Raw genomic sequence first — 288,358 nt, 5'->3', positions numbered from 1 at the left:
GCGCACACGCTGATCAGCTGCCCAGCGCATATGCTCATGCTGGAAAACGAAAGACCAGCTCTTCTGGTTTCCAGCACTGACACATGCATAAGGGCCAGCTGATCAGCACATGTACCTGCACACCAGAAACCCGGACGAGGAACGTTTGAAGCCGCACGTGCCAGGCAAAATGGCTCCGCGTGCCACTTGGGCACATGTGCCATAGGTTTGCCATCATGGATACATAACATCACAGCTTCATCTTGATTCTCACAATCATGCTAACTGAATATTATGGAGATTCCAAATATATATATATATGTTTTTTTTTTATTTGTGCTGATAAATAAATAAAGGGAGACTAGTATAGATCTATTTCAAGCTATTTAGCTCTCATCAGCTAGCCATACCCTTACTGGGATTTGAACCTGGGCTATATTACATACTAGGCAGACTTCTTAGCCATTAGGCCACAGGCTCTTATCCGTTATCAGCGAAGCCAGGGTGAAAGGTATCTATTAGATTTTTACAACCCCTGGTAAGCCCCAATTATGGGAGGAAGCTAACTGCTTCCATCATCTGTCAATCGGCTCGTCACAAGAGTCCATCACGACAGAAACCCAAAATTTTTACTGTTGCCTTTGTTATATTTGTGTTTTTTTTTATTTGTGCTGATAAATAAATAAAGGGAGACTAGTATAGATCTATTTCAAGCTATTTAGCTCTCATCAGCTAGCCATATCCTTACTGGGATTTGAACCTGGGCTATATTACATACTAGGCAGACTTCTTAGCCATTAGGCCACAGGCTCTTATCTGTTATCAGTGAAGCCAGGGTGAAAGGTATCTATTAGATTTTTACAACCCCTGGTAAGCCCCAATTTTGGGAGGAAGCTAACTATATATATTGAAAAACCTGAGAAGAGAATCAAACTTCTTTTGATGTTTACATGTGGACTGGGCTCCCTTAGCTGTTTTACAGCCTTTTCCAAAGTTGGAAGATTTAACTTGTCCACAAAGTGACACCCCCCCCACACACACACACACATCAGTATGCAATAGGTATTCCATCTCAAATCATTTTTTCACCTGGGATCCTAAGAGCCGCAGGTCGGTAGTCCTCAGCCTTCGGTCAAGAGTTGCAAGGCAGTAAGCCTTAGCAGTGCTGAAATCAGATTGGTGTTCAAATTCCACCAAGCAATCCACATCCAGCATTGAGGTTCAAAGGATCAGTCCAGAGATCGTATAGCCAGGAACAAGATAGACAGCTGTAGGGCTAAGGTATCACTGAAGTTGATCCAGTAACACATCTGCCTTCTGAAGCCATTTCAATTTCCCAGGTGTTCTGCAGAACTAGCTGAAGCTATGCAGCTTTAGGATCTTCTTCTGTAAAGCTTTCTCGCCTGGTTGCCCGCCACTACTTTGGCTGGCTGATTCCACACTTCCTATCAGGTGTGCGTTGCTGCCGGTGTTACTGCCAGTTCCCAACCCATGCAATGTGCACATGGTGCGCTGTTCAATGTAAATTGTTCTGCGCACATGCTAAGAACAATTTACAGTGAACTGTACATGCGCAATCACTAAAATCCAAAATGGCAGCAGCCAACCGCCAGTGAGGGAACCGGTTCAGGGGCGTGGTAGGCTTGGGTCGCTGCCAGTTCTGCGACTCAGGCCTTAATTCCACTACTTGGCCACTGTTCCTAAGCATCGGGGGGGAAGGGCCTTGTCCTTGGTCAAAAATGTAAAGTGGGAGTAGTAGAGCTTATATCTAGTCAGTGGGACTCAGTTTCTCAGAATTTAAAGAACCAGACTGATTGATGGATTTATATTCCTCAGTTTGGTCTGCTTCTGAGGAAGATAACATATTTAGATGGGCACTAACAATGTTCCTTTGTTCCTTTTCTTTTTATAAAACATTTCAAACAATTAGAAAGGGAGAAGGGAAAGAAAGCAAATATGAACAAAAAATGGCGCCAGAAGAAAAAATGAGAACTAAAGAACAGGGAGAGAAGGAAAACAAGCGGAGATATCTTTGAAACCATTGCGGAGTAAACAGAGGCTCTAGTATCAACATAAGATTACAGCAAGAAAACAGTTCCCTTTTAATTTTTATCCTTTTTATTCTTCACTCTTTCATGTTTAAAAAGAACCGAGTTCCTTTGTGAATTGTATCTGCCCAGCTGCACAGGACTGAACTTCCTTCTGCACATTTTCCCTCTCTCAAAAAAAAAAATGTGTCCAGCTGCACATTAGAATAAACTCCAATCTGCTTTCAGTGGAATGAATGCTCAGTAAATCCATCTCAAGGCCAGGGGAAATAAAGAGTCGGGCAGTCTCAGAGCAAGGGCCGGTCTTCTCTGTGTCTTGCTCCCCAGAGCAGCCAATCAGATGTTAATGGAAAACCTCAAGCCGGACAGGAGAGTGAAATCATCCACAGCATGTTTTCTTTGGAAAGCAGCACAGTTCACATTGATCACATCAATGCTCAGATGCGCTCCTGGATGGAGTTCTCATTTAACCTGGCAATCTCCGATTCACCTAAATTAGCCTGGAAGGTGCCTCCGGGTCTGGGTTGGATATGTTTATAGCTCTTCATAATTGTGTTACAGCAATTTTCTTTCTAACTTCTCATTAGAAAGAAGAATGGAAGCTAACTGTATTCCCGTGATTGTTAATGTCATATTTCATAGCTTATTAAACTTATTTGTACCTGTTCTCATGTGCTTTTACTGTAAAGAGCCAAGGTGGCGCAGTGGTTAAATGCAGCACTGCAGGCTACTGCTAGATCAGCAGGTCAGCGGTTCAAATCTCACCGGCTCAGGGTTGACTCAGCCTTCCATCCTTCCGAGGTGGGTAAAATGAGGACCCAGATTGTTGGGGGCAATATGCTGACTCTCTGTAAACCGCTTAGAGAGGCCTGAAGGCCTATGAAGCGGTATATAAGTCTACTGCTATTGCTATATTGCTATTGCTAAATGTAAGTTTTATCAAAATTACTCTGGTTTCAGCCTTTGTTCTAGATCTTCCAAACCAGGGGTGTCAAACTCAAGGCCCAGGGGCCGGATCCAACCCATGGGGTGCTTAGATGTGACCCACGGGCCCGCTCTGAAAACAGCAAAGGATTGGCCCATGGTGCCTCTGCCAGCAAAAATGGAGCTCCCAAGTCCTCCTGAGCTTGGTTTTTGCTGGCAGAGGGTTTCAAGAGGCCACCACAGCCAAAAACAGGGGAGCCCATTTTCACTGGAAGAGCATTCAGGCCATCACAGGTGCCCCCAACATGAGTGACATCGAGTTGGCTATACACCCCTGGCTACACACACCCTGACCCACCCACCCCGCCAAGGTCAAACACAACCCTGATACGGCCCTCAATGAAATTGAGTTTGACACTCCTGTTCCAAACACTGTGCTTAACCCAAATATATTACTTGAGCTACATAATATGTGTGTGGGTGCAAACACAAATACAGGTTTGCCCGTAAAAAAATATATGTTTTATTCTCATGCTTGTTGAGGTTGAGATTCTAATACAACAAATTTAGTGTATTTAGTATGTCATGCAGCTTTCTTTACTTATCTGTCATTATCCACTGATCATCTGCAAAGCATAGTCAATTTACTTCCTTCTCATTTTATTGATTTCATTCTCTATAAATATGTTAAATGATGCAGGGAACAGCAAGCACCCTTGACAGACCTCTCTCCTAATTTTGGCTCTTTGTTCAATATAATTTACTCTAATAATAGCTTCCTATTATTAGATTCTTCTGTCTCAGTAATCTGTTTCCATTTCTGCAACATACTGAATATTTTATTCCAGCTGAGTTTATCAATGCATAACATCTGGGCATAGAATGTCAAAAATTAGCAATAGGTCAGAGCAGACTAATTAAGATGCAATCTATCCTTACTTTTTGGGGAGTAGGTCCCACTGAACTCTGTAGGTCTTGATTCTAATTAAGCAAGTCTACAATCAAGCTGGTCATTTTAATCCAGTTTAGGTATTTTTTCTGAGTAAAAATAGCTTTGAAATAAAGTAAATGGCTAAGTTAAGTCCAGGTAAAACACACACACACCACCAAGATCTTTTAGGACTAGAAACTAAAATTAAACAGTTGTATTATTGTCTAAACATGTCAGCTAGGACTTACAACTCACTGTGGGAAGGGGAGTTGTATGGTTACTACAGTATTCTGTACCTCCATTAATGGACAGGCACTCACATACGTACCGGTACTATAAGGGGAATGTGTATATTTTACTGGTAGCAGTTAGCGGAGTGATAGGGATGTTATGTTAATATGCATCAAATTATTATTCAGTCCTTAAGAGTTTTGCCATTTGAGGAACCAAAACATACATGCAGAACAATGATATATGAGCTACATAAAATCCAATTTTTTGCTTTTGCTAAAATCACGGAAGGTATTCTGATTTCATATTTTTTTAAAAAATCATTTTAAGATGAGTTTAATACACTTGCCCTTTTTTATTCACCCTTCAAAAAAATGAAAATTGCAATTTAGCATAGCCATTATAAACCATGTGCCTTGTTAACTGTAAATATGGTGACGGCCTTACAGTATAACCGATGATGCTTTTCAGATTATGATAGAATTATAGTCGAAAGAGGCTATTTCAGCAAATGAGTCCAACCTCTTGCTCAGTAAGGTAAAGGTAAAGGTTCCCCTAACACATATGTGCTAGTCGTTCCTGACTCTAGGGGGCAGTGCTCATCTCTGTTTTAAAGCTGAAGAGCCAGCGTTGTCCGAAGATGTTTCTGTGGTCATGGGCCAGCATAACTAAACATCAAAGGCACACAGAATGCTGTTACCTTCCCACCAAAGGTGGTTCCTATTTTTCTATTTGCATTTTTACATGCTTTCGAACTGCTAGGTTGGCAGAAGCTGGGACAAGTAACAGGAGCTCACTCCGTTACACGGCACTAGGGATTCGAACCACTGAACTGCCAACCTTTCTGATCAACAAGCTCAGCACCTTAGCCACTGAGCCACGACATCCCTATGGTTTTGCTCATACAGGAATCGAAACTAAGACAGCAGATACTGTAGCTATCTAGTCTCTGAACAATAGAGATTCAATAAACTGTTCTTCCTATTACAAAGTTTTTTTTCCTAATATTCAGCTGGAATCTACATTGCTGTAACTTAAAACCATGATTTGGTGTCCTAGAATATGGGATGAAAGAATCAGATTTTGATCTTCTGTGTGACATCTTTTCACTTATTTGAACACTGTTATCATATTCCATCACAGTTGTATTCCCCCCTCTCCAGGACTTTTTTCAATCTTAAGGACTTTGTTTCTAATCTTCTGATCTTCCCATTGCCTTTCTCTGAAGCCATTTTAATTTCTCAGAATTCTTCTTGAAATGTAGTACATTAAATTTAATACAGTGCTCAACATGGAGCCTGATCAAAACAGAATAAAATAGAGGGATTGCTTCCTGTGATTTGGGAAACTTGCATCTGTTGATGCAGCCCCATTTGCCTAACTTGCAGCTACGTCACACTATAGGTTCGTATTCATTTTGCAGACAATTAAAATTTCCTGATTTTTTTAATGTGATGCATAGGGGTTTGGCTAGACCCATGGTGGTGAACCTATGGCATGCATGCCACAGGTGTCACACAGAGCCGTTTCTGTGGGCACGTAAGCCATCGCCCTAGTTCAGCTCCACCGCGCATACACGACCAGCGTATGCCTCCTGCTGGCCTGGTCATTGGGTTTCTGCCACGCATGCAGGGGGCGGGGTCTATGGGGGTGCATGCATGAATGTTCAGGGGTTGGGATGTGCAGGGAGGCATGTGCATGTGCGGGAGGTATGGTGCATTGCATTTTGGGGAGTTGGGCACGCATGTGTATTTACACATGTGCATACACACTTTGGGCACGGAAATGATTAGTCATCACTGGGCTAGACCATCAGCTAATTCCTTGAATATGTTAGAATACAATGAATCCCATCTTGCAGATTTAAAGAGGCATACCATGGCTTCATTTTTATTAGTCTCAAGCTTCAATTCTATTTTCAACATGTTTCATCTGTATCTAATGCTTCAAAGTAGGATTAATTTTACATTAAATGCTGGTAGATCTATAGGCTTTTTATACTAAATAAAACAAACTCAGTCTCCATGTTTCATACCTGTGGATAATGTATTTTCTAGCTGTATTCTATCTTTGACAACTGCACAGACAATTTTCCTGACAATTCTATTTCTTAGCTGTAAACTAGGCCATACTCCAAGAATAGGGTTTTTAAAAAAGAAATTTGTGTCCCTCAATTTTCTTAGCAGGCAAACAGTTCAGAAATATCCAAACCTACTTTTTTTCCTGAAACATAAAAACAAACAAATAAACCTATAGCTAGCTGTATTGGTCCATGCAGAGAACATCAGAAGAGAAATTACAGTTGGGAAACTGTTATTAGGATCTATCAAAGTATCATTAAAGAATGTGTGAGTTTTCTGGTACTCTGTCACTCTTAATTGGGCTAGGTAATGCAAAAGCCAAGCAAAGACAGAAGAAATCAGAAAGACCAAACATTCAAATCAGTCGCTCAGCGGTGAAGACGTTGGACTTGTCAGCTGGAAAGTTGGCAACCCAGGTTTGAGGCCTGAGCACCACACAAGTCCCTGTGGGTTTTACTCTGCTAGTTGCTAACTACAGGGAGGTGGTGCCCACCTCCATTTCAAAGCCATTGAGCCAGCATTGTCCAAAGACATTTCCACAGTCATGATGGCCATGATGATGTTCAGAGAGCTGTTACCTTTCCACAGAAATCTACTTGCACTGAAGTGGTACCTATTTATCTACTTGCATTTGTATACTAGATGGGCAGGAGCAGGGAAAAGGACAGGAGCTCACCAGTGGGTTCCTACCAGTGTTGGTACCAAACCAGTTCGGATTGGTTTGGCCAAGTAGGTAGTAACTCAACTTGCCACGCCCCCAAACTGGATCTATGGGCAGCGCCTACATCATCTTGTTTTTTGCTTCTGCGCATACGCAGAAGCATTTTTTCCAGTACTGTGCATGCACGCACACAAAGCACACATCAAGTGTGCACATGCACACAAAGCACAGACCTGAGCGAACCGGCAGTGGCAGCAGCCAGAACCCACCCCTGGAGCTCACCCTGTCATATGGCGCTCGGGTCTCAAACCTGGGCTGCCAGCTTTCCAGCTGACAAGCCCAATATCTTAACCTCTGAGCCACTGTCCTGCCCCAGAAGGTGGAATCAGTCTTATATACCAAAGCCACTTCTCTTCTCTCCCACATATCTCCCAATACCCATCAGTATCACAGTGCCTTCTTATGCCCTCATCGTACTTTCACCAATCAGCCTTACTTCCCTGCCTTCCTCCTCCCACAAGGCAACGGAATCCTTCTTGACCTTCATTCACAAACAGATAGAGCAGGGGTGTCAAACTTATGTCATCACACCGTTGTCATAGGATGTAACGTGACTTTCCCCCCTTAGCAAAAATGGGGGTGGGCATGGCCAGTGCATGATGCATCTGGCCTGCGGGCGACAAATTTAACATTACATGGGGCAGCCCTTGAAGAGCATTCGGAGACTCCAGCTTGTCCAGAATGCAGCCGCGCAAGCGATCGTGGGTGCACCTCGGTTCACCCACGTAACACCTATCCTCCGCGAGCTGCACTGGCTGCCTATTGGTCTCCGGACATGCTTCAAGGCGCTAGTCGTCACTTATAAAGCCCTTCATGGTATTGGACCTGGGTACTTGAGAGACCGCCTGCTGCCAATTACCTCCCCTAGACCGATTAGATCGCACAGATTAGGCCTCCTCCGAATTCCATCTGCCGGCCAGTGTCAACTGGCGACTACCCGGAGGAGAGCCTTCTCTGTGGCTGCTCCGACCCTCTGGAACGAACTCCCCATGGAGATTCGAACCCTCACCACCCTCCAGGCCTTCCGCAAAGCCCTTAAAACCTGGCTGTTCTGACAGGCCTGGGGCTAAAGAGCTGTTGCCCCCGTCTCGAATGGTATGACTGTTGTGTGTTTTAAATTATGCATTGTTATGTGTCGTTTTTTAATTTTTTGTCTGTATCCCCCTTCCCTGGTTTGAGTTGTGAGCCGCCCTGAGTCCCCTTCGGGGGAAAAGGGCAGCATATAAATATAATAAACAAACAAACAAACAAACAAACAAACATTACTGAGATAGAGAAACATAGACCTGTCAGACGATCTCCCTCCCCATCCCCCAATCCACACTTACCTTCCTAACTCACTCTATTCAACACCCATCTCCAAGCACCTTGTTCTCATCGGGTAACTAGAGAAGGCTCACCTCTTGTGAGCTTTGAAAAGTGGCAGGAAGGCCCATCCTGTTTAGCCCATTCCCACAAATATCAGTCCATAAATTAGCTCTAACCATTACAGGTATTTTCTCACTGGGAACCAGCAGCCACTAACACTGTCCAATCCAACAGCCTTGGGATCTCTTCTCTACCATAAACCCAGCAACCACAATCTAAGGCTCAAATTCTGCTGTACAGCAGAAACGGACAGAGCAAGCAACTCTTCCCTTTTCTTTAACATACTTTTGATTCCCAATGATTCTCAGAGGAATGGTATTATATACAGGTGAAACTTGAAAAATTAGAATATTGTGCAAAAGTTCATTTACTGTAGGATCTATAATGATGGCTTCACCCATGCCTTCGTTGCTCTGCACAATACTTTGAATTCACGTCCAAAAAGGTGTTTCACTCCTGCCCTCTGAAGCACATTTTTTTCTGAATTGTATCTGACGTACTACGCAGTCTCAGTGTACAGTATAAAGCACTGTATCTTAAAAAGATCTAGAAATGGAAATGTTCAACTTGTTGTGGAAGGCAAGGAAATGCTATTGGGGCTCAAGAGAATGACCGGAAGGCCAAGGTCAGTCTCCAGACCAGCAAGAGAGACGAAGCTTACTCTGAACACATGCTGAGGTCACTGGGTTTTTTTAGCAATTCCATCTCTATTAAAAATGATGCTTCAGGCAACAGAGTATTATTGTAACATCAAGAACAACAAAACCTTGCAAGTTATGTCACCAACACAATTTGTGCCTTCTTTTATACAGAAGTCACTGTTTCAGTTAAGAGTGAAATAAGTTTTCTGTGGAGTGTTGGGGGGGGGGTTTGAAGATTTACAAGACTGTAGAAGACCGGGTCCCCAGTGTGATCATTATTATAGCCAGCTGGGAAACATAAGGTAAGAAGGAAAGGTGACCTTTTATTAGATGGTAGCTGCATGATAATATAAACTAGAGCTAGAATTCTGTACACACATTTTTTTAGACTTTTCTCCCCTTTATTATTTTTATAAATAAGTCAGCAAACCAGAGGTGGTATTCAGCAGGTTCTGACCAGTTCTGGAGAACCGGTAGCAGACATTTTGAATAGTTCGGGGAACCAGTAAATACCACCTCTGACTGGCCCCACCCCCATCTCTTCTCTGCCTCCCAAGTCCCAGCTGATCGGGACGAAATGGGGATTTTGCAGTAACCCTCTAGAATGGGAAGGGAATGGAGATTTTACAGTATCCTTCCTCTGCCATGCCCACCAAGCCACGCCCACCAAGCCAGGCCATGCCCACCAAGCCACACCCACAGAACCAGTAGTAAAAAAAATTGAACCACTGCAGCAAACATACAGTACCTAATACTCTTTCCATCCTCCTTCCATTTTTCCCACAACAACCACTCTATGAGGTGAGTTGAGCTGATAGAGTTACTGGCCCAAAATCACCCAGCAAGCCTTCATGCCTAAAGCAGGACTAGAACTTACAGTCTTCTGGCTTGTAGCTTGGAACCTTAGACCAAACTGTCACTCTAGTACCATATCTCTATCTCATATCTATCTCATATCTCTCTACCTCCCAATTCATAGTCATTAAACACACCTAGAATCCAGGTATAAGGCCAATAGTTATACTAAACTAAACAAATAAATTTCACAGTGATGTATGCCGTGTGAGAACCCAGTGAGACCCTTTAGGACCCAGCAATTAGATGGTTCTGAAATCCCCAACAAACAAAGCATAGACTTGGAGATCCAGGAGTGAGTATAGGATAAGATATAAGATAGGAATTGTTGTCTATCAACATCTGGAGAATCTCAAAGATCCCTATGTTCACTAAAGTGTGAAGGGACCAAGAGAAAAACAAGCTGAGAGTAGAGTAGCTAAATTCTGATTGAATACTAAGATGCTCCCATTCCAGTAATTTTCATTAACTGGTTGACTTCACCCATCGCATTGAGCCATAATGTGGGTTGCCTGCATTTTGATTAGCATAGTACGTGAGTTAACAAAATAATCAAGTAGAATGAACACCAGTTCTCAAAGATCAAGTTTATAGCTTAGCCTGTTGTGTGAATTTAGCCAGTGTAGTATCTTCAATAAGCCGTTGTTTACCATCAGGTCTTATGGCCCAACAAATCTTTCTACTTTTAATATTTCAGCCATTTATTTCACTTTCTGAATACAATATTCTGAGTGCAATATTCTATCAAGCTTATTAACCAATAGACCAATGCATTGGTACCTTATTGTTAATATGTGTGTGTGTGTGTGTATGTATGTATGTATGTATGTATGTATGTATGTATGTATGTATGTATGTATGTATGTTGTGGCCCAGCAGGTGCCGTTGGAGCTGCCACCAGACTCCGACAGCGAGGGGCCCTCTGAATCAGCTCTGGAGGATGTGGAGGACCCTGGACAGGGTTCCGACTCCGAGCAGGGTGCAAAGAGGCTGGTTGGCCACCAGGAGGCATCTGAGCTTTGGACCAGGGGGAGGAGACAAGGGAGAGTGAGCCAGAGGCCAGTAGTGAGTTGTTCCTGTATGCATGCCATCGAAGGGTTACTAGGCGTCAGGAACAATTACACAATTATAGGAGGTGATTGCACTCAGCTGGTGGTCATTAGGCTCCTCTCCAGACTATAAAAAGCTATTTGTGCACACGCCCTTCTTTGCAGAAGTCAACGCAGGATTGAATGTCAGAGAACATTACTGTGAGCTTGGCAGGCTCTTATCTGTGTTTATTGCTGCCTGAGTTTGTCTGAGTTGTTGCCAAGGTCCTAATCTGTTTGTTCTGCTTGGCTTTCAGCCACTGAGGCTTTGGTGTCTTGCTATTAAAGTATATTCCAGTTAAGCTTGTCTCGGGATTCATTACTGGACGGAGGAGTGGGTCAGAACACACACAGAGACACATATATATACATACATACATATATACACACATATACATATACATATACATATACATATACAGTACGTACGTACATACATACATATATATATATATATATATATATATACACACACACACACATACAGCTGTGTGTGTGAGTGTGTATGTGCGTGCATATGTTTCAGCATAACTCTGGAACGCCTCAAGGAATTGCAACCGAACTTGGTACACAGATGACTTACTCTCTGGAAACAAATACTGTGGGGGTAAGACTACAGTAAAACCCCTCAGGGTGTGTGTTCTGTTAAGATACAGCCTGTTGTGCATTAAAATGGCTTCTACTGTACTGCTGTAAATTGGCTTCTACTGTACTGCTGTAAAATGGCTTCTACTGTACTGCTGTAAAATGGCTTCTACTGTACTGCTGTAAAATGGCTTCTACTGTACAGCGCAGTGGAGTTGCCATGGTAACAGTTGCACAGTACTCCACAAGGGGCTCCCTCTGTTAAGGGGAAAATCCAACATTAGAAATTATGTTTGATCTGGACATTTCCCCCCTATAAATAAATACCTGGGCAATGCCGGGTTATCAACTAGTTATAAAATATTTCATTTCTTACAGTTACTTTGATTCTTGTTAGGACATGCTGTTTAACAAAGGAGGTAATAATCAATGTAGACATTTAATAGTACAAAATGATGCTGGCTATGTAATAGTATACATGTGATTATATGTTATGAAAATGAAAAAATAATTTTTTTTACTAAAAATACAAACAAACAAAGGAGATAATATACTTGAAAAAAGTGTAACATTTGACCCATCCAAAACTGACTCCCGTTCCAAATACCAAAAAAACTCCAAAGTCTCAGAGTGGGCCAATCCCATTTTTTTTTATTTTCTAAAAGATGTTATGTCAGCTTTATTGGGTATCTCTTAGGACCCTTAGGCCAGTAGGAGCCCTTACTGCTGAGCCTGAAACTTCTCTGCCCTGTTTCTAGTAACTCCCTCAAAGTTAGGTCAGGCACGTTATTTTGCCCTAAAAATGTAATTATTATCAATACATTAAGCCACTAATAATCTGCTGCCTGTCCATCAGCACTAAAATTCAGATCTCAGATTGCAAAGAGTTATTAGATCAGATCAAGAACTACTGTATTACGGAAAGAGTCTATAAATCAATAAAAAAATATCATCCTGAATGGGGATTTTGCAGTATCCTTCCCCTGCCATGTCCACCAAGCCAAGCCCACCAAGCCACGCCCACAGAATCAGTAGTAAAAATGTTTGAATCCCACCACTGATCCTGTTGTGATACAGCAGATATGTTTGTGGGTCAGTAAACAAAGAAAATAATTGGTCTGAGAACTAATGAAAGGGTTAAGTAAAATAAACTGATGTACTTAAAATAAAAGATATTTCATTATTTCAGAAGTTCAGTGTAGCTTTCCTCAAAACATTGGACTAAAACTAAAGATGCTTTAGTTGCTACTTAAAGGAAGTAATCAAAGCAATCTAGCACAAAATACCTAATACAATACAAATTATATCAAGTGTTGAAATAATTACGACAGCAAGAGCGACAACAAAAGCTTTTTAAAATGCTGAAGGAATGGGCAGGTAACTTTGATTTGTAATATGAAGCTATGAGTTCTCAGAGTTGAGGTGAACCTGAGAAAAGAAATGAATACCAAACCAGAGCTGGAAAAGGAGCATCCTTCAAAAAAAGGCCAATTTGAATTTGATAAGGTCTGAAATGGGTTTTCTATAGGTCTGCCAGAGCTCTTCGTAGATTGCAACAGCTGCGTTGCTTAAAATGTAGCATTTTCCACAATAATGATGGAGACTAAAACTAGCTGGATGCTATCAGAGGTCAGCCTAGTGCACTTAAAGGAGCCAACCACATGGTTTGGTAGCCTTACTCATTAGAGTGGCAAACGAGTCTTACGAAAGGAGGAGGGCAATGGGCAGACAAGTCTACATCCGGATGGAGACATTCCAGGGAGAAACAGAAGAGAAAGGCTGTTCAAAGTATAGGGACTCTTGAGGCAGTTATCACCCCCAAGAAGCTTCCTCTCTCATAGGCGAGTATCTTGTTAGGAAATCTAGTGATTCAATCGGCTGTTTCATCTATAAAAAAAACATAGAAATAATTAATGCACTCAGGGTGCATTATCACGCACAAAGGTGAGTCAATAGTTTTTCTGTGCTAGCAATGGTGGAAAATATGGTCCCATTACTCTCCATCTGTGACACTTCTTGGTGTTTCTCCTGGGTTCTCCTGGGTATGAAGATCAGGGGTCTTCATACGCAGAGCATCGCCTCTCTATCCTTTTTCTAACACATACTGGCTGGGGAAACTGTGTAAATGTAATGGCACATAAGCACAAGAAAGCTCAGAAATCCAAGCCTGTTCACTTTAGCAATAGCAATAGCACTTAGACTTATATACCGCTTTGCGGTATATGAGCCAAGGTGGCGCGGTGGTTAAATGCAGCACTGCAGGCTGACTGCTAGATCAGCAGTTCAGCAGTTCAAATCTCACCGGCTCAGGGTTGACTCAGCCTTCCATCCTTCCGAGGTGGGTAAAATGAGGACCCGGATTGTTGTTGGGGGCAATATGCTGACTCTGTAAACCGCTTAGAGAGGGCTGAAAGCCCTATGAAGCGGTATATAAGTCTACTGTTATTATTATTATTGCTATATTATTGCAGTTCTTTACAGCTCTCTCTAAGCGGTTTACAGAGTCAGCCTATTGCCCCCAACAATCTGGGTCCTCATTTCACCCACCTCAGAAGGATAGAAGGCTGAGTCAACCTTGAGCTGGTGAGATCTGAACTGCCAAATTGCAGTCAATCTTGAGCCAGTGAGATTTAAACTGCCGAACTGCAGCTAGCAGTCAGCTGAAGTAGCCTGCAGTACTGTACTCTAACCACTGTGCCACCTCGGCTCTTTATAGCAGATAATCTTTTGGCTTGCCTGAGCCACACTGACTGAAAAAGAATTATCTTGGGCCACATGTAAAACATATATCGTTAATGTATATAAATCACATAATAATGTTAAAAAATTACAGTCTTGTGCATTACTAGCTGTCAAGGATGACATGTGGCCCATAGGTTGGATACATCTGCTTTACAGTGTCAAAGTGGAAGAAGATAACCTAGATTGTCTCCTCTCACAGTATTACGGAAATGTGCCCTTAAAAATGAATATGGCAATGCTTTCAGGTCATGAATTTTCTATTCATACACACATAAACTATGACTAGATTAGAAATCCGTCTTTCATTTTGTGTGTGGGTGTTATTTTGTGGTAGTGCTTTTACTAGAAAAAGATGCGTGTGTGCAACCAAAGCTGGTAATTTTGTCTACACCAGAGCTCAGCAATCTAGGGCTCTGGAGCTGCATGTGGCTCTTTCAAACCTTTGCTGCGGCTCCCTGTCGCAGGTTGGCTCCACAATTGATAGGGCTTTTGGTTAGGCCAGGTAGAGGAAAAAGGTTGCCACGCTAGGAGGAGACTCTATGGTGGGGGAACCGGACTTCCAGTCAGCTCCAGAATTGAACGGGGGCCTTCCAGTTAGGATCTTTGTGGCTCTTTGAGTGTTTAAGGTTGGTCTACACCTCCATCTTGCTAAGATAATTAAGTGAATTAAACAAAACCTACAGTGGGTTGTGATGGTCAATATTTATGACCTTCGTCAATCTGGTGACAATCATTGCAAAATTGCAACAGGAAGTGCAAGAGGAGCCCATCATGAAAAGCATGCCATTAAATAAAATAAGGGGGGTTGGAGTCTTGTATACCTATGAAACTAATAGTAAAGGGAAGGGCACAATACATTTGACTTATGGAGTGAAGTTGATGGATACATGCAAAGAGTGAATGCCTCCTAGGTTTTTAGAGGTGCTGTTGAGAGTAGGTTTACATGGGATGGTGATATGATATATGCCAATAAATAGTACAATGAAGCCATCAGAGATAGTTGAGAGGTAGAGAATGTAATTGGGAGGGGGAAAATCATTAGATGTCATGAATTCATGGCTAGGAATGAGACAAGACGGTATAGGAAAAGTAATTGAATTATTCAGAGACCTAAGAATGAATAAGGATATTGGCTGTTTCAGAGTAACTGCTTAGAAAAAGATCTGTTATTTTCAAATATGTGGTTTAACCATCATATGTTCATTCATATCTACACATGGAAAAGGGATGAATGAAAAGCGTAATTAATGGGATAATTTATTATGAAATGCTGAGATAATTAGTGAGGAATATAACGGCGAAAAGTTCTGAGTATAGAGCAGACCTTAATTTTATAGTGTCAAGAATGGATCTTGGGCAAAAAAATGGACATGGAGAAATAGAAGTGAAAGAAAGTGCATGAATGTAGAACAAAGGCAGGAAGAAAAATTAAAGAGTCCTGTATGAAATAGTATTAGAAGATAGATTAATCTTCCCAACGAATGAATACGAAATTATCTTAAAGAAAAAGGATACGGAAGCTGCTTGGAACTGAATGAAAAGAACTAAATTACAGTGTGTCACAGAAGTATGGGGAGTTCCATGAACAGGAAGTATGAGAAAGAATACTTGGTGGGTTGCTGAAGTAAAACATTGTAGATGAGGGAAAAACATAGATGAATAATGGCTGCTGCAAAATTTAATTTGTATAGAAATAAAAAGAGAGCTTCAAAGAGAGCAAGGAACAGGGCAGTAGACTGAAGATTGCTTAATTTAATATCACTTCCTTCTGCCTTTTTAAAAAAAAAACAGTCATACATATACAGAACACATGTCCTTTGATTCTTCTTCTAGTAAGAAGTAACAACCAAGGTTTGCTTTCCTTATCCCATTACTGTTCTGCTGTACAGAGGCAAAATGGACAAGAGTGAATGCAGAAACTACAGGAGGATTAATTTGTTCCGTGTTCCTGAAAGGATGCTTGGCAGAATCCTGAATGAAAGGATATGAGAGGCATAAATGAACAACATTTGAGAAGTGTGGTTCAGCTCTAGGCCAGGAAGAGGGTGTGCCGATCAGAATTTCGTTCTTTAGTAGCTCATCAAAAAAAATGTCAGATCTTACATACTGTTATGTTGCTTTAGTAAAACACACGATAAAGTGAATAGACTTGGATTATACAATGCATCGAACAAATATGGAGTTGAAGGTTGATTGCTGAAAAAGATAAGCGTAGCGTGGATAATGGAAATGAATTACAGGTGAGAAGAAATGGAACATTCAGGAAATGGTTCAACAGTGAGAAAATGTTGTCCCTTGGATGCTTAATATATTTATGGATAAATGTATAAAGAATGCATGTTGAGGTATTAGAGATGTGGTTTGGAAAAACGAATCAATATGTATTTTAAAATGCGGATAATGTCATGTTGTTGACTAAGAATCTGAACGATTTGCAATATATGTTAGATACATTTTATAATACACCAAGAAGTATAAATAAAAATGATGCTACATGCTGTGTTTTGCTTTGTAGGATGGTAGCTTCCTGTGTTAAAACATATCTCAAGTAAATTGTTTGCACAGGCTCATTAATGAGCTGCTGGTACAGTTCTACAGAGGGATTATTGAGTCTGTCATTTGTACTTCTATAACTGTCTGATTTCGTATAGCAACTAAACAGGACAGGTACAGATTTCAGTGGAAAGTTAGGACTGCAGAAAAACAATTGCAACCAGCTTGTCTTCCACTGAATACCTATACATTGCATGAACTAGAAAGAGGACTGAGAAAATATCTACAGACCCCTCACATCCTGGACATAAACTGATTCAGTTTCTCTACCCAGGACACTGCTATAGGGCATTGCATGCCAAAACAACTGTTTTGACAGTTTTTTCCCCATGCTATAGCTCTGCTAAACACCTAATTCCCAAAGCACTGTCTTATGCTTAAGGGCATTTAACCATGTAGTAGGGCTATATATTATTATTATCCTTCTCATCTTTCCCATTACCCACTCCTATTGGTATCTTATGATTATCACTTTGTTGATTGTACCTTATGATTTATCACTTTGTTGTTTGTGTGTACACTGAGAGCTTATGCACCAAAGACAAATTCCTTGTGTGTCCAATCACACTTGGCCAACAAAGAATTCTGCCAACAAAGAATTCTATTATTTTCTGCTCCGTTCTGTTCCATTCCATTATGTCTACGGTGTTGCCTACCCTAATCTTAAATAAAAGCAGGTTTCAGCACCTTGGACAGTGTTATAAGGGGGGGGAGAAACCCATCTTGGACAGGTTCTCTCTCATGCACAGGGTTTTGTAGTTGACTTAAAATTGGGGTTTTGGCTCAAGTGTTTCATATTCAAGTTATCATGATAAAACATGATCTAGGTTTTAAACTTAGCAATCAAAGTAAACTCTCTTTCATGTTGACATCAACATCTCTTATTGGATGTGGGACCTGAAGTGGCTTTGAAAGCAGGCTGCAGCCCAAAATCATATTGGAACCTTGAGAAAATAGTAGATGGGATCAAGACCATTTTTTTAAAAAAAATTATGACATTTTGAATTAATTTATATGAGTGTTTAAATTAAAGCAAATACTACATTTCCTTCATGTGCAGTTTTACAATTCCACAGCCACTTCGTCCCTTTTAAAATTGTTAATTTAGGGGAAATTTTAGTAGTGCTTTGAGAGCCTCACTCACTAAGGTTTAGAGAGAGGTAAAAATGGCTGGATGGATGGAGATGAACCCGTGTTAAAACTATATAAGATCCCCTTAAAAGGTGACTCCCAGAAAGGCAGAATACAGTTCACATTGGCATAAAATAATTCAGACTAATACATATGCAAATAAATAACTTCCTCTATCTGTTGCCTCTTCCCATCTTGTTTGCTGCAGTTGGTGTGGGATGAGGTTGGTCTGGAAGCCGGTGATTTTTTTCCCTTCCATTTACCTCCAGGATGTGTGTTATAATTGTTTATAAGCTTCCTTGTAGCTGTGAAATGATGTTGGTGTGAGTATGTGTCTTTGTATGCGTACACACACACACACACACACACACACACACACACACACAGACACGGACACACGGACTCTTCATTTTTTTGATGGTCTTGTGATCCAATCTGCAGTCTATTTAAAAGAAAATGTCTGTTTTCTCCACATTTCTGCTAGTAGCCCTTTGGAGTTCTATTTCAGCTTCATTAATATTGATGGCTCTGGTCTCCTGACTTATTTGGCAGTAGATTTGTTGAAATTAATCTTCCGCTGTCGGTCGAGTGATTTGTTTCTGGAGCTTTGCTTCAGCTTCTCTCATTCAACTTCTCTCTGCTTAATTTGTTTTTTTCTGTTTGTGTGGACCTACGATGACTGCTGTCTCTTGTTTGTATTCACAGGGAACGCCGCAGCCTTTAAGGAATCTCTGTTTTGTCTAGGCTTGTCACTGTCATTTTCCATCATTATACACCTCTTGAATAAAAAATGTAGCCCTTGTTTCTGACAAAATCCACGTTTCTTTTTCCTCTCTGTGATTTTCCATCATCTAAGTGCTTAAATTTCTTGAATAATGACATATGTTATGAACAAATGGAGGCAGCAGTAATAGCTTTATCAGTGTTTTCATAGATATAGAAAGAGGGGGGGTACACATACACACCCCAATACCTCCGAATATATAGCACTACAACATTCTGTTCTGTGTATTCCAGAGCAATGCCAAGTAATGCCTATAAAACAATATCACCATTCATAAATAAAATACTTGTAGAATCAATCTTTAGTTATTCAAGTCTCCTTTCTATTACTTTGGATCCCAGTTCCAAAACTGGGACTTGGTTTAGCACAAAAAAAATACAGAAAAATAAAAAATATACATAATAGACCATATCTGCAAAAGTTAATGATCCCAAAAGTGCTTTTTTCAAGAGGCAACTGGACTTTCTGGTTTCTCTTTGAAGACGTTTCACTTCTCATCCAAGAAGTTTCAGAGATGAAGAAGCTCAAAGAAAAAAAAAGAAAGTCCAGTTGCTTCTTGAAAAACATCACCTTTGGGACAACCATGACATGGATAACTGAGAGTTTCTACAGACTTTTAGCTATACGATTTGGAATTAACCCCCCTTTGAATGACGTGGGGGTAGGAATGGATTTCCAGAGAAAATAATTGCAGACTACAGGAACCAGGAGCACTACTCAGGTGACCCTGAAGACACAGATAAAGCTCCAAGTGCTCCAAGGACTTCTAAAAGGATGCAAATAACCAGCTGTCTGCAAGGAATATAAATCCTTCCATTCCCCACTATCCTATCAGAGCTGAAGAAGCTTCTTGGATGAGAAGCTAAATGCCTTCAAAGAAAAAAACAAGAAAGTTCAGTTGCCTCCTGAAAAAGCACCTTTGGGATCTCCACTAAATCAGCAATTTAAAAAGTAGTCTTTAGGGTTACACAACCCTAAAGGGTTATAGGAAGGCTGTCCAGATTTTTAGACATTTTAGCCATGTCTAAAATATTTATCTTAAAATATGCTGCCCATTGATGCAGTTATTGTGGTGGAACAACCAGCTGAAGGGGAGGGCCTTCTGCCAAGGGAAATAAAGAGTCATTCCAGCTTAGACCCAAAGGTGCTTTTTCAAGAAGCAACTGGACTTATTGGTTTTTCTTTGACGATGTTTCACTTCTCATCCAAGAAGCTTCTCCAGCTCTGAGTTCATGCCGGAGAGGGACCATCTGAGATCAAAGGAAGGCAGACAGTCTGGCAAGATTCTTGTAATACAGCCAAACAACAATAACATATCTGGTTGGGCTTATGCATGAGTGGTTCTATTTTCTTGTGCCTGGCATCTATGTGTCAAGATTGTCCAATCTTTTGGGAATCAAGGGTTGTTTGACTTTCCATAGTTTTCTGGAGATTGCCATTCTTGCAGAGTAGCAAACAACAGAACAAAGTAGTGGTTGGTGCTAAGGCAACTATTTATGACTTAAATGTAAATGTAAAATTATGTCGGTTTACATTCAGGTAATCTAATCATTCCCAATACACTCTGGTACCTCGGTACTCATTGTTAATTGGTCCTGGGAGGCACAATGAATACTAAAATGACGGATATCAAACAAAACACAGGAGCCTTTGTTTCGGCTGGAAAGGGGTCATGAGGCACATGACACTGACAAGTTCCAGCTTGTGTGTCAATACCAAAGAAACGAGTACTAGGATACAATTTTCGTGTCAAGTACCAAATTTGATGAATTTCAAAGCAGTCGAGTACCAAGGATTGATTGTATTCGATTGTTTCCCTTTCCTTCCACAATTACAATTTTCTGGCTACTCTGGAAGGGACTCTGGGTATATTATATTTGGGGTTTCAAGTTTTGCTCTGGAGAGTACTGGACTGTATCAATCCAAATATTATTTCTACCTAATCCCACTGATTTATAGAACATTTCAAAAGTTTTAAATCTTTTGGTTTAATCAAAAGCACAGCAGCATTAAAGTCCTTCTGGAAAATTAAGTAGAGCCTGATTCCAACTCTAGAAAGAATCATGAACTTTTAAAATAGCAAATTCAGCTTCTAACCTGATACATTCTCTTAAAACACATTGTTTGCTTTTGAATCTCACCAAAATTGAATGGCAAGCCCAGTATTCTTCGGTTCATGAACTACTTAATCATAGATAAAGCATTTGGTGTGTCTCTATATTCTTCGTTCTGAAAAATTATTAAATCTTGGAACATTATCACAATGGAGAGGAGGGGTCCTATATCTTACTATATCTGCAAAAAGCTAATTTTACATACTGGCTTTGCTTGCTAATCCTACAGATAGTCCTACTTGAGTGATCCTGGTTGGATTGGCAAATTGGTCATTAAGTGGGCACTAAGTGAAACTGTCACTATGCTTATGAGCCTATTTCAGCTTTCCTTTGCTTTACAGACCTGCGATGGTCATAAATGAGAGGAGTGGCAACAAAAATACTGTTTCACCACCATCATAACTACAAATGGATGCTAAAGAAGGCAGCCACTAAAGAAGGATTCCATTGTACAATTATGAAGTTTAAATTATGCCCTGTTTATAATTAATGACCTTCCAGAAACAAGATCATTCATCCTAACTTTAATATATAAAGTGATTTATCTTTATTTTGGCATACAAACAAGATTCTCCTAGTGGTCATAGATTCAACGAGTGTTATTGTTATAATACTTTAAACATGAAAATGTACTAAGGTTTTCTTGCAGTCAGTATTACTTCCATTAAAAAAAAAATCTTTCAATCTAACCCCCAAACCACTGTCCCAGCCAGAGATAATGAACCTCCAGTCAATTTTCCATTTTAAAGCAAACTTTGGGCTTCACTCTTTTTTTTTTCTTTTTTTTTGAGGCAACATAATGGTTCTTTGGCTAGGACTGTTGCAGATCAAAACTTTTAAAATAATGGACGATATACTGTGGATCTTGCAATATTTCATTCAATACAAGATTTCCATTCAGAGAAATTCTATGGAGCTGAACTACCTGACATCTGTTAACAATACTGATTACAGAACATCTGGCAAATCTTCCCACCTGGGGGATGATGAAGAAATGAAAGGGAGCTGAATGGGAACTGCCCTCCCCATTCATTGCAAGTAGTCATTACCCTGGATCCTAGACAGTGTGGCAGGTATGAGGGGAGGGGGAGGACTGCTGGACCAAATTGTCTAATAACTAAGCCAATGCACTGTCCAAATGAGGATGAACTTTATAAGAACTGTTGGCAGAGGAGAATTGTCTTACTTTTATTAGTGATGAATGGCTACTTGCTCCAGTTAGTAATGCACTGCAACATAGAACACCTGAACATGGCATGGTGTTCTGACCTAGGCTTCCCCAAAAAACACAAGGCAGAGTCCTGGTCCTAACAAAACCTCTTTCATTAAATGAATGTGAATTCCTCTCATTCACATTCAGCAAGGTCTAACAAACAGTTTTTCAAAGGAATATTTATGACTACAGACCTTATCTATCTTGGAAAGCTGCCATGTAAATATTTTCCAAATGAGGTGCTGTGCAAGGAAAGACTGGGCACAGAGTCTCTGAGATTCACAGACAGATCTTCACACTCCTGAAACGCATCTAATGAACGAATGAATGAATTGTTTCCTGCAAAAGCCCCCCCCCCCTTTGCTCCTCTTATTTCCTATGGGAGGGGCCAATCACCTTCCACCTGTGACTTTACTCCCAAGTCTACCCTGATTTCTGAGTTGTTCTTGTCTTCTGGCAGCTCTGCGCATACGCACACTGGGAACAGGCTGTAGCTGTTCTTCTGCCTCACTGCTGTCTAGCTACATAGGTGTTCTGACCCCCCTTGTCCCAACCAAAGCACGCCGAGCCAAATACGGAATTTATTAACAGACAGACAGGTCCTTGGCAGCAAACCAGCACAGATAAAACTTGGCAGCAATCCAGCACAGACAAGCCTTGGCCTGCCAAGCTAACATCACAGTTCTCCAACTTTCATAAATGTGTTGACTCCTGCAAAAGGGGCATGTGCACAAGCATTCCTTTTATAGTCTGGAGAGGAGCCTAATTATCACCGGCTGAGTGCAATTATCTCCTGTAACTGCGCAACTGTTCCTTACGCCTATTAGCTCTCCGGTGTCATGCATCCAGGAACAACTCCCTTGGCTCCTCCCCACTGCTGAAGTCCGGATCACACTCTCTTGTCTCCTCCCCACTGGTCCAAGGCTCAGGTGCCTCCTGGTGGCCAACCAGCCTCTCTGTGCCCTGCTCAGAGTCGGAACCCTGTCCAGGGTCCTCCACATCCTCCAGAGCTGACTCAGAAGGCCCCTCGCTGTCGGAGTCTGGTGGCAGCTCCAACGGCTCCTGCTGGGCCACAACACGTAGGCATCTGATCACTGCCAAACAGCCTTGGCCCTGTCTCTGCCTCTGACGCAGAGCCCTCATCCAAGCCTTCCCCAGCCTCCAGGACTGGCCCATGCTTATCCCCAACCACCTCACTGTCCGACTCTGCTGCCAGCTCCAGTGGCCACTGGCGGGCCACAACACATGGAATGAATACAGGTAGTCTTCGAGTTACAACCCCAATTGAGCCCAGAATTTATGTTACCAAGTGAAACATTGGTTAAGTAAGTTTTGCCCCATTGTATGACTTTTCTTGCCATAGTTGTTAATTGAATCATTGCAGTTATTATTAAGTTAGTAACATGGATTCCCCACTGACTTTGCTTGTCAGAAGCAGGTGCAGAAACAGTACCACTGAGCCCACAATAAATAGAGTCCACAGCAAAACCTGAGACTGACAGCAAAGAGGATAACTATGAGCAGCTTGAGGGACTGGGGAATGAAAACAGGTCACGTGGAAGCCCATAATTCCCTATTGCCAGACATCTTATGGAAGTATTTTTAAAAAAAACAACCTCCGCTTATGAATATTCTTTGCTCATGTACATCAGTGGTTCCCAAACTTGGCAACTTTAAGACTTGTGGACTCCAACTCCCAGAATTCTCCAGCCAGCTCAAGTTTGGGAACCACTGATGTACATGAATAATCCAGAGCAAAGATCCACGGTAGTTTGAACAAGCAGCATCTGGTGAAATGATCTCAGTGAAACCAAGACAATACAACTTGTCCTCGAGTTACAACCACAATTGAGACCAGAATTTCAGTTGCAAAGCAAGGCGGTTGTTAAGTGAGTCATATTTTACATCCTATTTTGCCACGCTTGTTAAGCGCACCACTGCAGTTAACTGAATTGTGGGGGGTCCTTAAGCAAATCTGTCTTCCCCCATTGCATTTTCCTTGTTGGAAGCCAGCTGGGAAGGTTGCAAATGATCATCACAGGATGCTGCAACCATCAAAAAATACATGCCGGTTGCCAAACACCCAATTTTTTTTTTAATTTTTATTTTTATTACATAAACCAACACATACACACAACAATGAAAAAACAAAAAGAAAAAAGAAAAAAACACAAAAAAGAAAAAAAACCCATCATCACATACAGCATGTCGTTTGGTTACAGGTGTTTTAACATTTATCATTCTTATACATTTATTATTTCATTTAATAGGTCATAATATACAGTTTGGGTTGCTTTGTTTACCATCCCTTCCTCCTGTTATAACACCACCTTATTTTCCCTTTCAAACACCCAAATTTTGTCCACATGGTAATGGAGATGACAGTCATAACTGTGAGGAATGGTTTGTAAGTCACTTTTCGGATTTCCATCGTAACTCCGAACGCTCACTATACGAATGGTTGCAAGTCGAGAACTATCTGTAGTTGAAATTCAAACTGTGGCATTTGGTAGAGCAAGTTGGATGTGAGCCAATTAATGGGCACAGACTACAGGTGCAAGGCATGTTGGTGTGATCCCATAAGCTGTTTAGTGGAGACAGGGCAGTAGCAGTTGTCAAGCACTGGGGAACTCAAGAGATTCAGGCAGTTCAAATGAGTATCAAGATTTATTGCAAGCTGAAGCTGTTTACAAGACTCTGACCAACTGGCCATTAAGGTGTAGGAAGTTAGCACCCACCCCACTCCTAGAAAAATGAAATATCCTGGAAAATATTGAAAAGGCAGAATATTATATTTCCCTGAATAAGAAATGGAGAAACATGTTTTTAGGCAGGAAACATACTCACTCTAAATAGCCCCCACCTTTGTCAATGGATCATTAAAGGCCTGGCCCAGTCTATTCTACATAACAAAGGCCTCCCCCTTCAGCTCCAGGGTGATGGGATTAAGGCATGATAGTATTAGCCCTTTACCCATCTCACCACAGGGCACCTGGGAAGAAGCAATGCTCCACCAAACCTGGACTCAAAATACAGCCTACAGAATTGCTCCTGCATGGCCCCATGGGAGTCTGACAACCAATCAGAAGACAAGCTCAGGTTCAAAGCCCAAAGAGGGCATAAAACCAGGGACTTTCAGCATCTCTGCCTCTTTTTCTTCTTCCAGTATTTTTTTCCCTACTTGGAACTGAATCCAGAAAGACATTTCTTCCAACAAAGGGAAATGAGTGGGAGATAAGAAAGGCATTCAAAGTGGCTGGACTTAAATCTCTTGCGGGTACGCAAGGACTCTTGACTTATGATGCGTTTGACTCCTCCCTCAGTCTCAGTCTAGTAATCTCCTACAGCACTTCCTGTTAGGGAAAAGAGCAGCTGACTTCCTTTTGTAAGATTCATTCTACGGATCTAGCTGCGTGTTGTTAATCTTAGAAATTCTGTTTCATCCCTAAACTGTTGCATCATCTTACAGAAACAGTTGCCAGCGCTCAGAGGAAGAAATATGTTTTAGCAAAAAGGCATAAAAAGCTACCAGCCGAAAATAAAGCCTATTTCCATGCTGCATGCCTCTCTAAACCATACACATCTGTGTGACCTTATAATTATTTTCAGTCTGTATGCCAACTTCCCATTGATATCAATGACGATTGCCTGCCTGAATGGCTCAAACGCCACATTTCATCCTTTGTGTTGGAATCATTATGTGGTAGCTGGTCAATGGGAGTGCTGCATTTGCACATTTTCAATGACAACATATTGTGCCTTCACAAAGGCCATTTTTGTCAAATGTAATAGCTAGTCAGAATTTGTTTCCATAATAGAAAAAGCAGTTTGATTTGGGGGAGGGGGGGGAATAAACAGAAGAATCTTGTTTTTTAAAAAAGCACAGGTGCGATTTTGTCTTTTTAAAAAGTTTGAAGCTACCGTATTTGTTGAATATGGATATTAAATCACTATTAATTGATTTTTCAGCTAAAATACATACATAAACCGTACTACCAGGAGTACAGCATAAGAAGTTTAGGCCACTGTTTAGGCAGTTGAAATTCCAATCTCTAACAAACTACAATTTCAGTACAGCTGAATTAGGGCATTGCTTAGGTCCCAAACCTGAAGGGAAAGGATGGGGCTGCTCTTCCAGTACATGCTTTGGAAATATCAGATGGATTTTCATTACAAAGAAACAAAACTCCTAAGCAGTTAAATATAATGCTAAATGCCCCTTCATTATTTTAGGTTGCTTCACAAACTCATGCTTAATGCACCATTCTCTTCAATAAAGTTAAAAAAAAACATTGAAGAAGAAAAAGAATGCTATGAAAAGAAAGATGGCCTTGCTTCCTTCTTCACATTTCTTAAACACCCCCCTCCCCAATCCCTTCAATCAGTGAAGGATGGGAAGCTGAGTAATCCTCCGATATACCACCACACGGTATTTCACTCCTGGTCAAGAACTCTGAAGATAGCATGGGGCCATATCACACTGGAATTTTCCTTTATGCCAAATCATGGCAGTAACATGCCATGAAAATATACAGGTAGACCTCGACTTACAATCGGTCCCTTAGCAACAATTCAAATTTGCAACAGTCTTCCCTGGATTACAATCAGGACGGGTGCCCCTCCCCCATGAGATGTTGCAACTGAGTAATTAAGGAATCACCAAGAACACCCCCACCAACATTGACAGGGCAAGCCACTAGGATATAAAATGACAGCAAATCCCACTCCCTTCTAGCACTGATGGTGTTACCTAGTTTGGTAATGAAATGTCTCTAAGAAAGTAACCAACTCAGAAATCACCAAAGACCTTACTGTAGTTGACTTCTGCTTGTGATCCCTGCAACTTAATTGTATCTGCAATGTATATTCTACTCTTTAAATAAATCAACGAGGTGGTTTGCTGTATAGTGACTTGTTGTATCCACAATGTATATTCTATTCTTTAGATCAGAGGTGGGTTGCCACCAGTTCGCACTGGTTTGTGTGAACTGGTAGTGGAAATTGCGACTGGGCCAGTGAACCGGTAGGGACGGCAGGCTGGCCATGCCCCCGGACCAGTCCCTCAGTCGTCCATGCCATTGCCAGCATGTTTTTTGTCATTTTATAATGTTCTGCACATGCACAGAACAATGTATATGCACGAAACAATGCACAGAACAATGCATATGCAGGAAACTGCATATGCACAAGCAATGAGCAGCCGGCACGCATGCAAAGCGCGTGCAAAGCAAACCGGCAGCAACACCAGCAGCAACCCACCCCTGCTTTACATTAATTAACAAGGTGGGTTGCTGTGCAGTGAATTGCTGTATCCACAATGTATATTCTACTCTTTAGATAAATTAACAAGGTGAGTTGCTGTACATAAATAACACAAAAAGAACATATGATTAAACCTGCAGTCTATAACAGCAGCACAAAAATAGTACAAATAAAAGGGGAATACAAATACTTAAAAGTCTGGGAAAAGTAGAATATTTAACAAGATGAAGCATTCTAATTGTGGATGAGATGAGATTCTTTTTATTTTAAAAACAATTAAAAGGACTTGATGCAAAAACAGATTTAAAAAAAAATCTCTTAAGAATTGGTCTTTTATTTTGTTGTTGGAAATAGTTCTGATTCCCTGATTCTCTAACAGAAGATTAACTAGATAAAGGAAGATCAAAGGTATTTACAATTTACTTGAAATAATTGTATCCAGTTTTTAGTTCTGAGACCTTCGGGTTGCATCAAATTATTGAATATCCAGAACAGCTCCTTTTGTTGGAGTAGTGTCTCAATGTTGTTCTAATTAAATCCATGTGTTTATATTTGCTTATGCTAATTTGTTTAAAAAAAATCTTCATAGGATAGTCTTTTTAAAAACACAATTATGTAATAAAAGAGTTTCTCCCTAACTCTCTGCCTAATTACACTAAACCGTTCTCAACTGCAGTTGTGTGTGATTGTGCTGATGCATTGTCTATACACAGCTTGGCACTTGCAAACATTCCTTTTACAGAAACTAGGAATCTTTCTGAAAAATGGTTCCAATTCTTCCAGTAGGTTTCTAGTACACCAATTTTATATAAAATCATAATAACAATAATCCCAATGGCCTCAAATAGGTAGCAGCAACTGACTATAGCGCGATCTATAGAGCAGTGGTGACTAACCTTTTTGGTGCCGAGTGCCCAAAGCACGCTAAAATGCAATGTAAGCGCCCCCGCGCATGCACCCCGCCACCCCTCGCCCATTTTTGGCTTCCAGATTGGTGCAGGAAGCCTTCCAGGCCCAAAACGGGGCGCGGGGGAGTGCGCACTAATGCAAACCCCCAAAATGCAATGCAAACGCACGCCCCTGCACATGCAACCCACCCCCTGTGCATGCGCGCACGCATCCCCGTAGGCGCCCCGGGCCCTGTTTTGTATGGCAGAGACCTGAAAACCAGCTGGCCAGATGGAGGTACGTGTGAATGTGAGTTGGAGCTGGGCCAGGGTGACAGCTGGCGTGCCCGCAGAGAGGGCTCTGTGTGCCACCTGTGGCACGCATGCAATTAGGTTTGCTATCACGGTTAAAGAGGATTGAATTTGATAAGCATTTGGATGATATTAAGATTAGGCAAGAAAGCAGCATAAATGTGTCCATATAAGATCACCAGTTATTGAACTTGACTTGAAGGACGCTTTATTTTTCTTCCCAGCATAGGAAAAAAAGGATCAAAACATTCTTCTCTGAGGTGTGATTTTGTCACTGCCACTGGGCCCAGGTGAAGTAACCAAATAAAAAATATCTATTCCTGGCTGTGAAATGATTTCCTACTCCTGTTTTAAATGGATTTATTCTCAAAGAATCTAGCCCATACTGCGAAAAAAAATATGTCACAATGACCTAATAAATTCTTGAGGTTCTTTGACTTTCATAAACAGAAAACGAGAGAAATGACGGCTGCCTTTGGAAATGCAGGGATTGACGGTACCAAAGCATGCTGGCAAAGATGTATTTCAATTTATACTTTCAAATTATTTGCTTTTGAGTGATCTTGAAAAGCTAAGTGGGAATATCAAGTACTTGAATGGAAAAATCGTATTGGAATCTTTTTTAGGAAACTCCCAGCTTCATTTCTTACTATTTTGGTCAAAATATATTGGTTTTGGTCCGGCTTCAGTTTGGCATTCTTTCATATGCCTGCAGTGGGTTAAAATATAATGTGGTTTGCTTGGTTTGGGTTTAGCACTTTATATGAATGCAATCAGGTATGGCTACCTTTCAACCATAGTTAACCAAATGAGTGCAATGCTTAGACTGGAGCTAGGCAATTTGGTACACTCTAGAAATTTGGACTGCATGTCACACATTCATATTACCACATAGCTGGACAGTTGGGGTGGTTTTTTTTTAGAGAACCTCTCATCCAACCCTTTCCTCAGTGTAGCTCTATCATGATCATCCAGTCTGTTTTGAAGACCTCTAATGAAGGAGATAAGGACGCGGTGGCTCAGTGGCTGAGACGCTGAGCTTGTCGATCAGAAAGGTCGGCAGTTCGAATCCCTAGCGCTGCGTACCTGAGTGAGATTCCATTTCTTGTCCCAACTTCTGCCAACCTAGCAGTTCAAAAGCATGTAAAAATGCAAGTAGAAAAATAAGGACCACCTTTGGTGGGAAGGTAACAGCATTCCATGTGCCTTCGGTGTTTAGTCATGCTGGGCACATGACCATGGAGATGCCTTCAAACAGTGCTGGCTCTACAGATTAGAAATCAAGATGAGCACTGCCCCCTAGAGTCAGGAACAACTAGCACATATGCGCAAAGGAACCTTTATCTTTAATGAAGGAGAACTCAGCATGTCCTAAAGCAGCTCATTCTACTGACTTGGTAGAGTCAGGAAGTTCCCTTGATGAGGGAATCCTTGGTGCTCTCTGAGCTTGCTTGTTTTCTTCCAGAGATTTCATTACCCTAACTAGGTAACATCATCAGTGCTAGTAAGGAGTGCTATTTGCTCTCAGTTTATATTCTGGTGACTTGCCTGTATGGGTGGAGGCCAGTCTTAGAGATTCTTTGGTTGGGCTGTTTACTGATGGCTCTTTGGCAGTTTTTTGATTTGGGGTATTGCTTACTTGATTGTTGGTCTGAAGCTAACCTTGGAGTTAACCTATGCTGATCTGAATGCTGATTGCTGGGTGGAGAGGTGCTTAGGTCTTTTTCTCTTTTGGGCTGGTTGACAGACAATTAACCAGCCTAAAAGAGAAAAAGACTCCAGCAGTAATCAGCACCCAGATCAGCATAGATTAACTCGAAGGTTAACATCATACCAACAATCAAGTAAGCAATACCCCAATCAAGAAACTGCCAAAGAGCTACCAGTAAACAGCCCAACCAAAGACGCTCTAAGACTGATTCCTTCCACACAGACAGACAAACTGACAGCAAACAGCACTCCTTACTAGCACTGATGATGTTACCTAGTTTGGGTAATGAAACGTCTGCAAGAAAACAAGCTCAGAGAGCACCAAGGACTCCTCATTTCAACCCTGAGCTACAAATATTCTCTTTTATTGGTAGTTCCCTTAATGTTTAGCCTTACCCCTCCTTCTAACGTTTTGGTTGTGGCTTAGTAGAAAGTAAGTACACTCCTCCTCTGTAAAACAACCCCTTCATATATTTTTAAGGCTACCAACATACTTTTCCACAGACTTTTCTGTAGACTAAACGCTTTCATATGGTGTAGAGGTCACTATGCAGAGACAATGGTGGTTAGATAAACAAAAACATAGTTAAACCTGTTGTTAGTCTGAACCATCACGACCCCATGAACAATGGTTCTTCCAGGTCTTTCTGTCCTCCACCATCCTCTGGAATCCATTTAAGCTAAGACTTACTGCTTTGGTAACTCCATCCAGCCACCTCATTCTCTGTTGTCCCATTCTTCTTTTGCCCTTAATCTTTCCTAGCATTAGGCACTTTTCCAGTGAGTCCTTCCTTCTCATTAGGTGGCCAAAGTATTTGAGTTTCATCTTCAGGAGCTGGCCTTCGAAAGAGCAGTCAGGGTTGATCTCTCTAGGACTGACTGGTTTGATTGCCTTGCAGTCCAAGGGACTCTCAGGAATCTTCTCCAGAGCAATAGATAAAAGGTCTCAATTCTTTGGCGCTCAGCCTTTCTTATGGTCCAACTTTCACAACCATACATTGCAACTGGGAAAACCATAGCCTTGACTATACGCACTTTTGTTGGCAAGGTGATGTCTCTGCTTTTTAGTATGCTGTCTAAATTTGCCATAGCTTTCCTTCGCAGGAGCAAGCATCTTTTAATGTCTTGACTGCAGTCCTCATCTGCTGCGTTCTTCATTAAGCCTGAGAAATGGTGAAAGGATGAAAAAGCAGCTCATATGTATTCCTTCTTAATTCACTGTAGTATGAGAGGGAGGAACAAATCAGGATTTCAAGATTTTGCTACTAGAGCCTATACCAATAAAGGACAATTCCAGGCAAGTTTAAGAAGTCTATTTTCTGATTTGGACTAGGGACTGATGGAAATTGAAGTCCCAAACATTGAAGAATATCGGAGTGTCAAACCTAGGTGTGAATCCAGTCATTCTGACACTTGTTACATTGCCTTCCTTCCAGCTTGTTTGATCTGTGAGCAATTGATTTGTCTTCCTTATCTGCAGTCAATAGCTTGATTGATCCAAGAAGAATTTCAAACACTATTTAAGCCAGATTTTCCCAGGGAAGAAAGTATGGGTGGAAAACTGAAGATAGCAGTCTGAGTGAGGTGAACCTCTTCATATCCTAATGATGACTATACAGGTTCATAATGACTAGTAATCCTACAAAGATAATCAATGTAGTTATAGAATTTCACCCTTTTCTCCCAGACTGCTATCTAAACCAGTAAATACATCACTCATCTAAGAGCACATACTTGACTGAGTCATTATGTAGCAGCCTCCTCCTGCAACATCACAGCTGCTTATCAAGAGAATATATTTACTTGTTTCTTAGATTTCTATCCCATCTTTCCTTCAGAAATTCAAGATGGCTTAGAAAAGGAACTCTGCTCATTTCATCCTCACATTCCTTCCCTGGGAGATGAGTAGGATGAAGGAGAGTGGCTGTCTCAAGGTCACCCAGAAAATTGCATGGACTTGAACTTGGGCCTTCTCAGCTCTATAATCTGACACCTTAACCACAAGAAGACACCTGGCAAATTGAAAAATGGAGTGTAATCTGAAAATTAAATCCCCTTTTCTTATGGATCAAAGTAAATGTGACCACGCTAATATCAGAATTCTGGTAATAGGATTCCACCAAGTCTGTCTTTCATCTTTAGGATTTGCTTTAAAGTACAACAAGTGCAGGACAGGAGGGAGGGAGGGAGGGAGGGAGGGAGGAAAAAAAAAAGAGAGAGAGAGAGAGAGAGAATATTTTATATTCCCTTTCCCATTTGCATTCTATGCATACAAACACGGGTAATTCCACAGTTGAAAAAAATGTCAAATATAGTTTACTCATTGATATGAAAATTTCATGAACTCTGCTTTCCCCAGTACTACATATTCAACGAACCTAATTACTGAAGCTATTGACATTCATGAGAGTTTCTCTGCATCCCAAAAGGACAGAAATGTTTTCCCCCCAAATGAAAATGTTGATTCTTTTTAAAAAGCCAGGGTGTGTTTGAGCTCCTAAAAAATGGGCTTTTCTCCAATATTGTCCTCTCAAATACACAGGCTTTTTCCTTGCAAAACAATGCTGGTTTGTTCACTCAGTGTGGTGAGTGGAGCTGACTTTTCTGCTATGGAATAAATTCAAATAAACCTGATTTTTTTTTTAATATGGTAACAAAGTTCTGTATCAGGATATCCTCCTTTCCCTGCTTTGGATGGGGAAAAGAGTTAAAAATAAAATGGTAAATAGCTGCAAATGAATTACTGTCAGCATCATGTAGGGTATTTAGTGCCATCTGGGCACCACCAAATAGATTAACTCTATTAGAAGTGAAAGCTCAAAGTTATTATCCACTTTGTGAGATTTATCTATTTATTTTTCCTGTAGGGGCCAACTAACAGAATTGCAGCTGCTGATTTATTTGGGCCAACGCTCAGGCTTCTAGAGATTTCTAAGATTATATACTCTTCATTTTTTGCCTTAGAGTCTGGATTAATATCACCTGTTCCTATCCAGGGCCATTTTAACAGCATTATGGACCCCACCCCAGGCAAAGAAATGCACTGGGGCCCCTATGACAGCTACTGACAGGAGTAAAAATGTAAATGGTCGATAAAATTAAACATTTTATTGGCACTTCCAACAAAAATGGTGTTGGCATGGGCCCCCTATGTTCATGGGGCCCACAGGTAAGTGCCCATCAGGCCCATGCGTTAAGACAACCCTGGTCCTATCTTCAATACTTAGGCATCTATCTTTTCTATGTGAAATACATTCTTTCCTGTTTAATGCAATAGTATGCAGAACTGATATTTCAGGCCTGGGTTTTGTAACACCAGGGAAAAACAGGGTGCAGTTAAAATGGGAAGGTGAAGAAATATCCTGGAAGAAGGAAAAATTAAGCCCCTCCCTCAATCGTTGCCAAGGGTCATGAACGTTGACCTTAACTCAGAGAACGCTTTAGCCTTACAATTCATACTTGCTCACTTTAGCTTTATTTGACCACCAAGATGTGTCAGGATGTATCCAGAACATGTGCGTTAGGCGAGATGGTCCTGCACATCTGATAAAGAATGACTGCTTGCACTGTGAGATACCATAAATTCAGTCTTAGATCAGGTGGGGGATATAAGGGTCACCACCCCAACGTTGACAAAATATGAAATACTTGTGTATGAAGTTAAAACTCACTCCTCTCCTAGAAAAATGAAATATCCTGGGAAATATTAAAAAGGCAGAATATTATATTTCCCTAGTTAAGAAATGGAGAAATGTGTTTTTAGGCAGGAAACAGACTCACTCTTAATAGCCCCCACCTTTGTCAATGGGCCATTAAAGGCCTGACCCAGTCTATTCTACATAACAAAGATCTACCCCCTTCAGGCAGAGCCATCTAGCAAACTCACCATAAGGCACCTGGGGAAATTACATCATCCAGCAAGGCAACCAAACTTGGACTCAAAGCACAGCCTACAGAGTTTCCCCTACATGGCCCCATGGGAGTCTGACAGCCAATCAGAGTGCATTTCTTGCACAGGAGCAGGAAGCCCTGGGACGGGCCCCAGAGAGGGCATAAAACCAGGGACTTTCAACACCTTTTCCCCTTTTTTCTCCTTCACCCAACAACTTGAAGCATGTGACCACCTTTTCCCCAGGTACCTCAAACCATGTGGTCCTGTCCACCATTAAACCATCTTTCCAAGCGGCCTCCATGTTTTCAGAGTCTTTTTCTCCACTTGGAGCTGAACCCAGATGGACATTTATTCCAACAGAGGGCTGGAGAACAACTATCTGGTTCTCCAGTTCAAATGTGGCTGCACAGCTCATTCTAACCTCTCTCTCTCTCTCTCTCTCTCTCTCTCTCTCTCTCTCTCTCTCTCTCTCTCTCTCTCTCCCTCCCTCCCTCCCTCCCTCCCTCCCTCCCTCCCTCCCTTCCTTTTTTAAGTATAATACCATCAGTTTTGCTGAATGTGGAAGATAACAGAAATATTGTGTGTTTCAGAAGATTGTCTCTTGCTTTGCCCGGTCAGGCAAAATGTTCCAGTTTTAATGTCCTGGGTATAGATGGCACATCAGAAAATTAAAAAGAAGGTAAATCTATTTCATAACCACCTTTGCTTGGATGCTAGAAGTGCTGATACGTTTTCACCAATTGTGCCACTGTATGAAAAGTATTATAGTGGAGAGGCTGTTTTAGAAAACAGAAGATGAATTCTGTCTATTCAGTCTTCCCAGCATGGAAACAACCTATCATATGCTTTAGGATATACTGTTGTGGCATTCAAAAGCTTGGGGTTTATCATATGTAGTTAATTTTTTTTTCTCCCTTGCTGTGACTGAAGGAAAACTTCATAATATTAATTTTTCCATCATTTCAAAAAATGACTAAAACAGACCCAGGACAATAGACTGGAAGCTTTTAGAAACATTGATCTGCAGATGAATAACAGCAGGCCAAGAATTACAGTCTACTGGAGTTTCCCCTTCCAGTTCAGCATTGCTGCTGTGAGAAGCTTGATCTAATATTTTCTTCACTTATGTAACTTAGAAATAAAAAAGGAAGATGGTATTTGAGATGGCTGTGATTTGGAAAAATTGATAATATTAAGAACATTTATTTTCCCCTGCTATCCACTAGCTTTTATTTGCGGTTTCACTGTAACAAAGCTCAAGATCTTGCCTTAGTGAAAATCCATCTACAGAAATGCCCAAGCAATCACTTAGTTTCACCATGGGCTTTAGGCAGGAAAACATACCAATGGTGGGCATAAGGATGAATTGAAAGGTTGATGCATTTTTGCCCTCATTCTTCCCGCTTCCATCTTGCAATTAGAATTTTGAGTCAGAGGACAAAGGAGAATAGCGGCTCTTAGATTGGTTATACAAATATTTTGTGAGAGGCAATATTTTTAATTTTTCAAAAAAAAAGTTGTAGTGTTAATTGGTTGTAAACGTATGATATCAACCGTAATTTGGGTTAAATGGAAGAGGGGACTACCACTCAAGAACCAATCAAAAGTTAGCAAGAACAGATCTCTAGACCAGGGATCAGCAACCTGCGGCTCTGGAGCCACATGTGGCTGTTTCATCCCTCTGCTGTGGCTCCCTGTCACTGGTCAGCTCCACAATTGACAGGGCTTTTGGTTAGGATAGGTAGAGGAAAAAGGACATTGCGCTAGAAGGAGACTCTATGGTGGGGGAACCAGACTTCTGGTCAGCTTCAGAATTGAACGGGGAGCTTCCAGTTAGGATCTTTGTGGCTCTTTGAGTTTTTAAAGTTGCCGACCCCTGCTCTAGACAGAACAAATTCACAATGAAGCACTGGTGAATGCCCAGACTGCCTGAGTTCTTTGTTGCATTTCAAGGTGCAAGGTGAGAGAATAGTGGAAGATGGTGACCACACAATTCCTCTTTTCTGTGATAGTATCATTCAGGAGATATTTGTGATATAAAGAGGGCCACTTCATTTTCAATTACCTTCCATATTGCATGGGAGAACAGAGGCAGTCATACCTGTTTAAATAATATCCTGCAAACTTTGGCACAAAGATTGTTTGGGAGTCATTTTAAACAGATCCATTGTGCTATCATTGCGGAAAGGAAGATGGATATTTGTAACCGTAGTAAATATAAAGTAGAATACTTATAAAGATTCCTGGAAGAGAAGGGTTAAAAAAATACTTCCTTCTTTATCAGAAGCCTTGATTATTACTTTGTTGATTGTGCAGTCTATTCAATAATATGGCCTAAACCAGGATTATGGATTTATTAAACAAAGCTATCAGTAAACAGCAGCCTAATCAAGGAACCACCAAGAACACACACCACCAATACATACAGGGCAAGCCACTAGTATATATATATAATGAGAGCAAACCCTACACCCTTCTAGCAGTGATGATGTTACCTAGTTTGGTAATAAAATGTGTGCAAGAAAGCAATCGGGTTCAAAAAGCACCAAAGACCCCATAGTTCAACCATGAACTACAAATATTCATTAGGTTGTCAATCTGTTCCAATAATATTTTAAAAAGCAAAACTGAAATGCAAACAAAAATGTTGTGGCCCCTTTTTTAAAAACCAGCAAACAACCTGGACACACAGAGAATAATCTGTGCCCATGGAAAGAGAAGCCTAGCATTCCCTAGATAAGTGTTGGCGAACCTTTTTGGCACCAAGTGCCAAAACAGGAGCATGTGTGTGTGCACGGGGGAGCAACAAAAACTGGAAGAACAGTTTCACGGTGTGCATGTGTGCGCCAGGAAGCTAACCTTCCAATTACTGACATACATGCACACGCAAAGGCCACTTGGCCAGCATGCTTGTGCGCGCCAGAACCCAGAAGAGCAACGGACGATGGCTGGTGTGCTTGGAGAGATGGCTCTGCATATCATTCTGGCAGGTGTGCCATAGGTTCACCATCACAGCATCTTATTACTTGCTATCTCTTATAAAAAACAAAGGATATCTTTCAACACAAAGTGTTTTCCTTATGTCTAGATACTGAAGCTAAGCAAATCCTGCCTGGGGCAAATATCTCTGGGTAGCTGTCACCCACTCGATCAGAAAGGGCCAAAATCATTTCCTGGTCTATTTTTCTCAAAAAGCCATTTGGCTTCAATCTGCCTTTTTCAAATGCTAAGTTTAATGAGAACTTCAGGCACCTCTCCAGCAAAAAGATGTTGTTGGCTCTCTTCCCTCTCTTTTCTGTGTCTCCCCCCCTTCCCTCCCTGTAAGCCTCAGTATCATCTATGTATTCAATTCAAATGTATTTCAAATAAGCAGCGAGCTTGGACACTATTGAAACACTGCTGGAGAACTGCTGAAATAATAGGTGTATTCGCCAAGGAAACCTGCTTTTCTTTTCAAGTTGACTGTATGCATTATTGCAGCTTCTCCTGATAATGGCTCATTTAATGGTAGGGCCAAGATGCAATCAATCTTTTCTCTCTCTCTCTCTCACTCACTCACTCACTTTTTATCACCACCCTTACTAGGGAGTACACTGCTTGGCTGCAAGTGCTCACCTAGCAAGATTGGAGCTGCTAAAGTTCACCTAGGGTGGAGTAGCTGCTACGTCTTAACCTCGGTGTCCTTGGGGAGGGGGCAAGAAGGCTGGGGGGAAATGGGAGCTTTCCCTAATGCAGTTGAGTGAGATCCTGGGTGAGTCTGAAGAGAGCAGCTTCGCCTTCCTCTGTAATTAGACCCTTGCTGAACTCTTTACAGTTGACTTAAGTTACTTGGAGGAGCCTCTCTGCTGGGGCTCCCTGATTGGCTCCCCACCCTCATTGATGAACCACAGCATCCATTTCCTCTCTACAATAAAGGAGGAGGAGGAGGGGAGGGGGGAGCAAGATTAGTAAAAGTTCACTTGATCACAATGAAAAGGCTGATCATTAAAGGGCAATGCAAGCCAGATGTAAAAGCAATGTCTGGAGAGACATAGGCAGGCAATCTGTAGCTCTGGCCCAGTGGGGGAACGCCCCCTTCTTTCCAGCCAAGTGGGAAGGTGGCTCATAGTTTTCTGTGTGGGAAGATTGGAGAGAGGAAGAGGACAAGAGGAAGATGGCAAAGAGGAAGAGGCCTTACTGTTAGGAAAAGAGAAGTGGCTGTCTCTTGTGTTGGGTGCTAATGAATGGAGGGCATCAATGAGTTGCTGGAGGACAAAATGCTGCCCCCTTCCTAGCCTGCCCAATGGCCACCAAGGTTTTAACAAAGCCAACTCTCCCACCTAACCATAGAGCTTCTCCATCAGCTTTGCTGTGAGCTTGTTCTCACTTGAGGTTTAGCCTTCTTTCAAAATTCTGCAGATTTCAAGCTTGCTATCCAAACCATTTCACCAATAAGCTGGTGCACTGAGTGAGAAAGTTGCCCAAGAAAGCAGAAACATCCTGCTTTGCCAAGGCAGCTGACCCATTCAGTTGCCCAGTCTGTTAGCAAACTTGTTTTAACAGTGAGTTTAACTACTGTGCTAAATTCCTGCTTATAGCAAGTCCCCCCAGACACCTGATTATGGGGGTCCAGGAGCTACTACACTTGAAAGATTCTCGCTCTGCTGCTCCATTGGCCAACCTCTGTCCCTAGTCAACTATTGATGAAGATTAGGCTTGCTTCAACCCTGTTTGTCTTCTAGAAGAGGTGAAAACAGCTTTTCTGGAGGGTCTGTTTAATTGATTAGGATAGTGTCAAAGGAATTGTTTATATCAGAAGTCCTTAAATTCTCTGGCTCATTGATCCCTTGATGAAATTTCAATTTGTTCAATTAACCCCCAAACATTTATTATATGAAAATAATGTAATACTATTGTAATAGTACTATGAATAACAACCATTTGGATAATCCCACTGACCTTTGGGAGTTTGATATTGACTACTTTGGAGAGCCCAGATTGAACAAAAACATGAACATTTTTATTATAAGTATTATAATTATATTGTGGTATGGATGTTTATTCCTTATGAATAGCCAAGAGTCTCCTGGCTACGACAATCTAAAAAGAAACAGACAGCACATCTCAGAAATTTGGGAGTTAAAGTCAAAATGCAACTGGAGGATGTAAAATTGGGAAAAGCTACTTTAAGACAAAGCCATGAGGCATGTAGAGGCAAACACATACTGTATCTGTCATGAAATCAGTGGTTGGTTGCTCACGGTTCTGCCCGGTTCTGCCAAACCAATAGTGGCAGTGGTGGGAGGCTCCGCCTACCTGCCCGGATGCTTCTGCACATGCGCAGAAGCTTCTGCACACTCACAGAAGCATTGTAGATTGTAGATTGTAGAAGTTTATTTATATGCCGCCCTTTTCCCTGGGGGGACTCAGGGCGGCTCACAACCCAAGGGGGAGGGGGAGACAAACTTTTAACATATAAGACAATACATAATTAAAAACACAACATTCATACCATTCGGGCGGGTTACAGTCTTAGCCCCAGGCCTGACGGGATAGCCAGATTCTGAGGGCTGTGCGGAAGGTCTGGAGGGTGGTGAGGGTACGAATCTCCACAGGGAGATCGTTCCATAGGGTCGGAGCTGCCACCGAGAAGGCTCTCCTCCGCGTAGTTGCCAGTCGGCATTGACCGGCAGATGGAACTTGGAGGAGGCCTAATCGATGAGATCTAATAGGTCGCGTGGAGGTAATTGGCAGTAGGCGGTCTCTCAAGTACCCAGATCCACTACCATGTAGGGCTTTATGGGTGACAAGTAGCATCTTGAAGCACACCCGAAGATCGACAGGTAGCCAGTGCAGCTCGTGGAGGATAGGTGTTATGTGGGTGAAGCGAGGTGCACCCACAATCGCTCGGGTGGCCGCATTCTGGACTAGCTGAAGTCGCCGAATACTCTTCAAGGGCAACCCCATGTAGAGCACATTGCAGTACTCCAGCCTAGAGGTCACAAGGGCACGAGTGACTGTTGTGAGAGCCTCCCGGTTCAGGTAGGGGCACAACTGGTGCACCAGGCGAACCTGGGCAAATGCCCCCCTGGTCACAGCTGACAAATGGTGTTCGAAAGTCAGCTGTGGGTCCAGGAGGACTCCCAAGTTGCGGACCCTGTCTGAGGGGTATAATGTTTGACCCCCCCAGCCTGAGAGGTGGAATACTTGCCGAATTGGTGGGAGGGAAACACAACAGCCACTCGGTCTTATCTGGGTTGAGCACGAGTTTGTTAGCCCTCATCCAGTCCCTAACAGCTTCAAGTCCCTGGTTCATCACGTCCACCGCTTCATTGAGTTGGCACGGGGCGGACAGATACAACTGAGTATCGGCTGCATACTGGTGGTATTTTATCCCGTGCCGCCGAATGATCTCGCCCAGCAGTTCATGTAGATGTTGAAAAGTAGGGGGGACAAGACCGAACCCTGCGGCACCCCATATGTTAGGGGCCTAGGGGTCGATCTCTGCCCTCCAACTAACACCGACTGCGACCTGTCCGAGAGGTAAGAGGAGAACCACTGCAAAACAGTGCCTCCCACCCCCACCTCCCGCAGTCGTCGCAGAAGGATACCATGGTCGATGGTATCGAAAGCCGCTGAGAGGTCAAGGAGAACAAGGATGGAGGCGAAGCCTCCATCCCTGGCTCTCCAGAGGTCATCGGTCAATGCGACCAAAGCGGTTTCTGTGCTGTAGCCAGGCCTGAAGCCGGACTGGAATGGGTCAAGATAGCTAGCTTCCTCCAAGGACCGCTGGAGCTGAAAGGCCACCACCTTCTCAACAACCTTCCCCACAAAGGGGAGGTTGGAGACTGGACGATAATTGTTAAGAACGGCTGGATCCAAGGATGGTTTCTTCAGGAGGGGTCTCACCACCGCCGTTTTAAGTGCGGGGGGAAAGACCCCCTCCTGAAGGGAGGCGGTAACAACTGCCTGGATCCAGCCCCGTGTCACCTCCCTGCTGTTAGCAACCAGCCAGGAGGGGCACGGGTCCAGTACACATGCGGAGGCACTCACAGCTCTCATGGCCTTGTCCACGTCCCCAGGGGCAACATCCTGAAACTCAACCCAGGGATGGTCTACCAGATTATCCCCTTGTGCCTCGGCTGGATCTGCAGAATCGGAGTCCAACTCCGACCGAAACCGAGCAACTTTGTCCGCTAAAAACTGGACGTAGTCCTCAGCCCTACCCTGCAGGGGATCCCCCGTGTCCCTCCTGTTTAGGAGGGAACGGGTTATCCTGAACAGAGCGGCTGGGCACGACTCAGTGGAGGCGATCAAGGTGGCAATATAAGCTCTTTTCGCCATCCTAATTGCCCTGATGTATTCCTTGATGCACGATGTTAGAAGTGCTCGGCTCGATTCGGATTTGTTGGACCTCCATAGGTGCTCTAGGCGTCTCTTCCGGCGCTTCCTCTCCCGGAGTTCCTCGGTAAACCAAGGAGGCCTCCTGGATCCACTGCCTCGGAGCGGCAGTAGTGGCGCAATCCGGTCAAGAGACTCCGACGCTGCCGAGTTCCAGGCAGCAACCAGAGTCTCCACCGGACTGTGGGCGAGAGTATCAGGAATAACCCCAAGCTCCGTCTGGAACCTCAAAGGGTCCATAAGTCGCCTGGGGCGGAACCACCTGGTCGGTTCCTCCTCCCTACAGTGGAGGTTTCGTCTCCGAAAGTCAAGCCTCAGTAAGCAGTGGTCTGACCACGACAGGGGTATGATCTCACTACCCCTCAGACCAAGATCACAAGTCCACTGCTCCGAGAGAAATACGAGGTCGAGCGTGTGACCTGCTGAGTGGGTTGGGCCCCGAATTACCTGGGTCAAGCCCATGGCTGTCATGGAAGCCATGAACTCCTGCGCTCCATCAGAGTGTTCACCGAGCGAAGGCAAATTGAAATCCCCCAGAACCATAAGCCTGGGGAACTCAATTGCCAGCTCGGCTACCGACTCGAGGAGCGAGGGGAGGGCTGCTGCAACGCTGTTGGGAGGCAGGTACGTTAACAGCAAACCCACTTGACCCTTGAGGTTCAACTTCACCAGCAGGGACTCACACCCGACAAGCTCCGGAGCAGGGATCCTACGAGGTACTAGAGACTCTCGGATAACAATAGCCACACCTCCACCCCTTCCCTGGGCTCTCGGCTGATGGAGCACCTGAAAACCTTCTGGGCACATCTCTACGAGGGGGACTCCTCCCTCCAGGCCCAGCCAGGTTTCAGTAATACATGCCAGGTCTGCCCTGTCGTCTAAAATTAAGTCCCGGACGAGGGGAGCCTTGTGAACTACAGACCTGGCATTTAGCGACAACAGCCTGAGACCAGGGTCCTGATTACTCACGCCATCTGGCCTTGGAGTGGGACTCATAGGGCCGGAAGGAGGGATCTCTGTGACGTAGCGAGCCCTCCTTCCCCGGTAATGGCCAGCCCTAAAGTCCCCGCCATATCTGCCCCTCCCTGTTACGACCGTAATGCTCCGGCCCACTCCCGTGTCCGTGGTTCCCTCAACCACCCCTATGGCTCCCGCATTCCTCGACAGGCCCTCCGAATCAAACACACTCATTTGTTCACTCAGGCAGTCCCCACGTAGTAATTAAAACACATAAAATACAATAATAATGGGATAATAAAAGTGGGCTCATTCATTCAATCACAAGCAAATCCCATACACTCACCATACCAGTTAAAAATTGCGCAGTCGTGCGAGTTTGTAAATTGTGCACCCGCAAGTAGTAGTAAATTGGCTAGCAACCCAACACTGCATGAAATGCCCACTTTCCCCAGTCAATAGGCAATACCCTAAACTCATTTGCAAACAAAGTTAGCATATATCACCATCTGGCATTTTTAGGTCAAAAGTACTTCAAAGCCATGGAGCAGAAACTCTTTTGAAAGTGTACTAGACCAATATTGTGATACTTGGAACACTCAGCAGCCCCACTCTTGGTCCTGCAGCCATAAGATCCAATATAATTGCCAGTTATATTGTATTTTATGCCTGGATCCTCATCCATTAAAAAAGAAACCATAAACCAGCCAGCCCAGCTTGGAGAATTGAAGTACAGGTAGCCTTCAACTTCAGATAGTGACCGTTCAAAGTTACAACAGCGCTGAACAAAGTGATGTGTCCATTTGTCATACTTATGACGGTTGCAGCATCCCCGTGGTCATTACATTTGGATGCTTGGCAACTGATTCATCTTTATGACAGTTGCAGTATCCTGGGGTCACGTGATCACCTTTTGCAACCTTCTGGCAAGCAAAGTCAATGGGGAATCCAGATTTACTTAACAACCGTGGTACTAATTTAACAACTGTAGTGATTCACTTAGCAACTGTGGCAAGAAAAATAGGGCTCACGTAACAAATTTCTTATGTAGCAATATCAGTTTGGGGATCAATTATGGGATCAATAACTCAGGGACTACCTGTAGTTAGATGTGAAATGGAAGACATTTCTTGTTTCTCTTCTTCAAAGCAACTCTGGAAATTTGGCAGCCAATTGGCAGGAGTCTCTTGAAATTTTCTCCACCTCCCTTCCTTTGAACAGACCAATCTATACCAATATACTCAAAAGTAAACTGCTACCTATCATGTGGTGTGGCAGAGACTTAATGTTTTTTTCTATCAGAAGCCACAGAGTATTGGACTTAAGAGCAGGGAGAACTATTGAACTTTCTACCCTTGCTTACAAGTAAGCACTTAAGTGGATTGCACTATAAGATTCAGTGTAAAGTTGGCAATGCTGCCCAGAAATTATAGGAGCCAAAGTCAACATGTTTGGAGAAAACAGATTGGGTAAAACTGGTTTAAACTGCCCTAGCATGTTGACTTGAACCTTAGGTCCTAGTGAGATGTCCTTTGAATGCAATCATGTATCAGTTCAGAAATAACACACACACCCCCGACATTGTCCATCAATGTGACTTTCCTTGATCAGATGCCCTTCAAATGTTTTGAATTACAGATAGTCCTTGACTTGTGAAGAGCCCTGGTGGCACAGTGGTTAAAGTGCAGTATTACAGGCAAACTCTGCCCACAGCAGGAGTTTGATCCTGTCAGGGCTCAAGGTTGACTCAACCTTCTATCCTTCTGAGGTTGGTAAAATGAGGACCCAGACTGTTTGGGGCAATATGCGAAAAAACGCTTACGCTATAAACCGTCCAGAGTGTGCTATAAAGTGCTAGGGAGCAGTATATAAGCCTAAATGCTATTGCTATTACCATTGCCATGTCTGATCATTTAGTGACTGTTCAAAGGCATGACTGACCTTTCTGGGGGTAGGTTCTTTCCTTTAATGGAGGATGGGACAACCTGAAGCCCTTTACAGATTTCATCACTTCTATCACCATGGCCAACAGCAAGGGACTTGGGGAGCTGCAGTTAGAACGCTTAGTAAGAGTTGTCTGCATTTGCTCTATATCTTCTACCAATGCCCTTCCTATTCATATCTACTATAAGTCTTATTAAAATCTCTAAAATCTCTACTCATAGAGTGATGCTTACTCCTAGATAATTGGGTTTAGGAATGGTGCTAGTAATATAAAAAAATGCTTAAATGACTTATGTTTATTATTCAGATGTTCCATGCTACTTGAATAGAAATTGAATCTTATCAAAGCACCTGGAGGAAGATAAGGGCAGAGCTGCAAGCAGGCAGGAATCTCTCCATAAATCAAACATGCTGGAAGACCTGACTAAGAAGTTGATGCTCTAATAAAGTGCTTCCCAAAACTTGTGTAAATTATCCAAAATTGGATAAAAGTTTTTTTCTTTGGGTAATGACACATGAACCTATTACCCATCACCCATCACAACAGGAACATTTAAATTGCCCTAAAGATTGTGATATGTACTAAGATACATTTGAAAATCTCCCAATTATTAAGATGACAATCAATGAAATTATCAATGATAATTTGTAAAATTGACATAAAGATAATTCGGTGATATTGTTTTTACAGTACAGTTAGTCCTCAAGTTATGACAATTCTTTCAGCCAGTTACGATTCTGAAAGAAGAGACTTACCATGGATCCTCAAAATTTGGTAAGACTTTAAAAGCAGTTTAGAATAATGAAGAAAAAAAATTGAGTAGTAGTACTCTAATAGCTTCCGTGATTTACAGCAGGCTATCTTTTCTTCTCAGTCTGATACATTTTTTTTATTTGACCACCACTTCAAAGAAAGAAAGTTAGGCTCCTAATGTCATTCTTTAAAAAAAAAAGGCCTACTGAATAAAGGAAAAAGTTTCGAAAGTATTGCTGTAAGTGCTTCAGGGACTAAGGGTATACAGGAGAGCACATTTTTGCCTCAATCCAATGCATGTTCTTACTTGACAGCCACTTTGGGTAAAGTTAAGACTCATAATATCACCCTTAACAAACAAAAACTCCACTGAATTGAGTGGGATTTTCTCCCAAATGATGGCAAGGGGTAAGAAATCCTCTCTAGATCAGGAGGAACTGCTGGCCATCCTGACTCGCAGTGCTGAAAAAGGTGTGGATCAACCTATGAAGGGCCGGACCGGGTGGTTTATATTTCTGGATGGTAGGGTGGCGATCCAACAGCCACCACGTACACACACACTTATTCAGGGGCTTCTTTGGAGAACCAGGTGCCCGGAGCCCCTCTCCTTGGCTTCCTCTCCTCGACTGTCGCTCCTTTTTAAGGCCGAAAGCAATACCGAGACAAAAGGTGCAGACGCGATCCGACGACGGGAATGGGCGTGGGATCGAATTAAAGCTCTTCTCTGCAGAAGGGAGACACGCCGCCTTCCCGCCTGCCGGGGCCGGATCCTTCCCTGCAAGTTTCCCGAGCAGCTTTCTCCCGCAGCCGAAAGCTTGATGGATGGGCCCCTCCCGCGCTAGGTTGCTGAAACGTTACCAAGAGCGCGAGGTAAAGGTTGGCGGTGCGGGGCTTGGGGGGCGAGACTCTCGGCGGTATAAATCATTCACGTTGTTTAAGGTACATTGATCCGTCTAATGGCTCGTAATAGACGCCTAATTACCACGAGGAGGAAGCTGCTGCAGAGGAGAAGGGCTGCGGAGCCGGCGGGGAGACTTCACCTGAAGCGTCCAAATGACATCCCCACAAAAGGGAAAGGAAAGGTCGCCCCGCGGGGCCTATACGGTATAACCCGGCCACAGCGTGTCGACTTGAGGGATGCCAAAGGGAAGACATAACGCAACAGCTGAAGCCAAGCCCGCCGAAGCTCCCAGATCTTTTTGAAGCAAGGCTTGACCTTCCCCGTTGAAATTTTGCCTACACTTTCTCCCAAAGGGTTTCCCAAACCGCCTCCCCCCCCCCCCCCGCCTCTCTGAGTACGTTTAGAGAGAGCAAAAGTCTGAGTAAGTTTAGAGGGAGCCAAAAAAGTGATTAGTTCACGAATGAAATGAAATGAGGGATCCCTATGCAGTGAGGTCAGATAGTGGGTAGAGCATCTGGCTTGGCAATGAATAATAATCCGGAGAGATCCTTGGTGCTCTCTGAGCTTGGTTGTTTTCCTGCAGAGGTTTCATTACCCAAACTGGGTAATAGCATCAGCACTGATGATGTTACCTAGTTTGGGTAATAAAACGTCTGCAAGAAAACAACCAAACTCAGAGAGCACCAGGGATCCCTCCTGATTATTCATTGCCAAGCCAGATGCTCTACTCATTATGTCATACTATCTGATCTCACTACATGGTGGCGCCCACACTCTTTTTCTCCACGGAGGAAAGGAACAGGCAGAGGCCTCAGTGGATCGGGCAGCAGCGTCCATGGAGCCAACCTTTTGGGTTCTCTGTTTGATGGAAACCCAAAGGCCCGATTCAATCTAGTCCAACCCTCACACCTGATTTGTTAAAATCAGGCTTTCTTAGGGAAGGCCATTTTGAGGTGGGTCCCCCCCTTCCTCCTCCTCCTCCTCCTCCTCTTTCTCATGGGAAGGTAATTTCAATTCTTTTCTCTGAAAGGTGTGTTTTTCTTTTCCCTTCTTTCTTCTATGCCTCCCCCCCACCCCCAAACCATTGTTGGAAATGCTTGTAATTATAAGTTCCTTTTGGGAAAAGCCCACCAGGAAATCCAGGCAGAGAAAGCCGAGTCTGCCCACTTCTCAGCAGCAGGTTCTTATTTGTAAAAAGATCTCACCACTATTCTGCGAGGTAAGCCGAGTTGAGAACTAGTAAAGGTGAGCAACAGCTTTCAGCTGTTTTAGTAGGACTAAAAGTGGAAATGGAAGAGCCTCCTATTTCCAACCTTGGACATAATCTTCCTCAGTTTGGTGCCTTCCAAATGTATTGAAAGTCCGCAGCCAGGGTGATCAATGGCCTGGCATCGGACTTCAGCTATGCTGGCCAGAGACCGAAAAGACTCATTAATACATGGAAAAGGGGCCATGTTGGGGAAGTCACAAACTAGGCCTTGTTAGCAAAGGGTGAGCGACTAGAAGGCCTCCAGATATTGCTGAAGTAGTTTCCCCGCCTTCCTCCTCAGAGCCCGGATGCAGGGCCTGCTGGGAGTTGTAGGGAAGGCCGCAAGTTGTTTGTGAGGAGGCAATCCCGATATGGCCGGCCTGGCTGGAGGCGTCCTTCCCAACGGCGGAGTAAATAGGCGCCAAAAGCGGCTGCCTGTGAGGGGAAACAATCGGGAGTCTTCAGGCAAGCCGAAGGCGAGAGGGATTATGCCGTCGCGGGGAGTGCCGGCCTGGCTTGGCCTGGCTCCCCGCTTTCTAGGCCGGGCAAAGAAGAGCGTCTCCGACTTGTGGCCTGTTGGGGAGTTTCCGGAAACTCTGTTAAACGACAGCGACGAAGTCTTTCTCCCCGCGCAGTAAACAAGCTTCTTAAAGACGTTTTGTTGAATAATCTCTCGTAATTGTAGTAATTAAAATCATCATCCAGTCACCTTCGTTTGACACAACAGAGCCTTCCCTTGTTAATTGTTCACGTGTCTTCAGCAGACGAGGGAGAGTGGCGCGGGAGGAGGCGCAGCCAGGCCCCCTTCCAATCCAGGCGAGTTGAGTGATCCATTAGTGAAAAAGGGGGCGCCGGGAAGCCCAGGCGTTTCGAAACTGGACCGCCATTTGGCCCAAGCGCCACCCCCACACCCCCCACAGCTTGGCCTCTCCAGGCAACTGAAGTGACCCGTCGCAGCCCGGCGGAGGTGGACGATCTTGCCCGCTGTTGCAGTGGAAGCGCTCCAGGATTCCCAAAAGCAGGAAAGGAAAGGAATGTGTGGGCGCAGGGGAAATATGGAGCGCCCCACCAACCCCTCCTTTAATTTCCAGAGTTTGACTCCCGGGCGGGGGGAGACTCCTTGTCTTTTGTCTCTCTCCTGGTCCAGCATCCCCTCCTTTTTCTTAACCAGAAGGCATTTGCTTTTAAACCCAAACCGCCTCTTCTTCCTCCTCCTCCTCCAAGGGGATCCGTCTTTCCACCAGAAAGAAAGCAAATGTTTCCTCGGGGCTTTCCTAACCCCAGGGGCAGGGCACCTCTCTAGTTTTCCCCTTCGACCCCTTTTGACCATCTCGGTCTTTTGAGAGAATCTAGAGGAAGCCCTCTTTCAACTACACTTCCTGAGACCGTCCTGTTCCGCTGGAGCGACGGTCTCCTCCTGGCATACCTGGCCAGTTTTATCTCGTGGAAACATGCGGAGTAGCCGAGACTGGAGGATACGGTTGGGGGGGGGGAGTGCTGTATTAGGAGAAAAGGGGGCACAATTATTGGTGCAAATGATCGGGGGCTTTCCTCCCGCCCTCCCCCCCCCACCATCTGTTTGGTTGAAGGTGCGCTTGCTCCTTTCAGAAAGGTTGGCACGGGCGCGCCTTCGCCCACCCCCATCTCTGTAGGAAATCTTTCATCCTCGGGTTCTCGGGCATGTTAACAACTGCTCTTCAATCGATTGATTTGCAATAGCTGCCCCCGCCCCGTTTGTGCGAAAAGAGCCGCTTCATCCGAAGGCTCTTGAATACGAACCCGCGTTGTTCCCCTCCTCCCCCAGCTCAATCATCCCTAATGAACCAATTGTTTCGTATTTCTACCTCCTGAAGATTGCAACTTTCAGAGTCGCGGCAGATCGGAAGGCGCAGGGAAAGGGAGAATCTGGAAAAACCAAATTTGCTGAAAGGGAGCAGGGCCGATGTCTTTAATTAGTCCATTCTTCTTTATTAGTATTCATATTGAGATTTGTGGGAAGGGAGGGGGGAAAAGAGAGTTGCATGTTGATTTAGCCACCGTGTTATTTACGATGTAAATATATTCCGAGACAAAAAAAAATCCCGTCACAGATCAATTGTAAAGGACCCGGATACATAATTTTTAAAAAATCAGTTCAGTTTATATGAGGTTCTCACCCCACTTTCGCTTCTTAGTCAGATTTGTTTATGCAGAATCGACATTTAATAGTGCTAATTGCACTCCAGTTAAATTGCCCTGATTGCAGAAAGGGAAGCAATTTTCATGCTCTCTGTCTGGGTTTGGAAGAAATTGTTTTATATTCACCTCTTTATAAAGAAGTAGAGATAAGGCACCGAGCCTCTGCACAAATTGCACTTATGGGCTGACTGGCAGCATTCAGGCGCTATAATAGAGCATTATTTGGCCGTTTTGAATAATGTAAAGCGGCTGCTGAAAGCCATTCTCCTGAAAATTGCTTTAACTTTTAAAAGGGTGATGATTCACTCCAAACCAGGCCCTTTGTTACATTGTCAAACATTGTCCCCCCCTTCGCCAATGTTTTAACAGTCAGCTCAACACTTCAGCATAACACGCTGATCTTTGTTTAAAAACTAGATTTTTTTCGGTATGAAGAAATTTGACAGAAAACGCTTGGAAACCCCCCCCCCCTTAAAAAAGATTTAGGAAGAGGCTTTTTCTTGTTCCTCCAACGCTGGGTGGCTTCCCTTCTTTTCAGACAGGCGCCGCTGCTCCAGTTCTAGTTCATTTCACTCACTTTTACTTAAAGAGAAGAATTTCCCGGCCACTAATTTGCGGAGCCGGCCGGCGCCCTGCGTATTTGAAAATAAGGCGGACGAAAATGTGTAATGAACTTCACGGGACGCAGCGCTTGCTTTTGTTGAGGCAAACGGGTGGTGCCCCAAAAGCTTCGTCTCAAGTCAGTGACTAAAAGATGTGTAACTGCACCGAACAAATATCTCACCTTCTTTTCTCACCTAGTTAGGCAGTAGAGGGTCTTCGTGTATCTCGTTATCAGCCCATCTCCTCCTCTCCAGCAGCCCTCAGTTGGAAAAGACGCCTTAGTGTCATTAGCGCTCCCTTCTTTTAGCAAATGCTGGGGCGAATTCTAACCCTAGACCGGAGAACTGGTCTTCCTCTTCACTAAAAGAGGGGGAGGGGAGGTTATCACTTGTTGGGTGAAGGCTTCTGGACCGAGGTCCCATGGGACTCCCTTCCCCATCCTTCAACGCGTTGTTGAATATCAGTGGCTAACCTACAACACACACACACATACACACACATACACACACACGTCAGCCTTGAGAGAGATTTCACTACTCAATTTTCTTTAAATTATGTTTTGCTTTCCCCTGCTCAGCCCTCTTCCTCCTCCTCTTCCGCCTCCTCCTCCTTCCCCCCACGTGCCCCACTGTCATTGCTAAGTGTAAAAATGATGGCGCACAGGTCTGGGGACAGCCAGAGGGGCATGGATTCCCCTCCCCTCCATTCACATTTGAGCCTTTTGTTTGTCTACTTCTCCAGCCATCAACAAAAGGGAGCAAGCTAGGGCTAAAACGTTACAAAGGAGGTTGCAACAGCCACATTGCCGCTGAGCTATTGAGTTTACTGCGAGCGACAAAATTAGTTTCTTCTTTGAATATCTCCGCGCAGGTCGCCCCCCCCCTTCACCCACCCCCGTCTTCTTTAAATACAGACGAAGGGTTTTCAAGTGGTAGGGTGGGGTGGAGACAAATTGTGATTCTTTGAATCACGTGTATTTTGCATCTGCGAGCTGATGAGGTTTGGACGTAACAGATGTGGCAGTAGAGAAGAATTAACAGGGGGAAAAATAAAGGCACTTTACCTCCGTACGTTCCCTATCTCCGTCCCTCCTAACAGCTGGGAAGATTGGGCAGTTCTATAAACAAAAGCGAACAGCCACAGCATTGCAGTTCAGAGCTCATTCGTTTGTTTTATAGTTAATCTTTCAGTCAGGCATCAAACTGATGGGTTGGTCGCAATTTCCTGGAATAGTCTGCCACTTGCCCTCGTCAAAATTCAGAGCTGGTATGGTTAATTCGACTTCTCACTTGTAAGAAAAAGATGAGACATGTTTTGTTCAACGCTTTGAGGACTGGTTAGCCTAGTGGAAGCTGGTTAGCCTGGATGGTTAGTGGTGGATAGTGGAAAATGTAATGCAGCCAGCAAATTTGACATCGGCTCTGTCTTTTCACAATTTACATACCTGCTCTTCGCAGGTAGAGGAATCTTACAGACACCGTTGGCTAAGATGCGGGAAGTTTCGTCCCATGTCCTTCCATGTAAAGACCACCATAAGTTCTCTCTTGCTTCAATTTTCCAATCGAAGCAAGCAAATACGCTGCACAAGTATTGCCAACAAGCTGCCAATAGTTGAGATAAAGTTGTGTGTAACAGTTCTATCACTTTATGTTCCGCACCATATGTCTTATAGGCGTCTATACCCTTTACAGGCGGCAAGACCAAGGTGAAGGAAAAAGGCTTTATAGAGTGAATGGTTATTCTTTTATTTTGCTTTAATGAATGGAGAATTAATGAGCTGTGCATTATCCGGGATATAAGGGGGAGAAACGAAAGCGGGGAGCGGGGTGTAGGGAAGAGAGAAATAATCTGAACTACAACCATTCCGGCTGCGTTTTGCCACTATATCCTGCCCTTTGTGCTCCCATCGTAGAAATGAACACCGAAAGCAGAGGTAGCATCCCTATTGTTCGTTCCTGTTATGACCTTAGCGGTATTTCAACCTAGGCATATTTATTTTTTTAAAAAAAGAGTTAATTGCAGTATAATGCTTTTAAAAGACTAAAGAACACTAGTAAAGTCTCCCCCCCCCCCTTTCCCGGCACGGCTTTGACTGGCACGCGCTCAGAGCCCTGGTTCTTGCATCTCAAGTTTCTGATTGGCTGCGGGGCAACTCCTGCTTGTCCTTTCTCCTCCCTCATTGGGTAAGAGTCCCAGCCAGCGGTACTTCAAAGCAGGCGCTCTCTGCACTTAGGCTGAGTTTAGCGGTCCAGAGACAGGAGTGTACTTAGTGCACTGGAGTACAGCGGGAAGCTGGGAGGACGTCGCGCACACTCGCCAGCCTCCCTTCAAGGCAGAGCCCTCCTTCCGATCCGCTCATCCAGCCAAGCGACTTGGCTATGGCTACGTCTATCCTTGGGGTAAGTCAGGGCACGCTTCTTATACTCACGGAGGTCGATTTTCGTTGTCGTCTCCATTCCCCTCCCTCCTCCCCCATTTTTGACCCACAGTGTTGATCCAGCAGGAATCAGTTTGTGGTTGCAATCAGGAGACGAGGTTATATAAACTGTAGGATAAAAGAAAGCCAATCATCTGCTTGAGGGCTTATTTGAATTCCCGTTTCAGCTTACGACCCACTATATTCGCTGCTTTGATTTGTCTTGGCACTCACTGCTCCCCCCCCCCAATTTCCATTATCTTAAATTGACCCCGAGCAATTTCTCACAGCCTTAGATTTTACTGGCGGCCTGGTAGGGAAGTCCTGTGGCCGCGTGTGCGGGTTCGTCGCGCTTCCTTTTTTTTTAAGCAAGATGGCCCTCTCTTAATGTCTTTAGAGAAAGCAGAGTGCCGCCGTCGCCCGCTCCAAGGTATCTTTGATTTTGATTTTAAGATCGGTTTGGCCAGCCATTATTATGAGAAAAATGGACAAACCTCAGCCTTCTCTTTAAGAAAAAAAAAATCCGTTATGCGGTTTGCTTGTGTCTGTCTTCATTTCACTTCCGTCTGCCCTAGGGTGTTCTGGAGTTTCCTTCTTAAATTCCTTCTCCTTCCGCTCAGCACCATCCCGGGGAGCAAGTGACTGTCTGGATCGAGCTAGGCGGGACAAGACCGGACTTGGAGTTTTCCCTTTGTTTGCTTTTGTAAAGAGAATCCATTGCGCCCCAACTTTTGCAAAGGACGCCTCTGATTTGGGTGCCTCCGGGGCCTCCTCCTGCGAGCGTCGCGGCGGGTGAAGGAAGCCGGGCTGTGTCCGAGGCGCGCTTAGGGCTAGAGGGCGAGATTGACGGGCTCGTTTTGTGTCTCCCCCCCCCACAGGAAGAGCCGCGCTTTGGAACCACGCCCTTGGCCATGCTGGCCGCCACCTGCAACAAGATCGGGAACACCAGCCCGCTCACTACCTTGCCCGAGTCCAGCGCCTTCGCCAAGGGCAGCTTCCACCCTTGGAAGCGCTCCACCTCCAGCTGCAACCTGGGCTCCAGCCTGTCCGGCTTCACTGTGGCTACCAGTCGGGGCTCCAGCGGGCTGGCCAGCGGCAGCGGCACAGCCAACAGCGCCTTCTGCCTGGCTTCCACCTCGCCCACCTCTTCGGCCTTCAGCAGCGATTACAGCGGCCTTTTTTCCAACTCGGCGGCGACGGGCGTGTCCCCGCAAGAGCCCGGCGGACAGTCGGCCTTCATCTCCAAAGTGCACAGCTCGGCGGCCGATAGCCTGTATCCGCGGGTGGGCATGGCGCACCCCTACGAATCGTGGTACAAGTCGGGCTTTCATTCCACGCTGGCGGCCGGCGAAGTGGCTAACGGGGCGGCCTCGTCGTGGTGGGACGTGCATACCAACCCGAGTTCGTGGCTGGAGGTGCAGAACCCGGCCGGGGGCTTGCAGAGCTCGCTGCACTCGGGCGCCCCCCAGGCCTCCCTCCACTCCCAGCTGGGCACCTACAACCCGGCCGATTTCAGCTCCCTCACCCACTCGGCCTTCAGCTCCACCGGCCTGGGCTCCACGGCTGCCTCGCACCTGCTCTCCACCAGCCAGCACCTGCTCACCCAGGAGGGGTTCAAGCCCGTGCTCCCTTCCTACACGGACTCCAGCGCCGCCGTGGCCGCGGCCAGCGCCATGATCTCGGGAGCAGCGGCCGCGGCTGCAGCCGGAGGAAGCTCGGCGCGCTCCGCCCGGCGTTATTCGGGCCGGGCCACTTGCGATTGCCCCAACTGTCAGGAAGCCGAGCGTTTGGGCCCGGCGGGCGCGAGTTTGAGGCGCAAAGGGCTGCACAGTTGCCACATCCCGGGCTGCGGGAAGGTCTACGGCAAGACGTCGCACCTCAAGGCGCACCTGCGCTGGCACACGGGCGAGCGGCCCTTCGTGTGCAACTGGCTCTTCTGCGGCAAGCGCTTCACGCGCTCCGACGAGCTCCAGCGGCACCTGCGGACTCACACCGGCGAGAAGCGCTTCGCCTGCCCGGTCTGCAACAAGCGCTTCATGCGCAGCGACCACCTGAGCAAACATATTAAAACGCACAACGGGGGAGGCGGAGGCAAAAAGGGCAGCGACAGCGACACGGACGCCAGCAACTTGGAGACGCCCAGATCCGAATCGCCGGACCTTATCCTGCACGAGGCGCGGGGCAAGGACTCCACAACGGGGCCCAATGACTCTTAAAAAGAGAGAGAGAGAGCGGGTGGCGGCGGCGGGAGAAGTTTTGGCGGGACGGGAGCCCGCCAATTAGAGTGCGAGAGAAAGGAGACGCCGCGGCGGCGTTGTTGCCACTCGGGTTCGGCTGTTCCGGGAGTATTTTTTGTTTTTAAAGCAAACGGGGTGGGGTTGGGTGCAAAAGGTGACGCGGAGGGCAAGCTGTTAAAAGACTTGCAGACTTTTGGAGAGACCTTGAACCCGGCCTTCCAGGCAGAGACGATACAACCATTTCCCCCAAACAATAAAACAACGAGCTTAATCTTCCTGGCGAAGAGCAATACAAGTGGCCGGAGATTTATTGTTATTTTTTTCCCTCTTTCTCCCAACCCCTCGTCGCGCGCATTCAACACCCCCCCCCCAAAAAAAAAAGAAATAACAGACTCGCCACGAACAGCGCAAACACGGGACTCGCCACCCGGGACTACGGTGCTTTTCTTTTGGAGTGATTATAGCATAGTTATAAATCTAAATTTACTGCAGACAAACGGGCAAAGTCTTATTTGGTGAAATATTCTACGATGATGCTTTTATATTTCAATCTTGAGAAAAATCCGTGGCGCGTCTGTGCGCCGTATATACACCCAGACACATATACAAAGGCTGAAGGTGAGAGACCAAACTGGAAAATACCCGGAGACGGTTTTATCTCTTGTGATTCATCAAAGCTATTGTATAAGTAGGATCTTAACCCCCCCCCCCATTGTGTTTTCTCCCCCCCCTTGTAAATGTCAGTTCTGATTTGGGGGGAGGGGTGAATTCCTGGAACTCAGAGGAATTCTTTTTTCTAGTTATTATTTCTGATGCACTTTGTGGAGGTCAGTATATATGTAAAATATATTTAAAATGTTGAGTTTAACATTTCACTCGCACCAGTAATTTAAGGTTGTTTAAAGAGATTTAATGCGTTTATCTGTATTGGAAAAAAAAATCTTGACATATTTTCATTTTGGTATTATTAAAGGATTCCGAACAATGCGCTCTGGGGTTTCATTTTCCCCTAGTCAATCCTGCCGTTTATTCATTTTTATTGAAATCTGACACCCCCCTCGTCATAGACATTGCACTGACGGGATTAAAGCAATAGTTGCAATGTTAAACAGATTAGGAAATAAATGCCATCTCAATCAGTACAATTTATTCTGAATAAACATGCTTGTGATTGTGATTAAATATATTAAAGGTGAATTAAAATACTATGCGCCGTTCATGCTAAAGATCATAGTTCAATTAAGAACTCTCCCAAATGATGGGTGACAGAATTTTAATTAAGTCAATTTTCCACCGCTTTATAGGGGGGAAAAATGGGATTGAACTCCTTTTAAATCAGTTCCCAAGTCCCCACTGATCTGAGCCATATATGGAGTGCAACTTGCTAAAGTGATTGGACTCCTTAGCAATAAAAAAAACCCTCTAAAACTCACCCGGATATCAAAGCCAATTTCCATATGACTGAGAACGGATAGAAAAGATTTTGAAATGATAAACGTGGGCCAAGCAAACATTTTATGAAAACGAGCGTGTGAAATCTGTATAGCGAGGTGGCTCAGGTTACAGAAGGCAATCCCACGGGGAACAAATCGCAAGAGACATTTCATGCCTAAATGAAAATCTTGTTAAATGTTATTAATTTTGACTTGGAGCACACAGCAGCCCCCTGTGCCTTGTATTCCCTTATTAGAGATTCATGTCTTATCAAATATCTAATTAATCTCCTAGACATCATTTGTTCTGGCCAACTTTATCTCAGCTGGTCCATGGGGAAAACCCCTCAGAGTGTTCTCAGTGACAAAGCTTCCCTGGAAGATCCTTTTAATTGTTGAAATGAACTGCGCCAAATTTGCATGTCAAACGGTAAAGGGCAAGGCGAGATAAAACGTAATCGTTTTAAAAGCCTTCCAAATTCAGCACTTGATTTGATAACTGAGCCTCTCTTTTTTTTAATGTTATGGAGGACAACTGCTCTTTTTCTTTTCAAAAGATAGTTGATCTATGCAAATCGTGGTTTGGAAATGCTTATGTCCCCCTGCAGTCAAATGCCCCTTGCATGTTATTTGAATATCAGTGGCTCTGCGTTGAAAAGGTTCGAGGATGCTCTCTGACTTCTTTGTGATTACCCAGTGCAGCGTCTTATTCTGAAGGAAAGGGTGGGGGGGACCTCAGGAATAATTAAAGCCTGGGATAAGGCCTGGGAACACATTTGGGACAGGAATCTCATTTAGACAGCCTCTTTCAAAATAAGGCACAGTTAAATTGACCAGAAGGCAATTATTGAAATGAAAATTATTTTCACTCCCTTTGTCTTCTGGCCACCAACTTAAAAGCCACAGTGTATTTCTAAAAGAGGAAAATCGTTCCAATCGTCTCCTCCTTAATTGCGCTACTTTAAAGGGAGAGAAACGAACGGAAGGGGAAAAATTGAAAGAAAATTTAAATTGAACATTTCAGAATGAAAGGCTAAAGTATACTCTCGCCTTTTCTGTCCATTCGGTTATGGAAATTTACACACACACACACACACACACACACACACACACACACACGGAAAGAAATGTGTCTGTGTAGGCAGACATATATTTCTTTCTTTCTTCTGGAAACAGATTGGCAATCAGGAAGAAGAACCAGGCTGCCAGGAGGCTCTGAATAAAAAACATCTGTTACATCTCCCGGGCAGAACTCGCACTGAGTTTTCCGTCATTATTGTGCTAAAAATACAAAAGGAAGGGGACTAAAATATTTCTCAAAGCTGGCTAAAAACAGTGTCACCCGAATTTGGGAAGAGTTATTTGGGGGGAATCGAAGGGCAGTTTTGATTTGTGCGTTGGTGACTCTTCTCTCTCGCTCTCTCTTTCATTATTTCCTCTTTAATCTGAAGGCGAGAGTCGCGAGCAATCTTTCTCTCTTCCCCGGCTGATCCTGGTTCACGAATTCGGTCGTGCGCCTAAACTTGCCGAAAACGACCTAATTAAGGGTGTGAAGTTTGCGAACGTCCATTTCTAGCCCGGCTTTTCCCCGCTTCCCTTCGCCAAAGCGTTTGTTTGCTTTGGATCCTTTTTGCTCTCGACCTGGACGGGGGAAGGAGACGGTGGCATCGGGCGTGGGGAGGTGGGGAGCAGAGGTCGAAAGGAGCAGAGCTGGGCCAGCGACAGGATGCGGCTCCTCTCTCTCCCCGCCCGCCCACCTCTCTCGGTCGGGGCGGTCATTGTTGGGCTTTCTGAGGAATGCGTTCCTTCTCACTGGGCCTTGGGCAGGAGTCAGCTTTGTTTCCCCCAGCCCCTAATAAACCAGATCAAAGGCCCTTTTCGTTGAGGTCCAGTTTCTGTCAGGGTTACGAGTTCTCAGCTCGGTGATCAAGGACTCCTCGCCGTTGCCCCCGGGGGTCAGAAAACGTCCATCATCGACAGACTCCCCGGAAAGGAAGAGAGAGGGCAGTCTGAACGCTGCGCCGGCCGAGCCACGGAGGGCAAAGGGAAAGCGCCAAACAATCCTCCAAGCGATCCCCGGGACAAGCTGAAGTGGCAGCTTTTGAATGCATAATGGAGAAGCGGGGCCCGCTTGGAAGGGATCTTGGAGAAGGGGTGCTTGTCCGAGAAGGGCTTCCCCCGCCCGCTTCCCCCCACTCCAACCTACTCGCGCTTAAACTCGGAAATCCAGAAAATGCGCGGGAAAGTGCAGGGCCAGCATTTAAGAGCGAAGGAGTGAGGCTTTGTCAACAACCCTTGGCCCGCCTCTCTTTTCCCAGCCGGACAATAATGCATTGCGTCCCCTACAATGGGGGCAAAGCAAACGATTTCTTGGGCCACTTTATGTGGATATCGGGTGTTCTTCCTTTCGGTGAGGGGAAGTTAAGAGACACATCAAGAGGCGGCGAAGGGAGGCTCCCACTGTATCTAAAGAGCGACAAAAAGAACCGAAGCGGGGGAATCTCTGCCCCCTTCTTTAAAACCGCCATTTCTCTTATTTTTAAGGAGGCCTGTTCCCGCCTTAGGAAGTTGTAAATAGTACAGCTTGGCTAAGCGAGACAACTGATCGAATTTCCCTCCTTTAAAAAAAAAAAAAAAGAAATCCACACGTGGAGGCTTCTCTTTTATTTGCAGCCGCTCTCGTTATTTACCCCAAGCGACTTCGCTATGTTCCATAAATGCAGATGAAGAAAACGCAAACGGAAAATCCGGCCTATTTGAGTAATTGGTAGACTTAAGTGTTTATTTTTAAGTGAGAATAATTTAGCTACAAATTTTCTTAAGGAATAACATTCTTAACATATTAAATCTCTTCTCCCCCGCAAACTCTGATTTGCTTTTATGTTTGACAGTCACTTCTGAGTCATTGGGGAGGAAAGGAAAGGGGGGGGGTAGTTGTCATTCCCGACTCTTTGGCGCCATCTAGAGCAAATTTCGTCCCGAAAGCAGCACTTCCCTATTCCGATAAGAATTAAGATATAAATCCTTTTTTTAAAAAAGACAAGTCAGATCAGCGCCTTGAAATCTGAAGCGAAGCAACGAAGATAGACACACTTTTCCCAGACAACCTGTTTATAGAATTCGTTAGGAACTACTAAACCTTGGAGGGATTTTTCATCCTTTATTCTCTCCACCCTCGCCCCGCCCGCTGATTTTTTAAAAATATATTTATGTTAAGATATTACAATTCCTTTACCTCCTTGAACTGGGGAGCTACATATTTGATCCCGAGAGGTGTCCCAGCGAAACCACTGTTTTCCAAAGCAAGTGGTTTTTTGACACATGCCACATGTACAATACTACCATAGGAGTTAAACAGGTAGGTGCAGTGGGGTATTAACCATTAAGCAGCCTAAGCACGTGCTTAGGGAACCATGCCCAAAGGGAGCACCACAAAGTTGAGAAAGAAAAGAAACCAATGAAGATTTGTACAGTATGTACAAAGGAAGGGGGCACCAAGATTTGTCAATGCTTAGGGCACCAGCGAGCCTTAATCCGCCACTGGGTAGGTGCATGCCTCTCTTACCAAAAAAAGCAGGTCAAGTTGGGCCAGATCAAATTAAAGGGGAAGAGAGAAATTAAAATAATTAAGAGGTCGTTTTGTAATCCTAACCCACGTTTGTTTTCTTTGCTTAAAACACACACGCAGACAAAAACCCTGCCCATTTCAGGATTTGGGAAGCCCGCCTCCAAGTTTCCACTGACGCCCTTGAACAGCCCAGAGTTTGGAATCGGAGCCTGAGAAAGTGCTTAGCTTTTCGATAAACGGGCGGCGTTTTTGATTCCTTCAAGAGCACGCGTGGTGCCCCAGCAGAAGTCGTGGGGAATCCGGAAGAGAAGGTGGGATGGAGATTGGGAGGAGGGGGAGAGAAACCCGGCCAATTGCTTGAGAGGAGATCGGGTCACCTATAAGAAAGACTACACTCGTGCCGGTTATTAAAAACCCGATTCCACCCCCCACCCCCACCCCCCGCTCCCTGCGAATCCACTTCTCCGCCTACAAGCATCGCGGGTCGTTTTAAGAAGGAGAAAACGCCGCGCTTACTCTCCTTTTTTAAACTGGGGAGCGGCTCCCTCTCTCCCTCCACCTCCCACGGCAGAAGCTCACTTTCTAAACCTCCCCCACTTAAGGGAGATCGGAGCGGACCTCTGCTGTGTGGGGCCCCTCTCCTAAACCCAGTCAGCATTACTCTCAGAACTTAGTATACACACACATACCCAAACACCCACCCGGGTTCCCACAGCCAGGCCACGCGGGTCGGCGGGAGCTGAGCCTCGCGGGGCGGTCATCTGTGAAAACAACCCGGAGCGGTTCCCACCCAACAGAGAGACTCCGCCTCCTCTGGGCGCACCCCGAGCGAATTCGGGCTCCGCTCGCCGCGCTTTTAAAGCCCATCATCCCGGAGCTGCCGGTTTCCGAGATGTGTTAATTACACACTTGGAGAGCAGGGCGCAAAGTCCTTGTCCGTCCCCTACTACAAAATAGGGGTGGGTTTTTTTGCTGCGGGGAGAGGGGGGGGGGAACGGACGAGATATATTTTTTTAAAAAAATGCCTTTCAGCCTAAAGCTGCCTTACCTGAATGTCATAATTACAGTAATTATGTACATCCAAATTACATGCTAATTAAATTAGAATCAAATCGTTCTAAATCGAAATCAAATGAGGTAGCGAGCATTAATCAATGACAACATAAATAGAGAGTTTCCTTCGGGGATATTTATTGCAACGATCCAAGAGGGAGCCTGAGCTGAAAAAGTCACCTGTTTATTCACCTTTCAATTAGTAATAATTTATTCTCCTTTACCATCTAAATTCTGGCGCTGTCGCCTGAATCCCTCCTCCATCGCCAGGCTCTACGGAGAATTAAACGGTAGGCACCCCTTTCTGCTTCAGCACCGCTCTAAAATCGGTTAACATCTAGCCTGCAAAAGGCAGCCTCCTCTTGAAATACCTGCGGACAAAGGGGTGTTCTTGCGACTTCGGTTTGGCTGACTTTAGAAACTGATTTGGAAAGATGCAGAAGGTTGGGGTGGGGGAGAGAAACACCCTCGCTGCTTTCCAGCATCGCTCATCTTTCAGCAAACAACACACACAGCCGAGAAGAGCCAGGAATTATTTCCCTGCCTTTCTATTAAGCGTGAGAACAGGGATTGCTGGCTGAAGCACAGTGATCACAGTAGAGCTGTCACTCTCCGTGAGAGGATAATTAATTTGAACGTTTTAAAGGTAAAAGAAAAATAGCAGGTGTCTAAATGTGAGCTCCCTGATTTGCACTGCAAATACTTCTTCAAGTGCCTGGCATAGCCAAGAAGAAATAACCCTGACCCCCTAAAATGCAGTCACCAGCAACAGTGGCTTGTAAAAGTTACCCATGATAAGAGGGGCAGCATATAAGTTTAATAAATAAATGGCATGAAGCTGGTTTAAGCAGTATGCCGGATTCCAAGAGTGAAGATGCTTTGATGTGGAGACTAAAACTTTACATGCCCTCTGCCCCTTCCTCCCACCAAACTGCATTCAAGTTATTGTCATTTCTGGTCCCTAATAAGGTACAGTGTCTCAAGATCCTTGTTCTAGAGTAACCAAACAGCATCAATCTATCATGATGCACAAGACTCTAGTTTAACTAGAAGACCAATATGCTTCCTAGAAGTACATGTACGTTCAGTCAGGTGGTTTGATAAATATATCCCAGGGATACTTTCCAACCTTGTGCCTTTTAGATGTGCAGTAGCATTTCTGTTCTGAGTACCTCCAGGTTAGGGAGATACTGGAGTTCCCAAACATCTTCAACTAGGCCTCAAGTAGGGGACCGGGGTAAGTTGCTTTAGAAGACTTCAGAATCTAACCTGTATGTACAGAGTTGCAATGTTTCTCCTAATTCAGAAAATTGGGTCAATGAAGACAATCATGCTTAAAATAAAGAAGACAAAACGTGTGGGAATTATATCTTTGGGGATGGGTCGGTTGAACATATCTGGATCTCAACACATAATCCCAACAACACATAATCCCAAGATTTAGATTGAGGGAAAAATCATCTAGCAATTTTTTTCTGCAGAAAAAAAAGGTAAGTTTGTGGAACATCCTTTTGTTTCGGAGTTGTATATTAGAAGATGATATCATGGACTTTAAAAAAAAAGGTTAGGCACAAAAAGTTATTACTACAGCTTCTTCTGTTTTCCCATGAGCGAGCGTTCTGTGGTTAGAGATCTGCTAAAAAAAATGTACCATGCACGACTTTCATCTTGTGGCTAGGAGCATCTTCTAATCGGAGATGCTTGTGCACATTTGTAAACCAACAGCACCTCCTACAGGGTTTAATTTGATATTGTCAAGTTAATATAGCTAGAGGCAATGTACCATTTATGTGTCCGTTTTCTTTTTTTTAACAATTGTGTACAGCTGATTTTTAACAAAATACTTGCAATTACAATATTAGATTTGCAAACAAACAACAGAAATTCAAATGCAGACTCTGGAACTTCAGTGACTTGTATCATCCATCTCTACCAGCTCACCTCTTTCACAAGTTCTGTTACAGTACTACTCTAAATTACCCTTTTCTAGTGCCACAATCTTTTATCTTTAAAATAAAGTATTTGCACACTTAAATCTCTTTTGATGTACTCTTCCAAACACTCTTCCAAAGTTTCTCAATATTAAGAGTGACCTTGCAAAGTGTGTTTAAAATATCTGACTATCTTTCAAGAGTGTCCATTTTGTCCCCCCCCCCAAAAAAAAATTTCCTTAGGGCAGTGTTTCTCAACCTTGGCAACTTTAAGTCCTGTGGACTTCAACATCCAGAATCCCCCAGCCAGCAGAGCTGGCTGGGGAATTCTGGGTGTTTAAGTCCATAGGACTTAAAGTCGCCAAGGTTGAGAAACACTGCCTTAGGGCAGTGGTTCCCAAACTTGGCAACTTTAAGACTTGTGGACTTCAACTCCCAGAATTGAAGTCCTCCCAGAAGCAGAGCTGGCTGGAGAATTCTGGGAGTTGAAGTCCACAAGTCTCAAAGTTGCCAAGTTTGGGAACCACTGCCTTAGGGGATGTGAATGTTTGCTGCTTAGCACTGGAGGGAATCTTGGAAAACAATCCAGCAAGAATGGGACAACTTGCCACAGCCAACCCTCCATGTCCAACTCACTATGGGAAAACTCACTGTGGGACAATTTTATTTATTTAAAATAAAAAATTTGCCATTCATATTTCATTCTCTCCTTTTGCATCCTTTAATTACTCTATTCCACTAATTCTTTGACCTTAGTGTAACTCTTGCCCCCGCAGTGAGCTGTCCTGTAGCCAGATGGCTATAGCAAGTTAGCCAGGGTGAGCTGGCTGTGGCATGTTGGTCCTGGTGAACTGTCCGTGGTGAATTGTCATAGACCCACCCTAGGAGGCAAAAGTTACCTGTACACTGGGCGTTGTTTTTGGTCCAGTTTCTGTTTGAGAGAAGCACCTGGTTTAGTGAGGGAAGGAGAGAGCTGAATGGCAGAGTGAAGGCTTTCCAATCAACAGGAGCACAAAATTATAGGCACATGCTCACCCACGTCTCTCTAAACTGATCTAACAGTAACCAAGAACCGGACATAAGAGAAATGCTTGCTAAGAAAGAGGAACCGGTACACTTAATCCTCTTGTGTGAGAGAAATGTAACAGCAGCAGCTGGGTGGCTGTTGCCAGTGCAGACAAGGCTGAAGCAAATATCCCTTTTCTACTGGAAAAAAAAGAGGTGGTTGCTTTTTGCAAAGAAAAAGAAAATAAGATGTCTGGCACTACTTATCTATTATTCCGAAGGCCATTTCAAAGCAGGGTCATACATTTTCCTGGGCTGAAACACAGTTTTTGCTGAACAATGATTTCTCCTCTCTCCTGTGTTCTCAAAGACACAAACTAGAAAAATAAGCCACGGATGTTTCCTGTTAAATTCTTACCCTTGTGTCAGCTTAGAAACAAACAGACAAAAAATACTGCAGTATTGTGGAAAAGAAGTATTCAGGTACATAAGAGCTGACTGTCTGGAATCTTCAAGCATCTCTTTATATTGTCTATGTCAGTAAAGAGGGATGCAGCATGTAGCCACAATTGCTGGAGATGATTCTCCCCCTATAAACTTAAAACCTACACACCATATCTAAGCAATATCACTGATGGTACAGTCCACGCAACAACAACAATGTTCTTGATGAATATTTTAAACTGTGGGAAATGCTTTTCCTATTATGGTTGGTTGCAGAGTCAACAGATGTTTAGACTGGATTTGGCATTTTTATCCACCTATTGAGTGTTTCCCAAGGATCTGAGATAGGCAGATGTTGTTTAAGAATATTAAAGGTATCGTGATAGGTGTCAGCTCTTCCAAATACAGCTGCCTTTCACAATTGACTAGTGGTGGTTTTGTCAATGCCGATGGTGTTCAAGTGATGCTCAGATATTCTGGGATCGTACCCAAGGCACCTATTATTATTATTGGCGCTACCTTTGCTTTCTTTTGCCACAGTCGTTCTACTTCTATTTGAAGGTTTCTGCATTTTGTGATTTTTCTCCATTTCTCTCTCTTCTTTCCTTCTGTCTCCAGGTATTACAATGTTCACTATACAGACTTTTTAAAATCTTTCTTATTACCATACGCTAAATAATGTTTTTCTTATAGACAACCGTTAAGTATGGAGTGTTAAATGGTAGATGTCAGTCTGCTTGAATTCTAAAGTCCAAGAGCACTTTAGCTTCTTCGTTCTCCATTATATTGTTTATTTTGTAGTCCATCAGGTCTTGCCTGTAGGCAAATGGCATTTCTTGCAGATATTCCAAATTGTTGATACTTTATCATGCTGAAGTAGTTCACTGTTTCTTCAGCTTCTCTGCAGAAGCAGCATTTGCTGTCTGTTAATTTCTCAATTCTTTCTTTCTTTCTCTTTCTTTCTTTCTTTCTTTCTTTTGGTACTAGCCATGTAAGACTGTGCTTTGCCACGTCTCTTCTATTTTTCATTTGGTGTTTCTTGTAGGGCAATTTGATCTCCTCTATAGTCAGTGAGCCTTCACAGTATATTAACTTCAGTGCATTTTCTTCAGTCCTTCAGGTATTCTTCCAATGCCCTTTTTTTTGGTCTTCAACTATCTGGTGTATTTGTGCAACATTCAACCTCCATCTACTTTCCTTTTTAACTAGTCTGTCAACATTGCTGTGTGGATGAAGGGCATGATTCATTGTCATTATTTTTCCAGTCTTCCTATCCAGGGCTTTTAGTTCTGTTTGAGTCCAATCCACCATTCCAGCTGTGTATCTAATGATTGGAGTTATTTTGATGTTAATTACCTTGATGGTATTTCCTCCACTGAATTTGGACTAAGATCAAGCTGCTTCTTGACTTCAGTGTGCTTGATGTTGTCAGCTTGAACAATGTCCAGGTATTTGTAGTGAACTTCTTTGTCCAGACTCTTGATGTTATTTCCATAGGGCATCTTGATTTCTTCAGTTTTCACTATTTCCCCACTGTAGCAGAGGTGGTATTCAGCAGGTTCTGACCAGTTCTGGAGAACCTATAGCGGAAATTTTTAGTAGTTCGAAGAACCGGTAAATACCACCTCTGACTGGCCCTGTCCTCATCTATTCTCTGCCTTCCGAGTCCCAGCTGATCGGGAGGGAATGGGGATTTTACAGTATCCTTCCTCTGCTACGCCCACACGCCATGCCACGCCCATCAAGCCACACCCACAGAAATTTTTTTGAATCTCACCACTGCCCTGTAGGTGGTGAGGGTGGAACATTTTCCAATCCAAACTCCTTTGCAATATCTTGGCTGTATAGATGACGGAAGTTGAGAAGTGATTCTTTTTCAGATGGTGTTTGTCCAAAGAGCTTCAGATCGTTTATGTAAAGAAGGTGCAACAGTTTGGAAGATGTTTTTGATTTTTGATAGCCACAGCCTGACTTCTTCAGTATTGTTGACAAAGAAGTCAATGCAGTAACAAACAATAGTGATGATAGAGTAATGAGTTTCATTGAAAGATCCTCTCTTGATATTAACTTCTACTATTATCATTTTAAACTAAAGTCACAGATCCTTACTGGGATAGACTAGATGTATATTTTATCATTCAGAAACATTATATATAAGAAATAAAAACTGTCCAATTTCACCAATAGCTCCAATGTTTACAGGGAAGTCAAGGATTTTAATTTTCAAGTAAGGGGAAAACAGCTCTATCTAGTTTATATTTTATTTTTATTGATAATAAGCCCATAGAATGTATTTTCATTCTGTGAACATACCACCACTTTATTACTTTGCATTCAAAGGCCACAGAGTTTAATTGTATAAGTTTTATTATAAAACTTATGATGACAGTTAAAGATGTAACATACATCAAAGCTCAGCTTTGCAAAGTGAGTCACATTTCATTTTTATGCAAAAATCTCAGCATGGTGATGCAAAACTCTACAGAAAAACAAGCATTAATGAAGATTTAAACTATAGCAAGACTTAAAAATTGCTCGGCGTCCCACTAATGAGGTCTACCACATCCTTCAAATCTTAACCATAACAATCTGCAGTTTAATAAGATAGGGCTGGAATTGATGTTATATTTCTGTAGCGCATAACACTTAGAAATTTGTAACACAAACAATATTTTTTCTCAAGTACTGCAAAATAACTGACACTGTGATACCAATGGGAGTCCACACATTTAGATGGTTGTGATGAAGATCTACTATCACAAGGACAAAGCACATTGGCCTATGTTGAACAAGGCTGCTCTGTTGCTTTAACTTAGGCAACCATCCTCAAAAAAAGAAACTAAAAGTTCAGATCAAAATAATCCTGTTTGTATGCCTCTTAACAGGAATTTTATTCCAAACCACATTAAATCCAAACAAAATAATTCCATGTCTCTGGAACGGCTCCTTTTGTTTCTTGAAAGGCTTGTCTAGATATATTATTTAAAGAAACAAACACACTATTGTTGAAACTCCAGTACTGCACACAAATATCAATGGCAAAAGAAAGCTAGATGTACCAAATAACTTTTCTTCCCGCTCCCCTCCACCTCCAAATTAAATGATTCCAATGGAAAAAAACTGGTTTGTGTTTATTTGTTTGTTACATGATAGATACAAGGTAAGTATACAAGAATGTTTGAAGTGTGAGGCTGAGATTTTTCTGAGAGCTTATAGGACCTAGAAGAGCACAACTGGAGCCCTTCCTAAGAGGTGAAGAAAGAAAGAAAGAAAGACAGAAAGAAAGAAAGAGGGAGGGAGGGAGAGAAGGAAGGATGGAAGGAAAGAAAGAAAGAAAGAAAGAAAGAAAGAAAGAAAGAATGCGCCACCCACTTTCTCTATTTTCTCCTCTCTTTGCTTCTTTCTCGGTGCTCCCTCTGGCTGTATTCATCAGGGTGGCTCTTTTTACGCTTCCTTTGCTCTCTGCTTACCTCTGAACGGTGGCTTTTTGCTTCTTTACTCTTGTCTCCTTCCTCACTCCGACTGTAGTAAGCCCGCTGTCTTGAATCAGAGCTCTGCCTGCTCCTCTCCCCCTTGCTGTGGCTCCTGCTTGCGTGTCCGTGTTGCTCCGGTTCTTTTCTCCCCTCTGAGTTTTCCTTTTTGCCTGTGGGGTTCCTTCTGCTCTCACCGGAGCCCCATTTGTTGTTCTCCCAAGGAGGATCTTCCTTTAAAAGCCGAGACTTCTCTCTATCTTTGTCCTTGTTATCACGGCTGCTGGAGGAACCTTTGTAGAGTTTTTCCTTCTTCCCCTTATCATCATCAGAATCACTGCTGTCCGTCTCTGAAAACCGGCTTCTCCTTTTTTCCCGAGAATCTATTTTTCTGCAAGGGGCTTTTGTGTCTTTGCTGTTGGAATCACTGTCGCTGCTGCTTGCTGAAGACTCGCTGGAGGATGCGGAAGAGGCCCGGCTCTTATGTTTTCTGTGTTTACTTTTGCTTTTTCCCTTCTGCTGCTTTTTCTTCTTTTTGTCTTTCTTCTTCTTCTTCCTCTTCTCTAGGCGATCTAGTTTTCTTTGATTTTTGAAGACAGAAAAATTGAGCAATGAAACAGAGTGGCATAACAGGGCAATCCTTTTTTTTTTTTAAAGGTCAGCAAGCAAACTCTACACTCTAATTTTAGATTATAAGAAGTTTATTACCGTATTATTATTTTTTAAAAAGAATCATTCCCCAAACTTTCCTCTCGACTCTTTTAAAGCCATCCTTGATACTGTATATCCTGATCTAATAAATGTGTTTATCCGCTTTTTTTTAAAGATTACAGCAAACTTGGCACTAAAATGTTCAGATACCAACAATTATGCCTCCACTTGAGTACTTGAGAGACCGCCTGCTGCCAATTACCTCCAATAGACCGATTAGATCCCACAGATTAGGCCTCCTCCGAATCCCATCTACCAGCCAATGCCGACTGGCGACTACCCGGAGGAGAGCCTTCTCTGTGGCTGCTCCGACCCTCTGCAACGAGCTCCCCGTGGGGATTCGAACCCTCACCACCCTCCAGGCCTTCTGCAAAGCCCTTAAAACCTGGCTGTTCCGACAGGCCTGGGACTAAAGAGCTTTTGCCCCCTCCCTCGAATGGTATGGTTGTTGTGTGCTTTTAAATTGTATATTGTTCTGTTCGTCTTTTTTATCCCTTATCTGTACCCCTTTCCCTGACTTGGATTGTGAGCCGCCCTGAGTCCCCTTCGGGGAAAAGGGCGGCATATAAATGCAATAAATTCAATTCAATTCACTTCACTTCTGTCACAGAATTTAAAAGAAGTGTGATTTCATAGCAGGATTGCTACAGGTAGTCCTCAACTTCAACAGTTCATTTAGTGACTGTTGAAAGTTACAACGGTGCTGAAAGATGTGAACGATGACTGTTTTTCATAGTAACCTTTGCAGCATCCCCACAATCATGTGATACAAATTCAGATGCTTGGCAACTGATTCAAATTTATGACAGTTACGGTGCCCCGGGTCATTTTTTGTGACCTCGTGGTAAGCAAAGTCAATGGGGAAGCCACATTCGTTTAACAACCCTGTTAGTAACTTAGCGACCGCAGTGATTCACTTAACAATTGTGGCAAGAAAAGTCGTAAAATGAGGCAAAACTGACTTAACAAATGTCTCACTTAACAACAGAAATTGTAGGCTCAGTTGTGGTTGTAAGTCGAGGACTACCTGCATTATCCCAGTTTGACTAGGCAATGTGTGAACTGGAACATGTTCGTCAACGTGAGACACTCTCCCTGCAGAGTTCCCAGCCAGATCCAGCAGCTACCACTTTACATGTAGGAAGCTACTGAGATAAACAACCACTAATACACTGGTGGAGGAAGCACTTCTTAGGGCAGCGGTCACCAAATGGACCCCGAGAAAATTTTATTTGCATTTTTTATATTGCACTAAATACTATTTACCTTTTTTAAAAAAAAAAATCATATTAGTGGTCCGCAGGATTTAAGATTATGAATTTACTGGTCCCTGAGGACTGAAAGGTTGGTGACCCCTGGCTTAGGATGCCTCACTTCCCTCTTCCTGCAAAGGAGATGGAGATAATCCAAGGGATACATGTATTCTGTTCTAGACATCACACTTACATTGGAGTGCATATATTTATTTATCATTTAAATCCTTAATTTATCTGTCCCTATACACTAGGTACCTAGGTATTTAATCGGAGTAGTACAAACATAAAATATAAAACAAATGGATCAATTATGTACAAGCTCTACTTTCCTAAAAGCCAATTTTATCAACTATGGTAAAAAAAGAGTGGGTTAATGTTGGATCCAGTTAAGAGCAAATGACATATTTCCGAATGATATCTTTTTGTTAAAAAAATATTCCATTATCTTTCAGCTGTAGTATAGAATTACCCAATGTAATTTATGTGTTTTCTCATCATAACAAATTAGCATATAAAATAGTATTATAAGGGGAACAGTTTAAGGATCATGCAATCGCATTCTGCAAATGCCAAGTACATAAAGATTCAAGAATGTGCTGCTCACGCAGCAAAGCAAGAGGAAGGGATTTCAGAACCCCAATAACCCCCAGATCACAGCAAATCCCACTCAAATAAGCAATGAATGACAATGCACTTAAAATCATGGGAAATGATAAGCCTTGATTAAATATTCTGTACAATTATTCTAGAATAAATAAAAGCACAGCTTTCAACTTCTACCTCAGGGCTGTCAAAATCTCAGCCCGCAGGCCGGATGCATCAGGTGCTGGCCACGCCCACACCCGGTTTAACGAGGGGGGAGGAAACTCCCGCTATGTCACATGACGTCGCCATGACGCCGTGAATTTGACACCCCTGCTCTACTGCCTCATGATATAATTACCTCAAAAGTTTTTGTTTTTGCTTCGTTGTCAAGGATTTCAGAAATTCTACTTCTGGGTCGTCTTCTGCCTCGCTTGCAACATATTCCTAAAATAAAGAGATTGGGAGATACAGCTACAGAACATGGACGTGAAGGGACAGTCTGGAGATTACAGAATATAAATAATATATTTTGAAAGATAGTTGAATAAATATTGTTTTGAGAGGCAGAATGCTGAGGCAGATGTTGTGACAAAGAAAAGAGCACCAAAGGTAATGCACAGGAATAGGGTCAACTGTCTGGCTTACCATATTTTTCGAAGTATAATACGCACCTTTTTCCCTCAAAAAAGAGGCTGAAAATCTGGATGCGTCTTATATACTGAATACAGCATTTTTTGCCTCATGAAACCCTGCTCCCTTCACCAAAATGGCCTTGCATAGATTTTAGGAGGCTTATAGAGTGCTCCTGGGGGTTGGGGAGGGCAAAAATGAGTGAAAAATGGGCCATTTGTTTGCTCAGTTTCCCCCCCTCCTAGCCCCCAGGAGCACTCTATAAGCCTCCTAAAGGCTACGCATGCCCTTTTTTTTGACAAAAAATGGCCATCCTTTGCTCGTTTTTGAGGGGCCACCCCCCCAGGAGCACTCTACAAGCCTACTAAATGCCATTCATGCCCTTTTTTTGAAAAAAAGGGCCTATTTTTGCAAAAAATTAGCCGTTTTTAGGAGGTCGGCAAAGTGCAAAAACTTTTTTGTCTCTTCAAAATCTTGGTGTGTCTTATACTCCAGTGCGTCTTATACTCGAAAAAATATGCTACTTAAGGGGTTGGTTGTTTTCAGCCACATCTCCCGCCCTCCTTTTTTATACCCTTTTATCCAACTGGAGCCCTTCAACGTTTAAGTGTATTAATCTGTAACCATCCTAACATTACAGGTAGTCCTCAACTTACAACCACAAATGAGCCCAAAATGGCTGTTACTAAGCAAGCCAGTTGTTAAGTGACTTTTCCCCAATTTTATGACTTTTCTTGCCACAGTTGTTAAGTGAATCACTGCAATTCTTAAGTTAGTAACACGATAGTTAAGGGAATCTGGCTTCCCCGTTGGCTTCGCTTATCAAAAGGTCGCAAAGGGTGAGCATGTGATTCCGAGACACTGTAACCATCATAAATATGAATCAGTTGCCAAGTATCTGAATTTTGATCACAGGAAAAATGTTCACAAATCTCTATTTTCAGTGCCATTATAACTTCAAACAGTCACTATAGTTATAAGTCTAGGACCACCTGTACTTTGTCCCATGTGTAGTGCAGTTTAAAGGCAGCCTAGGACCCATCAGATACTCCCCCCCCCCAATTCCCAGCCTGAATAGCCCATTTGGAGGACATTAGAAAACCATGTTCAAACAGTATCGCCTGACAGTCCTATTTATAAGGATCTTGTGCTATGGAGCTCATATGAGACACAACAAGAAGCTGAACCTTAAGGACACACAGCATCTGGAAACCTGTATGAAGGGTTCCCTGGTACACTCTGAACTTGCTTGTTTTCTTGTTTTCGTTCATTACCCAACCTAGGTAACTTAGACTTATATACCACTTCACAGCACTTTACAGCCCCCTCTAAGCGATTTACAGAGTCAGCCTATTGCCCCCAACAATCTGGTCCTCATTTTACTCACCTCAGAAGGATGGAAGGATGAGTCAACCTTGAGCCTGGTGAGATTTGAACTACCAAATTGCAGGCAGCCGGCAGTCAGCAGAAGTAGCCTGCAGTTCTGCACTCTAATCACTGTGCCACCGTGGCTCATCACTGGTGCTAATAAGGGGCGCTGTTTGCTCTCTGTATTCTAGTCGCTTGCCCCATCAGTGTTGGTGGGACCAAGCTCAGAGAGCACTAGGGATCCCTCATTATAACCTTCAGCTACAAATATTCTCCTTTTTTAGAAAATTGTATCTTGCTATTAAGGGTAAAGGTTCCCCTCACACATATGTGCTAGTTGTTCCCGACTCTAGGGGGCGGTGCTCATTTCTGTTTCTAAGCCGAAGAGCCAGTGCTGTCCAAAAACATTTCCATGATCATGTGGCCAGCATGACTAAACGCCAAAGGCACACGGAACGCTGTTACCTTTCCACCAAGGGTGGCTCCTATTTTTACATATTTTTGAACTGCTAGGTTGGCAGAAGCTGGGACTAGTAACGGGAGCTCACTCCGTTATGCGGTGCTAGGGATTCGAACCGCCAAACTTTCTGATCAACAAGCTCAGTGTCTTAGCCACTGAGCCACCACGTCCCAATTAATCTGCTATTAAGATGCTCCTTTTGCTGAGAAAGGTCTCTGGTCGGTAAGCATGGCATCATGTTCTTCTGTCCGACATCTGAAGGTGGTTTAACTCTACTGTAGTGAGGTAAAATCCAAGAAGCAGGACAGCAACAAAAGAAATAGCAGCACAACTCCAGCCCTGGTGACATATCCCCATCTCTGATAAGCAAAGGTTTACCCTACATTTGTCAAGCTTCCCTTCTGGTAGCCATGCAGAGAGAAATGATACAATCTCCAGCAACACACAGGGCAGTATTCAGAATTGCACCTCCAAACTATGGCATCCCCTGGTCGGCACTGTCATTATTTTTCCACCCAGGGATAGAATTAGATAAAACAGCTGCCATCATAAGCAAGTAAAGAAAAGTCAAAGCCATTTCCTCTAGTAGATAATCTCTACTAACCTGCAGGAGGCTTTTCATTTATTAAACTATGGATTGAACAAATTCTAGACTATTATTCCAGCTAACAAAAAAAGAAGAAAAGAAGAGGAAAAGAAGACGGTATTTTAAGAGACACAGAGCTTTCTCTACCTATCTGGCGTTCCTACGGTTATGCATATTACAAAAACATTAAGCAACAATTCACAACCGATCACATTTAGATTTACACACATTTTCAGCTTACTGATAAAAAGATCATTACCTGGGATGGATCATTTGCGGTCAAGTTTCTCCCCAGTACATTTTGTTTCAGCGCAAACCCACTGTTTCTCATCTCCGCTATTAGCTCTGAGGGGTGCATCGATGGCCCTGTTCACCAAAATCACAGTCTGAATGTATCATTTATATCTCTCTACCTTTTTGGGACTACACAGTGGGAAATTCAGTGGAAGCTTTGTTAAGTAAAATCATAGCTAAATCAACGCAATAATCTTCTGCTGAGCAAATAATCAGATACGATTTTCTAAAACAGCAGTCTGGAGATTCAGAATAGAAAATAATTGCATTTTTCTTTTAAGTGCAAGGGGATTCTCTCTTCTTATGTAACTTTGTCACATTGAAAGCAATATATTTTAGGTAAGGTCTGGTGATAAGCATTTGATACAAGTACATAAATTGTAGTACAAGAAACCAGCTTCCAAACTAAAACACTTTCTGACATCAAGGTTATGCATTAGAGCAGGTATTCACACACTGCATGTGTGCGTGTCTATGGGCCTGAGCAACCCAAAAGAGAGTCACATTAAAAAAAAACACCACCCCCTATTACAATTCACACTGGGCTCTGCTGTTCCTTTTCCAGTTCAAGCAGGAACCCAAGCAGACAGTGTTTCTACAGTACAGCAGGCAGCTATAGGACTGTAAAGTCAAAGAACCTTGGCAATATATAGATTCATTATTAGAAGTATGCAGCATGTTTAATTTCTGCCCTAACCTTAGTCTAATGAAGTAGTTTTAAATCCCCCTCCCCTCCCGATCAGCTGGGACTCGGGAAGCAGAGAATAGATTTTTCTCTCAAAATTTTTTTTATTTTTTTATTCTCTTCTAATGTATACTTTAAGTATACATTCACATGATTGTAATTCTTCTTTACATTTATCATTCTTATACATTTATTATTTCATTTAATAGGATATAACATACAGTTTGGGTTGCTTTATTTATCATCCCTTCCTTCTTTTGTAACACCATCTTGTTTTCCCTTTCTTTTCTCCCTCCCTTCTCTACTTCCTTCTCTGCTTCCCCTTCCTTCTTCCCTTACCTTTCTCCTACTCCTACTTTTCCTCTTCCCCTTCCTACCCTCTCTCTTTCACTTTCTCTCCCTTCCATCCTCCTCTCCTTAGCTCTTTCTTTTTTTACCCGCCTTCCTTTCATTCTCTCCTTCTCTCTCCCTTTCTTTTTCTATTATTGTTGGTTTATATTTCAAAACTCAGTTTATGTTTCCTTGGGATGGTATTTCTGCCAACCCAAATATAATTTAGTATCATTAAGCAGAGAATAGATTTTTGAGATTTCATGAGCATCACCATGCTGAGTAGTTTTTGGCATCTTTTCTCAAGTTTCCATTCTAATTTATAGCCTAGTGTTTCTTAATGGTATTAATGTAGTTCAGTCTTGCTTAGTTTTTTCTAAAATGATTCAAGGTCAATCAGGTGTTGTTTACAACATGATGCCTGAAAATCAAAATGGTTTTAGAGCACTTTTAAAAACATAAACACTAGATATGTTGTTTAAATGTTAACATTTTTAAAATCCTTAATCTAGCATAAATCCTTGTGAAAACAATTTTAAAAATTAAAATATATTTTATACATGTAAATAGTAGGCATTTTAAGATTAAATTCTTTTGCTTTTAAAGCTTAGCTAGTGCTTCTATTTAGGGCGTATTCTGCTTTTAAGTTTATTTAAGGATTTAAGGTCTATGTATTTATGAAAGTGTTCAGAATTCATTTTGTTTGCTCTTATTACTGCCTCTGCTCCAAAAGGATATACATTTTTCCTTTCCTTTAACTAAAGAGATTTCTACACACTGGCTTTATTTTCCTACATACTGTGCAGAGAAATTTTACCTTAATGAGATTAATGTTTCCTTAACCAACTTGCCTTATTTATCCTATGATTAGCACCCCAGACTCAATCTAAAGTGGTACCATTGCAAGTAAAAAAGCAAGTCCTACATAAGGAATTCTGAATTGGTTTGTTTTAATATATAATGTATTCAATGTGTTACATTAATATTATAGCATGAAAGTTTGCTGAGAGTTAAGCATCTTCTTATGGCTTTTGTTATTTCACAGCAAGAATTGGGCTCATCCCATTTTCTGACGGTGAGGTTTGTAATTCAATGCACTGTTACTGTACACAACTATAAGCTATGTAAAAGCTGACTGGGTTACAGTTAATCGCCAGCTGAATCAACAGTGTGATGCCATTAAAAAACAAGATTAATTTTAAAAAAATCATCTGAATTAACAAAATCACATTTTCAAACGAGAAGGAGTAATATCAGTTTAGTATTCTTTCATTATGTGTTATGTTTATAATATACGGTACCTTTCCCCAGAAGATCAAGATGACAAGCAAACTATTTTCCTGATTAATTTAACCCTCAAATAAAGAACATTCCAAAAAGAATATGGCTGGTCCAAGTTTTGATAGTTAGTTAACTTGAACTCTTTCCATCCCAGACTTACAGTATCTTCTGACTCCACACTGGTTCTTATCTGGATTTCTCTCTGGAGTCTTGAGTGTCCCTTCAAGTAAATCAGAGGTGGGTTTCTACCAGTTTGGGCGAACAGGTAGTGGTAATTTGGTCTTGGTCACAGAACTGGCAGCGGCCGAGGCTGGCCACGCCCCCAAACCGGTTCTTCAGTCACTGCTGCCGACATGTTTTTTAGTAGTTTTTCATGTTCTTCATGCATACGCAGAACAATTTACAGCAAACTGCGCACACCAGTAGGAACCCACCCCTGAAGAAAATGAGGGACAAACTGAAGCAGGCTTAGAAGACAGCAATGTTGGATGAACAAAAATATGGGAAACACTTTCTTGGGGAAAAAGGAAAAATTGAGGAAGTATGTGTGGAGGAAAACACAGACATTGGCAAAAGTATTCAAGAACTATTAGCAGATTGTTAAGTAGGAGAGAAAGGAGAGAACATGAGAAAGAGAGTGAAAATAAACCTGCCTTGAGTGCATAAAAGGAGTCAGAGGAAAGCCTGACAGGTTTTCAAGTTTCTATTATTATCTCTCACAGCAAGAAACTAGGGTTTCACTAGTCCTTGTGGTGACCTCTTCTCAGAGCTGACCTCAATTTTGAGAGCCTCATTACTCTCTATTCCGAAAGGCACTTGAACTTCACTTTTGGTTGTAGAGTTAGCGTCAGATCCTCAGGACATTCCGCTGTCTACAGCACAACTTGCTGATGTACTGTTACAATAAACCGTGTGGCTGTAAAATTAACAGCCCTACACAGTGTCATGATTATGTCTTAACAGAACAGCTGAGACAAGGTTCGACAACTAACAGCCCAACTAGAACTTCTTCACTCCCGTGGGCCTTTGAAACAAAAAAATTGGAAGCCAATTTCTGGGTTTTTTTACAACTTTTTGTGAATTGTTTAGGTCAGCCAGTAGACTTTCCTACACATCACTCCAGGTTGGGTGATTTTTGTTCCGGGTCTGCCAAAGGAAGGGACAGCCTAATGGTCTGTGCTTTTCAATGAAAGCAATGATCCATGATGAATAATTAGCAGAACTTTATGCCAAGATTTAGAGTTGTATATATTTGATGATTCAGCTAGGAGACAAACCCCAACTGAGAGAGCTATAAGCTGAGCACAGAGTTTGTGAGAACATATTGGATTTTCACTTATCTACCAGAGAGGTGGTCTAGAATGATTGACCAGGTTTGAGAAGAACTGGATGAAATGAGAAAGTAGTTAGTAAGTGAAGTCACACCAGGGAATTGGGAAGAACTGTTCCAACATTGCATGTTAATTGATGTATGAGTAAAAAAACAGAGGCATGGAGAAAGGGTTTATAGTAAGGGGAGGTTTTACAGCCTTTTTTCACTCATACTTTCTCTCTTATACCCTACTGTTGCCTCTTTGGAGGTCAGCACTGCAAAGCTCATGCAAATAAAAACTTTCCTATCCCCAGCAGAAAAACAGTGGCGAGAGTTGGTTCATGTTTCTCTTGTGCCGGCAAAACCAATGGCCAAGACTTACTAATTCCAACATTTGAGTCACCTGTGAAATTGCAGGCATATAATAAGCAAGTGCCCAAATTGCTCCAAAACCTAGCATTTCAAAAACTTCATAGATTCCCCTCTCAAGAGCTGGGTGAACAAATAACTACATCTTTCACATCAGATTAGAATATAGCAACAACAGGCCTTGGATCAGGGGTGAAATTCAGCTGGTTCTGACAGGTTCTGGAGAACCGGTAGTGGAAATTTTGAGTAGTTCGGAGAACCGGCAAATACCGGCTGGCCCCAGAGTGGGATGGGAATGGAGATTTTGCTATATCCTTTCCCTGCCACACCCACCAAGCTACGCCCACAGAACCGCTAGTAAAAAAAAATTGAATTTCACCACTGGCTTGGATGAATGACCTCCAGGGAGAGCCACAGTTTCACCTCTTCTGTCAATGAAGAACAATGGCTTCAAAAGAGCCATTTAAAATACCCCCCCCCCCCTTATACAGAATACGACTCTGCCATAACAAACTGGAGGGCCAGAGGTAGTGTTCAGAACTTTGCACTGGGTGCTCAGAAAGTTCCGGCAGCCAAGGAAGAGAGCAAATGTCACACACTATTTCATCTCGTCATGTTTGTGGCTGGGGAAAGAGAGTCCCTGCCAAGCTGTCCTAGCCCCTCCTTTACAACGGGTCATCCTTGCCATGTCTGTTTCCTGACTTGGCCTATCTTGATGAGCTGATAATTTGTTTGGTGAAAACGTAGTGCAGGAGAGCATAAGATTTATCAAACAAAGGACAGTTGTTTGGCCAGAAGATTTATGGTACATAAAGTGTAAGAGGGGGGAAATTCCAGTAGAAATTTAGGATAAAATTCTTAATTATATGAACAGTTTGACAGCAGAGCCAGGGAGCTTTCCTTTCTGGAGATCGGCAACTGTCAGTCATTTATTGTGGATGCTATAATTCTGAATATCTTCAGACATTATGATTCAAAGGTTTCCTTAAAACCTGTATTTCGAAGATTAATTGTGAATATTGCATTTAATGCACTGGATTAGGAACTGGTTGGCTGGAGCCTTAAAGGAAAGAAGCAGTCATCACCGTAAACTTCTGGATGAAGACTATTCACCCTTTTTTAAAAACCATGTTAAAAATAAAAAAATCTTCCTCCAGGCAATTCAAATATATGTGGCAAAAGTAGAGTGTTTTGACTTGCTGTAGAATAACTTTGACCAATTTCTCTCATGTTGTATTATTTATTCTGGTTTTCCTAGCAAAAATTCAGAACCCTACTTTGGTTCTACTTATTACTTTGCTAAATACTTGTATGTTTTTCAGCATTTTCACATTATTTTAAATGCTGTAAAATAAACCTTTCGAGAATCATAGGTAACAGAGTGAATATGTAGCAGAGGGGAAAATATGAAGTTTGATACCATATGGGAAGGTAGAGAAAAGGTATCCTAAAGATGCACAATGTCTCAGTATCGTTTTGCGCTGAGAAAGCACTGCACATCCTATTTAAAGGTGAGGTCCTTAAAGTGATTGATACCACTACTTTCCATTCCAGTTGTCCAACAAGGGTGGTTGCTCTAATCCTTTTATAAAAGTCGGTGTGAGCCTCCAACTCTTTCTGATCTCCAACTCCTAACGGCCCTACCCAGCGAAATGAAAAATATTATAATCCAATGCACTTATTTTTAGTATTCCTGCTACTGAACATATTATAGCAAGAAGTGGAGTAAAAGCTTCCCCGTGACCCTCAAAACCGCAGTAGACAAACTGCGCTCGACGAAAGCGCGTACCTGACGTCATCAGCAGTGCGACGAAAAAAATTAAAAATAAATTAAATTGAAATTAAAATAAAATTAAGGCAAGCCGATTCACATAAAGGTAAGGGTTAGGTTTAGGGTTAGGGTTAGGTTAAGGGTTAGGGTTACGTTAAGCGTTAGGGTTAGGGTTAGCGTTAGGTTAAGGGTTAGCATTAGGTTTAGCGTTAGGTTAAGGGTTAGGTTTAGGGTTAGGTTTAGGGTTAGGTTTGGGGGGGTTAGGGTAAGGTTTTGGGTTTAATTTTAAATTTACCGCTCATAGCGCGATGTTTTCGTCGCGCTGTTATGACGTCACGTACGCGCTTTCATCGAGCGTGCTTTTGTCTACCGCGGTTTTGTGGTGGAACCAAGCTTCCCTGGGGATAGGTGTGTACATCTGGTTAAAAAAAGGCTGCTAGAAATAGTAAATTCTACTTCATTGTGCCCATGTAATGTAAAACTAAGACTAAACTAAGACTTACGGCAAATTTTAAGACAACTGCAACACTAATGCCCCCTCTTCCGTGAGAAACAACATGGCATCACTTAAGTTCTATTATTTTCAGATATAGAGGAAGGGATGACTGGCAGCTGCTTTGGATGATCAGCATCTGACCTGCAAAGTCTGTTTGGCTTCTGAAAGAATCAAAACTGTTTTTTCCCGGCATTTCCGTCATGGTTTGATAACAGTAATAACTGATACCAATAGTTTATTAGAAAGCAAATGGTTGCTTTCAATGAGGAAATGCTTGCCTAATTATTCACACATCATGCCAATGCTGTCCAACTCAGGTAGAAAAGTAGAGCATAAAGTTTTGCCTTTTTTATTACGATAGTAAAAGTTAATATCAGTATTATTTAAAAAAAAACAGCTTTGGGTAAAACAGCATTTTGATTGCCTAATTTAACTTTATAAAGGATGTAGTAAATCTTATAGTGGGTCTCGGTAAACCGCACAGCTGGAACATTCTCTCACTGCTATGTGGTTTCCAATGATCAAAGTGAAGTTACTTTATATGTCAGACTAAGATTTCATAATGGAAATAAATGCATCATCGGGGGAGTACAGTTGTCATGAAATAATTACAGTCCTGGGAGATTACAGCCAAGGCTGTACCCCAGGGGTGTGATTATCCCATGATAACCACATCCAGTGAAATTGCCTTATTGCAAAAATAATCTCCATTCACCAGCAAGCTATATTATTCAATAGGAGACTTTGGAAAGTGGAAAGATTACATTTTTAAAAGTCTGAATCGACAAATGGATTAGCATTACAGTCGAGGAATAAGGAAGAAAAAAATCCTATCGCAAATAAGGGTATTATTTCTTTTGGTTTCTTGGTATGGAGTGGTTTTGCTTTTAAAGTACTTTTAGAGAGTTCTCATTAGCTCCTTAAAGGCATTTTTTTTTCAATAGTTTGGGGGCAATCATTCTGAAATCATTCTATCCGAAATATTACCATGGGATCAGTTATCTGTTTGTAGGTGGGATACAAACCTGAATGTATAATTTTGTGGTTCTAATATTCATAGAGAACTCCATGCAAGACTAAGCACTGGAATACTGACTGAATCACAGTGGCTGGAAAATTCATTCATTCACACAAAAATACTTTCTCTTCACCTAAGATACCTGAAAGCATTTACCAGAAGATCTTCGATTCGAATCCTGCAAAGTTAATTGTTGCTGAACTCAATAAAATACAGATTAAATACAACACAATATTATTTGACAAACTTGACTGAAATACATTTTAGACACCTACCTGAGCCATCATTGGAAACGGAGCTTGCATTAATTCCAGAAAGGCCAAATAAAGGACATTCCCGGTCTGTGTTAACGTGGCCCCACTTGTGACATTTAATGCATCTCACATTCCTCACCTGCAAATGATTCATATTGACTTAATTTCACATTTCAGTGCAGCATGTTTTACCCCATTATATCCAAATTAAAGCTTTCATACTACAAGCCTAATATCATTTATTGTATGCTACTAAATACATGAAATCCACCTAAAATAGAAGGAAGGCAATGCATAAAACTTGCCTGGATGCCAAACGGCTGGTCTCTAATGTTCATGTCATCTTTAGCATATCTGTTAAATACAAAAAAAGACACATACATATATTATTTATGGATTACAAAATATATATATAATTCCTAGTTAGTGGGGATACAAACAAGATAAAATGTATGGCTTCAATTGTTAAAGGTGCAGAAATCGCAGCATCAAAATGTTTCTGAATTCTAATTTATTCACATTTATCCAAAAAACATATAGATATAGATTTGGTTCTTCCTGACATCAAGAAAGGCTAAATAAACAGGGAAATCTCCACTTATGGTTCATTTAACACGATTTCTAAATAAGAGTCCAAGATTGCTGCTCCTTGGGGAAACTTTAATTAGATGGCAAGAACAACCATTATCTACCCTTTGGAAAATCTGTTCTCACCCTTTTTATTTAGGTTGCAACATTTAGCATGGCAAGGCTATGATGCTTGTGGATTTTTAGCCATCTAAAACCGTGCTCCTTTCATTTGTTTATTTGCTTTCCTACTCTATTCATTATTCTTACTGTTTTAATAGAACACCATTACTTCTTAGTTTTTATTGTTCTATCTTACGCACCTTGTGCCTCTGCTCTTTGCGGTTTATGCTGCTTCAGGTTTAATGCAAATTTAAATTGCATAAGACTCTGAATACTCTTCTGTTTGGGATGCTGCATTTATCTTTTAAACAGAACACTAATATGCTGACATTCTGAATAAATATATACACCAGAAAGATATTAGCAAGATGGTTTCCTTGAATTTCCTTGTTCTCTCCATCCTGGGCCGTTTCAGGAGGGAAAGTTTTATAAATATAGCAATAGCACTTAGACTTATATGCTGCTTCACAGTGCTTTCTGTAAGCAGTTTTCAGAGTCAGCCTACTGGCCGCAACAATCTGGGTCCTCATTTTACCAACCTCAGAAGGATGGAAGGCTGAGTCAACCTTGAGCTGGTGAGATCTGAACTGCCAAATTGCAGTCAGCCGGCAGTCAGCAGAAGTAGCCTCTAGTATTGCACTCTAACCACTGCACAACCTCAGCTCTTATTATGGAACTTTGTTCATACTTTTTGAATGTACTTATTATGTATCTGCTGATGGAGTGAACTACTTGCAAACACCTCTGGCTCTCTCTTGCTATAGACTTCATCTCCATTGAATCTGCTTCAGAAGGCTGAGATGTGTTCTGAGACAGATTTAGGAACTCCAGACAGGCAGCAAAGAGCAAGAAAAACTATGTAACGTGAAGTCCTTGAGTAAAATGCTAGATATTGTATGAAAGTAATATCTATAAACACAGAATATATACTTTACAACATCAATATTATTCTTGGATAATTTTTCCATTTATATCCTTCCAAGATTTTATTCTAAGACCTGATATGGTAACTCATGAATTCAGCTGATCTATTTCTGTGGGGAAAAATACAAAAGGTATTGTCTATTTAAAAGGCAGTGCCTCTGTTTATTTTGTGAAATATACAGCTTGAGACAAGAAGTTTCTTGCTTAAAGAACAAATCCACGAAAACAGCTCTCAGAATACATTAATCAAATTATAAAGCAATATGTCTTACTTTTCACGTGGAGCTACCTTCTGCCATTCAAATTTGTAATCAGTTTCTCCCTCCTGCTAAACAACAATACATAAACTCAAGCTGTTATTTATATACACATTGAGATTTTGAAATATGAGAAAACATGACTAAATTAAACATCAAAATTACCTCTTTGGTTTCTTGTTTGATGATCATGATGAAATGGCAGGGAATAGGACAAGGCAGACCATTAGATGAGACATATAGTAGGCAACCGGGATATCAAAAACATTCAGATCATGCAATTCACAGACCTCTGAAAAACACCTTATTTCATAAAGTTAATCTACTGAAATTTAGGTTTTATTTTTTAAATTATGCATAACCAAATGTGCGAGTTATAGATTTATAATAAAGACTGCAGTTTTATGTAATCATACTCAAGAAATTCACCACATGTAGACTTACTCTTCAGTAATCTGATACTTATTTCAGGATATTTTTTTTCACAAAATCAAAAATACTATATAAGAAGAAGGATATTTAACCCCCTATTACATGACCAATCTGCAAGGATTCAAGTTTGAACCAGAAGAAGCATTTCGGATCTTTGCCTAAAATGACTCAAAGACTAGAATCTTCTAGAATATTTGACAAGAACACAGGATCCTCTACAACTTCCTACATAGCATTTATAGCAGGGGTGTCAAACTCACCCCCTAGGGGTTGGATGCATCACACACTGGCCACATTCAGGCCCTTTTTAGCGAAGGGGGGGAAGAGTTGCCAAACATCACGTGATGATGTGTTGTCGTGAGTTTAACTACCCTGATCTATAGCCTTTGTGGGGGGCATATGGAAGATTAAAAATTTCCCATGTATGCCCGCTACCACTTTTCCAGCAGTGTTTGTCAGTCGGCTGTTAACCATTCCTAGCAAATGAATGCCTCATTTGAATACAAATTTGTACACTACTTCCAACTATGGCAAACTACTTCCAACTATGGCAAATTACCGCATTTTGTGGCAGACTGTTCCTAATTTTAAATCCTGTGGCTAGAAGTCACTTTACCGCAGCTGCTTTTGAAAGTTACACATGGAGGATTAGCAAGGGTGCAAGAGTGAATATGAGCTGGTTGTTGTTTAGAGGATCAATTGTAAGTTCATAAATTTGCTTTCGGTTCTAGAAGTGATAAGATGCTCTGAACATAACAATATTTTGATTCAGTTTACAAGAAGTAAGCAAAATAGGATATGAAATCATGTCCACTATAACACAGGATCCCACTTCTGAAATCAACAATTGTGGGAATCACTACAAATTTTTCCTTTTGCTAACACTGTTGATGAAGTTTCTGGTCTCTCTGAAAATCTGCAATATATCTATTATAAAGAAACTTGTACCAAGTCAAATCATTGATCTACTTAATGGAATGTTGCTATTCCACACTCTTCAACTGACACCATCCAGATCAGTGGTGAGTGGGTTTCAATTTATTTTACTACTCATGCGTATGTGCAAAAGCATCTGGGCAGGTGGGCAGAGCCTCCCGCTGCCGCCACAACTGGTTCGCCTGATCTAGGACGAACCGGCAGAAACCCACCTCTGATCCGAATGTGTTAGATTTCAATTGCAAAAAGCCCTGTCCAGAATGGAAATTGAAGCTCAACATATCTGGATTACATAAGATGGCATCAAACCTTCACAGGTGAAAGACATTTGGTCTTCCCCAACTGCACCAGCTCTCCTGTGTTTGAGAGAGTGGTCTTTCTCACCCTTATCTGGGTACTCCCAGAACTGAAATTGCCTGCTAGCAAAATATTTACTCCTCCAGGTGTTAACCGTAACTCTCTAGTACTTTTCAGTTATAATTTTAAAAAAGGTGAGGGGAGATAATGATGAGCAGATATATGAGAAAGAATCTGCAGGAAACATTTGTAACAATTAAAACAAGATGACCAAGAACACTTTGATGAATGTTATAGTTCGGATACAATTGTTAGTAAACATTGTGTTAGTTACTAAACAACTAAAATTACCTTTCTTTGCTCCAGGTGGCGCTTCATACATAAAATTTAGACCATTCTTGACACGTTCATCTCCCATAAGCAATCTTTATAAACAAATAATAAAATTGTTATATCACAAGATATATACATTGATTCAAAATATATTTTAAAATAAGGGTAGCGTGTATCCACAATAAGATGTAGCTCATTTTTTACTAGTAGAAACTTTAAATATCTGCAGTACATAATAATTCTAGAGTAAGCAATAATTACTTTTCAAACCCTGGAAGTTCAGCTCCAGATGTAGTCCTAGGCTTGGCTTAACTTTTATCCCAAACATTTTAGTTTGTCAAACACATTTCTACTACACCAATGGGGCTGATAATATTTTTCAAAAAAGAATCCACACTGATATTCTCTGGTCTTTCAGTCTGAGCAGCACATGTGATCCAAGGCTAAATCCTTAGGAAGTGAGGCAAAGAAAGATTTGCAGACTGTAGAAAGTAGAAATTGCTTCACAGCACTGCTTCAGACACACTTACTCTGTTGTGGTACCTATTCTATGAAAAAGCATCTTCCATGGGATCTGGATGGCCCTCATCTTCCTGGCCTTCCATAAAGCTTTAAAGACCTAGCTTTTACCTTTAGCTCTGGAGCTAGGATGTCATATGAATCCAGCTCTTTTTTTCGGCCTGCTATTGATTGCATGATGAAATGGATTGTTTTGAATCTTGGGTATATTATATGTGTTGGTTATTATTATTTTCAACCATATTGGTTGTTATTTTGGAGTTTTTATTGTTTGTCACCCAGAGTTCCATTTTTGAGCTGGAGGGCTATATATACATTGATTAGATAAATAGCATCTTTCTCAGAGATATTTACAGCAAATAAAATATTTCAATCATGTACTGAACCGTTATAAAACAAACATGTGTAATAAAGACAACAACTAACAGAGTCACACATTTAAAGGGTTATACTTTGATTGCAGATTTTTATCACCCAAGTGTAAAAATAATGAGCCACATCTCACCTGTTATCATAAGATTCTTGCTCTTTAAGATATTGCTGCATTAATTCTTCTTGTTTCTTTCTGTCATAAGATATTTTCTGTTCTGCCATCCATACCTAGTTAGAACAAAGTGATTTTGCAAAAGAAGTTTTTGGCATTCCTGCAAAAATTCCTCCTTTTTCTTTTTTGAATTTCATATTGCATCCAGACTGCTTTAAAATTCTGTAATTTTAACCATTACTGAAAAAAAATATCCAGGTGTTCTTGAAAGACTCCAGTCAGAAATGATGGGCCTTTTAACAGAAATATTTAATATAGAAGTTAGCTTTCTTACTAGAAACTGAAGATGAACTCCAGGTCACTATGCTCCATGGTACTACTATCACTATGATCCATGGAACATTTCAGAATAGTTTGCCTCTTATGGATACTAACACCTCTGTAAAGGTCAAGAGATAATTTGATAGAAGCAAAATGTATGTTCAATGACAATCTATACAATTGAGTCTCTATGACCCTCCTTTGCTTGAGGATTGGTAAAAAAACACCCCTAAAGGTAGCTGAACCAACGGATTTGCTCATCAACCTCTTGGAAGAAAAAGACACTTGAAATGAAAGAACTAATAACTGATTTAAATAGGCAATTAACATGCTTAAAAAAACCAGGAAGATACAATTCTACAGATTCTGATGAATAAATCAATGGAAACAGCCTTGGTGCTAACATTGTCTCTATAAATGACATTTATATTATTATTTACATACATAAGTAGATTACTAGTAATCTAACTTATTATTATTAATAATAATAACTTATATTATTAGTAATCTATTTAAATATGTAAATAATTGAGAACAATTTGAGATTAAATGTGAAGTACTTTTTTTACAATCCAGGTTCAATTACAGGAGAAACTTGTTATCAGAAAAATCACTAGGAATGGTCTAATACATTTTGCTGTTTTGGTTGATAGACAAGGTCCCTCTCCTTTTTTCACTAGAAATTTGACTTCGGAAGTTTCATGCTATATCAACATCTGCTGATTGCTTATTTGAGGGGGGGAAAAAGCATAACTCCAATGAGTTCAGTGAGACCCATTTCTAGAAAAAGATTGTTGCCTAAAAAACTGCATTAATATAAATACTAAATAACAAACCTGGCAATTATACTTAGTTTACAGTTTAGTATGTCTTTTTTTTTGTGTACCTTTGAGTCAAGTTTTTTTTACTTCTGGCAACTGACTTGACTATAGCCCCTGTGGGTTTTTGGCAGTGTTTTCTGAAATGATTTGCATCTCCCTGCTTCTTAGGAATGAGAATGTGTGACCGGCCCAACGTTAACCAGCTGGCTTTGACCCTCAGGAAGAGCTAAAATTCATGGTCTCTCACTTTCTAACCTGACGCCTTAACTCAGGAGTCAGCAACCCGCGGCTCTGGAGCCGCATGTGGCTCTTTCATCCCTCTGCTACTGCTCCCTGTCGCCGATCAGATCCACAATTGATAGAGCTTTCAATTAGGACAGGTAGAGGAAAAAAGACACCGTGCTAGGAGGAGACTCTATGGTGGGGGAACCAGACTTTTAGTTGGCTCTAGAATTGAACGGGGAGCTTCCAATTAGGACCGGAAGTGTTTAAGGTTGCCAACCCCTGCCTTAACTACTACACCAAACTGGCACTATACTACCCACAAATTGTCATATACGTCCAGAAACATGGATTGATATATCATATATAATGAGAATACAGTCTAAGCACCAGTCCACATTACATTTTCTAGATATCTTTGTGGATGGCACACCTACACCTTCAAACCCAACTTCAGGAGAGTTATTCACAGCGTCAGTATAAATGTATATTCTCTACAATTTATTTATTTATAAATAACACAAAGCAACAAACTTATCTAATGCTGTTTTATCCTCTTATTGTCCCCAAAACGGCAATACTGTGAAGTGGCTAAAGAGAGTAATTGGCCCAAAGTCACCCAGCTAGCTTTCATGCCTAAGCGGTGAACTAGAACTCCCAGTCTCCCAGTTTCTATTTTGATGCCTTAACCATGAGACAAAACTGGCTCTATGCCAGGGATAGACAACCTGATCTACTTCAAGTGCTTTTTGACTTCAATTCTCCTCAGTTCATGCCAGCATGGCTGGCAAGGATCGATAGGAGTGGTATTTCAAAATATCTGGGAGATTTCCTGATTCTGCTTTAATGGATGATGCCTGGGGATCCATTTGACAGTTGCTCCTCCTAAACTCTTCCATTGCTAATTCCTCCATCCCACTTCATTTCTGCCCCATCTTTATTCTTAAGCATATATAAAACAAAACGAGTTACAGCTGCAAACCTAGAGTCTAGCAGCGGGCACCTGATTTAAATTCAATAGGATATGTTGTGGAAAAAGAAATGCCTAAAACTGGGAAACAAAACAAGACGTTATAATATAAAAGGGGCACCCTGTCCCACTCTTTGATGAGCAAAGAGGACGCATAATGGAAACAGTAATTTCTGGTCCCCACCAGGACAGTTATCTCTAAACAAAATAAAGCTAAGATAGGAAAAGAGTGGGGCTAAATTGGCAATATGCTAGATTTACTTATTTACTTTGGAGGGCAGAAGAGATTTCTTTTTTTGCACCCAGGATGCATATTTGAATGAAAAAGAGATTTTTTTTCCCAGGGAAGGAAAGAAAAACCGACAGGGAGAACTTCCAAAAGTTCCTTTAAACTGATTAATCAATACAGGTACTCCTCGACTTACAACCACAATCCAGCCCAACAGTTATGTTGTTAAGTGAGATAACCGGTTTTGCCCCACTTTACTTTTCTTGCCACAGCTGTTGATAACCCGGTTGTTAAGTGAATCCAGCTTCCCCACTGACTTTGCTCATCGGAAGGTATTCCCCACGATCCCGGGGGAGACATTGTAACCTTCATGAATATGAACCAGTGGCCCAGCATCCCAATTTTGGTCGCGTGATCGTGGAGCTGCTACAACGGTCGTTAAGTGTGAAAAACCTCCCCCCCAGGGACGTTGTAAACTTCCAACCGCCGCCCAAACGCTGTAAGTCGAGGACTACCTGTGTGTACATAAACATCTCCCATTCAGGAGAGAGGCGCTTCTACCCCGGCTCTCCTGCGGAAAATGGCCCCGACCAACGGGCCGCCGCTCACCTTTTTAATATTGGACTTGGAGGCGGGATGGAAGTCCTTCTTGCACATGAAGTTAGCGAAGGATTTCCCCATGGCGGCGAGGAGGAAGCAGCTGGTCGGAGAAAGCGGCGGCCCTTTTTACGTTGCGACGGTGCCTTTTTGGCTTTCTCCGCCCCGCTTCTGTTTACTTCACCCGGCCCAGCTCAGGCTTTGACCCGGGACTTCCGGGGCGAAACCGGCAGCAACAGCGACGTTTTGTACAAGCGGGAGGAGGCCGGAAAGCAAACCTGGCGGCCCGCCTGGTAGGATTGGACGCCGGCTGGGAAGGCGGAAAAAGCATCAGCGCGGCGCCTGCTCCGCGCAAGGCAAAGGCGGTGACGCCAGACCGGCTGGTGGATCTGACGTCAGGCTTTGCGGGGCGTTTTCCCATTAAGTAAGAGAATCCCAGGGGGGAAAAATAAACGGCTATCCGACCCATCGGGCTTGGGTGAAATAGAAATGACAAAGGGGGGGGGGGGTGCAGATTGACAACCGAAAACCAATCGAGCCACCAGAAGCAATGTGGCTTCAGCAGGGGAAAAACAACAGCTTTGCACGTTTGTGGGTGTGATCCGTTCGCCTGTTGTTGCTTTGACAGTTTGCAAATCTTTGCAAAAGTTTTACAACTACAACTACTCGCGCGCCTTCGGGCTTGTTCTGGCTTTGGCCCCGGGGGAAGGTCTGGGTGGCTTTAGCTCCGGTTGCGCAAACTAGCAGGGTCTGGTTGACACACGTCAAGCCATAAAACCAGGCTTGCCAAGCCAGTATGGTCAAGGGAGAACCGATGCATGAACCTTAAGACGGAGGCAAAAGCTGTACTGTAGCTGCAGATCTAGAGCCTGAACCTTAACACCCGTGTCACGGCACCTTAACCCTGTTGGTCTATTTTTATTCATGCAAACAGCCTAGGAATTAGTAAGTAAGCCTTGGAGTTGCTGCTGTTTGGAAAATAAATCTTCCCCCCATTGGTCTTCCACCAGCCCTGTTCTGAGAACCATCCAAGTTGGGAAAAGCTGCAGTGTTTGGGACTAACTTGTGCTAGTGGAGAATTTGCCTGTTCGGTCTTTCTGACAGCCGCTTTATTTAGTCTGACAGTGTTTCCCTTCCCCCTTCTGGTTTCTTAGGTGCAGTGCAGTTCTTACTTGATATGCAATTCCTCGTCTTGCCTGTTCCATTAAAAAAAAATCCTACTTTTTTTATATACAAAGTAGCAAACATAACAATATTCCCTCCTCCTATTTTCCCCACAACAACAAAGCTGCAAGGTGAGTTAGTTTGAGAGTGACCACTAGCCCAAAGTCACCCAGTTAGCTTTTCATGCCCAAGGAGGACTAGAACTCACACTCTCCTGATTTCTAAGTCAGCATCTTAACCACTTAACCACTCAGCTTTCACATGCAGTATTTACTTAGTTTTAGGGGTTTTTTTTAGTTTTATTTGTCATTTATAGGCCGCCCTTTTCCCTGAGGGGACTCAGGGCGGCTTACAATTCGTGGGAAGGAGTGCAAGACAAAACATAAAATATGTGAATAAAATAAAATAAAACAGTAAAACACAACATTCATTCAACATTCGGGTGGGGCGGATTAGGATCTTATCCCCAGGCCTGACGGGATAGCCAGATCTTAAGGGCTATGCGGAAGGTCTGGACGGTGGTGAGGGTACGAATCTCCACGGGGAGATCGTTCCAAAGGGTCGGAGCTGCTACTGAGAAGGCTCTCCTCCGCGTAGTCGCCAGTCGGCACTGACTGGCGGATGGAATTCAGAGGAGGCCTAATCTGTGCGATCTGATGGGTCGAAGGGAGGTAATCGGCAGAAGGCGGTCTCTCAAGTACTCAGATCCACTACCATGGAGGGCTTTATGGATGGTAAGTAGCACCTTGAAGCGCACCCGGAGATCAACAGGTAGCCAGCGCAGCTCGCGGGGGATAGGTGTTATGTGGGCGAACCGCGGTGCGCCCACAATCACTCGCGCGGCCGCATTCTGGACTAGCTGAAGTCGCCGGATGCTCTTCAAGGGCAGCCCCATGTAGAGCACATTGCAGTATTCCAGCCTAGAGATCACAAGGGCTCGAGTGACTGTTGTGAGGGCCTCCCGATTCAGGTAGGGCCGCAACTGGCGCACCAGGCGAACCTGGGCAAATGCCCCCCTGGTCACAGCTGACAAATGATGGTCAAAAGTCAGCTGTGGGTCCAGGAGGACTCCCAAGTTGCGAACCCTATCTGAGGGGTGTAAAATTTGACCCCCCAGCCTGAGTGATGGAACATTGGCCAAATTATTGGGAGGAAAACACAACAGCCACTCGGTCTTGTCTGGGTTGAGTACCAGTTTGTTAGCTCTCATCCAGTTCTTAACGGCCTCAAGACCCCGGTTCATCACGTCCACTGCTTCATTGAGTTGGCACGGGGCGGACAGATACAACTGTGTGTCGTCCGTGTATTGATGGTATTTTATCCCCTTATTCATTTACCTGCCTGGCATCTGATCTTTAAAAAACCCAGCTGGATTCATGCAGCCTATTTTGTAATTCAAGTGGATAGAGAGATCCACTCTTAAGATGAAATTGAGTCATGAATGATCTTTCAGTGATTTTGTGATGGCCGAGTGCCGAAAAGGTCACGCACATGCGTGTGCTTGTCGGCGCTGTGTTCCAGAAAAGCCAAACTTCTGGGTTCTAGCACGCATGTGCACCTGACAATTCAGCACTGCTGTGCATGCGAAGGACGCACATGTGCGCCAGGAACCCAGAAAACAACAGGCAAGGCTGTGTGTACCGGGCAACATGGCTTCACATGCTACTTTGGGCATGCGTACCATAGGTTGGCCATCACGACTCTAGAACTTGTAGAGATTTCTATAACCTTGTCAGTAATAAAGAGTGGAGAAAACAATTAGATGGTGGATGTCTCTAAAAGATCTAAAATTCTCCTGTTCTCTACGTCAGTATTTGTAAACTATGCTTGCTTGGAATTCTGGGAGTTGAAGTCTACATATCTTAAAAGCTGCTAAAGTTGAGAAACACTGGTCTAGTCACACAGCTCTGTTCAACAGTTTATTTTAGTCCAGATATATGAGAGAGAATTTGTTACAGCAACATGTGTGACCTTGTGCAATGTATTTCACTATATTTTTTCGTAAAACATCTATCTTAAGGGAAATTACGATAGTGGTTCATCCATTATGGAGCAATCAGAGAGATACGATTGTTTATTACTTTATTTTTCAGGATGGCTAATAGTGTTGCTGAACCCTTTTCCTGTGATACTTTTGTGGCTCTGCCTCCAGCCACACTAGGTGGCCGAATCATCTTTGGAAAAAATTCTGATAGGCCTTCCGATGAAGTCCAGGAGATTGTGTTTTTTCCTGCTGCTGTTCATGATCCAGGACAAAAAGTTGAGGTGAGAGCAATAATTCTAGAAATATCATAAAACCTATTGGGAAGTTTTATCTGAGAAACTTTCAAGATAAAATAAACATATTTATATCCAAAATCACATGCTTGGGTAATTGTAAAGCTTGCCTGCATGGGTAGCTGCATGGAATTGAAATGATGAAATGTGCATTGCGGTTTTTTGATGCAAACTATGTGACCTGTAAACTTGCAGTCAAATCTGGACACGGGTTCAAAAAAGAGAAGGAGAGACAGAGGGAGAGATTTATTTTGTGATGTCACAATGTATCTTTTATCCTTCTTGCATCATTGCGGTTTCTAGTAGACACCTATACTGGATTGAAATTGTAAACCAAGAATGGCTTATTCCAAATCTGATAATTGGAATTGGATAATACAAATTAGCTATCAGGTTTGGCTCAAGGTTGCAATTAACCATCCTGTGGTTTGTCTGATTTGGGGTTTTGTGTATTCTGCACACTCAGGCATTACAATGTATAAACTGTGGTTTATGATTTAATTCATTATTTAATCCAAGCCAATCATAATCCAAACCATGATTAAGCAAATGATGGTTTAGCACAATATATATGATTCTAGCTATTATTATTTGCACCAAATGGAAATAATTCTCCATAATTCCAGGCATCAGTCTTTCCTAGTTCTGTGGTATTTTAAGAATTTTTGCAGGCAAATACATTATTTAATCCTTTTCATCAAAATTTGATTTGGTATAGAGGGTCAGAACAAGTAAAATTTGAATGATTTTTTTCTCTTTTCCTTGCACAATGAGAGATAGATAACTCAAGGTCATTCCAACAAAATATATTCTCTATCTTAGAGTACTTTTAGGGTATAGGCCAGTAAAATGAGGATCCAGATTGTTGGAGGAAATATGCTACATTGTAAACTGCTTAGCACTAAGAAGCAGTATATACATCTAAGTGCTGTTGCTATAGCCCCATATCCTGAATTTAAAGGTAAAATCTTGTATGAAGATAGTTCTGCTGAATTTAGATATAGTTTTCATAAGAAATATGGTCTTAAAGGCAGGATTTGAGCCCATAAATTGCTACATTTAGACATCCTTCAGTCTCAAAAGATTATGGAATCATGCTCTGGAAAGAGGTCCTAAAGCAGCATCTGGTGTGGCTAAAAAGGCCAATTTGAGAGTGGCAATCCCTTCCACACTGAGGACAGATACATTCTGGCCCCTGCCCAGCCCCCAGATTTTGCTGGTTCCAGGACATTTAGACAATATGCACAAATGTGCCCTTGTTGCCTTCCACTGGAACCTGTAAATTCCAGGACCTCATTTTGTTCAAAAGAATCTCATAATTCCAGTGAGAGGTTTGAGGGCCCCACAGTACTATGGTAAAAGCTTAGGGAAGTACCGAATCTGTTGTATGTAATTTAAAAAATAATCCATGAAATATCTTTGAAATTATCATTATTGCAGTGTACTTACATAGAAATCGAACAAGTCCCCGAGACCTATGCAGTTGTCCTGAGCCGTCCATCCTGGCTATGGGGGGCCGAAATGGGAGCCAATGAATGTGGAGTCTGCATTGGGAATGAAGCCGTATGGGGAAAAGAAGAAGTCTGTGATGACGAAGCTCTCCTTGGCATGGACCTTGTCAGGTTGTTATTAAGTCAAACTTTATTAAGTTGTTATTAAGTCAAACAGGAAAATATTGTATGAGATGGAAAATAAACAACTCTGATATTTGATCTGGAACAGGAGTGTCAAACTCGATTTCATTGAAGGCTGCATCAGGATTGTATTTGACCTCGGGAGGGGGGGAGGTGATGGGTGGACATGGCCAGGGTGGGTGTGGCCAGCTCAAAGTCGCTCGTGTCGGGGGGGGGTGCCTGTAGTGGAAAAGGAGCTCCCTTTCACTGGCAGAGGCACTGCAGCCAGTCTTTCGCTGTTTCTAGGGCAGCTCTTTGGGTCATATCTAAGTACCCACGGGCCGGATCCAGCCCGTGGGCCTTGAGTTTGACACCTGATCTGGAGGGTTTATGAGTAAATGGGGGCTTACTGTAGAATGGTGCTGCTAATATGGAAAAACTGAAACATAAGTTTTTGAAGGAATTACTTTGGCCTGGTCCAGAAACTATGAAAGGTACAAGATACTACAGGTAGTTACTGACCCACGACCCTTCATTTAACTTCGCTTGAAGTTATGACAGTGCTGAAAAAAGTGACTTGCAACAATTCCTCCCATTTGCAGCAGTGGTGGGTTGCTCCCACTTTGGCCCGGTTCGGCTGAACTGGTAGTAGCAGTGGCAGGAAGCCCCACCTACCCGCCTAGACATTGCTGCGCAGAAGCGCGCCTGAACCGGTAGTAAAAATATTTGCAACCCACCACTGATTTGCAGCCTTTGGAGGGTCCCACAGTTACATGATCAAAATTTGGGCACTTAGCAATCAGAATATATTTCTGCAGTTGCAGCATCCTGGGGGGGGGGTTTTCACATGATCAGCATTTGGGACTTTCCCAAGTACTTCTGACAAGCAAAGTCAATGTGGGAAGTTGGATTCACTTAATGGCCACAGTGATTTGCTTAACAACTACAAACAAAAGGTGGAAAAATCACCCATGATTCATTTAATGACTACAACACTTAGCAACAGAGGTTCCACTCTTAATTGTGGCAATAAATCAAGGATTACTTATAGTTCATAAAATCTGATTTTGCTATCAGTTCAAGGATGTCAAATTCTGTCTTTTAAAGTTGAAGGTGAAGAATGTTACAGAAAGCTAAACACTTTGATTTGATTTTAGGCTTGGACTTGAAAGAGCAGATACTGCAGAAAAAGCTGTCAGCATTATCGTTGAATTGCTGGACAAGTATAATCAAGGTGGAAACTGTATGGAGAGTAAAATGACATTTACCTACCATAACAGCTTTTTGATAGCAGACAGGAAAGAAGCTTGGATTCTGGAAACATCTGGAAAGTACTGGGCTGCAGAGAAAGTAAAAGGTATGAATAATAACCTTTATTCAATTTTAAGGCATCTCAGTGGGCAATGTCTGTCTATCATATCTATCAATCATCTATATGTCTGCCTATCATCTAATCTATCATCTCTCTTTCTATCTCTCTCTCTCCCCCTCCCTCCCTCTTCCCCCCTTCTCTCTGTCTTTCTGTCCGTCCCTCCCTCCCCCCCTCTCTCTCTCCCCCCCTCTCTCTCTCCCCCTCTCTCTCTCTCTCTCCCCCTCTAGTTTATAATTGGCCCAATGTGTTTATTATGGCCAAGTATAATTATTGCAAATGAAGAAGGATTGAGACAATAGCAATAGCACTTAGACTTATATACCGCTTTACAGTGCTTTACAGCCCACTCTAAGTGGTTTACAGAGTCAGCCCATTGCTCCCAATAATCTGGGTCCTCATTTTACCCACCTTGGAAGGATGGAAGGCTAAGTCAACCTTGAGCCTGGTGAGAATCGAACTGCCAAATTGCAGGCAGCCAGCAATCAGCAGAAGTAGCCTGCAGTACTGCACTCTAACCACTGCGCCACCGTGGCTCATAAGAAGCGGTCAACTTTCATATTGTTGGATTTAGATTCTTTCCAAATTTCTAACAGTAAATAATTTAGACATCTCAATTTAATAATTTTTAAGTAGGTCAGTTTTGTGCAGAAAGATTTGGTGTAATCGCTTGTTTTCTTCTCTGTTTTAAACAGAAGGAACACGGAATATTTCCAACCAGCTATCAGTCACAACAAAAATTGACCGTGAACATCCAGAGCTAAGGAATTATGCTCTAAGCAAAGGCTGGTGGGATGGTAAAGAAGTATTTGATTTTGCTGGCATGTACTCGTATGTAAATACTGCCAGAATGACAACTGCAAGTGGCAGATATTGCGAAGGCTACAAACTACTGAAGAAATATGCAGGTACCTTTGTTTAGTAATAGAAAACCTTATATATGTATTTCCTAGTTGGATTTGGATGTAGTGTTTTATGAGATTCTAAATATTTTTGTTTACCTAAAGGAACAGGATTAGTACCTATCTTAATTATATTAGTTTTCCTTGGTTTTGCTTTGAACAAGAGATCTGCATAGTGCTCTTTTATTTAAGATGCATATGTTAAACTCCATAACTTTTTGAATAATCCTTAAGGAATACTGTAGCTGACTATTTATTTTAAACAGCTTAATTCCAACTTGAGGCTCAATAGCAATAAGGTTGATTCTGATGTATATCTTAAGAATACCTTGACATCTTCTTCTGGTCTTGAGGAAAATGTCTCATGATTCTTGTTATGGTGATTTCTAATTTGAATGAACTACTGTTTGGAATGAAGGCAAACGTACATATCAGGGGATAATTTTACAGGTTCCAATTTGAGTTGGTCACTGGGACCAGAGGTTTAGTCTTCCGAGCTTTTGGACTTGTGCTGGATCTCATCTTCAGGGAACGTTAGAAGTAGAAGTTCCTTCAGAAGTGGTATTCAGCAGGTTCTGACCAGTTCTGGAGAACCGGTGGTGGAAATTTTGAGTAGTCCATAGAACCGGTAAATACCACCTCTGATTTGCCCTGCCGCCATCTATTCTCTGCCTCCCAAGACCCAGTTGATCAAGAGGAAATGGGGATTTTGCAGAAATCTTCCCCTGGAGTGGGGAGGGAATGGAGATTTTACAGTATCCTTCTCCTGCCATGCCCACCAAGCCATACTCAGAGAACCAGTAATAATTTTGAATCCCACCACTCAGTTCCCTGAAGATGGGCTCCAGCACGAGTCCAAAAACCTTTAGTTCCACTGACGACCTAGGCTAGATCCCAAAATACTGTTTTTAAGCTTCTTTTCTGAAGTTTTGCCGTGGTTTTATGTATTGGATAACTTGGATCATCTACATAGATCCTGAATCAAATACAGTAAGGGATCTTACACAGCTAAAATGTATTATCCATGCTATTTGTCTATGCAAAGAGTTCCATTCTTTCTAGATATAGAATACACCCTGAATTGGCAACCGAAGCCCTTTAGCTATTTGTTTTCTATCTTTCTCTTTTCTACCTGTTTCTCTTTCCCCATACGTATTTTCTTCCCACATCTCTTTCCCACTGTTTATATTATTTAGAACACGGTTTCTGTGTTTATCCAAAAATAGCTTGCCAGAAACACATTGCTCTTTCCAGTTTGAGCTCTTCATGGGCTAAGATTGCCCATCACCAGATTCTCAGACAACATAATCAATGGCCCTGCTGCCCAGGGATTCTGGAGCTGCAATGTTAACCACACATTTGGAGGGAGACAGTGGTGCAGTGGTTAGAGTGCAGTACTGCAGGCTACTTCTGCTGATTGCTGGCTGCCTGCAATTTGGCAGTTCGATTCTCATCAGGCTCAAGGTTGACTCAGCCTTCTATCCTTCCAAGGTGGGTAAAATGAGGACCCAAATTGTTGGGGGCAATAGGCTGACTCTGTTTAGAGATAGATATAAAGCATTGCGAAGCGGTATATAAATCTAAGTGCTATTGCTATATACCACTTTGAAATATTTCTTCTTTGAAGCTTTGTTAAAGTTTCCCAAATGACTGAGTCAAGGAGAAGGTCATGTTTTCTGCCTTACTACTATCAGTTCCAACAATACAAATCAGAATTACTTGTAAAGGCATGTGTGCTTTGGGGAAAAAAACTAAGCCAAACACTGTTGCACCCTTCTGTTTCAATATTAATTTTACTGTGTCCTGCCATTTCCAATTGCAGTAGTTATTTTGGGCTTCCTAGTGGATTCCTTCCCTGTATGATTGTCCTGTAATCATGCAAATTTCATTCATTTCCAGAATTGCAGGTTCTTAATGTTGAATATCTTTTTAATACATGTTTAAGGTTATGGATGTTTTGTATTCTATTAGTGTATTTCTTCTAAATCCCTATTTTTCAAGTACTTACCGGAACCATTTTTAAGTCACACCGGGTGTTCAAGTGAACAGTCAATTCAGGTTTTTTTTTTGGTTTTTTTTTAAACTTAGTTGAGAGAGAATCATTGTTGTAAAGCTTGCTGGTCTCTAAAGATTTTACTTTAATTTATTTAAAAGGAAATCTAAAATTGATGTAAAGGCATTGTTTTAAATACTGCAATTGCTATTTTAAAATGGTTACGGAGTATTCTGAATTTACAGAAAGACATTCTGGAAATCTAAATTGGGAAATCTAAATTGTCACCATGGAAAGAAAGTGTGTTTTTAAAAAAAAGATTTACAAGTGTCTGAGATCAGAGATTTAGCGGATTATTTCAAGACAGTGTCTAATCTCCAGCCTGCACCCAACTCTTGATCGTATGCACATATCTTGACTGCGTCTTCTTTCTCCCAACCTCTTCTACTCTTCTTTCTTGCCTTCTGCTTCATCTCTCATTTTCGTGGAACACTCTTTCTCCACCTTGCTCTCTTACATTTTCCTGTTTTGCTCTACTGCCTTTTTCCTGCGGGATTTTTTGTTGCCTTCTTTTCTGCACAACCCTAACCAGAATCCCATTTGACTCCTGTTCTCTATGACAGATTGCAGGTGTGGTCCAAGATTTTTTTTCTCTGTTAGAAGTGGAGTCATATACCTCTCTTTTGAGAAAAAGACACCAAGCACATTATTCATTTATTTATGTATTTATTATTTATTTATTTATTTATGTATTTATTATTATTATTATTATTATTAATAATTATTATTATTTATTTATTCATTATTCATTATTTTTGTTTATTATTTTTGTTTATTATTTTTGTTTGTTATTTATTATTTATTATTTATTATTTATTATTTTTGTTTATTTGTTTATTGTGTATTATTTATTATTATTATTGTTGTTGTTGTTGTTGTTGTTTGTTTATTATTTTTGTTTATTTGTTTATTATTATTTATTTATTATGATTACTTGTTATTTATTGTTAGTTATTTGTTGTTTTTATTTATTGTTTATTTATTGTTTATTTATTTACTTGTTTGTTTATTATTTATTATTTATTTATTTATTGTTTATTTATGATCTTTATTTGTTACTTATTATTTATTTATTATTTTTGTTTGTTTGTTTGTTTGTTTATTATTTAGAAGTACTCCTTGCCCTATCACTTCAAAGTACTCGGGTTGGCTTCCAACAATAAACCACAATTAAAATAACCTTAGAAACTTAAAACAATATTTCTAAAATTAAATAAGAGTAATAGCATAGCCCAGTTTTTGGGAAGAACTTGTTAGGCCGGCAAAAATATTACATCCAGTCTGAACATCTGTATGACTGTATGACAAACCATAACAAATATAGCAGGGCCACAAAAATTCCAGGGATTGCTAGAGTAAACAGGTAAGTCTTTAGCAGTTGTTTTAAAATCTAAAGTTGAAAAGAAAAATGGAAGTTACAGTGTTGCCATTTCTTTTCAATATACCAGTTGCTTTATTCCTGCTTTTTAGCAGTTTTACATAGATATTAAATGGGTGGTATACAATATATACACTATTAAATAAATAACTCATTTTAACTAGGTAATATAACAGCTGAGGCTATGATGACAATTCTTCGAGATAAAGAGAGTGGCCTTAACATGGAAGGTGCCTTCATGACCACAGGAAGCATGGTTTCTATACTTCCCCAAGATCCTAGTCTCCCTTGCATTCATTTCTTCACTGGAACGCCAGATCCTGAAAGGTAACACAAATAAAATGTGTGTCATAAGAATAAACTCTTAATCATTTCCTTATTTTTGCCATTTTAAATAAAAGGCTTGAAATGTTTCCGCAATTATTAAATATAACCCAGTGTAAATAAGTAAAGTTCAATAGAAGTGTCAGGGTTCCGACGGATGGCCTAATTAAATCATGAGCCTTGAGCCAAACTTCAAAAGAAATCCAGTTATTTATTAGGAGCAACATGTCGGCACATACCCAAATAAAGACAGCTCTGACTCCACGTAATTTATGGCCCAATTATGACTCTGTTCCCCCACTCCCCCCTGGGTGTGTCATAAATCACATGGAGCACTGTCATGGGCTGTAGAGATCACACCCCTCCGGCTCTTACAGGTAACCTGGGATACAGCCTTGAGAAAGGTATCCATGGAATGTGCTTCTGGTTGTGGCAGCCATGCTGTTCTGTCAATTTCCTCCCCCTCTTGCCTATGGCAACTCGAGAGCAGGCCAGGGATACTTTGCGAAGTGACAAGAAGCTTTATAAAAGTACAAGACTAAAGAATCTGATAAAATTTCTGATTCATCTTAACCCAATTCTGCAACAGGAAAGGTATTCAATGCTTCAGTGTCTATGGAGATGCTCAGTCATCCAGTTCATTGTTGTCCCAAAGGTGCTTTTTCTGGTTTTTCTTTGTAAACGTTTCGCTTCTCATCCAACAAGCTGCTTCTACTCTTGAGCTGAAGAAGCTTCTTGGGTGAGAAGCGAAACATCTTCAAATAATAACAAGAAAGTCCAGTTGAAAAAGCATCTTTGGGATAATGCTTCAGTGGTTTTTGGGTGGAAACATTAATTGTTCTTCTTTTAAAGTACACTAGGAATCTGATCTGCTGGGAAGCCAATCTTCTTGGTTCCAGAAACTTTTCTTTCTGACCAATTAGATTGTGACTGATATGAGAACTAATATGAAAAAGTTAGGCTCGTCTGGAATTTATGCTGAGTGAACGTAACACTGGACTGTGAAAGTAGCAACTAGTTTTGCCTATTTGCTTACTTTCATTTTATTTTCTAGGTCTGTTTTTAAACCTTTCATTTTTGTGGAAAATATTAACCCGCTTCTAAAAACCAGTTCTCCGATATTTGGCCCTGAGGATCCAGTTAAAAAGCAGCCACGGTTTCATACGAAACCTGACAGAAGACATGAGCTCTATCGAATGCATGAACAGGCAGTTGCCACGATGGAGTCATCAAAGGTGGGTTGATCTTGGAATTGCAAAATGTGATTTATTTATTTTTTAATTCAAAGTAAGAACGTCTAGAATCTGTTGTGTTTGTACAAGCTGATATGCCTTGAAAAAAAATTGTTCTGGCATATCAATTTTCAGTCAATTTTCAGAGTTAACGTGAAATAACTATACTTTTAACACCCATGCATTAAATACAATGTGAGGGTTCAAACCAGTGATGGGATTCAAATTTTTTTACTACTGGTTCTGTGGCTTTGTGGGTGTTGCAGGGGAAGGTTACTGCAAAATCCCCATTCCCTCTCCGCCACACTAACCTGCTTTCCAGCTCTCTGGTTCTCTGAACTACTCAAAATTTCCATTGCCGGTTCTCCAGAACCTGTCAGAACTGCCTGAATACCACCTCTGGTTCAAACCATTGTATATTCAGAATTCTTGTTGAACTCTTCGTAATAAATCAGGAGGAGTCTGGTAGCATCTTTTCTGACTAATATTTTTGTATTCAAAAGCATCAACTTTCACTTTGTCACTTTGGCCTCACAATCTTCTTCCTGTCATATTCAAACTCTCCTTCTTCCTTTTGTAACTTCTGGGCTGTGGTTTTAACTGTTTCCTCTTTGGAAATATGTTTTTCATTTTTTAGCTTAACATACTTAAACTCTGGTTCTGGATTAAATAGATTTTTGTTCTCTGAAATTCATTCGAAAGAAAGAGTTGTTATGTCCTCTTCCTTTTACAATTCTCCTTTGACGAAATCTTGCCAGATACAACTAGAAAGAAAACAGTCTTCCCTTTTGGCTCAATATATAAAGAATAAAGGGGAGGGGAGCCAGGAATAATTAATCCACCTTTAATATATGTTGGCTCTTCACATACCTGTTTTCTGTGAGAAGGAATGCCTTTGCTTTTGTCCTCCATATTTCAGAATCTTTCCTTAAATATTTATCCCTGCAGACCTCGTCTAGATGCTTCCAGCCACTCCTCCAAACTTAAGATGGGATGTTTCAAGCCCTTCTTTTTGGAGGTGATTTAAGGCTATAACAATAGTATTTAGACTTATATATCACTTCACAGTGCTTTACAACTCTCTCTAAGTGGTTTACAGAGTCAGCATATTGCCCCCAATAATCCGAGTCCTCATTTTACCTACTTCGGGAGGATGGAAGACAGAGTCAACCTTTAGCCGGTGAAAATTGAACTGCTGGCAGTTGGCAGTCAGCAGAAGTAGCCCGCAATACTGCATTCTAACCACTGCACCACCACAGCTCTATATCCAGCCACTTATTCACATATTGCTTGGATTCTTACAGGACATCTGTTCTGAACATTTTGTATGGGTTCCTGGAGCCATTCCCCCAGATTGTATCTAGCTTCATTTAAGGATTCTTGTCTGGAGTCTTTTCAGAGATCTTTGTAACCATGTTTGCACCCCTGTTCTGAATGCAGTTAGAACCAAGCTCTCTGGAACTTGCTAAAGATGCTTAAAGCCATCTATCCTTGAGTTTGATCCTCCTAGCCTAGAGGAGCAGAATAGAGGGTGGGTGATGACATCATAGTGCTTTATCTAGAAGTGAGATTCCTGCTGCCCTCCCTGCTAGGGCAAAGGACCAATAAGAGAAGACATTCCGAGCATTGCATCACAATTGGATCTCTGCTGTTGTCTTTAAGAACTGAAGAAGCTTCTTGGATGAGAAGCGAAACATCTTCAAGGAAAAACAAAAGAAAGTCCAGTTGCCTTTTGAAAAAGTGCCTTGGGATCTCTGCTGTTGTTAAACTTAATTTTAAAGATCTAGGAGGCATGTGACCCATTGACTCATCCTTTCAGAACTGTTTCCTTACCTCAACACCTTCAACAAGGACCAAGCTCCTGATGTGATGCCTTGAAAAGCTGGGCCTACACTCGGAGATAAGCCGCTGTTGGGTGATATTATATAGCAGTGTCAAATGAAAGCACAGGAAATTATTTGTGACATAATCTACCTGTGGATTGATGCTAGATATGCACCTCCATACACCCCAGAGCAGCTGTAAGCTACAAAAAAATAGACCCTGATTGTAAGCTACAAAAAAATAGACCCTGAGAGACTCAGATATCTCAAAGTCTGTTGAATAAAGAAGGGAAAAAAATAGGTGGTGAAAGATTCAGGGAAGGCCTCAAATCTTCCAATGAGAACTGAGCATTCAGAATGTTCTTAACTTGCTAAATGACATGGGGAGGAAGAGAGAGCAGGAGAGGGAGTAGGCGAGAAAAGAAAAGAAAAACTAATGGAAGATATGCTTAACTGGCTTCCTATCTCTTTAAGGAGTAAGGCGGATAGAGAACAGAGGGAGGGAAGATGGTGAATTGTTAGGCAGTTCAGGGATTTACTTGATCCCTCTGAGTCTAAGCTTATCAGAGATGTCACCGGGTGATTCATGTCATAAACTGGATATGTTCACACATGTTGGGGAAAAGATCAAGATGCTCCCTTCACACCACATGCTAAGTTTGGTTTGGGACTTTTGAGCAGCAGGGGTGACTATGTTGTTGCCCAACTGATGCTGACATCTGATTTTGGCACTCGTTCAAGAATTGACTTTTTGCATTTGCGGTTTAGTAGCTCAGATCTGCCCTTCTACCTCCCTATCCATTCTCCTATAATTACAGTTGTGTCGTGTATGTACAGGTAGACCTCGACTTACAATTACAATTGAGTCCAGGATTTTCATTGCTAAGCAAGGCAACTGTTAAGCAAGTTTTGCAACCGTACATAGCTCTATAATTCCTTTACCCACAATTTCCAGGTTGGAAGGTGTGCTGTAGTATATGAGTGTTGTAGCTGGTTGTGGCAGGTGCAAGGATGGAAATGTTCCTCCTTTCACGGAGAGATCTTTTGGGGCAGCCAATTTTCCCATTCTGCAACTGACTTAACTGCCTTGCTTAACAATGGAATTGTGGTCCCAATTATAGCTGTAAGTTGAGGACCTGTATCAGGGGTGAAATGCTACTGGTTTGGGCCAGTTCATCCGAACCTGTAGTAAAAATGCTACTGGTTTTTCTGAACTGGTAGTAAAAAAATGCTAAAAAGTTTTTTAAAAGTTCTGACCATTAGCTATGTGACAATCAGCTGTGATGGTCAGAACTTTTAAAAAACCTTTTAAAGCATTTTCTAACCAGTACCGGTAGTTAAAAAATGCTTTAAAAAGTAAAAAAAAAAAGTTGGCCATGCCCACCCAAACCATGGCCACAGAACTGGTAGGGAAAATTTTTGAATTTCACCACTGATCTGTATATAGTATTTTTAAGTGCAATCTGGCCATTTAACACCTAAAAACACAAAATTTAAAAGTGTTAAGCAATAAGATACTTCTCAGATTGGTTGGAATCTTGGACAGGAGCTTAAGGGATTCATAATTTATTTGAAAACTCAACCTTTGTTGCAAACCTTTCCCTATATGAAATCTTTTTTCCCCCCTCATTATGTTGCTGGTTTAAAACATGATTAATTTATATCTCACTTTTCATTCAGGAGCTCTTAACAATGTACATGGTGCTCCCCCCACCCCCCAAATAGTAATTTTCTATTGTTAATTGCTCAGAATCATTTAAATGAGATGTGCGGTGTAGGAATGTGGATACATCAATAAAATAAACAATAATTTGGGTCGCTACATTCTAACCACCAGATCACTCTGGCTCTCATTTAAGATTAATTGTAGCAAGCATTTGCTGTGCACAAGGTTTATATTTGGTTCTATTTTCAAATTTGCTTTCTAGGAAAAGGCTGCCCTGATCATGGAACAGATCCAAAAACTGGAGAAGATGAAGATTGATGAGATGGAGTATATTCTCCAGAATAGGTTCCTGAATGTTGATCAAGCAGTTCATCTTTTTTCAGATTGTGTTGAAGAAGAAATACAAATATATGCATGACAAAATATCTGCAGTTGTTTCTTTTTATTAATCCAAGTGTTATTTTCCAAAACAGCTTTATTCACTGTACAATGCTACTGGCCAAATAGCATTTATTATGTAAACTAGCTGGAAGATAAAATATTGGCATTAGCTTTAATAGAATATAATTGCTAATTTTAAATGTGACATGCAGCCATCCAAAGTTTAAAACATCTGCAAAATTACTGGATTTTGTTTTTTGCATATATTTTCAACCTGCATTTGTTTGTTATTTCATACACTTAATGGCCAAATGTCGTACACATTTAATAAACAGAGTTAATAACAATAATTTATATGTGCCAACTCCCAGCAATTTCAACATTTAAAAATCTAGTTGGACAAGAAGCAAAATAAATAAAGCAAATAAGTGAAATAACTAATTATGGAATTAATATGTAATTAACCAAATTAACCTCAAGACATTGTAAAGACCAAAGTGGCTTGGTCAAGAAAACCAAGGACTGTAAATTATAGCACATTTCCCATTTTCTTGTAAATGGCTTCTAAGATGAAAATTTAAATATTTTAGAAAACAACTTTAAGAATTCAAGAATGTACTTCTTTCTATACAGTTCTATTGCAGAAGTATGAAAAACATTATGGATATGGTTAACACTAATGACTTTAATCTAAAAATAACAATAGATATATAGTGAGGTCTGCATATGATTTGAACTGGTATACAGACTTAGTCTTTGACAAAGGACTAAAAGAATAAAAATTCTGTCCTGAAAAGCTCGTATTAAAAACTTAATACATCAGGATAGTTTCAATAGGATGTTAATGTTATTTCCAATGTCATTATGCACTGGATTTCACAACCCAACAGAAATTAGATGCATTGGCTCCTATTAGAAAATAGGCTTCACTGAATAGCATTGTTCCACTCCTTTTATACATTATTTTTATTGCAACATCATCTAAAGTTGGTGGTAATCAAATATTAATTCAAAGCACTTCTGCAAAATGTGCTAATAATCAGCAGAAAACAAAGAAATAGTTAGATAATGGGAAAGAGCTTAGATTGCCATATAAACTTTATGATAATGGATGTTTGTAAGTTGCCTTCATTGGTAATAGGATCTTGTTGGGTTCAGATTTCATTCCTTTGGTTTCTCATCAGTAAATGGAAGGAAAGAAAACCTCAATAGTTATTCCATAAATAGGACATTTTGCTGCTGAATGCCAAAATTGGTTTAAAAAAAACAACCAAAATTACTATTTTTCAGGCAATAAAGGAGAACTGTTGGGAGCCAGTATGAAGTAGGATGCAGTCAGGTCATAGGAACATTTAAATCCTGCTGATTTAGCTAATGAATTAAATCGAGCTTTTAATTTTAAAAAAGTGTATTTTCTGAGTTGAAAGCCTAAATTTGGGCAGGAACTCATTTGGTTGGCAATCTTATGCCTATGGTAGTTAGGTACGGTAGCACTTTAATATGTAATAAAATTGCACTATTAATATCCAGAAGGCTGTTAATCCTTTAGCTATAATTCTTGGCAATATAACTTAAAATAAGGTATAAATTAGCTGTATGTCTCAATCTGGCATGCATAAAAATGTGATGAATTCAAGAAGAAAGGAATTAACAAAAAATTATATCCATGTAAAAATATTATGTAATATGAATTTATGAAAAATAATATAATTGGTATCACAACAGCAAATATATCAAGAATGAAATGGCATCTTCCTAAATTGGGAGATGCAACCTAGAGCTGAATGTCACAAAAGTTAAAATTGAATATTCTACCATGGCACTTTGGACTTTAAGCTTGAATCCTTCTATTATATTAAGCCATAATTTAAACTATGGTTAATTTGGAGCTTAATATTTGTATGAATCAGCTGTGAATTATTTAATAAACGATGTTTAAATATTCTGTGTATAGATTGATCTTTGAACAGTCTATCTCGCCTAACTTTAAGGATACTTTAAGACTTGAATCACAAGAAGAAAAAAGTATATTGTGTAACTTTTTGCTTCAACTCTTAACAAGGAATATTACACAAGTCAGGACAACTGTATTTATTGAGTAACTGGAATAGCAAGAAAACCAATCTGCTACTTTCAGGAACATGTTTCTCCATAACTCTTCCCAATTTAAAAAAAGAATAATTGGGTTTTGTAATACAGCATGCTTTTCATTTCAGCTGTAGATCAACTTACAAAGTAGACTTTATATAAACCTTTTTTTTTCCATTTTGGAAGATAGCCTTTTTATACAAAGCAGAAGAAATCTTGGCAGTATTTCAATTAATGTGCATTGATAATTAAAAAAATAAAACTACCCCCCCTTCTTTATGTCTGAATAAATAAGATTGTGAACATGAAAAGGTTCATTATTTTTCAGGTGTCACAGAGTTAACTCTTTAAAAGCTAATAGCCATAATTTTAATAAGCCCAGCTTCCAAATATAATCCATATTTGTATAAATATAAAACATATCCATACATAAATGTGCCATGCATCTGGTAAAAAAAATAGTGGTTAGCTAAAGTTAACCAACAAGTCTTCTTAATAGTTGAAGAAATATGACCAATTGCTTCTTCCAACAATATTGTTGATAAACCACTTTCAGAAAAAATATTTAAGCATTCTTAACTTTAAAAAGGCCAATAGGATGTTCATGCCTTCCTATTATTCTACAATGCTGCTTAAAAATTAAAAAAATTACCACAGTTTTTAATAAAACATATGCATTTAAAAATATATTACTTTTATGGTGAAACGTTACTAATATTACACACACACACACATATTCCTATGAATTACTTAAAAATTGGTATTGCAAAATTAAAATTTAACAAGAAGTCAATTCAAGTTCTTTAATTTGCATATCAAGAGTACTCAAGTACAATTTGACATTTTAAAAAATAGTAATTTGGTATTAAGTACAAAATAAATATGGCATCTACAGACTCCAACTGATTGCAGTCTGTGAAATAAATTGGTCTATTTTTGGCAGTCGTGCCAATTACTTATCAATGAACCAAGGGGAAAAATTATGAAACAAATTATGCCTGAACAAGAAGTCCTGCTCACAATTATGATGCTTTAAATCTCATTTAGATTTAAACAGACTGATAAACAGAGACTTGTATGCTTTAAAAATCAAAACTGGCTTATTCATATAGGAATCAGGATGGACAGCAAAATTCATTTGCTGATTTCTCCTTTTACACATCAATCTTCAGTTATTTTGTCAGTACAAATAAGAGAATTTCGCCGTTAAACAAGAATAAGAATTGCGTACACCAAAATGATCTACTGTTCCCTTAAAAAAAACACATCACATGATAACAATGAGTTGTTTTGTCCACAGTATTGTCTGTACTGGCAAGGATGGAAAATTATTTCTTAAAAAAAAAAAAACAATTGTTTCAAAAAATAAAACTGAGTACAAGGCCTGTTACGCGCCTTTCACAATTTGAAATAATTCCCTGAAGCTACTCATTTTAGTTAACATTCAGATTGCAAGACATAATTCTCTTTGGGTTAGAGATCAACATGGCCACATTATAAGCAAAGGGATTTCAAACAGCGTGCATTAGATACGAATAGGAGGGCCTGGTCTTGGCTAGCTTCCATGGGCGCCTTCAGTCCCTCGGTTGTCCTGTATTATGGTTGTCGTAGCTGTAAAATGGTAATACAACCGCTCATCCCGAAATTCAAAGTCATTGGTAATATGTTGGATGATGCCGCCTTTCACCAGCCTCTCTCCATACACTACAGCTTCCCCACGGTCCGAGGCAAGGCCAACTTCCAAAAGCCAGTTCACCAGATCACAGCCGAAGAAGAGTCCAGTCACAGTCTTTCTGCCACACCTGTATGTCAAAGGAAGGATTCACCCACATGTTCTGTAAATCTCGTACCACCACTGCTTGTTGGATGAAGACGAGGGGAAAACAAGGAAAGACAGCATGATAGTTAGAAGGACGTTAAAAGAAGGCCTAGTAGCCAAGTATACAATTAAAGCTGTTTTTCCTTTTTGGCAGGCCTCAATCGCCTTTTTGAGTAGCCAAAATGCATGCAAGCATCTAATGAAAGCACTACATACTATATGATTAGTATAAAATTATTGTGTGTTACTTTACTATTGATACTCTTAGAATCTGAAATTAATCTTTAGTCACAGAAATTACCATTGGAATGATATACAGGTAGTTCTTGACTTACAACCATTTGTTTAGCGACTGCTCGAAGTTAACAATGGCAAAAAGTGACATACAATTGATCATTGCATTTACAACCATCCCAGCATCCTGTCCTGTGATCAAAATTTAGGTGCTGGGTGTATGATTTACAATGATTGTCACATGATCGCCATTTGAGGCTTTCCCAGCCATCTTCTGATAAGCAATTTCAACAAGGGAAGCCAGATTTGCTTAATGACTACATGATTCACTTAATTATAGTGATTCACTTCCCAACCATGGGAAAAAGGTTCTAAAATTGGGCACGACTCCCTTATCAACCACTTTGTTTAACAATGGAAATTCTGTTCCCAGTTGTGGTCATAAATCAAGGTCCGCCTGTACAGTAGTAGAAGAGTTAATGGTAATATTTTAGATGATAACCATATCAAATTCTATTTCAGAAGGAAAAGTCCTAAGCGAGCATGTGATTCAAGGCCTCTACATGCTTCAAAAATTATTTTGAAAACATATTTTCGGAAGGCCTGAGAGCCCAGGAGCCTTTAATAATAATTATTATTTTCAAATTTCAAGCACTTCTTCAGAGCAAATTTTGGCTGAATCATTTCTGAAGCACATAGCAGATTTAGTAAATGCTGCTTAGCATAGCATTTGATTAAATGCTTTTTTTTCTTTTTTTCTTTTACATGCTCAATATTTTTCTTTTACGGATAATGTGGACTTCCATTTGCAATCAAAAAAGGAACAAATTCATGGAGAACTAAATAAATTTGTCTCCTCTGTCAGTTAAATTTAGGTCTCTTAATCCTAAAATGCTTATTAATCAAACTAATACACAGAGGTCTTGAGAAACAATACAATTGATTAAGATTCATTTCAAACTCCAAGAAGTGGTGTTTTTTTCTCAATTCAGAGCTGAGAAGTGCATGCAACCTGGTGGAACCACCTCTAAGCCAATACTCTAAGCCAATGCCGAATATCTCAGGCAGCATTATGCTTTACTGTGCATGACTGGGGTAAGAGAAGTGTCGTCTGTGAATCCACATACATACTTAATGTCAGGAAGCCCCTGGGGTGGTCACAACAAGCCTTGAAATGGATGCAGTACTTCAATGTTTCAGCTAATAGAAGAAAAATGCATGAAGCACTCCTCCAAGTGGTTTTCTAGAACTTCCAGGTTTAGGTCTAATTAAATATTATTTGTACAGAAAGGAACTATTCCATGATCTAAAGTTAGGCCAAGCCAACATACAAACTATGTAAGATAGCCTTTTAATTAATAAGCTAATGTTAATTTTAATTAATAGAACATGGGAACATAGAACAAAATCAGTGCTGGGCCAACAACATACATTAGGTTTCTAATGCCAGGCATTCATCTGAGAAGAAAAGAGAGAGATATAAAGATGAAAAGGAGAACAAGAAGGTATTGCAATCTGTGTAGATCAAACAGCGATAGTGATTTAAAAACAGCAACAGCGCTGATCCGTTTTTCTTTGTGCAATATTAATGTTTTAATATTAAAAAAAGAATTGTAATATTTCTTATCTCTTGGCTTTTCAAGAAATATAAAGAAAGAAAATTTAAAAATTGTTGTAAAAGGCAGAACAAATATTTAAGAATTATTTATTTCTCACTTCCACAGAATTTTATATCCCAAAATGGAAGTTTGAGGAGATATGTAATCCTAAATTTGAGACATATTGAAACAGCAGTTGAATCTCAATGTAGGACTTCAGTATGGAAGATTCTAAGATTAACAAGGCCACCAAATCTTCCAAAAGATCACTAAAAATGGGAAAGCACATCGTTAATACGTTACACTTACATTTTATCAATGGCTTCACACAATTCATGCAAGAAGCCATGTAATAATAGAGAAGCTAACTTCTTTTGTTCATTACAGGTAGTCCTCAACATACAACCATAATGGAGCCTATTATGGTCGTAAATCGGTTTGGTCATGTGACTGCCACATTTTACCTTTTTTGTGGCTGTTTCATGCCGGTTGTAAAATGAATGTGTTAGTATTAAGCAAATCTACTGCTTGGTATGGTGCCGTTTTGCTGAAAAGTGAAAGTAATTTCTGTTTCTTTGCAAAAACTTTGTAAAACAGAGTTACGTGACCCGTGGGATGCTGTAAACAACACTGCTGTGTTACGGACCGGCCTGAAGTGTAGTCACATCACTGGGGCAATCACAGTAATTCGGTCATAACTCCCTTTTTCCAGGTAGGTCATAACCTTGAATGGCCGTTAAATGACTAGCCATAAGTTGAGGACTACCTGTAACAGCTTCAATTGCTGCCATTTAAACTTCATGGTTCAAAATGCTTACGCTGCTTTTGATTTCTATTATTTAAAAAACTATGTGCTAGAATCTCTCTGTGATAACATATTGCTTGATATATAATTTTTTAAAAAAATAGTTAACCACCAAAGCACGAGTGTCAAATTCGATCATGTGATGTATTGTGACGTATAGCAATGGTTTTTGCCTTTGCAGAACCGGGGTAGGCATGGTCTGCACTTGACACATCTGGCCCATAGCCTGCCAGTTTGACACCCCTGCACCAAAAGTTAATAGCAATAGCACTTAGACTTATATACCGCTTCACAGTGCTTTTAGGGCCCGCTTTAAGCGGTTTACAGAGTCAGCCTATTGCCCCCAACAATCTGGGTCCTCATTTTACCCACCTCGGAAAGATGGAAGGCTGAGTCAACCTTGAGCCAGTGAGATTCAAACTGAATATCAATTCAGAAATAATTATTTACAAATCAACAATTAACCAAGTATCTGCTTAGTGGTCTTTGGAAACCTGTGTAGTGCATAAGTAAAAAGAAGGGTATCAACAGATGCAGAGGGTGCTCCCATCTAGAATATTAGAACAATTTAAATCAATTTTAACACATGAACAACTCCACCTTCTATCCTGGACAATGCTTCTCACACACACGTCTCTGTGGTAACTAACAAACTGTTGGCATGTCATCCGAATCTCCTCCGGGACAGATGATTCCCTCGGTTCCACAGTTCTAGCACCCCAAAGGAATTCAAGCCTACATGAGGAAAAAAGCCCATTTGAAATACTGCCTGGAAAAAGCATAATACAACGATTTGATTTGAAATATTTTGCCTCTGAGATTTTATGGTTACTGTGTACATTCAAACATGTGATGACCAGGTTTTTGAAACAACAAGTTAGAAGAATTAAAATAGTTGAAATTTTTTAAAGCTGGCAATTAAACTGAAAAGGAGATGGATGGGAGCGAACTCTTTTTCCTGCTTTCTTATGCACTTTAACCTAATTCACACACATATATGGATCCTAAGTTTCTTCTCTATTTGAGAAAAGAACGTCTGTCAACCCAAACTTCCATTTCTTAAGGTAAAGGTAAAGCTTCCCCTTGCACATATGTCCTAGTCATTCATGACTCTAGGAGACAGTGCTCATCTCCCTTTCAAAGCCAAGGAGCCAGACGTCTCTGTGGTCATGTGGCTGGTATGACTAAACACTGAAGGCGCATGGAACTCTGTTACCTTCCCACCAAAGGTGGTTCCTATTTTTCTACTTGCATTTTTATGTGCTTTCGAACTGCTAGGTTGGCAAAAGCTGGGACAAGTAACAGCTCACTCCGCTATGTGGCGCTAGGGTTTCAAACCACTGAACTGCCGACCTTTCTGATCAACAAGTTCAGCGTCTTAGCCACTGAGCCACCGCATCCTGTACCATTTTTTACTTCTGTCCAATAGGCAACATGTTGCCAACGGTTCTCTAACCCTCAGAAGCAGGGGGTGCAAAAGAGGCGAGGAGAAAAAAACTGTATGAGGAGAGAATAAAATCACATTCTATAAATGAAAGAACTATTTCATTCATGGAAAAAAATAATTACATTACAAGGCTATATAATCATGTTAACATAAGACATTTTATACCACCTTAAAAAGTATTTTATGGATAATAACTCATACACAAGGCTATATGTCACATCGATACCGTGGAATTCAATTAAAGCAGCAATATTTAATGGTTTCCCCAATCCAGAATGTGTTAATATAAAGTGAAGCTCAGTAAAGTATTGCTTCATGCATGTATTAAAAGGAACAGAATTTTAAAATAAACCAGATTACTGTTTTGTAAAAAGGAACAGCATCACAGTTAAAAGTTCTCAAGAAAGCTGAAATTAAATGGATGTATAAAATGCTAAAATTACCTCCTTTTGAATGGAAGAATAATTAGATGTTTGTCTAACCCAAACATTCCAAAAGAAATGAATCCCTGAAAAAGAAAAAAAATGCTATGATAAAAACATTCTGGATGAACAATTGTATACAAATTCCTGAAATTAAGTTTTTAATTCTAATGAAAAAACAGATGTTATAATGCTTACATTTATTTAAATAAAAGTACGGCATGGACAAAATATTTAGGCATCAATACCAACAATGTGATTTTTAAAGTCAGTCAGTCAGTCATATCCTTTCCTTTCAATATCTCTTCCCTCATATCACAATTTCCTAAACTGTATGTTTATCTTGGCTAGGATTATTAGTTTCTTAATTTTCCATGCTTCCTCTTATAATGAGACATACATGACTTAAAAGAAAGTCCTTGCTTAAAAGACTGCAATTGGGACTGGCAACATCGTTAAGTGATACAGTCATTAAGAGAGACACCATGCAATCCTAATGGACTTACAACCCCACTTCATTAAGCAAATCACCCCGTAGTCCTTAAGTGAGACATTATATGACCATGACTTGTGATTTGGCTGCTGGCTTTTTCAACTGACTCTAGTTTTTGGAAGCTCGCTTGAAAGCGCAATATTGATGATCGTGTGACTGTGGGACACTGTAACAGTTTTAAGTGTGAGATCTGGTCATAAAGGGCTTTTTTCAGCAACTTTGGATGGATGCTAAACAGGGCAGTTGTTAAGGGAGGAATACCTGTATTACTGGAAGGAGAATTTAAGAATGTAAGAAAACTAAGGTCTATGAATCAACTGTAATGAACAGTGTATTTTGAAAAGCAAAACGATAAGCAATTTGGCAAGCATGTTAACATTAAAGAAATAAAAAATAACCTCTCAAGACAAGAAGGTAACACAATTAAAATAAAGTTGAAGCTCTCAGAAAGAATTTTACTTCCATAGGAAAGACTAAAGGTAAGATTATTTAAGGAAGAAGCCTGTGGGCTCTTCTCATGCTGCCATATTGGCAGAAAGCAGATTTGCCTTCGTGGTTGGGGTTTTTTCTTATTGAATTACCTTTTCAGTGCAATTCTAACCGTATGTGAGAATGATCTTGCGGGATAAGGGAAAGAGAGGGGGCAGGGAAACAATAAAACGAAAGGAAGAAGTCTCCAGTGGCTTAACAGTCAGAAGATAAAGGCCTTCCCTATTTGATTGGGTGGTTAAAAGTAGTGGCAGAAGATCTGTTCCATTAGATTTGAAAGATTCTTGTTAATGTAGCTGTATAATAATGTAGAACTAACTCATCTAGTTATGTTTCCTGGCTGGTTTACCTGGGAAGGCTGAAAGCAATTTAATTAGCACAAGACTATTATTTCAGCGCCTGGTTAAACTTCACTCAGGCCTTTTAGTGAGATGTCACCAGTAGCGAAATTCTACCTGGTTCGCCCGAACCAGTAGCAGCGGTGATGGGAAGCTCCGCCCACCCATCTGGACATCATGATGTCCTCTTTTTGGTGTTCTACACATGTGCGGAAGGTCCTGTGCTCACATTTGCGATCCAGTAGCAAAGGTAAGTTGATTTTACCCCTGGGTGTCACTAAATATATTAGGGAGAACACCAGCTGAAGTCCTTCATTTTTACCATCTGGATCAGTTAAATCTGCATCCTCTTGGAAATCATTTTCTCTGAATGGCCTCTATTAATGAAACATCCCTAACTACTGACATGGATTATTTCCCTCTTTAAACAGGTGGAACAGCAAAAATTGTCAGTGTACAATGAGCAGTTTTAATTTTATCAAATTTAGGGTAAGAAAACGGGCCAAAAATAAGTCAGGCACTTTCTCTCTCTACCTTACAAATATATGCCAGTACACATTTACATATGGGTTCAATGAGACGTGCTATAAAATACATATGGACAATTTCACATGATTAGTTTGAGACAGAGGATAAATATTTACCTGACCAAAATTAAATACAGCACAGAAGAACTGCAGTTCCACATAGAGTCTCCCAGGCTCTTGGTTAAATAACCACCACAAGCAACTTGATAGGTTCTGTGAAGGAAAAATAAAATGAACAAATGTTAACATGAGTATCTCATTGCTACAATTTTCACTGGCATTTCCCTTGGATTAGAGAGACAATCCCCCCCCCACAACTGTTCAAGTTTAGTGAGTTGCCCCTCTAAGACTAAAGGTAAAGGTTTCTCTTGCACATATGTGCTAGTCATTCCCGACTCTAGGGGCAGTGCTCATCTCTGTTTCAAAGCCGAAGAACCAGCCTGTCCGAAGACATCTCCATGGTCATGTGGCCGGCATGACTAAACGTCAAAGGCACATGGAACACTGTTACCTTCCCACCAAAGGTGGTCCTTATTACTCTACTTGCATTTTTACAGGCTTTCGTACTGCTAGGTTGGCAGAAGCTGTGTCAAGTAACGGGAGCTCACTCCATTACAGCTCAAGCCGCCAATCTATCTGATCGACAAGCTCAGTGTCTTAGCCACTGCGTCCCTCTAAGACTACTATTACTAAAATCAAGAGTTTACTGCAGATCTGAACAATCTTACTGGAGAGGGGTATCAAGACCATGATAATAATTCAGTGATAATGCCATAAGGTGACAGTAGAACACTTGGTCTTTCTTCCTCTCTTCCATTTCTGGTATTTTCTGTGAATGTTTTAAAACATAATTCTTATACATTTTCTCTCTTTCTAAGAAAAGGAAGCAGAAAAGCACACCGCTGCAGTAAACAATCTGACACACACAAAATGACACACACTTTGAGAATTACCCACCCCTGGTTTAGACAGATAGCGTGAAATGGCTTTGCCAACATAACTGTAGTGACAGATGGAAGTGCAATGATTACAGTTGGAATTGTCTACTGAATCTCTGATTCTTAAGTCATAGGAAGTTTAGACAATTGGCCTAGTATCTAATTCAACATTGGCCAGATGAAGGGTGAAGAACCTTTCACCTTTTGATTTTGCCAAAATGTGATGCCCAACATCTCTCACCACTGGCCTGTTGGCTGCGACCATCAGAAGTGAAGCTCAATATTTGGAAAGCTACTTATGATCCATGGCAAATCTAGACAGCATACTAAAAAGCAGAGACATCACCCTGCCAACAAAAGTGCATATAGTCAAGGCTATGGTTTTCCCAGTTGCAATGTATGGCTGTGAAAGTTGGACCATAAGAAAAGCTGAGGGCCAAAGAATTGAGGCCTTTGAACTATGGTGCTGGAGAAAACTCCTGCGAGTCCCTTGGACTGCAAGGTGATCAAACCAATCAGTCCTAGAGGAGATCAGCACTGACTGTTCTTTAGAAGGCCAGATTCTGAAGATGAAAATCAAATACTTTGGCCACCTAATGAGAAGAAAGGACTAACTGGAGAAGAGTCTAATGCTGGGAACGATTGAGGGCAAAAGAAGAAGGAAACGACAGATAATAGGGTGGCTGGATGGAGTCACTGAAGCAGTAGACGTGAGCTTCAATGGACTTCAGAGGATGGTAGAGGACAGGAAGACCTGGAGAAATGTTGTCCATGGGGTTGCGATGAGTCGGACATGACTTCACAACTAACAGCAAGAAGTTATGACCCATTTCTTGTCCACATAAAAAGTTTTGAAATAGGCTCTTCTCACCTCTTCCTAGAAATGCAAGATATAAACCTGGGATATTCTGTGGGCATAGGTACATTAAATTACCTCCATTGCTTTGTGTAGCATCAGGCTGTTGTGACAAGATAGATGACAATAGGTTCTTTAAAAAAGAGCAGCTCTAACAGATGTTCCATTTCTGGATCGAGGGGCCCTATTGATGGTTACAGGAGTTTGCTTCATGCTCTTGGGAAGCCTTGGTCAGAACACTAGGCTATGGCACCTGCATTGTGGAATCTTCTCTTCTCCCCTACCCCGCCTGTCCCAAGATAATGTCAGCCTCATCACTTCTGATCTTCGGGAGATCCCTCAAGACCTGGCTCTGTCAGCAGGCTTGGTGACTTCAGGGGATAGGTAAACTTGTGAGGGGGCTCCGTTATTATTATCCCACCATCTATTATTTTCTTCTCCTGTTTTAGTACTATTTTTACAGTTTTAATGCTTTGTTGTTGTTGTTATTGTTGTTGTTATTGTTGTTGTTGTTATTATTATTATTATTATTAAGCACTTTTTGGATAATGATTTCTTTATACATTTACAATTTGATTGTATCAGAGACACTTTCTGTGAGAAGAGCAATCATATAATAAGCCTGGATTTAACTTCTTTAAAAGTAACATTTATGCTAGTAGCTGATATGAGAAACACACTTTGTAACGGAGAGTAGGGTAAAATGACTACATATAAAGAATCAGATGTTTCTGCCTTCCCACCCAAGAAATTCTTACAGCAAAAAGGCCCACAATGAGAAGCAGGCACAATAGCACATGTCTGGCCAACTGTTGGTCTCCTGTTTGCAGAAGCTGTTCTTCCTGAGCCAGGACACACCTCTGAGAACTGCATGGACTCAAACACTGGTTTGCTGAAAAACATTTAAGTATTAACACATAAGGCATAAACACAACACTGAATCCTGTTGTTCTCTTAACAACAGTCATAAGAAAAACAAGAAAATGAAAACATGATCAAATGCTGTAAGTCAGGGGTGTCAAACTGAATTTCATTGGGGGCCGCATCAGGGTTGTTTTTGACCTTGGGGGTGGGCATGGCCAGCTTGATGTCACTTGTGTTGGGGTCACCTTTGGTAGCCCGAGTGCTCTGTCAGCGAAAATGGGCTCCCAAGCTCCGTTTTTGGTTGCAATGGCCTCCTGCAACCCTGTCAGCGAAAACGGAGCTCAGGAGGGCCACCCGAGTTCCATTTTTGCTGGCAGAAGCACTGTGGGCCGATCCTTCACTGTTTCCAGGGCCGCCCTGCTGGCCAGATCTAAGCACCCCGTGGGCTGAATCCAGTCCCCGGGCCTTGAGTTTGACACCCCTGCTCTAAGTAAACAGAAACGGGTCTTGTTGATATACAAATGAAAGTGAACATATGTGTCCCAGGATAATGTTGCAGGATCCAATCTGGGTTGGTCACTGGAACCAGAATTTTTTTTTTGTCTTTTGAGCTTTCACATTCGTGCTGAAGCCCATTTCCAGGGAGTTCCCCTGAAGATGGGGGGAGGTTCCCTGAAGATGGGCTCCAGCACAAGTCCAAAAACTCAGAAGACAAAAACTCTCATCCAGATTGGATCCTTGTTTATATAAGCCAAAATGCTTGGTTTAGAATTGGCATGCTTTATCTGTAAACCATAACTTATGATAGGGATAGTCAACTTGCTGTCCATTTGCAGTCTCCCAATATTCTAGGTTATGGCTGCCAAACTCCCAGCCCACGGACCGGATGCATCACATACTGGCCACTCACACACCCGGTTAGTGAAGAGGAGAAAAAGTCCTGATACATCATATGACACAGCCGTGATGACGTGAGTTTGACACCCCTCTCTAGGTCAATCCCAGAATTTATCAATGATATTCAATTGCTCACTTTAAGTTGATCATTTCAAAAAAGAGGAAATTGAATGTTAATATGGACAGGAGTTGGTTTGCTTTGTGGTGAGAGAAAAAAATACTTTTTAAAAAAAAAACTGCAAATGTAATACTGCATGGAATTTTTGTTAAAACAAGATTGATTGATGATTTTGGGATTCAAAGATTAAAAATGGATGAAGAGGATTGGGAAAAGATTAAGATATTTACTTTATAAAAAGGGGGAAAGGCCTAATTATCTTTTTTCCTTTTTTCCTTTCCTTTTTTCCTCTCTTTACCTTGGCTTTCTAACTTTTTTTGTTGTTTTGTATACTTTTAGTATATCAAAGACAGCCAGACAGAGATGGTTCTGTTTGCTTGCTACCCAATCCAAATCTTAGCAGAATCACCCCTAGAAAAGTATCAAACCGCAAAAAGATTATAGTAGTGACTATCCAGATTTTAATCTACACTTAAAACATGTTATAACAGGATAGAGACATTTCTGCACACAAACAGCCTGCTTAGATTATTAGCAACACCACCATTTTCAACTTAGCTGGGTCGACGTTAACAGCCTAGCATTTTTTTTTTTACTTCTTGCTTCTACCAAATTGCAGTAGTAGTAGGAATGAGAATTCATGATGTTACAGACTATTTTAAGTTAGTGACATTTATCACTAGATGGCAGCAAAAAGCTAATAAATACTGTACCTTGTGCTGCCAAAGCAACTTTTGTTCTCCAGTTTTGGAAGCCCCAAGGCTTGCTGCTACAGTGCAGAATGCCTTCCTAAACTTATTTTCTTTTCCAAACTCGTTATCAATCCCATCTAGCTGTAGCCAATTATTATATTACAGAACTTGCTTCCCTAAGTGTCAAAACAGGTGACAGATTTCTTTTTTCATCCCTAACTGTATTGCCCATCTATAGACCAATAAAGCTTTTAGGGAGCTGCAACTTGGATGGATTTCTCTTTCTAGACCAGTGCAAGGGCCCACTTAAAGCTTAAGCATGAGCATCTCTATGAAGAAAAGAAGAAACAAGGCACAGTTCAGAGAGGACCAAGATTTTCCTGGATGATTCCCCATGGTTCTAATTACTCTCAAATTTAAATCTAATCCTGGATAAATAAAAGTTACATTAAGCTCTTGCTCTATGATTACAGCATAACATCTATTTTTAAAATAATCTATTAGTATTATTAATCAGCAAATCTATACATCGTTATTTTATATTTTTCTGTTTCAAAGTTCAATAGGGGCATCAAATTGGCGTTAAAGTAACTCAATGTCTTTTCTTTAGTCATTTTCACCATCTCAGCCAATTCCATCAACTTTATCAACCATTCTTCCGTTATAAGTACAAATGAATTTTTCCACTATTGAGCATATAGGAGTCTCATTGCTATTATCATATACAAAAACAGATCACCATGTGCATTTTCCAAATTTTTATCCATCAACCCCAAGAGAGATACCTCTGGTCTGAACTGCAAATTGATCTTCAAGATTTTTTGAATTAATATATCTACTTTTTATTTAATTTTGTTGCGTTTCTTCCCTCTTTCTCTTTACGCCTTTTTCTCTTCTCTTCTGTTCTTCTTGATTAATAGTTTTTGTTAGTTTTTATCTTTTTACTTTTGAACTTTGTAAAGTAACAAAGAAAAAAACAAGCAAATCTAAGCCTCCAAAGCCAGGACGAAGTACAAGATCTTCTCTCTGCCTCTGCTATTCAAAGGGGAGGGATAAACAGCTCTTTTCTCACACCTTCTGGCACAAAGGTTTCACACTGTTGCAACAATGTGAAACCCTTCTCCCCATGTATGCATTAAACATTTGTTTTATTGGCCCCAACATATTTTCGCATGTGCTCTTTAAAGGAGGTAAATATGTTATAGGTGTATTTTTCCTGTTCATAATTTTTGTTGTTGGAAGCTTTATCTGATCGATACTTCTGGTATTGTTTTAACTGTCAAGACATTTAAAAAAAAGCAGTATGAAAATTCTAGGAGGGAACACACGTGCTGAAAAAACAGGTAAGGTTACCAAACTGAAACAAAGCCCTTTTGAATATGAATATAAAGACAGGTATATATACAGGTAGCAGGTGTGCCTCTTGATTTCTCTCTAAATGTCAATTTATTATACAATAACATTAGAAATGATGTCTACATGGGATCTAGAATCTTACTGATGCAATATTCCTGTTCCTTGGTGATGTAAGAAATTAAGGGAAATTATGAAAGCGGTGAAATTTACCGAAATGTCAAAATTGACCTGTTTGATAAGGGATAAAACAATGTGCTGTCATAAAAAACTGGAAACCACTTATGGACCTTTTTATTAAAAATATGCAAATATACTGATAATTTATGCATTTGGTGGTCAAAAAAGGTTGAATATGGGAAGAAGGAATGATGTAAATCTTAAAGAGGGGGGAGAGATAATAAGTTTATATATAAGTGCTGTGAATAAGATTGGAACTCACTTATTTTATAGATTTTTCCTTTTTTTCTTTTTCTAACTGTATTGTTCCTTGAACTTCTACATTTTTCTTTGTGTATTTTAATGGTTACCTTTTACTTATATAAATACCATATATATAACAACATTGAACATCACATAACAACATAACATGGAATGTAGGAAAGAAATTACGTAAAGTGTTCATGACCCCATTGGTTTTGGAGGTGAATCCTCCAAAATGGTGCATGAAAGGCAGCAAAATAAAGATTAGGATTAAAAATAGGCTGGGTCCAAGATAACTGTGGTGGGGAAAATCCTGAAAAATATTCCCCAGGCTATCCCTATAGGGAGTCTCAATGAGCCAAGGCTCTGAATTTTACCATTTTATGCATTCCAAGTTCTCTGGTCTCTGCCTTCCGAATCAGAAAGAATTCTGGAAGCCATAGATTTTCCCTTACTTTGTTTATATAGGTAGTCCTTGACTTATGACTGCCTGCTTAGTGACAATTCAAAGTTACAACAGGGCATCCAAAAGGTTCTTACAATCCGGTTCCAGAATTCTGATAGCCATCCACTCTGTTTGGTCATATAAGTACATTCTGGGCACTTGGAAATATCCTTCATTTACGATCCTTTGCAGTGTCCAGTGATTACATGACTGTGATTTTCCATGTTTTTGCTGAAAACTGGCATTTACTTCCAGTTTTTGGCAAAACTGCCCCATAGCATTTGCTTAATGACTGTGGATGTGCTTAAGACCCCCCACAAAGGTCATAAAATTGGTTCAGTCATGCAGGAGATGTGCTTTTAAACTATCATGACTTATGACCATAATGAGTAGGCTCTGTTTCAATGATAGTTGAGGATTATCTGTATAGCAATAGCACTTAGACTTATATACCTCTTCACAGTGCTTTTAGGGCCCGCTCTAAGCGCTTTACAGAGTCAGCCTACTGCCCCCAACAATCTGGGTCCTCATTTTACCCACATCGGAAGGATGGAAGGGTGAGTCAACCTTGAGCCGGAGAGATATGAACCTGCCGAACTGCAGCTAGCAGTCAGCTGAATTAGCCTGCAGTACTGCACCACCTCGGTATATTAATCATAATGATTCATTTATAAACAAAGCTCAGTTATACAAAGAATAAAAAGTGAAAAATTGCAACTTGCAGCAAAGTATGCAAGCTGCATAAAGAACTCTCTTGTTTAAGATACAGCGTTGCATAATTGGTAAACTTTTGAATTTTACTCCATACAAGATACTTTACCTGTCTCAACTGAGAAAGAACAGTTCTCACTGAGTCCAGCAGTAGATCCGGATTCTTCTTCTGAGCAGCATAATTCTCCGTTTTGTTTTTGACATGTGTAGAAATCTACTAGGTTCTCTACAAGGAAATACACACACACACAGATATATATATACGTATATATTTCTTTAGGCTTTTAAAAAAGAAAATAACGGCAGTTGAATGTGCAATGGACTTGGGCAATGGTTAGGAGATATGCCTATACATTTTTTTAATAAGTTCAAAAAATATCCATAGGTAAACATACATCACATTCTTTTTGTCATCTCTGGCTGGCCTTTCTCCATACTGAGGATTGCTAGAAATGGTACTGAACTCCCAACTCTCACACAGTAAAACTGCAAAACCCATTACGCAGCAGGTGTGGTTAAAATACAATGATTAATATCTCTTCACTGCCGGCTAGAGATGTAGATCACTATGGATTCAACGGGAAAAAGGTGTTCCAGAGCACGTAAGAGTGCTCAGGCTGTTGCAATTTCTTCGAGCAGCTGTGTATTTTCCTGAGGTTGCACAGATGGCTATCACAGCTTGCTACGTTTGGTTTAAACAGATGGAAACAGAAGCTACAAGTGCTTTGAAGCCCTTTCCTCTTTTGGGTCAGGCCTTAATCATAGCCCTAATCTGGAGGGCCATTTTAACCCTAATCCTACCATATGCTTCTTCGATCACATAATTTACTCAATCGCAATTTTGAGATGTCCATTCCTATTTGGATCTCTATTCCTCACTTTAATCTAAGGGACTCCACCACAGTGGTGAAATCCATTTTTTTTTACTACCAGTTCTGTGAGTGTAGCTTGGTGGGCGTGGCAGGGAAGGAAAGTGCAAAATCCCCATTGCTACCCGACTCTGGGGCCAGCCAGAGGTGGTATTTGCCAGTTCTCTCAACTATTTAAAATTTCCACTATCGGTTCTCCAGAACCTGGCAGAACCTACTGAATTTCACCTCTGTTCTACCTCATCTCACAGGTAGCAAGGCAAGGTGCCTGCATCCCCATTACGAAACCAGGAGCAGCAAATTAGAGACCTAAGTTTTTCTTTTATTCTACAATGGTAAGAACCATCATCAAGTCAGGTTTCCTAAAGTCTGTTCCTAAAACTAAGTTGCAGTTGTTCATTATACCTCTTTCGATAGGAGAATCTGTTTCAGAATGAGAGACACTGGGGGAAGATTTATAATGTTGATTCGCTTCCCTTTCGGTTTCTTCTACTTGATGTTGCTGGTTTAGAACCTCATAATTAGTCCCTGCTGTTCCAGATCGGTTCATACACATGAGTGACACACCTGAGAACAATATGCTGATTGTTACGATTACTGCAGTAGTGATCACCTGGCCAAAAGAGGAATCGAAAGGAGGAAGTTAGGCAGAAGTTAAATTATTATGATTATGATTCAATGCACAGTCCACCAGATGTTCAGACTGGATTTGGCATTTTTATCCACCTATCCTTTCCCAAGAACCTGGGATAGACAGGTGTTGATGTTTAAGGGTGTTAGAGGTACCATTGCAGGATGTAAGATGTTCCGGGTAAAGCTGCCTTTTGCAATGGGGAATTTGTCAATGTCGCTGGTGTTTCAAATGGTGCTCCAGTTGTTTTGGGATTGAACCCAAAGCACCTATGACTATTGGTACTACCTTTGCTTTCTTTTGCCATAGTCTAGAGAAGCCGGACTCTTAGGATTCTTTAAATTTTGGGGGGCAGCCATATAGTCAATTAATTTAACGCCTCCCACTTTCAAAATTTTAATGAAAATTCAATAAATGAAAAGCTGCTTCTCTTTATCAAATAACGAGCTTTTGAAAGCTCATTAAGCACTGATCAACAAATGGTAATAAGAGATTCTCCCTACCTGATGTTTACCATAAAAAAATGCTGAGTCAATTTCACCAGTGTGTTTTCCAGCTACTAGAAGAATTCCAACAATGACTACTGGAATGCTGCAAAATGTAAAATACAGTATAAATCATACATACAATTAATTTGCGATATCCTATAAATTTTCTTAGCGATGAACTTTTGCAAACTTACCCCCAGCCGGCTATAGTAATAATTCCAACAGGAATCTTTAGGTTTTCCCTTCTTTTCAAAAGGAGGAGAGAAAGAGCTAAAAGGCCTATTGAAAACAAGGAGAACATCTCAGTCTTGTTCTTTGCAGGAAACGATATTCCCCCCACAAAAAGAGGATATCTCTCCCTCCCCTTCTCTGTCCTGCACTCAAAGGCAGCCACATAACAAGCCTGCTGTTCTTATAGCAACATAATTAGCTTGTGGGACATAAGAACCTGTCCATCCTGCAAATCAAAAGCAATATTTCATTATAGGGATGTCACAATTACTTGTTGGTATGTCAGTATATCATGACAAGAATCAGTCAATATGTTTAGCTGCAGATGCTATAGGAACTCTAATGATTCTTGTTCCATATATTGGAGTGGTTGGCTAGGGAGAAGAAAAATTGAGAGCATTCTATTTTAATTTTTTTAAATAAAAATTGAGAGCATTCTATTCTAATTCTATTTTCTAGGATTAATGTAATACACAATGTAATTTAATTTCTGTAATCATATATGTGGCTCTGGCAAGTTTTCTAATCAAATATGTATTTATCCAGTGTTGCAAAATATAAGCTATGGAGAATAAGTGAGAACTGTTTTCAGACATTGGGAAAGTACTGACCACAAATTTCCTTATTAGAGCTGACATGAGGTTTGGGATTGCAGTACTGAATTCTAAGTAATATATAAAATAAAACTGCTTTTTAAATACATATCCCATCACCAGCCAGCTGGTTGTGAACATTACAAAAGACAGGCTGTATTGAAGGAAATGGGCCCATGGAAAATCTGTAACTCTGGTCATATTCACTTCCAGTCCTTTTATCAACTGGAAGTCACTCCCAAGGTGATTCCTTCTATTATGATGCTTAATTTCTTCTCTATGACACCTGCCTTCCCCTGATCCTCACTTAAGTCCCATTCCCTCAATGTAAAGTGGGACCTCCCTGATCAAGTAGGATTGTGGACGACAGTTATCCAAGCATAATCCTTCAAGCAAATATCTATACTACATCCAATGGACTTCTAATCATACAGTGGCAACCTTCTTGGTTTTTCCCCTCCTGCACCTCCATAAAGGAATGAACAGGAAGAGTTACCAAGATAAGCATCAGATAAAAGAGACCTGAATCCAGGACAAAACTACAATTGGAGAAAGCCACACAAACAACACTGTCACTAATATTTACAAAAATAAAGAGAGAGAGCAGAAAGGCATTCAGACTTCCAAGATTCTATTATTATAATTTTATCATTAAAGTAGTATTAGCCTGCATGATTGATTTCCTAACGTGATCTACCTTGAAAGGTTAACAAAAGTCTCATACAATCCAATAATCCAGTGATTCTCAACTGTAACAAGTTTAAGATGAATGGACTTCAACTCCCAGACATGATGGCTGGGGAATGCTGGGAGTTGAAGACTATTCTTCTTAAAGTTGCCAAGGTTGATAAATATGGCAATAATTCTATTTACGACTTTTATAGGCATTTTTAGGAATGGATAGAGAGGTTGAAGCTGATTCAGTGGTAACTGTTCAATAGGTAGAGAGAATTAAGTGGATGTAAACTGGTGTTAAAGTTTACGCTTCAGGAACATAGGGTAATCTCCAAGCATTGTCCCTTTAGCATTAAGCCATCAAAGAAAACATATATTGCTTTATAGACCAGAAATGTCTACTTACCTGTCCACAGAAAAGCACTATAAAGGGAACAGTACAGGACAATGAAGACAAGAATCTGCACAAAGATGCTTTTCTTCTCAATGGTGAAATTCCACATTACCATGCCCACACAGGCCACGCACTAAAAGAAGTCAAAGCAGTTGTGTTTATTGTATATTTTATGACTGAGATGTAACTGAAGAAATTTTAATTAAAATCTCTCCGACAGTAAAACGACTAACTCTACGAGATTTTAGAAAGGCATGTTCTCCTGCATGAAGGTAAGGGAAGATGCCTCCAAGGCACAGCATGACAAATTTTTCAAACAGTACGGCATCATCTATCGTAGGCAGACCATTGTCAAAACTTATCATTGTCAATCATTTGAAAGCCCTCTGCTTTTCAGGAAAAAAAATATTGACCTTGTTCAAAATTGAAGTGGGATTGCCAAATAAAATGAAATAAAGCCAACATTTTGACATATCAAAAATTTCATTCCTTTTTTTAAAAAATTTTTGGGATTCCACAGATGCCCTCTCACAATGCTGCCTGTGTTTTGGAAGGAGTCTATAATTTCCATATCAGAATTGTATTGTAAATCTTGCTTCTATTTTTTTAATAGTCCATAGTATTAAAAACAAAACTTCTTTCTCAATTAGTGCTAAAATTCCAAAAAGAAAATGCCCAAATTTTTAGACATGAAAATGTTGCATTTTCAGTTAAGAATAATTGGCAGTAGCATGAAAAAAGCAAAGTACAGTAAATACAATCTAACTGGAATGAAAATTCCCCATTGGCTCTTTTGCACTGCGTCTGCTTAAGTTTTTCCTGATTTTATTCAACTGCAGTCTGTAACTAATGCCTTGCAATGAACACTCTGTGAATGAGGGGGGGGGGGTTCCATTGATCTAGACTCTGAATTTACATTACAGGAGAGTCAATATCAGGTATTACACTTACGTATACCGTGTTTCACCAAAAATAAGACAGGTCTTATTTTCTTTTGAACCCTGAAATAAGCAATTGGCCTTATTTTCAGGGATGTCTTATTATTTTTGAGGTGCAGGAGGAGGTGAGTGTGGCTACCTCATGGCAGCTGCTCTGTTGGAATATTTTTGGGGAGGATTTATTTTCAGGGGGTGGCTTATTTTAGTGCATACATTCAAAAGTCTGATTGGGCTTATTATCCAGGGAGGTCTTATTTTCAGGAAAACAGGGTAGCTTAATGTTTAGTTTTATTCACAACTTTTCTATAGCAGCTTTTTTAAAAAAACACCAAAGTGGCATCACACATTCTTCCATCACGCACCCAATATAAAACAGATATAATTCAAAGGCAATAACAAAGTCAAAATCTGCTTGAGCAGAGTGCTTGCATTGTGTACCTTCTGTAAAAAAAAAATAATGCTGTCTGCAAACTACAAAATAACCATTCTTGTGGAGGGGGGGACATATTTACGGATATAATTCTCCATTTCACTAACCTGAGCAATGAGTAAGTTAGTTGTAAGCATATGAGGAAGCTGCTTGTATTTTTTACTCAAGAGAATAACCCCGAGGGACCAGATCTGAAACACAGAGTGAACACAATGTAAGGCTTTCACTTCTCCTAAATAATTATAAAATATTCCACTCAGGTTTTTATTTAAGTGACATTCAAATATTTTGTGCAATTTCTGCTAAGGGATTTTCCTTGGCATTAGTGATATTTCCATAATGGGCTCACCTATCCTTAGAATGGAGCTGAAAATCTCCTCTTTGTGTTGGCATTCTCATTTTTTTCTAAGCTAGCTAATTATCAAACCCTTAAAAACAGAGACACTATACTATATCTCCAGAGTTTCACAGCCTTAGCCCTTCATCTCTGCAAGATGACTTCCACTAGCTTGATAAAGAGTTCAAGGTTTTAAATTTTAGCCCCAGGCAACAATCTTCACCCCCAAAACTGAAAACTCTAAGGAGGGGAGAAAAAGCAGTAGGGGAACAGAATGCAATAAACATTGACTTCTTTTTCCCCGCTTGACCAAAGAAGCTCCTTATTTAATAAGGAGTCACATAACATGTTTGTTTTTCACCCGTTAGTGAAATAGTGTACAACCTGTTCCTTAATAAGACAAGCGACTGCTTAACCGGGAAAGGGTCTGAGTGGAATTGACCTTATTCTATTGTGAAACACAAGATTTCCCCCCCCCACCACCAAAAAAAGTCATTCATCTGTTGTGCTGTCAGTCACATAAGACAGAAGACCATTTGTGGGTGCAAGAGAAGAGCTTCTTTCAAAAAACTGTTGAACAGAAAAGGAGGGGGAAAACCCCTCTTCAATTTCTCTTCTTTTTAAACTTCTGCCTTTTGTTGCCTCCTAACCAGGATGCGTTGTCACATTCAATAATGAGGGTTTTTTTTTCTTCTCATAAAGACCAGGATGATGCATAACATAAGAGAAACACAGCATGAATTGTGTGACAATTATAAAAAAACCAAACCAAAATCTATGGTAGTAATTTATCATCGTGATTACTTTTGTTAATATTCTTCAAAGTCTTATATTTGAGTTATTCATTGACTTATTATACTCCATTTCACAAGGAGTTCAAGACAATGTATATTGCATCCCCTGCAGTTTTTCCCCCAACAACAATAATCCCGTAAAGTAGTTCAGCCTGAATAAGAGAGAATGATTGGTTCAAAATCAACCAATGAGCTTCAAAGGCTGACAGAATCCGAACCTCCCCTCTCCTTTTCTAACACATTAATCCCCATATCTGTTTTTTTTTTTTTTTTAATATTTGTGGTCTTTAGAAAAAAGAAGGAAGGGAAATGTTTGCAAAGTAGAAAGCATGAGAGAGAGATTCAGGAACAGCTGCAGCCTCATTTTATTGCTCTGACATAAAGGACAATGACGGTTTTGAACAGGCTTGCAAGATTCTGCGAATGTATCTTATAAGCAATAAGATGATTCTTGCCATGACTATTCTTTGACCTGGGCTAACTTAAAGGACTGACAACATAATTGGGATAGCTAGTTTCTATTACTCGGCTTTTCTTCAGGCAACAGACTAAAATAGAAACCAGTGGCACAATTGCGTACTCTACATATTTACAAGTAATTTAATCCAAGCTGCATCTCTGACGCACAATAAGCAATTTGCTCCATCATGCCCAGGATATGCCCAAATTATTCCCAGTTTAAGAACCACTGCTACAGAATCTGTTTTAAATGGAACTATTAGCATCGATTCTTTCATTTTCCTCCACGTCTTTTAAACACCGATCAGCACAGTTTTGATTAAAGTGATTACTCACCAGAGAGACCAGACTAACAATGCTAATATCAAAACTAACGTTCTGAATTGCTGCTGAGAGTCTGTCTGGATCCATGGAGGGAATGGTCAATAGCCACGCAGAAACATACATGATGGGGGCAGACACAAAAGTACTGATCACCATTCCAGAAGTTATCTGCAATCACAAATCAAAGTAACTGTATGATGGGACATGTGATAAAGTAAAGAAATATTGCAGTAGGGATTCATATTCAGAATATTCTTAAAGCGAATATAAAGAAAAAACCAGAAACTTTGCTTTTGGGTTTACTGGAAAAAGACTACTGGGAAAAATTTGGAACTTTGATGTTATATATATGTTGACGGCAGCAAGATTACTTTATGCACAAAAATGGAAGAACAATTCCCATCATGGACCAATGGCTGCAAAAGTTGATGGAATTAGCAAAGATGGCTAAATTATTTTGATAAAAGAAAAAAACACAATTACTTTTGTTTCTACCTGCAAATCTCTTCTGGACTTTGTGCTTGGGGCGGGGGGGGGGATGAAATGATGATTTTTAGTTTTACCGATTTGATAGATTTGTTATAGAAATTGGTTGTTTTACTTAATAGTATAAGCTACCCATTTCTATAACAAATCTATCAAATCGGTAAAAGTTGAGGTTTGATATTACTATCTTATTCTACTGCACCAAAAGGAGTCGGAAGTCAATGCCTTTTCCTTTCTTTTCTACACTTCTCCCTTCCCTTTTCCCTTCCCTATTTTTCCTATCATTTGCTTTTGTATTTTTGTATTTTATATTATAAACTAATAAAAAAGATAACTGAGACAAATCAAAGTGATTGCACATTTCCATACTTTATTACATGCCCAACAAATGGGTATATTTTTTAAAACATTGTTTATGCTCTGTACCAGCTTCCTCTTTCTGAGTTACTACAGAGATAAACATATTAGTCTATAGAACAAAACCATTATTGCACGGGCTGATTATAAAGACATTTTTATTTTCCCATTTATCTTACTGGGACAATATTTTTACAAGTACTTCTTGACTTACGACCACCATTTCTGTTGCTCAGTTAGGCAATTGATATGTGCCCAATGTTATGACATTTTTACCATGATTGTTAAGTGATTTCCTGTGGTTCTTAAGTGAATCACATAGTAATTAAAAGAATCCATCTTCCCTCACTGACTTTGCTTGTGAGAAGCCAGTTGCAATCATCATAAGTGCAACGATCAGTAAGTCAGTCACTTTTTTCAGTGCTTTTGCAACTTTGGTCACTAATCAAATATTGTTAAATTGAGGATTACCGATAATGCACTTTTGCATGCATTCCACTTCCTCTTAATCTAGTACCAAACAGAGAAAGTACAGATGTTCTTGAAATCTTGCGGAAGGGTTACCATTATTTATTTCTTTTCCTGGCCTAAAAAGCTACCAAAATATTTAAGTGAAGATTGTGCCATCTTAAATAGAGATTTCTGGTGGCTTTTAACTTCTTTAAAAATTATCCTGAGATATTTTTCATTGGATATCAAGATTAAGAATTACAGCTTTTAATAGCTATGCATTATTTCAGGACCTACAGAAATTCTGCAGGTAAGAAAAGCAGCAATGACATTAGCATTAGCACTATCACTGAACAATTCATGGCCAGTAAATATATATTTTTGCGTTTCATGACAAAATGCTAATAATCTGATTATCTCAAATGAAAACGTTCTACTCTGGGAGATTTATCAGAGGATTCATTAAAAAAAATACTTTCTTTGAAATCTTTGAGGTCAAAATCTGAAGGTTGTCTATAATAAAATGTCTTACACTACATCTGCTTAAACAGGCATTGTCGCAGTGTGATTAACAGTCAGAGAACACAGGGATGGGAATGCATAAAGTGATAGCAGCCTATTCCAATGGAACTTTTCTTCTTCACAAATAAACTCATTAACCAATAAGGAATGCTATATCATTATTTCTCTCTCTTTTTCTCCCTCCAAAGGGAAATCCAATAAAGCACAGACAAAGCCTCTGGTTTTTTTTTTAAAAAAGATTCCTATTTGAGAACTTTTTGCTTCCAGAGTTAAATATTTCAATATGAATCAACTCATGAATCTGATTCAATTGAAGCTAAACAGAAAAGTGCAAATTTGAAAGGTATTGAAAGGTATCAACTTTAATGCTAGTTAAGTGTCAGGCTATACAGTGGTCCCCGTCCCCCCCTAAATTTCTGAAAATAATCAGTTCTTTTACCCATCTTTTTACTCATTACCCAGTTAATTCCAAAAATAAACTTCAATGCATGAAACTTCTGAAACATCCATTAGCATATTTAATTTATTTTCTAAATAATTAAGAATGCTATAATTTTTCCTCAACTTGAAGAAGCCAGTAAAACTTGCACAAATAAATTACAGGTAGTCGACTTATACCTGCAATTGGGACCTGATTTCTGATTGCAAGGCATTCTGGTTGCGAGGTACCCACATGACCAGACCCAATTTTATGACAATTTTTTTGTCATAAGACGGCAGCCATTAAGAAATGCTACAGTCATGTGAACCTATTCATCCAAATGGGTGGGGTTTTTTGCTAGAAATCGGTTTTAAAAAGTTACGAATTGCAGTCACATAACCATGGGGTGCTGCATCCAGTTATAAAGGTGAGCAAGCACCCCAAATGCAGACATGTCACCGCAGGGTATGACAGTGGTGTGGCATGGCCTTTTACAACAGCCAGAAGTTCTTTACAAGTTGGAAAGCACCTCTTCCAGGCTCGTTGTAATTTCGAATAGTTCTTAAAGCAACCGGTCATAAGTCAAGGACCACCTGTAATTATGTGGAAAAAGAAATATTTAAGAGACGTACGACTTCTACTTCCATGTTAAACTGTGTTGCAAATATAGCTACACCCGGAGCTGTTGGAAAGACTCCATAGAGAAATGCATAGTTGGATAAACTGGTATGGTTGATCAAACTCTGGCTCTTGTCTAACAATTCCACCATTTCCCTGCATAGAAGGGGCATCAACAGCCTAGAATAAAGACAGAAAAATAAGTTACTCAATTGGAAATTTAGGGCCCTAAATTAAACATTATTTTTCAGTGAATTTTCTCTATGCAGGTCAACATTTAGACCAGTGATTGTGAACCTTTTAGACACCAAGTGTCCAAACTGCGCATGCATGCTTGCCCAAACTGAACGAGGGCATGTGCACGTGCATGCACGCATGCACAGCAGAGGCCCAAAGACAAGCTGGGAACATGGCAAGATCTTTTTCTTTCGTGAGCTTCTGTTTCATCGTTTGTAGGGAAACCCCATGGAGATCTGACTTGGGGCGACGGCGCACATGCCAGCAGAGAGGGCTCTGCGAGCCACCTCTGGCACACATGCCATAGGTTCACTATCACTGATTTAGACTTACCGTATTTTTCGGAGTATAAAAAGCACTGGAGTACAGTATAAGACACAACAAGGTTTTGAAGAGGCAATTTTTTTAAAAAAGTAGGTAGGTAGATAGAGGGATAGAGAGGGAGAGAAAGAGAAATACAGTAGGTAGGTAGGTAGGCGAGAGAGAGAGAGTAGGTAGGTTGGTAGATAGAGGAATAGAGAGAGAAAAATAGAGAGGGAGAGAAATACAGTAGATAGGTAGGGGAGAGAGAGATAATAGGTAGGTAGATAGATAGAAGGAGAGAGAGAGAGAGAGAGAGAGAGAGAGAGAGAGAAATACAGTAGGTAGGTAGGGAGAGAAAGAGAGAGAGAGAGTAGGTAGGTAGATAGATGTTTCCAGTTGTATTTATCCATTTGCAGGAGAAGGAAATCGTTGACAATCTGCAGCACCTAAGACTTTGTTTCTACTGGCACAGCACTTGATCAATGTAATTGTCATCAATCAGTTAGAGAGCTTTCCAAAAGGAAAAAAATGTTTTTGCACTCTGCAAACCTCCCCAAAACAGCCATTTTTTTGCAAAAATGGGCCCATTAAAAAAAAAAGCATGAAGAGCCTGGGGGGGGGGAACCTTCCAGAGTGCTGCGGGGGGGTTGTATGGCAAAAATGAACAAAAAACGGCCCATTTTTCACAAAAACAGGCCCCTTTTCTTGTCAAAAAAATTTGCATGCATAGCCTTATGGAGGCTTATAGAGTGCTGCTGGGGGCTGGGGGGGGGAAATCGGCTCATTTTTCACTCATTTCTGCCCTCCCCAGCCCCCAGGAGCTCTCTGAAAGCCTCCATAAGGGTATGCACGGCAATTTTGGTGAAGGGGCTGGGCTTCAGGAGGCAAAGAATGCATAAGACGCACCCAGATTTTCAGCCTCTTTTTTGAGGAAAAAAGGTGCATCTTATACTCTGAAAAATACGGTAATTCTAAATATAATGCAGATAGTCCTTGACTTACAACCATTACAACAACCAAGTCACAACAGTGACTGTTCCAAGTTACAACAGTACTGGGGAAAAAAAGACTTATGAGCATTTTTCGCACTTATGACTGACTGTTATAGAATTGCCATGGTCATGTGATCAAAATTAGAATGCTTTCAACTGACATGTATTTATGACGATTGCAATCATGTGATCACTTTTTGCGACGTTCTGACAGGAAAAGTCAATGGGGAAGCCAGATTTACTTAACAATCATGTTACTAACTTAACTACACCCTGTAAAATGATTCATTTAACAACTGTGGCAAGAAAAACTGTAAAATGGGGCAAAACTCACTTGACAACTGTCTTGCTTAGCAACAGAAATGTTCGGCTCAATTGTGGTCATAAGTCAAGGACTACCTGCATTTTTAAGAGCACTATTTCGTAGCATTCAATTTTGCAATTGAAGCACAAAGTATTTTAAGACTCTTACTATCCAATAATTTTAAATTCCTATAATTTAGGAAGGAATTTAAGAGCCGAGGTGGCGCAGTGGTTAAATGCAGCACTGCAGGCTACTTCAGCTGACTGCAGTTCTGCAGTTCGGCAGTTCAAATCTCACCGGCTCAGGGTTGACTCAGCCTTCCATCCTTCCGAGGTGGGTAAAATGAGGACCCGGATTGTTGTTGGGGGCAATATGCTGACTCTGTAAACAGCTTAGAGAGGGCTGAAAGCCCTATGAAGCGGTATATAAGTCTAACTGCTATTGCTATTGCTATTGCTATAATGCAATCATAATAAAAAGGGGCAACCAATTTTTCATCAAGTGAAAGAAAATGGTACAGCTCACTCGCTAGAAGTTATTTTTTTTAGTTCATGACAGAGTATTTAAAGATTTAATTTCCAAGCATAAAGTAACACAAGGAAAAAAAACTTACAGTTTAGCTGTGATGAGAAGAATCAGTGCAACGAATGTACCCCTTGTCAGTTTCTTTATTTGGCCAACCATGGTGAGACCCAGGTAAAAAAGAGCCGAGCCAGAAAATGAATTGGCAAGACTGTCAAGGAAGTTTTCCAAATATGCAGGAACCTTTTGTTTAAGGATGTAATTAGAGATAATTCCTATGAAGACCATAAACACAATTGGATTCTGCAACACGTGAAGAAGCCCGAGTCCTATGATCTTCATTTTGCTATGAGAGAGATTCTGATTGTCTTTTGATTTCTGGATTTCACAGAAAATAAACCCCAAGGGATTTAGCATCATAAGTGATATTGGTGCAACCAGGTAAATGTACTGGAGATACTCAGGATATGTATTTTGATACAAAGCTTCAACTAGAGAGAGAGAGAAAAAAGAATTTGATTAGAGAGAAAATAATATATTTGTGGCTGACTGGAAACCCCTAGTAGACTTTTTGCATGAAATGGGAAAAATGCAGTTATGATTTATAAATTTGATTAGGGGGGATAAACTGGATAAAAGAGACGGGTTTTGTTTGTAATCATAGACTAAAAGATATTTTGTAATTGTACTTATATTTCCTGCAAATGAAATTGGAATTCTTTTTTCTATTTATTTTTCTTTTTGCACTTCTGCTTTACTTTTTTCTTTTTGTTCTTTATTGCTTTTCCTCTGCATTAGTTTGTGTTAGTTTTTATATTCTTTGTGTGAACCCCTTAACAAAATTTATTTTTTTTAAAACAAATTCCCTGTGCTAGCTATGGCGGATAAAAATCGCAAGTAGCCCATGAGTTACAGCCAGTCACTTAGCGACAGTTTGAAGCAGTGGTGGATTTCAAAACTTTTTAGAACCTCTTCTGTAGGTGTGGCCTGCTTTGTGGGAGTGGCTTGCCAGCCATGTGACTGAGTGGGAGTGGCTTGCCAGCCATGTAACTGGGTGGGTGTTGCCAATTTGTAACATGTGGTGAAAGTCACTTAACAACGCTTTTGCTTAGCAACCAAAATGTTGGCTCAGAAACTCTGGCATTGAAGCACGCAAGTCTTAAAGCTGTCAAGTTACAAGACCCTTGCACCCCTAACCCTTTAGAAAAAAAACCCCAGGGGTGTTCAAAGTTGACAGCTTTAAGACTTGTGGACTTCAACTCCCAGAATTCCTCCTCTCACTCTTCATCTTGATGATGTGCGGACTGGCGGGGGGGAGGGAGCTGGAATCGGTTCTAAACGGCACTGTAGATTTGTGGAACGTCTTCTATAGAAGAGGTTAGAACTGGAAGGAACCCAACCCTGGTTTGAAGTGATGACAAAGATACCTAGGGTTACTCATGACCAGATCCGAAGGCCCGACAGTTGGTTTCCCCTCCTCCCTTGGTCATGTGACTGAACTTCAGGAGGTTGGCAACCAGGTTGCACTTATAGATGTTTGTATTGTCCATCATTTACTTCCAGTTTTTGGAAAAACTGCATCCATAGTGAACCAATGGTCTCTTAATGATGGCAGATTTGCTTACTGACTGCAGCAGTCACTTATTAATGACATCACTTAATCACTGACAAAAAAGGTCATAAAATCAAATTGATCATGTGATCAATGAGTTTCATAACTGTCACTGCTACAAATTGAGGACTGTATGAGCCCAACGTGCTTGGCAGGCAAAACTATTGCATGACAATACAAGAAAAATTAAGTTGGTTATTACCTAACTAAAATAATCACAGTTTCCAAAACAACAAATACATTGAGATCTGAATGTGCTTGAACAGATAAAGATACACGTGGAACATTTTGAATGCATAATATTTCATACTTTGAAGTTGAGTGTTTGTGGGGTTTGAAATTGATTATTCTGTATTTAATTGAAGTGTTCCAATGATACACTATTCTGCAATCTTAAAATAATTATTTCAAATTCAGAACAGCATTTTTTGGACCTGAAGCAAGCAGGTTTAATATGACATGGAGTTTTTGAACTCAATACTCTTCTGGGATATCAGAAAAATTACAGAATATTTCTAATAAGGTCTGAGTACTACTCAAAACACAACATGGAATATTTTGCACACTGGATCAGTTGTGCCTTCTATTGCACAATCTCTTTTTCAGAAGCTAGGAGGACATTTTGAACAATGGAAAGAAGCTACAGTATATACTTACAACAACATCATTATTCTGTCTTTGCTTATAGATAACTAGTTGATAATCTGGCATTGCCTGGGTATTTATTTATAGGGGGAGAAATGTCCAGACCAAACATAATTTCTAATGTTGGATTTTCCCCCTTACCAGAGGGAGCCCCCTTGTGGAGTACTGTGAAGTCGTTACCATGGCAACTCCACTGAGTTGTACAGGAGAAGCCATTTTATGGCACAAAAGGCTGGATCTTAAAAGAACACATACCCCAAGGGATTTTAGAGGTGTCTTATCCCCACAATTTTTTCCCCCCAGAGTAGGTCATCTGGGTACCAAGTTTGATTGAAATTGCTTGAGGCGTTCCAGAATTAGGCTGGAACACACACACACACACACACACACACTCACCCAGATAGATGGGTGGGTGGGTAGGTGGGTAGGTAGGTAGGTAGGTAGGTAGGTAGGTAGGTAGGTAGGTAGGTAGGTAGGTAGGTAGATAGATAGATAGATAGATAGATAGATAGATAGATAGATAGATAGATAGATAGATAGATATAGATATAGATACAGATAGATATATAGATAGACAGATATAGATATAACCTGTTTCCCTGAAAATAAGCCCTCCCAAGATAATAAGCCCAATCGGGCTTTTGAGCACATGGGCTAAAATAAGACCTTCTCCTAAAAAAAACCTTTCTGAAAATATTGCAACACAGCAGCAGCCATGAAGTGACCACTCTCACTGCCTCCTGAACCCAAAAATAAGACCTCCCCCAAAATAAGGCCAAGTGCTTATTTTGGGGATCAAAACAAAATAAGACCATGTCTTATTTTTGGGGAAACAGGGTAGATATAGAGTAATAACAACAACAACAACAACAACAACAACAACAACAACTTAACAGTTCCTAGGTCCTTGGAGCTACCAACCAGCCACAAAGGCTGTGAATCTCACCAAAGATTAACATAATAATAATAATAATAATAATAATAATAATAATAATAGAGTAACTCAGTTCAAGGAAAACTCACAGTTCAGAGCAAATCAGCACCAGTTTTATAAGAGCTTAGAAAGTGGAGATGGAGTAACAACAAATGAAAAGCCTGATAAAGAGAAAGCTCTAAAATTCTGGAAGAATTTGTGGGAAAATAACAAGAAGCACAACCGAAATGTAACAAGAAGCACAACTGAAATGCAAAATGGATCAAGCAGGTTGAGGATTCTATTAAAGTGGAAGATGTGAATGGAAGATGTGAAAATAACAAAAGAAATGGTGCAAAGGCAGTCGAGAAAAGTGAAGAATTGGAGTTCACCTGGACCAGATGAGCTATATGGTTTCTGGCTAAAGGCACTTACAAGTATGCACGAAAGATTGGCAGCCCAAATGAACCAGATCTTAAAAACACCTGAAAATGATGAATGGATGACAACTGGAAGGACATTTTTTATCCAAAAAGATAAAGAAAAAGGAAATGACCCTGGAAACTATAGGCCAATCACCTGTTTGCCAACAACATACAAGCTCCTTACTGGTATCATTGCAAACCAAATTTACGGATACTTGGAAAGAAATGACTTGCTTCCTGTAGAACAGAAAGGATGCTGTAAAAATTCAAGAGGAACAAAGGACCAACTGCTGATTGACAAGCTAATCCTAAAGAATTCAAAGAAAAGACGAACCAAGCTGTTCATGGCTTGGATAGACTATAAGAAAGCATTTGATTCAGTTCCCCACAGCTGGATCAAGAAATGCCTGAAAATCTTTGGCATCAGCAGCAACACACAAAAATTCATGGAAACTTCAATGAACTTCTGGAAAATGAAGCTTATGGCTAATGGAGAAGAACTGGGTGAAGTTGAAATTAAACGAGGCATTTTCCAGGGTGATTCCCTTTCACCCCTACTTTTTATACTCTCAATGCTACCACTGACAACCATTTTGAAAAAGGTGAACTGTGGAAATGAACTTGCAAAGAAAGCACTGAAAATTTCAAACTTGGTGTACATGGATGATTTAAAACTGTTTGTTAAAAAAGCTGATCTGAATTTATTAATTCACCACCCTACTTGGAACAACTTATATCTTCCGACGTTACCTTAACAGTTCCTAGGACCTTGGTTAGCACTTGAGCTGTTGAGTTACCAACCAGCCTCAAAGGCTGTGAAACTCACCAAAGATTAACCACATAATAATAATAATACCTTAACAGTCCCTAAGTCCTTGGTTAGCACTCGAGCTGTTGAGCTACCAACCAGCCCCAAAGGCTGTGAATCTCACCAAAGATTAACCACATAATAATAATAATAATAATAATAATAATAATAACAACAACAACAACAACAACAACAACCAGCAGTGGTAATTCCAGTGGTAATTGGCACACTGGGTGCTATTCCAAAAGCACTGGAATTACATTTAAAACAGTTAAAAATTGACAAAATCACCATCAGTCAAATGCAAAAAGCCGCACTGCTTGGATCTGCACGCATATTACGAAAATACGTTACGACGTCCTAGGGCCCTGGGTGAGGCCCGACTAGTAACCAATGCCAAATCCGGCGAAACAATTGGCCGCTGTGATACAATTGTATAATAATAATAATAATAATAATAATGAGGAGGAGGAGGAGGAGGAGGAGGAGGAAGAGGAGGAGAAGATTGGTGGCAAATATACCTAATACTCCTGTCTCCTATTTTTTCCACAACAATGCTGCGATGTAGATTGGGCTGAGAGAAAAGGGGCTGGCTCAGTCACCCAGCTACTTTTGTGCCTAACTGAAGCCTAGAAATCACAGACTCTTTATTTACTATACCAAACTGGCCCTCAATTGCATATTTTATTGGCAAGATAATTTGCTTTATTTAATTATTGCCCCACCAATAATTGAAAAATCCTATTTGCTGAGGAAGGATATGATCTTACCTAAGTGTTTTAAAAGCCTTTGTCAATATTGAATGACCTTTGAATTTTAAAATCAGACATGGGCTTCTTTTGAGAACACTTATATAACTCCATGTATTTAGAACCTTTGTAGGCAAGCTTGAAACATGATATAACAGTCCATTCATGACAATCTTGTTTTATAACTCTGGTCTTTCTCTCAATGAAATGGCCTGTGTATAATCTTAGAGCCAGTGATAAATCTTGTTTTATAATTCTGGTCTTTCTCTCAATGAAATGGCCTGTGTTTAATGTTACACCCAGTGATAAACAGAGATCGATTAAATCTTGCATATACACTGATAGAGCAGCTGACACAAAATCTCTTGTCATCAAAACATGCTTTCCAGCCAGGAAAATAATGAGATAGATAAGTTCTGAGCTTCTAAATTTAGTAACATTGTCTTTCATCTTTAAGTCTAACAAGCAAATATTTAATGAATTATCAATTTGACCATCTTTCCTAATGACCTGACCATCGAATGCTTTCAACTCAAATGTTTATTAGCCCTGTTGGCCATGTCGATAGAGATAATAGGATCAATCCCAAATCTCTCAAGAATAACTCTCTGACCTTGATGATGGCTCTCTGATATGCCCCAAGAAGCTATACCAGCTTCTATCTAATTCATCTGGTAGGAGTTTGCAAATTCCTATAAGAATTTAGTACTTCTTCCTTCTCCTATTTTCCCCACAACAATCCTATAAGGCGGGTTCGGCTAAGAGAAAATGATTTCACCCAGTGAATACAGGTAGTCCTTGACTTATAACAGTGATGGCAAACCTTTTCGACACCAAGTTCAGAAAAGGGAGCATGCGTGTGGGGCACCGAACACTGAAAAGGAAAAAAAAACCCAGCTTAAGTGTTCAAAGACATAAGAGACAAAGGGTGAAAACATTTAAGTTTCACCTTGATCATCTGTTCATAAGGATGATGGCACAGCCCATGAGATCATAGAATCAAGAGACTTGGAACAGCCATTTAAGCCCCTGAATCTAAACCCTGCTTAGTGTATGAATCCAAACGAAAGCATCCTAAACAGCTGACTGTATAGCCTCCCTCTGAACATATCCAGTAAAGGAAAGCTTACTTCTAAGCAACTGGTTCTACTGCTAAGCTGCTTTCATTATTAGGAATTTTTTTGTAATAATCCTACAATTATCCTCTAACTATAATTCAATTATAATCAACCTTCCTAGATTTTAAATGAACAAGTCCAATGCTCTGACTGACAGAAACCAGGTTTCAATCAATACAATCCAAAGATGGGCTGCTCCCGGTTTAGCCCGGATCAGGCGAACTAATAGTGGCGGCAGTGGGAGGATCCACCCACCCACCCTGATGCTTCTGCACATGTGCAGAAGTGTCATGTGTGAGTGCAAGCGAACTGGTGGCGCTGGGATTTGCAACCCATCTCTGATACAGTCCCTTAAGAGATGCTGATCATTTCTTGCCCCACTGCAAGCATCTGAAGTGCAAATAAAAGGGCACACATAAAAAAAAAAACGCAGATCAAGGGACAGTATTAAGAGGTGAAAGTTAGAAATGTGACCAGTTCTCCTTCCTGTTTTTTTCAGGACTACAGTGCTAGCAACTGACCAGAAGCATAAAGACGAGGACTCTGTAGAACCTTTCAAAGAGGCCCTTCCTTATGTACTGTACATGAGTATCAGTGAAACTCTTCTTTTGAGTTGTTAGGGTCAGCCATCACTTCTGAAAGGCTAGTTAGGTTGCTCGTGGCTCTGCATATCCAGGTGGAGGCAGATTGGAGTAACTTATAAAGTAGCCAGATAAATCTTGTACATAAAAGGTTGCCTTACTGATTCTAAAAGAGGCATTTCACAGATGTTCCTGTATGCCTTGAAACAGCTCCTCTGAAGACTTTTTCATAGTCCTAATAAATATTTAAGGTTTTAGAGGAAAATTGACTGGGAGCTTACATTATTACCCCCTCACTAGTTCTTCACATCTATAGAGTCATAAAGTATTTCTATTTCTTTTTTAAAAAAAAATATGTTGCATTTTATTGCACTTAGTTACTAGATTGCCAGTTTTATTGCAATCTGGTTTTTTTTTTAAAAAAGAACATTTAACTATATATGTATAAATTAAATTTGAGCAGATTTCCCAAACTTTCTCACAATAATGCATCCTAAACAAATACAATTGTAGCAGCGCACTAGAAGAAGATATGCCTTGTACACATTCCTCTAAAAATTGTATAGTGTAGGAGTGCCAAGCTGGTGGCCCGCCGGCCGAATGCATCACGTCCACCCCAACTCCGCTAATGGGAAAAATGACGCGAAATGTCACACGAGGTCAACATAATGTGGCGAGTTTGAAACCCATGGCATAGTGCATGGCCTCGTCCAATGATTTTAACTTGTCAGGTTTTATTTGAGAGAAAGAATTGTCCTGTCTACAGCTATAAAAATCAAAAATAGCATGTTAAACTGTTCCTGGAAACTGGTAAATAGTAACACTTTTTTGCTACCATATCACTGTATCACACCACTGATTTGGTGGCAATTTATAATCATAAAGGATATCACATGATCTGCATACAGGAAAAAATGCATATAATGAAAATTATGGGAACTTTATAAATAATTTTTGTATTGTATCTGGCAAAACAAACACATCCAATTGACTTCAACAGGTCTACTTTAAGTAGAGACACTACATTCACTTTATTGAAATCCAGAGTATGAGTTACTAGCAAGGTACTAGTTTTCAGTATTTATTACCCGCTAGTGACTACCAAGATTTGCTGCACAGATGGTAGTTCTATTTTAAGATGAACAAAATCACAATAGATGTTGTAACTTACAATGAATATAAGTTAACTTACATGAAAATATAGTTGCTGCCTGTATTTTCTGTACTCAGACAGAAGAGGATTATGGAAAAAAGAAGACAAATATTTCCATTCTCTAGAAATACCAATTATATCAAATTTCCTGTTTCATCACCCTATTAAATAATTGCACCTTACATGATAACCCCAAACTTCATTCTGCTTACAGTTTCTTTAGTCAGCATATTTATAATGACGTATACACCGGTACATTACTTAAGATTTAATGGTGCTTAAAGGACACAGCTATATTTAATTCTGTTAAGTACCTTTTAATGACAGCCACCTGAATTTGGTTTACCAATATTTGCTTGTGTATTACCCTGGCGTCTCTAAGCTTTATTTCTCCAGCTAAGGATTCAAACTGTTATTTTCTTATAAATGGCATCAGCATAAGGTAACATTAAATAACTGTATATAAATGCAAGCTCTGTGAATCAGTATAGCTTTCAAGAACAGGCAATATAAAAAAGGTGAATTACTTTTTTGTATCTGGAGATCCAAATGGGGTGCCTAATGTGCCACTCCTTACAAATGATGAGCGTAAGTTTATATATCGTTAATCTGTTGTTTATCCAGTAATGGTGCATTAAGTAAATCATAATGGTTAGTTTCATCAAATGAGTCACAGAGCATGGCTTACAATTCATAATGATTGACTCCACACAAAATGCTACCGTGTTTTCCCGAAAATAAGACAGGGTCTTATTTTCTTTTGACCCCTGAAATAAGTGCTTGGCCTTATTTTCAGGGAGGTCTTATTATTTTTGAGGTGCAGGAGGTGGTGACCGTGGTCACCTTATGGCTGCTGCAGTGTTGCAATATTTTCAGGGGAGGGCTTATTTAACGCATGCACTCAAAAGCCCGATTGGGCTTATTATCTGGGGAGGTCTTATATTCAGGGAAACAGGGTAACTACAGTACAATATCTACTACTTCTTACAATGAGATATTGGGGTTTGGGTGCAGTTTATTAGATGAAATGTTTATCTTAAGGCTTTCACAGGCTAAAAACACTTACTGTACCTTTAAAAAATCACCTCATCTTTGACATATCAGGCCAATATATTTTCGGGGAGCAAAATATATTTTCTTTTCAAAAATTAAAACACTGCACTACAGGTACAAAAAGGGACCGGATTCAAAAAAGGTCTTCTCTATGCCTAAAGTTATACATTGCTAATTTATGTCTTGTATTAGAACTCCACACACACATAACCCCCCCCCCGCCCCAAATACGTGTTTTGGAAATGGGTATTATGCATACGATTCTAAAGCACTATGGTTACAATAACATAAAATGATGCTTACCTATAGGATATCCCAGTGCAAAGTCGTTGCTCTGAGTAGCAAAGATAGGAAAGAGTCCAGCTTTGCTAAAGCGTTTTTCAGGAGTGACTATCAACAATGTTAATGCACAGACTAAGAAGAATACGGAGGCTTTGGCAATCAGGATGCTGTACAGAAAGGACCAATTCACGTTGGAAAAATTCAGCAAGACCATATTTTTGAAGAGTAAAGCTGGGAGTGCAAAGCGGGAGACAAAATTTCCTAATCCTTTGGCCTGAGTTGATGTAATTATATTAACTCTTCCAGCTATGTATCCACAAAGGATAATGCCAAAGCATTGCAACAAAGCTGGAAAAAGCTTACTTATTGACATCGAAGGGGAATTACTGCTTAAGTTCAGTTGATCCTCAAACTTGCGACCAGACATATTAGTTGCAGAAAACATATTATTTGTGTTGAGGTGGGTAAAAAGATTCATGTTTATTCGTCCCTTCTCAAAATTTGAAAAGTCGAGTCTGATCTGTAAAAGAAGAAAGGTAATGTTGTTTTTTTAATCATTTTGAGCTGATATTGCATTCTGTATTTTTGTCTAGTACACTTCCAACATGTCAAACCAAAAGCCATTTTCATATTGTGTTGAATATTTATCAGTGGACACAGAACATTGACTCTTATTGAAAACAAAAAATAAAGCAGGGGGATGGTGGAAAGGAACTGAACTGCTTGCAGACAAACTAGTATGATTAATTTACTTCTGGGTAGACCTGCCAACCTAGTAATTCGAAAGCATTAGTAGTACCACTTTGATGGGAAGGTAAAAACACTCCATGTGCCTCTGGCCACAGGACCATGGAAACATCTTCCGACAACAGCTAGGAAATGACATTGAGCACTGCCTCCCTGGAGTCAGACACTACATTTACCTTTGCCAGACCTGAATTTCTCTTTATAAAAAACCTAAAAATTCTTAGAGAAAACGTGTGGGCTGTATAACAAGTAGGAATTGGAACATAAATTTATAAAGAAATTATTGTATTATAAAATTATAAATAAATTATTTAAAAAATAAAGAAATTACTGGAGTTTCTTTAAGACTGTGAATCTACATTGATTAAAAAAAACCCAAAAGGCAGAATAAAAATCTAAGAAAAAGAAGTGGGACTCTTCATACAGCAGTGGGCCTGTTTTGTTTGGACTAGTGATATAGTAGTCCAGAATAATTGTGATCATGTCTGCTTTCCTTGTTTAGGATGCCTATTGCACTTAGGAATCCAATGACTTTAGGTTTAATTTAGGTAGCTACTGAAATCTTTGCAACAGGAAGTAACATTGCTAAAACATGTGTACTCTTACAATCATCTGGGGAGATGAGTTGTTTTTTTTTTAAAATAACACATAAGAGCAAGCTTATTTTTGAACTTCCTGTTTTTGAAAACCAACTAAACCATCTGCCATCTGATAATTCTACCTTGGGGGGGGGGAGGGAAAAATGCAAATATAATTTTGAAGATACATCAGTTTTACTTAAACGTGCATAGAGGTTCACCACTAGGCAATGGTGACCTAGTATTACAATTATATCATTGGGTAATTACAAGGGAAAGGAGTAAGTAATAGCAATAGGATGGTGTCATTTTGGCCAGTTGACCTTTATTGAGTTTAAGAGATTCTGGAAGGTAGAGAGAAGCCAAAGGGAGACTCAACAATGGGTGATGGATGAATGAATACATACAAACACACACACACACTATCTATCTATCTATCTATCTATCTATCTATCTATCTATCTATCTATCTATCTATCTATCTATCATCTATCTCCACTTTAACTAAAATCCTGAATTTCTTCTGATATTTACACCAGGTATAAAACCACAAATTTCACAATGCCTTTGTATCATGAGAGCAGCTCTATGCAGTGAAGGCAGTGAACTAGGAGCTGGAAGACTGTGGGTACAAAGCCTACTTGGTGGACTTTGGGCCACTCACACTTTCTCAGCCCTAGGATAAAGATCCTGGCAAGTTGCCTATGGAGATTCTCTGGTCATGGTTGTCCCAAAGTTGATTTTTCAAGAGGCAACTGGACTTTCTAGACTTTAAGATGTCTATTTAAAAAAAAAAAACATAAGAGCCAGCTTATTTTTGAACTTCCTGTTTTTGAAAACCAACTAAACCATCTGCCATCTGATTGTCCACACTGAGACCTGAACAAAATCAGAAGTTTTCAGCTGCCTCTTGAAAAACCAACTTTGGGACAATCCTTGGCAAGCTATTTCCAAAAACCATTGCCAAGAAAACCATAGTGTCTTCTTCTAATCTGAAGGCTTATTTTCTAGGGTTCTAATGGCTATCAATGTTGGTTTAAGTAGCACCCACATTTCGACTTTCTGAATGCTTGCTTGGAAGCACTGAACATAATACCCCGTTTTCCCGAAAATAAAACCTCTCCAGATAATAAGCTCAATTGGGCTTTTGAGCTCATGCACTAAAATAAGCCCTCCCCTGAAAATATTGCAACACAGCAGCAGTCATGAGGGTACCACACTCACCACCTCCTGCACCTCAAAAATAATAAGACCTCCCCGAAAATAAGGCCAAGCACTTATTTCGGGGGTCAAAAGAAAATAAGACCCTGTCTTATTTTGGGGAAACAGGGTAGGAACAGCACTTAGACTTTACATACCACTTCAGCGTGACCCGTCAAAACCGCGGTCCACAAAAGCGCGCTCGACGAAAGCGCGCATTTGACGTCATCACAGCGCGACGAAAAAAATTAAAAATTGAAATAAAAATAAAATTAAAGCAAGCCGATTCACATAAAGGTAAGGGTTAGGTTTAGGGTTAGGTTAAGGGTTAGGGTTAGGTTTAGAGCGTTAGGGTTACGTTTAGCGTTAGGTTAAGGGTTAGCGTTAGGTTTAGGGTTAGGTTAAGGGTTAGGTTTAGGGTTAGGTTTGGGGGGGTTAGGGTAAGGTTTTCGCTTTATTTTTACATTTATCGATCACAGCACGATGTTTTCGTCGCGCTGTGATGATGTCAAATGCGCGCTTTCGTCGAGCGCGATTTTGTCATCCGCGGTTTTGTGGTGGAACCCCACTTCAGAGCATGCCTAAGGTCCCTGTCCTACTGTCCCCATTTATTTGTACTGATTTCCTGTGTTCTTATTCATGTTTATTCTTATTCCTGTTATCTTGTACAGAGTGACAAACTAACTAAATAAATAAAATAAATATTGCCCCCCAACAATCTATGTCCTCATTTTACCGACCCCGGAAAGACAGAAGGCTAGTTATAATCAAATAAATCGCTACAAAGTTTGACTGGTTTTAAAAGAAACGCATCCAGTCCAGGGTTAGGGCTTCAACAGAAGGGGACACCACCACCCCCAACACACACATACACACACCCCCCTCACGCGCCCGCGCCGAGTAGCAAGAGAAGCGCCCGTCTCATCCGAGGCGGCCCAGCCCGCAGCCAATAGGATGGCGTCTACGAAGAAAAGGAACGCGTTTGGTGGCGAGTTTGAGTCGATTTGCACCCAGAACGGCTCTGCCGACCGATGCTGAACGTGCAGCACAGGCGCGGGCGAGTGCAAGACTCCCACAGAGCGCCCAGCAAATTCACACCATCCCCCGCTTTCCTGCTCTTAGCCACCACCGGGGAAAAACAGAGGCTTCCAAGGCAACAACCTCCGAAATACCCGCACACACCCCTCTCCCGCAACGCGTTAGCTTTTAACCCTTTGGTTAAAGTCCAGCCCATGAATAGAAGCCCAAGCGTGATCCAGCGGGAGAAGCCGCCCCTCCTCACCCCACTGCCTCGTCTTGGGAAGCCGGCTAATGCTTTTCCCTCCCGCGCCCCTTCAATTCCCGGTTCCCCACAGCAAGCAGCTGGCTCGGTTTCCACCCGGCGAGGGGAGCTGCAGCCTGCTGCGATCCGCCACCCTCACCTTCCCCGGCCTCTCGCCCGCCTCTGCCTCGATTTACCTGCCCTCGCCCCTACGGGGGCTGCAGCAGCGAGAGCAAAAGCAAAGCGGGCATCTCCGGCCCTGCGGGGGGAACCTGTCGTCTTGACGGGATGCACCCTCGCGTGGAGCTGAACCTGGCTGCGTGTGAGCTCATCGCAGAGGCGGGTCCAGGGCTGGGCGAGCCCGCCCCGCGTCTGGGTTTAGCAGCCAAGATGGCGATGGGGGTCGCACGGCTTGCTGCACCAGAAGCGTTTGTGGGAGGGAGAAAGCGGGTTAACAATCCCACCTGCCGATTGCATTTGCTCCGTTTTTACCTGCAGGGGAAAAAAGGCTTACCTCTTCGTCTCCGCCTGGCCTCGGGCGGCTGGTCCCTTTTTTGTACGCGGCCGTAGACTTGGGCTTTTACTCGGAAGTAATTCCTACTACATGCCCGAATGGGGCTCCCTGCCATATGACGCGGCGCAGGGTTGCAACCTTGCGAGATAGCGCTGCTGCGTTTGAGTATGTCTCTGCGTTGATCTGCTTGATGGTGGAGTCTTAGGCTCTATTAGCCTCGATTCCGATTATTATTTTTATTTTTCAATACCCAGCCGTTCCTGTTTTATTTTTATTTTCCTTTTTATTTTTTATTACAATTATTTTTATTTTCCAACCTCTCCCTCTCTCCCTCTCCCCGTCTATTTGTCTGTCTGTCTGTCTGTCTGTCTATCTATCTATCTATCTATCTATCTATCTATCTATCTATCTATCTATCTATCTATCTATCTATCTATCTATCTATCTATCTAACTAACTAACTAACTAACTAACTAACTATCTAACTATAAACTATATAACTATATATATAACTATATATATAACTATATATAACTATATATATAACTCACTCTATATATATATAACTATATATATAAAACTATATATTTGTGTTGCATTTGTGCTGATAAATACATAACTATATAACTATATATATAACTATAACTATGTATGTATGTATGTACTTACTTTGTACTTGTACTTGACGCCTCTTCACCCATCGTGGGTATAGGCGACTTCCATGGAAATTTGGCGCCATTGTTTTCGGTCCTGGGCTAGGGTTGTCAAGTGGTGCAGCCAGTCGCTATTATATTGTATGTATGTATGTATGTATGTATGTATGTATGTATGTATGTATGATCCTCAGGCTGGTGTTTGGTGTCCGAAATGACACTGGACTACTGTGTAGTGAGTATACAGCTTGTCACTTAGCTGATCACTTAGGAGTGTACTCACTTTTGTTGCCAGCAGTTTAGACATTAATGGCTGTGTGTTGTGTTATTTTGAGAGGAGAGCACATTTACATTGTTACACAAGCTGTATACTCACTACATTGTAGCCAAGTGTCATTTCTTCAGTGTTGTCACATGAAAAGATATACCTAAATATTTACAAAATAATGAGGGGGTGTACTCACTTCTGTGATATAGTGTATATTAGGGGTAGTCAACCTTTGTATACCTACCGTCCACTTTTGTATCTCTCTTAGTAGTAAAATTGTCTAACCGCCCTCAGGTTCCACAGTAATGGTGATTTATAAAGTAGGGAAGTAACTTTACTTTATAAAATTCATAAAGCAGAGTTACAGCAAACCCCTACCGCCCACCATGAAAGCTGGAACGCCCACTAGTGGGCGGTAGGGACCAGGTTGACTACCACTGGTGTATATACTGCTTGTACTGGTAACCAAACAGGGCTTTCCCCTACTATTGAAGTGCCAGCCTTGAGTATGTACAAAGCTATTGAGGCGGCCAATTCCTGTCCTTAGCCTCTCCAAAGCCGATTAACCACCTGACTTCCCTGAAGGCAGAGGTGATAACACCCCCCCCCATGTTGTCACACCTGAAAGTTGCTCTTGGATGGTGCAGAAATAAGGGGGGGGGGAATGTTAACACAGCCAAGCCTCTCTTAACAAGCAATCAGAGGAATTGGCAAGGTAGGTTTGTGCTAGTGGTGAAATCAATATGAAAATGCTGTTGCCAATTCAGAGCCCTTCTTTTTTAAAACCTTTTAAAGTAAGGGGGGGAAGGGAACAAAAAAGAATACAACCAAGGAATGTCTTTTAAGTGTGAAACACTTTCTTACAGAAGAAGTCCCCCCCCCCACTACACTCCATGCTCAATAAATCCATTACTTTTTGTGTTTTGATAAAACACAAATGTTTGCCATATAATTCAGAATTACATTCACATCTTTAAAACGTATCGTATTTTTCAGAGGCACACCTTTCTCCCCAAAAAAGGGGGTGAAAATCTGGCTGCATCTTATACACTGAATACAGCATTTTTTGCTTCCTGAAACGCTGCCATCTTCGCAAAAATGGACGTGCAGAGGGTTTGGGAGGCCTGCAAAGTGCTCCTGGGGTCTGGGGAGGGCACAAATGAGCAATAAATGGGCTGTTTTTGGCTCCTTTTTGCCCCCCCCTCCCAGTCCCCAGGAGCACTTTACAAGCTTTCCAAAACCTATGCATGTCCTGTTTTTTTGCAAAACGGGCTGTTTTTTTGCTTGTTCTTGCCCCCACCCCCAGTCCCTAGGAGCACTTTGCAGGCCTCTCAAACACACTGTATGCCTCATTTTTCACACAAAAAAAATGAGGCATGCAGAGGGTATGGGAATCCCGCAGAGCGCAAAAACTTTTTATTTACCTCTTCAAAATCTTGGTGCGTCTTATACTCTGAAGAATACAGTATCTCCCTAAAACAAAATAGTAAATGCAAAACCAAGTTTTTGTGGGGTTGTAAAAGTTCCACCCAACATTTTATACTTAACAGCATCATGAAGTTGAAAACCAATCCTTTTAAAACATTCTCTGTCATGTCCAATAAACATGAAAAGTGGTTTGTGGAATTAATTGCATGTTAGGATTGTAATAGTGAATGTTCTCAAGATCCACTGATGAATCACTGATTTGTTAATATGAGGTATCTGAACACTTCATTCCAAAGTTGTTGGCAATAACTAACATCCATTTTAACATTCTGCTTTAGTTGCTAATATTTAGTTGTGTAAAGTAGATACCAAATCTCATATCGACTTTAGCAGCATAATGTGTGCTTATCTTTCTGAGTCAGCCAACACTGCCCTCCAGCTGTATTTTAAAAGGTCACTTTCAGTAAAATTATAAATTAACACATCTCACATTCCAATGTTTGAAACAAGCAAACCGGCAAAAAATTGAACAATTATTCCCTCCTGGCTTAATCTGAGTCCCCCGCCCCCAGTTTATCAATATAGTATTGCCTTGTATCATCCCAAAATTGCGAAGTTCCTTGTTAAATATTAATATTTAAAGATTAATTTTCCATTCTTCCCATTTTATCCAGACAAGGATATATACTGGTAATTCAATATTGCTATAGAGACCTGAAGGAGTAAACAAAAGCTTAATTCATAGCAAATATAGAGGTACCCTTGACTTATGACCACAATTAGAGTAACAATCCCAGCAATCTTGGTTACTGTTGTAACTCTAAACACATTGGTCATTAAGCAGGAAGTGAAGGAGTCCAAGTAAGGAGTATGGGGCAGGGGTGAAATGCTACCCGTTCGGACCAGTACTGATATTAAAAATGCTACCTGTTTGCCCAAACCGGTAGTAAAAAAAATTCTATCTGTACAGGCGAACCGGTTTTTCCGACGATCAGCTGTGACGCGTGATTTATATTAGATAGCAGGATTTCCTGCTTTCTAGCTAATCTAAATCATGTGGCACAGTAGATTCCCCCCTCCTCACTGTTTGCTTACCTTTGCAGGTGCGCTCTGTGCATGCGTGGAAGATTCTGTGCATGCGTGGCGGTGGCACACGCACGCTCACATTGCTACTATACCAGTAGCAAAGGTAAGTGGATTTCACCCCTGGTATGGGGGTGCCACACTGGGGTTGGGGAGGCTGATTGAGGGGCGCTACAGTGTGGAGGTGAGTATAGGGAAGCCAGGTGGAAAAATAAGCTGAGAGGAAATTCAGCATCCCAGCGCTACACAGAGTCTCCAGAGCTTTGACTATGACCACAGGATACTTGCTGTGTATTTTAATATCTACTTATTTTGCTACAACAGACAAACTGCACAGCAGCCTATTCTCTAAACCTTTTAGAAGAACACATTGCGCATTTTAGTCTCCATATCTGCAAAAAGCTATTATTTTGATTCAGTTACCTCTCAATGAAGCATTTACAATTATTGGCAGACAATTCCACCCTCCTTAAGAGAGGCAGTGATCAGGCCCTTCCTTTTTTTAAAAAAACAATTGTAAAACACAACTACTGTATATTATATTATTTTATAGTCCTTACACAGTATTCACTGTAGGTTATTAAGACTCTTAATGTTTAGATAACTTAAACCTTTGAAGACTAAAAAAATGTATTAACTCTCTTTTTAAAATATTAATTTAGATGTAAAGCTAAATGTGGCATTAAGTAGGCCGTTCCTGAAAAGGCCAGTGGCTAATATTCCCCTCCTGGACAAGGTGTTTGAATGGATGGTGACCCGTTAGTTCCAAGCTCTCTTGTGTGCAATTGACTTTTTACATCCATTTCAACCTCGTTTCAAGACTGACTATTAAACAGAAACAGTATTTGGTTGCCTTTTGGGAATGACTTTGTGTTGGAGAAAAATGGGGAGTGCAGGGTGTGTTAATATATGGTGCATTTTAAACAAATTGCCATTTAATTAAGGAGGCCCAAGTGTCATTCAGTTGTCATGGGTCTGCATTACGGATTTTTATTGCAAGTAGTGCTCACTTAATGATAACTTGTTCAGTGACTGTTCTGACTACACTGGCGCTGGAAAAAATGAGGACCAGCCCTCACGATCCTATGGTCCAAATTTTTAGATGGGTTTCAAATTTTTTTAGAACCTCTTCTGTAGGTGTGGCCTGCTTTGTGGGAGTGGCTTGCCAGCCATGTGACTAAGTGGGAGTGGCTTGACAGTCATGTGACTGGGTGGGCATGGCCAACTTGTAAAATGTGGTGAAACTCACTTAACAACGCTCTTGTTTAGCAACCAAAATGTTGCCCCAAAAACTCTGGCATTTGAAGCACACAAGTCTTAAAACTGTCAAGTTACAAGACCCTTGCACCCCTAACTCTTTAGAACCCCCCCCCCGGGTGTTCAAACTTGACAGCTTTAAGACTTGTGGACTTCAACTCCCAGAATTCTTCCTCTCGCTCTTCATCTTGATGAAGTGCGGACAGGCAGGGGGAGGGAGCTGGAACCAGTTCTAAATGGCACTATAGATTTGTAGAACCTCTTCTATAGAAGAGGTTAGAACTGGCAGGAACCCACCACTGTCGTGGTCGCCATTTTCAATCTTCCCAGCTGATTTCCAACAAGCAAAGTCATTGGATAAGCCAACGGGGATTCACAAATCATGGTCATGTGATGTCTTGCTTTATTGGGTGATTCATTTACAGACAACCAGGCCTGTCCTTGCTAATGGGATGATCACATAATATTTTGCTTAATGACTGCTTAATAACAAGTGTGGCCCCAGTTAAGATTGTTAAACAAGGACTACTCTTGGTGTAGAGATCTAACTAAAACAAACAAAAGAGCACCATCTAGTGGTCAGTTTTAAAAATGAAGTAGGAAACTCAAAAGAATTTTATTAAAATCCAGACCATGTTTTAAATTGAAAAGCAGAATCTTAAGCTCATATAGATTTCAATTAATTTTTTTAATGAAACAAAAAAAATTAGATGGAGATCATACAATTCTGGGAGATGGGAAGGATATCCAAGTATGATAATTACAAGTGAACTGGCACTATCAGAGAGGACTGCACTGAATTACCCATTGTGTAAACAGTCCCACTGAAATATATGCGTTTTGGTGGCCACTTAATGATGAGATTCTAAACCTGAAAGGTTATCAACTCACATTTTGCATGTAACAAACACAAATACAGCTCCATTTGACATAACTTTGCATCGTTTTAATTTTTATTCCTTTGTACGTGCAAGAAATTCACTTGCCATTTAGATACTCATGTACATGAACTTTAAGATATGCATGTTAATAACCTAAAATCAAATAGAAACAACCTTATTTACAATATGGACATGTTTTATTCCATGATATATGTGCAATTCTATAAAAAGGAGGGTATGGATCATATATTTTAAATGCATATTCTGTTATTTCACAAATGATTTGATTCTTTCATATGAAAAGGATATAAACTTTGCTTTTTTCAAATTTTAAATGCATCCATCTAAAATTTCCATGAATTTATCCATCCAAGATACTGCTAGAATAAAGATCTTAAAATTGCAGTCTGGTAAGTGTTTGTAATTCATTATATTGTATTTCTGTATAGTAAGATAAGATGCTACTTAGTGAATATTGTGTGTTGTATGTTACTTGAATATCACACAAAATATAAATGTTGTATTTGAAATTCACAGTGGAGACAATAAGTTTTAGATCTTGTTTCTTTTCAAAGCTGCCATTTAGACTCAAGGCACCGAGGTGTTTTATGGCACCAGGGATGAAAATGTGATTTTATTTTCCACCGCTTACTTATTGTGCATAAATAAATATGTACTTTAAAGCATCTATACTAAAATGTGTTAAGCGTGTTGTTTTTAAAATATATCTGGTGAAAGAAAAAGAGAGGTGGTTTACACAACCAAAACAAATCTCTTCTCCTTTGAAATATTTTTACAGTATTTAGCATAAATTCTTTGAGGAAGTTTCCTTTAGAAGAGAAAGTGCTAACAAATTATCCTCTGAGAAAGAGAGAAGGCCATGTTTCTCTCTGAAGGCCACATCACATTCTGCATGTTAAGGCTTTGGTTGGAATTTCAGATTATATTGCACTAGAAGTAAATTTCCCAAGTTAATTCTTTGATTGATTAATGGTAAAAAAAGATCTAATTTTCTAAATGCTACAAAAATGGCAGCTATTTAGTAGTAATAATTGTAGATATAGTAAGCAATATTATCTGGTATGAAAGAGCACTCTGCTTCCTCTACCTTGCAAAGTATTAGGCAGATAAAACTAAGCACAGTAAGGAAAAATAATTAAGTGGAGCACAGGTATTTTTATTATTTGCCTGTTCTTTCTATACCTGGCTGACTATACTTTTTCACGTATCTTGAGTAGTTTTTTTCCTAAACTGGTTCTTGTTGGATGTATTGGGACTATAAATCCCATTATTCCTAATCAGCAATGGTCAAGGTGGTTGAATGATAGATTTGAAATTGACATCCCACTGAAGCTAGAAAGCACCAAGTTAAAGAAAATTGATCCTGATTTACTGGCAGAAGAACAGTGCTCTATTACCTTATTTATAATGGCTAATGGCCCTTTCATTAATAAATCAGTTTGTCCAACTTTTCCAGCTCAAAGAGTTCTATTACATTAACTACTGCAATTGCAGTGAATTTGGAATTTCTTTCTGTCACATTCCCTTTATATGCTAAAAATAACAATTGGCTATCAAACTACACATACAAGATGCAGAGACCTTGCAGCATATAAAAAAATCTGGGTAATACAAAAAAACATAAATATTCCAGTTTCTGCAACAAAATGTAAATAATAATTCAATTATTTTTTGTTCATCATGTTGAAGTTGTTTATAATCCACACATGTACTGTACTATGGTAATCAGACTGAAACTGGAATGATTCATCTGTATGAATGTCAGAATTAAATATATACAAATAGGGCAACAGTCCATTGAAAAATATAATTCTGGACCATATGTGACCCTTAAAAGTGCTGAAACCTATTTCTGATTATAGTTTATGTAAATCTCTGATTTGATAGCAAAATTTGGGTGGATAAAGGTTTTGGATCCTGAAAGGTATTCATTACATACCAATTGCATCACGGAAGTGGGTTCAAAGAATGAACCTCAACACTAAAACAAAGTCTATTTTAATCCAAAAAAGTAAATTTAAAAATGACATACACTCATTCACAGACAATGTAAAGTTATATTCTCTGCTCTCTTTAGTTCTGTTCTTACCATCAACAGGAACTACACAAAGGTGTATCTTTGCTGATAAGGCCACTAATACAAATACCCATTGTGAACACTTTCAAGTGTATCCTCAGACTTTTTCCTCAAATATGTGAGTTTACTTTTCATGTATGTAACTAAAGAGATCTTACTTTACCTTTCCACAATTCTGTTGTGCATTGTATTATATTAAACACATTGATTCATCAATATTTCTGCTTCTTCCCATCTCATGACATCATCGCTGAGCATCTGCCATCTTGATTTTTTTTAACCTCCTTTACAGATGCTGCTAACATCATTTGAAAGATCACTCTGCTGCCTCTACCTTGCAAAGTATTAGGCAGATAAAACTGAGAAGATCCTTGAAATTAAATCTTCATAACTTATCTCCCCCTGAATTTGTTTTATTTATTTTATTATTTATTAAATTTATATGCTGTCCATCTTACCGTGAAGCCACTCTGGGCGGCTTATCCCATGAATTTCAGTACAGAATCATAATTCTCCAAGGATTCTTGCCGTAAGTTGATATCAGTTAGATAAAATGAACATTGTAAATTGCCAAATCCATTTATTGACAGGCAGGATTCCAAAAGCACAAAGCCCCAACCCACAATAACCAAGTCTTCTCTTGGACCTTTTTCAGGTAAGGAAAATCCTGTGAAAGGAATGATCATTGCAGCAAAATCAGAACGTAAATACTAACCGCTTCTGAACCCAGGTTAAAAACTTAATTGAGAGCTTGTAAAAAACTCAATTGAATTTCTTCTACAGTTAAACATTTCCTACATATAGCTGGATATTTGATTAGTAGCTGCCAACGCAAAAGAAAAGAAAAGCTGTTTGAAGCACATATGAGCCAAATAAAAAATTCCCATACTCAAAAGTTTCAACTTGTACCATAATAAAAATGGAGGTCCAGCACATAGATATTAGCCAAAAAAAAAGAAATCACAGAAAGTCTTAGTGGCATTCTTTGATACTTGGATACACTAAATAATTGTTGAGTATCTGTCTTTTGCAGATCAAAATATAGGCTTTTATAGTAAACATTACATATTATTGGAAAGCTTTGGGAATGATACATCTTAGAAGGGAGGTCTAATAGTATAACCATTAGTGAAGTGATGGTGTAATCCTCAAAATGACAATGACACTCAATCATCCCAACCTAATGACCGAGTGCCCAGTATTTTTCTTTTTTTAAAAATTCTCCACTTCAATCCAATTGAGCCCAACAGCTAGCCTGAGATGCGTTTTGTGAAAGCTGTAACGGAAGTTATAAGCAATCTTGATGGCAACATTCTTTTGGTCTCTGAAAGGCTCCAATTCATTACAGATCAAACAGATTGCCTGAGAAAATGTCACGTAATTATCCCAATCTCTTTCTAGAAGTGGAATGTAGCAATTACTGTACCACATTTTTTTTTAAATGGCCCAGATCAAATTGATCAGTAATCTCACAGAGATTACAGTTTAAAAAGTGAATTTCCACCCATAGAAATAGGGAAGACTTTCATCTCCAGGAATTACATCTAAGAGTATTATGCTGTAAGCCAAAGCAGCTTTTCTCTCCTTGTTGATGACAAGGCTGAGCAGAACTGCAACGAATGATAGTTTCCAAGAAGTTTTGAAGATAGTTTTCAAGGTAAAGATGCTTTGGCATTTTATTGGAAGCAAGTTCCACTAGTGTCACTAGAACTAAATGCCAAGAAAAGGGGAATAAGATCTCTGTCACCCTGCATCTAAACCAATGTAGGCAGGGGCATTCAAAGCAAATCCTTGAGCTTTACCAAGTTAAATGGAAAAGTTAAAAAAAAAAATAACCGAAAGGTGGGGAGTTGTGCTCAAAAGTGCTGTTGGAGAAGGAGCATTGTGATGACATGTGGAGAGGTTCAAAGAACGTGTCAGGATAACAGTCATCCTGAAAGGGATTAGAAGCCCACTTCACCGTGGGATGGGCGGAAGTGGCGGAGCACCTCTTTCTCTGCGGCTGGATCCACCTAAAGAAAGAGAAAGCAAACCTCACAGTCATCCTTTACTGACAAGGTTTATCGAAACCTGGAAACAGATTTCAAAAATTAAACATACAGTTCCATAGTATTCCCGCCTCAGCATTCAAAATCTGCCCCTTCTCTAAGCACAGTGACATTACACACATATATGAAAGGGCAGAGTTTACGCTGTAATGCCATAACACTTTCACCATTATGATCAAAATGGAATGCTTCTGCAGATAGCAGTCTTTTCAGGGAATAGCCGCCTTCATGCAACTCCATAAAATATTCTAAGCCAGAAGTTCCCTGATTACTGGGCCTTGGTGTGTTCAGAACGAGGCCCAGAAGTGGTATTCAGCAGCTTCTGACTAGTTCTGGAGAACAGGTAGTGGAAATTTTGAGTAGTTAGGAGAAACTGTAAATACCACATCTGATTGGCTCTGCCCCCACCTATTCTCTGCCTCCCGAGTCCCAGCTGATTGGGAGGGAATGAGGATTTGCAGTAACCTTCTCCTGGAGTGGGAGGGAATGGAGATTTTACAGTATCCTTCCCCTGTCACGCCCATCAAGCCACGCCTACCAAGCCAAGACTGCCAAGCCACGCCCACAGAAACGGTAATAAAAAAATTGGAATCCCACCACTGACCAGGCTGTGTGAGTGGCGGTTCAACGTGCATGCATGCAGCTCATTTGAGCAAGCGGCAGGCACTCACACCTCACATGTGAAGCTCCATATGTGCGAAGGGGGGACGTGCATGCCCACCATTTGCACAAATGGAGCTGTGCGTGCTTGCCTGTGGGCCTGCCACTCACAGAGAACCATCCTTTCTCCCCCTCCACCGGGCCACCAACTCAGAAAGATTGGTGGACCGTCGTTCTAAGCTATACAAATATAAAAGCAATCTCATTAAAAATAAATTATTTAAAAGTTCAAATTAGTCAACCTTTCAAGATTTGGCTATCATGATTTTTAAAATCGTGAAGAGACATCTATTGGCATGGCAGAATTTATGGTGCCCTTTAATGCAGCATTATAGCTAACCGCTCCCACCACCTCGAAAAGGAAAACAAATTGAGCTTTTCAGAAGAGAAGAAATGGGAAAGGGAAAAAAATAGTTTGTATAAGCTCTATGGCCCAAAACCTACTTTGCAGATATAACCTTTTAATATTAAACTTTGATTAAATGACTGTTTAAAGTTATAAATAACATATCTTGGGAATTAGAATATTTATTTGTATCCTACCTTTATTATTTTTATAAATAATTCAATGTGATGAACACACAATATACTCCTTCCTCCTCCATTTCCCCACATGCCAATTACCTCCACTAGACCGATCAGATCCCACAGATTAGGCCTCCTCCGAATTCCATCCGCCGGCCAGTGTTGACTGGCGACTACCCGGAGGAGAGCCTTCTCTGTGGCTGCTCCGACCCTCTGGAACGAACTCCCCGTGGAGATTCGAACCCTCACCACCCTCCAGGCCTTCCACATAGCCCTTAAAAACTGGCTGTTCCGACAGGCCTGGGGCTAAAGAGCTGTTGCCTTGTTATGCATTGTTATGCTTTGTTTTTTTAAATTTCTTTTTGTCTGTATTCCCCTTCCCTGGTTGAGTTGTGACCCGCCCTGAGTCCCCTTCGGGGGAAAAGGGCGGCATATAAATGAAATATACTGAACTGAACTGAACGTAACAATATCCTGGTGAGGTGTGTTGGGCTGAAAAGTGGGATTGACCAGAAATCACCCAGCTAGCTTTCATGTGTTAGGCAGCACTAGGATTCACAATCTCCTGGCTTCCAGTCTAGTGCTTTGACTACTTAAATACTACGTTGAGCACCAGCAACAATTTTTATGATGCATGAGAGTAATATGACCTGAGTAAATATCATTTCTCAGCAGCGAAAATGTTGAGATTTTTCTAAAATCTAGTCCCTCAAGATTTTATTATTGAATATTATATGACATGGGAGTTATTTTATGGACGGTTTGGAGAATAAAAATAGAAGTGAGAAATAAATAGGGATTAGTGAAATAAAGAATATATGATAGAGATGTAAACAATACGATGATGATTATATATGATTGTTAAGATGACCATACTCAATATAATATTATAATTTCATTAGAAGATATGTTAAGAGGGAGAAATGAATAGAGCTAAAATGCTGATTGTTAATATTGTAAGATTAGAGAATTATCATCAAGGTAATGAATATTGCAAACTTTGATTGTAATTGCAGAGAGACATTTATACCCAGATGACACACTGTTAATGGAAGATATATGTTCCAGTTTAAATTTTTATTATTATTATTATGCCTTCTGGCGCACCTCCGATGTAAAATGATGATGAAGCAGAGTGAATCACCACATGAAGAATAGTCATCTGCTGACAATTCTGAAGGATGAGCAAAGATAGAGGAACTTCACTAAATAAGAATTTGCTGGCTATTTGTGTTTATTTTCTGCTTACTTATCTTTTCTTCACAGCTAGTTGTTTGAGCTTATTCCTTACCCCAGTGTTTTTCAACCTTTTTTGTGCAAAGGCACACTTTTTTCATGAAAAAAATCACGAGGCACACCACCATTAGAAAATGTTAAAATTTTTTAACTCTTTGCCTATATTGACTATATATAAGGTGTTTTTCCCACGGCACACCTTACACTATGTCACGGCACACTAGTGTGCCGTGGAACAGTGGTTGAAAAACACTGCCTTACCCAATATCTACAGTAGGAGACGACCAGCAGAGAATCAGTGCAGTCTTATTTCTCCATCTTTCACTGCTTATCTTGGCCCAGGAGGTATCTATCTGCCTTTTCAGCTGAATGGCACTTATAAGTAATCTATGGCCTATCTATCTGACTTACCTTGACTATCCAATTGGATCACTGAAATAACTCATTGGGGAAGAGAGCAGAGCAAGAGCCACTCCTGTTGAGATAACTGGTACTCTTTCCATGATAGCAATAGCGCTTAGACTTACATACCGCTTCACAGTGCTTTTACAGCCCTCTCCAAGCGGTTTACAGAGTCAGCATATTGCACCCAATAATCTGGGTCCTCATTTTACCCACCTCGGAAGGATGGAAGGCTGAGTCAACCTTGAGCCTGGTGAGATTTGAAGTGCCAAACTGCAGCTAGCAGTCAGCTGAAGTAGCCTGCAGTATTGCACTTTAACCACTGGGCCAACTTGGCTCTATGATATTACCAAAAATAATTATATTCACTATTTATGGAGTATCTGATAAGCATTCAAAATGTTTCACATGTTTTCAACTCAGAAATAATTTACCAAGTACACTATTATTAAATCTACTTTCTAAAAGAAAAAAAAATACTTACTTCTATTGTCATTTTTTACCAATTTACTAGGATAGCTCTTGTTCATGGGTACATATGGTTCTGGAGGTGGCAAGTCAGACAGAGGATGGAAGGAAAATCTGCTTTCCCACTCATCTAGATAAATGTAAAGGAATTGTGTAACATTAGTGCATACATAAGACAAATCATGTCAATACAAATCTCAACTAATAGGCTCATTCAAGAGTATTCCATAAAAACTGACTACTATATTTTAGAAAATATTGGATTGATGACATCTTATTCAATAGAGTGAATATTTTGTAAACCAGTCTTAAAAACTGGGAGTACATCCAAATGTGAATAGATCTTGTTTAGCATAGTTGGGGTTATTTTTTCAAGAGACCAAGGATGGCATTATATTTCCAACTATTGGAACATCTTTAGCTTCCAATCACTTTATTTTTCCAACAGAAATACTGTACATCCCTTTGATTCAGGGTAGGCTGACATCCAATGTCTTGAATCCATCATTTTTTTTCCTTAAATTGTTTCATGACTACATACTTTTAATTTGTTTTAAACAGGACTTTCATATTATTACAAACATGTTTAACTGAAAAGAACAGTAAATTCCTTTCACTTCCTCTTTCTATTCTCATTAACGTCACACAGTCCATATATCTAAAATCAATCTGGCACTGGTCATGAAACCATATAAAAATATTACTAACAGCATACCCTGTTTCTCCAACAATAACATCTTTTGGGATAATAAGCCCAATCGGACTTTTGAGTGCATGCGCTAAAATAAATCCTCCCCCCCAAAAAATATTGCAACACAGCAGCAGCCATGAGGTGACCATGCTCGCTGCCTCCTGCACCTCAAAAATAATAAGACCTAAGACCCTGTCTTATTTTTGGAGAAACACAGTACTTATAACATTTACTATTTACTTATCAAAACATTTCTAATATCCTTATAGCAATAATGTTCTGTAATATAGCTAATCCAGATAGGCAGGCTCAGCTTCTCTTAAAGTTTTTAACTCTAGCAAGATTGATGCATTTAATGAATAAAATACAAGGGCTAATATAAATTCTAAGGTGGTCAAAGGTTTGTTTCTTCCGTCATCTGCGTTTATATTGAAATGAAACATTCTTTACTTATAAAAAAAAGTCAGTATTTTTTTAACTAGACTACTTTGATTATTATACGAATTGAGTGGTGGAAAAATGTGATGTGTGAGCCTCAATGGCAGGTATGGAGACTTCTCATCCTAGAGTTGGAAGGGCTTTCTTGCATTCTGGAAGGAATGGAGAGTTCCTCCATTCCTCCATGTAAGAGCCAAGGTGGCGCAGTGGTTAGGGCGCAGTACTGCAGGCCACTTCAGCTGACTGTTATCTGCAGTTCAGCGGTTCTAATCTCACCGGCTCAAGGTTGACTCAGCCTTCCATCCTTCCGAGGTAGGTGAAATGAGGACCCAGACTGTGGGGGCGATATGCTGACTCTGTAAACCGCTTAGAGAGGGCTGAAAGCCCTATGAAGCGGTATATAAGTCTAACTGCTATTGCTATTGCTATTCCTTCCAGAACTCTGCAAGAGAAGAATTTTCCATGAACAGCAGGACTCTTGCTAATGTGGTGTTGAAAGCAAGAGGGGGAATAAATGACCCCAAATACCATCAGAGAGGCCTCTAGGGAACATTGTGGGAGAAGAAGCATAATTAGATCGGTGATTAGCCACCATCCAGCTCATTAGGGTTGCTCCTTCTGCTTCTGTCCTCTGGAGATGGCAGAAAAAGCAAGAAAAGTTCAAGCAAAGGGAAGGTGGCCAGAAGAACAGATGCTGTACAAATCTGAAGCCTCGTCCAATCTGCTCCTGCTCTCTTGTTTACTCTCTACTTTCACTTCCTTTTTTGTGGGTGTAAATCTGAAGGCAAATAACTGTGGACTGATTGATTTATGTAGAAAACTGAGATAGATAGATATAAATTGGAGATGAACAACCATAATGAGCAGGATGGTGGCTAATCTCTAATTTTTTTATGCTTCTTCTCCCATAAGCTCAAGGCAAGCTGATTCCCCAGAAGCCTCAATGATGATATTGGGACCCTTTATTTCCCTTTTCCATGTATGCAAGAGTCCAGCATATATGGAAAATTATTTTCTTGCTGTAAGGAATGCAGAGTTCCTTCCAGAAGGCAAGAAAGTTCTTCCAACTGTATTGGTGAGAGCTATCCATACCTGCATGTGTGAGGCTCACAAATCATATTTTCCCACCACTCCACCAACAGATTGGAAGTTACGCATTCGGACAATGTCAAAAACAGGAACATCGTCACTCACCATCACAGGATGAATCCTGGAAGCCATTTCGGAGGGCAGATGAGGGAAGTGATGGAGGAGGGGGTGGGGGCGCTCCAGAACCTGGCCTGTCAGGAGGAGGTGGGGGCACAGGCCCACTTCTGGTTTTTTCAAATCCTCCTCTTGAAGGAAGCTGGGGAGTAGCTGGCAGTGCCCTGGAAGTACTTCCGTTTCTGATTAGTGGAGGCGGAGGCGGAGGGAGAGGTCCTGAATATAATGGGAACAAAAAGTAGTTATTGTACATTTTTGGCAGACCCAATCACTCTTCGCAAACCTCCAAACATGCTCTCCCCCCCCCCCCCCCAAGTGCAAATACTATTATCCCTCCCTGGTAAACTAGACAGAAAACAGAACTAGATGAAATCATTCTACTTTATTGTAAGGCTACATCAACAGAATCTTGCAAGCCTTAAGATACAAGGTTGCCATTTAGAGCCAAGGTGGCGCAGTGGTTAGGGTGCAGCACTGCAGGCTACTTCAGCTGACTGCAGTTCTGCAGTTCGGCTGTTCAAATCTCACCGGCTCAAGGTTGACTCAGCCTTCCAGCCTTCCGAGGTGGGTAAAATGAGGACCCGGACTGTTGTTGGGGGCAATATGCTGACTCTGTAAACCGCTTAGAGAGGGCTGAAAGCCCTATGAAGCGGTATATAAGTCTAACTGCTATTGCTGTTGCTATTTTAAATTGCTTAATCTATCAAGGTGGGTTCTTTCTAAGTTCCTTTCACCAATCGTTAACCCACCGGGGGCTCCTGCTACCCTTGTCTGATCATTTCCAAGGCAGCTTCTCTCTCTCTCTCTCTCTCTCTCTCTCTCTCTCTCTCTCTCTCTCTCTCTCTCTCTCTCTCTCTCTCTCTCTCACACACACACACACACACACACACACACACACACACACACACACACACGTACGTATCTAATTTTGCTTGGGGCAAAGAGGCAGAGACTGAATTTTAAGTTTGAGAAAGCTTCCATGAACATCAACCAGCAATCGTAAGACATAACAATCATGTATCTTAAGTTTACAACATGCTGAAAAGTTCAGCCAGAGTTTCAGTTAGAAAACAGTATGTCTCCTACACTAAGCCAAACTGAAAAATGCAAGGGAATTCCTAAAGGAGGAATTTTTCCTATAGGAGGCTGAACTTTCCTACAAGCAGCCGTAAATAAAAACACTGAGGTAAGCTCTGTCTACAATCCATTTCAGAAAGAAAGCAGTCAAATGATGAAGAAAAGAAGCAAATAGACTTAAACCCTCTTATCCCTCTTCTCACATCTTTTAACCAACAGTCAGATAAGAAAGTACTGGAGCCAGATAAAAAAGAACAATCAAAGCTGGCAAGACAAGCTACTACAAATAAACAGCTAGCAAATTCCACCCTCTATGTTGTTACCTGGCTCAATAACGAAACAGCAAAGAAGCAAGCTCAGAGAACATTAAGAATAGTATCCATCCAACCACCCATCCCTCCCTCAGTCAACTATTCAGGTACATCAGACTAGGATTCCAATGTCATATAGGTTAGTAGTATTTTTATTGCAGAGCCATAACAACAAATCTTGCAAGTATAAATTTGCTTCTCTCTTCCCCACTTTATCTTTGTGATAACTAGGGAGGGTTTTACTAGGTTACATGGTTAGGCTTCTGTGGACTCATTTATTTTTTTAAAAAAATGTGACCATGTTCTTGGTAGCCCCTTTTTCTGTCCCTCACCCTATTTACGTATAGATATATATTGCATAACCCTGCATTCAAAATATGGATTTACATTTTAAAGTAATTTTTGCTCAGACAATCTTACCTGATCTGCTAGGAGGGTCCCTTATAGGAGGTGGTGGTCTCTCAACTGGGGGCGGAAGTGGAGGTCCAGAACGATTGGGGCAAGGCAGACAAGGGACTAGCGATGTGTTCCTTTGAGGAAGCCGTGGCATTTCATCATTTCCGCCAGATGCCGGTGGAACTGGAGGTGGGCCTGGCCGACTTGGGGGAAGAGGAGGAGGTACGGAAGATATTGCAGGTGGTCGTGGTGTGGAAGGAATTGGCGGCTTGTGGTTTTGGGGCGGGGGAGGTGGCAGGGAAGCCTCCCTGCTGACAGATGGCCTGTTTCCACTTGGAGGTAATGGCGGAGGTGTCTTATCTTCTGTTGGCCTACCTGGTACTGGAGGGAGAGGAGGCCTATTTGAGAAGGGAGAAGGAGGACTAACTGGTGATGACTGTCGAATGGATCCTCCAGGCCCTGAATTTCTATTACCAGGGAAAGGTGGAGGGGTAAGCCCTATGCTCGCTTGTCTGCTGGCTCCGGGCACAGGGGGTGGACCTCTGTTGTACAGACTGGATGGAATAGGTCTTGGAGTATTTGGCACAGGAGGAGCACCTGTGTCAGGCCTGGAGCCAAAGTCAGGTCTTGAGGGAGGCATTCGGTTTCTCTGTGGCTCTGTTGCTGGCGCTCTTAGTCCAGAAGGGCCTGGAAATCTGCCTGCTCCACCTGGAGGTGAAAAAGGCTTAGCAGATGTTGCTCGTCCTCCTGGTGGAAACACTGGAGCTTTGTTTCCTGCAGAGTCTAAAAATAGAAAGCAATTAGTGAATGCATATACAAAGGTGTGTAGAAGGGGAAATAAATTGTAATCTGGAGGATTTTGTATAATCAATTTCGACCTATAGTAGATGCTTGTCGAAAAGATGGAAACATAAATCAACAGCTCCTTCCTCTTAATATATGTCCCAACAGGAAATTTTCCACATTCAGGTCCTTCAGTGGTGGGTTCCTACCAGTTCGCCCAAACTGGTAGTGGTTTCGCGGCCTGCGTCACCGGAATCAGCAGCAACCCAGGGCCGCCACCCCCCGAACCGGGTCCCTGGTTGGCGCTGTTGGCACCACCATCTTGTTTTTCACTTCTGCGCATGCGCAAAATGATTTTAATTATATGTGCATGCGCACATAGCACGCATAAGTAGGCTCGTGCAAAGTGTGCATATGAGCAAACCAGCAGTAGTGCCTGCTGGAACCCACCGCTGAGGCACTTCCAATGATACTGAACTGCAATTCCAATAATCCTGAGCCATTATGGATGATAGGGCTTGTAATAGTCCAAAACGTCTGGAAGTTATCAGGTCGGAAAAGCTGATTTTCTGCCAAGAACGGTTAATACAAGCCAGATTAGATAGAAAATAAATCTACAATTGTTTTTAAGAAGCTTGTAATGTATAGGAGTTCTCGCTTCGTATTTGAACTAGGCTCCGTTTATTTCATGCTATTACCCTCTCTACGTTAATTTCAATTAGTATAATTAGATCTGCTTCATAGCTCTTGAAGAAAAGTTCTACACATTCAATATACTATAAAACAAGAGGGAAGGGCAAAGACATTTCTTGACTATTACTGAATTTCCTGAAGAAGAAAAGGCAAACCTCTCAAAGCAACCCTGGCATGTTAAGTGCTATGAGATTAAAAGGAAGATCTATAAAAAGCTGCTTTGACATAAGAGGTAATGCTGGCTTTGAACAATTGTTATATCACCACTTGTTGAAAGTGCACTTTGGATATTTTAACAGTGCTACTTCATTCATATGCTTGCGAACAAAGAAGGTACAATTCTGTCTTCCTGTAAACTCCCTGGCTTGTATTTTCTAGCCAAGAAATGTATGAAGTGTCAGGAAAACAATAAATCATGTGGTACAATGCATATTGCTTTTCGGAAATCTGTGCACTGTTTATATATATTTTTTGCCATCTTGTAATTTTATATTGCTATTATAGAATGCTGTTGAGACTTTTTAAAATGAAAGTTGGCAAATAAGCATCTTAAATAACTAAAATAAACATATCCCTTTTCTTCAGGCATACTGTTCCAAAATTTGATACCAGCATAATGAAAACAATTAAATAAATGACAGTCTAATGGAAAGTTATTACTGTACTAACTTTCACAATTTCCTGACTGGGTCTACATATCACACTAAACCATAATGTAACCAATCGGTTCATTGCATGTACTTCATTGAGTTATAATGAAGTATGTAAAATTAAGTTTTTACACACAATATGCTAAATCCAAGTCAAACCAGCATTATGGTTTGGTCTGATATGCAAATCCAACTAATATACTAAATAAATTCAACCTATTAAATAAATCAGTGCAACCTGGAAAATGCACTAATATGGAAATGAGTTGATGGACTTTGGGTTGATTGATAAATTGGACAAATCGCTTAACCAAGCTCACAGAATTATTGTCTAGATAAAACAGAAACATTTCACGGCTAGCATCTTGAACTTTGCAAAGCAGGATATAAATTATTGATGAATAAAATAAATAGGCAAGAACCTGAATGCACCAGAGCAACAAGATACAATTCTCTAGATAAGGGAGGGGCAAAAGAAAAGAAAAGTAATGGTGAACCCTAAAGGTCCTGGCTTAATAACCTTTCCACACAAATGAGTTAAAAAGTATTTTCTATCTACCCTTGAGTCAGCAAAAAAACTACAGTGGCATAAAACAGGCTGTTCCCATTGCCAATCCCTGTTCCAACTCTGCCACCTCTATTTCTCGTTTCCTCCACAGGCAATAAAACCTAACAAATGTCACACAATCTAAAGTTGACTTTGAATAATGATGATGCAAATACCCAGCCTTAAACTACCCTACTTTGGGCATATTATGTGAGGACTTAGCTCTCTAGAGTAGGGTGCGTCATTTGAAGACCTGAAGGGCTAGGTCAGGGACCGATCGTCATAGAGGAAGTCTATCTTGCTAAGAGTCAGTGATGACTTAATGCCCCATAAACATTCAAGGTTGTATGGGTGGGTGGAGGGAATACTACATAACAGCTATAGATGCCTTAACCTTGCTATTAATGGTTTGGAGATAAAAGTGAAGGTAGCCTCATGGGAACCCTGCAGAGCAAAAAAATGTCAGGGCATATTTGGACTGTGGTTAGGTGCAAGTGGGGACATGCTTAAGTGGTGAATACTGAGTCAACATTTTTTTTTTAAAAAAGGATGTACTGTATGTGTTGCTTCCATACTTCTACACTTGATAACAAAAAGAAAAAAAAACGGCAATTGTGCCAAGAACATCTAGAGTAAAGGAACAAGGTTCAACTTCAGGTGCACATGATCTATTAACAACTGTAAAACTCAATATAGACTTTGCAATAGACCAAATGTGATAACTCTTATTTGAGACAAATTTGAGACAAATTTGTGTTTTTTTTCGGCTCGGAAAAGGTGTTGGGGCCCCTTCCTTGTCATGCCTGCAATACACAGGAAGTTAACTAAATATCTTGCTTGTGAGAAACCACTGTTCATTTATGATAGGAGAAGAATATTTTCTTGAGTTTTTGTCTTCACTGATTTAATAGTTGTAAGTATTGTCAGTCCAAGGTACTAGGTTTCTAGAAATGCAGCTGTCTTACTAGCACACCTCCTCCTTACCATTATCTCTGTTTGTAGGTCTAAGTTTTGGCATCCCTGCTTGGAACAATCCTCCTAAGCCGGGAGGTCCACCGCCACCATAACTATTACCGCTGCTACCGCTGCCACTGCTACCACTGGAGAAACCAGAGCTGCCGCCTCCGCCACCAGCTGGCCCTTTTGGTTCTGTAAAGAGAGGAAAATTGAAGGGTTCTTAAATCATGATTCTGAATCCACAAATACTTAGTTGGCTGTTTATATCTAGCTTAAATTAAATCACAACCACCCTGTCCCTAAACAGAAAATTGCTTTAGGCTCTATCACTGGAGCCTTTATATCATAACTATATTAATTAAGAATTTTTAATTAATATAAGTTTAGTTTATTTATTTAAGTCTCTGTGATGTTAACTCACCACATTAACCTCTCCCCATCTGGTCCCTTGCAACTGTATTGGTCTTCAAGTCTCAAAATGTTCAGCTACCCTGTTTCCTTGAAAATAAGCCCTCCCCAGATAATAAGCCCAATCAGACTTTTGAGCGCATGCGCTAAAATAATCCCTCCCCCGAAAATAATCCCTCCCCGAAAATATTGCAATGCAGCAGACATGAGGTGACCATGCTCGTTGCCTCCTGCACCTCAAAAACAATGACCTCCCCAAAAATAAGGCCAAGTGCTTATTTCAGGAGTCAAAAGAAAATAAGACCCTGTCTTATTTTCAGGGAAACACAGTACTAGTCCGGTCTTTCATCATAAGGGCTGGAAATCATGTAAATTGAAGTCCTTGGAATGGCTGCATATAGATTGTTATGAATAAAATCTCCCCACAACCTCAGATTAATGCCTGGCATTTATTTCTAGGTTAAAGGAAATCTAAGAAGGGAAACAGGATTTCTTTGATTCTTTCTTAGAATAAATTACCTTGATAAAATTAGGAAATACTGTTTTATGTCAGCTTTAGAATTATATTTGAGACATAATTCAGACAAATTAATATGTTTTAAAGATGATGATAATGATAGCAATAATAATAATAGAAAATTTACCATCTTTTTATTGGGGATTTGGGACTGAGAAATCCTATTTACTGTAGACCAGCAACGTCCTGTGGTCTGCTGGGAGCATTTTCTTCTTTTATTTATGTGGTTGTTTTTCTATGATATGAACCAGGACGTACAGTCAGGGGAGGGAGAGGAGGCAGAGCCTCACCACTGTCATCATGAAAAGAAAAAAAAATGTAAAAGGAAAAAGGCAAGAGCTGAGGTCAGGCTGAGCTAGTTGCTGCCAGTCACCATGGATGACTCTGCTTAGTGCTTAACTGTTTAAAAAAGCCTCTGAAAAAGTGCCCTCTACAGGAGGAGGCAGGAGAACGACCTGCCTCATCTAGTCTGACTTTAGGTGTTTTATGATCACTCGAGCAGAGTTAAGCAAGGGTTAAAAGCCTAAAGATTCCCGACGTAGGTGAGGTACGTCGTTTTCCTGCCTACTCCTGTAGAGGGCACTTTTTTAGAGGCTTTTTTAAACAGTTAAGCAGAGTCATCCACAGTGACTCTGGCAGCAACTAGCTCAGCCTGACCTCACTCTTGCCTTTTTCCTTTTTCCTTTTTTTTTCTTTTCATGATGACAATAGCAATAGCAATAGCAGTAGACTTATATACAGCTTCATAGGCCTTTCAGGCCTCTCTAAGCGGTTTACAGAGAGTCAGCATATTGCCCCCAACAATCTGGGTCCTCATTTTACCCACCTCGGAAGGATGGAAGGCTGAGTCAACCCTGAGCCGGTGAGATTTGAACCGCTGACCTGCTGATCTAGCAGTAGCCTGCAGTGCTGCATTTAACCACTGCGCCACCTTGGCAGGCAAGAGCAGAGTTGAAATCCTCTCTGAAACAGCTGGAAAAGGTACGTGTGGGTCGGAGGGAGGGGGAGGAATTCAAACTTCATCCTCAAGTGTAGATCCCTCCCCAAGTGTAGTTTGATTGCAGGCAGAGCCACATTGATAAAACTATATAAGCCCAGCTTCACCGATTACAAGTTTGAAAAGGCATCGTGGCTCCACCTGCAATCAAAGGCTTAGATCGGCTCTGGCTTCTCTGCCTCTTCTCTCACTCCAGCCTGCAAGCGCATGTGTCTGTTTGAGAGAGGGGGGAGGGAGGGAGGGAGGAAGGAGGGGGAGGGAGGGAGAAGAAAAAGAATGAAGGAAACTTTTTCGCAAAGGAGAAAAACAAATGCTGGCGCTTTAAATCGGAACTGAGCATGCCTGGCTTTGGAATTCGGAGAGTTGAAGTCCACAAGTCTAAAAAAATTTGAAACTCACCACTATGTCAGTGCCTCACCAGCCATAAACCTCACCACACGTCACTAATATGAACAACTAGGTAACTTACCAGTTTCACTATTAAATGGTTGCATTACAGATATTTAACATTTAAAGGCTATATTTTTCTTCTTCTTTTAATGAAATTTTTGTTCTGTTTATCTCAGGGCACATTGGTCTGCCCTCTAAGTCAGAGGAATGGTTAGAATATCCAGTTACACAAGTAGAAACTGAGGGAGTTACTATATAAATTATTTCAAGTTTAACATATTTGATATTTTAATTGCTAGAAAGGCAAAACAGACTGGTTTTGAGAAAATTGAAAACCTTATTTATCTCATATATTGGAATGTTTGTTGTGAATGCACAACTGCAGGCTCAGATTCCCACAGACCACGGATGTTAACTTGATTGCGTTACGTGATGTATCACAATGTTTTTTGCCTTTGTGCAGCTGGGGTGTGGGCTACATGTGATGTATCCGGCCTGTGGGCCGCCAGTTTGACACCCCTGCCATAGACGGCTATTGTGCCAATTTAGATATCTCCATCCATATCTTGTTGAAGGAGAAATTGTCATTCAGGTTATAATATTTGTGTTTGTTTTCAAAATTGAAACAGAATCTGCTGAATATTGAGGCTGAGAAATGAAGGCTTCTACATTGTTCTTCAGAACTCAGACTAAAGTTTGTAATTTTCAAGAAAAAAGGAAGTATAAGACACTGAATCAGATAAAATATCATTTTTGGAAGAGTATTATATTTCTGAAGGAACAGATCACAAGGCTAAGGTGGAATTTACATGAGAACTTCGTTGTTTGTTTCCCTCTTGATGTTTATATTTCCTTTCTTTTTTTTCTTTTTTTGTGTAAACTATACTGAGTGTATTCTTGTTTAAAATATACTGAGTATATTTATATACATGTATCTTCATTGGTGCAGGACTAATATTCCTTTTTTAAAATCTTAATGACTTGGAGTAGGAAGTTCATCTCCCAACACTTTTTAAAAAATTATCAATTATAAAAAATTTGATGAAGGAATTACAAGGAAAGGAGAAGTCAGAATATTATTTAGTTTGGGAAAAATGGTACAAATGGTTAGACAATAGAAAAGAAATTGGGAAATGTAGCAATAGCAGTAGCAGTTAGACTTATATACCGCTTCATAGGGCTTTCAGCCCTCTCTAAGCGGTTTACAGAGTCAGCATATCGCCCCCAACAATCCGGGTCCTCATTTTACCCACCTCGGAAGGATGGAAGGCTGAGTCAACCTTGAGCCGGTGAGATTTGAACAGCCGAACTGCAGAACTGCAGTCAGCTGAAGTAGCCTGCAGTGCTGCATTTAACCACTGCACCACCTCGGCTCTATAAAAATTAAGGTATAGTAGAAGAATTAGGATATAGCGATAAGATAGGGGGTAGGAAAGATAAGTTAAGATATACTAATGTAAGAAAAGTATATACAATATAAGATAGGCAATATGATAGTCTGATAAAAAAAGGCTAAATATAAATAATTAAGGAAAAGTACATAAAAAGGAGTAAGAAACAAGGTGACCACAAATGGAAAATTGGAATGTATAGGAGGGGAAACAATAACTGTAAAGATTTACTGATATGTAACTGCTGTATGATGGAACGTTTAGTTCCTATGTTGTTTTAAGTTACGTGTTTGTTTTTGTTGATGTCTTTAAGTGTTTTTTTTTTAAAAAAATTATCAATTTTTAGGGGAAAGTACACCACATCCCTGCCAGACAGATGGTAGCAGACACAACTATCAAGGGAGTTTTCCAAAGCAGGAGGCAGGGCTGGGACAAGAAAACCCAGGGGACTTCTGAGAAGGAAGGTTCGAGGCCTCCAGAGTTCAGGCTCACAGGCTCAGCCATTCCCTTGACGAGAAGGAAATACTTACTATCAAAAACTGGGGCGCTCCTATCATTGGTAACAGCCTTCTTCAGCTTTTTTCCTTTGGTAATATCCGACAATAAAGCATTTCGTCCTGACTGCTCTGATCTATTCAAACTGGGCTTCTCTATGTTTGCCTGCCAAGTAAAAATACGAAATATTAGAACGAGGACAGAAGCAATTAAATCAGAATATTTCTTCCTAAACCATCACAGCTTCATGAGTTCCTATGGAGCTTTATTTTTAGCACATGCATGAAACATTTAGCTGGATCAGATTTTATACCCTTCAAATTACAAGGGCTGGGTTAAATGGAGTAACTTCCAAATTCTGATTGGTATCAACAGTGGTACCTAGTTTGCCTACTCTCCATCACCACAGCCTGAGGATGGAGAACATATGTCACATCTTGTTCAACAATTGCTAGCATTTAGGGCTTTTATGTACCTTATTTTTCGGAGTGTAAAACACGCCAAAATTTTGAAGAGGTAAATTTTTTAAAAAAGGTTGTGCACTCTGCAGGCCTCCCAAACCCTCTGCACGTTTCATTTTTTTTGTGAAAAATGGGGCATCCAGAGGGTTTGGGAGACCTGCAAAGTGCTCCTGGGGGCTGGGCCACCCCAAAACGAGCAAAGAATGACCCGTTTTTCACAAAAATTGGCTCATATTTGCTCATTTTTGCCCTCTCCAGCCCCCAGGAATACTTTGCAGATCTCCCAAACCCTCTGCATGCCCCATTTTTATGAAGGGGGCATAGTTTCGTGAGGCCAAACATGCTGTATTCAGTGTATAAGACACTCCCAGATTTTCACCCCCTTTTTTGGGGGGGGGGGGAAGGTGCGTCTTATAATTCGAAAAATACTGTATATTAGTAAGACATCTTTAAAACTACCATCTCATTCCACAAACCCATACAGCCTTGAATCATAGTTACTAATTTCAAGTAGTATCAATTTAAAACTAAAGACATATTTGAATCAAGCTAACTCGAAAAAGACTTCGAACCATTTTTCTCGGTAGCAAGTAATACAGAAGAAATTTGGCAAGCTTCACCCCTGCCCCCACAAAAAACCAGTATTGAAATATGTTTATTTTTCTCTGCTTAAATATCTTACCATCACACAGCCAAATGTGTCATTTCAGAATGCATGTTTGGAGTGAGGTTTGCATGTATGTGTGTATGAAAAATGATACAAAGAGAGGTTACACCGGTAATTTATTTCCAAAAAAGCATTTCAAGAAAAATTGGTAAAGTAAATGGTTTGATTAAAAAAAAAGATGGATGAATACACAGTAAAAGATAAAGAAAAATGATATTTAAGGATTCCTTCCAGCGGATACTTTTTAGCATCATGGTTGCTAGGGCAGCATCTGATCAGAATGGGACAACATGCTGCAGCCAACTCACCACGACCAATTGACCACGGCTAACTCACCATGGCCAACTTGCCATGGTCAACTCTCCGCCAGGCAACTCACCGCAGAAAAATTCAACAATTCAATTTAATTATTTAAAATAATTTAAAAATTATTTTAATTTTTGTCATTCACATTTCATTTTGTCCTTCCTTTGACATCCTTTCTTTAATTATTATATTATAATAATTATTAGAATATACATGTATGTGTATTAGAATATACAATTTCTTTGATATTAATGTAACTCTTGTTCCATGGCAAATTGTCTTGCAGAGAATTGGCGAGTTGTCCCATGATGAGTTGACTGTGAAGAGTTGTTCTAGACCTACATCTGATGGTAGGATCACTGGCATAAGCTAAGCTTGGCATCATCCATCAACATATTCAGCCTGGCACAACGATTTACACACACCAGATTTTTTGTCTTTCGGAAGGTTATAGAGATGTATGTAACTATGAGAAAGTTGCATTGTACACGACATTACAAAAATGAGTCAGCTTGAAGAATGAAATATTTTGCGCAAATATGTAGATGAATGTGGGCTGATGTATGTGGTACAGGGGAATACAGGGGAATAAACTGAATATTTAACCAATGGCTCAACCCTGAGCAGTGTGAAAGACAAGGCTGAGCCATTTCCCCTGGTACATTAATTAATATAATGGCTAAATGTACATGCGTGTTCATGGTGATATTAGACCTGTGTGAGTTGGGGACATGGATGTATATCCATTTTGTATGGAGATGATGCTGTGTAGCTGATTAAGAACTCAAATGATTAGCAGCAAACATTAATAGATCCTATGAAGCAAAAAAAGAAATGGTGTGTGGTGTGTCTAAAAACGAATGTATTAAAGGTTAAACCAGTTGTCTTTAACCATAAACATGGTAAAAGAAAGTCATGTTGGGAATGAACTAATGACATCCTCAAAAAGGGGCAGGTGAGAAAATGGAGCCCAGGGAGACTGCACGCAGCTCTGTTTTAGCTGCCATAGGATTGCAGGAGGCTATCACGGCCAAAACAGAGCCTCGAGGAGCAAAGTTGAGCTGGCCATGCCCCCCACTCCCGAGGTCAAACACAATCCTGATGTGGCCCTCAATGAAATTTGAATTTGACACCCCTGGTGTATAAGTATAACATTGCTTTCCAGAATGAGAATATCTCTAGACTGATTAGAATTTATGAATGAGAAGTTCAGCTAATTAACTAACTCTAGAAATTTATTTTCCTGAAGTAAAATGCATGTAGTATAAATGGCAGATATGTGGCCTCTAAAGATGCAATTGTATATAAGAAGGGCAGCTATATCAATGTTATAAACTTACTAACAAACAAACAAGAATGTAGCAAAAATAAGCCCAGCCCAGTTATACATCCATCTATGAATGTCTAGGGACTTAAATGAAAACAGACATTCAAATTTGAATACAAATAAGCCTGTGAGGAAAATACACTTTTAGAAAATTGCTAATTTGGAAAGACAAGTTTGCACAGACTTGTTTTCTATAAGCTAACACTTTTAGATTAGTGGATAATCTCATAGAATTTCCTGGCTTTATTTGTAGAGGAGCAAAATTGTTGATTACAATACTTTTTATTAAAACCACTTGAAGTTTTTTCATCTGCCAGTTCAAACAGCTGTGTGGCTATTTCCAATTTTTCAAACTTGCAACCTATGTTTAAAATCTGCTGTGTACTGCTAGAAAATGTAAACTATATTTTCTTAACAGAAATATCAGCCCATAATAAAATTTAACATAAACATACGAAAACATTTGCAAGGGTAAGATGAAACAGCTTAAATTTTCTCAAATGTTGTAAAAGCTGACTCATGTTTGTTCAAAATTTAACTTAAAAAGTGTATTTTACCCCTACCACCAACTCCCATCCCCGGTGTAAATCTTGCGAATGTTCTTGCATTTTGTTGTTGTGTTAAATTTCTATTATATTTACACGATAGCAGTGTGTCAATATCTCAGGGGTTGCCACAAAGAAGAGAGAGTCAGCGAATTCTCCAAAACTCCCGAAGGCAGGACAAGGAGCAATGGATGGAAGCTAATCAAGGAAAGAACCAACCTAGAACTAAGGAGAAATTTCCTGACAGTTAAAACCATTATCAGAGGAACAACTTGCCTCCAGAAGTTTTGGATGCTTAAACACTGGAGGTTTTTAAGAAGAGATTGGACAGCCACTTGTCTGAAATGGTAAAGGCCAGGGGTGTCAAACTCAAGGCCCGCGGTCTGCATCCGGCCCGTTTTTGGCCAGTAGAGTGCTGCGGGAGGCCATGGAGGGCAAAATCAAGGTGCAGGGGACTGTGCGCAGCCCCCCCATTTTGGCTGGTAAAGTGCTTCCCCCCCCCTGCCCCATTTTGGCTAGCAGGGTGCCGCAGGAGGCGTTCATCCCATCCCCCCCCCTCCACAGCCATCACCTTCCCACCAGCTCGTGGAGAACTACAATGCTAATTTGGCCCTAGAAGAATCCAGTTCAATACCCCAAGTATAGAGCTTCCTGTCTGAGCAGGAGGTTGGACTACAGTGCAATTGATTACATGCCCCGTTGTGGATTATTTTGTAAATCAGTAATCGTTCACCCTAATAACCCTTTACATGCTCTGAGTATTGTAAATATACCCACCAGACAAAAGAGGTTGTGGATGCCTGACTGAGTACATTTTACAAACCTAGCCAATTGTTGAAGAAGTTCGGCAAAACATGCTTACGCAAATCAGGGTATCCAGTTTCATGGGTAAACAGTTAAATGAGAATGGAGAAGTAGTGGGTGAATTTATCGAATGTGTTCACTCCTCCAAAACATACTCAAGATGTTTAGCGACTACCTTAAACGCTGCTCCAGAGAGACATGGAACTTATTACAGAGGTGCTGAATCTATCTCTATGGGAAACACTGAGTCGGTCTCAATTCCATACCTCCTCTTTGTTAACTTCCATAAATGTAGAATTTTAGCTAACTCGGGAGTAGTAGGAGATATTTTTGATTCTTTTCCAAAGCAAATGCCAGTTGAGTGCCATTGTAATTCATCCTGTATATATGATTTATTTTAATCATTACATGGCTGAGCACTTCTGCTAAGCCAGGATTTTCCCCCAACAAAGCTTTGTTGAGGAATCTTAGTAGCCTGATTTGCCTATCATATTTGTTTAACAAACAAAGCATTCCATTGCAATGGTGGCAAATATCCATTCCATGTCATGATGTATGAACCCGGTTAGGAATAATCTAAGGTATACACCATAGTAGTACATCACATCTTTTTAATTCTATTTTTTTATCAGTATGTCCTTCGATATAAATCCACAATAGAAGATCTAGTTAAGTTCACAACAACCTCCCTGAGAATAGTGAGTGAGAGAGAGAGAGGGAGGGAGGGATGGGGAGGGAGGGGGAGGGAGGGAGGGGGAGAGGGAGGGAGGGAGGGAGGGGGGGGAGGGAGGGAGGGAGGGAGGGGGGAGAGAGAGAGAGAGAGAGAGAGAGAGAGAGAGGGGGGGGGGGAAAGCACAACTGGCCCAAAGTCACCCAATTAGCATCCATGGGTGATTTTCTGCTCCTATTTAAATCTTTAGTCATTTTTTTTTTAGTCATTTTATTAAGATTTATAGGCCGCCCTTTTCCCTGAGGGGACTCAGGGCGGCTTACAATCACAGGGAAGGGGGTGCAATATCAAAAGACAAACAAAATGTGAACAAAAGAAAAATAATAAAACACAACTTTCATTCAATCTTTAACCATAATGCCACACTGTCTCACTGTAAATCAGGATAACTCAAGACAGCAAGCTTTTATGACTAGATGTTGATCCCCAAAGGGACCTGATATTGCAGTGGTGGGATTCAAAAATTTATACTACCGGTTCTGTGGGCATGGCTTGGCAGGCATGGCATGGCTTGGTGGGCATGGCAGGAGAAGGATACTGTAAAATCTCCATTTCCTCCACACTCCAGGGGAAGGTTACTGCAAAATCCCCATTTCCTCCTGATCAGCAGGGACTTGGGAGGCAGAGAATAGATGGGGCGGGGCCAGCCAGAGGTGGTATTTACCGGTTCTCAGAACTACTCAAAATTTCCGCTACTGATTCTCCAGAACTGATCAGAACCTGTTGAATATCACCTCTGTAATATTGCCTCCAAAGTTGTAATTGCTCCAACAATGGCATTTTTTAAGAAATTGGACAACCATTTGTCTGAAATGGTAGGGTTTCCTGCTTGAGCAGAGGGTTGGATTAGAAGACTTCCAAGGTCCCTTCCAACTCTGTTATTCTGTTACTTTGATATACACAATAGTTTAAACCTTAATAGTGTTATTTATCTTAGCACGTTTTTCAGAAAGCACAAAAAAGCCCAAAATCTAAAAGAGAATTATATGAAAAATAACAAAAAAACTGCCAACTGAACAAACAACAAAACCAACAAAAAGGGAACATTTGTCTGTCTGTTTATCTATCATCTAGTCTAAAACATGCTTTATTTTCACAAGACAAGCTAGGATGATCAGGTTTCCTCTCTCTTCCATTAAAATTTATTTTTTTTAAAAAAAATTGCAACTTACCTGCGAAAATGTTGGTGGAGGAGGCGGAGCGGGAGGAGGTGGGACAGGCATTTTCTAGATGTCAATCTCACCTTTGTTGCAATTAAACCTGTTAGGGGAATACAAATAACATATGGTTACAAACTAAGCCATATTTTGTCTAGTGGTTAAAGCACCAGGTTAGAAAGCAGGAAAGTGTGAGTTCTAGTCCCACCTTAAACATGAGAGCAGGCAGGGTGAATTTACGCCAGTCACCCTCTCTCAGCCCAGCCCATTTCACAGGGTTGTTGTGGGGAAAATAGGAGGAGGAAGAAGTATCAAGTATGTTTGCTGCCTTGCATTATTTATAAAAATAACGGTGGGATAAAAATCGATCAATAAAATGTTATTCATGGGCAACTATTATAGCCCCCCCTTCTCTATTACAAACAATTATTTCTGGTTTTAGAGAGAAAAAGATCTCGCTTGATTGAAAATCCAGTCAATCTATTTTTGTTTTCAATTCAAAGAAATAGGATGTTATGGAACAGAGAAAGCTAAGATGAGATAAAGGCACAGACATCTTTCCATGTCAGCGTTTCAAGGAGCAAGTTTCTAGGTCATCTATCCTATTTGGACCAAGATATCTACTATGGCATTGCCAGGGGAGAGATCCAGATTAAAAAATCTCCACTTAGCTATGGTGCTCGTGAAGATCAGTCTCAAATTCTCAGTCTAATCTACTTCACAAGTTTATCATAAAAGATAAAATTCAGAAAAAGGGGGAACAAAAAGATAAGAACTGTCCAAAACTCCTATGTGCTATGGAATCAAGGAAGTAAACCAAAAACAAGTTTAAAGGCAATTTCATTATTTCTATTATTCCTTCACCAGCATGCTTAACAACTGGATGACCTAACTTTCAGCACTAACAGCTAGGTAGTCCCCCCCCCCCCCCAAAAAAAAAAAAAAAGATTAGGGCACCTCAGACATAACAAAGTTTTAGAAAGATGAGATTTTGGAATGAAGACACATGAGAGTTCATATTTAGTCTTTTATTATAATAATGGCTTAATGGTAGCGTGTTTTTTGTAATCACTGTTTTCATGGTTTTAACTGCACAGGATTTGTGAGATAGGCAGCATATAAATATGATAAATGATATTCCAAAACAATCAGATATATCTTCTGGGGGAATGGACGGAAGATATACATGCATTAAATATTTCCAACACTGAATATTGAGGAACAGGCTGTAGTTTATTCCCATCGCTTCAAAAAAAAAATAATAATAATTGTAAGTTGCAGAGAGAAAGCAAATTTGATCTACAACTTGAAAAGTAGAAAGTTTGGTGCGAGGGTTGTAAAGAAAACATGGCCCAGATCAGTAGTGGGTTCCAGATCCCATCGCAACTGGTACGCTGTGACAGGGCTGGGAGTCTTCATCAGGCACGTGCACTGCACACCCATGTGCACACCACCACCCAGCGACACTCAGCTGCACTCAAGACACTCAGACACTCAAAGGCCGCGCAGGTGCCATATGCTGTGCGCACATACGTAATTGGCCCATTTGCATCAAAAAGCAGTAAGGAACATGCGTGGGCGGGTGGACCAAACGAGCCACCGTTCCAGTATGGTGGCTGCTACTCCGAGCTACCACCGGTATGCCTGTACCCGACTGTACCGCCCGGAATCCACCACTGGCTCAAATCAAATCTGAACCTCAACAACTTTAAGATTTGTGGACTTCAATTCGAAGAATTCTCCATGCTAGCTGAGGAATTCTGGGAGTTGAAGTCCTCACATCTTAAAGATGCTGAGGTTCAGAAACACTTAGGTAATATTAAGCAGATCATCATCTTTTTGAGGGACTAGCCAAAAGGAACAAGTAAACAAGACTTTCAGTCTAACACCAGGATATTTTGAACTGTTATTGGGAAGGGTGGTAAGGGAAAGAAATGAATCATTTCTCTTGCCTGCATCTTGTAGCTGTTCTATACATTATTCTTATGTCTAAAAGCGGCATGGAGTTTTCAGGTTCTAAAAAATTATCTGAATAGAAATGAATGATGGGTGTGGTGTGGAATGCCATATATCAACCCTGTCATCCTACTACTAAGATTTCATCAGCAATTTAATTAATACAAAATGTAATGTTATCTAACTCAGATATGTTCTACATTCTCTCTTTCCTAAAGTCAAATCAACCCAAAAGCTTGATTTACAATATTACTATGGTTTGCAGTCACATTTTCCTATGCTAAAACACTTCCATCAATTAGTATCCGCTGAAGTTGTCAGTATTTTAGCATTATACGCTATCAATCTTCCCTGTAGAAAAAGAAGCTGTTTTTTTCGGCAACCATTTTATGTCTAAATGTGAAAACTGCAAAGTCTAAAGTTAAATCTCTTTCACTTCCTGTTAATAGAAAAAATAGTTCTTGCATCAAACCACAATTTTCTTATTTAACTACAAGTTTCAGGGTGTTTTTCTTTCTTTCCATAGCTGCAATGTTTTGTTGAATTCATATCCTACAGCCAACAAATCTTGAGAAAATGTTTATAGCCATTCAAATATAAGTATTTTTTTGTTATTCTGAGGTGGTAGCGGATTATATAATGCAGTAAGCAGAAGAGTATCAGACTGATTGTGCTTAGAATTCCTATGAGGATTAGACAAACCATATTTAATTTTCTTAAGACTCATTTTAAATACATAAGGGATTTTAATGAATCTTAAAAATTCATCATGTACCAGTAGTTTCGAGTACAAGCTTCTGTAGACCACCCAAATGTTCATTTAGTATTTTGTTTAATGTAGAAGGTATTTTGAAAACATAAATAGTATTAAGCATAATGTAATTTATATTGACCAGGTATCCAGATCTCCCTAGCTTTGACAAGTTCTATTTCTCAAATCAGACAATTTATATAAATTATGTCACTAGGTTTAGTTTATTGCATGTCACTTGTGTGATTACATAATGATGCAAATGATGTCAATTGATCCAAATAATATACATTCATATTTAACAAACACCTCCTTCCCTCAAATAGCCTGTTACTGTATATGAAATTTCCCCATACACTGAAAACGTGGATGAAAAATTACAGTCTTTGTCCCCAAAGCTTCCCTTTCTTTGGATGTTTGGTTGTTATAAGTAAACTGGCAGCAATCTTTAGATATGTAGCATAACTAAAACACACACAAAATTTTAAAATAATATAAAACAATATAATCAGAAGAACATGCCTTATTTTTTAAAAAAAAACGTTCATACTTCTAAAACCCTTTCAACCTGGTAGGCCCAAAGCCTGTCACAACAGAATTGCAACCTCAGACTTCTATGTAAAATTAGTGAAACAAAAACTAAAGGTAGCCCTTGTTTAGTAACAATAATTGGAACTGGCAATTTGGTCATAAAGCAAAGCAATTATTAAGTGAAACCATAACTCTGCACTTATGTTGTTATTTCAGCTTTCCCTTTGCTTTACAAATCAGAGCTGAAAAAGTCACAATTGCACGGATTAGTTGTAAAATTACTTTTTCGTCACCGCTTAATTGCAAATAATCACTAAATGAGGCACTTGTTAAACAAGAACTACTTGTATAGGCAGTTTCACAGATGCCTATAAGATCAACAATTATGTTGTATTGAAAATCTCAACTTAATTATTTAAGACCAAACTTTTCAAATATCCTGAGCTAGGTCAGTTGGATGACCAAACATTCAGATGTCCATTAGATGAAGCAAAGATTACCCAAACAATTCTTAACTCTTTGTCACCATCACGGATTGTATGCATTTTGCAGTAGGGTAAGGTAGCCCACAAACCTCTTTTTAGCATACTTACAAATCCCTTTGCAATTCCTTTGCAATGAGGACTATGATCCCTGACCCAGAATTACAGGGCATGTAGATGACATGTACCCAATAGGCTATTTTAAACCGGTCACTTAAAAAAAAAAAGCTTAAATTTAGACAAAAGACAGAAGTGGAGACCTCACTACAGTTATTCATTTCCTGAACGATTAGCCTCTAAATGGAAAAAGAGAAATATTGACAAGGGTAATAGAAAATTTGGAAGGGAGAAGAGGAGAAATGGGGATTAAATCAGTAGTTTAAGACAGGTAGTCTTCATCTTATGATCACAACTGAGCCCAAAATGTATGTTGTTAAGTGAGAAATTTGTTAAGTGAGTTTGCTCCATTTTATGACTTTTCTCTCCTCATTTGTTAAATGAATCACTGCAGTTCTTAAATAAGACACTCAGTTGTTAAGTGAATCTGGCTTCCTCATTGGCATTGCTTGTCAGAAGGTCGCAAAAGGAGATCACATGACTCCAGGACACTGCAACCCTCATAAATGTGAACCAGTTGCCAAGACTCTGCATGTAAATCACCATGGGGATTCTGAAAAGGTCATAAGTGTGAAAAATGGTCATACGTCACTTTTTTCAGTGCTGTTGTAACTTTGAACTGTCACTAAATGAACTGTTGTAAGTCGAGGACTACCTGTATTCTCCTAAAGGCTCACAGTTTTGGTCCTAGGCATAACAAATTGAAAAGCAAGCTTGTAGGACCAACTGAAGCTGAGCAGTATGCAAATACTCACACTCGGAAAGAAAGAAAACAATAACATTGAAGTGCCAGATTTATTTAAAGGACATAAGCATGTGTGTTGTCTCTTTAAAAGGGGGAAATTGGTAAAATAAGCAGTTAAAAAAAAACAACAGGAAAAAATAGGTTGGGGGATGCATTTTTGAAAATTAGGATAATCTGGAGATATGATGATTCAGAACAAGATGAAAAAAGGCAACATGGGGTAATTCACACAGAAAACCATTACAGCTTCCATCACCTGGTCCTGTCTGGCAGAAATGGTTGACCACGTAGTTAACATGGCTAGCCTTGACTTTTACTGTATAATCCAGTTAATGTCACTACTTCAGTCTGTTAGGCATAACATTATTTGTTCCATAAACCTTGGTCAAGACAAACAACAGCTTTGTGTAATGTGTGAAGTCACCCACCTACCTACAGTCTGCCTCTCTTTCTCCCTCTCTATTCCTAATCTTGGTTTGTATAAGAATAATGCATAGGACAAAGGGAGAATAAAAAGGCAAAAATTTAAAGATATGTGTTATATACCTACGCCAACAATTAGGAACAAGAGATGTAGAAGAAGTAAAACAAGCAGGCTATATATCAAGAAACATTATTCTTTCCTTAACCTCTTGAAATCTTTCCTAAAGAAATCTGTTTAAAGTTGTCATTAACATTAATATTATTGTCAGAAAACAGAGTATTATTAAACAACAAAGTTACCTGTTTTCATGGAAAATCAAAACAACCAGCAATAATGAGGGTGATGGGGCATGCAATTTACATTTAGGATACCAATACAACTATTATTGTTATCATCAAGAGCAGAAGTTTCCAAACTTGATAACCATAAGACTTGTAGACTTCAACTCCCAGAATTCCTCAAGCTGGCTGGGGAATTGTGGATGTAGAAGTTAAAAAGTCATAAAACTGCCAAGTTTGGAGAGCCCTAATCAAGAGCATACTTGGTCCCATTGCAAAAAAAGAAGAAAGGTTCTGCTACCATAGCAGTGAACCAAAACAGACTAAAACTTTTCCAACTGTGAACATATCTGTACTGGGGACATCAAATTAAAATACACATTTCTATTCTATATGGTACAGGACTTCATATTTCTAAAGAGAGCATTCATGTCACCCCATCAGATGACTTTCAGATAATCCAGCAATATGCTTAAAGACCCCCACTGGTTCCAAATAATTTCTATTGTAGTTCATCAACTGCCTCATCCAACATTTTTTAAAATATATTTTGGGGGCACAGGGATGGTACTGAGTATTTGATCTCAATGGGATGGTACTGAGTATTTGTGACCATGGGTTTGTTTTCTAGTAAATAGCTGTTTGTAAATGCCCATACCGAATGTGGTAGTTGTATGAGTAAAATGTGATGTTCTCGACATTTCAAATGTGACAACCTCTTCCCTCCCAAATTTGCTTATCTCTCTCGCTTAATACAAATATATTAGAAAGTAGAAAAAGGACAAACATTCAACTCCTCACACACACACAATATTGTTCTGCCAAATACAGTAAAGTGAAATTTGTTGCAGATTAAATAAATCACTTGTGCTTATCTTTCCAAAAACAAAGTATCTTACCTCTACTTTGGGTACACAAGTCTTAACTACAAAAATGTGTCAACAGTCTAATAGTCATTTATTTACAGAGGTCCTTTGAAGTCTTTGTCTCAGAAACTCCCTAATCCATTTGGTTGCTAAACTCAATCACTGGGTTTTCTTTTCTTTTCAGTTTCTGGATCCCAGTCTTTTATAAGTTAAAGAGAATGAAGAGAGTGAGAAAAATAATATATATATTTTTGAACCGTCTTGTAAAGCCAGCACCCTGATTGCTCATCTCTGCCCCATTTCTCCTGGGATATCCTTCCATTTCTCCATCTTTCACAACTAACTTGCTTTGCAGATCTTTTTTCCCCCTGATTTTGTTTACTCCTGCTGGGATTATCTGTTGCACATTTCTCCTCCTTCTGGTGATCTCCTTTCCAACTCCACTGCCTTCTTTCCTTGAGACTCTTCAGTGCCCTTCTCTCCTTTGATGCATGAACAAGCACCTCCAATCCTTACCAGCCCACATACACCAAATGAAACCACTGTGTCTGACAAATCTCTTTATCAGTCTTAGATAAGATAGATATGCTTGCTGACAGATATCCTAACTAAACCAAGAACTTTCTAGCTGCCTACCTGACACCTCTTTTATATAGATCAAAATCTAACCTTGAGGGGGAAAAATGCAAAACTTAATCATGGTTAGGGGTGATGTGATTTTGTTGTTGTTGTTAGTTGCAAAGTGGTGTCTGACTCATCATGACCTCATCGACAACGTTCCTCCAGGCCTTCCTGTCCTCTACCATCCTCTTGAGTCCATTTAAACTCACGCCTACTGCTTCAGTGACTCCATCCAGCCACTTCATTCTCTGTCTTCTTCTTTTGCCCTCGATCGTTCCCAGCTGAGGCTCTTCTCCAGTGAGTCCTTCCTTTTTATTAGGTGGCCAAAGTATTTGAGTTTCATCTTCAGGATCTGGCCTTCTAAAGGGCAGTCAGAGACAGTACCCCATGGACAGTACCAAAAGGTGACGTGATAGCCATCTTCAAATATTTGAAGGGCGGTCATAGGAAAGAAGGAATCTATTTATTTCCCAAAGTTCCCAAGGACAGGACAAGAAGCAATGGGCGGAAGCTAGTCAGTGAGAGATCCAACCTAAAATTAAGGAGAAAATTCCTGAAAATGAGAACAATTAATCAATGGAACAGCTTGCTTCCTGAAGTAGTGCGTGCTCCATCGCTGGTGGTTTTCAAGAAAAGATTGGATAATCATTTGTTTCGGATGGAATTAGGACTCCTGTCTTAGGGAAGGGATTGGACTAGAAGACTCCAAGGTCCCTTCCAGCCCTATGATTCTATGGCAGGTCATCTTGTCACAGAACTGAATAAACATTGAAGCAGAAGCCTTAAAATATACTTATTCATGGTCAAAAAACAAAACCACGTTCCAATTCCCCATGCAGATCCTTGGGAAAATGAGAACAAAATCTTAAACTCATTCATATGTTATATGGCCCACCTTACTTTCACTGCTCTTCTATGTCCCTCAACCTTAAATCCCTTTCTAATTCCCTGGAATATAAGGAAGAAGAGAAGGTACAGCACAACTTGCAAGATTCTGTTCTTATAGCCAACCTCAATAAAAGCCGCTTAGCCTTTCTGTTGAGTTGGTTTCCTGTACTGGTCTATCTAGAAAGTCTGACACCCACATCTCTGCATCAATAATACACTCAGTTTAATCTCTGAGGATTCCATCTGGTGATCTCTGATATTATTTTGGCTGTTTGGAGATGGTATTAATAAAACAAAATAATTCGTCTAAAGAATTTAAACAATCTTTATTGGAAACACAGCCTTTGTCTCCTATGCCCTCTGCTGGAGAACTTTTAACACAGGAATATCTCTTTAAAATGCTTAATGCTTTTAAGAAAGAAATTAGGGAATTTGTATTGGAATTATATGATGATTTAAAATCTAAAGTTAATCAAATGAAGGCGAATACGTTTGCAGCCGTGTCTGCCCTGACAGATTACTCTGCTGAAATGGAGAACAAATTGGAAAGCCTGGAGAAGGCTAATTCTAATTTGACTACCAATATTCAAATTTTACAGCAAGAAATTAGAGATAACGAAAAACAGCTTATGATGATAAATTTTAATAGGAAGGCATCTGCTATAAGAGTCAGAGGATTCCGTGAAAAGGAGCAGGAGAATTTGAAACAGACCTTTGCTGAAGCCTTCAGCCATGCGCTGGGAAGCCCGGGACTTAACTTTGACTGGCAGATTCGGAAAATCTATCGCCAGAACTCATTGATAGCGGAACAGCGACAGCTCCCGAGGGACATAATTATACATTTCTCTACAAAAGAATCTAGAAATGCGATTGTGCAAAAGCTTCATAATAACAGTTTCCGAGTTGACGGCCAGGACCTGATTGTTTTCAAAGATATTCCTTTTCAGATGCTGAAAGCAAGAAGGGATTACGCCTTTTTAACTAAGGAGCTTAGGAGTCAACAGATTCGATACAGATGGGAGGTCCCTGCCGGTATCACGGTTACATTTGAGAATCAAAGATTTCGTCTTAACTCTGTTTCGGAGGCTCAAGATTTCTATTGTAGGATTCTGAAGGCGGGACTTCCTGACGCGCTTGGAAGAGAGGAGAGACAAGCGGAAGGAGAAGCCAAGCGGCTGGCCATGTGGTTGCAAGATGGAGGGGGTAGCCCCTCCTCCCTCGGAGAAGCAGAAAAACGGAGATCGAGAATCTAGACATTTCAAAATGCTTGTTAAAGTTGAGGACTGAATGGGGGTTTGAGACCTCTCTCCGGTAGAAAAAGCGGACTAATTTTTATCAGAAGGGAAAGCTGGGTGAAACTACTTTGAGCTAGATTTTAAATTAACGTTAGCATAAATTTGATAGTGGTAAACATCAGACAAGCAAGGGATGAGGGTAAAATTCACGTTGTTTAAAGCTTATTAATGACTTTTGCTGAAAGTATTATTTGAATATGTGGAATGATCCATGCTATTTAACTTTTATTTGAAGGGAAAGTTGGTTGAAATCGCTCTGAATTACATTTTAAACAAATGCTAGTATAAATTTGATAGTGGTAAATATCAGACAAGTAAGGGATGAGGGTAAAATGCATGTGGAATGAACTACGTTATTTGTGGTAAACATCAGACAAGCAAGGGATGAGGGTAAAACTTACGTTGTTTAAAGCTTATTAGAACAGAAAGCCGGTTGGGATTATCTTAAGATAAGTGTAAAAAGAATGCGGAATGATTTATGTTGCTTAAACTTTGTTAGAAGGGATTACTTTAAAATAGAAGGTTAACTGACTCTTGCTGAAAGTATTATTTGAATATGTGGAATGATCCATGCTACTTAACTTTCATTTGAAGGGAAAGTTGGTTGAAATCGCTCTGAGTTATATTTTAAACAAATGCTAGTATAAATTTGATAGTGGTAAATATCAGACAAGTGAGGGATGAGGGTAAAATGCATGTGGAATGAACTACGTTATTTAAATCCTATTAGAAGAGGAAGTCAGTTGGAATTATCTTAAGATAGAAATTGATTCCTGTGTAAAGTAATATTTGATCTACGCTGTTTAATTTTACTAAGAAGGGGATTTTGAATTACTGTTTGAAAAGGGGGTAAAGAAAAATCATTTACGCTGTTTAAATTTTACCAGAAGGGAAAGTTTGATTACTTGTCTGTAAAGTTATATTTGAATATATGGCATGAACCACGCTGCTTACATTTTATTGGAAGGGATCATGAGGTTTAGGAAGAGGAACGGGAGAATCTACAGAAGGTTGGGGTAAATAGCAAAGAAGTAAGAGACGAGAATAAAATATAGATAGAATGATTTATACTATTTAAGCATAGATAAAGATAGGGGGCTGAGATCAACACAAAGAGTGGTTTCTTTTTTTTTCTTTTTTTCTTTTTTCTCTTTTCTCTTTTCTTTTCTCTTTTTTTTTTTTCCTCCGTTTTTTTTTCTTTTGATATATTACTTTTATTTTTTAATCCATATGTATACAAGATATTTTAGACAGAAGGTAGTGCCAGGTGTGGGCCCTGGGAAGTCGGGAGGATTAGGGATGGGGATTTGTGGGGGGTGGGGTGGGGGGGTGTTAACATAGTCTTAATAAGAACAAGAATGTATTTATATACGGTGGTTTTTTTTTCTTTTTTTTTTTCTCCTTTTTTTTTATTTCTTTTTTTCCTTGGTTCATTTTACTTTTATCAGATCAAACAACACTCGAATAAAGGCATACACCAAGGAGGGAGGTAGAGGGAAAGAAGAGGGAGGAGTAAGGAAGGAGTAAGGGGAATGTAAGGAGGGTGTCCGGGGAGTAAGGGGAGAAGGAAGGTTTGAGGGGAAAGGGAAGTAGGAGGGGAGTGTTAGAGGGAGAAAGGAAAGTTGGAGGGGGTAGATGGGGTGTATGGAGGATGAAAGGGTTAGGTGGGGTTGTGAATGATGAGTTGTGTTTCCTTTTTATTTGTTCGTTTTATTCCCTTTTTCTTTTTTTTTTTTTCTTTTCTTATAGTAAATACCCTGTATATAAATGATTGCAAATGGAATGTGAAAATTGAATAAAATATACTTAACAAGGAATAAAACAAAATAATTGGATTGTTGGGAATTGATGAACTACTATATTTCTGTTTTCCTAACGGTATGATCCAACTCCTTGTGATTTCTAACATTGGTATTCCAGTTTCTAACCACAAGTAGTGCATGTTATTTCACGCTGTGTTAATTTCAGACTGAACTTGACTGTAAAACTCACCAACCTTCTACACCAGTGTTTGGATCATAAACTTAAATAAACTGGTATATTTGTAATTTAATTAATATTAATCAATTGTTGATTGCATTGAACTCAAAGACTGCCTTTGCTATTTTGTATATTACATCTAAGAAACCAATAATCTCTTTGTTTTTCATATCCTGTGTACAGTAATAAACAGCATAAACCTCTGTCGGGAAGTGACCAAATTTCAGAACATTTTAATTCTCTGATTCCTACAGTATATCAATGGGTAGACAATTCATTTCCTCTTTCATTGTGTTGAAATTTCTCAAGTTCATGCTTCTTACATTCCTTTAGACATAATGTACCTAGCCTTAGTAGAGATTTTAGTGGAAAGTTTCATAATATTCTTGATAAATACTTAAAATGCAGGCGTGTTCAACATTTTTGTCAACTAGATAAAGGTGTTGAGAGGTTTATTTATATTCAGTACAAATCTATATGCATGGAGAGTTTGGGGTTTTCCTTCCTCAATGTAGATTTTCAGTAGCTATACGCTGGAAGACAGCGATGCTGTATTACTACTGAAAGGGGCAGGTCTAACTTTCAATTCCTTCTCACATTATTTTTTGTTGTTTGGGTTTTTCTAAAATCAATTTCCTATTTTAGCACTTGGAAGGATGGTTTCCCTCCCCCTTTCTTATTTGCCTATAAATTTCATGATCTTGGGGTTCCACATTTGGAAATACCCTGCAATTTTAGGCTACAGAGGACCTACTCCTAGCAAACGGCAAAAACATAAGAATATTAATGGTAGGAACACCAGCCACAGAGATTGTATTTCCTTTGCAACTAGGTTTTCTTGAATCTGAAAGGTTCACAGCTAACCTATTTGCCAAACGTGCGATATTAATGTCCCGTCCAAATGGATAACAATTTTGGATGCATAATAGAAACACGTACTATATTTGTTCATATATTTATTTATTAAATGTATATGCCATCCTTCTCACTGTTGAAGTGACACGGTGTGGCTTACAGTATAATAAAGGTATAAATATGCAATGATTAAATATTTCATTATATAAATATTAAAATGATTAAACAAAAACTAAAGCTTCTAAATGTACATATATACTGTAGATATAAAGATGTAGACATATAGGTGAGCTGAAATACATATTTTGAATCCTTCTCCTGGTGGTACTCTGTGCACAAGGCTTTATGATGTTTGTACAACCAGAGAGCAGATCTGCAGAATGCCAACTGTGGCAGATGTCTATGGAGCTTCTCAATCATCCAGGTCATGGTTGCCACAAAGGTACTTTAAAAATCAAAGATGTGTTGATTTTTTAAGAAAGTCCAGTTGCCTTTTTTAAAGGCAGTTGTGGCAAGAAACCGTGTAGTACCATGGACTCTCTTTGAATTTTTTTAAGTCCCAGAGCAAGCAGGGCTGCCAATTCAGCCAAGTAGCACAATCTCGGAGCCTGCTCCAACCCCCGCATATATGGCAGCTTAAGGCTGCCAACTGATCTCAGGCTCCACTGATAACAACCTCAATTCCTAGGTGTGATGTCTTGGGATGAAGATTACACACTAATGTTGTAGTTACCGAAATCTGAATTCATATTAACTGGCATAAATCTACTCATCCACCCACAACTCTGGAAATATGTAGGTAGAATTCCATGTACATGAAAAAAAATGCATATTTCACTCATCAGAGGAAGAGTAGAGGCATCCATCCACATAACTTCATACTTCTTGGCATGACCTTGCAAAGGCGAAGTGGTACTTGAACCACCTCTAGAAAACAATTCTGAAACGTGTTTTCAACTGCAAGAGCACTGAATGGGGGATAGAAGAGAAGCAATAGAATGGAAGCCTCTATATCAGTGATGGCTAACCTTTTGGTCCTCGCGTGCCGAAAGCACATGCATGTGTGCCCACACCCATAATGCAATGCACATGCAACCCCCTGGGCATGCATATGTGACCCCCTGAGTGACGGCTCGCATGCCCGCAGAGAGGGCTCGGCATGCTAGCTATGGCATACGTGCCATAGGTTCCCCATCACGGCTCTATGTGAAAAACTGTGCCTCACTTATTTTGGTCATGTCATGAAGGGGGAATTCCTCGGACAAAACAATTATGCTGGAAAGAGTTACAGATAAAAGGAAACCAGGCCATCAAAGAACATAGGGACTGGACAACATCAAAGCTGACACCAGACAAAGCATACCAGAACTCAAAGAAGTGGTGCCAGATCAGAAGTTGTGGAGAGATCTGTCACCTGGTCCACAGAATCGCCAAGAGCCAGATACGACTGAATGGATAAAATCATCGTCATCATCAAAAATCATCATATCTGACCCTGTTGTGACTCAGCAGAAGCTTGCTGTGAGTTGCGTCGGGATGCAGGACTAATGAGCAGCTGTTGCTCGTTAGGGTCGTCTTCTGCAGATAAAAGACGGATGGTGCCACGCCTTTGGGGCAGAAGTTAACGTTCGTGGTTCATCGTGTGTGGTTCATCGTTTCGAGATTCAAAGAGGCACTTGAATAAGTGATTTGCTTTCTGTAAACCTGGTTTGCTGTAGGAGCTTTTTGTTATTACTTTTGCTGTGTAACTTTTTGCCAGAGACTTTATCTACATTTCTTTTTGGGCTCGCAGCCATCTTGAACCAGGACTGATAAAGATATTTCCTTTGAAGTTCTGTCTGACTGTCATTTGTGAACGAGCGAAGGGGGGGGGGTCAGAACAGACCCCTATCCTACATTCAGGGCTAGAAGATTTAGATATAATTAAATATTTTCTAAATTAATTAGCACATTGTTTCACTACAGGTAGGCCTCGATTTTCTAACACAATTGAGCCCAAAGTTTCTGTTGTTATGTGAGACATTTGTTAAGTGAGTTTTGCCCCATTTTACAACATTTCTAGCTATAGTTCTAAAGTGAATCACTGCAGTTGATAAGTTAGTACCATGGTTAAGTGAATCTGGTTTCCCCACTGACTTTGCTTGTCAGAAGGTCGCAAAAGGGGATCACATGACCTTGGGACACAGCGACTGTCTTAAGTATGAACTAGATGCCAAGCACCTGAATTTTGATCACTTGACCATGGGGCTGCTGCAAAGGTCGCAATTTTGAAAAATAGAAAAAAGTCACTTTTTTCAGTGCCACTGTCAACAGTCACTAAATAAACTGTTGTAAATCGAGGACTGCATTTTAATAGCAATAGCAATAGCAGTTAGACTTATATACCTCTTCATAGGGCTTTCAGCCCTCTCTAAGCGGTTTACAGAGTCAGCATATTGCCTCCAACAACAATCCGGGTCCTCATTTTACCCACTTTGGAAGGATGGAAGGCTGAGTCAACCCTGAGCCGGTGAGATTTGAACAGCTGAACTGCAGTCAGCTGAAGTAGCCTGCAGTGCTGCATTTAACCACTGCGCCACCTCGGCTCTTTTAATTTCATTATTAAATTCCTTCCCCACTTTTCTGTTCATTCTAATGTTCCAGGTAGTTTACAGCATTAGGCAATTCTAATTATAAAATGGAGTGAACTTAATGCAATTAAAAGCAATATGAAAAATATTAAATAATTGAGAATGAACAGTTTGATGAAAGCAGAATTCTTTTTCTATCTTTCTAAATACTTGGGAGAGCAAACACCAACAGTATCTCTTTAGGGATGGGAGCACTTTCCATAATCTGGGACAAGATCATTTCTTCACAGACCTGATATCTGATTTTCTATCTAGCCGAAGGGACACCTTCAGAAAGATAAAATCATGTTAAATTAAATTTATTAGATACTTCTTAGCAAATGTTTACAAAAAATGAGCAACTCAGTGCAAAATATAAATCCAGTTTTAGGAAGGAAGGAAGATTTTAACATGACATTGTGTCCTCAGCTGACACTGCAGTGGTTATAGACTGTTGGAGAAAAATCATGAAAACTTTGGAAACCTTTTTAGTACTTTTTTCCCACAATTGTTTCAAAAATCTTGCCAGTTCTTTGGAATAACTATCGGTGAAACAGGATTTTATTTCGTATTTTCAAAAGCATACTTTTTAAAATAGTCAAACATATTTGATTCTTGTTGCAATCATATTCTGATCCCTTAGGCCAGTGGTTCCCAAACTTGGCAACTTTAAGACTTGTGGACTTCAACTCCCAGAATTGGCTGGAGAATTTTGGGAGCTGAGGTCCACAAGTCTTAAAGTTGCCAAGTTTGGGAACCACTGCCTTAGGCAGCCTTATAAAAAGGAGCATCACATCTAGGAAACAAGAGGGTTACCAGCACAAAATGGTTAGGAATGAAACGACCCAAAACTAAGAAACAATCTGAAAATTAAGTGGTCAGCCCTAACACATGACTGTGGTTTTTTTACTAAGTTTTGATTGTTTTAGCAATGTAATTTACAAAGTGGGAAGAGTTGCTTCTGCTAAAATAGGGGGAGTCAGAAATCCTTAATTAACACAATTCCATTCTACTTTCAGTTTACCAACCTTGCCTAGGGCTTTTGGCATACCATTGGGTGAGGACTGTTAGTGGTCAGTGGGCATAGAAGGCTAATAGCGATAGCACTTAAAACTTATATACCGCTTTACAATGCTTTACAGCCCCCTCTAAGCGGTTTACAGAGTCAGCCTATTGCCCCCAACAATCTGGGTCCTCATTTTACCCACCTCAGAAGGATGGAAGGCTGAGTCAACCTTGAGCCTGGTGAGATTCGAACTGCAGTCAGCCGGCAGTCAGCAGAAGTAGCTTGCAGTACTGCATTGTAACCACTGCACCGCCGTGGCTAATAGATAACTGATGAAAGGAACCCTTTATGGAGGGAATTTAATGGAGTATCTTGAAAGGTTTCTAAGCTAGAATACTTCTCCATTCTGCAACATGTGTTTATTTGCTTTGCTTTTTATTTGCATCTATTCACCAATTTCCTCAGTAAATCAAAGGAAATATTTCCTTTAAAGGAAGATTTGGAAAATAATCTGGTTGGAACAAACTGAAGTGCAAATTACTGATCTTTTGAAAATCACTTTGGTGCAGCTGTTTTCACTTTTTTTCTGCCTGAAGTGGAGCTGTGAATGATGTTGGCTACCACAACTGGGCTGAACATTTTTGGACAACCACAAAATGGCAGCAATACATTGCAAATATGTTTGCTGCCACCTAATAGTCATCTGGATTTTTGTAGCACAAATACATACAGGTAGTCTTCAACTTACAACAGTTCACTTGGTGACCATTCAAAGTCACACTGAAAAAAAATGACATGACCATTTTTTACACTTAAGACCACTACGGTATTTCCTATGGATGCTGGACTAAAAGTGGGTAGATCCAGATTCTAGTCTTCCCTTAGGCATGGAAGCTAGCTGGGTGACCTTGAGCCAGTCACTCTCTTCCAGATAAGACTGGGAAGTTAAAAACAACAACATACCAAATCGTGTCAATGTTAATCCTTCTGCAAAGTTGACCAAAGAAACTGAATGGACCTGTCCAGGAAGTGATCAGGAATAAAGACTGATTCAAAGGCACTAAAAATTGTTTGATTTCTTGTCTAATCATGAGTGACAGTCAAATGTTAAGATTATTTAACCAGACAGTAAGAATTATTTTAAGAGATGGAAATTCATCTACTAAAAATAAGAAACCTTCTCAAGAAGGATACTTTGGATGCTATTCCAAAAACATTTTTTCAGAGTGCTAGGGAGGTGAATTTAGAAGCTGCCTGCAACTCTTTAAATCCACTGTGATTTCTCTTGGGACCATATAGCTACCATGGAATCACAGAAAAAGGTGCAGGTTCCTTAAAGTATTCAGAGAGGTCCGTGATGGCAAACCTATGGCACACATGCCGGAAGTGGCAGGCAGAGCCATCTCTCAGGACACGCGAGATGTCATCTGTTGCTCTTCCGGGTTCTGTTGCACTGGCCAGCTGGTCTTCACACTCATGGAAGCTCCGGAAACTGGAAGAGCAGCTGCCCGGTGCACATCAGGAAGATGATTTTCCGGTTTCTGCCACATGCATGTGCAGTGGTCAGCTGGTCTTTGCGTGCACATGTGCGCCGAATACTAGAAGCCCAGGTGGCCAGTGTGAATGCATGCCAGAAACCAGAAGATCAACTTCCCAGTGCGTGCATGCACATCGAGTGGCTGCTCTTCCGGTTTCCAGCGCATGCACACTTCCGTTTCGGCACTTGGTGCCAAAAAGGTTCACCAACACTGAGATAGGTGATACTTTTGCACTTCTGCCCACTCTGAAGCATCTTTGGGGAAGAGAATTTGAAACCCTACACATACCAATTATGTCTAGGCTACTGTTTGTTGTAATTCTATATATTTATTTACTGGAAGTCAATATTAATAAAGTATATTCAGTGAGGTTTTCTTCTTAACAGGCATTGATATTATTGCCGTTAATCTCAAACATGAGAGTGAAAGCAGTTTTTGCAATTTGCATTTCTTCCATCCAACCATCCCCCCCTCCTCTTTCCTGGTAGAGGAAATTTTTCAAGATGCACATTTCCTGAGTTTGCATGACACACTAAACCGCAATGTAGCCAAACACATTGAAGCCCTAACGTATTGTTTAAACTTAACTGACATGATTTAGGAATCAGCATGTTGTGTATATCCAGAAAATAGAGTAATGGAGTAAATCCCAGTTAACTATAGGTAAAAGAAGTATGACAACACAGTCATGCATAGCTATTCATTTGATTTACAAAATATAATTTATGATTATGTGACGTATTTGTTCAAGAGCTCTTTTGCAAAACTAAATGGATCCTAGGAATATCAGGCTAGGGAAATATTATCTATGTCCTCATACAATATTTAATCTCTCAAGTCTGAGAGAGATAATAGATAATGGTATTTGTAATGGACTGTGAGAAAACCTTGGGAGAAAGAGCTGTAGCCTAAATAATGGATAGACTAGGGCAGGGGTGTCAAACTCAATTTCATTGAGGGCCGCATCAAGGTTGTGTTTGACCTCCGGGGACCCGGAGGGGATGTCTAAGTGGTGTGTCCAGTTCAATATCAATCATGTCTGGGGCATCTGTGGTGACCTGGGCAGCCCCACCCCCCTCAGACTGTGTTTTCTCTGGCAGAGGGCTGTAGGAGGGTGTCACATTGGAAAACGGAGCCCGAGGGGGTGTGTGACAATATCACCTGTGGGCTTATCTGTTTCTTCAGGGTCACAATTGGTGTGGAGCCTTCTTGGAACTGTTGAAAGGCCATCTATGTCAAAATTCAACAGTCTCCTCTCAACAGAGGGGGAGGGATACGACATCATCTATCTCCAATCTACACACAGTCCTTTCAACAGTTCCAAGGTGGCTTCACACCAACTTGCACCACTCAGGTGACCCCTGATGACACAGATGTGATCTTAACGAACTGCTAAAAGAATGCAAATGACCAGCTGTCTGCAAGGAATATAAATCCTTCCATTTCCCACCATCCACTCAGAGCTGAAGAAGCTTCTTGGATGAGAAGTGAAATGTCTCAAAGAAAAACCAGAAAGTCCAGTTGCCTCTTGAAAAAAGCACCTTTGGGACAATCATGATTAAGAATCTCCATAGATATTTAACAGAGAAAGAAACTTGGGAAGGATCTGCCCTAGTAGATCAAACAATTGAATGTTATAACCGGTCAAACTAATAAAAAAGATTTAAGGATTTGATTTTTCTGAATTCTGCAGCTGGCAAGCTATTCCCAAAAGCAAGGGACAGAGAAGAAGCTTGTACATACAGCTTTCTTCTCAGGACAAAGCAGTGTAGCGTAGTTCTCCATTAGCCAAAGTTTCCCAATTCATCTGAATTAAGGGAGAATGATCATTAAATGGGCTTAAAAAGCACAGGACATTAAGCCACTTTAAACTGAGGTTAAATTTCCTAGATCATTCCACAGGTGGCACAGGCTACCTGTATAATTAATTTAAAAATTCCTATATTGATTGCTGAGCATTATAAACGGGATAGGGAAGTAGCTATGGATGGATACAGATTTTTTTAAAAAGCTTATCAGCAGGTCTGTTATATTTAAGAGACAATCAAGTTGTTATTATATCTTACCTTGGAAGGTTGGTTTCATATCACAGTAATCCATAGTGCAGTTTGTTTACTTAATAAGTTGTGCAAACCAAAATACAACAATGATTTTTTTCCCCTTGTTATATTATCTCAACTCAACCAATTCTTCTTTATTCAGGAAATCATTGGTAAACAAATCAAACCTAAACCTGAGCTATGAACTAAGAAATTATGCATAGATATGTGTGCACATGTGCGTGTACATACACATACACATATTTAAATTGTGAAAAGTTTCAGATTGTTTTACTATTCATAGACTGCATATCTTCAGTTCAATTCAGAAAAAATATAGTAAAAAAACGTAAGTTTGGAGCCATATTGACAGTACCTTCCAAAGGAGGTAGAAATACTTTAGCAAGCATACTTGTTTCCTGTATAGATTAAGCACTTGCTACACTAAATTAGACATTATATTTTATTTATGTTCTCTGCTAATCTGCCTAGTCTCATTACATAGCAATGCTGATGGTGAAGGTAAAACATTTTGCAAGAAAAAAGAAAAAAACGCTAGAAAAAAGAAGTATGTTCATTTTCTGATTTCATTTCAGCTTTAATAAATGGAAAATCTGGTTTCCAAAGATTTTGGAAAACCTTCTTTCTTGCCAGAATGAAATTGAAATCCTAACAGCTGTAAAATGCTATGCCCATGTAACTGTGCAAGGTTTATACATTTCATATCAGCTTCTACTTCACCAAAGAAGTAATTCTAAACTAGGCCGTAATGTCCTTTCACTATATCCATCCTATACATGTTGATGTACAGTAGTCAGCCAAAATTGCTTGTTATTTCTGAATCACTCTGTAAATGTGAAAAAGTCTAACTTTTAACCAGAGAACAAGTCAAAAGAACTGCAATTCATTCCCCTAGTTACCCTAGTCTGGATGAAAGGAAGCACAAGCCACATGTTAACTGTTGCCAAGAAAACTTCACAGACAGGTCCATGCAGTCGGCAAGAGTCAAGCTCCATCTGAGAAATTTTTTAGATACCCTAGCATTCAAAGGAGAAAGCAAAAAAATATGCAGGCATGAAAACAAGTGAGCCGAAGATATATTTTTATTGCCGTCCATGCAGAATCTGCTTTTGAAAAGACCAAGGAAGACAACTGTAAATGTGTAGAATATATCAGTGAAGGCAAATCTTCTACAGATCCATAGGTGGGAAAAACCTCTATACAAACTTACGCTCAGGTAGAAAACCAGAAGGAATTAATGCAACAGCGATTCCTAAAGCAGACTGTGTTAAGGAATTGCAACAGCGATTCCTTAACAACTGTGACAAGGAAGGTCATAAAATGGGGCAAAAGTCACTTAACAAATGTTTCACTTAGCAACAGAAATTTTGGGCTCCACTGTGGTCCTACGCCGAGGACTACCAGTAAATCAGAAACTAGGGAGTTTGTGTTATAGACTCTTCTTTGCTATAAATGTTCAGCTCATTAGTGAAAATGCTTCTGTCCTTGATCCCCTAAGTCAGTAATGGCTATGTGCTACCCATAATGCAATGTGTGCATGACATCTCCCCAAATGCCCCGCCCCCCTGCACATGTGTGTGTGACCCTCCATGCTCCCCCGCTTCCCTGTACATGCACATGCGAACCTCCCACCCCGTTTTGGGCCTAGCAGGTCTCCCTGAAGCTTCCTGGGACCAAAAACGGGGCACGTGGGAGGCACGCCACCCCCTATGCTCCCACTACCACCTACGCATGTGCATGCATCTCCCGCATGCACAGCAGAGATCCAAAAATCAGCTGGCCAATGGGAGAGGCGCACACATGCACTGTGGAGCTGAGCTGGGGTGATGACTCGCGTGCCTGCAGAGGGCTCCATGTGCCATCTGTGGCACGTATGCCATAGGTTCGCCATCACGGCCCTAAGTTAAACCGAACAGTGGTCTTTTGGCATTCATGCAATTTTCTTAGAAACAATCAGGACAATATCCGGGGGGGGGATTCTTAATTTTTAAAAACTTCATGTTCTGGTTTATAACTCCTATATACCAAGCAGAGACAACTCGGCCAAGATCAATTGACAAAGATCAATTAAGTCTGTCATCTGCACCTCTATAACTGTCTGGTTTGGTTCTGCAACCCAACAAGACAGATGTAGACTTCAATAGCAATAGCAGTAGACTTATATACCACTTCATAGGCCTTTCAGGCCTCTCTAAGCAGTTTACAGAGAGTCAGCATATTGCCCCCAACAATCTGGGTCCTCATTTTACCCACCTCGGAAGGATGGAAGGCTGAGTCAACCCTGAGCCGGTGAGATTTGAACCGCTGACCTGCTGATCTAGCAGTAGCCTGCAGTGCTGCATTTAACCACTGCGCCACCTTGGCTCAGGGGATAATCAGAACTGCAGAAAAAACTATTACTGCCAACCTGCCTTCCACTGGAGACCTGTACACTGTATATTGCAATAGTCAAAAAGAGGGCCATGGAAATATTTACAGACCCCTCACATCCTGGATATGAATTGTTTAAACTCCTACCCTCAAAACGATGCTATAGAACACTGCACACCAAGACAACTAAACACAAGAACAGTTTTCCCCCAAATGCCATCACTCTGCTAAACAAATAATTCCCTCACCACTGTCAAACCATTTACTAAGGCTGCATTACCATTACTATTAGTCTTCTCATCGTTCCCATCACCCATCTCCTCCCTTATGACTGCAGGACTGTAACTTTGTTGCATGTATCCTTACGATTTATATTGATATTGTTTTCTGATTGCTTATTTGTACCCTATGACGATCACTTAAGTGTTGTACCTTATGATTCTTGACAAATGTATCTTGTCTTTTTCTGTACACTGAGAACATATGCACCCAAGACAAATTCCTTGTGTGTCCAATCACACTTGGCCAATAAACAATTCTATTCTATTCTATTCTATTCTATTCTATCTAGGTATGGAGAGAGCTATTTGTCTGTTCTCTGTATCATTTCCATATACACTTTCTCATTTTTCCAAAATGTTTTTCACTTGATTTACAGTAAGTATATATTTAAATAGAGCCTCAAAATGTATTCTGATGCTTTGAGCCAAGAACTGTTCTGGAATATTCAAAAAATATGCAAATCAATTGTTAATTAAATTCTGATAGACATGTAAGTCCACGAAGGTCAAATATTCACTCATTATTCAGGCATGTTTTGGTAGCTATGAATTTTTTTTTACTCATCAGATTTTCCAGCAACACAAGGAGACAAATTATCAGTTCCTTCTAAATGAATTTCAACTTTCATTCTCACTCAATCTGAAACAAAATAAAAATCATTTTCATAATTAAGCTCTAATAATGTTTCTGTATTGAACAGAAATGAGGCAAAGGACATGATTTTTTTAAAAAATCCCTCTTTCAAATGCAGAAACACCTGCAAGTTTTTAGATGAAAAATCTCTACCTGCTGAATTCTGGTGAACAGAGAAAAAATGATGGGGGTGTCAAGATAATCCTGTACAACAAGATTCCTTAACAAGAAAAATGAGCTAGTGACGTACTAACTTGTAATTAGTTTCGAAAACTTGTGATGCTTTCCAGCAAACGTAAGTTTTTTTTTAAATGGTTGCCAATGACAGAGACAGAAAGCGCACTACAATACTGTAATCACTTTCATTTTAACAGAGTTTGCATTGGGTTCTCTACAAAATAAAAAAGAGACGATGTTCACCTACTATACTAAATTATAATGTGGCTCGTTCAGTTTTAGTGTGTTATATGAACCCAGCCACTGCACCTTATACATACTAGCTAAACTGGTTGCATGAAACCAATTGTAGTTTATTTCATAAACCACTATAATGCAAATTGTAGATTATCGTATGTATTCTGACCGAGGCTTCCCAAGAGCATGAAACAAACTCCTTGTCCCGGCAAAAACCCTTTTTACTGTGAATTCTGCTCATTCACAGCCAGCAAAGTCTTTTAAAGGAGGATTTACGGTCACAGACCTTATCTGGCTTGGAGAGTTGCCAGACTTGATATCTTCAAAACTTGGTAAGGAGTCTCAAGGAATCTCGGAGAGTCACTAACCAATTAAGCAAACTAATTGTCTCATGCAAGCTGCACTCCCCTTTCGCTCCTCTTTTATTTCATCTGGGAGGGGCCATTCATCATCTGGCCTTAATCCAAAATTGACCCCTGTTCTTTAGATGTTCCCTTCATCTGGTAACTCTGTGCATGCGCACACTGGGAACAGGCTCCAGCTGTTCGGCTGCCTCACTGATGTCTGACTCTGAAAGGCAGCTGATAGCTAGCAGATGGCTCTGGCCCCCTCTCTGCCTCTGACACAGAACCCTCATCAGAGCATTTCCCAAACTCCAGGACTGGCCCATGTTCCTCCCCAACCTCCTCAATGTCCGAATCTGCTGCCAGAACAGTATGAAACTAGCCTTAAGAGTATGTTACCTGAAATAATAATATCAGTGATTCTACAATTAGTTCGATACCCCAGGAATCTTAAGATAAGAGAATGCACTACATGCTTAAGTCAACTTTTGCCTCTAGACTGCTTTCATCCTCATCTTAACATAACGAACTTGACTGATTAGGTCAAACATCAGTTAAGTCCAGCTTATGTCCCACTGACACGGAAGGAACAGATGCTCTCAGAAGCCCTTAGGGCAAAGGTCCTATCTATCTGTATCTATTACAGAAGTTGTGACTCGATTGATGGTAAAGTAGCAAAGCAGAAAACATGGATAGTGCAGAAGAGAAGACAGAATGTTCTAAGATCTGTTTGGGATAGAGGCTGGTTGCTAGCCTTAATTATCTTGCATAAAAGTTCCACAAACAGCATTGCTAAATTAATCCAACCCCAGCATACCAGTAGACTAGCTGCTAAATAAATCTATTCCCAGCACATCGCTTGCCATCTAAATAATGTTATCTTTCAGTTTAGCTGAACCTTTTCATCGTCGTTTCTTGCATATTTGCAGAATGGTGCATTAGGCTTTAGACATGTTGCCCCCTCCTCTCCCCACTTAATTTAACATAATTTAATGGAGGATCATTTTTGCACTCCTCTTTGCCGTTTGTTTGTATCTCCGACACAATTTTCTACCTACCCACTTCCTCTTATTTCATGTCCATTTTTTTCTGCTCAAGTGAAAAATCCATAAACTACAAGATCTCTCTTGCTATATTCCAGTTTGAATGATTTAAAAAAAGCCTTTACAAAAACCTTTCCATACATGCTGCAGTTTATGCAAGGCCCCCAAAAATGCCCATCTGTAATAAAAATAACTATTTCAAATGAGAAAACGATTCCTGCTATCTATCCATTTACTGACAGTGAAAGCAAAGCCATGTTTGGTAAGGTTTTTCCTCTCTGGACAATTCAGAATGAGGGTAACTTGCTGCCTCCTTTCTTCTCTGAACCACAGTCTCCATAAACTATTTTCTCTAAAACCCTTTTTATCTAACCATTTCCTTCTAATACAACATTGTACAACCTTATCTGTATCTGGAACCTCGGAACAGCTTTGCCACAAGTCAGCTTCTGCCCAAATGCTTGTCCTTCTACAATCCACTCAATCCACAGCTTTAAATACACAAATAACCTTGTCTCACTTCCTTGTGATCCTGTCCCTTGGTCAGTCTCCTTAGTTTCCCTCTTTCCACATATCCCCTCACACTGGAAAGTATCTCTAGAGCTTTTTATCTCACAAGTTCCTTTCTTGTCTCTTCCTCCATTTCCCCTTTCTCCAGGTTCCCTTTTCTTGCAAGTCAGCCAAGTTTTCTCTGAGACAATAGCTCCTTGGGTTTTCCATATTTCGTATGATTTCCTTGAGAAAATTATCCTGAGCCTCAGGATCAGCTGCAGTGCTGCTCTCAGCCAGATTTACCGTTTCCCCTTCCCTCATAAAAGGGGGACTGCACTGTTCTAAGTCAGATCCTTGCTCTCTTGACTTTTGACGGATTTGTGAATGACTCCCTGCCATGGCCGCCACTGAGTCAACCAATGTCACATGCATTCTAGCTCAACTGCACCAGCCTCAAAACCTTATCCCTCTTATTTAGTGAACAGATCAAAACAATAGCTCAAAATAAGGAAACAGACCTGGGATGGCTTCAATAGAAGATGTCAGTTCTCTCCGAAGTTCACTTCAGCTTTTCTACTCATTTCCTGTCAGCGCAATATATGACACCAGAGTTCCGTATTGCACCTCGTTCAACCAAATAATAACATTGCCCCATCCTCCATCTACTTTGCTTCTTTAGAAGATTTTTACTTCACTTTTTAAAAAATTTTGGTTTCTATATAATGTCACAGCGTGTAGGTTTTTGGTTTTCTTTAGCCTAGTCAGCTCCTTGGGGTTCACTAAAATTAAACAACAAACACACTGAAAGAATTAGGACTGTACAGGCATGTCTTTGGGTCAGTCTCATGCGAAAGACCACAATATGCATGTCTGCGATGAAACCCTTTTCAGGGCTGACTCATATACAGTACTGTATACAAAACTGTGCTCCCTGGACCACACAAATGGGAACGCACGCATGGACACACACAAACCCTACCTTACTTCCAGCAAATCCCATTCTTATTTCCATAATTTTCTGTAGTCTGGTCGGTTTTGTTGCTCAATAGAGTTGTCCTCATTTTCCAAATCTGTCTCAGAATGAAAATAGCTAATGGGACTTTTGAAAAAGACCTATGCAACAGGAAGAATAAGCAACATTTTCAAAGCAAGTTATCTGTCATCTAACAAGATCTCTTAGGTTTGGGTCACTTAAAAGAATATTGGGCAAGGGTAAACCCAGTTTAACTATTAAAAAAAAGCACACCCTGGGATATATTTTCTCTTCTGTTTCTGTTCCTAAAATCATGGAAATATGACACAATGTCACTGAAGCTAGCCAATTTTTCAACCCAAAGTACACCTCTACAGAATCATGTTATAAAATGCCTGGGACAAAATGGAGGAAAAATACAGAATAGCAGAGTTGGAAGGAACTTTACAAATCCCCTGCTCAAGCAGGAGTACCATTCCAGACAAGGAGCTGTCTAATTTCTTCTTAAAAGCTTCCAGTGATGAAGCACCCACAACCTCTGAAGACAAGCTGTTCCACTGGTTAACTGTTTTCACTGTTAGGAAAGTTCTCCTTAGTTCTAAGTTGCTTCTCTTTTATTAGTTTCCATCCACAGTCATAAAATGAAACCTCAAGAAATATTGGGGGGGGGGGGGGCAGAGCTGAAAATAGCAAGCAAAACTGCAAACTCTGCAGAAATTTATGACCAGAAGTAGCAAGAACCCAGAATTGTTAACCAACACACTACCTAGTCATCTAACAATAGGCTAAGAAATACTTCAATGCATTTGTTAATTCATATGTAAACTGCATTTGTAACAAATAAGACATATGTGTTTCTTTCTTTCCCCTTTGAGACTTTGCTAAAACAAAGTTTAGGCTGCCTTCTCCATACAACTTTAACATGCATGCCTCATGTGAAGCTCCCAGGAGTATCTATCTGTAGTGTGTCTATGGAGATTCTCAGTCATCCATGTCATGGATGTCCCAAAGGTGCTTTTTTAAAGAGGCAACTGGGCTTTCTGTTTTCTTTTTTTCTTTCTTTGAAGACGTTTCACTTCTCATCCACGAAGCTTCTTCAGTTCTGATTTTATATTGAATTAGATCTGAATTTAGATCTGATTTAGAGTGAAGAAGCTTCTTGGATGAGAAGCGAAATGTCTTCGAACAAAAACAAGAAAGTCCAGTTGCCTCTTGAAAAAGAACTTTTGGGACAACCATGACATGGATGACTGGGACTATTGTAGTATACACTCTTGTAAACCCACACTCTTAGTATTAGGGGGATGGAACATGCAACCCTTATTTTTCTGTGTTATTTCCCCTGCATTCAATCAGATCCTATTCTGTAAGGCTACAGGAAATTATTACCAAATGAATTGTCTTAATTGATAGGAGTGGCCACTTATTTGTATTGCTGATAGTCATTATATTTATGACTTTATTAATAATTTAATTTGGGGACTCTTATTACATATCGTTGGTAACTGTAACTATATCATTGATGTTTTATTGTTATGAATATAATCCACCAAGGGCAATTGCAGCAGGCCCTGCTCCCAAATCAAAGAAAACATTTCAGTTGTACACATAAGTAATATTCATATCCTACTAGGTTGGGTATAAAAAAGTGGGGTTTTAAAAAAAATGGGTTCAAAAGAATGTATGCAATGCTAGTATATAAATGCTCAAACTTCATCTCCAAGTAAGTTAAGTGGAATTTATGTAAAACGTAATGCCCATAAAAATGTGCTTTATGACAGGAATAATCCATGCCTGTTTTGTGGTGGGCTATGAACATTTTGGAAGGGTTTGAGACCTTTTTAGCCTAATTACTCCTGAACAATGTCTTATTTTAACATTATTGCAAAAGATGGGGAACGCAGACCCCTTGGAAGGTTGCAATGTTGCATCTGCTACCAAAAATGGCTGCCTAGATAGCCATGTTCAGTCATATCATTTGACTTAGGCATCATGAACTATGCTGTCTCTCCGATAATATTTTATGAGCTGGACCAGGCTACATGTGGACAGAAGTCTCACTTGGAAATTGGGCTTGAGAGCGAAGAACACCAAAAGTTAGTCATTTCTGCTGCAACAACTATTTTTTTCTGTAAAAATTCAAAATGATCTTTTTTGATCACCAGGAGAAAGCTGCTTACAGTAGAACTTTGCAGCATAAAAGAAGCTGAAGGGAAGTTGAAGAGTTCAGGAAGTTTCTTGATGTTTGTTCAGAGACACTGCCTCCTTGTCTTGTGTTCAACTTAACATTGATCTAATTTTTACAAACTTGAATTAAAAATGAGAGGGGTCTTTGTTGACAATAACGGGGCTTTTTTTCAGGGGAAATCTGCCAGCTGAAGCTGTTCAAGGTTTGGGCAGTGGATGGAAGGAAGAAGCATTAGCACTAATCTGCAAACTCAATACCACACCCAAAAATACAGTTTTCATAACTCCCTCCTGGCAGGGGTAGGCTGCTGGGGTTTCAGAGAACCTCTAGCTAAGATTCTGTGAAGTTCAGGGAACCCCCAAATCCCACTCCTGGCTGGCCCCACCCATTCCACCTCTCTCCTCCCAGGAGTCCCCACGTGGCCCGTTTTGGGTGCAGGTAAGTGCAGGCCATGCACAGAGGCTCTGAGAGGGCGGAAAACAGGCCTACCGGAAGTTCAGGAAGGTTGGAAGTGGGCCTGTTTCCGACTCCAGAGGGACTCCAGAGCCCTTTTCACACTCCCGGAGGCTCGAGAAAAGTCTCCGGAGTCTGGGGAGGGCAAAAATGCCCCCCCTCGTGGTGAAGGAGGCTGACTAGGCCACGCCCACCATGGCCACATCCACCCAGCAACCAGGCAGAGAACCCCTTGCTAAAATTTTTGAAGCTCACTCCTATCTCATGGCTAAATCTCAGAGGGTGACTTTTTTTTCCCCTATGAAAAATCCATTTTAAACATAATACGGAAATGTAGGGAATAGGAGATTCAAAGCTGTTTCGCACAGCAAACGAAGTTGAACGTACAGTTTTAAGCCAAATTCATAAGCAAATAAGATGATCAGATTGCACTGAAGGATTTTTCTAAATCTACCTAGACATGTCAACGATAAATTCCAGATCAGGGGTGTGCAGCTATGGTCTCTTAACAACCTGTGAACTTCAACTCCCAGAATTCCTGAGCCAGCATGGGAGTTGAAGTTCACAGATCGTAAAAAGTTGCCCATCCCTGATCTAGAACCTCCTGCATGCATTACCACTGAGTTACAACTCCTGGTAATTAATTACTGGATATGAAATTTTAGAGCTGACTGATAAGCTAATCGTTGGACCAAATAAGCTAATGCTAACTTAGATGATGCCCAATATTAAATCACCTTGTTAGACTTTCTAACTCAGTATTACATGCTTGAGCTAACATGCTGTGTTAAACCATGGCATGTCGCGCTATAGTTCATGAGAAGCTCAACTAACTAGGTTCACATAGCATATTACCGCTATCAAAGTAGATGATGGCTTAGTGTGGTATAATATATGAACTCATTCAGTGACTGGTAAGAGAACTCTTTGTGGCTGCTGTTTTTTTAAATTGTCTTTCACCTCCTTTCATGAAACACCAATGACTGAAACTTGCTAGGTGGAAAAGTAGAAAGGTTGGAAAATATTTATATCCCTTCCACATAAACCATTGTTTTCATGTTCTGTGGTATGAACAGAGAATACAACAATCTGCCATTTAGCAAAAGGGTCCCCAGACATTTAAAAATTAGCTTCCATTACATAATGGGGAAAACATCTATTGTGTGCAATAATGAATTGGGAGATATTCCCTTATCAAATGGTATGGTTATTTTGACATAGCCCCGTAGGTTTCATGATGACTATGATGGAACAAAAATAAATCTGCTTCAATTTCTAATAAAGTCAACAACTCTTATTATAGGCTCTTCATGGAATTATTAGAGCTTCCTCTTCAGCAGGTCATCCAAATGAGTTATTCCGGATGTGGAGGGGTGGATGGTTGTTTAAAGAGGATAACAATAAACAGAATGAGGGACACATGGCCAAGCAATGCACACGCATTCACACACTTTCTAGGCTACAGTCTATGCGTTTAGAGCTAAAAGTAAGCTTCTTATGACACATTGTCCATCTTTCCCTGACTGGCACACCAAGGATAGTGGGTCTATTCAAATCTGAACAAGCCATAATTGTTAAAGCTTATGAACACAATAAGGGTGAAAAGGGAAGAGTGGGTGGACCTACTTGAGCAGAAGGATAGATATGTGTTGCTGCTCTTTGAGCAAAAGATGAGTCAGCGAAGACCATTGGACTCTGCCAAGTACTGCCCTAGCCTTTATGTCTCCAGTCAAAGGATGTCAATTCTGGAGACTTTAGGAGATGATAAGGAACTACTAAAAGACTTGTTTTTCCCAACCAGATTGGTTATCCAGGGTAATACGTTACCTGATGAAACTATTTTATACATGAGGTCCACATATTACATTAAGTCATGAATTGGTTTAACCAGAGTTTATTGAACAAGCCAAAATAGCTGGGTTCACATATTATAAGCCAGCCATTTCCCACCTAAGCAATTTCCAGACTGCCTACACTTCAGTTCCCAAAGTTGCCAGTAATGGCCAGTCTGCCTAAGGAATTGAGATTCACAGCTGTAGAGGGAATCCAACTTGAGAAAAACTGTCCTAGACCATAACAGTCACTTAGTGACCAAGTCGTAAGTCGAGGAGTACCTGTAGCTGACTATCATTTAAAAAAATAGCTTTGAGGACATGCGTTCAGCAAACTTTTAAAAGTTCCTCATAAACATCAGGTAAATCCATAGAAGAGACGACTTTTCGGTCACAGAAAGTTTGAGGTGCAATGAGATGATCATTAGGTCACATCAGACTTGTTGGCTATAGCCACCTCTGTAACTCCTGCTGATTTGTTAATTATCACCGATTTGAACCATTTCAAATAAGGGAAGAGTGGATGTTAGTACTGGAGTACTAACATACGGAGTAAAGCGTATGAAATAAAGAACAATTTCCAGGTAATAAGGTTATTTAGTCATCTTGTATCTTTAGGCAATGCCTTGCAAAGCTTTAAATAGCCTCCTATTATTGGTATCTAAAAAAGGCAGATTTCAAAGCAAAAGGACTTCTTCCAGACCTCAGTCAGCCTTCATCTGATTTCCCTTCAAAGTGATGGGTGAAAAGGCTAACAACTTTTACATGCCTTTGGATGCTGTTGAAAGAAAGAGAAAAATACTACATTAACCCCACTATTGTAAAGAGTCACTTAAGGCTATTAGTCTCATGAGCTTCGCCCTCCTCATGAGGAATGGGGCAACTCGCTGTGACCAATTCATCCCAGGACAACTCAACAATTCAATTTAATTATTTAAAATAAATTGAAAAATATTTTAATTTCTGCCCATTCTTTTGCATCTTTTATTTAATGATTCTATTCCACTATTTCTTTGATATCAGTGTAATTCTTGTCTGCAGTGAGTTGTCCTATGGCGAGTTGGCCATGGTGAGTTGGCTGTGGCAAGTTGGCAATGGCGGGTTGGCCACTGGGAATTGTCATAGACCCCCTCATGTGCCACCTGAAGCAGTTTGCTTCTCTATAGCGCAATGCAAAACCAAAAACAAGAAAAAGTAATAAAATATCATATTTTTAAGGCCTGACCCTTAGGTTTCTAAATGTTTTCATATCCAGAGAGGGCTGAGATTTGAGTCAGTATGCCCAAAGAAGTCTTTTAAAATGATTACTGTATTTTTCAGAGTATAAGATATTCCGAAATATAAGACGCACCTAGCTTTTGGGAAGGAAAACAAGGGGGGAAAAGTCTGCCTCTGCCTCCCAGCAATTTGCCTCCTTGCAGCAAACAGCAAACAATACAGACAATATACACTGTTTGTGGTGTTACATTTCATACTATACTTTTACAGATGCTGTTAAATTGATGTGGCTTTCTGGAAGTATACCTTATTCTCTGCTATTTAAAAGAAGATACAACAGGGCCTCTTCAGATCAAGTATTTATTTTAAAAAGCTTCTTCATTTTGTTAAGTTGTCTAGAACAATAATAAAGCAGTCCTTAAAAAATAAGTAATAATTTGAACATTCTATAGGCATGTATAGTTATTGATTTACCTCCTTGCAGCCAGCAGCAAAACAGCCCGTTCCAGTTTAGCTTGATTAGCACAAGAAAAAAAAAAATCTGCCTCTGCCTCCCAGCAATTTGCCTCCTTGCAGCTAACAGGCTGTTTCACTTTCAATTTCAGTTTCAGCAGGGGCCTCCTGATGATCAGCTCTTTCAGGCTGCAGGGATTGCCATAGCCTATTGCCGCCTCAAGTCCCATTTTCCCATTCCCGTTTGCTGCAGAGGCCAAAGGAAGGGGGCCGGTGGGTGGGCGAGACTACATTCAGTGTATAAGATGCACCCAAATTTTCACTCTCTTTTGAGGGAGGGAAAAAGTGCATCTTATACTCCGAAAAATACAGTAAATAAAATAATGTCAGAGAGCTCGTCCTATTTTAATAAATTGAAGCATTGGAACATTTGGACATAGAGTGGGATATTGTAGCCATACTAGCCATCTGAAAGAGCTAAATATTTGGAGAAGAGAAGCAAGATTGCTCACTGAGGAAGAAAAATTAAGATGGTGTTTACTTGGGACACCTGGTTCTGGCTGGATAGTAGATATGTTATTCGGGCATTATTTTTGGAAAATAAACTCAAGACCATCTTAGGCACCACCTATTTATCCACCCTTTTTAGGGCTAATTAGAACACTCCTCCTGAGAAAAAAAAATCACACTTTCTATGCAAAGAATTATTCAGGTATTCGAATTAATCAAAATATAAGAGCCATGCAGTTTTATAGGTTTTTATATTTGGGGGTCTGGGCAAAACAGAAGTGCCCTACTTGGGACTAGAAGTCACTGAAATAACTGAAATCTCCTTCAGCAAAACACATGCGTGAGCTGCAAGAAAATCAAAACACTGCTATTAACAGGTAATCCCAGCTTATGACCACAATTGAAACCAAAATTTCTGTTGCTAAGTGAGACAGTTGTTAAGTGAGTTTTGGCCCATGTTGTAGCATTTCTTGCCACAGTTGTTAAGGGAATCACTGATGCTGTTTTAGTTAGGAACACGGCTGTTAAGTGAATCTGGCTCCCCCCTTTGACTTCGCTGGTCAGAAGCTGCAAAAGGGGATCACATGACCTGGGACACTGCAACCGTCATAAATACTAGTCAGTTGCCTAGCGTCTGAATTTTGATCACGTGACCATGCGGATGCTGCAACAGTAAAGTGTGAAAAACAGTCACAAGCCACTTTTTTCAGTGCCGTTGTAACTTTGAACAGTCACTAAATGAACCATTGTAAATCCAAAACCACCTATATGTTATAGTGAAACCATCTCCTAATTTGGGGTTCTCTAGATGTGTTCAAACTAGAATTCTGGAATCTGTAGCCCCTACACATTAGAGGGGTACCAATCTGGAATAAAACTGTAAAATATCTAAAAACTAGCTGATAACCCAGCGTTGCCCGGGTATTTATTTATAGGGGAGAAATTTCTGGACCAAATGTAATTTCTCATGTTGGATTTTCCCCCTTACCAGAGGGAGCCCCTTGTGGAGTACTGTGAAGCCGTTACCATGGCAACTCCCCTGCCTGCATAGTAGAAGCCGTTTTACAGCAATACAGTAGAAGCCATTTTAAGGCACAACAGGCTGTATCTTAACAAAACACACACACCAAGGGGTTTTAGGCATGTCTTACCCCATAGTACTTGTTTCTAGAGAGTATGTCATCTGTGTACCAAGTTTGGTTGAAATTGCTCAGAGTTATGCTGGAACACACACACACACACACACACACACACACACACACACACACACATGATAGATAGATAAAATAGAATAACACTGTCAATCTATCACTGCTCAGATAAGACTCCTTACATACCTTTGTTCAGGCAGGAGGAGGACAGTGTGACACCTCCTGGGGAAAATACATTTCATTTGGACTGTTTTCAGCTTCACTGGAGCCTTTTTGACAATCTGCCTTTTACTGCTGGAATTCTACACTGAAAGCCTTCTAATGTAAGAGGCTAAGAGATCTCTCAGGGGAAAAATGCAAAATCACTGAAAATAGCAAAGTATTTTATCCCTTTAATAAGAATACAAGAGTATTTCAGTTAGTTTAAAATCCCATCAATGGGGTCTAATTAAGGGGTTTAGTCATGAGCCTTCAAGAATGAGGAAAAACAACACACACTTCTAGGAAAAAAGTAATCTTTTTCCCTCCCTTATTTTCAATCGTAGAGATTCCTTTGAGAATGACAGAAAAGTTCTGATTCTATTTAAAGGACTACTGTTGCACAAGAGTTCTCACGTGACAGAGCAAATGATAAAAAGACAACAAATGGGCTGAAATGCTGCTATGATTTATTCATACAAAAAGCCAAATGAACAGCGTTTGGCTAAAAATTTGGATTGGTGAACCATTCCCTACCTCTTGATGGGAATTGAGGGGATTGAAATTTTAGCACACTTGGAGGCCCTCACGAAGGGGAAGTCTGCACAATAGGAAGACAACACTCAGAATCAAGGCACAAAAGAAAGGCATCTGTCCAAGCATCACAAGTTCCAGCTGTGCATCATAACATTAAAAAAAAATAATAACCTGCTGAAATTCAACTGAAAAATAGCATGGCATTTGCTTATGGTGACAACAATGAATATTTAAACATGTAAGTATGAATGTTCCTAATATTGTAGCATAAGTAGGGAGCAAGTAGAGGCAGTAGGCCAAAATGCTTGTTCTACGCTTGTAGTATCTGCAACAATCAATAGATTCTTGTCTTTGTTTCCTTGGTTTCTGAGCTGCTGCCAATCGAAGTACCTCCAATAATACTTAATGTACATTTGTCCAAAATAGAGCATCCTCCTGGTAGGATCTTGCCAATCCAGAAACACAAGAAGACTAGAACATATGCCCCAAAATAAGTTTAGAATGATTTAGAAAAAATAAATAACAAATTCCACTCCCATTCCCACCTCAACCCTTGCCTAAGGAAGAACAACAGAAAATCTAGTTTGTCTATTAGCACAATATACCTCTACTGATTTGGTTTAAGTAATTCGCCCATTGCAACTCATTTCTCCAAAGAAAAATTTAAATTTGGCCTCCAATCAACCAACCATGACCTGCCCCTCTTTTTAAATTCAATCATCTGAATCTTTGCATCATATTAGAAAATGACTTTACTCACCTATAGATTAAAAACTGTTAATAAGTGCAAATATACAAATGTGAAAGTAATGGTATTTGAGATGTGCACGGAAGGAAGGCACAGGAAGGGAAAAGTTAGAGAGACAGGTCTCTGTCAATCCAATATGTATGGTATCATGATCAAAGGACACACTTAATAAAATTAAATATTTGGATTTGCAAGAGAAAAAAAAAAGTTATCTCTGCAGGTTTGCGCCCACGTCCCCTGACAAGGAACTCATTGGTGAAAGCTTCCTATTTTAGAAGCCATGCAATTACAATTACAGAAGCCATGTAGGGAAAAGCCAGCTGAATGTAGAGATGACCAAGCTAAGGAGATATGATCAGAGTCTGAAAACTTCTTTACAATTACAAGGCCAGGAAGAAATAAGAAAATTGGTCAGATTATTTCACAAAGCTCATGGCAAGCACAATTTTAATTTTGAATGCTTATTCGGGCATCTTTACAAAATGGCTTTCAAGAGTTGGTATGGCCTGTCACAAAAGTATCATCTTCCAAATGGAAAAAGAGTGAGACTGCTTTGGGTCAAATTCTCTAGCCTTCCAGGAAGTTCTTCATCTTCTTCACTCACCCTTCTTTCCCTTTCTGAGCAGCTATGCACATTTTTGGGAAAGAGCTCTGATTGCAGCCATCCATTATTTTTATTTTCTCAGAATACCCCTAGGACCAACTTGGGACCCAGGATCATTTATAAATAAAGATTAAGCCAGACGTTGATGCTTTGCAGGACACCAACTTTCCATTTAGTTTTGACAATTGATTGTTTATGTTTGAAGAATTTTAAAGTCAAGTGGGAAGGAAGGTCTGGGAGGCATTAAAAGTGTCTGCAAAAGATTGATGCTTATGGGCACCATCTTGCCACCCCAGCTCTTGGGAATCATTTCAAGAGATGGGCACAATTACATCCCCCCCCCTGACTAAGAATTCGGTACCCAAGGGGTTTTCCAGATGAGTCATTTTTGCATAAAACTCCATCTGTAGTTCTTGTTTTGCCACCAACTATTTTTATTCTTCTTTGTGTTTAACTGACATTACTGTTTTCTTATTGATGACAGAAAGGCCATTCATTAAATATTCAGCAAACATATATCACAATCCATCACACTTTTTTCCTTTCAGGATAAGAACATTATCCAGAGCACATTAGAAGTAAGAGTCAATGCTCTTCTGCTGGCAAAATTAGCTTTAAGAATAGTATTTTATTTTTAGAAAGTGGATATTGTTGAAGCGGCTATGAATTGGATTCCTTGAGAAAAAGATCAAAAGTTTTTAAAATAAGTGAATGTTCCTCTAGAAATGTAAGTTCTTATTTTTTTTTAATAAAATAAACACACATCATCCTAAAGAGAAACTATTTAGCGGAAGTGCCAAACTATAGTTTAATGTTCCAAAACTCTAAGGCTCACCTTTTCTTAGAGCAAGCCATGATATAATCCACAAACCAGCCCATAGAACAGATAATGTAGAAATCTTATATTGAATAAATCACAGTTTATTAAGTTCATACATTAACCAACCTATTCTGGTTTAGCACAACTCCCAACTAAATGCACCCTCATTTTTAGAGCAAGTAAAAAACCAGTTCAGATATAAGGGCTGGACCCAAAATCTGAACAAATCAAACTAAACCAAAGATGGAGAAGACCAGAATTTTTACCATACTACACACAACATTAAAGCCAAGCCAGGATCTCAAAATACCAAAAGCACTATAAGGAACTTAAATATTTGAATTCTTGGTAAATTTTATAAGTGGCTGTCTGGATTTCTATTGTAAATGTATGGGTATCTAGGTTGGGTAACAATACGTTTAAGTAGCATAGACATGAATGTCTAATGGTTAAGACAACAAGCTAAAAACCAGGAGACTGAATTCTAGTTCCACCTTAGGCATGAAAGCCAGTTGGGTGACTTTGAGCCTATCCCTTGTTCTCAGCCCAACCTACCTCATAAGGCTGTTGCTGTGGAGAAAATAAGTGATAAGTGAAAATAAGCAGAGAGTGATATATTCAACTTACATATTATTGTTGATATATATATATATGTGTGTGTGTGTGTGTGTGTATGTGTATGTATGTATATATCAACATATATATTCAGCGTATATTCAACGCCTTGAGTTATTTATAAAAATAGAGATAAAAAATATAATCTGAAAAATAATAATAGTAATTAGAATCACTTATCAACCTGGAACAAGGGTAGATAAAATACAGAGACTTTGACAAATATAACTGACAGTCTTCAGAGAGTATTTTGGAAATGTTATTTCCAAGACGTAGCCTGGACGAGTACCAGATGGTTGCCTGCCACTGGTTTCTGACCCATCTTCCATGCCAAGTGAATGAGACAAGTGGGCTTTGTGCAATTCACACAGCTGTTAGAGTTATTCAGATGTACAAACCTCCCTACAGAAAGTCACCAGAGAACCTCTTTTTAATGTTTGCAGCAGTGGCACTATTTCCTTGTTATATCTGATTTTTTGAGATTCATAGGAATGAATTGCTTCCTGTTCTCAACAACTTGTTTATGCTGCCTTTCAAGATTTATTATAATGTTAGTTGAATTTTTTAATTGCCCTTGAATTTGGTTACTGGGAAATAAACCCTAATTCTTTCAATGCAAGTAGACAGATTTAGGATTATAGGTTATTCCCAACTGTAGGCTTCCTTAAAAAGCTGGTTGGATATCAAGACCAAAAATGTACAGAAATGAACAAGTCCGCAGTTTCTCACAAGCAACCAAATCCAAAGAACAGTGACAAATAAACTTCCAGGAAGCTTGATTTCCCAACCCACTTCAAAAATAATCATATTATTTAGCAAGTATGCTTGGGACTTATTACATTGTTCCAGTGGTGGGTTCCGGATTCCGTTCCAACCGTACCGGCAACACCCACGTGGACGTGTGCAGTGCACGCGCATGCATTGTACATGCCTGCAACGCTTCCACAAGCCTCCGTGGTACTCCAACTGCTTGGCGGAGCATCACGCAGGTACCATATGCGCCATGCGCAGAAGCGCCAAAAGCTTAAAGCACAGGTAAGGAGCGCAGGCGGGTAGGTAGGCCCTCCGGAGCACTGTACCGGAACGGTACCCAGTGCTCCGGGCAGGATCCGGTATGCCCGTACCAGGGTGTATCGCCTGTAACCCACCACTGCATTGTTCCATCAGCAATGCTAGCACCGTTCCTTCCACAGACAAACACTGAAGGAGAGAGCATCTCTTCCCTTGGAGACTCTCTACTTATTTAAGGCCTAGATTTTCCCAAATCTTTGATTTCAAAGTGGGCATACTTTTAAAGGCAGAAGGGGCTCTTTCTTGCAGACTGTACAGGCAGAAGTAGGGCAGGTGTGCTTATTCCGGTATCCCTGAAGGAATACCAGTAGTTCTCATGTTCCTGTTCATTCAGTTTCAAGATAGTTTCCCTCTATTATTGTATTCTCAATGAATGTAAAGAACATCCCCACAGATACACTATTATTATTAGCATATGGCATGATTAAATTAGCCAAGAGACTCTCAATGCCAATGCAGAGTCATTGTTTGGATGCCAATTTACTAGCTGTACTGTGGGACAAGCTCACACAGTTTCCAAGGTGCGCTGCAGGAGCGCAAGCTAGGTTCGCACTAGAAAGACCAGCAGCAGCAACCAAAGCCAGCCAATCCTCCACCTGAACCTCGCAAATGAAAGTCACAGCCAGGAAGGTTCAGAACTGGCAGGAATCTAGCCGCCTGCACAAAGCAGCAGCTCGGCTCCCCACTGAAATAGTATATATTTATCTACTTGCCTACAACATGCTTTCAAACTGCTCAGCAGAAGCTGAGGCAAGTGATGGGAGCTCACCCTACATGCAGTGTTGGGGCTCGAACCTGCTGGAGCAGAGACCATCTCCAGCGTCATTAAGCCACTGAGCCATTGCATCTCTTTAGATACACAACTGACTGGTAATTTATTGGGGGTGGAGGCAGCTTCCTCTTGAATAACCCAAGAGTTGATCACTTACTTCCCATTTACTGTGGGAACACAGAGATACTAAGATTTTTACCTGTGTCAAACTCAAGCACCTTTATTGGCAACAGTACTGTGTTTCCCAAAAAATAAGACAGGGTCTTATTTTCTTTTGACCCCAAAATAAGTGCTTGGCCTTATTTTCGGGGAGGACTTATTATTTTTGAAGTGCAGGAGGTGGCGAGCCTGGTCACCTAATGGCTGCTGCTGTGTTGCAATATTTTGGGGGAGGGCTTATATTAGCATATGAGTTCAAAAGCCTGATTGGGCTTATTATCCAGGGAGGTCTTATTTTCAAGGAAACAGGATAGGAAAGTGTTTGCCATTGCTTTTTTCTGGGATTTTATTTTATTTCCAAGTTTAGCCAGGTGGCCTCCCATTTAAATAACAACAAGCCCAGAGCCTACACAATTCTGAAGCCAAGAGCTGCACGCTACTGGTAGTTCAGATAAGATTTAAAACGAAAGACATAACACTCATAATACTCCTTTTTCCCCCTTTCAAGTTAGTCTTGACTCTTGGCCATTTTCTGGACCCTACAATTTTCTTGGCAAGATTTTTTGGAAGTGTTTTGCCACTCCTGCTTCCTACGGCTGAGAGAAAGTGATTAGCCCAAGGGCACCCAGCTGCCTTCGTGCTGATGGCAAGACTAGAATTCACAGTTTCTAGCCTGATGCCTTAACCACTGCACCAAACTGGCTCTGCCATGACAAAGCTGATGAATAAATGAACATTATATTCCATCCAACATGTTTAATTACATGAAATCCTCTTCTCCCCTGAAAACAAATCCAGAAGCAAATTCATTTTATCTAACTGAGTCACATCTAAAAGAAAGGATTCAAGTGAAGTTGTCTGTCCACCCCTGTCTGAAGTGGGATTTTTCTGTCTATTCTATGAAAGAGGCAGTCACTGATGAAAAACATATAGCCAAAGCAGATCACAAACATCATCCTTTCTCCTGTCAAGAGTTTCTTTTTTTCCTTTTAAATATCCAGTCTTCCTAACCAGGGCAACTTCCAGTTTCCATCCATACTAACTTTTCAGCAGTGCTCAAGTTTATATCCTCCCAAATGTACAGAGGTTCCCATTAATTCATCACTAAACAAGCAACAAGATCCAGACACTCTTTTCAAAATTAAGCTTTTTTTGGAAGAGGCATCCTTCCCCCATCTCCACTCAGGAATCATACAACAACTTGTTGGAGAGTTTTCTTGTGCCGTGACCAACACAAAGTAGGCCAAGAAAGTACTGTATCCAAGGATAATCAAGAGGCTGACTTCATGAACACAACAGCGTATTAAGCTTTGTCCAACTCAAAACCCTCAACAGATGTACTGAGACTAAAACTTCCAAAAAAGGTCCCAGTTTGGTTTTTAGTGACTGTGCATGAGCAGTTCACTGTAAATTGTTCTGCGCATGCACGAAGAACAATTTACATTGAACAGTGCACATGTGTGCAGGGGGTGTAAACTGGTAGTAAAACCGGCAGCAACTCATCCCTGCAATAGGCGTGAGCTTAAATGGACTCTGGGGGATGGTAGAGGACAGAAAGGCCTGGAGGAACGTCCATGGAGTCGCGATGGATCAGACACGACTTCGCGATTACCACCACCACCAACAACAACAACAACAAAAGGAATCATATATGTATAAGTCAAATGTAAAATATCTTTTTGTCATTTGAACTCTTCCAAATAGATAAATGCTCTAATTTGTGCAGCAAGGAAATGTTTTAAGGGATGAAATGGATAGCTCTGCAAGGGTTATATACTTTCCCCTTTTTATCCCTCCCAAACAAAACCCACAAATTTGGTGCCAGAGTGTTTTAGTGACTGGGGCAGGAAGGGGAGTGGGGGAGCAAAAAAGGATACTGGCAGCCACTTGAGTTTATATCTTTGTGCTGCAGTCCAATACATTTTAGGGAAACCTGGCAGGGCAGACAATTGTTCTCCATCTTTACTCTATCTTGCAAATATTAAACCACAGGGAAGAAAAAAAGACAAAATGCAAGGAGAATATTAAGGCTTGTTCAATTCCAATGAAAGAAGTTAGCTGCATTTGAACCACAGGTTACATTCTCTTTAATAGGGCAGTGGGCATGATCTACCATTAGCCACAACAGAACTTAAGAACATAGGCTGGATCGAACCCCTGGCCCATTTACTCCAAGCAGGCTTTTCTCACAGTATAACTAACTGCACAAGGAAGCCAGCTCATTAAACTCCAAGCAGACAGCCTTCAGAGACAGCTACACTGCCATCAAGGCCAATTTGGGGTAATTTGCATGTTATCACAAGCACGTAAACAGGATCATAGATTGTTTCACAGCTGTTTCACTACTAGTTTAATCAACGGTAATACTGAATGTATCATCCACAGTTCCATAACAATACCTAATAACACTCTGAAACTGAGAAACCTGTAGCAAAACTATTTCTGTTCATTGCAAAAATGTTTTTTTTTAAAAGTGCCCATTTCACAATTCTTGCAAGCAAAGAAAATAAGTTAAAGACCATCTCACAGGGGGAAAACAACACACGGCGTCTTAGAATAAGTGAATACATCTGTGCAGCACATCTGCCCCAAATAACTTGTTTTTGCCTCCAGTATACTTAACTTTCTTTCATTCAATATCAAGGATTTTGTCAGCTTAACTTTCGGAGACATTCCATCTTTGTTTACAGTGTACTTACCAATCTGGCAAATTCAACCTGCCGCTTAAGATTTTTTTTTTTGCTTTGAACTCAAGTTAAAAGCTTAAAGCTGAAGTTTTAAATCTGCTAAAGTTACCAACTGCTGAGCCTAAATCTCATGACTTTTCTTTTGACAGGATGGAATATTTTAGCCAACAGACACAGTACTTAATATACTTGGGAGTCTCCTTTGGCCCTAAACTCCTCCTCTAAAGTCCAAGGGCAGAAGCAGCACTAGGATTTTTATACTATAGCGAGGGCTAACCTTTTTGTTGTTGTGTGCCGAAAGTGCACGCATGTGTGCCCACACCCATAATGCAATGTGCGCACACACACCCGCGCTGCCCATGCATGTGCATGACCCCCCCTCCCCGTGGCCCATTTTAAGCCTAGCAGGCCTCCCTGCAGCCTCCTGGGACCAAAAATGGGGCACAGGGAACGTGCCCTCACGGCAGCCCGTTTTGGGCATAGCAGGCCGCCCTGAAGCCTCTGGGACCAAAACACTCCCCTCGCCCCCAGCGTATGCGGGCACAACCCCCTGAGCATGCATGTGCGTCTTCCACATGCGCAGCAGAGACCCCAAAACCAGCTGCCCAGCAGGAGGTGTGCACGTATGTGCGGTGGAGCTGAGCTCGGGCGATGGCTTGCGTGCCTGCAGAGAAGGCTCCGTGTGCCACCTGTGCCATAGGTTCGCCATCACAGCTCTATAGGAACTGACTGGATTTTCAGGCTACATTAAGCTATGATCATTATGTCAGATACTTTTGGCTCTTGGTCAAAATATAAAAGCTAACTTGATCTAGGAGTTAAGGTACCAGGCTAGAAACCAGGAGGCAGTGAATTCTAGCCCCCTTTAGGCATGAAGGCCAGCTGTGAACCAGTCTATCTCTCAGCCCAACTCACCTCACAGGGTTGCTGTTGTGGTGAAAATAGGGGGAGGCAATAGCATTGTGTAGGTTTGCCTAATTCATAAACGCGTTTACATTATGTAATGTATTTACTTACACATGTATTTATAAATTGGTTATTTATAAAAATAATAAGAGTGGGATAAAAAAAATACTAAAAGTTTTTGTATTGACTAGATCAAAAAAGATAGATTCAGTAAAGAGGCCAAAAAAAAAATCAGAAATATGACATAGGGACTTGATGTACTGTGGGAACAGCCCTGGGAAAACTCATTTTAATGGGTTGCACACAAATTTGAAAAATAAATCTTTAAAAATGACACGTGACTATGGCTGGGTTTATGCATTAAATCATGACAGATTTTACTTGGTGAAAAACAGTCCTGTGGTTTGAAAATCATGGATTATGCTCAGAGTAGCAAACAACTATGGCTTATTCAACAAACCATAGTTATGTTGACATATGTAAACTCAGCCATTTTTATGGGAGAAAATGCTTGCGCACCAGGATTCAGAGTTTTGAATGATCTACAAATAATAGTCAGAATATTGCTCTTGCTTAAAAGTTACTTTTGGAGATTAAATTTAAAATAACTTTAGTACAACTTTCCCCAGCCTGCAAATTTAATCATCTCCAGCAAGCACAATTTGAAAAATGGTGAATGGGCCCTATGGAATTTGAAGAAAAGCTCACCTAGGGAGATCAACTTGGTGAGAATTGTTTTGGTCAATGGGAATTTTCAAAGGGCAGCACATCCACTGGGCTAAGTAGAGTTATTCCCAAGAATGGGATCTAAAATGAGAACCTCAAGTGCAAAGCAAAGAGTTGTACGCTTTGAGATGGAAGGCATAACTTCATCAGCACCCAAAAATGATCATTTCAGCTCATACTAAGATAACAATGTAGTCACCACCGAGATGACAAATTCTTAGCCTGGGATTGACCCATCAGTTTTCAAGACACAGTTGCCAAATCTAGCACTACTGAATAAATCACAAGGTGGGAAACAAAAACCAAGCCAAACAATATTATGGCTGATATATTGTGTGAATCTTGTTCTCCAGGAGAAGAGTTAGGAATCTTTTTCTAGTTCAAAGCTGTGGATTCTAGAATGCAGCCACATCAAAAATGGCTTTGCTGAAGCAGTGAAGACACAGAGGTGAGTTTGACCTCTTCAAAAACATTTGCATTTAGCATTCTCTTCCCCCAGCTCAAGGAGTTCCCCAGGGAAACTAAGCTGATTGGAGAAAATAATGTCAAGTAGCCAAGATCAAGGTAAGGGGCAAGGCCTGAATAATCAGGAGATTTAAACCAAGAGACTTGAAAATTGGGGTATGGTCACCAGCCAGATGCTTCCTTTATTCAATGAAAAGAATTGCAGAAAATCTAAAGTATCTTCAAATAATGGCTGAAAAATCCATTATTTGAGTATAAAAAGAAGTAGAATAGGGTAGTATAGGGTAAGGTAGAGTAGGGTAGGGTAGAGTAGGGTAGAGTAGAGTAGAATATAATAGAACAGAACAGAAGAGAATTCTTTATTGGCCAAGTGTGACTGGACACATAAGGAATTTGTCTTTGATGCATATGCTCTACATAAAAAGACAAGATACATTCGTCAAGAATTATAAGGTACAGCACTTAACGATAGTCATAAGGTACAAGTACGCAATCAGGAAACAATAAATATCAATATAAATTGTAAGGATACAAGCAACAAAGTTACAGTTCTGCAGTCATAAGTCATAAATAGCAAATGGCTATAGACTCCAATAGATGACGAGGATGTCTGAATCATACAAAATTTCCAGCATGAATATAATCTACACTATTCATACTTTCTTTGGAGCACAATCCACTGGTGTCTCAATCTTGTCAATTTTTAAATCATTATTAATTCCCTTTCCTATGCCTTGCAGCCCCTTAAGGTCTTATACTTTTTCATATGTTCTTATAATAGCTCAATATAAGAAAAATTCAGTATAAGAAAAGAAACAAGAAAATCATGCGTTGCCAGTAAATACTCACAAGAACCAGAAGTAACAACACTGAAGAAAGAGAGCAAAAAGAAAAAAGACAACCAAGAACAGCCAGAGGAAATTGGAATATGACTTGTTGAAACCAAGCAGGTTATTGGTGCTAAATAAGCCATTCTGCTTCCATTTTTGCCACAACCCCTCTGGTTTTTCTTTTCATTACCTTATACTAAACAAACATGTGACCCATTGGGTCTTGTTTTGAGAGCAAGTTTGATATGACCATAATGAATAATAAATTTTAGGCTGACCATATTTATTTCACCTCAATGCTGGACAGTCCTATGGTCATCTAAAGAAAGTGTATGTATGACAAATAGAAAAAAAAATTGTAGTGGTAAACAAACTTCAATAGGCAAGTCAATATTTACCTAAACAGATAGACAGAATGGCAACAGGCAGGCAAAAAAGCAATGGAAGCAGATTTCCGACTTCCTGCTGGCTTTCCAATTGACTTGGTTTCTGGGAAACCAGCAGGAAGTGTTGGAAGTCATGATCATTGATTGACTGCAAAAATGCTGCAACATGCACAACTTTGCAAATAAAACTAGACTGAACATTGTAGAAATTTTGATTCTATAGGAGTAACAGGTCCTGGATTTTTGTATGCATTAGGTTATTGAATAAATTAATAAGTTCTTAAGGTACCTTGATTCAAAGATTGTTGTTGTATAATGCACTAGTTGGGCTAAAGTGAGGGTACAAACAGACAAACACAATGGAAGTTTTAGTAGTATACAGACAGTCTTCGACCTATGGCCAAAACTGAGCCCAAAATTTGCACTGCTAAGAAAGGCACTTATTAGGTTTTGCCCCATTTTATGACCTTTATGCCACAGTTATTAAGCAAATTACTGCAGTTGTTAAGTGAATTGTATGGCCATTAAATAAATCTGGTTTCCCCACTGCCTTTGCTTGCTGGAAGCCAGCTGGGAAGGTTACAAATGGTTGATCACACAATCCTGAGATAGAACAACAGTCACAAATACACGCCAGTTGTCAAGTGCCCAAATTTTGATCATGTGACCATGAGGATGCTGCAAGGGACATAAGTGTGAAAAACAGCCATAATTCACTTTTTCAGTGCTATGGTAACTTTGAACGGCCACTAAATGAAGGCTTGTAAGCTTGTTCAGATTCCCCTTTGCTGAACCAGACTTAACTCTCTGAGGCTCACTGTTTTCTTCCCCTTCTACATTCCTCTAGTTTCAACACAGGCTCTACTTCAAGAACAAGCCGTGCAACTTTACAGACCACTAGAAAAAACAACTGGACCGATTGCCCAAATAGCAAAAAGGAACAAACATTGCAACAGTTTCAATAACTTTCCTAATGCCTGCATTTCAGAGCACTTCCCAAGCACTGTCAAGTTAGAAAAACTGCAGAAGTGGTTGTGAACATAGTGGACACATGAAATGGCTTCAACAGGAAACTGTCTTGTACCATGCCAGATCCATGGTCTACCTGCATCCTTTGGGTAAGTGCATACATTACTCTAAACCCCAATAAGAGTTGGAACCTTAACTTAGAAGACGTTGTGGGCCCAGCAGGGATAGGGCCAAATTAGCTATGTAGGCAGGGCAAAATTCTAGAGTTGGCAGAGGTATCTTTGTTTCCAAAATAGATTTATGGCACAATTTATGATGAGCACTAAGCTTCTCAATTTTTCTTCCCTCACAGTTGTACCAACAATAGCCAGGGGCAGGGAGCTTTTGGGCCACAAGTGACTTAGTACTTGTGTGAATTAAGCTAATTGTGGCTTATTTAGAAAATGTGTTTAAAACAGATCTAACGTAACATGCCATGTAATTGATACCCAACCACCCTGTAAGGTTTCAAAGAGTAGCTTCTTTTGGTCCTACAAGATCTAGGGATGCCAAGGATTAAACCTGAAATAGGTAAACATCTAAACCACAATCCTTTGGTTGCAGTTAGGATCATAGATTGGTCGTTGCATCCCATTAGAAATCAGGAGACTGAGTTCTAGTCCCAGATTAGGCATGAAAGCAGACTGGGTGACTTTGGATCAGTCATTCTCTCTAAGTCTAACCCACCTCACATGGTTGTTGTTATGGGGAAAATAGGAGGAAGGAATATTAGCTTCATTTGCTGCCTTGAGTTATTTATAAAAATAATAAAGATGGGGTAAAATAAACAAATAACATCTGCTCAGAATAGTCATAAGAAGTTGGTTTTTAGAATTGTTTTGGGGGAAAAAACCCCAAGATGACATCAGATGGCAGCAAGGAGATTTAAAAAAAAAACTTTGCTCCTATTAGTGATTGCATGATTACTGAAAATCAGCTACTATAGTATTATACAAAAGATAGTAGTGTGGAGCAACCACAGGTATTTCTCATTAAATGAAATGCTTACATGCTGCAGACTTAAAGATCAAGGGCACCTTTTTAAAAGCAGCAACAAATCCCACAAACTTCCAAATGACTAGAAGATAAATAAACCAAACATCAAGAAATAGTGCAGGAACAACTTGATCCTTTGGCCACCTTGCAGAACTCTGTCTTTCATTTCAAAGCATTTCCTGTGTTGCATTTGAGGTTTGTGGTGTTAAAACTTGCAATGGCTCATTCACGCATGAGCTCCCACAGAAATATATTTATGAAACAAAAGGTCCAGCAGAAAACAATTAAAAGTGGTATCAAAGTTGCATTATGAGCTATTTGCCATTTCCCATCTAGCATTTCTTCCTACCTCTTTTCCCGTTTCTAGACAACCTAACACATCTCCCAGATTTCTTTAAGAGTGGAGATGACATCAGAAATGAAATCTTACAAACTCTGATTGCAACGGCCATGGCTTAGATCGGGACTTGATCCCGTAACGTTTAAAACAGTGACAAGGTTATAAAATAATAAATTAGCAAAAATGAAGGTGTCAACCTGGGTGTACGCCTCCGATCCTCCAATGCTTTGCTACTTCATCCCCCTCCCAAAAGAAACTGTGGATTAAGAGCAGCAACAAAATCCTCTCCCCATAACTTAAAGCCAAGCAGTGAACTTCAGAGCGAAAGCACTGACAAATACCGAAAGAGCAAAACGACTCGCTTTGCAAAAAAATAAATAAATGAACGCATAAATATATCTATACTTTCTCCACCAGCAGGGGTTGCTTCCAAGCGCTTCCGGAAAGACTCCAGAGGGGAAATCAAGGCTCGCTGGGAGTGCAAGGGGCCGGTGCGCCTAGGAGGGGACCGGCTAGAGTTCGAGGCTGAAAGCGGGGAGAGGGGAGAAGGAGAGAGAATCGGCACGGGGGGCGCGCAAGACTGGGTTGCTCTCGGCGAAAGATCTCTCTACAAGCCAGAAGGGGAGAGAAGTAAGAGAGAGAGCCAGCAGTCCACATAATACAACAGATCGCTAAGTTTCGAGAAGACAACTCACCACCGCGGAGTTAGTGCTTATTTGCTGCTAGTGTTTGTTGCACAACACACCCACACACCCCAGTGTGAAAAAAAATACCAACCTAAACTTCTCCGCGCTCTTTCCTTCCGTCTGGAGCCATGCAGAGTCTGCCCACGGCCAGGGCTCTTCCCCCCACCCTTACCCAGATGTTTATGGCAAGCCAGCGGGCCGAGGTTGTCAGCTGCCTTGTTAACTCTTTCGGCCCCCGCGGGGCAGGGCGAGGGAAAGGCGAGAGACCCCACCCTTCGGGAGCCCCTTCCAAGCCTACCTTCCTCCCTCGCCGGCCCTGCGCTTGGGGTCAACCCAGGGAAAAAAGGGAAGGGGCGGGGAGAGGCCGGGGAAGGGAGCCATCCACTTCTCTTTCCTCTGGCGGCGGTTTTGGCGGGGCTGCCTGCCTGCCTGCCTCCCAGGCTCCCGGCTTCCAAAAAGGAGGGAACGGGAGGAAGCAACGCCCGGGCTGCAGCCGGGACCTTTCGGCCGGAGGGGCGGAGAGTTGTGCGCGGACTTTGCCAAGCATCTCCACAGGAAAAGGAAGGATGGGCTCCTTCTGAGCTTGCTCTGGCTTGGGACACAAATACTCTCGCTCTCTTTCTTCCCTCGCTTTCCCAGTTCATTTCCAGCCACGTCGTCTTCCCCCCCTTCCCACCTGAAGGAGCAGCAGGCCCGGTATGGGCGAGAAACCCTCTCCTTACCCGAAGTAATTGCCATCACTCCGCCCTTTGCCCCGTGGCTGCTGCAAGTACAAATGCGGCCTGTCGTTTTTTTATGGCGGCGGCGCAGCCTCTCTGGAGCAAAGCTGAATCGGCCGGGTGGAAAAGCCGTCGGTTTGGGGAGCACACATCAGTATCAAGAAGGGGAACGATGGCTTTGGATATGAGGAGTTAAGTGACGTTTCCAAACAGGCCTCAAAAGGAAGGTTTACTAATATAGGTAGTCCTCGACTTACAACAGTTCATTTAGTGACCAAAGTTGCAACAGCCCTGAAAAAAGTAACATGATTGGTTTTCACAGTTGCAACTTTTCCAGCCTCCCCATGATCATGTGAACAAAATTCAGAAGCTTGGCAACTGGTTCAGTTTTATGATGGGTGTCCCCTGTTCATGTGTTCACCTTTTCCCACAGTCGGTGGGGAAGCCAGAAATGGGGCAAACCTCACTTAACAAATTCCTCAGTTAGCAACCTAAATTCTGGGCTCCACTGTAGTTGTAAGTCAAGGCATACCTGTACAACATAACAAAAAGAAAGGAATGTGTGATGGATTTGTGGATTTTGTTTGATCTTTGCTGCATTTTGGGATATACAGGATTTTTGATTGAGAACCCAAACCAGAATTGGTGCCATCTTTGAAATGCAAAAAAATAAATAAAAAAAATTGCCCAGTTGTTTTCTTTTAAGCAGCTTCCCTCAAATAAAACCATTATAAACCAAGAAATGACTTGAGCCGGAGTAGACAGTATTGGTGAGGTCTGTGCTTGTTTTAAATCCTTTCCTGAATGTTTAATCATGGTTTCAGGGCCAGTTTGATGTAGTGATTAAAGGCTAGAAAGTGGAAGACCATGAATTCTAATGCTACCTTTGGTCTAAAGGCAGCTGGGTGATCTTAGGCCTGACACACACACGCACACAGCCCTAGGAAGGAGGCAAGGGTAACCATTTCTGAATTCTTTCCAAGAAAATACTTCAGGAATTTGTCCATTACCGGGAGTAAAGACTGATCAGAGGCAGAAAAAACATGCACAATTGGTTTGATTCACACATAATATAAGGCACAGTCTTGTGGAAGCAAGGGCTGTACTTCAATTTGAAATGGCACACAAAAGACCACATCTCAGTTTGTGTGAAGCCAGCTACTATAGACAGTATAATTTACAATTACATTTAGATTTAAACTTCAATTAATATACAGTTGATAGCAGTGGTGGGTTCTGGACCTCGTTCCAACCAGTCCACATGGACGTGTGCAGCATGCGTGCGCACGCACACAGTGTGTGCATGCATCTTACCGCTTCTGCAAGCCTCTGCAATGCTTCAGCTGCTCAGTGGAGCGTCCCGCAGGCACTGTACGTGCTATGCACGTGCGTGGAAGCGCCGAAGACTTAAAAGACCTGTAAGGAGCTCAGGCGGGGGGTGAGCCCTCCAGAGCACCGTACTGGAACGGTATCCCTGTACCGGGGCGTACCGCCTACAACCCACCACTGGTTGATTGTTCAATAGGCATTCAGTAGCCTTTTGTAATTTGGCAGGATCCTTAAAGGGGGACACATCCAAAATTGATAAGGGAGATGGTATTCCTGCCATAAATTGTGGCTCACAAACTAGAATGTTTCTGTACTTGGCTACTCCTTTCTAATCCTCAAAATAGTACAAAGGATTGCTGATTGGTGTTTCCATTAGGGAATCTGCTGTTAAAAAAAAAAGCATCACGCGAAATAGGAAGGGAGTTTGGGAATGCAGCTGTTTCAAAAACCATGTTTGTGTGGCACACTGAATCACATCCTAGTCAACCACACATTTTATTGGTTGGACGTGCTTTAACCGAGCTGGTGGTGTTAGTTTAGGTCAGGTTTTTACAAATCAAGAACACTGGGCTAATTGAATCATGGCTCTTTGGCATGAAAATAAGAGCTGCTTGCTTTCTAACTCATTCTTTGTAAAAGGAATTTAAAAATGAAAATATGAAACAATAGTTCACTGATGTATTGCAGAAAAGAATTATACTGTCCTGAGGAAGAAACTCAATAGTATCACCTTGATTTTTTTTTAGTATGAGATGAGAGACAGGAAACTTGGAAAGGTTTTCAAGATTCAGTCACTGTATCCTGCAACACTAATATAGCATTTCAACAGTGGTGGGATGCAACCGGTTTAACAACCCGTTTGGTGAGTGTGCGTTTTGTGCGCATGCGCCTAACACACTTGGGTGCAGCATTCAAAATACACCAATTTGAAGCTCAGCTGCTTATCTTCTAAGGCAGCCCCGGTAAGTAGAACAGCGTGGAAATCAGCTGTGCCACACAAGTCAGCTAAGCCAGAAAGAAGAAAATATAGGACAGCAGGCGGCGGTGGGTAGGCGGGGCCAACTGATCATCACCACTACTAGTTGAACCGAACTGGCTGAATATCTCCTCTGCATTTCAGAAATCCCATTGGTGTCTTTCTTGACCTGGTCTATATCAAAAGGCTGGTATCAATTTTGAAAACCTGTTGAAGTTTTTCTGTTCCGTATTACAATAAACATTGTCAAGGTGAGGTTATTTTGAGTTTCTTTGGCCTATCACTTTTTTCCCCCCAATAGATACTTCCTCTTTGTGCTGGAAACGCCCCTAACTGCTGAATTTGGCTAATGCAGATGGTGAAAATTTCATTTGGTTGGTTTGCTTTTTAAATAAAACTACACTTTGAATTTTATGCCACCATAATAAACACTTCAAGCATAGATCTTGTCTTTGAGACTCATTCACTTAATATTCATAAAATGACTAAACAAATGCCTTTATGCATAAACATATACAGCAGATCTAAATATACAATTCAGCCTCTTAAAGTTGATGGTCACAGCCCAATCTTCCTTGCGGCCTCTGCATGTCTTGCCACTTCCTGGTTATAGGATCTTAACAACATTTACACATTTCCCTATAAAAACAACAGAAAGCACATGAGGATTTTTGTTTCTTATTTTCTTTTTGTTTTATTGGCTTGTTTCTGTGTTTAATATGGTATGCTGGGAGGAAAACATGGGTTAACATTTCAAGACTCGCCCTTTGAACTACTATCAGGCTGATATTCATATTTCAAAGATGCCCTGATCCTTAAATTGACCATATATCACTCTGCCTCCATCCCGCCCTCCTTTTTGGGGAAGGAGGATTAAGTGGGACACAATTAATAGTAGCAAATCCTTAATCCAGGGCTCCTTTATAAGCAAACAAAAGAATCTTGGTTAAAAAATGATGGCTTTTAAACTAGACAATGAACCTTCACTGGCATTATTCTTTTTTTTTTCTTTTTTTTTTTTGCTATGCAAGGGGAAAGACAAAGGGATGAAACCATTCTAGTTCCTTTAACAGCTGCAAGGGAGGTAGATATTTAGCAGCTGTAACTTTCCTGGTATGGAAATGATGCAGCCCTGGGAAGTTTCAGCTGTGGAGTTTGGATACACCTGCTACCCCACCCTTCTCAGCTGCTAAAGGCCCAAGATCTTTGCCAGGAGGGGGGAAATATAATAAATGGTGGCAATGTGCTTTGTCCAGCTGCTCTCTGAAATTGCTAAGAGCTAGCCGTTTACGGAGGAAGCTGATCCTCATTATTTCCTGCCAAGTCCAACAGTTGCAGATTTATATAACACATCCCTCCTTTGTGCTTTGCATCACTTAATCTGGGAAAGAAAGAAAAAAGAATGATCATCTTTGTTTTATTTTATTTTGATTGCGTTTGATATTCTTAAATTATTTATAGCCTGCTTTTCTAAGCAAAAAAGCACCTTCAAACACCAACCAGTGTTTGTGTCATCAAACAAAAATAGGTTTATATAAAGACAGTAGCTGGGGAAAAAACCCACTTGTGTCCAATTGCTGACCAAATGAGCTCCTGAGAAAATCCTCTGAGGCCCAACTCCAAGTCCAGTTTGACCCCTGGTGTGTGTGTGTGTGTTTTATAGTAGATCTTTAAAGGAAGAACACTGGACACACCCTAAACAGTTTGTGTATGATCTGTCCCACGCAGCTACAAGCAGAGGGGTCAGGCTTAGTTCAGAGTTCTTTATGGCAACTATAGTTAGAGTTCCATATTGTCAGTTGTGCCAGCTGAGTTGTCAATTGTTTAGTTTTAACTATCCACTGAGGGCAGTTAAGGGAGGGGCTCCTTTTATGGAAGTTGTCCTGTATCAGCAATTACAAATGCAGGAAATCACACTTAGAATTCTTTATAGCAGCTATGAATTTCTCCATTGTGCAAAAATTCAGGCAAAACAAGTCTAATTCAGAAGCCCAAATTCCAATGACACATTTCCAGGAAGCCCAATGCAAGGTTGAGGCTGTTTGCCAACAAAAGCCACACTCGAATCCTCCTCCTACAGAATCCGCTACATCATATTGCATCATTCTCACCACTCAAGCGCCGCATGGTGCATCTTTGAGTCATTTGCATTATGTTATCGTGACAGTATTAATTCAATTTCAATTTCTGCACCGCCCCTCTCACCTAGGTGGCTGGGCAGCTTACAACATCAACTCTGCATTCTTTACAACCTCTTGGTGGTGTCATTTGCTCCCTTTGTGGATACCCGTAATGTCAGACCATCCACGCCGATGGAGTAAACAAAACACAGATTGTCAGAGGATGGGAAGAAACAGTGGCTGGACTGTAGATTTGTATTCTCTTATGCTAATTGGGAAAAGCCTTGTGATGTCTCAAGTATAGGTCTTTTTTGTTCATGTTCCATAGCTTCATTTTGGCTGGTATTTGAATAGGAGGCCTCTTATATACAAAATTCTTTATTCTATCATTTAAAAATTATTATTTTACAGAGGTTACGGTTACAAACTATATCTATATATCTATATCTATATCTATATCTATATCTATATCTATATCTATATCTATATCTATATCTATATCTATATCTATATCTATATCTATATCTATCTCTCTATCTCTCTATCTCTCTATCTCTCTATATCTCTATATCTCTATATCTCTATATCTATATCAGAGGTGGGTTCCTACCAGTTCGCACCTATTCGGTAGAACCGGTTCGTCAAATCTACCGAACCAGTTAAGAGGTTCCACCAGTGGACCCGGAAAGCAGGCCATACCTACAGAAGAGGTTCCAAAAATTTTTGAAACCAACCACTGGTCCTTGGATATGATTATTCTACACTATCATGCTCATATTTATAAAACTCAGTGCCTCTGTGAAAGGTAAGGATGACTACTGCATTTGTGGTGCAATCAGAACATTGCGTGTGTTGAAGTTGTTATAATGCAAACCAAAGATGCCTTTTAAAAAACAACTTTACATCATATTCTTATGCATGCCAGTGCTGTGTGTGAGGTAATTTAAGGTGGTTCTGACAAGTGTCGTCGGCATCTTCATATCCGATCACATGGCCAGCAAGCTACTCCCATCCGGTCACATGGGCAGCAAGCCACTCCCACAAAGGAGGCCACACCCACAGAGTAGGTTCGAACAATTTTTGAAACCCACCACTGATCTATATCTATATCATCTATCTATCATCTATCTATCATCTATCTATCATCTATCTATCATCTATCTATCATCTATCTATCATCTATCATCTATCATCTATCATCTATCATCTATCATCTATTTCTATCTATGAACTAAAAATAGGCAATTGTGGTAAGTGCACAGTTCACTCAAGAACAATTTGAGACCGGCTTTAAGTTAAAATTATTTGCTCATAATAGCCCTTCTCTGTTTTTTTCCTTCCTCACCAGCAGTATTCAGTGGCAGAACAGGATTTACTGTGTTAGGTTAATTGGAGGGAGGACAGGGACCTTTTCACTGACATTTTTTTTCCTGCAGCCTAATACAGCAAAGCAGAAATCAAAGGAACAGATTAGCTTTGAGGATGGTAGATGAAAAGGCAGAAACTGGCCAGGAAGTAAAAATAACACAACATTCAATTATGTCGATATTGTTGATTTATTTGTAGATTAAGGACAGTTTTTTCCAACGTATTTGTAGCATCAGGTAAACTTGGAGTAGTTCTGCAAAAAAAAAAAAATTAATACAGTATTTGAAGATTATTTTGAATAGTCTGCCCAGGATTTATTTATTTAATCAATTTATTAGCTTTCTCTAAATCACAAAAGCTTCTGTAGATGGTTTATAGGAAAACAATTATTCCAGAAATACCATAACCCCACTTCAAGGAGCAATAGTACCATAAAATAACACAATGTTCTAAAAGAGGGTTTACAAATTGCTTTGCCTCAGGACATTTTAGAAAAACATGTTATAGCAACTTTAAGGCTAGCAGGTCAGGGCTGTTCCAGCTTCTTGGTCATTCCACAGTGAAGGAACGGACACAGGGAGAGTTAGCATAGCAGAGAAAATTTAACAAATTGGACACTGCAACACCACCTACACCACCCCCATGTCTTCTAAATGTGACCACGTGGAAATATTTGAATATCTACAATAGTCTGCTGGAGAGAGAAATGACAAGCTTTGTATAAATGGGATTTTTGGAAAATCAAAATAATAAACATTGTAATTCAGCTCCTTGTAGCCTAAAAGACATGATTGCGTGGCTCTGTGGTATTCCACCAATTATAGTTAATTACCATCAACTTAGATTATTCCTTTGGGTCTCTCTGTTTTTGCCTATATCATGTTCCTTGGAGAACTCAGCTGATTTTCTTCTGGCTCAATTGTGGTCCCATAGAGCTCAGGTTTCAAAGTTGTGCCAGTTCTCACTTCCCGGCCTCTAGGCTCAAGTGAATCTCTGTGGTGGAGAAAATACTGCAAATCTATAAACAAAGTGGAGATTCCACCCTTCTCCCCTTCCATATTTTAGACATGACCAGAGTCACATTGAATCAAGCCCAATTTCTCTCTTTGCCTGTAAGTCCATCTAAACCAAAGCACATCACAGGGACAACCCTTCAAGGGAATTGCAATATAGAGAGAAAGATGCTCTCAGTTGCTTCCATCCTCCGTCAATGGATGGCCATGAGATTCTTTGTCCTTCACAATGGACTTTGATCTGCCCCTCCTGAAAAGGCTGTTCAGTCTAACATCAGAACTCAACCCAGCTCCTTATGATTTCCTATCTGGTAGACCTCAGCTTCTAAACACTTTTGCTTTTCCATTGGGGCCCCCTTTCCTGGCACCCAAAAATCATTGTAATATAGTTCTCCTCCTCAGGGGTGAACTGCTTAAAATACAGAGCTGAGGTGTGCAGTGAAAAAAACGTGGTGGGGAAACAGCATTTTAAATACTGTTGAACTTTTCTATATAATTTTATTGAAGGTTCTGAATTTAGAGACCAGCTTGAATTTTCCTTTTCCTCACTGTTTGATGCAGGTTCCATTTCTGCTGCCCTGCTTATTAAGCCCATACATAATTAAACTTGGGGTGGCCTATATTTTGTTCCCTCTAGCCCAGGAACCCTGGTCTACAAACCCTGGGCTGTGGCCTGTTTGAAACCGGGCCACGGGAAAAATAGGCAAGCACGTATGTGTGAAACTAGCAATAGCAGTTAGACTTATATACCGCTTCATAGGGCTTTCAGCCCTCTCTAAGCGGTTTACAGAGTCAGCATATCGCCCCCACAGTCTGGGTCCTCATTTTACCCACCTCGGAAGGATGGAAGGCTGAGTCAACCTTGAGCCGGTGAGATTTGAACCGCTGAACTGCAGATAACAGTCAGCTGAAGTGGCCTGCAGTAGTGCACCCTAACCACTGCGCTACATCGGTAGAACTCACTCGCATGCTCCATTTGTACAAAATTGAGCTTTGCGTGGGAGCACCCTCCATTCTCACGAGTAGACTTTGTGCATGCGTGAATGGAACTTCGTGCGTGAGGGCAAAAACTCTCCACGTGCCTGCGATGCTCTATTTGCATGAGGGGAGGGTGCGCATGCATGCAGTTCACACAAATGGAGCTGTGCGTGTGTGTGTGTCACACACACACACACACACACAAACACACACATGCCGGGGCGCACCACCAAATTGGAAAGGTTGGGGACTGCTCTAGCCCATCTTCTTACCCCTTCCTTAAAAGACAAATATTTAGGTCAGTGGGTCTCAACCTTCCTAATGCCGTGACCCTTTAATACAGTTCCTCATGTTGTGGTGACCCCCAACCATAAAATTATTTTATGTTTTCAAAAATATGTGTTTTCCTATGGTCTTAGGCGACCCCTGCCAAAGGGGTCGTGACCCACAGGTTGAGAACCGCTGATTTAGGTTCTTAGAAATATATTTTTATTTCAGTAAGGATGGAATCCCTAAAAGCCCTATATCCGTAGAATCAACCCCCCCCAAAAAAGGATATGTGGGGATATTGCTTGGAAGAATTCCCACCAGCATCCAGCAGTGTCCCAAGAGTTTATGATAATTTCCCTCTTCCAGTGACTTCAATTACAGTCACCAGGGAGCCAGCAGTGATGCTCAGGGGCTGCTGGTGCCAGAGCCGAGGGCACAGTAGCAGGAACTAGAATCATTAAACAGGAGGAGAATCATTAAACAGCAGGATGTGTTTCACTCTGATATATCTGTCTTCTGCCAAGACTGTCCCTGGAAGGCCAGCTGGTTTATGATTGACTAAACCCCTCCCTTCCCTGCTGAGACTTTCAGGTTCTGTTTCAGTGAATTTTATTACTGTTGTTTTTTTCCTTCTAGTGAAGTGTTATGTGAATGTATTTGTGATAAGCATATGCCAAGGTGGTTCCTTAAATTCCCTGTAAGGCTTTCCATCAGTTCAGGAGTGATCTTTTTTTAAGATCACTTTTTAGGCATATGGGCTTAAGTCAATCAGGTCATCACAGATCATACAGTAGGTCTCATTTTATACCCAGATTTTGAAATGGTCTCTACTACCTGTTAAATTGTTCAGTTTCATTTGTCATCTTTCGTGACCCGACAATTGCGCGATAGACATATGCGCACCGATCCAAACCAGTCTGAACCGGTAGGAACCCACCACTGATACAGTGATACTGGTTCAGAATGAATAAGCTCTTCTAGTATCCAAGACAGATTTTGGTTATGCTAGATCAGTGTTTTTCAAAGTTTTTAATATGAGATGTGTGCATTCCCAGAATTCTGGCCATGTTTGAGAAACACTGTGCCGGAGGGCGCTTTTAAATGGCTGGGTAGCTGAATTTTTCTGGAGGAAACTTGGAGTGGCCTTAAGTTAAGCATGGTCTATTGCTGTCAGCATCTTCATCTTTTGCTTATAAAAGTGAAAACAGGAACTGCTTAGTCAGCTTCCACATAAGGCCAATGTTGCCTCTGCGAGAGAGGAAACCACAGCAAAGAGGACAAATATAAACTTCAAGAGAGCAGAAGAGTTGAGAAATTTGAAGATTCTATGCTAACAACAGGAGGAGCACAACCAGAGAACATTTTAAAATGTACACCCTGTCATTTGCAACAAAATCTGGTCAGTCGAGCACAATTCATTGACAAATTTAGAAAATCAACCCAGGATTCAATGTAGATTAAAATTAAAACATAACCTTTACTGAGATGATATATATTTAATGCAGCTATGCTGGCTGGGGAATTCTGGGAGTTGAAGTCCACAGGACTTAAAGTCCCCAAGGTTGAGAAACACTGATTTAATGTGTGACACGCAAAAAAATTGCATTTCTGCAATGGAGATTGCAAAAATAAAGGTTGCGCCACCGACAATAGAACCGGTTCAGGTATGTGGGCAGCTGAGTTACTACCTACCTACCTACCTACGCGGCGGAACCGGTCCCAACTGGTAGGAACCCATCTCTGATATTAGAATATAGCCATAGCATTTAGGCTTGTATACTGTTCCATAGTGCTGGTGTGTGTGTGTGGGGGGGGGGGGGGGGGCATTACAGTGAAGAAACATTATTCGCATTTTGCTGCCCACAATCTGGGTCCTCATTTCACTGACATTGAAAGGATGGAAGGCTGAACCTTGAACCCCATCAGGATCTAACTCCAGGCTGTGGACAGTTTGCCTGCAATATTGTACTTTAACCTCTGTGCCACCAGCTTTATATAACTTAAAATATAAATTATTTGCTATCAAAATATCAATTAAGTTGAAATTCATAGAACAGGAATGAACAGAGCTTGAATAGATACCGGTAGTAGATAAAATAGGTCATCTTCAGAGGGTATGGGGTCTCCCCAGGTGTATGCACACTATCCATAAAAATTGCCTCCATGTTGTCATCCCACTTTTCTGGGCTACAGCTGCAGAGATTACAAAACCCTCAGATCTTATAATGACTTGCAAGAATGAGGAATCAAGAACTGTGCAGATTTGAGTAAGGGTACTTTTCACTCTGATCTTGGGTAAAAACAGAATTTATGTATTTATCCCATTTGGAGGTTGCCCATTCAGCAAAACTCTGGGTGATGTACAGACTTAAAAAAAAATCTAATGTAAGAATCAGGGAAACCAAGAGGAATTTCCCAACCTCCTTTATACTGAGTTCATTAAAGTGGAGTGACTTTCAAATGTTTTTTCCCAGACATCTCGTCACCATTGATGAGATAATCTATCTACTGACTCACTAGCAGCTTTCCCACAAACCCTCAGAGGAGTGAATGCTGGCCGAAGAAAGTAAAGAAAGGACACTGTGTGGATGGAACTTTAAGGACTCTACTAGGGTTATTCTAATGCCACATTCATACTTTATTCCTAATTTCATACTTCACTTGAGCCCTTTGTCCTCCTTCATACTTCTACAGTGTTCAGGTTGGATGTCAGGAAGAACTTCATAACTCTGCAAGCTGCCACATGGAACAGACTGCCATATGATGTGCTGAATTCTCCTTTGCTAGAAGTCTGAATATATTGTACCTGTTTCCCTGAAAATAAGACCACCCTGGGCATAATAAGCCCATTTGGGCTTTGAGCGCATGTGCTAAAATAAGCCCTCCCTGAAAATATTGCAACACGGCAGCAGCCTTGAGGTGACCACGCTCGCTGCCTCCTGCACCTCAAAAATAATAAGCCCTCCACGAAAATAAGGTCAAGCGCTTATTTCGGGGATCAAAAGAAAATAAGACCCTGTCTTATTTTCAGGGAAACATGGTACTAGATCCTGTACTGAGCAGTGGGCTTGGATTCGATACCCTTTGTGGCACCTTCCATTTCTGCGTTTCTATAATTCTGTGCTGCAACCACAAGCGTAACCACCAAAGTAAAAGAAAGAAGACTTGTCAGTGTTTTCCTACTGCTAGAGGTCATGGATACCACCTAGAAGAACTGTAAGAAGTGGGCAGGCAGAGATTCAGTTCCCCCAAAACTGCTTTTGATCCACATAATGTGGGCAGGTGCTGCGAGAGTCAAAAATAAGGAACTATAATTTCATTATTGCCCAACTAGTTATGTGAACCAGCCCTCCAAAGATCAATGCCAAGGAAGATAATCTGTACCTTACTTTTTGATTTACTTTGAGAGATATAATGTCTGTTTTACCACTGGTGACTTACTGCAACTTCACAGCATTCTTAAAGTGATAGAAAGCCTGTCCTTGCTGTTGCTATTTTGGCACAGTGATGGATGGATGTGTTTAAAAGATGCTAGTGGGGACATGGCCAATCTCTCTGTGACACACACTCAAAGTGTTAGTTCTCAATCACACATCACAATGTAATTGATTCATCATTCCTATTAGTGTCAATCTTGCTCTCCTGGATAGAAAGAATTGAAGAAAGAAAGTCAAGGCAGAGCCAAGATTAAGGTGGTGAATATGATGTTGATAATAAACAGCTTATGTCCTGTGATGATACCTTTAATATTATTAAACAACATCTCCCTATCCCAGGTCTTTGAATTCTGTGACTTTCTCCAGTTCTTTCTCTTCTATTCTGCTGTCTTCAGCTACTGCAACATCCACTATCCAGATTTTTTTGTTTTTATCAATATTATTAGTATGAATTTAAGGATTTGTTGGGGATTCCATAATTTTCTGTCATAAAAGGGCTTTTCCCTCTTGCCATAGGATTCACTGTCATGTCCATTAATGCCCTGCTGCTGCTTTGGCCATGCCTTTCTGGTTCTTTGTAAGCAAATATGGCTTCTGTGTAGGGGCCATGGTGTTAGAATGCAGTATTGCAAGCTAACTCACTGTTTACTGCCAGGAGTTTGATTCTTACTGGCTCAAGTTGACTCAGTCTTCCCTCCTTTTGAATTGGGTAAAATGAGGACCCAGATTGTTGGGGGTAACAGGCTGACCCTGTAAACCTCTTAGCAAGGGCTGTGAACACTGTGGAGCAGTATATGAGTCTAAATGTTATTGCTATTGCTATTCTTTCTTATTATATCCAGCCTAGGATATTCACATGTTAATGGAGAAAATGGCATTAAGATTGTCAATTATGGAAAGCAGCCTATTTCTCAGGGAGATAATCTTCTGAATCATAAGAATGATTCCTTTGGTTTATGATTTGTTCCCTGCTGAGGTTTATTTTTCCCCCACAGAAGATTCTGATTCGGGGTGAAATTCAGCAGGTTCTGAGAGGTTCTGGAGAACTATAGTGGAAATTTTGAGTAGTTCAGAGAACCGGCAAATACCACCTCTGGCTGGCCCCAGAGTGGGGTGGGAATGGAGATCTTGCAGTATCCTTCCCATGCTACTCCCACCAAGCCATGCCCACAGAACCGGTAGTAAAAAAATTGGAATTTCACCAATGTTCTGACCTCATCTACCTAGGTTGGCAGTACCCATAGCTTTGAATTCTTCCCTGGTGTAAGCAACTTTATGGGAAAGCTCATAAATTCCGCTAGGGTTACAGCTTTAGTATTTACCACCTTTGAAATCTGATGCCCATGTCAGTGTTTTAATTAGACCACTTCGGTTATGCCAGCCCTCCTGGCCAGTAAAGTTCATCTCTGTCTGCTCATATGACTGACAGAGAGCATTTTATAGTTATATAATCTGAAGCCACTTGCAGCTTCTTCCCTCATTGGGTCAGGAAGAGGTGAGAAAAGATAACTGCTAAGAAAAGTAGCTTCATAAAGTCCTGTGCAGGTCCATGAGGAAATATAAGGTATCCTATCAGGGCTACAGAGGACCCCAAAAGCTCAACTAATACTGAGGAGGAACCCAAAGTCACTATGGATGGTCAACCAGAACGTTCCAGATAAAACTCCAGAGAGAGAGAATTGAAGACTGATGATGATCTGTGTTTACATTGGTTGGTTATTTATTTAAGGAATTTTGGCATAGAGGTTAAAGGCTAAAGGCCTGGGGCTAGAAATCCAGAGAGTGTGAGCCCTAGTCCCATACTAGGCATGAAGCTAGCTGGGTGTCCTTGGGCCAGTCCCTCTGAGAAGAAGTCATGACAAACTACTTATGAAAAGAAACCAGCCAGGTATGTAGGTATGCAAGTATGAATACTGTATGTACATGTAAATATAGAGAGATAGAAATAGATGGTTAAATTGACAACAACAAAAAAGAGCTATTAGCCCCAGTCTCAGGGGTGAAATCCAGCATGTTTTGACAAGTTCTAGAGAACCAGTAGTAGAAATTTTGAGTAGTTTGGAGAACCAGCAAATGCCACCGCTGGCTGGCCCCAGAGTGGGGAGGGAATAGGGATTTTGCTGCAGTATCCTTCCCCCTGCCACGCCCACCAAGCCACACTCACAGAACTGGTAGTAAAAAAAATTGAATTTCACCACTGCCCAGTCTGTCTTTTTTTCATCAATGTAAAGAACAGCAACCAGGACTCAGTGCCACAATTTATAGATTTTTGCACAAAGGGAAGAAGAAAATGTGAATTATTTAATACCTATCTTTAAAATCATTGAAGTAAAACCGTTCCTCTTAGATTTCTGTCCCCATGATAGTACCGAAGGTGCTTTTCCAAAAGGCAACTGGACATGCTTGTTCTTTTTTTCCTTTTTGCTTCTCATCCAAGAAGCTTCTTTAGAGCTAACTTAGAACTGAAGAAGCTTCGTGGATGAGAAGGGAAATGTTTTCAAGGTAAAAGAAAACAAGAAAGTCCAACTGCCTTTGGGAAAAGCACTTATGGGACAACTGAGATGATTGATGAATTTCCATAGACGTTTAGAGATCATATATTATGTATCTAACCCTGCTGGTACAAACTTAATGACTTTCAACAGGACAACACATACTTGAGAAGAAACAAAAGGCCTTCCCTCATTTGCAACTAACCATGGCAAATTCATGCCCTGGCAACCTCTTGCTTTCTACTGTCTCCCTAGCAACATCCTTATCTCCAGTTCCACTTCATTAGTGAGGTAGAGTTATGTTGTTGTGAGCAGTACCAGCATTAAATATGTTTAAATACTCCCCCGACCCTACCCTTATTTCAATGCTATGCAAGGCCATTCTGAGTTTGTATCAAATTTGGCGGGATTTATATCACCCATTCCTGGGAAGGGAAGTGAAAGGAATACACTGATTTTAACTGGAGGTAGTAGAAAGGGGATCAGAACTGGCAACAAGAAATTCTATGCTGGCATAATTGGCTGCTTTAGCAATAGCAATAGCAATAGCAGTTAGATTTATATACCACTTCAGGCTTTCAGCCCTCTCTAAGCGGTTTACAGAGTCAGCATATTGCCCCCAACAACAATCCGGGTCCTCATTTTACCCACCTCGGAAGGATGGAAGGCTGAGTCAACCCTGAGCCGGTGAGATTTGAACAGCCGAACTGCTGAACTGCAGTCAGCTGAAGTAGCCTGCAGTGCTGCATTTAACCACTGAGCCACCTCGGCTTTCTCAAGGCTACATGTGTAGCATTTGATTGAGCAATGGGGAATGACCCTGAGTTGATATTCTCCATTGAAAAGTAACTACGGACTTATATACCGCTTCACAGTGCTTTACAGCCCTCTCTAAGTGGTTTACAGAGTCAGCCTATCGCCCCCAACAATCTGGGTCCTCAGTTTACTGACCTCAGAAGGAGGGAAGGTTGAGGGAACCTTCAGCCTGTGGGACTCGAACTGCTGGCAGACCGCAGTCAGCAGAAGTAGCCTGCACTGCAGTACTACATTCTAACCACTGCGCCACCGCGGCTGCCATTTTGGAGACAACAACGCATTTTTAGCATTTTAATGTAATCTGTATAATTTGGTGTGTTTTAATTGGGCAAATGATGGGATCCTATGCATCTTCCTATTTCAAATTAGAAGGTTTGGGATCAATATGGATACATGAAATGATTCTTTCCTACTACATCTCCTTTTCTTATCAGGCTTTTCCAGACTGATAGAAAGCGGCATTCAGCACCTGGGTTATATCATACCCACAAAATGTTTTAGTGTGGACTATCACAAGTGAAAAACCATGATTGTTGGTTGTGGTAACCTGCATCTAAGCAGAGAACTGCAATTAAGATAGTTACATGGTGTATATGAATAAATGTATGGATTTTCTTGGTTAGACACTCGTATCTAAAGAAGACACATATGGGAGATTGCAGAACTATTTACACTCATATAGTGAAACATTTTCCACCTTTAAATCATGACTTTGATCTTTATTACTGAACTTTCATTGGAACAATACAAGACCAATGTAACCTACAAATCACAATGTCAATTTATGCAGAAACTTTAAACACGAAGAGAGAGATGGAAGATAAATAGATAATCCGAAGACCCCATTACTTGATTGGAGAGGGTGATTGGGTGTTTTTTTTTTTCAAATGAGTTTAACGTTTTATTTTTATTCCGTAAAATATTTTTATGTAGAATTAGAAAAATGTTAACTAGATATTTAAATCCAGATGCACAAATGTTTTGGTAACAACAGTTTGTGTCGTGCTGGCATGAGTGAAATTGGTTCTGCAAGGTTTCTAACCTATATTTATATGAGGAAGTAACTCCTATTGGATTCAGTTGAACTGGCGTTGCTAGACACACAGGTTTGCGCCTTAAGCTTTGAAAGGGCAGACCTTCGATCTGGTTAAATCTCTCAGAGATAAAGCATTGTATGCAGCATGTTTAATTTGGCCTACTGAAGTCCCAGGATGCCTTTTGGATTTGCATCTTCTTGGTTAGGAGAGAGGTGGAACTGGGATATTCCATTTGTATCCAAGAGTGGCTAACAGACCTTGTCATGGGTTTTGCCCTCTTCTGTGTCCATCAACACACAAACTGGAGCTATGAGGGGACCTACAAAATGAAGATGCTTCAAGCTGCTCCGTATGTTTTCCTTTTCACCAGCTTGGGAAGTGCACGGGATGAGAAATGGCATTGAAAGTAGTAGGGGGAAACCACACTTTCCTCCATGCCCTGATAGTTCTTCTAACCTCCCTAAAATTGGTGGCATTTTAGAAAGATTGGGAAATAACAACTGAGGATATTGTGAATTATACCCTCTTTACCAGAGGGATCCCCCTTGTGGAATACTATGGAGCCATTACCTTGGCAACTCCACAGCAGAAGTGGAGTTGCCAAGGTAATGTGTTCAGTAGAAGCTATTTTAAGGCAGTATGGTAGAAGCCATTTTAAGGCACAACAGACTGTATCTTAACAGAACCCCCTCCCCCCCAAAAAGGGTGTTAGGGATGTCTTATCCCCACAGTATTTGTTCCAGAGGATAAGTCATTTGTGTACTAAGTTTGGTTGAAATTGCTCGAGGCGTTCCAGAGTTATGCTGGAACATTCACAAACACACACGGTCATTTATGTGGATATTCCTTAAAATGCATGAAATAAGACATGGTTTTGGATCTTACCATTTGTTGATATTAGGATATTCATTGAAGGACGTTTGCACCCTATTTTGCGGCTATAGCCCCTGAACTATCACTGAAAACATTTGGAACAATTGAGAGATCCTCCTGAACAGGGATATTGGGGGCTACAAGACAGAGGGGGCTAAGAAAGTTTCCTTCTATAAATTTCCTGAAGTTCACTTAGTCAACGGCAAGCCATGTTCTCCACCAAATGTCCTTATTTTCAACCTTGCTGGCTTAATTCAATGAGACGGCCAGCAAAAACTGCAAGGGTTCCAATGATGCAAACTAACATGAAGATGCCGAGGAGAAGATGGTCAACCACCATTGCAACAAACTTCCATTCTTCTGCAGCCTGATGGTTAAAAAAAGAAATGTAAGAAAAAGTAATCAGAATGTTCATAAAACCGGGAGCTATAGGTAAGCAGATTTTCTCTTCAAAAATTTTTGATTGACCAAAGATATGATGGGCAACGGAAGTCAGTATCTATAATGACCATGACATATGGAAGCCTGTGACTCAGAATGTAAGAAAAACAACAGGGTTTGAATTAATAAGTGAAATAATAATAAAAATAAATAAATATGAGAAATTGAAAGTAATGATAGAATAAAATGAACATGAGCTAAATACAAAAGTAAGTAATCCATACAAAAGAAATACATTTCTTCCTCATTATCATTAAATAAATTTAAAATATTTTGGGTTTTATGGTTAATTTCTTAACAAAGATATAATGAGTACCAACTGTACAGATTCCATAATTCTTTTGACTATATGGAACTGATATATTTATGTATCAGCTATTTTTTTCCTTTTTTATTTGCTTGTTCACTCTTAAAGATATTTAATAAAAGGAAAATGTGTTGAGGTGATTTGGTAAATAGAGACAATGAGCACAAAAATAAAATAAAGCAAGATTTGGTTGATATTGCAAAGTGAATTGCAAACACACAATTCATCCTACAGATAGAAACATAAATGATTTGGGAAGGGCCAGATAAGAGCTCTATTTATCCCAGAACATATTACTTGCTTTTACAACAAGCTGTGTGATTTGCTTCCAAATCTATTTACTGTATTGAACAATTATTACATTTTTGGCCAGAGGAGGGAGCCAAATACTATGCAGTAACATTTGACTAGGTGGCTACTGAGACACTGAGCTGGAAAGAAAAGACAAAAGTTTCTTGTAACAACAACTTTGTAACCTTTTGGTTATTTGGGGAATAATAAACCTTGTCACCTGTCTGGCACCTTGCCCCGCTGAATTATGAAGTCTTTTAAACCTAAATGGAAATATAGGATGGTGCATAGAAAACATCACAATCAAGTCCCCTTTTTATTTCTAAGGTATCTCTAGATTCTAGATTAGATCTCATAAGACTTTTCTGAAAGAATAAAAAGAATGGGTGGGTGAAATGGGTGGGTGGGCTTCAAAAATTTCAGCAACGGGGTTTTTGCCCGGTTGCTGGGTGGGCATGGCCTAGTCGGTCTCCTGCACCACAGTGGAGGGTGTGTGTGTGTTTTCACCTTCCCCAGGCTCTGGAGGCTTTCAAGCCTCTGAGAGGGTGAAAACTGCTTCCCCAGGGCTTCGGAGGTTCTCCAGAGACCAGATAGGGGCCTGTTTCCGGGAACTTCTGGGAGGCCCATTTTCCTCCTCCCTGAGCCTCCATGTGGGCCCTGCACTTACCTCCCATCCAAAATGGGCCACATGGCGACTCCTGGGAGGGACGGAGTGGAAGAGGAGGGGCCAGCCAAGGGTGGGATTTGGAGGTTCTCCAAACTGGCCATAACATTAGCTATGGGTTCTCCTGAACCAGGGCGAACCCTGGATAGCAGCCTACCCCTGGGTGGAATCCAGCACTTTGTTTGGAAATATGCTCATCTCTCCATAGGCCTGGAAAATCAAATAGCTTCTTGGAGGGAAGAACTGCCCTCCTAGTAAAATGGGGGTTTTCTATCTGGCCATCCCTTTTGCTGCAGTCATTTTAAGAGAGGGCCTGTGACAGATTCTCAGAGTTCCAAATAATCCCTTGCTGGAGCCTCAGCCACACCCACACCCATGGGAGATGCTCGTGAGTTAATGGGAAGCCCCATGCCCACCCATGAGATAATGCCAGGAGACCCTCTAAAAGCCAGCAAATTGTCCAGGAAAGGGCTGGATTCTGTGCCCAAACTTTGTGGATATGCATAGACATAACTTATCTACACCCCCTCCCCAAAATTCCCCTTCAGGATCAGCCATATTATGCTAAGTGTTAGAAGAAAGAAACAAATAACATGCACAGGAAATTAAAGAGAAAGACAGAAGGAAAGACATATAATTAATTCTGGTGTACGTCAACACTATTCACTATACTGTAACTTCCATTCTTTTCTTGCAAATGATTCACCATGTCCGTACCAGGAGTGGGATTCTACCAGTTCGGGCCGGTTCAGGCAAACCAGTAGCTCCAAAGATCAGCTTTGAGCAAATTGGCCCACCCACCCCTGGGCTATACTCATCTATATTTCCTTGTTTTTTAGCCCAGCTGATAGGCGTGGCAGAGCTGATTACCGCACCTTAACTGTTTTGCCGCGCCCCAGCTGGGTGGAAGGTAAGGGTTTTAGCTTTGTTTTAATCCAGTGTGCGCGTGCAAAGTGCACGCTCAGCAAACCGGTTGTTAGACCAGTTGAATCACACTACTGGTCCGTATGCTGGTTCTAGGAATGTGCAAAACTCACTAGTTCAGGAATCCAAGTTTGTGCTCCCAGAATTTTCTGTTTTCCTTTTGAATCATGCTAACCCATGCAATTTGGCACTATCCAAAAATAAATTGTCCTAAGTAAAAGCAGATTTTTCTGGACCAGTGAGTATTACATGTTCCTAACTGAATTTAAATATTACATTCACATTTAATATATGCATAGTTCTGTATTCCTGTTCTCTATACACATTGCTTTGCTTTTTGAGGATTGCAACTTTCTTGGTCTTCCTTGTCCTCTTGATATATTCATTTTTTCTTTCTTTCTTTTTTTTAGGCACTAACATTTATAGAAGTCAATTCCACTCTTCAACATATGCTCCTTCCATCATCCTCTCAATTCCTTTTCATCCCAAATGATTTTATCTCTTTCATTTTTAAGTTCATTCACTCTGCTGGAGGCTCCTAATTTAGCCTTTTTCCCCTGCACTTCAAAAAAACAATTTAGAATGAAACTGAAGTGATGGAATGCTGAAAGGAATATTTTAATTATGTGTGTAAGATGGATAATAATATGTTGAATTTGTTAAAAGCTTCCCCCCCCCCCCTTCTATTTCCAAAACCAATCTTAATTCCGATCAAAATTGTTCTATGTTTCTTAATCTTAACCCTTTCTTGCTCTATTGGACTGTATATTTGCAACTATTTTTTCTCTATAAATTATACATACTCTTCCTCTTGATGTAGAGTAGTTCTTCTTGATATAGATCTAGTGTAACTCCACACATTTCTGTGGCACGTTGTAGCATAAGTCTTTACTGTCTGACCAAAGTAATTTCTACAACCTTGATAAATATATGAATACACTTATGCTTATATTACATATTTAAAACAGATATTTTAAAAGCACCAAAATTCTCGGATCTGTAAATAATCCAAAAAATTTTTGTTATGCTTTTACCTTGTTCCGATTCATTCATTCATCTTACGTGATGTCATATTTTTCTTCTCATTTTCGTTCACTGGGAAAGTTGCACAATGTTTTTCAAATATTGAAAAATACCTCTTTTTCCATTGTATAACATGCAACTGTCACCAGCTTATTAATTTCTTCTTTGATATACACCCATAATTTTCTAGATGACCTTCATTCATACTTTCTGATGTGTGTTTTAATCTATTTGCTTATATTATGTGTACTTATCAACGTCACTGCACAAGATTTGAACTCTGTCATTCAGGTGTTTTATATTCATAAATATAAAAGATCTTTTTAATTTTTTTTTCTTTATTTTCTTCATATTCTTACTATATAGTTCTTATCAAGCTGCAATTTTCCATATGCCACAGTTACGGACTCATCAATACAGGCAGTCCTCGACTTACAACACTTCATTTAGTGACTTTTCAAAGTGAAAACAGCACTGAAAAAAGTGACTTGTGACCTGTTTTGACACATACAACCATTGTGGCATCCCAATGGTCACCTGATCAAAATTCAAATGCTTGGCAAGTGACTCATATTTATGACAATTGCAGTGTCCCAGGATCATGTCATCGCCTTTTGCAATATTTTGACAATGGGGAAACCCGATTCACTTAACAATCGTGTTAGTAACTTAACAACTGCAGAGATTCACTTAACAACTGTGGCAAGAACAGTTGTAAAATGAAGCAAAACTCACAACAAATATTTCACTTAGTAACAGAAATTTTTAGGCTCAATTGTGGTTGTAAGATGAGGACTACCTGTATTTACCTACATCAGCCATCAGGAATGAAATTCACATGAGAAGGCTCAAAACCAGTATTGTCTACTTTGTGGTTTAGAATATTTCTAGAGAGGTCTGTCTGTCTGTGTCTCTTTCTCTCTGATACATACACCAGAGGTGGGTTGCTACCAGTTTGCACCGGTTTGGGCGAACTGGTAGTGGAAATTGTGACTGAGTTGCCAAACCAGTAAGGACAGGAGGCTCACCACGCCCGCAAAACAGGTCCCCCGTCACCACGGTATGTTTTTTTTTTTTGGCATTTTTAACGTTCTGTGCATGCACAAAACTATTTACAGGTAACTGTGCATGTGTGCAGAGTGCACAAATCGTGCGCACATTGAACTGGCAGTAATGCCCCCCCCACACACACACATGTAATGATTTCAAAGGATTTACAATGGATTATTAATTCTTACATTATTGGATTCTTGATCTGATTTCATTGACTCGGCAATATATTTGATGCCTTCAATTGCACTTTTAACATCTGGATTTTTAGTAAGCGATGTCTGGAAGTTCACAGCCGTGGGTCCCTGTTTCCCTGAGATTTCAGAGATATCAATGTCCTCCGTGAAAATCCTGTTCTCCTGCTTATTTTTGGATGGACGCTTCATTGTTGAGAAAAACATAACGTTTGGAATTGTTTCAATAAATATCTGGAAGAAATAGATACTGATTAGAGAATTAAAATAAAACTGTCATATGCAACTTCTCTTAATCTCAAAAGAAAATAGATTGCAGTGCTATCTGACACTGGAATGCTAAATGGAATTCAAGGAAGCAACTAGAAGTATATCAGAATAATTGCTTACTTGTTTAATGATTATTAAATGTTCATCTATGGCTTAGGATGGGAAGTTAGAATTACATGGACTTTTGTCAATTACAGAGCAAATACTGGTTTTAGTATAGTTATTGGCATATTGAATGGGGCTGGCCATGAATTCTCAGTTGCTAAAAATGAAATCAGCTGTCTTCCCTGTAAACTTCTTTTTTAAAAAAATATATACTGTGTGTGTGTGTGTGTGTGTGCGCGCACACACACAGAGTATATATATGTTTAAAATTAATTAAAATGGAAAAAGAGAAATGCAAGTAGTATTAATAAAATAATACAACACTAAAGCCAGCCGAACTCAACATAAGATGAAATAGACAAGAAAAAAAAAAGAAGGGGTTATTTGACTTATATACAAAATAACTTGAAGTTAAAATAAAAAATAAATTTAATTTTAATTTAATTGCTTGAAAATTTTCTTCATTGACCTTTCAGTTCAAACACTGACTTAAGATTAACATTTAAGATTTAGTTTATTTGTATGCTGCCCTTCTCCGGGAGGGACTCAGGGCGGCGAACAACTCAAAAGGGGAAAAGGGGATACAAACACAATACACGTAATTAAAATACACAAGAGTCATACAGCCATACAAGTCGAGAGGGGAGGGGAACTCATCAACCCCAGGCCTGCCGGCACAGCCAGGTTTTGACGGCTTTCCGGAAGGCCTGGAGAGAGGTGAGGGTCCGAATCTTCGCGGGGAGTTCATTCCAAAGGGCCAGAGCTGCTACAGAGAAGGCCCTCCCCCGGGTGGTAGCCAGATGGCATTGGCTAGTAGACGGAACCCGGAGGAGGCCAACCCTGTGCGATCTAACGGGTCTATGGGAGGTAATTGGCAGCAGGCGGTCTCTCAAGTACCCAGGTCCAATACCATGACTTAACAACAAGCCATTGCTACAAGAACATTATAGAGTTAGATGCTTCTAAGAAGTAGCATCCTTCTGCTTTTGCTTCTCTGGGGCAAGTGGAACTAGGATGTATATATTGCCTATGATAAAAAGAGATGATATAGAGCTATCTTGTCTAGGATCCATTGAGAGCTTATTTTATTGATCTCTTCTTAAAGATGTCCATCACCTCATTTGTCTCACTAAGGTTGATTATTTGGGTTATGTACTGAATGGAGATATACTTCCTTTTATTTATCCCAATCTCTTGTCCTAAGTTTGAAAAATGTAGGTCATCTTACCTTCCTCACCCATTGTGGCATAGTGTGGGTACTGGGCGAGCGATGGTGGGTATTGATCACTATGACAGTGATGATGATAGAAGTTATGACAAACACCATGGTGAACAACATGTATTTGCCAATCAAGGGAACAGCACTGGAAGTTGAAGGAATCAGCTCCACAATGACGAGAAGAAACACAGTCAAAGAAAGCAGGACAGAGATGCTCAGAGTCATCTTCTCCCCTGTGATAAATTAGGGAGAAATAGTAAATTGAAGGGACTAACAAACGAAATAGAAGGAGGGAGTGTAATGGGTGCTTCGTGAGAAGTCAGGTAAGAATTATTGCATTAAATTTGGGTAGCCACTACAATGTGAGTTATTCAACCCTACTACAATGTATTCTAAAGTCATCCAACCATTTTTGCAAATGTAAAAGTAATGAAAATAAGTATTATGTTGCCTCCACAATGGTTGGATAATGCTCTAAGAAGTCATAGGTCATTAGTGGGGAAGCTGTCCAGGATCTGGGAAACATAGGTTCAAGTTCCCACTCAATCAGAAAGCTTTCTGGGTGGCTTTGCACTGGTGTCCTTTTGTTATCCGAAAACAGGGGGTGGAACATACATACATATATACATACATACACACACACACACACCTATAGGTTCCATACATTTGTTTGTGTGTGTGTACATATACATATACTTATTTATGTATGTGTACACCAGAGGTGGGTTTCAAATTTTTTTAGAACCTATTCTGTAGGTGTGGCCTATTTTGTGGATGTGGCTTGGCAGTCATGTGACCGGTGGGAGTGGCCAACTTGTAAAATGTGGTGAAACTCATTAAACAACGCTCTTGCTTAGAGCTCAATTTTGGGCTCAATTGTGATCATAAGTTCTTTCTGTTCCTTCCTTCCTTCCTTCCTTCCTTCTTTCTTTCTTGTGTCTTTCTCTCCCTTTTTTCTTTTTTCTTTCTTTCCTTCTTTTTCCTTCCTTCCTTCCTTCCTTCCTTCCATTCTTTCTCTCTTACTTTTTCTCTTTCTTTCTCTCTCTCTCTTGTCCCCTCTCTCTCTCACACACACACAGTTGGCGAAAATTTCTGTTTTGCAGCTCTCGGAGGAAGGAGGCAGGGAAGCGAGCCCCAGGCCTCATCTCTGGCTCCTTCCTCGAGAGCTGGCTTCAGGGATGGCCACTGCACCCTTCACTCACCTTCTACCCGGAGGCTCTGCTGGCGGTCGCCTCCTGAGAGAAGCGCAAATGGCCGTGAGCCTCCTGAGGATGAGGGGGCAGTGGCGCCTGCTATTGTTGCTGCTCCCGATAATGCAGGCTTCTCGCATTAAGTTGTCGATTCCAGCAGCTGCATTTTTGCCTTGAAACTTACTGTCCCGGCAACCCGAAGGGGACATTCTCCCAGCGGCAACTCTCTCAGGCAACTTTCTTTCTTGCCACACAAGAACCTCCTGCTCTAGCCTCCCCTGCCCTTACTACATTAAGATCCCTGCACTTCCCATTCCCGCTAGAAGCACGCAGGCCACGCGAGCGAGCAGGTGCGCGAGGCCCCCGATGGTCCGATGGGAGCCAGGAGGAGCCAAACTGCACCCAGCTGTCCTTGCTCCCTCCCAGCTAAGGGTGGGAGTGCTTGAGATGCCGCTGAGAAAATGTCCCCTTTGAGTTGCTGGGACAGCAAATTTCAAGGCAAAACGCAGCTGCTGGAATCCTCGTTTCCAATTGGGGGGGGGGAATCCATCTTTTTCCTCCCTCTCCATGGACCCCCCCCCCCCGTGGAACTCGTTTCCTGTTCCATCTTCTGCTGTTTGAACACACCACGCGGGGCGCACTGCATTGTCTTTCACAGCTGCCTAGTTTCCAATGAAGGGGGTGGGGAATCCATGCAATTTCCTCCCTCTGCATGGATTCCCCACCCTCACTCTGCGTGTCTGCCAGCCAAAACCTCCCAGAAGGCTTCTGCTGGCTGGCGAGTGGGGAGGGGCAGGCCAGGGGAGGGACCGTTCTGGTACCGGGCCCCCGGAAGCCCTGGTACGGGAAGGCATGCTAAATTCTTTCAACCAGTACGTGCCTACCAGCTAAAACCCACATCTGATGTACAAACACACACACACACACACACACACACACACACAAAACTTAATTAGGTAATTTTGATATAATGGGGGATTAAGTCCTAGATACAGAGATCAGTTCTTGCTGCCTGCTTTAATCAACATGACCAATACCATTTGGGGACCCATAATTCAGGACATCCACCTATTCCTGAGATCTATGCAGAGGATTGACTGAGAAGCCCACATCCTTAAGAGAAGCAAGCCACTCCAAAATCCGGCCACCAGATCTGCACAAATAAGGCATGAAAATTATGTTCTGCCATTTTCCCTCTTTCCCCTGTTGCCCCTTCCTGATTTTGCAGCATGTTTCCTAGGATCCTATATGCCTTTTAGCTGCAAAGGCGAAGCAATTAAGCTTAGCAAATTCCCAAAACGCTTCCCAACATTATTCTGAGTGGATTTTTGTTTTCAAAAGGCAATGAAGATGCATGCACAGACATATATGCCAAAATGGCTTTGCTGATGTACCCAGGCAAACTCTTTAGCTTTAAAACTTTTAAAGCCCACCTTGAAAGCAGAATAACTCAGGGTTGCTTCTACCGGAGAGATGCAATCTGATACACAACTACACATACCTGAGTCTGTAGGGAGGTAAAATACTAATCCAGTCAAGAATGAGAAGAGAAGGCAAGGAATGATGACGTTGACAATGAAGTAGAGAGGCAAACGCAACAATATAAAGTGATATGTGATATCAAGATACAGCGTATCGGGGCAACAAGTATAGTTCACCCAGTGCTTCCAACCTCCGTTAGATTTTATTGTCCATTCTCCACTCTGCATGTAGTTACTCAAGTCCGGAAAGGCACTTTCCTGAAAAGGGAAATGCTTCCTTCTAATGAATGAAATAACTACCATATTTTTCAGAGTATAAGACACACCAGAGTATAAGACGCACCAAGATTTTGAAGAGGTAAATTGAAAAAAAAAAAGTTTGTGCACTCTGCAGACCTCCCAAAAACAGCCCATTTTTGTCAAAAAAAGGGCATACATAGCCTTTCGAAGGCCTGCAGAGTACTCCTGGGGGCTGAGGGGGCAAAAAACGGCTCATTTTTCGCTCATTTCTGCCCTCCCCAGCCCCCAGGAGCACTCTGCAAGCTCCTAAAGGCTATGCACGGCCATTTTTGTAAAGGGGGTGGGGTTTCAGGAGGCCAAAAATGCTGTATTCAGTGTATAAGACGCACCTAGATATTCAGCCTCTTTTTTGAGGGAAAAAGGTGCGTCTTATACTCCGAAAAATACAGTAAGTCTTGTGATTCCATATTATTCCATACTAAATATTCCATACTAAATATTGCAAATTGATATTTAATGCTTAGCTTGGGTTTAATCTCACTTGGAAGAATTTCATGGCAGGATTAGGACATTTTGTCATACAGGGAGTCCTCAAGTTACGACTAGTCACTTAGCAGCTGTAAGAAGTTATGATAAACCTTTTATGATGGTTTTTTTTTTGAAAATTGGCCCATAGCAAACCACTGATTTACTTAACAACCACAGTGTTCGCTTAATGACCAATGCAAAAATGGTTGAAAAATTAAGTCAGTCATATGGGTGACCTGGTTTACCACTGACTTATGATCATGGTGGGAAACTGCATTATGGTCATAAGTTGGGAACTATTTATATTTATATCTGGGTACAAATCAATCATGCTGGGAATGATCTGAAGAAAAAGGAGAAGGGGCCACTCTACTAGATGCTGGCTGGATACTGGGATGACCATGGCGGATCTGAAGGACACAGTGCGAGACAGAAGGGCATGGAGATGCATGGAGATGCTGATCCATAAAGTGGCTGAGGGTCGGACATAATTGAATGGCTGATGAAGATAACAATATACAAATGGATAGGTTAACCATATACAGAGGCCCCTAACTTTAAAAACTGGAGCAAATAGAAATGGAATTTATCATTCCTTACTTAACTCTCAAAACAGCCAGCCAGGTGTAAACAGATTTTAAAATGAGTTCCTCTGGGAGAGAATTTGGTGTTGGTGGTTTCAGCAAGTCATGATGGAATTAAATCAAGAATATGCAAAGCTTAACTTGTTCTTCCCCAAACCCAAATGGAACTCAATCCAAATTTTATTTTAAAAGTCTTCTGATGGGTTGGGTTTGCATATGCTTTAAAAAAAAAAATGCGTAAGTTAGTTAAGTGAGGTTTTTATGCCAGGCAATCCTAGAAAAGGGAAGTTAGCTTTCTTCAAAGAAATCAGGTGCCACGCTTTTGAAGACTAAATAGTCCTTGCCAATCTTTTACATCTCTTAAAAAAAATAGCATGGCATGGGTCTCTGTAGGGTTCTTTTTAAAATCTGAAAAAAATCTGCCAGATCACAAAACTACAGGAGAATGAAGTTTAGGGACCTTGTCCATGTGTAAGGTTAGAGAATTAGTATTTCTCAGCATTTTTCCACAATTGCCCTTTCATTGCACATATAGATTTATCTGGGAGAGGTGGCTTCCTTTTGCTTTAAGCATTTTCTAGCCATTAATAAAACATTAGAAAAGTGATCTGACAATTAAGTCCCATGATATTGTTCAAAATTTCAAACCGATAAGCTACATTTCCATTACACTTCTGTATAGTGCTAAAGAAAGGAAAGGGAGGAGAGAAGAGGGGAGGGGAAAGGAAAGGAAAGGAAAAGAAAAGAAAGGAAAGGAAAGGAAAGGAAAGGAAAGGAAAGGAAGGGAATGGAAGGAAGGAGAGGGGAGGGGAGGGAAAGGAAAGGAAAGGAAAGGAATTTTTACTCGTATTTAATAATATGAACATGACTAAAGGTACTAGCTATTTGAGAGAGCCAGTTTGGTATAGTGGTGTTAAGCATCAGATTAGAAACGGGGAGATTGTGAGTTCTAGCGTGACCCGACAAATGCACGCCCGACAAATGCGCACCGACAAAACCACGGCGACAAAACCACAACATCAAAAGCGCGCCCACAAAAGCACGATTAGGGTTAGGGTTAGGGTTATAACATTGTTTTCGCGTCCCACTATGTTGTTTGTTGATGGCACGCTTTTGTCGGCGTGCATTTGTCGGCGCGCTTTTGTGGACGCGCTTTTGACGTCGCGGTTTTGTTGCTGCGGTTTTGTCAGGTGCACATTTGTCAGTGAACCAGTTCTAGTCCCACTTTAGCTATAAAGCCATCTGGGTGACCATGGACCAGACACTCTCTTTCAGCCCTAGGAAGAAAGCTAGAGAGCAAACGAATTCTGAAAAATCTTGCCAAGAAAACTGCAGGGCCAGGAGTCAAGACTGAGTTGAAAACAGAACGAGCCAAAAACAGCTACCTAACTAAAGCCTACCGGGTAGATGGCAACCACATTGCCATCGTAAGTCCAAGTTCCCAGCTTCATGCTGCAGTTTTGCTCGTCAAAGGGGAAGTGGGTGACTATAATTTCACAGTAGCTCTTGAAGATGGCCGGTGGATTCCACGTGATATGTCCTGTATAGTTCAGAAGAACTTTGGTGAACTGGTCGATAGCAAAAATTCCATCTGCACTAAAAAGGGGGGAGAAAAGAGTCATAAGAATAGCATGCAATTTTAATACACTTTAAACTCACTGGCTCCTGCTGGGGCTCCAGGTATGAGTTATTACATCAGAGCTGCCAAGATGGGACAATAGCTAGACTTGTCAGCAAGGAGATACTGATCTCCAACACTTTCTTCCCATCTAGTGGTCATTCGGGTTTTTGCAGCCTGGTTCCAATAGCTCTACTATGCTGAAAACATTGGACAAGGGGTAGGTCGTGAGAGCTCCCTGTGCCCAAAGATGCCAAGCTAGCTGTTTCTCCACCATATTCTTGCCACTGCGGGCAGCCGTCTCTTTTTTTTGGGGGGGGGGGAGTTGAAGCTAATTGTAATATCTGCAGGGAAGATGAGTGGGTTCCTACCTATTCGGTTCGGCCGAATAGCAACTCCGGTGGACACGTGACCATTCCGGTTCTATTCTCGGCAGCGTCATCTTTATTTTCTTTTCTGCACGTGCGCAGAACAATCTTCATTGAAAAAAAAAATGTAATTTTTATTCCTTTTTAAATGTTGTGTGCATGCGCAGACTGCTTTAAGTGCAAATGCACACGTGCACGGACCCATCATGTGCGCAAAGTTTTTCGGGTGCCGAACCAGTAGTAATGGCAGCAGGAACCCACCCCTGCTGCAGGGTATTTCCAGATGCATCAAATCAGGGAGAATGGTTCCCCCAAAGAAGCTTTTATTTTAGAGGTCTCATTCACGCAGAACCTGGGTTTACAGCTGTTTGTGTAGTCTGAATGTTTCCCTCTGTGTTCTCATTAAGGGACTATGCCTCGGAATTAAGGTGTGGGTCAACAGGGTTCCACCACAATACCGCGAAGCCCTTATCCGCGGAGACATAAGCGCGAGTGCTAATCCGCGCCGTCCGAATCGCTAAAGCAAATGCGACCTTACTGCACTGACATAAGGGCGGAGGGCAAATCCGCGCCTTCCAAAGCACTCAGCCTAACCTAACTCTAACTCTAAACCTAACCCTAAACCTAACCCTAAACCAACCCTAAACCTAACCCTAAACCTAACCCTAAACCTAACCCTAAACCTAATCCTAACCCTTACCTTAATTTAAATCGGCTTTCTGCTGCCGCGCTGTTTTAAAGCGCCCTTCTGTCGCCGCGCTGTTGTCGCGGCGGTGATGACGTGCGGTGATGACGTCGCAGCTTTAGTGACGTGGTTTTATCACCGCTATTTTGACGAGCGCGGTTTTGTCGTGCCACGGGTCAACAGCCCTACTTACTTGTTATACAAAACTAAATCTGGACGCCAGATATCCTCCGAGGGAATGCGGATTTGCTTCACACCACCATACTCTGATGGATTCCATTTCAAATTTACATCTTTCCATTGCTACGAGGAGTGGGGAGAGAATTTCAGAGAATTTATAAAGTCTTATTATAAGTTTAACAAAGAACAATTGTTTTATTCATTAAACATAGGTTATAGAATGAACAAAAGCAATATGGCTATGTCTGGTTCAACAATTTGTATCTCCTTATGTCATAAAATAATTATCAGTGTATTCATACACATGTACACATATGCATAAAGGTAAAGATTCCCCTCACAAATATGTGCTAGTTGTTCCCGACTCTAGGGGGCGGTGCTCATCTCCATTTCAAAGCCGAAGAGCCAGCGCTATCCGAAGACATCTCTGTGATCATGTGGATGGCATGACTAAACACTGAAGGCGCACGGAGCGCTGTTAGCTTTCTACCAAAGGTGGTCCCTATTTTTCTACTTGCATTTTTTACATGCTTTCAAACTGCCAGTTGGCAGAAGCTGGGACAAATAATGGGAGCTCACTCCGTTATGCGGCACTAGGGATTTGAACCCCCGAACTGCCTTTTCCAGTAGATCCATTTTATGTTTGATTATATCCATTTTTATTTTAACATATTTTTTTTGTGGCGATCTCTGTAACTCTTTTTCAAGTATTTTATAGTCGTTATCTAGAGCTTTATGCGTTTGTCTTTTCTTTGAATTTCTCTTCCTTGTATAGTCTATTATCAGACCTCTAGTAACAGCCTTCATTGTATCCCAAAGATTCTGCCGACCTTTCTGATCAACAAGCTCAACATCTTAGCTACTGAGTCACCTCGTCCCATGCATATGCATACACATATACATAAATATACATATACACCTGTGTTCTTATCATTACTTATTATAAACTGATTATGTTTTAACTTACATACTTTAACATACTTAGCTACTTAATCATATTTATGTAGGGTAAGTAACTCAATGATGATGTGGTCTGTATAAAAGACCTACACTTTGTTTTCAGAAATATGACACTTAATTTGGAAAATAGGAAACTATACTTTGAAACCCTTGGCTGCATTCCAATTCTCCAAGGGCATTGTGGGAATTTTTCTTGAATTTTTCCACCCCAGCTAGATGCAGCTCATTTGCATCCTTTGGAAAGGAGTTTGTCAAATGTATTATGGGGACGGGAGGAGGGAGTAGAGCTACTTCTGGAAAGCTAACTCAGTTCTGCCTGGTGCTTAGAATAAGCTGTCTGATGGGTTTATCTCAACCAGATGCTAGAACAGTGTTTCTCAACCTTGGCAATTTGAAGATGTCCAGACTTCAATTCCCAGAATTCTGGGAGTTGAAGTCCAGACATCTTCAAGTTGCCAAGGTTGAGAAACACTATGCTAGAATATGCCCCACAACAAATAGGCATTCAGAAAAAGAAAATGCTGCAATCAGGTTTGGTTTTCTAAAATCCAATTATCAAAATGTACAGCGCCGCTGCTGTGGCAAACTTTAATCCTTTAATTGTGCCTCTCCTTAGTTGTAACCCACAAGAATATCGCAAAGGAATTCAACCCCTTGGAAAAGGGAGCTCTAATCCAAAAGCATTCCTTGAATGGGGAACAAGGCCAATCAAAACGCACCTTTGGGCATCAAACACAACATGCTGGTTTATAAATCAAGGAGTTATTACCTGTTTCAGACGCACATTGGTGCTTACTATTTGATTTACTTCATCCTTAGGAGAGGGGGGAAAAGAGAAGGTTAGCAGAGGACAACTTGTTTGCAATAATCGCTGTTGAGATTATTGGTTAAAAATCTTTGCTGTTTTTCCTTTCTTTTCTTTCTCTCCAAGTATTGAATTCCCACTGCCAAAATGCAGGCTGTAAATTGTTTGAGTTGGGAACCTGCTTCTCTTTGCTCTGAAAAGCAAGATAGTTGACAAATGGCGCTTTAGAAATTGGTTAGATTTCCTCCCCCCAATTAAAGAAAACTAAATCGATTACAGCTATAGACTGTTCCTTCTTAGCCAAAGAACCTACTGATAGTCATCATATGCAACTATAATAAAGCCTGCCATTACAATTGTATGTCGTAGTGATTATAAAACAGGTCAGTCATTTGATTTTGCAATCTTCTTCAGGTCAGTCTTATCTTTGAACAGTCCCTAAGGCAGTGATGGCTAACCTTTTCTGGAGTGGCCAAAGCGCATGTGCACGTGAGGCAAATGTGCTCACGCATGTCCGAAGCCCCAAAATGCAATGCACATGTGGCCTCCCGCAATGCCTCCATGCATGTTTGAGCAGCCCTTGCACGCCCCCACACATGCCCTGCCCCCCCATGCACATGTGGCCCCCGCACATGTGGCCCACCCCGCACATGTGCGCACTTCCCATATCCCCCCCACATCCACAGCAGAGACCTGATGACCAGCCTGTGGGAAGCACACATGCATGAAGTAGGACGATGAAGTAGGATGATGGCCCACATGCCCATAGAGCGGGCACGGCATGCCACCTGTGGCACACGGGTAATAGGTTTGCCATCACGGCCCTAAATTATCAACTGTAAGTTGAGGATTACCTGTCCTGATGAACTTTGCACATTTTTCTGAAGAAAGAAGCAAGAGTTCTCTGAATTGGGAGGGTGCATGTAGCCTCTTGCGGCAGGCAGCAATGGAGAGGTGGGAGAGAAAAAAGGCTTAAAAGGAATTTGTCATCTTCCTGGGCAGAGCCAGCTAGAAAACACTGTACTCCAGAGGTGGGTTCCTACCAGTTCGCACCTATTCGGTAGAACCGGTTCGTCAAATCTACCGAACCGGTTAGAAGAGATTCCATCAGTGGACCCGGAAAGCAGGCCACACCTACAGAAGAGGTTCCAAATTTTTTGAAACCCACCACTGGTCCTTGGATATGATTATTCTACTCTATCATGCTCATATTTATAAAACTCAGTGCCTCTGTGAAAGGTAAATATGACTTCTGCATTTGTGGTGCAATCAGAACATTGCGTGTGTTGAAGTTTTTTTAACGCAAACCAAAGATGCCTTTTAAAAAACAAGTTTACATCATATTCTTATGCATGCCAGTGCTGTGTGTGAGGTAATTTAAGGTGGTTCTGACACGTGTCATCGGCATCTTCATATCCTGTCACATGGGCAGCAAGCCACTCCCACAAAGGAGGCCACACCCATAGAGTAGGTTTGAACAATTTTTGAAACCCACCACTGCTGTACTCCAATTGGACAGCATAACTTGGACTAAGGTAACATTTTATACATGGGTTTGCAGCTAAAGATAAATTCGGAAATTCTGATTAGGGCATCATTTAGGTACCAGAATGTCATTTACATTGCTAGTTTGTTTGCTTCAAATCATTTCCACCAACAACAAAAACCCTAGATTTGTTGCATTCTATTGTCTGGATCTTATTCCAGATGCTAGAATTTATAAAAGTGAACCATACAGTCCAGATAGCTATTTGCAACAAAGACTTCAATCTGAATTCCTGCACTGAAGCAGGAAGGCCTAAACCAGCGGTCCCCAATCCCCAGTCTGTGAACCAGCACCGGTCCGTGGCATGCCAGAAACCAAGTCCCATCTGCAGGATGCAAGTAGCACATGAAATCACACCTTCTCCAGTCCATGGAAAAGCCTCTTTCCACAGAACCAGTCCAGGGGTCCCAAAAGGTTGGGGTCTCCTGGGCTAAACAACCCCTGCCAATTCTGTAATTCAAGTTATTATTGAAAGCTTCAAGGTCCTGTATTTAAAAGTGTAGCTCTGCTGTCCATGCCAGTCTTCCCAAATCTCCTGCTGAGGCCTTTTTTCATGTATGTTCCTGACTCCTGGGGATGACTTTTCTGGCAAGGGCCACATTTTCTTAGGTGGAAACTGTAAGTTGCAGTGGTGGGATTCAATTTTTTTTTACTACCGGTTCTGTGGGTGTGGCTTTGTGGGCATGGCATGGCTTTGTGGGTGTGGCTTTGTGGGGTGGCAGGGGAAGGATACTGCAACATCCTCATTTCCTTCCCACCCCATTAACCTGCTTTCCAGCTCCGTTCTCCTGTTCAGGGCAACACAAGAAGATCAGCTGGGAGGCTAGGAGGCAGCAGGGGCGGGGCCAGCCTATTTACCAGTTCTCCAAACTACTCAAAATTTCCGCTAGCGGTTCTCCAGAACCTGTCAGAACTGGCTGAATACCCCCTCTACTCTATATCACCTAGAAGTCAGGGCTGACACAAGCCATCTGTGGTGATTAAAGACGAAGACCTTGAAGGATAAAGGGAAGATCCACCACAAAGGCAATGATCAGAGAGACAAAACTTAGGACAACAAAGTAGTCTGTGAAAACAGCACGGAGAGCACATCCAAATGTTTCAGGATTCTGTAACTACAGCTGTTCTAGTAAAAATAGCTTTAGGTCTACATGGTGTCTTTTAGTCTCTCCCTAGTACCACCTGCAGCACCTGTAGTGCTTCCCTGCAGCACCACCTGCCCAAAACGATGGCCTGCCACCAGGGGTGGGTTTCTCGCCCCGTTCCAACCGGTTCGGTTGGAACGGGGCCGGCGGCGTCCTCGTGCATGCGCGCAGTGCACACATGCGTACTAGCGTCTGTGCGATGCTCCAGCTGCTCCTGGAGGATCGCGCAGGTGCTGTATGCGTCCTGCGCATGCGTGGAAGCGCAGAACTCATCAAAACCGGGTAAGAAAAGCGGGCGGGCGGGTGGGCCCTTTGGCGTTCCCGGAAGTAAGTTACTTCCGGGTTCGCCGACCAACCGGTTCGCAAACCGCCTGAAACCCACCCCTGCCTGCCACCTTGCTTGCCTGGATGCTTTCCTTTCCCCACTGGTTATTGCTTAACGATGGTAACAGGGATTGTTTTAGCTATTGTTAAGCAATGTGATCACACAATATTGCAATTTATTACTGCATCACTTAGCAACAGAAATCCTCATTTTAAGTGCCATTGTAAACTAAGAAATAAATGCACATGGAAGTTAGGATGTCGGCTTAATTATTATGGAAGGAGTTACGATGTATATGAAAAGATAAGATTTTATGGCATCGATGTTGGTCAATGGAAGAATGAATTAATTCGTTCAGTTATTTATTTATTTGCTTGCTGCCCATCTAATTATTTGATTAATTCGTTAAGCAAATCCCCCAAAAGAATGGGAATACTGATAATAACGATAGCGGCATATTAAGAGCTGTGGTGGCGCAGTGGTTAGACTGCAGTATTGCAGGCTAAATCTGCCCACAGAATGGAGTCCGATCCTGACAGGATCAAGATTAACTCAACCTTCCATTCTTCTGAGGTTGGTAAAACGATGACCCAGAGAGTGCTGTCAAGCACCACGGAACGATATATATATAACTCTAAGTGCTATTGCTATATAAGTCTAAGTACTTTTACCATACCACATTGATCAGCTGGATAAGTTGCAGTCCCACAATGACTTCCACGGCATGCGTATGATTGCTTACTGGACGCACAACTTTGTTGTAGTTATCAAATAAATCGTCAACCAGGCGGCTTTCGTGACTGGAACCATGGACTAGAATAGCTGCAAGACAATATAATAATTAAAAAAGCAACATTTGAAAACCAGTGACAAAACATTGTGAGGGTCTGAGCGGATGCCAAGTGTTTGGAGCTGCGCTGGGTGCAGTGGTGGGATTCAAATTATTTAACAACTGGTTCTCTGCCCTAATGACCAGCTGGGTAGGCAGGGCTCGGTGGTCATGTGACTGGGTGGGTGTGGCCAACTCAATGTCACTCACATCGATGGGTGCTTTGCCTTAGCTGCTATAATGTAATAAAGGTTAACCGGAGAGGCAGTTTCTGTAAGCAGGGCAATAAAGATTAGGCTAGAAACAACACCAGAATGTTTCCTTCCTGCCTTCCTTACAGGATTAGCCCTGTAAAGTGGGGAAAAACAAAATGAGGTTTCTTCCAACAATCGGTTCTCCGAACTGCTTAGAAAGTTAACAACCGGTTCTCCCGGATAGGTGAGAACTGGTTGAATCCCACCACTGGCTGGGTGTTTGGAGACTGATGGAGAAGCCAGAATAACTGCTCATTTCCTAGGCTTTCCAGGATGAGCTCTGATTCTTTCCTGGGGTTGCAGACATCACATTGAGGTGTAATCCTTCTACTGTTTAAATTTCCCAAGAATGCTTTTGGATTATAATACAGTATATGCAGAACTCGAAAACGTTTGGAAAATCAAATTGATGTTGGCTTTTTTCATTGCAATATGCTTGCTTTCAATTTAGGTTTTTAAAATACACGCATCTTTAAAAAAAGAGAGAAAAACCCAAACCAACAACAGATATCAAATGAAGTTGGAAGATGCTAAGTGAAGTCTGCTTGACAAACACTTGCATTCCAGTCCGGTCTGCATCATTGAGCCTATAGTGGAGTTTTAATGAGTGCTGATTTCTCCACTGTAGTCACACGAAGGAGTATCTACTCAGTCATTCGTTTACAAGGTTTAGAGGTCACTCAAGTCAGGGCAGTTTATTATAAAAATAGAAAAGAATAAAAGAATAACAATAGAAAGTAATTTCAGGCATTCAGACAAACAACCTCAAACACGTAGCTACACATTGTAAGCATAACCAACTGGGCTTCACCAACACCTTACTACTGAAAGGGCTAAGGGAACAATCAAGTTTTTAAAGACTTCTGAAACATAATGAGATATCATTCCAGACTATTTTCCAGACTTGGTAACCGCTGGCCTGGTAATAACTAGTCATTCTTCAACCAACTTCTTTTCTATTTTTCAGTTGTCTCTTCCATGTCATAGATTTTGGCCCTAGAAATAGACCAGGTTCCGACAGCAGTTCCAAGCATACTTTGCTGACTAAGGCATAGAGGATGGTGCTTCCTGTCTTCTCTTTGAAGAACCTGATTGGATTGGTAGTTGATGGTAGGGGTGGGATTCAGCCAGTTTGCATGGTTTGGGCAAACTGGATGTTAATTTAGCATCCGGTTCGCCAAACTGCTTGTTGCAAGAACTCGCTGGCTCCGTCCTCCTGCCCTGCCCCCGCAGGAGTCTCCACATGCCAGTTCATCATGTCAAGTAAGTTCAGGGCATAATGGGGAGGCTCTGGGAGGGTGAAAAAGTGGCCTCTTGGAAGTCCAGAAATGGGCTCATTTCTGGCCTCTGGAGCCCGGAGGAGGCCGTTTTTATCCTCCCAGAGGCTCGAGGAAAGTCTCCGGAGCCTGGGGAGAGTGAAAATTCCCCCCACCATGGTGCAGGAAGCAGAGTAGGCCATGCCCACCATGGCCACGCCCACCCAGCAACTGGGCAGAGAACTGGCTGCTAACATTTTTCAATCCCACCCCTGGTTGATGGGTTGTCATTCTCCTCCAACATCTGAGGAATCTAGGTTCTACCCTTCATCATAGGAGATCACCCTAAGAATTCTAGAGGAACTGCCCTGGGATCAACTATTGGAACCTCAAGGAGTTGCTTCTTTCTGTGTAAATAAATGCCTTGTTCCTGTGGTTGGAACTGGGGTGGGTAAATGATGGTTAATTACACCCCAAATGCTAATCATCATTTGGCCACCAGACATCCCTTCAATTGGATCCTCTCCCAAGAAATTTGACATGGTTAAAATTGTGTCTAGAATGACTTCTACAATGAATAAAAATAGTTTTCGTACAGTATTTTTCAGAGTATAAGACAAACCTTTTTCCCCTCAAAAAAGAGGGTGAAAATCTGGGTGTGTCTTAAACACTGAATACCGCATTTTTGGCCTCTTGAAACCCTGTCCCCTTTGCAAAAATGGCCATGTATAGCCTTTAGGAGGCTCCAGAGTGGTCCTGGGGGCTGGAGAGGGCAGAAATGAGCAAAAAATGGGCCGTTTTTTGCTCATTTTTGCCCTCCCAGCCCCCAGGAGCACTCTATCAACCTCCTAAAGACTATGCATGCCCCTTTTTTTGACAAAAAATGGGTCCATTTTGGGGAGGTCTGCAGAATGCAAAAACTGTTTTTTAAAAATTGCCTCTTCAAAATCTTGGTGCATCTTATACTCCAGTGCATCTTATACTTTGAAAAATATGGTAGTTTGGTTGACATCTTTAAAGAAGCAAATGGTTATTATTAAAGTTCAATGGCAGTGAAGGTAACAGAAATCTATTGACAAAAGCCAGGCCCCTTTTCTTCGGTTGCTTAAGCTTCTGGTTCATGCAAATCTATCATTTGATATTTGGACATTCTCAGCATAAGGGAAGCCAAAATGACATTTTTTGGCTTCCCATTAGAAGAGGAAACCCAGACTGTGCCATGAGTAAAACTGAGAGGGATTGCAAAAACCACAGTTTATCAGATTATTAACCCTAAGGCTGTCGACTTACATGGAGAATTTAAGATAAAGTCAAGAGAACAACTGACTGCAGAGGGATTTAGTGTTTAATGGATTATTATTTTTGAGGTGCAGGAGTCAGCGAGCGGGGTCACCTCATGGCTGCTGCTGTGTTGCAATATTTTCGGGGAGGGCTTATTTTAGTCATGTGATTGGGCTTATTATCTGGGGAGGTCTTATTTTTGGGGAACAGGGTATAAGACGGAATTTGAGGCTGAACTTCTGTATGTACATGGAAATTCTGTGCAATTTTTTTGCAGCTATGATAAAGTAATTGCTAATATGTATAAATTTTTGTTGAAATTTGAAATTGAAGAAGTTAAAAATGCATGATAAAATGGGCTAGGAACTTTGGTTATACTATACAGATGGATCAATGGAAAAGAATGTTATAATTTAAGAGAGAATTATTATAAAATGATGTAAAGTTGGTGTATGACACCGGAGAAATGATGTAAGATATAAAAAGGTACTTCAAGTCAATGTGTCAACTTGTAAAGCGTTTCCATGACTACTATAAAGTCGACATAAAAAAGGGAGTAGAATTCCATGTATACCTTTGGCCAGAGTCAGGTCTCATATTCCTACAGCTGGTGTTTGAAATGTGCATGCTCATAGCCTGCGATAGCATCTTGTTGGTGAATGTGATTTATGACACAGATAGAAGGGAGGGGATACAGGGGCGTAAAGTTCAAACACAATTAAGTGGAAATCCGTTTTGACTCCACAGAAGAACTTGCCAAAATGTTGATCCTAATAAATGAATGGATTTCCTTTGAACTTTATCTCGAGGCTCATAAATTAATTAGGTCATCCTTTGGAATCTTCACAGAGAGCCGAAACTGACTTTTAAAATCTATCAAGATTTCCAGGTTTCCTGAATCCTGAGCTCTCCAAGCACTGCCCCAATGTTTGAGGTGCTTGGAGGGAAAATCAGGCAACCGTGGCTGAAGAGAGAGACTGATTGCAGCTGGAGGTATGCGGCAAGCTCCAGACAGCCAAGCAGCGATGCCTTTCTCAGCAGCAGAAGCAAGAAAGGATGAGTACTGATGGAAATTAGACCCTAAAGCAGCTGAAGTAGAGTTCCCTTACCCTAGTCCCCAGATACAGGGAAGGGTCTCAAGCGAGCTGGCAAGGGTGGACTGGAGGTGGGACTGGGCACAAACCAGGCTCTCAAAGCCCCAGATGGAATCCCTGGAGAGTGCAATAGAGCAACAGAGGGAGGATTTTGACCGGACCACCCTTGCTGATGAGGGGCAATCATGCCAACCAAAAGAGTGGGGAGGGACATCTGCTCCTGTTGAGGGGAGGAGACACAGGCTGGAGCGCAGCCCCCCCTCCTCCACCCAATAGAAGGAGAAGGAGCCTGAAACTGCAACCAGTGCCTCTCCCACGCAGCAGGCAGGCTGCCCAGGGCATGCAAAACCCTCCCTCCCTCCAAACTAGAGGTGAGGAAGATAGCCAGCCATATCAGGTGCAAGCATACAGAGGCCAACAGGAGGTTGGAAGAGTAGGGCTGAATGACCCGCCCCAATTCAGGGTAAAGTTTGACGGAGACCCAGACCAGCTAGCTCTATTCCTTGATTCAGCTGATATCCATCTAGAACACTATGGGCACCTCTACCCTTCCCCCAGGGCTATGGTGAATACAATCGCAGAGGGGCTAGAGGGAGAATCAAGGGAATGGTTAGCAGCCCTCCACAAGAGGAGAGCCGCCCAACTGCAAGACATAGATAATTTCCTGCAACTGCTAGAGGCCAGATTTGAGGAGGCAGAGGAGGACCCATATGTAGAAGAGGAACTCAGCAACCTAAAGCAGAGGGGCCGCCCCATCAAAGAGCACATGCGTGAATTTAGGAGAGTCATAGGAATGCTACCAGAGCGGCTGCTGGTGCAATTTTTCAGAACAAAAAGCAAATTGCCCAGGTAACTGCATACTGCGACATCCCAAATCGACTCTCTGAGTGGTTCCGAGTAGCAACAAAAGTCGACAGCGGGCTGAGCACCAATGACATGAGAAAGCAACCGGTTACAAAAGAGAGAGGTCAACCTGACCTGGAACCACCCAGCCGATGGGGAACCATAGCACCACAGAGGCCCTGAGACCAGCCCTCCCTCAAAGTCCGCTGAAATGCTACAGATGCGGGGGGATGGGCCACATGGCAGCTGCATGCCCAACCCCAGCCCCCAAACCAAGGCCAGACCCACCGCCCAGGGCATGACCAGAACGAAGCCCCAAAGAGACCACCAACACATCCGGAAAGCTCTCCAGGCTGCAGAGGCCCCTTCCCCCTCAGGTGAAAGTAGTGGAGCCCCAGGCAACGACAACTAGTCGCCCAAACCATATGACAGCGAGGAAGATGGAGAAAATGACCCCATGGTGAGTGAACCAATTCACTCTTTCCTTTTTCCAATACGCCTCACAGCCCCAAAAACAGGAAACCAAGGGGATTTTTAAGCCCTAATAGACTCAGGCTGCATGAGGTGCTTGATCAACCTAACCACAGTCCTGAAACTGGGAATCAGAGCAAAAAAACTGACCTACCCGATCCGGTTCGAACAGGATGATGGGTCCCTAATGGGAGGAGTCTATGCCACCCACCTGACCAAACCAATGAGGCTAGAGCTAGCAGATCAATGGGAAGTAATTCGATTCATAATAGCCCCCAAAATGACAGATGCAGTCATACTGGGACTTTCCTGGATAGACGAGTGTGGGCCGACCATCTGGGGGCAAGCAGGAACCTGCAGACTTAGGATATCAAAGGGCCCCCAACCCCTCCCACACCAGCTAACAGAAACACCACCCACAGAGGAACCCCCTCAAAAGAGCCCACAAGAACAACTGGCAACCACATCCGACAAAACCCCAGAGGCCGAACTGATTCCAATGGAATATCAGGGCCTTGCAGAAGTATTCAGCGAGGCCAAGTGCAATGTTCTGCCTCCTCACTGTGAGGCAGACTGTGCCATCGAAATCATCCCCAGGGCAAAACTACCCAAGCCCAAACTGTACGCCATGACACCCCGGGAAATGCAAGAGATGCGCAAATACAAAGACAAAAACCTAGCAAGAGGGTTCATTGAGCCAGCCAAGCCATGGGTTGCGGCAAAAACCAGACTGCTAGCAGATTCTTCTGACAACACACCTTGACACAAAAAGATGACCTTGCATGGAAGGGGATGAAACTCTACGTCCCAGAATCCCTATGTACCCTAATTCTCCAGAGGAGCTACAACACCAAATCGGCAGGCCACTTTGGCTTCTTAAAGACTTTATACTTAGCCCCGAGGCAATTCTGGTGGCCTGGCATAAAGAAAGATGTGGATAGTTACGTGAAAAGTTGCACCATCTGTGCCACAATGAAGAGATGACCGGGAAACCACCACAGACTGCTGCAAGCAGTAGCAGAGTCAATGAGGCCATGGGAGGAGATTGCAATGGACTTTACAGTAGAGTTGCCGAAAAGTGGGGGAAACACAGTGATTTGGACTGTAATACACCTGTTCTCCAAACAGGCACACTTCACACCCTGCAGCGGACTACCCTCGGCTCACAAGCTGGCTAAATTGTTTGTGAAGCATATCTACGGACTGCATGGAGTACCTCGAAGAATTATTTCAGTTTATTAGATACACAAAAGTGGATAAACATTGTAACACCCACAATGGAGCATTGGATTGTGAAGATTACAGAATGTGGATAAAGGGGAAAATTGACCTGTATAGGATAAAACAATAAGAACTTCTATTCTTTTATAGACTGAAAATCTTTTAAGACTTTTTGCTAGAAACAGGGAAAAATGACATGATGATTCCTGAATTTGCTTATTAAAAAGGGTTCAGTAGGGGATAGAAGGGATCTTTGTATTGTAATCTTAGAGATTACGGAGAAGAGATACCAAGTTTGTTTGTAACTGCTGTAAAAAACATCAAAAGTCACTTCTTAATTTTCTTTTTTTAATCTCCATTGTTTTTCCACACTTTTCTTTTTTCTATTTTTTAACTTTATTACATAAAAAAACATTTTTGGAGTAATCTTTATATTAAAAATACAAACAAGCATTGGTGTATTATTGTTTTATCTGATGTATTGACATTTAATTATTGAAAGAAATATATTTATCCATAACTCCAGTGAAAAACTACTTTTCTTCAGAAAAGGATGGGTGTCACACTAGTTCATTGATAGTTTTAAATGGTCATGGCACTTGGAGGGTTAGAGAATCAAAACGTCTTTATTATTCCAAAGGACAAGATGAAAACAACAATACAATATATGTCAGACTCCACTGAAAGGACTCACCTTGAGTGGATTACATTAGCAAGTACAAGTGCCCTCTACTGGCCTGAATGTATTACAACCATATTTCATCATAACATAGAATTGAAATTGAATACTTGGTTTCAAAGATTCAAATTGGTCAAAAAATTCAAATGAATCTAAATAATGCTATGATTCTTACACCAACTGAGCAAAAATTGTATCTATGGGACTTTGTTTCAATACTATGAGAGCATCTAGAACCTGGAACAGAACAGAACAGAACAGAATAGAGTAATTATTTCTATTTCCAGGTTGTCAACGAATCCCAGATTTCATATTTATTACTAACTCAATAGATTGGGTTGCTCCATGTATTTACCTAATAGGGCAAATAAGGCCTTTGAAAACTATTCAACTTCTCACAGTGATTCATTCAATTACAATAAGGTGACCAGATTTTCAGATTGGTAAAGAGGGACACCATTGACCGGGGGCGGGGTAGGGCTTGATTAAAAATTTTATATTTTGTCAAAAGGTCACACAAGGCGATTACATGACCCAGGACACTGAAACCATCATAAATATGAATCTGTTGCCAAACATCAAAATTTTGATCACGTGACCATGAGGATGGTGCAACGGTCGCTAAGTGTGAAAAATGGTCGCTAAGTGTGAAAAATGGTCATCAGTCACTTTTTTCAATGCCATTGTAACTTTGGTCACTAAATGAACTGTTTGAAAGCTAAAGCTAGCTTGCATTATAATGCCTTATGCTAGCTTACATTTTCAAGAGAGAGAAGCTAAACTCCTTATTAGAATTGAAATAGAAATGAGTAGAGTAGAGTAGAGTAGAGTAGTTTATTAGCCAAGTGTGATTGGACACACAAGGTGTACATAAAAAAAATAAAATAGAATACATTCATCAAGAATCATAAGCTACAACACTTAGTGATAGTCTCTCTCTCTCTCTCTCTCTCTCTCTCTCTCTCTCTCTCTCTCACACACACACACACACACACACACACACACACACTCCTCCTCTGGATTCAATGGGACATTTAGAAAATCCCCCCTCCGTGTACACACTCCTTCTTTCTCTCTCTCTCTCTCCCCTTCCTCTGGATTCAATGGGACGTTTATAAAATTCCCCCTCCTGTGCACACACTCCCTCTTTCTCTCTCTCTCTCTCTCTCTCCCCTCTGGATTCAATGGGATATTTAGAAAATCCCCCCTCTGTGCACACACTCCCTCTTTCTCTCTCTCTCTCTCTCCCCTACTCTGCTGCTAGCTCCGAGAGAGAGAGAAAGAGAGCGCGGGGAAGGAAGGGCTGCTCAAAGCAAAAGAAGAAGAAAAATTCCATGAGGGAAGCCCGCGGTCTCCACTTGGAGTAAGTCTTCTCCTCCCTCAGCCATTGGCAACAGCTCCCAGGGACGCACGGGCGGGAATGCGCTCATCTCGAAGAAGAATATATGCTCCCAGTTGCTAGGAGAGCCTCGGCTGGAGGCTTTTTTGTAACTTAAAAAAAATTGGGACTTTTTAAAAAAAACCCGGGACACGGGACAAATTGTTCAAAAGCGGGACTGTCTTGCTGAAAGCGGGATGTCTGGTTACCTTAAATTACAGATTTTTTTAAAAAAAGTTTTTTTAAAAATAAGTTTTTGACATGTGAAGAAACACAAAATTATGCCTTTAACAATTTAGAAGTTGAAACAGCCTAACAATTTAACATTACAGTTTAAGTGCAAAAGTCAGCATCAGATTAAATAATTAAAAACCTTCATGGATCACTATGTAAAAAACAGTACATTTCCTGTTGGAAACAGGCCTAAAGGATTTCTGCTGATCCCAGGTTTACTGAGCCCTGTCTGAATGCTTCACCCTGGCAGATATTTTCTCAATGCATTTTTATTAAAGTTTTTATGAACCTAGCAATGACATCAACACACATTCTATGTTTTAATTATTAAAAGATCTCTTGAATCAAAATAATTGTATAGGTGTTATTCAAACATACTAAGCAAATCTATTTTTCAATGAAGCAGAAAATAGCATCCTTATCAAGGTCTTATCATGGAGAAAACTACACTTCCACCAATGCTGGTCTATGACTATAATAAAATTGATTGATCAATTGATTGAAACCCCTCCAACCTATGTTGCATGGCAAGCTATTGTATATAAACAGAGACCAAACCCCATTCCCTTCTAGCACTGATGGTGTCACCTAATTTGGTAATGAAACAGCTTCAGGCAAACAATCAAGTTCAGAGAGAGAGAGAGAGGGAACACCAAGGTCTCCCCATCCATTTTTTTAAAACAAAAACAACTATTTCACATTGTAGCTGAGGAATAATGGATGAGAGCAACACAGTGGTGGGTCCTCGTGCACGCGCGCAGTTCATGCATGCGTCTTAGCGCCTGCGCGATGCTCCAGCTGCTCACGGAGAATCGCACAGGCGCTGTATGTGCCATCCAGCTGCTCACAGAGAATCGCGCAGGCGCTGTATGTGCCATGCGCCTGTGTGGAAGTGCAGAAGCCTTCAAAGACCAGTAAGGAGCGCGGGTGGGTGGGTGGGCCCTTCGCCGTTCCCGGAAGTTACTTACTTCCGGGTTCGCCGACCAACCGGTTCGCGGGGACTGCTGCGAACCAGTTGAAACCCACCCCTGGAGCAACATCATAAATATATGCCCCAAATCTATACAGTTCTTATTTAGACAGCCCAATTTTTCAGTGGGGATTATTATATGTTAATTATGTATAAAGTTGCAGTGAAATTTATATCTTCCTTAATGAATGGTTAATGTCTCTCTGTGTGCATTCTTTTGCATAAACTAAATTCATGAAGAGAGTCATCATTTATAGGTTCTTGTGTGATTTTAAATAAAGCTGCTTTTCTGGGTTCATACACATTATGTTCAGTAATGGTTTTTTTTAACCCTTGTCTATTGAATACATCACAATTGTTTTGGCTGACAAAAACAGAACAAATCACAGCTTACCCAAATCAGTGAATCAAATCTAAAAAGGAAATCATGCTACCAATGGGTATGTCTGCTACTTTAAAGGATATAGAGATAGCAATGACTTTTAGCAAAAGGCTAGCAAGATTTTTAAATAAGCTCAGTGTGCCCAGTAGATAGAATGACTTAATTAGAAAATATTAATATTCCCTATAGGAAATGACCATAGTATTAATTCAGAATATGTATCTTCTTTTATGAAAAATCACGCTTGTAATTGTACATTTTACTTCAGCTACCTTTTATCCGATCAACATGATGAACTCACTTTGAAACTTACCAATTTATGAGTACAAATTAAATTCAAAAGATGTTGGCCAAAAGAATAACTAAATATAAGCATCTGAAGACTCATAACATGTTACATAATTATTGATGTTTATTGGGCACATAGCTTTACTTTAATTTTTATGCAGTATAGAGTTAGTGACTGAAACAAAATTTGCATTTGAATAATAGGAGAATAAGCTGCCGTCCTAAAAACTCAGAAGCACAAAAAGGAGAGATCTGGTTTTCCAAATCTACTGCTATTCATTTCCATCTTCACTGTTATCAAGGAAGGACAGTAGATACAACAAATAATCTGCAAAAGAGAGATGGGAACACTGTTCTTTTCTTTTTTTTCTTTTTTCCCCTCTGACGATAGGATTGGAATGTTTTGCCTACAAGAGGTCCTGGAATCAAAGTTGAATAACATTTTGAGGGGGGGGAAACCTGCCCTATGCAAGCATGAATAAAGGGTTCTGAAGAATATATAAGATAAAAACAACCAACTAGAAATAAAGCTATTAGATTGATTCAGTGTAAATTGCTGACAAATACCAAGCTATAGAGAAATTAAAGCTACAGCTGAAAGAAATGCAGCACCAAGGTTTGGGGGGAAATCTGATCTTTAAGTAAGACTGGTCCTCTGTTTAAGATATATTGGATTCAATTCCAGCCTCCAGCTCTTTGAAAAATCTCTTTAATACATTGTGGATCTCTTGAATAGCATACAGTCTGGTGACAAAGGAAGGATTCCCTGCAAATTAGCTGGGGAAAGGTAGCTTTGGTGTGAGGAACTTTCAGTGAAGTACAAATAAAACTTTTGACTGTCTGACAATTTAAAAAAAGAATACATCTAAAATTCCTATGGAAGAAATACTTCTAATAAAGTAAATGGGATGGAAGGTATAAAACTATGTCCAAAGATGTCTTTAAAAGGGAAGCAAGTTTAAAATCCCAAGTTCTATTGTTGGAATTATCATATCTGGTTGTTTCCAGGCATAATTAAGGCCTATATAAAGCAGACAAAGACATGACTCTCCTCTTTCCTTTTATCTATTATTTATATATTGGGTATGAATCACTAAGACAATCATAAATAGTAAGACACAATAAAGGGAAAATAAATGCTGACTCTCTCTCTCTCTCTCTCTCTCTCTTATGCATATGCATTCAAATACACACAGACATGCACAATTCCCTAGGACTGTTTTTTCTCTCTGTCTGCTCTTTCCATAGGAACTGCTGTACCAATGAAGTTAGACTAAAATTATGCAACCGATTCACATGATTTACCTGTTCCAAGGAGTAGAAAGGTGAATAAGCAGTAGGTGTTCATCACTTTTCCTCTTTGATATAAACACTTGGGCATCCAACGTGCTCAAGATCCCGGTTGAAATAAAACTTTGCCTTTAAAAAAAAAGGGTGCTTGGAAATAGGACCACGGAGCTATTGTTTCACAACACCTGCTTATGCGGATGGGCAGCTGAAAGCCAGTATGCCAACTGGAAGGAGGTACAGTCTATTTTTGACAAGCCAACAGGAACAGTCTATTTATGACAAGCTTAGAGTCAGAACAGTTTTTGTCTGAGTTGGGTGTCCCATGGGGATGTGTATCATTTTTTTTAAAGCTCTTGATTGTTCCAATACTCCTAGTCTTGCATTAAATGACATTAATTTCACCAAACATTCCATTTATAATAGCTTAAAATGTTAGCCAGGTTAGCTGTTAGCCAGCTTCCTTTTGAACAGATCCATGCAAACATTTGCGCATATCACAATCCTTGTCACATGGTTAAACCTGCCAGTCTAGCCATCTACTAAAACTCAACTTCTCCCAGATTCCTCCCACATTAAAAAGAATGATTAATTGATCTTTTGATGCCTGTTGGAAGGGACAGGAACATAGCTGAGGAACTGACCAATCTCTTTCTTTAACTTGCCACGTATACTGGAAATAAAGGTAAAGATTTCTCCTATCCAGTAGTGTCTAGTGACTCTAGGGGGTAGTGCTCATCTCTGTTTCTTAGCCAAGGAAGCCAACAACATTGTCTGAAGGCATTTCCAGGGTCATGTGGCCAGCATGACATCACGCTGCAGCGCAGAGCATGTGGTGAAACACGGAACACTGTACTTTTCCTCTGAAGTGGTACCTATTTATCTACTCACATTTGTGTGCTTTTGAACTATTACGTGGGCAGAAGTTGGAGCAAGAACAGGAGCTGCCTGTTATGTGGTGCTTGGATCTTGAACCTGGGTTGTCAAACCTTCCATCTGACAAGCTCAGCTTCTTAACTGCTGAGCCATCGCGCCTGGAAATAAAGACACCATTTAGTGACAACCCACAACAATGCCTAGATAGAGGTCAGCATCAGGCACCGTAAATCTCACGCCAATACAGTTTTTTTCTAGCTCAAGAATTGGTAAATTGTGGATAAAGAGCTCAAAAGAAAATTTCGAATATATATATTGAAAGATGGAATGACATAGTAATTCCCACAATGGAAGAATATTGGCAAGAGATGGCAAAATCCACTAATTAAAGAGAAGTTATCAAGTTTTGTTTCCATTTGGAAACCACTTCTGGATTTTGAAAACTGAAAATTTAATTTTATCTTCATAAAAAGTTTAGCAAAATTAATTTTATTTAATTTTACTTAATGATAAGAATGAGTTTGAAGTTATAGAAATGGCTTGAAACATTTAGAAATAGGAAGCAAAAGGTTACAGTTGTAACTTTTTTTTTGTATTCCACTGCATTGAAAAATGTCAGACATTAACTTACTCTTTTTTTTCTTCCTTCCTTCTGCATTCTTCTCTTCCCCCCCTCAAAAGTTACTTAATTTTAAAATTTATTTTTATTTTATCCTCCAAAAACTCGAATGAAAGTTAAAAAAAAAAACCACTGCACTCCAAAGATCAGCAGTGAGGACCTTCCTCAGTTAGACATCCTCCAATTTCAAACTGATTTCTATTCAGGAATTTACTGTAGTGATCATGTTGATTTGAAGTTGAGTTGTCCTATTTAACTCTACATCCTCCAGAAGGATATGGTAGAAAAAGAACAAATATACAGTATAACTGAAGGATCAAACATGCTAAGTAGAAAGCAAGACCTTCTCCTTTCAATATGAAAGATTGAGTCAACAGTAGGTTTCACATTTTGTTACCACCAGTTCGCATGCTCGCATCACAGGCACACACACCACTTCCATGCTTGCACCTGGCCTTCTGCGTATGTGCTTTGCTTGTGCATGCGCCTTTGGCACATATGCCCAGCCTAAAAAACGTGCCTAAATAGGATGGAATAGAGTCGAGGCGAGAGGGGGGGGGACCTTCAATTTCCACTACCGCTTCGGGCAAACCGGTCTGAACCGGCTGAATACCACCTCTGGCTTGAGTGTAGAGAGGAAAGAAAAGATGTAAAGAGATTTCAGGCAGAGGAGAAGGAAGCAATGCTACCCATTGGAAGATCCAGTCAGTGCATTCATAATGCAATGAGTTGCCCGCCAGATCCGGTCGGTTACTAGTTAATAGAGACTGTAATTGGATCTCCCCAAATGTGTTCGTGACCATTTTGAAGAATTGCCCATGACAGTTGATCTCCATTGCCAGAATTCCTCCAGGATAAGATATTTCCTGTTTCACAGCATCAGAGAGACGGCTGGCAGCAGTAGGGGTAAAACTACTAACAGTATTGGAAGAATGTGTTTGGATGATGCACTCAAAGAAGGAATTTCAACCTCAGTTTCTCTATTTATAGAACTGACACTGCGTCTATGAGTTCATTGGCACTCATGGGCACCACATTAGAAACCCCAGCTTCAATGGGCTGTGTGTGAATCTGATCTATAGATAAGAACTGGGGTGCTCAAATTAATTGAATTGGTAATACCTGGTAATAAAAAATGGGGGGGGGGAGAAATCAGACCTACTTAACACATCTGTTCTTAACTACATTATTGAAACGTCTTTGGCACATTTGTTTAGGTTAGACTGCGGTGAGAATCTGTTCACCTCATTGTAAAATGAAGTTGTGTTTCTTACTACCATCATAACTGACCATTACGTGAAGTTTAATTCCAAGCAAATGAGGCACAACTGCGGAAAGATTATATTTTAGCCACAAGAGGGAGCATTTGATCTGCAAATCCAAGAGCCATAAAAATAGCAATAGCAATAGCAGTAGACTTATATACCGCTTCATAGGCCTTTCAGGCCTCTCTAAGCGGTTTACAGAGAGTCAGCATATTGCCCCCAACAATCTGGGTCCTCATTTTACCCACCTCGGAAGGATGGAAGGCTGAGTCAACCCTGAGCCGGTGAGATTTGAACCGCTGACCTGCTGATCTAGCAGTAGCCTGCAGTGCTGCATTTAACCACTGCGCCACCTTGGCTCTTAAAAAAACCCTTTAGGTCAGCTTTTCATTATTGGTTTGGGCTCACTTTTTAAAAAAATGAAAACATCACAACAGATTTTTATATAAAAATGCAGCACTGCTTATCTATGCTCAAAACTTCCCAAAACAGCAACCAAGGCTGAAATTCTATCTCCTTCCTTCCTTTTCCTTCCTTCCTTCCCTCCCTCCCTCTCTCCCAGAGGTGGGTTTTTGCTTCCGTGCATGCATATAAACAATTTTTTCACTACTGCACATAGCGCCCACCCGAAGCACCTCCCTGAGCGAACTGGCAGTACAAGAATCCAGAACCCACCCCTGTTCCCTCCCTCCCTCTTTAGTTCTTTCTTTCCTTCCTTCTTTCCTTCCTTCCCCCTCCCTCCCCTCCTTCCATCCCTCCTTTCTTTCCTCACTCCTTCCCTCCCACTGTCTTTAGTTCTTTCGTTCCTTTCTTCTTTCTTTCCTTCCCTCCTTCCTTCCCCCTCCCTCCCCTCCTTCCTTCCTTCTTTTGCTCCTTCCTTCCTCCCTCCCTCTTTAGTTCTTTCTTCCCTTCCTTCCTTCTTTCCTTCCTTCCCCCTCCCTCCCCTCCTTCCATCCCTCCTTTCTTTCCTCACTCCTTCCCTCCCACTGTCTTTAGTTCTTTCGTTCCTTCCTTCTTTCTTTCCTTCCCTCCTTCCTTCCTTCTTTTGCTCCTCCCTCCCTCTTTAGTTCTTTCTTTCCTTCTTTCCTCCCTTCCCTCCCTCTTTAGTTCTTTCTTCCCTTCCTTCCTTCTTTCCTTCCTTCCCCCTCCCTCCCCTCCTTCCATCCTTCCTTTCTTTCCTCACTCCTTCCCTCCCACTGTCTTTAGATCTTTCTTTCCTTCCTTCCTTCTTTCTTTCCTTCCCTCTTTCCTTCCCCCTCCCTCCCCTCCTTCCTTCCTTCTTTCCCTCCTTCCTCCCTTCCTCTCTCTTTAGTTCTTTCTTTCATTCCCTCTTTCCTACCTTCCCTCCCTTTTTAGTCCTTCCTTCCCTCCCTCCCTTCTTTCCTTCCTTCCTTCCTTCCTCTTTTTGAAAAAAGTATCCCTGTGTTCAGTTCTTAGGAGTGGACATGCACAGCACTGTCCTGCAAACACCAGCTTTGCTAAGGTGGTGAAAGAGGATGCCATTGCTTCCTTCAATATTGCCACTGGAGACAGCTGGCTTGCTTATCCTGTGCACGCAAGAGATACCCACAGCCTCCTTTGCCAGCTTCTTTCATTCTTGACCAGGAATAATGCTAGAAGGGTCAACCGCTCTGCCAGTGTTCTTGGCGCTGGAAAGAACTCCCTGAAATAGAACTGAAAGCAGTTTAGAAAAATACATTATTGAAATTATGTTGGTGAACAGAAATGGAAAGCTATTAAACTCAAGGAAGATTTCTTCAGACAGGAGATGTCATTGAAGCAAGAAGCAAAAGCCTTGAGATGAGAAGTGATGTAGGGAATAGTTTCACTGGATTCAGATCAGCAGCCACCCTTGGCTTTTGACACACTTCCAGTTAAACATTTTGAGAATCAGTCTTTGGAAACAGAGAACCAGGTTCTTCCACTTCAGTTATTTGGGGCTTTTACAATCTATTTGTTTGAGATGTTAAAGCAAGAGATTGCTCGCTTGATGAAAAGAAAGTTGGCGATGAGGCACAGAGCCCCAGGAGTCATTTCTCCATCCCAGAAGATGAGAGGTGGAGAATGAAAGCTGCCTCGGGCCCATTGGACTATGCTTGGTCCCTCACATCTCTTGGAACAGAGCAGTACCTTGGAGTTGGCTATTGCAAAGCAGCCCAAGAACACCTATGGTCTTCAGAATTCAATCCCCTCCATTGAAAATGGAGCACACGGTGGGCACCAAACCTGTACCGTCCTTTTCTGGGAATGAATTATTTGCAGCATGGCTGAATCTCAACGTCAAGAACATTAATAGGTGGAAACCAGAACAAATCCTTCAAGAAAAAGAAGGAGGAGGAGGAGGAGGAGGAGGAGGAGGAGGAGGAGGAGGAGGAGGACTTTATTGTTCTAAATCTAAATCTTTCAGGCTTTATTACTGAGCAGCAATTTTCCACGGATGCTCAGAGTCTTAGATTACTCTTGGCAATGGCTTTGCATCACACACACACACACACACACACACACACACACACGTGCACACACACACCGTGCCCATCACACCCACTCTTGGGGGGGGCACCAGGTTGGGGAAGAATATTGCAGCAGAGACAGGTCACCTTTTGATCCATAGAATTCCAGGTCCTACAGGTTTAATATTCTCTCAAAAGTAATATACTGTATGTGAGTCCATCTTTTGCCTCTTATTGCTAAAAGATAAAAAAGAACTATGTACAGGTAGTCCTCGACTTACAACAGTTCACTTAGTGACTGTTCAAAGTTACAACGGCACTGAAAAAAGTGACATGACCATTTCTCACCTTTGAGGACCATTGCAGCATCCCCGTGGTCACATGACTTGCATTCAGAATCTTGAGAACTGACTCACATTTATGACCGTTGCAGCATCCCCGGGGTCGCGCGATCCCCTTTTGCGACCTTCTGACAAGCAAAATCAATGGGGAAGCCAGATTCAGTCAACAACCGTGTTACTCATTTAACAAGTGCAGTGATTCACTTAACAAATGTGGCCAGAAAAGTCGTAAGATGGGCTAAAACGCACTTAACAAATTTCTCGGCAGCATAAATGTTGGGCTCAATAGTGCTCGTACGTTGAGGGCTGCCTGCATAAAGCATCTCTCAGGAGGCAGCATGAATTATTATTATTATTTTAATTTGCAGATATTTATCTTTTCTGTTTATTCAATAACTTGGATTTTGCATCCTGTTCAACAGAGCTCTGTCAACAGAAGAAATAGTTTTTAATTCTTCCTAATTTTGATTGACTGAAACAGGATGAGTCAGTTTGGAATTTTATTTTATTTATATTTTTTATCTATGTATGTTTTATTTATTTTATCTCCCCACAATGTTCCTAGCAGCATTAATATTCCCAATCAAGCACCTACAGAACTAAGAACCTGGGGTTCTCAGTCTACATAAACATAATCCTGTATTTTTCCAAGTTCAATCCAGAGCATAAGTGCATCTGAGGCAGATCAAAAATACATTTATTCCACTGGAGTCTCATCTTTAAAAAAAACCATTTCTTTTAGTGCTGAACTTGGCAATCTGTTATCCAAGGACTGTATCTTGCCTACATTTCCTACTCAAAGGTCCACAGGTGGAACACGATTCCAGTCATTCGATACAGAATACAGATGAATTTGAAAACTTGCGAAAAGGCAAGAATTACACAAAAGCACACTTACTGCTTCAAAGCTAGAATAAAAAGACCAGAGGTGGGTTCCTACCAGTTTGCACCTATTCGGTAGAACCGGTTCGTCAAATCTACCAAACCGGTTAGAAGAGGTTCCACCAGTGGACCCGGAAAGCAGGCCACACCTACAGAAGAGGTTCCAAAATTTTTTGAAACCCACCACTGGTCCTTGGATATGATTATTCTACACTGTCATGCTCATATTTATAAAACTCAGTGCCTCTGTGAAAGGTAAGGATGACTACTGCGTTTGTGGTGCAATCAGAACATTGCTTGTGTTGAAGTTGTTTTAACGCAAACCAAAGATGCCTTTTAAAAAGCAAGTTTACACCATATTCTTATGCATGCCAGGGCTGTGTGTGAGGTAATTTAAGGTGGTTCTGACAAGTGTCGTCGGCATCTTCATATCCACTCACATGGGCGGCAAGCCACTCCCATCTGGTCACATGGGTGGCAAGCCACTCCCACAAAGGAGGCCACACCCACAGAATAGGTTCAAACAATTTTTGAAACCCACCACTGAAAAAGACTATACAGGTGATTCTTATCTAACAGCTGTCTTGTATAGCAACCATTCACAGGTACAATAATGATGAAAAGGTAACCTCACAACCAACCCTTGCACATCTGTAAATCAAAGGAAAGCTGAAGGGCATAAGCACAGTTGCGGTTTCACTTCGTGATCATTTCACTTAATGACCAAGATGCTGGTCTCAATTATGGTCACCAAAGATCAGCTTCCTGGATGAGAAACCAAATGTCTTCAAAAGAATAAACAAGAAAGTCCAGTTGCCTCCTGAAAAGGCACCTTTGGGACAACCATGACTTGGATGACTGAGAATTTCTACAGACGTCTAGCTATACCATTTGGGATGAACACGCTTTGAATGGTGTGGGAGTAGGAATGGATTTTCAGAGGAAAAAAAGATTGCAGACTACAGGACCAAGGAACTAGGTGACCCTGAGGACACAGATAAAGCTCCAAGTCAGTGGTGGGATTCAAATAATTTAACGACCAGTTCCCTGCCCTTATGACTGGCTGGGTGGGCGTGACCATGGTGGGCATGGCCAGGGGGTGTGACAGGCAGCACTCGGCCCCCTGCACCCTCCTGGGAGCAAAAACGGTCTGTAAGGGAGGCTGCACTGCACCCCCATGCTCCATTTTGGGCCTAGTAGCCCTCTTCGCAGCCTCCTGGGAGGAAAGATGGGTGCGGAGCAGTGGTGGTTTTTTAGAACCTATTCTGTGGGTGTGGCCTATTTTGTGGGCGTGGCTTGGCAGTCATGTGACCGAGCGGGTAAGGACAACTTGACATCACTCATGCACATTCAGTCACATGACCACCACCCCCAAGCTATGTGGCAAACTTTTTTGGGACTCCTATGAAGGGGGGGGAGGGGAAAACCTTCCAAAAATAGACAACGGGAGGATTAAAGGCCAAAATTAGGGAGATTGGAGAAGGCAGGACAGAGGGGAATCCAGTAGAAAGCTATCACACACTGGGGAAAGAACTGTGGAAGATCGGAGGAGGCAGGACAGAGAGGAATCCAGGAGAAAACTCCTGAGCTTGTTGCTGCTGTCTGGTGGATTGTGCCGCTGGACCTCTCCATGCTTCTCCGTTCACCACCTCCACTCCCAGGTATGGGACTTGACACCGAATTGGGCTAGGGTAATAGGGACGGGCGGGGGGAGCGAGCAATGGAGCTGCTTTCAGATGGACAGGGGTGAGCGAGTGAGCAACAGGGCCGGGGGACACATTCCGGAAGTTACTTCCGGGTCCACCGGTTGAACCTCCTCTCACCGGATTGGTAAATTTCACCATCCGGTTCTCCTGAGCTGGTGCGAACCGGCAGAAACCCACCACTGGTGTGGAGGGACACACTGCACCCCCTGTGCTGTGTTTTGGACCTAGTAGGCCTCCATGCACTTACCTGGGAGCCAAAATGGAGCAAGTGAGGACTCCTGGAAGGAGTGGGGCAAGAAGGGGTGGGGCAAGCCAGAAATTTAACAAGCGGTTTGCCCGAACTGGCCCGAACCGGCTGAATCCCACCACTGTTCCAACTATTTCAAGGACCTTCTAAAATGATGCAAATGACCAGTTGTCTGCAAGGAATAAAAATCCTTCCATTCCCCACTATCCTGACAGAGCAGAAGTAGCTTCTTGGATGAGAAGCAAAATGTATTCAAAAGAAAAAACAAGAAATTCCAGTTGCTGCCTGAAAAACCACACCTTTGGGACAACCATGACCTGGATGACTGAGAATCTTTGCAGACTATGGTCAGCAAACATACTACTTTTATGTAGAAAAGTACATAAAACAATTGAGTTTGTTAAGGAAGAGGTGTAGCCAATAGGTAAACTGCTCTTTCTTTACAAAAAAAATAATAATAGATGGATGGTTCCCTCCCTCTTTACTAAGGAAGTACCTGTCATCAGAAAGATTTAACTGCATTTCTCCCTCTCCTGTGAACCCTGATCCTCTCTGGAGAATTGGAAACAGAGTTGTGCTTGTTCAAAGGACCTGGGTGATTTTTCCTTTGCTTTACTGTTTCAAAGGTTCTTTATGAAGAATAATATTTGAAACATTGGCCAATTGTTCTGCAAGTTGAATGGCTGTTAGAAGAGACCACAGACTGTATATGTTCCATCTAATTATTTTGGTCTTGGGTTTAAAAAAACAAGAGAGAGAAAGGCTCTGGGTTCAAATTTTATAGCGTGTACATTAAAAACATTTTGAGTTCTTTTCCATAGGAGCACGTGAATTGTTTTAAGTGTTGTCCCTTACAAAAGACACTGCAAATTCAGACTTTCTGTTCCAAACTCAAAGCATTTTTAAAATTTTGGGCATAAAGTTTAAAGGGGAGCATTACAATAATAAGATAAAGGTAAAGGTTCCCCTCGCATGTTTATGTTAGTTGTTCCCAACTCTAGGGGGCGGTGCTCATCTCTGTTTCAAAGCCGAAGGGCCAGCGCTGTCTGAAGACGTCTCCGTGGTCATGTGGCCGGCCTGACTCAACGCCAAAGGCACACAGAACACTGTTACCTTCCCACCAAAGGTGGTTCCTGTTTTTCCACTTGCATTTTTACATGCTTTCAAACTGCTAGGTTGGCAGAAGTTGGGACAAGTAACGGGAGCTCACTCCATTACGTGATGCTAGGGATTCGAATCGTTGAATTGTTAATCTTTCTGATCTATAAGCTCAGCATCTTAGCCACTGAGCTACTGCGTCCCTGGAGATTACTCACAGGTAAACAAGTGGAGAATTATAGGCACATTTCGTGATTGGATTTCCTTTTTAAATGAAGATTTATTCATAACATGTTTGTGTTATTTATTATGATCTTTGAGTGTGTGTGGGGGGGTCACATTCATAAGTAATGCTGCTTCTTTTAAAAGATCCTCATATTTCATTCACAGGAAACCTCTCTTCTTTCTTCAGCCAACCGGATAGGTTTCATATTTCAGAAAGCATGTAATGACCAGTTTTACTGGAATTAATAGCCCTCTTCAACATTTGCAGTTGTCAATCAGTACTGCTCCTTTATAAGAGTTCTATGTAAACAAAAGAAAATACTTTTCAATTCTGATTTGTCTCAATATTCTTGATGGAAAAGCAAATATAGAAGACATGAAACAGCATTCTCCCAGCTATCATAATTCCTGTGATGCTGTATTTTTTACTCTTTATTCTTGAGAGCATATTACTTCATAATTCTTTTCTGGTTACAACTTTTTATGAAGTATTAAGTCCTAGATTGTTTTAGGTTAATCTTAAACCCAAAAAATGTATTGAGTACCTGCTTTGTCTAAAAGCTATTACATAACCTCTGGTTGAAAATATGTGTCTTTTCAAAAGGCCCGAAGGATCGATAATTATGAACTTCTATACCTTCCCCCCACTTCACATATATGTGGGTTTGCAGAAGATTTCAAGATCCGACTCTTGAGTAAAGGAAGCTTAGCAGCACATGTTTAATGTGAGAGATGGCAGCTGAAATCGGACACATCAGTTCTGAAACAGGGACTACCCATTTTTATCAAGCCATAGTTTCTCCAGCTTCCTCTCAGTGTTAAGTTGGTCTAAGTTATATGCTCCATATTTGCTGCTGTGCCAGCATTCAAGTTACATAGAGTAACGGCTACTTCTGCTTGAAATGGCTAAGTGCCACGGATTCCAATCATCTGCATAAAAATGCTGAACATATTTGAGTCTGGAATCCATCACCTGTTTCTGGGTTTATGTGAAGTGCAAGTTCATCTCTGAACAGAATGGGAATGATCAAATGACCTATAAAAATAGTTCTGGTTTTGTGTGTGTTGAATTTTTTTAAAAAATTCTGTAAGAGGAGGTTAAGAGCTACCCTAGTCTTCCATTCATTCCTATGTTCTGCGGCTCCATGCATTTGGAATTCCCGCAAAAATAGCTTATATTCAATGATCAGGAGGAAAATTCCAAAGCATTCAGAGATGCATCAAGGTCATCTCCATATGCTATCATTGTCACTCCTCAAGTCCTCAAAAACATTTTGTTAAGATTTAGTTACAATACTACAATGTTATTTCATACTTATACTTCTCTTTCTCCAAAAAAACTTCTAACTAGTATAGATTTATCCCAGCTTGTCATCATAAGGCCCTTGTAGGCTAGGTGTTAGGGAACGCATAAACTAACTCAATGGGCTTCATGACTGTATAGAAACTTGAGCTCAGCTCTTTCATCTCAAAGGCACTTCTAGACATCCAGCTTTTCCAAACTTCTGAATCCAGTTTAAACCCCTTATGAGGTTAATTGGATTTGTTTTTAGTATATTCACAGTATTTGCATAGACCAGTGTTGTGGCCCAGCAGGAGCCATTGGATCTGTCACCAGATTCCGACAGCGAGGGGCCCTATGAGTCGGCTCTGGAGGATGTGGAGGACCCTGAACAGGGTTCCGACTCCGAGCAGGGTGCAGAGAGGCTGGTTGGCCACCAGGAGGCACCTGAGCCTTGGAGGTAATTGCGCTCAGCTGGTGGTCATTAGGCTCCTCTCCAGACTATAAAAAGCTACTTGTGCACACGCCCCTCTTTGCAGAAGTCAACACAGAATCGAATGTCGGAGAACTTTGTAGGAGCTTGGCAGGCTGGATTGCTGCCAAGCCTTATCTGTGTTTATTGCTGCCCAAGCTTATCTGTGCTGGGTTGCTGTCAAGGACATGTTTGTCTGTTAATTAAATGCTGTAATTTATCTCTGGCTCGGAGTGTGCTTTGGTGTGGAACTAGGGGGGTCAGAACAGACCAGGATGAATGGACATTGGAAGAGCAGAACCCATGAAGCCAGTCATAAATATGTTCTGGGTCTGATGCCTGATACTCAAATGAAACTAAATGGATAAACAAGAATGGTACCCAAAAGGCCTGCCATGGCCCCATCAGAGTCCAGTTCAGAGTAGGAGTAGGAGTTGGAGTGGGGATTGTCTAATGGGGTGGTACGTCTTCCTTAGCATGTTTGGAGAGGTCAGGGGCTGTGGATGCTGCTGTCCCAGGCTCTTCAGGCGTTGGGGAGGTGGTTGATCGGACAGAGAGCTACCTGCCTTCACAAACACAGGGGAGGATTGGTTACTGACAGGCAGTGGTGCTGATAGACAGCAGAGGGGATCCCCCACTTGATCTAAGGGATCAAAGCATAGGCAAGCTTTGAGAAGGGTTGAGAGGCTGTTTGGGAGGAGGTCAGTCCTCACAAAGAACACTTGGATTGACTTAAGGAGAAACCTTGGGGAGTTGGTCTTCACCACAAACAATTCATGGTGGGTTGCAGGCAGTATGCCTCGGTATGGGCGTATCAGTGGCAGCTGGGAGCAGCTGCCACCGTACTGGAACGGTGTTTCCGTTGGGCCCACTCACCCACCCTCATTTCTTACCTCTTTTTAAGCTAGCGTGCCATTTGTGCATGCACTTGCAGTGTACGGCGCTTGAACGACGCTCCGCCGAGCATCTGGAGCATTGCAGGACAGTGGGTGTGCATGCTTGCACAGCGTATGTGTCCATAGTGGACGCCTGGCCCCATCGCAGCGTACCGGTTGCGATGGGATCTGGAATCCACCACTGGAACAATAGTTTCTTTTGGCTTACACTCCCCGGGCTTTGACTTGTGACTTTTGCTTGTCATGTCTTGAGAACTGCCTTTTGCTTCATGGACTCGCTTAGTCGGGTGGTCTGGACTTTGGACCTTTTCCTGTGAGCGTGCTGTCAACTTCCT

General features: G+C 40.8%; 6 protein-coding genes across 12 annotated transcripts; 2 read left to right on the top strand and 4 right to left on the bottom strand.

The window, feature by feature from the left end:
• The first annotated feature begins 52,396 nt into the window (after window positions 1-52,396).
• Window positions 52,397-54,650, top strand: SP9 (Sp9 transcription factor). Its single transcript, XM_032237752.1, has 2 exons — window positions 52,397-52,417; window positions 53,313-54,650. The coding sequence occupies exons 1-2, from the start codon at window positions 52,397-52,399 to the stop codon at window positions 54,648-54,650; spliced, it is 1,359 nt and encodes a 452-aa protein (XP_032093643.1).
• A 12,565-nt stretch (window positions 54,651-67,215) lies between these two features.
• CIR1 (CBF1 (RBPJ) interacting corepressor 1) lies at window positions 67,216-89,232 on the bottom strand. Of its 2 annotated transcripts, none has more exons than XM_032209362.1 (10): window positions 89,026-89,232; window positions 85,875-85,969; window positions 84,869-84,942; window positions 83,018-83,028; window positions 82,868-82,923; window positions 81,287-81,335; window positions 81,003-81,120; window positions 73,431-73,537; window positions 70,486-70,571; window positions 67,216-68,155 (listed from the first exon to the last, which is right to left on the bottom strand). In XM_032209362.1, the coding sequence occupies exons 1-10, from the start codon at window positions 89,095-89,097 to the stop codon at window positions 67,483-67,485; spliced, it is 1,341 nt and encodes a 446-aa protein (XP_032065253.1). In that variant the 5' UTR covers window positions 89,098-89,232; the 3' UTR covers window positions 67,216-67,482. The 2 variants fall into 2 exon arrangements, with proteins under 2 accessions (XP_032065253.1, XP_032065259.1); XM_032209368.1 differs by having other exon boundaries at window positions 82,868-82,920; window positions 89,026-89,221.
• A 123-nt stretch (window positions 89,233-89,355) lies between these two features.
• Window positions 89,356-107,723, top strand: SCRN3 (secernin 3). The gene is made up of 8 exons (XM_032209380.1): window positions 89,356-89,437; window positions 92,271-92,442; window positions 93,895-94,076; window positions 95,225-95,424; window positions 96,132-96,344; window positions 99,934-100,096; window positions 101,148-101,328; window positions 105,077-107,723. The coding sequence occupies exons 2-8, from the start codon at window positions 92,272-92,274 to the stop codon at window positions 105,230-105,232; spliced, it is 1,266 nt and encodes a 421-aa protein (XP_032065271.1). The 5' UTR covers window positions 89,356-89,437; window position 92,271; the 3' UTR covers window positions 105,233-107,723.
• Window positions 107,724-108,441: 718 nt separating this feature from the next.
• GPR155 (G protein-coupled receptor 155) lies at window positions 108,442-148,887 on the bottom strand. Of its 4 annotated transcripts, none has more exons than XM_032209341.1 (16): window positions 148,745-148,887; window positions 144,488-144,986; window positions 135,219-135,618; window positions 132,784-132,949; window positions 129,928-130,083; window positions 128,109-128,192; window positions 126,646-126,766; window positions 124,935-125,019; window positions 124,756-124,843; window positions 124,027-124,234; window positions 122,862-122,978; window positions 118,008-118,141; window positions 115,573-115,668; window positions 113,630-113,694; window positions 112,340-112,474; window positions 108,442-109,085 (listed from the first exon to the last, which is right to left on the bottom strand). In XM_032209341.1, exons 2-16 carry the CDS (start codon window positions 144,942-144,944, stop codon window positions 108,839-108,841), a joined length of 2,559 nt encoding a protein of 852 aa, XP_032065232.1. In that variant the 5' UTR covers window positions 144,945-144,986; window positions 148,745-148,887; the 3' UTR covers window positions 108,442-108,838. The 4 variants fall into 4 exon arrangements, with proteins under 4 accessions (XP_032065232.1, XP_032065224.1, XP_032065217.1 ...); XM_032209333.1 differs by having other exon boundaries at window positions 148,767-148,887; XM_032209326.1 differs by lacking the exon at window positions 148,745-148,887 and adding an exon at window positions 148,450-148,589.
• Window positions 148,888-154,386: 5,499 nt separating this feature from the next.
• On the bottom strand, window positions 154,387-228,133 carry WIPF1 (WAS/WASL interacting protein family member 1). Of its 3 annotated transcripts, none has more exons than XM_032215901.1 (8): window positions 227,925-228,133; window positions 179,730-179,817; window positions 173,753-173,882; window positions 169,547-169,711; window positions 165,914-166,672; window positions 164,097-164,321; window positions 161,790-161,903; window positions 154,387-158,446 (listed from the first exon to the last, which is right to left on the bottom strand). In XM_032215901.1, the coding sequence occupies exons 2-8, from the start codon at window positions 179,778-179,780 to the stop codon at window positions 158,391-158,393; spliced, it is 1,500 nt and encodes a 499-aa protein (XP_032071792.1). In that variant the 5' UTR covers window positions 179,781-179,817; window positions 227,925-228,133; the 3' UTR covers window positions 154,387-158,390. The 3 variants fall into 3 exon arrangements, with proteins under 3 accessions (XP_032071792.1, XP_032071783.1, XP_032071800.1); XM_032215892.1 differs by having other exon boundaries at window positions 227,718-228,132; XM_032215909.1 differs by lacking the exon at window positions 227,925-228,133 and adding an exon at window positions 204,205-204,226.
• A 17,156-nt stretch (window positions 228,134-245,289) lies between these two features.
• Window positions 245,290-264,023, bottom strand: CHRNA1 (cholinergic receptor nicotinic alpha 1 subunit; the record flags this gene model as incomplete). Its single annotated transcript, XM_032237666.1, has 8 exons — window positions 245,290-245,421; window positions 249,943-250,182; window positions 251,552-251,775; window positions 254,234-254,471; window positions 256,966-257,161; window positions 258,430-258,539; window positions 260,146-260,190; window positions 263,874-264,023. Coding segments are annotated over 8 exons (1,335 nt in total), but the record flags the coding sequence as incomplete, so codon positions are not given.
• Window positions 264,024-288,358: the final 24,335 nt, after the last annotated feature.

Source organism: Thamnophis elegans, chromosome 1 (genome assembly GCF_009769535.1).
Source record: "Thamnophis elegans isolate rThaEle1 chromosome 1, rThaEle1.pri, whole genome shotgun sequence".
NCBI classification, from domain to species: domain Eukaryota; kingdom Metazoa; phylum Chordata; class Lepidosauria; order Squamata; family Colubridae; genus Thamnophis; species Thamnophis elegans.
The sequence above is the reverse complement of the archived record's forward strand: the minus strand, read 5'-3'. Positions and strand labels throughout refer to the sequence as shown.

What these genes read in the sequence shown, in the direction of transcription:
- SP9 (XM_032237752.1), top strand. Translation starts at nt 52,397, where the DNA reads ATGGCTACGTCTATCCTTGGG. An exon ending in TGGCTACGTCTATCCTTGGG is followed by an intron (nt 52,418 to 53,312) that starts GTAAGTCAGGGC and finishes CCCCCCCCACAG; the next exon opens with GAAGAGCCGCGCTTTGGAAC.
- CIR1 (XM_032209362.1), bottom strand. Translation starts at nt 89,097, where the DNA reads ATGGGGAAATCCTTCGCTAACTTCATGTGCAAGAAGGACTTCCATCCC. An exon ending in ACCAGCCGTTTGGCATCCAG is followed by an intron (nt 81,121 to 81,286) that starts GCAAGTTTTATG and finishes AATCATTTGCAG; the next exon opens with GTGAGGAATGTGAGATGCAT. An exon ending in CGTTTCCAATGATGGCTCAG is followed by an intron (nt 73,538 to 81,002) that starts GTAGGTGTCTAA and finishes TTTGGTGAACAG; the next exon opens with GGCCATCGATGCACCCCTCA.
- SCRN3 (XM_032209380.1), top strand. Translation starts at nt 92,272, where the DNA reads ATGGCTAATAGTGTTGCTGAACCCTTTTCCTGTGATACTTTTGTGGCT. An exon ending in ACTACTGAAGAAATATGCAG is followed by an intron (nt 96,345 to 99,933) that starts GTACCTTTGTTT and finishes CATTTTAACTAG; the next exon opens with GTAATATAACAGCTGAGGCT. An exon ending in GGAACGCCAGATCCTGAAAG is followed by an intron (nt 100,097 to 101,147) that starts GTAACACAAATA and finishes TTTATTTTCTAG; the next exon opens with GTCTGTTTTTAAACCTTTCA.
- GPR155 (XM_032209341.1), bottom strand. Translation starts at nt 144,944, where the DNA reads ATGAATCTTTTTACCCACCTCAACACAAATAATATGTTTTCTGCAACT. An exon ending in TTAACATGGAAGTAGAAGTC is followed by an intron (nt 130,084 to 132,783) that starts GTACGTCTCTTA and finishes TTGTGATTGCAG; the next exon opens with ATAACTTCTGGAATGGTGAT. An exon ending in TTTTTTATGGTAAACATCAG is followed by an intron (nt 124,235 to 124,755) that starts GTAGGGAGAATC and finishes TCTTTTGGCCAG; the next exon opens with GTGATCACTACTGCAGTAAT.
- WIPF1 (XM_032215901.1), bottom strand. Translation starts at nt 179,780, where the DNA reads ATGCCTGTCCCACCTCCTCCCGCTCCGCCTCCTCCACCAACATTTTCG. An exon ending in CTCCACCAACATTTTCGCAG is followed by an intron (nt 173,883 to 179,729) that starts GTAAGTTGCAAT and finishes TTTACTTGGCAG; the next exon opens with GCAAACATAGAGAAGCCCAG. An exon ending in GGACCCTCCTAGCAGATCAG is followed by an intron (nt 164,322 to 165,913) that starts GTAAGATTGTCT and finishes CATTATATTCAG; the next exon opens with GACCTCTCCCTCCGCCTCCG.